This window comes from Rattus norvegicus, chromosome 1, assembly GCF_036323735.1.
Source record: "Rattus norvegicus strain BN/NHsdMcwi chromosome 1, GRCr8, whole genome shotgun sequence".
In the NCBI taxonomy this organism is placed as follows: domain Eukaryota; kingdom Metazoa; phylum Chordata; class Mammalia; order Rodentia; family Muridae; genus Rattus; species Rattus norvegicus.
The window spans coordinates 28,853,639-29,141,996 of NC_086019.1; the positions used below are offsets into that span (position 1 = coordinate 28,853,639).

General features: G+C 40.5%; 2 protein-coding genes and 1 long non-coding RNA gene across 5 annotated transcripts; 2 read left to right on the top strand and 1 right to left on the bottom strand.

Moving 5' to 3' along the window:
- Positions 1 to 1,221: 1,221 nt before the first annotated feature.
- Positions 1,222 to 11,085, top strand: Hint3 (histidine triad nucleotide binding protein 3). Of its 2 annotated transcripts, NM_001100825.1 has the most exons (5): positions 1,222 to 1,431; positions 4,756 to 4,873; positions 7,353 to 7,422; positions 8,890 to 9,016; positions 10,651 to 11,085. In NM_001100825.1, the coding sequence occupies exons 1-5, from the start codon at positions 1,252 to 1,254 to the stop codon at positions 10,681 to 10,683; spliced, it is 528 nt and encodes a 175-aa protein (NP_001094295.1). In that variant the 5' UTR covers positions 1,222 to 1,251; the 3' UTR covers positions 10,684 to 11,085. The 2 variants fall into 2 exon arrangements, with proteins under 2 accessions (NP_001094295.1, NP_001263362.1); NM_001276433.1 differs by lacking the exon at positions 8,890 to 9,016.
- An 8,637-nt stretch (positions 11,086 to 19,722) lies between these two features.
- On the top strand, positions 19,723 to 75,041 carry Trmt11 (tRNA methyltransferase 11 homolog). Its single transcript, NM_198051.2, is given in 13 exon segments — positions 19,723 to 19,832; positions 24,183 to 24,242; positions 28,351 to 28,424; positions 30,799 to 30,880; positions 30,969 to 31,061; positions 31,313 to 31,447; positions 32,589 to 32,745; positions 44,967 to 45,047; positions 48,308 to 48,472; positions 50,026 to 50,098; positions 50,212 to 50,343; positions 59,186 to 59,306; positions 74,768 to 75,041. Coding segments are annotated over 13 exon segments (1,386 nt in total). The 5' UTR covers positions 19,723 to 19,760; the 3' UTR covers positions 74,909 to 75,041.
- A 7,616-nt stretch (positions 75,042 to 82,657) lies between these two features.
- LOC134482587 (uncharacterized) lies at positions 82,658 to 127,345 on the bottom strand. Of its 2 annotated transcripts, XR_010058895.1 has the most exons (5): positions 127,182 to 127,345; positions 125,561 to 126,035; positions 91,713 to 91,853; positions 84,105 to 84,177; positions 82,658 to 82,954 (listed from the first exon to the last, which is right to left on the bottom strand). It is a non-coding gene; the product is annotated as an uncharacterized LOC134482587 (long non-coding RNA). The 2 variants fall into 2 exon arrangements; XR_010058896.1 differs by lacking the exon at positions 127,182 to 127,345 and having other exon boundaries at positions 125,828 to 127,165.
- Positions 127,346 to 288,358: the final 161,013 nt, after the last annotated feature.

Genomic DNA, 288,358 nt, shown 5'->3' on the forward strand with positions numbered 1-288,358 from the left:
TGTCTTCAATTTGCGTGTACTTTTACCTAACATGTTGCTGTTTTGGATTACAACACAATTCATTTAAAAGCATTACCAAATTTAAAGTCATACTAAGTAATTGCAATTATGAAATCGACAAGCGCCAATGTCATAACTATTGTTGTCAATCATTTCAAGTAAACTTCAGCATCAGGAAAGAGGCAGGGTCAGCACAGTACCAGGAGGTTTGACACAGGAAGATTTCCAGGTGAGGTGGGAATCAGCAAGAATTTATCTCAAAACAAAACAGTGCATTTAAAAATATTTGTTCTACGGATAAACATAGAACATAAATAGACACTTATTTAAACTTTGCTATTGTTTGGGTAAGGGGTAAGATAGAAGTCTGAATCTGTTTCTTTCTGTAGAGCTGTAATAAAATAATTAAACTTGGGAAGTTTCACAGTTAGAGAAGCATAGGGAATGCTCAGTACTGGTGCTCAGCAAAGGCCGTGTATTGTCAAAAGGTGAGCTCACAATCATACTTAAGAACTGATATTTTTCTGGCATGATTGTTCCCAAAGGGTTTCTCTCTCTTTCCTGAATAGCAGGAAATACAAGAGAAAATTGTTACAATGAACCCGGTGAGACACAGGGAAGAGCTGGGAGGTAATTTCTCAACTATTGCCTTTTCTCGGTATATGACATGTGACATAGGAGAGATCCTTATTCTGATTTGCATTGCACTATAAACAAAAGCAAACATGTCAAGTACAGTTTGGCTGGGTTTTTTTTTTGTTTGTTTGTTTTTTGTTTTTTGTTTTCAGATCCTAAAATTATTGTGACTGAACAAGTACACAGAAAACAAGGAAAATTCACTTTGCCAAACAAGGCTCTCTATACATTTTACTCATCCTCTTATACCCTTAAAAAATCGAACTTCTATACTTTTTTTTTCTTTTATAACTAGAGCGTGATACACTATATAGAGAAGTGGAAACAACATCCTTTGCACTTTAGACTAAGGTTATTGGCAACTCCCAAGCCCCTGGTTAGGTTCTTGAAACTGAGCTGTTTGCGTCATCACGGAGCGACGGGCGGGGTCAGGGCAAGCCTTACCGCGCCCTCCTCGCCCACTGACAGTCTCCCCTTCCCAGTGTCTGTCCCTGCGCGTGCGCAGACTTCGCATTGCTAGGAGGGCGGAGCAAGGCGGCGGCTCCGGGTGCCACGGGTGCGCACGCGCCAGGCCTTGAGCAGCTCAGCTGATCCTCAGGTCGCCTCTCGGCCGCCATGGCTGAAAAGCAAGCGGGCTTAGCTGGAGAGCCGAATCCCGACTGTACGGTCACTGCCAAAGCAGGACCTGAGGTGTCCTCGCCTGGGACCTCGGAGTCCAGGGACTATGACAGTAACTGCGTGTTCTGCCGCGTCGCGGCGGGTCAGGAACCCGAAACTGAACTCTTATACTGTGAGGTGGGCGGCGACAGGCCGGGGTGGGTGGGAGCCCGACCTCCAATCCAGGCTCGCAGGCTTCTGTCTCTGCACCGACCTGCTAAACCTACCGTGTAATTGACTTCTTTCAGGGACCCAGAGGTCCTCCAGAGGTGCCTTTGCTGCTCAGTAGGGAGAGATAGTAGTAATGGAGCCAGGCACACTCGCCTCCCTCTGCATGCATTTGCAACACAGCAGCATCCTGTGTCCTTGTTTTTATTATAAGGAGTCTTCCTCTTCTCTAGATAGTAAGTTATGTACATTTCCAGTATCCTTAGAGAGCGTACAACTAGCAGAAAACAGGTCATGGGCGTGGTGACGAAGAGTGAATTTGACTGAAAATAGGCGAAATGGAGTTTCATGACTGGGTCTGAAGTCGAACTGATAACTAACAGTTCATAGCTTGTAAGTGGCTACACACCACTGGGAAAAATATCTCTTATCAACCGCGAGGGCTTCATGAACGCCTCCCCTTTTCGTTACAAGATCTGGACAGGATTCAAACCTATGCAGATCACTTGTAGTTAATCATACTTGCTGCGAGTTCAAGAGTGCAACAGCCATGACATACCTGGAAATTCCAGAAAACTTTCCCTTTCCCCTGGCTCAAACATATTTTGCATCTCATCATCCCTCATAGAGAGTTAATCTTTTGAGAGAGATTTATCATTTTGCATTTAAAACTCTCATTACACATATATTCGTTGTAAACGAATGATTGGACTTATATAAGGTGTTGGTATACTATATATATATACATATATATATATATATATATATATATATATATATGGTGTTGGTAATTATACAAATAATGGCAGAAGAAATTGTTTGATTTGGAATAATCAGGGTTACCAACATCATGAAGAATTTGTTTGCAAGACTTTCCAACAAAAGTCAGAGATGATTCTTTGCCTCAGAGATCTCTGTATGGTTTTCTTACTGTATTTTTCAGAATTCATTTAAGCAAAGGACATACCACATATTCTTAGTAGGGGGCTTACCAGTACCAAGGGCAGTGTTTTACTCTTTGTGTATGAGTCACAAAGATATATATATACATATATATATATATATACATATATATATATATATATATATTACCATGCCTGGTATTCATATCTCATGGTATTGATATGAATTATTATTAAGGGTCTCCTAGAAATAGCCCAGTGGTAGTGGTACATGCCTTTAATTCCAGCATTCAGAAGGCAAAGGCAGGAAGATCGCTATGTTGGAGGCCAACCTGCCCTATACAGTGAGTTCCTAGACAGCCAAGGCTACAGAGAAATCTCTTGAAAAGCCAACCAACAAAACAAAGAAACAACCCAAGCAAACAAAGGAGAGAAAGAAAGTGGGCTCTTAGAAATGAAAAATGAAAAAATGTTTGAGAAACCATAGAAATGTTGCCATGCCAGAGCCCATACTTAGTAATATTAGCTGATTTAACTGCTCTTTTGCTAATTAAAATTGCTAACACCTTAGATACCATGCTACGCAGATGTTCTTTCAAATGTACTTGCTTGGTTTAGATATGAAGGGACAGTTCCTGGGAAGAAATTGTAGCTGCGTAGAAAATACTTGAGAATTATTTGTTAGGAAAATGTTGGAAGAAGAATAGAAGCAGGTCCTGGAGTAGTCTGGGAAAGTTGCAGCTAGAACAGCATGGGAGAGCGTTACACAGCCTCTTCTGCTTTGTGCTTTGGAAGACTCTGTCCCAGACCAATACTCCACAGCTGTGCAGTGATCCTTTAATAGGCATTCGGTACTCGATCGCTTGGTTTTCCCAACACTGTCACTGAGTTAGGGACAGTTGGCTTCTTTGCAGCATTTTGCCCTGGGAAGTCTTACTATAAAGGACAGCTGTAGCCTGGCAGTCGTGGCACACACCTTTAATCCCAGCACTTGGGGGACAGGGACAGGCAGATCTCTGAGTCTGAGGCCAGCCTGGTCTACAAAGGAAAACCAAAAAGGAAAAGAAAAAAAGAGAAACCGTGGCTCGGTGGCAGAACTTGCTAGGCTTCGTAAGCATGTTAGGCCCTGGGTTTGGTCACCAGCGCAACAACAACAACAACAAGCATATATGGACACACACAGATAATTTTGTATTTTTGGCAATATGTCTTTCTGATTGGATTTGTTTTTTAATAGTGGTTGGTTCAGTAGTACAATAGAGGACAGTAAAATCACAGAACCGAGTTCAGTATCTTAACAGCTTAGTGGAAATGCAGTTAACAGGTAACTAAAATACCCAGTTTCTTTGCCTCTAAATGTAAAACAGTGTATCTATCGTGTTGGTTTGTGTACGTGTGCATGTGTAGAGGCCAGAGATGAGTGTTCGCTGTCCCTTCCTACTGCTGTTTACCTTATTGCCTTAGACAGAGTTGCTCACAGAAACTGAAGCTTGTAGATTTGGCTGGACTTAGTGGCTCAACAACCACTCCAGGACACCCCAACCACACACACACACCTCCACCTTGTAGCACTGCTAGACAACAGACTTTGTGGGGCTGGGCCTGAACAGGGTGGGAGGTGCATGTCAGCGTCAGCTTTCATCAGGAATTAAATCTCTTCAGCCAGAGGCTTGATGGCTTCTTGACCTTTTCTAAAGCATCCCATTGACACCAATGTTTATGCCTACCCTCTGAAAGACCGTAATAAATGGAGGAAAATAGAGTCTCTATGCCTGGCATGATAGCTAATTATGGCTAATAGTGTGGATTTGAGGTTCTCGTGACACGGAATCCTGAGTCCTGGAATACAGAATTGATGGATAGCAGTGTGTCCAGGGGACTTTGCTGATAAAAACTATGTTCATTGACTTAACTTTTAATTTTGAGTGATCAAAGCTTGAAGTAGGGATGAGAAAATATATAATAAAATTTAAAAGTGAGATTTCTCTTTCTTCATTGTCTGTGCAGGGTTTCTTTGTGTAGCCTGTAGGCTGTGCTTGAACTGTCTCTTTAGACCAGGCTGGCCTGGAATTCACAGAGATCCACCTGCCTCTGCTTCTGCCCCAAGTGCTGGGATTAAAAAGTGTGTGCCACCACTGCCGGGCTGAAACAGATTTCTGGTAAGAAAGTTTTAATGAATTTTACTCATAGTTGTTCCTTGAAATCAACTTAATATAATAAATACCACATGACAGAAGCTGAAGCTTATCTTTGTGAATTTAAGTTATGAAAATGCTCATTAGGCCTAGATTGGAACATAAATGCCATTTCCCTGTGCTTAAGTCATAGCACAGCAGAATAATGTCGGGAAATTTGTTTTTCGGTTTACTCACCAGTATGTCTCTCTCTTTAGAACAAAGACCTGGTTTGTTTCAAAGATATCAAACCAGCAGCACTTCACCATTACCTCGTGGTGCCAAAAAAGCATATTGGAAGTTGCAAGGATCTAAACAAAGATCACATAGAAATGGGTAAGATGAGTTCTCTTTAAATATGGCAGTGACAATTAAAAAAGAAAAAGGCTAGTCAAGTTGTCAAGAAAGTAAGACTTAATGAACCATTCTATTTAAGAAACCAAATAGAAATGTTTAAGAAATGACAGTAGACTTCCATGTGTCTGTCACACTGACTTTAATTAGTAACTCGTGGCCATTTCTTTTCATATATTAACCAGCCACAGTGGATTTGAAGCAAATTTCAGATGTGGGAATATTTAATTTTTAAAATCTTTTAAGAGATAGCGAATGGTGCTTTATAGTATTTTGTGCTGTTTTGAAGGCTGGCTCTCACTATCTTGGCTTCAGCAGTGAACACACAGAAGCCTCAGTGGACTGTGCATGTATGACCATGCCTGGCCTTGTTTGCACTTTTAAATGATTGTTTTGTTGACTTTGAAATTGGAATATGCTATGAAAAATCAGAAACAAGTTATGAAGTATTATGAACTTATATTGCATGATAATTTCAGATGCAGATAAATCGGCACCATAGTTTAGTTAGGAGGTCTTGAACTTCTAGCTTCTGAAAAGGAGATCCGAATGTTGTTTCTATGAGATTATTCTGTATTACCTACTCAGCGCTTTCTTCAACTTTTTTCTGACACCTTTTCCTAAGACACTTTTCAGTTTATTCCAGGTCTGGTTTAGTAGCCTTTCTCACCAGGGTCTGGGTTTAGTTTGGCAGTACTATATGGCATTCTACAACAGATAAATCAGACTAAATTCTTTAGAGGTAAGAAAACTCTTAGATTAAAAAAATCTTGGTTTTATAGCATTATTGTTCATGAGCTTGTAGGTGACTGAATTACCAGTTTGAAAGTTGTTTCTAAATAATACAAAATTCTATACTTACTTGTTTTAACCATGTGCTTTAGAACATATATTATGGATAAACACAGGGTAACATTTATGCTTATAGACTTAATATTTACCCTATGACTGACTGATTGCGTATTTCTTACTAAAAGTTTCTATTTCATTCTTTGGATATTTACCAGAGATAATATGACCTCTTAGGACATTTTATTTTATCTTCAAGGTAACTTCATGGACATTAGAAGCTTCTATCATAACTAGTTATAAATATTGATGCTGATCTCATTAGGAATTTCATTATCTTGCTCCCTTTGTACTTTTTATGTGAATATTTTCATACTAACATTTTAAAGGTAGTTTATGAAGTAAGGAAAATAATGTGTACATGGAAGGATGTGGTAACGATGTGCAGTCCTCCCACTCACTGATACTTAATAGAATCCCACTCACTGATACTTAATAGAATCCCACTCACTGATACTTAATAGAATCCCACTCACTGATACTTAATAGAATCCCACTTACCTGCTGAGTGCATAGTTTTTTTTTTTTTTTTTTTTTGGTTCTTTTTTTTTTCGGAGCTGGGGACCGAACCCAGGGCCTTGCGCTTCCTAAGCAATCGCTCTACCACTGAGCTAAATCCCCAACCCGAGTGCATAGTTTTTAAGAGCATATTTCACCAGGTAGAACATATTCTAAGCATCAAAATACAGTTTGTAGCACTTACTGTGTTTGAAATCTTACAAAATATATTATTTGAGGGCTATGGAATTAAATTAGATATTTAGCATAGCAGTAAATATTTTTATGTGAAGCAGACTTATAGTTAAGTAAATATGTCAAAGAGGAATTTTTAAATGAAATAATGTTTTTAAATAATTCCAAAATAAATCAAAGAAGAGAATGCTGAATTTAAAAATAAATAGAGAACATATTAAAATTTGTGGACTATTGCTAAAGTACCTAAAGGGACACTTATTTGTTGCTTTGGATGCTAATATGAGAAAAGTCTGAAGGAGCTGGAGAGGCAGCTTAGAAGGTAAGCCTGCTTCCTGCTCTTCCAGAGGGCTAGCACCTCACAGTTGCTTACAAATGCTTGTAACTCCAGCTCCAGGAGATCTGGTATTCTCTTCTGGCCTCTGTGTGTACTTTCACTCATGTGGTACACACACACACACACACACACACACACACACACACACACACACACACACACACGTACATACAAATAAAAATAAATCTTTTTTTTTTTTGAGAAGAAAATGGGTTTCAAAATAAGTAACTTCAGTTTCCACTTCACGATACCAGAGAATAGGGGGTTGAAGAGATTGTCAGAGGTTAAGGACACTTCACTGCTTTCTGAGAGGACATGGGTTTGGTTCCCAGCACCTGCATGGCAGCTTATTCCTGTCTGTAACTCTAGTTCCATGGGACCTGACAACTCTTCTGACCTCTGTGGTCTTTTACATAGTTCACAGACATACATTCGGACTCTTACATATACAAAGAATAAAAGTAATTAATTAAAAAGTACCAGAGAAACATAGGTAAAGATAAAATAAATAGCCCAAAGGAAGTAAAGTTTTAGTGAGCTTACTGTATAGCATAGTGTAATAGTTTCTTTCCTGCTTTACAGTTGAGAGCATGGTCACTGTTGGAAAAACCATTCTTGAGAGGAATAATTTCACAGACTTCACAGATGTGAGGTGCGTATGTTCTGAGTAGAAACTAACATTAATTCTTGGTTTTTCTGAAGTTTGTCTCTCATGAGAAGGGAAGCGGTGGTGGCAGAGTTGTGCTTCAGGTGCAGTATTCCTGCACACGAGGTGAAGTCCACTGATAGTGTAAACTTAGTAGATTTTCTTCTCATGCCTCAGCATCTTCCCAAAATTTCACTTGTAGTTCGGACAGACAAGTAAGTGTGTACATACAATAGGTAGGTAAAATAGGACAAAAACAGTCCTCTCTCTCTTTTTTAAAATTTAAAAAAAAGATTTATTTATTTATTTTATGTATGTGAGTACACTGTAGCTGTCTTCAGACACAGCAGAAGAGGGCATCAGATCTCATTACAGATGGTTGTGAGTCACCATGTGGTTGCTGGGATTTGAACTCAGGACCTCTGGAAGAGTAGTCAGTGCTCTTAACCACTGAGCCATCTCTTCAGCCCAAAGTCTTTCCTTTTTGTAGTTCTATTTGTTAATTTCTATAAAGTTGGGTAAACTAGATTTTTTTCTGCAGACTTACATGGTTTAGAAATACATTGTTGAGAATAAGGAGTTGGTTTGCTGAGCAAGAGTGCTTGCAGTGCAAGCCCAGGGACCCGAGTACGAGTGCCTAGAATTCAAGTCAAAGGCTACCATGGTGTAAGCTTACCTGAAGTCCAGGATAGGGGCAGAGAGAGGAGCTTCTGAGGCTTTCTGGCTGCTGGGCTACCTTCAGGTTTAGAGAAAGACCTGTCCTAAGACAGAGGGTCAGTTATGACACGCAGCTACATGTGTACACATGTACACACCACCATTAGGTTATGACACCCAGCCATAGATGTACACACATACACACCATCATTAGGCTTTTAATGTAGAGTTAACTTTAATTATTTGCTGAACAATTGCTTTTTAAGAATTAAATGCTTTCCTATTTAAAAGAATGAGCTCATAAATGTTTTATAAATTAGGAAATTATGGACAAATGGCATCTAAATTGTTTTAGTATTTGACAAGAACCTTTTCTGGTTACAAAAGCTTGTTTTTTTTGTAATAATTAATATTACTATGGAAATGTGGTTTAGTGTCTGGGTATTGTATTAAAGGCAAAAGTCTGCCATCTACTGGCTATGTCTTAAAGCAACGAACACTGCCTGAATGTTCTTATGCTAATTCATTTGTGTTGAGGGTCATTTACATGAGCATATCTTTGCAGAATTCTGCTTATTATGCTAAGTATCAAACTGACTAGTAATAATGCAGCTCGACTTTCTAGAGGTTGTATGAGGCTGCCCCTGATAAATGGTGAGAATTGTCTATGAACTTCAGCATGAAGGACTTTGGCAATGCTTGTGCATAAGGAAGACCTATGAATGGAATTTGCTCGCCTCTGGGTAATTATCTCTGATTGACGTGTACTGTCAGACGCCTTGAGAAGTGAGTGGTCAGTGGCGCCTTGTGTTTCAGAATGGGCTTCCATGTGCCTCCGTTCTGCTCCGTCTCTCATCTGCACCTTCATGTCATAGCGCCCGCCAAAGAGTTCGGCTTCCTATCGAGGGTGGTTTACAGGCGGGATTCCTACTGGTTTATCACGGTGAGCGCTCCCATCACGGCAGCAGTGTAGCAGCAAGTTTAAAGGCTTTGGCCCTATCGTTCTTGTTTTCTTTATTGCACTGACAAAGAATTCTGTTTGTCTTAACCACTTATCTTCATAAACTGCACCCAGAAAAAAATATATCCAGAATTTAATTAATTTAACATTGATGAATATTGAACCAGAATCGTCTTATGCTAGTAGGCAACATTTTCCTCTGTTGATATATTTCAGCCCTACCTCCAGCCCTGAGATGTGTGTTATCCAGATAGGCCTTGAAATTGGGATCTTTGTACCAGCCTCCTGTGGGAGCCAGGATGACAGGCTCATGCTACAGTTCTCAGTTCCAAATAATACTTTGAATTTGAGGAATTTTCTGGGCAATCTGACTCTATAGGATGAGAAGTAGAACATATATAGAAAAGCAGAGCTTTAAGAATTTCGATCTGGGCTGGGTGGTGGTGCACATACCTTTAGTTCCAGCACATGGGAGACAGACGCAGGTGGATCTCTGTGAGTCTGAAGCAAGCCTGGTCTACAGAACTAATTCTCAGGGCTACACTGAGAAGTTCTTGTCTCAAAAAACAAAAAGCAATACAAAACAAAACAAAAGCAAACAAAAAAAATTCAGATCTAGATATAAATTCTGGTGTTCTTAATTGAAACATCATATATAGATAGATAGTTTTAAAGCTCGGAGAGGAGTACAAACTGCATGCAGTACTAGGGGATTGCATGCAGTTTGATATCTTCTTATTTCCTATGCACAGTGTTTCTCCTTACCACATCCCAACCGTAGTCATATGCTTATTCTAATCAAAGAGCCAACACTGATACCCATCACTACCCCAGGTGTAGCTCACTTCAGGTTCCACTCCTATTGCCATATCCCCTGTAGGTCTGGGTAGCTGTATAACCTGTATCCCCTGTGGGGCCATCCATATGGAATCATTTCACTTCCATACACACCCTCTATGCTTTGCTGTTTTATTCTCCTTCTGTTTCTTAGCTACCAGTGATACTTTTAATGTTTCCAAAATTTTCCTTTTTAGAGTTAGTTAGATCCTTCCTTCCTTCCTTCCTTCCTTCCTTCCTTCCTTCCTTCCTTCCTTCTTTCCTTCCTTCCTCCCATTTTGTTTATGTTTTTTGAGACAGGATCTCGCTATGTAGCTCTGGCTCTCCTGGAACTTAGACTGGACTGCCCTCAAACTCAGAGATCTGCATGCCTCTGCAGATCCCCAGGTGCTGGGATTGAGGCATGTGCCACAATACTGGGCTTTAAGAATTTCTTATAATTGGAATCTCACAGGATATAACATTTTCAGACTGACCTGTCCTTTAGTAATATGATCTTGTTTCTTCTATATCTAGTTTATAACATTTTTAATATTGTATTTATATTTCTTTTCGTATAGAAGCTTTTAAATATTTAATGTTACTTGGAATCTGCCTGTTTATATTTTTATTTTACTATAATTTATAGGACTATTTTATTTTCTTTCTGTAAGATATTTTTAAAACAAAATATGATTATTTCTTGTTCTTTGGTATTACAAGGAGAATTATCTAACAGAGGCACTAATAACTAGAATGAGCCATATATTCATGTTTTTTAAATTTATTTTTTATTACAGGTTGATTATTTGCTTGAAAAGCTAAGAAAATAAAGATGTGAACCATGGACAAGTTCTTTCCCTGACTCAGAGCAGCCGTTGGTTTGCTCTCTGAAGGCTAATTGCAGCCTGAAGGTTGCTGGCTCACATGTAACACTACCACTGGGGAGCCTTACATTTTTTTCTGAATAATTATTTTCTGACATGTCATAGTTATGTGAGAATTTTCTCACTGACTTCAGTCCATCTAATACAAATTCTGCTAATCAAGATGCATCCTGTATTTTTTTAAAGTTCAAGTTTCATTTATTAATAGTCTTAATAATAATTTGTGGTGAATAAATTGGCATAAAAATTTTGAACCTTTATTATAGTAAAAGAGAAAAATTAGCCATTTTATGACAGTTGTATAGTCTTACACATAAATATTCAAAATAAAGAATACCATGCCACTAATATTGTGTGATTTTCATGATAGAAGCAGTTATGTATGTGTCATTTTTAACTGGTTTCACACACACACACACACACACACACACACACACAATTAGTTTCCTCTTAGCCATAGGGAAGTTATTCTCTGAGTCTCTCAGTGAGTATATGAAACCCACTATAATACCAAAACCCATAATATATCCTGTGCTTTCTCATTATATGCATACCATAGATAGTTTATAACAATTATAGTAAGAGATTAATAACAATGTTAATAAAATAGGAGTTACAACAGTATACAATTAAAATACTGTCAATGTTTATGATTGTACTTTGTGCCATACTAAGTCGACTATAGCTACTCTATGCTGTGACAGTTAACCTAATAACTGAGGTGGGTACTCTAAGTGAATAAATGTATACAGACTGTGTGGATGCTTCTCTTCCCAGGTGGGATAGAGAGGAGTGGTGTGAGATTTCTGTGCAGAATTGCATGTAGTTTACAATATGTGGATTGTTTATTTCTGGGATTTTCACTTACCATTTAGGGTTAACTATAGGTAACTGAAACTATAAAAGTTAGGTCACAAAAGGTGAACGTTTAGATAAGAGGGACCTACTTCAATGTACCTTTCAATGAATGTTTATAACACCCAGCAACACTGTTATGTTAACAAAACTTCTATGCAGTATTCCCTGTCAGGAGACAAAGAAGAAACACAAATTAGTAATGTACAAAAAGTGACAGAAACTGTTGCCATATGGTAGGTTTTTTATCAAAAGAAAATGAAGGTAAATAGTGACTTGAAGTGGAGACATAAAGAAGTTTACCGTGATGACAGTGCTATTGGTGTGTCCTTCAGTCATAGTGTTTACTGGGAGTTGTTCTTGAGGTATCAACAGACACAACAGTGACTGAAGAGACAGCAGGTGGTGAAAGCCAATTGTACATTGTGCCAGTGTCTAGTAGAGTCATGTATGTGAGCAGCAAGAAAGAAGCATAAAGACTAATGGCATTATAGAAATCCACTAAGATTTCTGCTTTTTCGATTGTTTGCTTTGGCATGCTATTATGCAGTCTTAAGTAACATACCACTTATTGCAGTGCTTGGTTATAATGTCTATAGTTAAGTGTTCTGTAGTATGATTAAAATTCATTAATTAACAAATAATTTTTAATATTTAATGAGTACTAAACAATACTGGGATCCAGAACTAAAGAAATGATGCCAGTCAGCCTGCGTTCAGTTGCCATTGTTGTGGGAGTAAGACAAAAATAATTGATTAGATTTTTGTTTGTTGAGTGTGGTAATGTCCAGGCAAGTGGCCATGAGAGGGAGACCTCTGATGAGAATAGGTAGTAAACATTGAAATTCAAGACTCAGTGTTAGACTGATGGTGGGAAAGCTGAGAACCTTGAATTCTGTTCCACTGTTAATTTATACAAACTTCTGAATTTCAGTTTATTCACTAGAAATAGAGAAAGGGGCTATGGGATCTCAAAATTAGATTTATAGGTTTTACAACACTGCCTTGTGTAATAGCTTTCTGATTATTTATACAGTTGATTTTTCTGTACTAGTAAAAATATGATAAACTTTGGGAGAAGTGCAACCTTTGAATACTTTACTCTGAATTTGCATTGATGCGGTTGGTATGATAGTACTTGGAAGGTGGTTAAGGGGTTTTTCAGATGCCTTTAGGGACCTCTAAAATGTAATTAGCTGGTTGGTTCTGTTTGTATAGGTTTCTATCCTCTTACGGGGGCTCAGTGGGTCTACCAGGTGATGGAACCCTGAGGACCTGTGTTGGATCTCTGGACCTCTGTACAGGTGGCACAAGATAATAAAGGAGTCTACAGTTTGTCCTCTGACCTGCACACATGACCTCTATGTATTGCCACCCCCTATCAATTATAAATGTACACATACACTGATGATAACAGAAATAAAATAAAAAATCCTTAAAAGAACATTTTAGTGTACATTTTCTGTACTCTTAAAGGTGAATAATCAAATTACAATTGAAATCTACTTAGTCTTTTCACTAGCATCCAGTTATGTGTTATCTATCCATAACGGTGCTTCAAAGCAAAGCTAATTAATAATGTGCCTTATTCACAATATATTGCTATGAAGCCACACCATGACCAAGGCGGCCCTTGTAAGGGAAAACGTCGGGGGCTTTGTACACTTGTAGAGGTTTAGTTATCAGCCTGGCGGCCTGCAAGCAGCTCGAGCTGCAGACGAGAGCTGCGTCCTGATCCACAGGCAGAAAGAGACACTGGCCTGTTGTGGGCTTTTGAAACCTCAAAGCCCACTCCCAGTGACACTTCCTCCACATGTACTTCATTAAGGCTACACCTAGTTTTTCTAATCCTTCTCAAACAGTTCCACTCTGGACTAAGCACTCAGACGTATCAGACTGTGGGCACCATTCTTGTTCATGATGATACTGTAAGGAATGGTCAGTTATAAAGTCCAGCATAACTCTGCATATCTGTTCTAGTTTTCTATTCAAATTTTATAAATGCAAATGAAGAGGAATCCTAAACTGGGTGTTGTGCACAGGCCTATAATTTCAACACTTGGGACGGGGAGGAGTGAAGATCTTAACACATAGAACATAGAGTTTGAGGCCAATCTGGAATTCATGAAAACTAGTTTAAACAAAACAGTAACTTTAAAGTGTGTTTTACTGAATTTTCATTTATGTAGTTTATAACAGCGTTCTTACATTTTAGAGTATTATCCTAACAACTTATTAACTAAACTTTTTATTATCAGAATGATTTTTATTTTAATGAGAGGTGTGATAGTTTTAAGGATTTGACTCTTGTGATTTTAGTAGTACTTCCTTTGGAGTCAGAACCCAGAAAGGCAGGTAGGCCCAGTGGAAAGTCCTTGTAGCTGGTTTGTAGGTACTACACCAGAGAGTAGGAATGCTAGGAAGTCCAATATGTCCATCTCCTTGCTACAGGTAATCCCTCCTCACTGCTGGGTAAAGCTTTTCAGGTGTAGCCTGTTGAGGTCAGAGCACCCATAGCCTGTGCCTTTTTTGTACTTGGGATTTTGGCAGGCATGGTAGCTGTTGCTTACATTGCCTCCCCCCACCCTGCCCCCGAAAGGATTTGAGCAACACTAACAAAGGCAAATTTCTCTTTTTAAAAACAGAAAATCTCATTAGAAAAACAACAAAAGAGCTTTCGGGGTATCCACCTGCACCCAGAGCTGACCCTGCACCACAGCTCTCTGTATCAAGATCCCACTGGGAGAAAGTTGGTCTCCCAGGAGCACTGAGACACCTGAGAGCACAAGTAAGACCACCACTTCTGCTCTGAGGGGCCTGCACGGAGCCCTCAGGACACAGGAACTGAGGAACAGTCTGGGGCAAGATCCTTCGGATTTCTGCCTCCGCCCTGAGCTGACCCTGTACCCAGATCCCAGATCCCACAGGGAGAGAGCTGGTCTCCCAGTAGTGCTGGCACACAGGCTTACAGGAGGGACAAGCCACTGTCAGAGACAGCAAGACCAGGTAACACCAGAGATAAGCAGATGGCAAGAGGCAAGGGCAAAAGCAACAGAAACCAAGGCCACTTGGCATCATCAGAACCCAATCCCCCCACCACAGCAAGTCCTGGATACCCCCAAACACTGGAAAAGCAAGATTTTGATTTAAATTCACAACTCATGAAGATGTTAGAGGACTTTAAGAACGACATAAATAAGTCACTTAAAGAAATACAGGACAATACAGGTAAACAGGTAGAAACTCTTAAAGAGGAAAAAAAAAAATCAACCAAGCAGGTGAAGGAATTGAACAAAACCATCCAGGATCTAAAAATGGAAATAGAAAACAATAAAGACATCACAAAGGGAAGAAAACCCTGGAGATAGCAAACCTAGGAAAGAGATCAGGAGTCATAGATGGAAGCATTACCAATAGAATAAAAGAGAGAATCTCAGGGGTGGAAGATACCATAGAAAACATTGACACAACCATCAAAGAAAATGCAAAACACAAAAAGCTCCTAACCCAAAACATCCAGGAAATCCAGGATACACTGTGAAGACAAAACCTAAGGATCATAGGTATAGAAGAGAGCAAAGATTCACAACTTAAAGGGCCAGTAAATATCTTCAACAAAATTATAGAAGAAAACTTCCCTAAGCTAAAGAAAGAAATGCCTGTAAACATAAGAAGCATACAGAACTCCACATAGACTGGACCAGAAAAGAAACTCCTCCTGTCACATAATAGTCAAAACACCAAATGCATAAAACAAAGAATATTAAAAGCAGTAAGGGAAAAAGGTCAAGTAACACAAAAAGGCAGATCTATCAGAATTACACCAAATTTCTCAACAGAGACTATGAAAGCTAGAGGATCCTGGGCAGATGTCATACAGACCCTATGAGAACACAAATGCCAACCCAGGCTACTATATCCAGCCAAACTCAATTAACATAGATGGAGAAACCAAGATATTCCATGACAAAACCAAATTTACACAATATCTTTCTACAAATCCAGCACTACAAAGGATAATGAATGGTAAAGCCCAATATAAGGAGGCAAGCTACACCCTAGAGAAACCAAGAAAGTAATCTTGTTTCAACTAACCTAAAAGAAGATAGCCACACAAGCATAATTCCACCTCTAATAACAAAAATTACAGGAAACAACAATCATTGGTCCCTAATAGCTCTCAACATCAGTGAACTCAACTCCCCAATAAGAAGACATAGACTAAGAGACTGGATATGTAAACAGGACCCAGTATTTTGCTGCACACAGGAAACACACCTCAGTGACAAAGACAGTTACTTCCTCAGAGTAAAATGCTGGAAAACAATTTCCAAACAAATGGTCCCAAGAAACAAGCTGTAGTAGCCATTCTAATAGTGAATAAAATCAACTTTCAAACAAAAGTTATAAAAAAAGATAAGAACACTTCATATTCATCAAAGGAAAAATCCACCAAGATAAACTCTCAATTGCTTGAAATGAATGGGCACCTACGGGGTTGGGGATTTAGCTCAGTGGTAGAGTGCTTGCCTAGCAAGCACAAGGCCCTGGGTTTGGTCCCCAGCTCCGAAAAAAAGAAAAAAGAAGAAAAAAGAAAAAAAAAAAAAAGAAAGGGCACCTACATTCATAAAAGAAACCTTACTAAAGTTCAAAGCACTCATAATACCTCATACAATAATAGTGGGAGACTTCAACACCCTACTCTAATCAATGGAGAGATCATGGAAACAGAACCAAACAGAGACACAGAGAACTAACTGAAGTTATGAACCAAATGGATTTACCATATTTATACAACCTTTCATCCTCAAACAAAATAATATGCCTTCTTCTCACCACCTCATGCTACTGTCTTAGTCAGAGTTTCTATTCCTGCACAAACATGATGACCAAGAAGCAAGTCGGGGAGGAAAGGGTTTATTCAGCTTACACTTCCACATTGCTGTTCATCACCAAAGAACTCAGGACTGGAACTCAAGCAGGTCAGGAAGCAGGAGCTGATGCAGTGGCCATGGAGGGATGTTACTTACTGGCTTGCTTCCCCTGGCTTGCTCAGTTTGCTCTCTTATAGAACCCAAGACTACCAGCTCAGGGATGGCACCACCCACAGTGGGTCCTTCCCCCTTGATCACTAGTTGAGTGAATCTTATTAAGGCATTTCCACAGCCCATGTCAAGTTGACTCACAAAACTACCCAGTACAGGTACCCTCTCCAAAATTGACCGTATAATCAGTCACAGAACAGGCCTCAACAGATACAATAAGATAGAAATAATCTCATGCATCCTACCAGATCACCATGGACTAAGGCTGGTCTTCAATAATAACAAAAACAACAGAAAGCCCACATAGAAGCTGAACACATGGAAGCTGAACAATGCTCTACTCAATGATAACTTGGTCAAGGAAGAAAAAGGAAGGAAATTAGACTTTTTAGAATTTAATGAAAATAAAGGTACAACCTACCCAAACTTATGGCACACAATGAAAGCAGTGCTAAGAGGAAAACTCATAGCTCTGAGTGCCTGCAGAAAGAAACTGGAGAGAGCATACACTAGCAGTTTGACAGCACACCTGAAACCTCTAGAACAAAAAGCAAATACTCCCAAGAGGAGTAGACAACAGGAAATAATCAAACTCAGGGCTGGGATCAACCAAGTAGAAACAAAAAGGACTATATGAAGAATCAACAAAACCAGGAGCTGGTTCTTTGAGAAAATCAACAAGATAGATAAACCCTTAGCCAGACTAACCAGAGGGCACAGAGAGAGTATTCAAATTACCAAAATCAGAAATGAAAAGGGAGACATAACAACAGAAACTGAGAAAATTAAAAAAAATCTTCAGATCCTACTACAAAAGCCTATATTCAACAAAACTGGAAAATCTGGATGAAATGGACAATTTTCTAGACAGATGCCAGGTACCAAAGTTAAATCAGGATAAGATAAACCATCTAACCAGTCCCATAACTCCTAAAGAAAGAGAAGCAGTCATTAAAAGTCTCCCAACAACAACAACAACAACAAGAAGAAGACCAAAGACCAGGACCAGATGGGTTTAGTGGAGAATTCTATCAGAAGACCTAATACCAATACTCTCCAAACTATTCCACAAAATAGAAACAGAAGGAACATTGCCCAATTCCTTCTATGTCAACACGCTTACACTTACACCTAAACCAAACAAAGACCGAACAAAGAAAGAAAACTTCAGACCAATTTCCCTTATGAATATTGATGCGAAATTAATAAAATTCTTGCAAAACGAATCCAAGAACACATCAAAATGATCATCCATCATGATCAATTAGGCTTTATCCTAGGGATGCAGGGATAGTTCAGTATCTGGAAATTCATCAATGTAATCTACTATATAAACAAACTTAAAGGAAAAAACCCCACATGATCATCTCATTAGATGCTGAGAAAGCATTTGAGAAAATTCAACACCCCTTCATGTTAAGAAGCTTAAGCTTAAATAGAATGACAACCAAAGTGAGGAGGACTCAGGCCTTCTTAGAATGGGGAACAAAAATATTCACAGGAGGAAATATAGAGACAAATTTTGGAGCAGAGACTGAAGGAAAGACCATCCAGAGACTGTCTCACCTGGCGATCCAGCCCTTATACAGCCACCAAACGCAGACAATATTGCTAATTCGAAGAAGTGCATGCTGACAGAAGCCTGACATAGCTGTCTCCTGGAGGCTCTCCCAGAGCTTGAAAATGCAGAGGCCGATGCTCCCAGCCAACCACAGGCTCCCCAAGGGAGGAGTTAGAGAAAGAACTGATGAAGCTGAAGGGGTTTGCAACCTCATAGGAAGAACCACAAAATCAACCAACCAGACCACCCCAGAGTTCCCAGGCACCAAAACCACCATCCAAAGAGTAAACATGGACAGACCCATGGCTCCAGCTGCATATGTAGCAGTGGATGACCTTGTTGAGTATCAATGGGAGGAGAAGCCCTTGGTCCTGCCAAGGCTCAATCCCCCAGTGTACAGAAACATCAGGACTGGAACACCCTCATATAAGCTGGGGGAGAGGGGATGGGATAGGGCGTTTATGGACAGGAAACTGGGAAAGGGGTTAACATTTGAAATGTAAATAAAAAAATACCCAATTAAAAAAAAAACCTTTTCCAATGCTATTTTTTGGACTCATGCAATAAACTATACATCGAAGTTTGAATATTATTACACCTAGTAATTGTAGCTATTATCTGTAGGAGGCAATATTCCAGCTTTATACAAAAAAAAAAAATGAGGCACACAGATGTTATGAAATTTGCTGAGAGCCTAGGGATAACAAATGGTGGAACTGAGGTTTGATTAACAAGGGTCATCACTGTGTGCTGGCTGGCTTGATCACTACCACTAAACACCAACTATGTTTCTGGCATATGGAAGAAATAGGATACTTTTATATGCTGTGAATTATCAAGGTGGAATGCAAAATCCCCCAAATACAGGTCTCAGCAGGACAAAGGGTTCAGTACTTTTAACAGAAATGACAGTTGTGGAACATATATATGGGTAGCTATATATCTTACAAACTCTTTTGGTATTTGGCTCATGTGAATAATTAGGGTAGCTTCTGCCAATGTTTTTAATCTACAGTTGACTGTGGATTGACTGTGTGCCTGTAACAACATAGCATAATTACTGAATGCTAGTCCGAGGAAGGGTTTTTTGTTGGTTTCCTTACAGAGAAAACCAAGGTGGGTCCTTGACAGCTCTTGAAAAAGTTTCGCATAATCACGAAAAGTACACTCAGTGTTCTAGCTAGTGAGCCCCAGAACCCTGAACGATTAGGAGTCTACCTACACTTTACAGTGAAGTTTCGGTTCAGTTTTGAGTCGAAGAGCTGAGGGAGGAGTCGGAAGAACACTCCAAGAGGAGCATCACTGGGGAACTGCGCAGGATCACCGCAGTCTGCCCCTTAAAACAATGCACCTTTCACAAGGGGAGCATGCCAGGATAGCCACAGGCTTTGTGAACCTTATAATCTCGCTCCGCCCCGTCATGCCCCTTCCTAGAAGGTGCCACCTGTTTCTGGTTTAGCTTCCGTTTCCGGCTCCGGGCTGAGGCTCGGCGGAAACTTAGCTCCAGGGGGGAGGAGGGGGCGGGCCGGTGGAGGCCGCGCAGGCGTACCATAGTAGCCGCAATGGCGCTGCCGGGCTCCTTGAATCGCTATCTGCTGCTCATGGCACAGGAGCACCTGGAGTTCCGCCTGCCGGTGAGCCGTCCTGGGGTGCCGGGCGCAGAGGCTCGCACTCCGCACGCGCCGACTAGGGGAGGGGTCTCTGCGGGCTGCTGCGCGCGCCTGGATTGGGCGGGGGTGAGGCCGCTGTCCGCTCTGAGTCCCGGGCAGCCTTTCTCCGGGACAGTGCCCTGCCATCCAGCTCTGCACGTGCGCCTGACGCCGCAGTAAAGCAGGTGAACCGGACCCGACTCGGGACGGAGACATCCATGGGGTCGCTCGGTGGAGTGAGAAGTGTCAAAATAGGTTCAGGCACGATGGAAGGCTTGGGTTGGTACTTGATGAAGTTGGGAGAAAACTTTTATTTACTCAAGAAACAACATTCGAGTCGCGTACACGGAATGCTGAGGGTGCGCTGACTGACAGCTCTGCCCTTCAAGAGCTTAATGTTTACTTAGGCTCAGGACTAGCAGATGCGAGAGCATAGTCAACTTATTGAAGCGCAACGATGAAGGGCACTTAGTGGGAGCCTTTAAAAAGGGAGTCTTTGTCCATTAATGAATGGGGGATGTTGCCTTTCAAGGTGGGGATGACATGAGCTACAGCATTAGTTAACTGGGCAAAGGAAATAAGTACTTTGGAAGTGTAAACTGTTGTCCATTACTAGTCACCAGTTATGTAACAGAGTGGTAAACAGAAGTAGGTTGGTGGACCAGAGAAGACACTGAGCCCTCTATAACTTGGAAGAGGAGTTAAACAGGTTAGAAGAGGCAGAATTAGATGGTTTTTAACAGACAGTAAAATGAAGGACAGACTTGAGCAGTAAGACTGGAGTTAGTAAGCATCTGTTGGAATATTAAAAGATTAAGAAACTAATCTAGTGTGAGCAAGAAGGGAATAGGTTAGAGCGTGGGTGTAGGGGATGAGACCAAATGTATGTTAGGGTAAACATTTGTTATTGTTCTGCCCAAGAAAACCTGGAAATGATGAGATTTCTTCTACTTCATGCTCAAAAAGTGGTGAACCACTGGGACTGAAGAGGTGGCTAAGGACCACTGCTCCTCCAGAGGACCTGTATCTGTTGTCCCGCATCTGTATCGGGATACTGCCCACAGCCATTTGTAACCCCAGGTGGGTGGGTTGGGGGGGGTTCTTCTGGCCTCCGTAGGTACCAGGCCTTCCTTACTTATGTGAGTATACCCACAAGTTTACAAAAAAGTGGTAGGCCAAGTACAGATGCTCAGAAGTCAGACGTTAAAGGAGAGCTGAAAGGAGGCACACAACATGTCAGATAAGGAGAGAGGGAAGGTTTCCCGAGCAGGGATGGGCAGGAGTGAGCATAGTGCTTTGTGGTTAGGATGAAGGTTATGTCTCCCTACGGAAATAAGAAAATGAGAAAAGGGAAACAAGGTGGACGCCTCTCAATCAGAACGTACGAAGGAAGTGTACAAGATAGAGTTAGGGAGCACCTGGGGAGTAGAGCTAAGGAGAGGACAGAGCTGCAGGCACCATCTGGATTGTGCTGATCTCTACATGTGGATGTCCTACCCCATCTGGTCGCTATGGTAACTTACCTATAACGAACTGGAGAGTCAAAGGGCATGGTAGTATTCTCAAGATCTGAACATCAAATTGTAGCCTTAGTCCTGTGTTTCATGTCTCATATTCAAACCTGTGTTGTAAAAGCCCTTGGGCTGTCTTCACTGATGTTTTGTCAGTCTGGACAGGTTTATGATCCATTCTCATGCTGGGATTGAACTTACCCCTCACCACCTCTTTTTATTCCATGATTTCTATGCAGTTTATGTTCATTACATTCACCCCAACTCTTCCTAAAATGAATAGCCTTCTAGTACAAGAAACAGCTTGACGCATACCAAAAGAGAACCAGAGGTGGCGTTTGTTGCTCACATCTCCCTTTCTTGGTGATTTGGAGTGGGAAGCTTGGTGGTATTGTTCTCTCCTGATGGCTGTGGTCAAGGTGTAATGACCTTCTGGAAGGGAGGGAAGGAGAGTGTTGGCAAACAGTAGTGGAGACACTCACCTTCTTAGTTACTTCCTCATAGGTCCAACCAATGTGGAAGGATAGTTTACTTGCTGTATCTTATTGAAGCAAATGATTTGGCAGCATGACAAAGCAAAGTATTTCTGCAGTCATCCCATGTTTATCAGTACAAAGATACTGCTTGAAGAATGTGTGCATTCTTTGGTCTGATTTCCTCATTACATGCATGTTACATTTAAGATGTTGACTCTGGGCTGGTATGGTGGTACACTCCTGTAACCCCAACGTTTGGGAAATGGAAGCAGGTGAATCAAGAGGTCAAGGTAAAGCTTCTCTAAGGCAAAGGTCAATAGCATAAAACAGCAACCAACAGATTGGGAAAAGATCTTTACCAATCCTACATCAGAGGGCTAATAGCCAGTATATACAAAGAACTCAAGAAGTTAGACTCCAGAGAGCCAAATAACCCTATTAAAAATGAAGCTAAACAATTCTCAACTAAGGAATACCAAATGGCTGAGAAGCACCTAAAGAAATATTCAACATCCTTAGTCATCAGGGAAATGCAAATCAAAACAACACTGAGATTTCACCTCACACCAGTGAGAATGGCTAAGATCAAAAACTCAGGTGACCACAGATGCTGGTGAGGATGTGGAAAAAGAGGAACACTCCTCCATTGTTGGTGGGATTGCAAACTGGTACAACCAACCACTCTGGAAATCAGTCTGGAGGTTCCTCAGAACATTGGACATAGGACCTGAGGACCCAGCTATACTACTCCTGAGCATATACCCAAAAGATGCTCCAACATATAATAAGGACACATGCTCCACTATGTTCATAGTAGTCTTTTTTTTGTAATATCCAGAAGCTGGAAAGAACCCAGATGTCCCTCAACAGAGGAATGGATACAGAAAATGTGGTGCATCTATACAATGGAGTACTATTCAAATACTCAAGGGAGGAAATATGGAGACAGAGTGTGGACTGAAGGAAAGGAGATCCAGAGACTGCCCCATCTGAGGATCCATCCCATATCCAGACACCAAACCCAGACACTATTGCTGATGCCAAGAAGTATTTACTGACAGGAGCAAGGTATAGCTGTCCCCTGAGAGACTCTGCCAGCACCTGACCAATACAGATGTGGATGTTTGCCGCCAACCATTGGACTGAACATGGGGTTCCCAAATGGAGAAGTCAAAGAAAGGACTAAAGGAGCTGAAGGGTTTGCAACCCCACAGGAAAAACAATATCAACCAACCAGACCACCGCAGAGCTCCCAGGGTCTAAACCACCAACCAAAGAGTACACATGGAGGGACCCATGGCTCCATCCGCATATGTAGCAGAGGATAGCCTTATTGGACATCAATGGGAGGAGAGGCCCTGGTCTTGGGAAGGCTCGATGTCCCAGTATAGGGGAATGCCAGGGCAAGGAGGCGGGAGTGGGTGGGTGGGTGGGTGGGGGAGCACCCTTATAGAAGCAGGGGGAGGGAGGATGGGATAGCAGGTTTGCAGAGGGGAACTGGGAAAGGGGATAACATTTGAAATGTAAATCAATAAAATATCACCCCACCCCCAGAAAGTCAAGGCAGCCTTGGTTATATGACAATCTCATAAACAAACAAGACTGTTAACCCTCTCTAGTTTTATTACTTTACTGAAAGGTTAACCATGCACTTAGATGTTTCGAACTCACAATTATGTTCTCTAGCGAATTATTTATTTTCCGAACATCTTCAAATCATGTTTAATAATTCATTTTATATTAGTTGATTATCTTATTTACTAATCTGTAACATTTGTAAAAAAATTTTTTTTCACCTCCCCAAATCAGGACAGAAGAGTTTCTGAGGAAATTCTTTTGCAGCTCATGTATAAAATTTCTCAGAGATTGCTAACCACAGTTAGGACTATCAAAATCTCCAAGCTGTATATTAGAATTGCCTGACGCCAACACCTGTATGCTTCAGGTAGATGTCCACCTCCTCTCTTATTTCTATCATTAGCCTTACTCTCCTTAGCAGACTGAGATTAAAGGGTTTAAGATGCACTTTAGTCACTTGTCAGAAGGAACCCAACGGAGCAGAGCTTTATTGTGACTCCTGACTTCAGAGAATCCAGTTGGAGGCACAGTGGAGTGGCCGTCTGAGGCAGGGCTATGAGGAAGCTGCATGTTCACTCGACACATACCAAGAAACAGGTGGGAATCACATGGGAATCATTCTCAAAGCCTGCCTCTTAGTGACGGACTTAGCCAAGGACTCCTAAACATTCTCCAGTGTTCAAAGGTCATTAACGTGAAAAACGTGAGCCCTTGGGGGACATTTCTGCCTCAAACTATAACGAAGTATATTTTCTCTGATTTCAATACAGGAAATAACGTCTTTACTCTCGCTGTTTGGAGGCCAGTTCACTAGCAGTCAGGAGACAAAGGTAAGGCGATTTCTTTTTTAAAGCGAATAGGAGGGTAGTTTATTTTGGAGTCAGTTTGAATGATTATGGCCTGGGAACACAGATTTACGTTACCCTAAATCCCGTGTTTCAGTGCAGCAGTTTTCCTGGTTTTATAGAATAAAGGCAGTCATAAACTAAGGCAAGGCTGAAATATGTCCCACTGTACATCACAGAGGTGGTCATAGCAAGATGCAGGAAGCGTTTCTATAGGCCTGAGACGCTATCGGATGATAATCTTAGCTTTTGCCAGGGGGTGGGGGGCGGACGGATGGACAAGGGGAGCATTTTTTAATCTATTAGTGCAGTTTCCACATAGAGACAGGCAGGGTGCTAAAGCTCGCCCAAGGCAGGTACTGCAGTTCTCATCAGTCATTCTGTCTCTGAGAACACAGCTTCTTTCCTGAGTTCTTGCTCCCAGTTGCCCCTGCAGGCCAAGCCTCACAGTTGTGCATACAGGCAGGGGCCATATGTTCTTTCTGAGGTCTTGGAGCCCGGAAAGCCCATTGCTAGTGTCTGTTATAGATGAGACTGAGAAACTGGCAGGGCAGCCGCCCTCAGGCGAGAGGAATAGCAGGTTAAGACCATTAACCGAGAAACTTGTGGATTATATCAAAACTGTAAACCGTCATGATCTGGATCTGAAGAACTTTCTTTACTCTTCCTGTATCTGTTACAACCTTGAGTAATTAAGTATGGGTTGGCATAATGGAGTGGAGGTAACAGATGAAGGAACAAGTATTTAAAATAACTAAAATGAACATATGTTCAAGTAGAGTGACTATGATTCCTCCATATTTACGGGTGTTTGTGCTCTGTGAACTGTCTTACATGTATTTGAATGGTTAGAAATGGGGCTTCAGAAGAGTTTCTGTAATAATCCCCTTTTAAATTAGTAAAATACAAGTATCATTTAATTAAATTTTAATCCCTGCTAATTGTACTGTAGGACATTTTAGATACTAATGAAATAAAAACTTCCAGTACTTGTTATTTGAGATTGGTATCTTTTATATAATTTGGATTGAAAAAGTTAATCCAAATTTTTGAGTATATGCTAGAGTAAAATTTTAATTTAATACCTAGATTTATTTTATTTAAATTATATTGAACTATGGAAATATATATGTAATCACATAATATACACACAGACACAGTAGAAATACTTGAATTTTTTAAATGGTAGTTTGAAATAAGGTCAGGGTTTTGGGTAAGCAAACATAGACATGATCAAGAGAAAGGACATATCTTCATTTATAGCTTCATAAGAACCAAGATTTGCATTATTTTATCACTTAGAAATATACCAGGGGCCAGGCCTGGTGGCACATGCCTTTAATCCCAGCAACTAGGAGGCAAAGGTTGGAGTATCTCTGAGTTCGAGGCTAGCCTAGTCTACATAGTGAGTTTCAGGTACCCAAGGTTACGTAGAATAACCCCCAACCACAAAGAGAAGAAAGGAAAAAAGGTATAATATTAAATATCATAAATGATTTAAAAGCCTGAATATCTTTTTTTTTTTTTTTTTTTGGTTCTTTTTTTCGGAGCTGGGGACTGAACCCAGGGCCTTGCGCTTCCTAGGCAAGCGCAAGCCTGAATATTTTAAAATCAAGAAATCTTTTGTTTCTTTGGTTGGATGGTTTTTGAGACATGATTTCTGTGTAGCCCTGGCTGTCCTGGAGCATACTCTGTAAAACAAGCTGGCCTGGAACTCACAGAGGTTAACCTGCCTCTGTCTCCAAGTGTAGGGATTAAAGGTATGAGCTACCATAGCCTGGCTAAAATCAGAAGTTTTTAAGAAACAAACCGTGAGAGCTGTCAGTCACTCGGGATACTGCACTGTCAGCCTGGTGGCATCAGAGATAAGTATCACCAAGCAGTTTTGAAGGCCACATGAATGTGCTTTCGAATGGTGTGAGGACGTTAAGGTAGGGTGAGTTTGCATCAGACCATGTCTATATATGACCATATGTAGACCGCACATAGACCATAAATAGGCCATATGTAGACCATACATGGTAGCCACGATTTTTGGTTGTAAGGTATATCTTTAATGGCTGAGTTGCCTCTCCAGCCCTGTATCCACAATTTCAAAAGCTAAGATGACTGACCTGCTTTGAGCTCTTTTGAATTTCTCTATAACGTAGTATTATAGTGTAGTATCAGTGTTGGAAGAAGAAAGATTGAGCATGACAATCTCATCTTTTTCTTTCGATAGCTAAGAGGCCTTAGTTGAAGTTCCAGAGTGACTCAGTCACTGGCCGGAAGGATGAGGAGGGAAAGTGGGTCTAATGTGTGAGCATGCTGAGCTGAGGGCAGGATGCTGCTGTGCTTGGCCTCGCTCTGGCAAGGGGTCCTTTTCCTGGAGCTTTCCCCTGTTTTATTTGGTGGGACTGAGGATTGAGAGGTTTTTTTGGTTTGTTTGTTTGTTTTTTTTTTTTTGTTTGTTTTGTTTTTTTGCTTTTTACATTAAATAAAATGATAAAATAATTCAAGTTAGTGACAGTAATCTACGCCATGGCTTTACATCATCATTAATTCACAGGACATCTCGGGCCACAGCTATACATAGATGAGAGACCAGGTTGGGTGTGGCAGCATACCCATGTTGTCCTGTCACTTGGGAAGTTAGGGCAGGAAAAGGAGCCTCGCCTGGGTAGCTTAGAGAGGCTAAGTATCTGTGAGGGGTGGGTGTTTTCACAGTTTGGTTTCTCTTATGGTGATAGACATCGTGACCAAAAATAACTTGTGGAGAAAGGGTTTGTTTGGCTTAAACAACCTGATCCCAGTCGGTGATGATGGGAAGTCAGGGCATGAACCTGGAGGCCGGGACTTAAGCAGAGATCATGGAGGATGCTACTTATGGGTTAGCTCAGTTTGCTTTCTAACATGCCCAGGGCCTCCTGCTGAGGGATGGCACAGCTCCTAGTAGGCAGGGCCTTTCCTTAGCAATCATCTATCAAGAAAATGTCCAGCAGACTTCCTCCAGGCCAATCAGATGGAGGCAGTTCCTCGTCTAAGTGTGTCAAGTAACAAAAACCCAAGCCATTTAGAGAACAAAGAAAGAGAGGGAAGCCAGAGGGGAGAGGGAAGGAGAGATTTAATAATTAAAAAAAAATAAGTCACAATGTATACTTAAAGATATTGTGAGGAATGCTGAGTCCCAGAAAGTCCGGCAGTATACTGTGTATCTGTGTTGTTGTAAAAATACAAAAATAAAAAAGTACTGTTGTCGTTTACCCCGCTAGGTCCTGCACCATGGTGCTCCAAGATATCTGCTAGAATATCTTGGCGGAAACACATCCCAACTCTGTGGCAGCCCAATGTCTCCTGCCACCACACACTTTGCTACACTCAAACCATCTCATAAAAGAACACACAACACAATAATCTTAGATCCAATTGATAAGATATAATTGTCCACTTAAACATACAAAGCCCGGTACCATCCAACCCTTAGGAACATTGATAACCTGTAAATATACAGAGCGAGATCTTTATGTCAGCCTCCATTGTCCTGCCACCGCTTCTCTCTCTCTCCCCACTCCTCTCTTCCTCTCTCTTCCTTCCAGTCTCCTCCTCTTCCTTCAAACTTTTCTCCCGCCCATCTTTCCTTCTCATCCAATGACAGGCCTCCTTCTATCTTGTACCTACCTCTCCTGTGACATCATCTCACATATCTGAGTTGGTTTTCTAGTCTAACTTTATAAATGCAAATGGAGGTTACTCCTGACTGCATTGTTGTGCACAGGCCTAGAATTTCAACCCTTGGAAGAGGGGAGGCGGAAGGTCTTGACACATGTACTAAGAGGCCAGTATGAAAACTAGTTTTAAGAAAAAGTAACTTTAAATTGTATTTTACTGATATTTTCATTTATGGAGTGGTTTATAAAAGTGTTTTAGAGTATTATCATAACAACTTATCCACCAAAATAACTTATCTTTTTATTATCAGAACGATTTTATTTTGAACAGAGCTCAGATTTGCCTGTTTTACATGGTAGAAAGGAATTTCTCCTGTTGACTCCTTGAATCAAAACACATGAAACCCATTGCAGCAGTAATTTGCATGCCTGTGTTTGTCTTTCAGTCTCCATTTTGGATTCTTAACATTCCCTCTGAAGATATTGCAAGAAACTTAATGAAACGCACTGTGTGTGCCAAGTAAGTGAAACTCGTCATGTGGGTGGGCATACACACAGCCTCATAGCCACTGTAGGTTGGATCTTGCTATGGAAGGTAGCAGAGGGGATGCAGCGAATTCCACAGGTTTACAGAAGTTCCCTTCTACAGCAGAGGTGAAAAGCGAGTCCTAGCATTAGTGTCGAGTGACGCATTCTTTCATAGAGTGGGTGCCGCATTCAGGGTAACCGAGTCACGGAGAATCGAAAGCTGCTTTTCTCATCCTTGATTTTAAGTTGAACGATCAGATTACTAAGTGTTTTTTAAGGAATTATTTATTTATTTTACGTATGTGGGTACACTGTCGCTCTCTTCAGACACACCAGAAGGGGGCACTGGATCCCATTTCAGATGGTTGTGAGGCACCATGTGGTTGCTGGGATTTGAACTCGGGACCTCTGGGAGAGCAGTCAGTGCTGTTAACTACTGAGCCATCTCTCCAGCCCTCAGATTAGTAAATTTAAGGTGACAAAACTGGCGTGAAATATGCATTAGAGAAATGAATTCTAACAACTATATTTTTGAATAAATTGTTGCTTATTCTCGTTTCTAGATTTTTATCACTACTCTGATTTTCCTTTTCTATATTCTTTTTTTTTTTTTTTTTCTTTTTTTTCCGGAGCTGGGGATCGAACCCAGGGCCTTGCGCTTGCTAGGCAAGCGCTCTACCACTGAGCTAAATCCCCAACCCCCCTTTTCTATATTCTTATTTTGATTGAGCCTTAGTTACTTTTTTCCCTGAATATAATGGCAGGTTATTGAAACTGTTCTTTTTCTTAGATATTGCTTTCAATAATGGAATGAATATATATTATATATTATACATTATACATTATACATTATACATTATACATTATACATTATATATTATATATTATATATTATATATGTATTTATTTATTTATCATGGTTAACAATGTTTTGTAATGTGGTATGAACTGTGACTTTTATATTTATCTAACTTTATCCTATTGAGAAGTATGCTCAGTTATAAATCTAATTCCTTAAACCACAGCTTGTTAATGAACTTGGAATTATTTAACAATAATGACTAGAAAATGGAAACAACAGAAAAAATGAAGACTACCCTTTGCCTAGCAAACTATTCCATACCGAAGGAGCTGGGGACTCTGCTCCTGCCGAATGCGATATTTCTGCTTTACTTATCATGTTAAAATCTATGGTATTTAAGGTCTTTAAGTTCCAGAAGTAAGGGATATTAGGCTGAGAATGCCACCCACATACTCAGAAGTTACGTGTTTAAAGGTCATGGTTTTCGATGCGTATGTTTGGTAAGTAGAAAGCTAATAACTCTGTAACATGGTAAAGCATCTGAGGACTCACATTTGGTTGTTTTCCCTTTCGGTGGCTACGGTCTCCCTGAGGATGTCGCTAAGGAGAGGAGCATTTCTTGCTCTCCATTTGGTAGAAGACAAACTCACTTTTCAAACTAGGTTTTGCTACCTACAGATAATTAAAGTAGACTTTCAAGGACATTCTTAAACGTCATTCAGAGTTTTCTGTAGTTGAGTAAGGCTTAACATTAATTTAAAATAGCTCTAGTATGAATTCTAAAAACATTTATTATTTTTATCTCATACGTATAAGTGCGTGCCTGGATGTCAGCATATGTCTGTGTGTGCAGATGCCTTCAGAGGCCAGAAGACAGAGTTCGATCCTGTGGAACTGTAGTTACTGGTGGTTGCCAGATGCCTAAAGTGGCCGCTGGGAACCAAGTTGGGTTCTCTGCAAGAGTAGCAAGTTCTCTTACTCGCTGAGCAGTCTCGCCAGCTCCTTCAGTGTGGAATATTTTATACATACCACAAAACGTGAAATGTATAGCAAAAAAGTTTTACCAAATTATAGCTAAGTAGTAATAGTAGGGTTTATATTTACATCCCTTCTCCCTTTATAATAGGGTAAACATTAAAAAATGATTGATTTTATTACATCGTTTGGTCTAGTACGATACGTAATAATAAGGGCATGAGATACAGCTCAGTGGCAGATAGTGTGCTTATTAGGAGACACGAGATCCTGGATCAACCCGTAGCGACTCTCAAATATATGCACATATATTTCTACATTTCCGTATGTGTGTAAATGATGAAAACTTGGAAATACATTGACTTAGTGTTGAATTTCCCTCCTTCCACGTAATGTTCAACTTCTTTGTGTGGTTTGCGGTTATACTGTTATTTGTCTCCAGTGTACGTATTTCTCACAAATAGATTAGGAACCACAGCCAGTGACCATTTTGTTGTATCAAGCATAAAGAACTAGTAAAATAAGTATTATGTATTACTGCGTGCACTAAGTTCTTTACTGAGGTTAGTACCAATCATTTATTTCCTAGGTCTTTATTTGAACTATGGGGTCATGGAAAATCTCCCGAGGAGCTGTATTCTTCTCTTAAAAGTTACCCCGTGGAGAAGATGGTGCGTAGTGAAATGTGATTTTTGCACAGGCAAGTGTGCACGTTAGGTGTAATTCCTAAGCTTAAAAAAAGTGTCTGCTCTTCTTTAGGTTCCATTTCTGCATTCGGACTCGACATATAAAATAAAGATTCACACATTTAATAAAACATTAACTCAAGAAGAAAAAGTGGAGCGGATAGACGTAAGTGTGCCGGGCTGACTCAGCCCACAGGCAGTGCGCCCTAGCTGTTGATGTGTGTTAACATATAATATCTGTTAAATGCTTTCCATGTTGTGTGTGTGTGTGTGTGTGTGTGTGTGTGTGTGTGTGTATCTTGTTTCGTTCTGATGACAGACTCAGACTCACTCAGTGTATGTTAGTAAATAAGCACCATTTTCTATGATTCTTCTGTAAATTTTTGTTTCCTTTTTTATTTATTTATTTTTTTTTAGGCACTTGAATTCCTGCCATTCGAAGGAAAAGTAAACTTAAAGAAACCACAGCATGTATTCTCCATTTTGGAGGACTATGGTTTGGACCCAAACTGTATCCCCGAGAATCCACACAATATTTATTTTGGCAGATGGGTGAGCAAGTTCTTTCTACCCATCTTCATTGTTTGTTTGTGTGTTTGTTTGTTTAGCTAAATGTGGGGTGGGTCAGTCAGGAGCACTGCTCAAGCATTCATGAGGCCCGGAGCAAACACAACAGAATGCCACAGCGTAACGATATTTTTTTATATGTAAAAATTTGAAGCAACTTGAGAATCAGAATTGCTGTACGGATTAATATTGCCAAAGCGTATGCAAAGCGTATGCACTTGTGGTCCGTTTTTTTAAGAGATCCTTGTGAAACACAAAAAGCCTGTTAGATAGGAGACCTAGGAAAAGGGGTACATGATAATGGAAAGCAAGTCTTCCTAGGATGATGTCAGGATGGCTCTTTGTGAAGCAGAGAGAGGGCAGAGGGCAGGGCCTGTTTGGTGATCTGTGGAGATCTCAAATCTGAGTCTTCCTTTCTGAAAGGAAATGAAACCATGGATGTGTTCTGCTCACTTCCTTGAGGCTGGAGTAAGTGGATGGAATCCAAGACCCATGTTATTATGTCTTGTCTTGAAGGACAAGAGGGAGATGAGAAGACTCAAGACCACTCCTTAGGATAATTCTGTTTAAATGGAGTCCTACTGGATTTGAAAGGAAGTAAAAAGATTTGATTTTAGTGATCACAATATAATTCAATTAAAAAATGGCACAGAGTCAGAGAATTCTTAACAAAGCAATTCTGAATGGCAGAGAAGCACTTAAAGAAATGTTCAGAGTCACCAGGGAAATGCAAATCAAAACAACTGTGTGACTCCATCTTACTCCATCTGGTCAGAATGGCTAAGATCAAACACTCAGGTGGCATGCTGTCAAGACTACGGAGCAAGGGGGAAACACTCCTCCATTGCGGTGGGAGTGCAAACTTGTGCATCTGCTCTGGAAATCGATTTGTCAGCTTTTCAGAAAACTGGGAATAGTTCTACCTGAAGACCCAGCTATACCACTCCTGGGCATATACCCAAAGGATGTTCCATTGTCCCTTTGATGTTTTTAATCGATTAAGTTTAGAATAGTAATAAGTGGAAAGAAGTGTTCTTGTTAGCAGGGTGCTATAAGTTTCTTGTGAATAATTCTCTTGAGTCTGTTCTGTATAGCTAGACTAAGTTGACAAATACCTCTGATCTAGATTGCAGATGGACAAAGAGAGTTAATTGAGTCCTACAGTGTCAAAAAGAGACATTTTATTGGAAATACAAGTATGGATGCTGGTTTATCGTTCATCATGGCCAACCATGCAAAAGTGAAAGAAAATGATCTTGTCTTTGACCCCTTTGTTGGAACAGGTATTATAAATCCATTGGTTACACGAGCGCATAGATGTTGCTTATTTATAGTGGTGAGGGACAAGAGCGTGAATTGGCAGAATAATCTTTTCTTGTGTAATACTTTAAACACATTGTTACTTGGTAGATGTGACTAGGATTTTGTAGGTTTTATTCCAAGTAAGCTACTGAGGGGCGCATTGGTCTTATTTTTTCACAGATGTGTCACAGGATCTCATACATTGTAAAAATGTTATTTATTTAACTAGGAAAACTGTGGGAAGAATAACAAAGTCAACAGATATTCATGCTTTTATATAAATAGCCATGGATTTGGGTAGAGGGAGACATATCTTTGATTCTGTTTGTGGCAGTGAGTGTTTAAGTGTGATTTGAGGGTGACGACATAGACTGGAACCTGCCTGCTGGCACCGTACTTCCCTGGGATGCTCGCCTAATTAAGTCTGTGGAAATCCTGAAATTCCAAGTTGACTTCATCCGAATTTGATGTTTTTCTTGCCACAGAGTGCTTTCTTGCTTGATGTAGCTCTTGGGCAGACATTATTTAATTTTTATTTGACTAACCCCACTATTCTTGTTTGGTTAGTGGCTCTGTTGCTGGCGGTCTAAGGAGCAGTGAGGGCACAAGTGTTGAGGGAATGTGTGGAGTACCCGGGTGCACTCTCCTCTGAGGACAGCTGACTTGAAGATATTGTAGAAGGTTTCCCGAGGAGGCGGCCGTGCAAGGAGGGGTTACACAACTTGTCGATATTGTAGAGTGACTCCAGCAGCGTGACTCTGCAGTTCGTGTCTCTCTCTTCTGCAGAGCTGACTCTGTCAGGCTTTACCGGCTGCCACTTGCACCCAGGTTAACTTGTGATTAGGAAGAACTAGCATCAGGCCCAGACTTCCCGGCTGCTGCAAGGAGTGTTTTGGAATTTGTTTTGAAGTAATTCTTCAGGGGGCTTTCTGCTGTGTCTCCGTGCATCTCACCCTCAGCCTACCTGTTTGGTCTTTCTATTTTCGTTTACCTGAACACAGGGTCCTACATTTTGAGCTTGTTATTGGAACTAACGTCAAGTTTCTTTAAAAGTTATGAAAATCTACATATCCAATCTCGGCAGAAGCTTTTGTTCACACTCTGCTTCCTTTGTTGTTTTATTTATATGTTTTCTTGAATCATTTGGTGGTTACATTTATTCTTTTCTCAAACATATTAGTATATATTTCTTTTTTTAGTCTACATTTCTTAAGAACAAGGAATATATATACACATACATACATATACATATATACATATATATGGTACCTATATACTTATATTCTGTGATTGGATGTATTTCACTGTTAACATAATCTTTGTTTGGAACATTATTAAGTTGTTAGGTATAGAATTGTATTCATCTGAGTTGCTTGAGTCTTTCTCATTATTGGAATATGTTACACATTTGCCCCTGGATATGACACTAGAGGTGTGTCCTTTGCAAGGCTTACGGACGCCTCTCAGTGCAGTACTAATTTCTATCAGCATGGTATTATAATTTGGTTTTCCACTGTGTGATGGTGACTCTTATTTTCTAGTCTTGCAGCTGATGCAGAGCACTGTGGGTAGGCACGTTAGGAGTTAGTAAAGCATCCCGTGCCTTATCCAGATGTCTCCTCCTCTGGCCAAGTCAGGGCTAGCATCCACCGGCAGGATTCTAGTTTGAAACAGTTTGTCCTTGTCTGATTTTTCTACTCTAGTACTTCTGTTACTGCTCTGAATTCATTATTTTGTAAACGAGAAACCTTTCTTCACCTCCTGGTGTTAATTTTACTTATCATTAGCATGAACTACTAAGTTCCCCCTTTTTCCTCTGGCGATTTCTATGTCCTGTTGTTCCTTAATTACTTCCTTATTCAGATTAATTAGCCTACTTTCAGCAGGCCTTTCACATCGAATCTGTCTTTGTAACCTAGCATGCTTTTCTTTTTTTTTAAAGACAACTTTTGAAGTTTCTGGCTTATTTTTGACATGCCCAAGCCCTGGCTCCAGTCATTCTCCAATAACCCTTGTTGCTTTTAGTGGGGAGATAATATCAGGAACCAAGGTCTGGGTTCTAAAGCTCTTCAGAGGATAAGAAAGGAAATACACATGGGTACACACATAATATGCATGCATGCAAATGGAAATGCACACACATGTACTCCTGTGTGTATACCTATAATATGTATGTGAGTACAATTGGAAGTACACATGCATATACTCCTGTGTATACACGTAACATGTATGAGTGCAAATGGAAATGCACACACATGTACTCCTGTGTGTATACCTATAATATGTATGTGAGTACAATTGGAAGTACACATGCATATACTCCTGTGTATACATGTAACATGTATGAGTGCAAATGGAAATGCACACACATGTACTCCTGTGTGTGTACGTGTAATATGTATGTGAGTACAATTGGAAGTACACATGCATATACTCCTGTGTATACACGTAACATGTATGAGTGCCAACGGAAATGCGCACGCATGTGCTCCAGTGTGTGCACATGTGGTGAACCTCCAGACAGACTTATCATGGGTTTGTATATGTAGCAGCTATTTCTGTTGAGTGTCACAGATCTACTTGCTACTTGTTCCATCTTCGTGCATTCCTTCCTCTTCACCCATCCTGGTTCTTAGCTTCACCACATTTGCTCTTTTGTTCAGTTCTATGACTATATACAATAGTCAAGACTGCCTTACCCGCACCACGTGGTGGGAAAAGAATCCTATTATGTTAGCTTTCTGTTGCTGTGCGAAGACACCATGACCAAGGCAGCTCACACGGCAATGGGTTTATTTGGACTTACAGTTCTGGAGGCTGGGAGTCCGTCACGTTGGGGAGGTGTGGCAGCAAGTGTCAGCAGCAAGGATGCTCAGAGCTCACTTCTTTCACCACAAGCACCAGGCAGAAGGAACACACTGGAAATTGCCAGGACCTTTTGCTCCCAAAGCCTGCACCCAGTGCGTGCTTCCTCAAGCACAGGGCACCACCAAGATTTTACGAAGCACCACCAACTGGGGAGCCAGTGTTCAAGTATCTGAGTTTGTGGGAGACATTGTCATTCGAACCACCACACCTACCATGAACCATGTAAGGCATACTTTCTTTCTGTCCCTGCTTAAGGAGCAGTAAAAGCAGACCCTGCGCTTGCTTTTCTCTCCATTGGACGTTCCCAGAGTTTCGTGTGTTGTAGTTTCCTCTCAGTTTTAGATTTTGGTTCCCTGCTATCGCTTCTTCTTAACTATGTTAGCTTTTATATGCAAAAGATAAACTCACATCGAGGAGTCACAGCTACCCAATAATGGGCTTTTCTTTTTGTCCCTTCCTTTGGTGGCCAACCTTGTTTTCTCATTGATTTTTCTAGTGATATGCTCATATAGGCATAATTTCTTACGTAAACTCTTTTATGTAAAATGTTTGATACTCTGTGTGTGTGTGTGTGTGTGTGTGTGTGTGTGTGTGTGTGTGTGTGTGTGTGTGTGCGTGTGTGTAGGGGGTCCCACTTGACAGTGTTTCTTAGAACTCTCTTCCTGTTTAGAGTCTGTTTTTATTCTTTTGTTAGTTTTGGTTCTGGAGATAATGGAGCCCACTCTGTCACTGAACTGCATTCTAGCCCACCTCCATTCTCTTCTGTAGTTATAGTCCATAAATATATATATAAATAAATATATGGTTTGTATATACATATATCCAGCCCATATATATATATACACACACACATATACATACATACATACATACATACATACATACATACATACATACATACATGGGCTGGATCGCTGGATGGGGCAAGCTCTGAATGGGGCCATTCCTTCAGTCTCTGCTCCATATTGTTTCCATATCCCCTCCTATGAATATTTTTGTTTCCCCTTCTAAGAAGGACTGAAGCATCCGCATTTTGATCGTCCTTCTTCTTCTTCTTCTTCTTCTTCTTTTTTTTTTTATTAACTTGAGTATTTCTTATATACATTTCAAGTGTTATTCCCTTTCCCGGTTTCCGGGCAAACATCCCCCTAATCCCTCCCCCTCCCCTTATTTATGGCTGTTCCCCTCCCCATCCTCCCCCCATTGCCGCCTTCCCCCCAACAATCACGTTCACTGGGGGTTCAGTCTTAGCAGGACCCAGGGCTTCCCCTTCCACTGGTGCTCTTACTAGGATATTCATTGCTACCTATGAGGTCAGAGTCCAGGATCGTCCTTCTTCTTGAGCTTCAACTGGTCTGTGGATTGTAATTTGGGTAATCCAAGCTTTTGGACTAATATCCACTTATCAATTAGTGCATACCATGTGTGTTTTTTGTTTGTTTGTTTGGTTTTTTTTTTTTTTTTTTGTGATTGGGTTACCTCACTCAGGATGATATTTTCTAGTTCTATTTACTTGCCTATGAATTTCATGAAATCATAGGGTTTTTTAAAAAATTTTTAGATCTATTTATTTATTACATACACAGTGTTCTGCATATATATGACAGACGAGGGCACCAGATCTTATTATAGATGGTTATGAGCCACCATGTGGTTGCTGGGAATCAAACTCAGGACCTCTAGAAGAGCAGTCAGTGCTCTTAACCGCTGAGCCATTTCTCCAGCCCGAAATCATAGTTTTTAATAGCTGGGTAGTGCTCCATTGTGTAAATGTACCACATTTTCTGTATCCATTCTTCTGTTGAAGGACAGCTGAATTCTTTCCAGCTTCTGCCTATTATAAATAAGACTGCTATGAGCATAGTGGATCATGTGTCCTTGTTATATGTTGGAGCATCTTATGGGTATATGCCCAAGAGAGGTATAGCTGGTTCTCAGGTAGTTCAATGTCCAATTTTCTGAGGAACCTCCAGACTGATATCCTGATTGGTTGTACCAGCTTGGAATCCCACCAACAAGGGAAGAATATTCTTCTTTCCCCACATCCTCGCCAGCATCTGCTGTCACCTCTGAGTTTTTTGATCTTAGCCATTCTGACTGGTGTGAGGTGGAATCTCTGGGTTGTTTTGATTTGCATTTCCCTGATGACTAAGGATGTTGAACATTTCTTTAGATATTTTTCAGCCATTCGATATTCCTCAGCTGAGAATTCTTTGTTTAGCTCTGTACCCCATTTTTTAATAGGGTTATTTTGATTCTCCGGAGTCTAACTTCTTGAGTTCTTTGTACATATTGGTTATTAGTCCCGTATAGGATGCAAGACTGGTAAAGATCTTTTCCCAATCTGTTGTTTGCTATTTTGTCCTAATGACAGCATTCTTTGCCTTGCAGAAGGTTTGCAGTTTTATGAGGTCCCATTTGTCGATTTTTGATCTTAGATTATAAGCCATTGGTGTTCTGTTCAGGAAATTTTCCCTAGTGCCCATGTGTTCGAGGCTCTTCCCTACTTTTTCTTCTGTTAGTTTGAGTGTATCTGGTTTGATGTGGAGGTCCTTGATCCACTTGGACTTAAGCTTTGTACAGGTCAATAAGAGTGGATCAATTTGCATTCTTGTACATGCTGACCTCCAGTTGAACTAGCACCATTTGTTAAAAATGGTATCTTTTTTTTCCATTGAATGGTTTTAGCTCCTTTGTCAAAGATCAATTGACCATAGGTGTGTGGGTTCATTTCTGGGTCTTCAATTCTATTCCACTGATCTATCTGCCTGTCTCTGAACCAATACCATACAGTTTTTATCACTATTGCTCTGTAATACTGCTTGAGTTCAGGGATAGTGATTCCCCCAGAAGTTCTTTCATTGTTGAGGATAGTTTTCTCTTTCTCTATCCTGGATTTTTTGTTATTCCAGATGAATTTGCAGATTGCTCTTTCTAACTCTATGAGGAATGGAGTTAGAATTTTGATGGGAATTGCATTGAACCTGTAGATTGCTTTTGGCAAGCTGACCATTTTTACTATATTACTCCTGCCAATCCATGAGCATGAGAGGTCTTTCCATCTTCAATTTCTTTCTTCAGAGACTTGAAGTTCTTGTCATACAGATCTTTTACTTGCTTGGCTAGAGTCACAGCAATGTATTTTATGTTACTTGTGACTATTGTGAAGGGTGTCATTTCCCTAATTTTTTTCTCAGTCTGTTTATCCTTTGAGTAGAGGAAGGCTACTGATTTATTTGAGTTAATTTTATATCCAGTCACTTTTTTGAAGTTGTTTATCAGGCTTAGTAGTTCTCTGGTGGAACTTTTGGGGTCACTTAAGTATGCTATCATATCATCTGCTAGTAGTGATATTTTGACCACTTCCTTTCTTTTTTTTTTTTATTAATTTTTTTTATTAACTTGAGTAGTTCTTATTTACATTTCGATTGTTATTCCCTTTCCCGGTTTCCGGGCCAACATCCCCCTAACCCCTCCACCTCCCCTTCTTTATGGGTGTTCCCCTCCCCATCCTCCCCCCATTACTGCTCTCCCCCCAACAATCACGTTCACTGGGGGTTCAGTCTTAGCAGGACCCAGGGCTTCCCCTTCCACTGGTGCTCTTACTAGGCTATTCATTGCTACCTATGAGGTCAGAGTCCAGGGTCAGTCCATGTATAGTCTTTAGGTAGTGGCTTAGTCCCTGGAAACTCTGGTTGCTTGGCATTGTTGTTCATATGGGGTCTCAAGCCCCTTTAAGCTCTTCCAGTTCTTTCTCTGATTCCTTCAACGGGGGTCCTATTCTCAGTTCAGTGGTTTGCTGCTGGCATTTGCCTCTGTATTTGCTGTATTCTGGCTGTGTCTCTCAGGAGCGATCTACATCCGGCTCCTGTAGGCCTGCACTTCTTTGCTTCATCCATCTTATCTAACTGGATGGCTGTATATGTATGGGCCACATGTGGGGCAGGCTCTGAATGGGTGTTCCTTCTGTGTCTGTTTTAATCTTTGCCTCTCTATTCCCTGCCAAGGGTATTCTTGTTCCCCTTTTAAAGAAGGAGTGAAGGATTCACATTTTGATCATCTGTCTTGAGTTTCATTTGTTCTAGGGATCTAGGGTAATTCAAGCATTTGGGCTAATAGCCACTTATCAATGAGTGCATACCATGTGTGTTTTTCTGTGATTGGGTGACCACTTCCTTTCAATTTGTACCCCTTTGACCTCCTTTTGTTGTCTGATTGCTTTGGCTACGACTTCGAGTACTATAGTGAATATGTAGGGAGAGAGTGGGCAGTCTTGTCTAGTCCTTGATTTTCTCTCCATTTAGTTTGATGTTAGCTACTGGTTTGCTATTTATTGCTTTTATTATGTTTAGGTATGGACCTTGAATTCCTGATCTTTCCAAGAGTTAACATGAAGGGGTATAGAATTTTGTCAAAGGTTTTCTCAGCATCTAATGAGATGATTGAGTGTTTTTTTTCTCTGAGTTTGTTTATGTAGTAGATTATGTTGATGGATTTCTGTATATTGAAGCATCCCTGCATCACTAGCATGAAACCTACTTGATCATGATGGAGATCGTTTTCATTGTTCTTGGATTCGTTTTTCAAGAATTTTATTAATTTTACATCAGTATTCATAAGGGAAATTGGTCTGAAATTTCCTGATATGTTGGTTGAAATTATATATAAATAGTGTTAATATGTATCTGATTATAAGTCAAGTCTCAGCTTTTTTTAAAGATTGTTATATAACATATTTTGAGTAGACTTTCATGTCTTTTTTTGCTCCTGTGTCTTATAGGGATGCTTTTGTAGAGATATTAACACATCCTCTTCCAGTGTTTCTGTGATAAATTGCAAATATGTCTTTTCAAATTATCAGTTATTATTGACTTTGATAATATTTGCCTTCTTGCCATATAAAAGTTTTCTCTGTATTCAACTTATAAAGTATTAATCTGTATTTTCTTCTATGCCTCTTGAAGTGATATTTTTTTGTTTCAGAACTCTGATCCACTCGGAGTTCATTCTTGTGGACGGTGTGGTTAATGGTTATGATCTGTCTTTCTCTAGATGCTCAACCTTACTCTTTGTTCTTTAGCTTTGAATTCTCATTTATCATTGTGGGGTATCTGTATGTACAGCATGATGCCTGCGTCTGGCACAGGCTTGCCACTGCAGGGGCGTGGAGGTCAGAGGACAGCTTTATGCAGTTGACTCTCCTTCCCCAGTTATGCGGGTTCCAGGGATTCACTCAGGTCATCACGTTTCTGCCACCAGACTTTACTCAGCCATCTGGTTAGCTCGTTCATAAACTTAAAAACAAACAAAAAATTATTTTTATGAAGTGAAAACAGTTCCTTGGAATTATGTAATATTTGTGTACAGTGTGACTGGTGTACACACTGAGGTTAGACCTTAAAGTTTAAAATTAACATTGTCATACCAGGGGAGGAAGAGGAGTAGGCCTTCTTTGATGCAGTCAATCCTAGACATACTATAAAATTCCACCTTCACCGCATCCACATTTTTAATTGTGCACGGTGAGGGGTAAGGATAGCTGACTGTGTCTGCTGTGGGGTCTTCCCTGCAATGAACAGCCTTGATCATCTCACTGTTCCCATAGTGAGGGAGGTCACATGATTGGTGAATCTTTGTAAGAGTTACCACTACAATATAGTCTCATAATCTGTGTTTGCGGTTTAAGTTGGCTTTAGGATGTAAGTCAGTTTTTGACATTTTCGCTTTGAAACTGGTTATAGCCTCTAATTTTGCACAGAAAGTTCTTAAGGGTGATTGCTTTCCTCATTGAACTCCTGCTTCATAGACAGCTTGTACCTTGGAAAGGACCAGAGAACTGAGTAGTTCTGTGCCTTTCTCATGGCTGTAGGTTTTCACATCTCGTTCGATGATTTTTTTACCTATATCTTTCGTTATTGTGGATTTACTGAATTCAAGTGTATCCCTTTTAATGGTTCAAACTGAAATGTGGACAGTTCCCAAATGCATCGGCATTGACTAGTGAGGACTGGTGATTTTGTTTTCAAGGTTTTAAAGTAGATTGAGATCTTTTCTTATATACACATCTCTCTTTTCTCTTTTAGACAGTTAGCTGCTGCTTATAATTACCTTATGACCTCAATCTCCTTCTGTTTCGGCAAATATTTTCTCATTTAATCACATTTAGAGTGGTGAGGAACCATTGCTACCAGTAACGTTTAGTGTGAATACACCACACTTCTGTTGGTGTGAATTTTTAGTAACTGGATGCACGGCTTTGATTAATTTGATTAGTAACAGAGTTCATTCCTATTTTAACAATTGGTACGCTAAGAGACATTCCGTTACAACAAAATATGCAAACTAATTTACGAAGAGAAGGATTCTAATGTGACAGTGTTACGCTTTGTTTGGATATTAGAAGACAATGATAAGGGCCAAGGGTCTACTTAACTCTAAGCCAAGAGCAGAAGGAGGAAGGTGTGGGGTGCTACTATCCTCCTCATTAGAATGACCTGTTGACCAAAGGCCCTCCTCCTAGCCTCACTCTGGGCATGCTGTGTTAGAGTGTTACTTGAAAACTGGTAGACACTGAGTAGGATGCTATGCTACTATTTTTTTTTTAAAGATTTATTTATTTTATATGTGTGAGCACACTGTCACTTCTCAGACACAGCAGAAGAGGGCATTAGATCTCATTACAGATGGTTGTGAGCCACCATGTGGTTGCTGGGAATTGAACTCAGGACCTCTGCAAGAGCTGAGCCCCTACTATTATTTTTTAATCGTTGCTTTCTATGGACTTAGGTACTTTTTGGTGAAGATGTTAGACATAGTGAGCAGTAAACGATGATGAGATATTTGACCAGGAACTCATTTTCTTGTCCCCTCTTGGGCTAATTCCGAAATATTGATAACTTATTGCTATTTTAGCAGCAAGGGAATTGAGACTTTAAATGTCTAACTTTTTTGTCAATAATTAAAGAGATGGAGATGCGTGTGTGCTCATTGTCTTGTGTGGTATAGACCTCTGAGGGCATAGTGTGGACTCCCTCTCACACTTCTCTCAGGTGAGGTGGGTCTAGTAATATGTCCGCCAAGATACATAGTTATCCCTCAGACTCTTTGTAAGTGTCAGGAAAATACTACAGCTCCTTTTTAATTTGCCATTTCAGAATGGTCGACATAGAATCCAGGTGGGGAAATTGATTTAGCCGTGGGAGAAATGTGCAGGATGGAAAAGAGGACTGGAAAGTCCATCTCAGTAGCTTGTTACGGTGCTCCTGCTTCCTGGTCTTTCGCATTGGTCTGGTGGTACGGCCACCTCTGGCCTTTCACAGTGGTCTGGCTGTCCTGCTGCCTCTAACAGTCTCCTTGTACTTAGGCTAGTCCTTCACTCAGAGTCCTTTTTCAGAGGGATGACACAGACAGTAAAACACCATGGCAGCAGGAGCACCAGCTTCTTTCCTTTTTCTCTCTTAGCAAAACCAAAGCCTAGTTTCACATTTCCTGTAGTTGTCCAGAGACAAAACTCATAAATCAAGTTTTATAGTGTGGAATAAATTCCGCTCGTTGTTTTTTTTTTTTTTTTTTTTTTTGCCTATAAGATCTTACCCTAACCTTAAAATGGTTACTGTTTAAGTTACAGGAAATTGAAACACTGAGTTGTTAGTCTGACTTACATATGTGGTATTAATAATATTCTTAGCCTGTATAACAAAAATGGGTGCGTCCCGTTCCTACCTTCTCCATACTTCCTGCTCCGTTTCCCTTTCCACCCAAGAACCCTCCATGTAAGGTATGACAAAACACAGACTGCTGTAAGCGAAAGACAATAGAGGATTAGCAACGATTGCCCAGGGTCAGAGAAACCAACTTCTTATGATTTTATTTTAAAAATTAAAAGAAGACACAAGTCCAGGCAAGTCTAACAGATTATCCGTCTCCTTTCAGCAGTGTTCTGTAAGTTGAGTCTTCTCAAAGGTCCCTCTAAGCAGTGGATAAGGTTCTGGTTAAGGAAGCGCAGGAAAGCTTTTCTGTCTGTCCCCTTGACAACTAGCCCTTCTAGGTGAGTATCTGCCTTGGTTGGCAGAGTAGTAATTCCTTGTGATCTGGGTGAAGTGACTTTGTGAGTCTCCCAAGTTGTCACATGAAATACCTTTCCTAACTACAGACTACACCATTTCTAGGTCAAGAATTATGAGTTCTCCTACGTACTGTGTCTCACAGGTGCTTCAGGGTTACTGTGAGAAGACCTAGGTTTTGGTTTCTGCTATGCTTTGAGCTCAACATCCTTCTTCTTCAGGGGATATAACTGGAAAATACTTAGTGTATTTATATGAGCAAAGTATTTTTTAAGTATACTTCCTTATGTTTTAGATGGCCATAGATCTGCAATGTGTAGATTTTGACCCTGTTAAGACACTACTAATTTTAGAGGTAACATTTTAAAGGTTGGAAAGAAAAACCCAGGAGTTTGCTCCCAAGGCCTGGGCTTATGTTGTAGTTGAAAATGAATTTCTCATTCCTATTTGATGGACATCTTCCTATATTATAATTAGGGATTGATCAATCATAAAAAGCACTTTATTTGAATATATATTAATGTGTAGTTTAATAAAAATATATTTAATATTTTATTAACTTTGAATTTTTCTTAATAAAAATACTTTCTTTAAGTGTTTCATTTCATTTTTAATTGTTTGACCTTTCTTTCATTTTTGAGCCAGTCACATCTGTCATTTTCCTTAGTCTGGTAATTTTATATTGGGGTATTATTCTTACTTTACCCATAGCACTGTATAATAGAAAAATTATACTGTTAATTAGATAACTTACTCAGAAATTTATATTTATAGTTTATACCAAAAAATAATTACATGACAGTATTTTAAAAGAGGCTACGTTTAAACCTGTAAAAACAGCATTTCACATGTGAAACGTGCTTACTTTCGTTCTATGAGACTCGAGCCCAGTTATTAGTTTATTTTAGATCTTTGTATTTGGAGACTTGTATGTTCACTTTTTAAAATGGAACAGAATGTTTTTGAGTAATGTTAAGATAACCTGAGAAATGTCTTAACTATCATCTTTTTGAACAATAAATAGCATTCCCTCGGTAGTGAAGTAGCAATGCCCCTGATATGCATTGATTCTCTGCCTTTTGGCTGATTTAGTGAGTTCAGTTTAGGGTTTATTTGTTCAGTTCTGAGCCTTGCTAAATTTAACTAGGCTTGATGTCATTCCAGGGTACTCTGCCTGCAGCTAGTTCGTAAGACTCTGGATCAAATTAAATCAGGAAAGGAACACTAGTCTGGGCTTTCTGGCTAACAGTCATAATTGTGTGGTTTTCCAGGTGGCCTCCTGATAGCATCTGCTCACTTCGGTGCATATGTATGTGGGACAGACATAGACTACAACACGGTTCATGGCTTGGGTGAGTAGAACGTACAGTGTTAGTCTTTGTTGTTAAGCCAAGCAGGCCTGTACAATCAGAAGGTAGCTTTATGTGACATTTTAATGTATAAAGTACAACATTTTAATGTAATTTTCCATAAAACTTCTTTGAGTGTCCACATTTGACAATATGATCATTCAGTGTATGAGATGTGAACTAGAAGAATATTAACATGAATAAGAAAAATTCCCTCCATCCCTGGCCAGGAACTTGCTATCTTAATACAAGAAGTGTTTGTTTGTTTGCTGTGATTTGTTTTGCTTTGTTTTTAAAGGCAAACTAAGGTTGGAAAACAGTGTTGGGGAGGAAAATATGAAAGAGATGGAGTGTCACATTTGTAGTCAGCAAGTACATGTTAAGAACATGTATGTAGAAGGATGGGGCTGGGGAGATGGCTCAGTGGTTAAGAGCACTGACTGTTTCCACCTGAGACTCAAATTCAATTCCCAACATCCACGTGGCAGCTCACAGCTGTCTGTAACTCCGGTTCCCGGGCTTCTTATACCCATACACAGACATGCATGCTGGCAAAACACTAGTGCCCATAAAATAAAAGTAAATAGACAAGTTGATAGAAGTGTATCTATTTCTAGTTAAGACTATCATCACTGATTTACTCAGCAATCACGCATTGAGTAAGGTTGGATTAATATTTAGTCTTTGAGTAACATGAAAATTTAGATTTTTGTGACTTGAAACACTTAAGGTGTCTACAAATTTAAAGGTTCTGCCTTAAAATGAGTGTAACTTGAAACATTAATCCACTTTAATTTTGTAGGAATTACTGAAGCAATTTCAAGCTTAAAAGCTTCACTAATGGTGTGTGATTGAATAGAATTAGAGTAAAAAAGTATGTTTCCCATAGTGGAATGCTATTAAAAATACCAACTTAAATTCATGCTTTTGAAATTGCTTGCCTCTATGCTAGTATTCCTCTATTGTAACTTGGATCAGTTCTTAAAAGACTTTCCTTCACTCGTATAGATTAATAAAGGGGAGGTTTAATTACATTTTCTGTTGCGGAAACACTTGTGTGCCACACTAATAACCTGGCTTGACCTTTTTCCCCTTTCTATTGATTCTTTGGTCTCACCATATGTACTGTCTGCCCTTGCAGCCTTCCCCACCAAAAGAAAACAAACAAAAATCTCACTGTGGAAGCCGCCCTTTTGTCCAAAAAAAAAAAAAAAAAAAAAAAAAAAAAAAAAAAAAAAAAAAAAAAAAGGAAGTATACCCTTTTGCCAAAAAGCTTTTCTTGTAAATGTTCACTGGCCTGAGTCATTGGTCTGGTTCAAGCCTCTGGATTCTGCTACACTATCAATAGTGGATCCTCATCAGGACTCCTTTTGGTTGTCCTGTTGTTACCATGTACCATGGAGATCCTAAAGCTTTGGTTCTGGAGGCCCAGCCCTTCAAGTGCTCCAGTGGTTCACTGAGCGGGGAGTTCATAGCTGCGGTGGGCCTTCTCAGAGTCCTGGATCTGGGCCTGGGTGGTTGCTGACTCTTCCATGCTCACTCCATCAGGGCCAGCTCTCCAGCACTGCTCACGTGAGGGGCAGGGCCAGCTTTCCCCAGTGCTGCAGGGGGTGGGGGGCACTCAAACTACCCGGGCCTGCCTGCTCCCCCTCCTATGAAGCGGGGGTGTCTTCTGTGTAGCCCCAGGAGGGGTGGCCTCGGGTATGCTCTGTGTACTGTTCGTGTTAGAATAAGTAAACTTCTAAACTCACTCTAGTTTATAGGTAGTAGAAATGACATATTTTTTAAAGAAAATTATCCCACAGAGCTTTTAAGACATTTTTACTTACTAAAAGTTTGAAAAGTAATTTTAAAGCCTTCAGGGAGTTAATTTTGAATTCAGAAGAGTTTTCTAGAATTTATCCAGTTGCTAGGTATGTCTCTGTTTCTGACCTCTTAGTTTATATCATGAACAGTCTCATGCTTTCCGAGTGGGAAAGTCAAAATCCTTTCTTTGAGTCCTGTAGGTCCCTTTTGCTGTGTTTCAGTTTTCTTGCTCTTTTGCCCACATGCTGCTGAAAGCCTGCAATCTGCTTTTGGTCTCACTTTCACATTGCCTGTGATCATGTAGCATGGCACCTCCTTCAGCCCAAAACACCCACTGAGGGACAGAGCTACTGTTCCGAGCGGCAGTATTGACTTTCAGAGGCTTCCGTGCTTTCCTGGGCCATGTGCTCCCTGGTGCTGATTTTACTCTTGACGGTTTTATTTCAGTCTCTTTAAGGTTCTATGGTTTGATGTCTGTGTACAAGTACTCATAACTATTTTCTCCTGTCATTTATTTGTCTATTTATTCATTTATTTTTTTAAACCCTGTTTCTTTTACATTGCACGTTGCTTGGGGCTTTTCATCCTTTTTTTGAAAGTTTGTTTTACTGTAACATCAATCATACTACAAAAGTATATAATTATATGAGAATAATTGCTGGACATGGTGCGTGGCTTTTATTCCCGCACTCAGGAAGCAGAAACAGGAGGAGTCTGTATGTTCAAGTCCCTGACTTAAGAATACTGCTAGAACAAGCAATTATGAAGCTGGTCCCTAAGTTAGAATTGTACACATTCTCACCACTGCCACTTGTCTAAATGATGATGGCTCCAAGTGAGCATGTTCCAGTCCTCAGCTACCTGATGATTCTCCTTCAGCTGATATCAATGTCAGGTTTTATGTGTCTGAATGTGTGTGTGATGGTTATATATCTCATAATTTACTAGTAAGCTGTTTTTCCTTTTGGTTTCTCTGATTTTAACACTGACATGTCATCCTTGCTAAGCTTCTGATTATTTCCAACTTTCTGTCTTCAGACACTGACTTTTCTCCAGCAATGTTTCTGTCTTGTCTAGCTTCTGCATGGGCAACAGCTGCTGTGTTTCACAAGCTTTCTCCGTTTCTGTTTCATTTTTCTCATCAAACACTCATTCAACGTGGAAGTCTTTACTGCTGTGGGAAAGATCATGTTGTTTTCACTTAAGTATCTTACTGATGAATATTTCATACTTAGAAAATATTGGCCACTTAAAAAAGTTACGTTTTACTATTCAGAGTAATCAGGTGAAATGATATTTGCCTAATTGTGCATACAATCAGGATTACAAATGAATGCATTTGTAAAGTGTATGGGTAAGTTTGCACAATCATGAAAATACTTTTTAGATAAACTAAAGAAATTATGAATACTCTATTTGACGGAGTAATTTTCTACCTTCATTTTCCTTCTCTTTAGGAAAGGCTAGTAGGAAAAACCAGAAGTGGCGTGGACCAGATGAAAACATCAGGGCAAATCTTCGTCAGTATGGCCTAGAGAAGTTTTACCTTGATGTCTTGGTTTCAGACGCATCTAAGCCTTCCTGGAGGAAGGGAACATATTTTGATGCAATCATCACAGATCGTGAGTTTATTTTCATACAGAGCAGGAATAGGGTTAGTTTTCTGAAGTACGTGTTAAGTACAACGTATATTAACACACTATAAGGTGCCCGCCTGTTCTAAGCTTCTTCTCACTCTTCAGTTCCTTACACACAACAATACAGAATTATGGCTAAGCAGCAGGTTGCTAATTTAAGTACTTAAGGGTTCGTGATTTTATTTTAGCAAATATATTTATTCCCCATCTGTAATTAGAGCTGTACATAATTTGCTCTCGGTTTCCTTGCATTTTTTTTTTTTGAGGCATGTATTTTTATATTGACTGTGATTGTTACTATGGCAACTAGATCTAGAGTGTTGTTTATGGTTACTGTGTCAACCTCCAGGGGTTTCAGCAGGCTCACATCTCTCCACAGGTAAAAGCCTGTGTAGCATCTCTCTCCGCTGGCACCTCCCCTCTAGACTTAGAGAAACGTGGGGCCGTACAAGCCACTGGGCTTGCGAACCAACTCACTTCAGAACACTACATGAAAACTCAGGTTCTGCACCTTTAGAATACCGGATGTCTGAGCAGCCTGTGTAAACAGAGGTGCCTTTTCTGTAGCAGTGATGAATCTGTAGGTAGTGCAGAGTTCAGGCTTTTTATCTCAGCTGGCTTTTGTTCCTTGATGACTCGGAGCAGTTTAAATCTCACAAAAGGACTGCCCCGATGGCATTGCGACGTCGCTGTGAGTGAGCGTTGTGAAACTCAGGTGACCTTTCATTATTTACTATTCGTTCTTTCACCGTACTATTTCCCTTCTTACTTCAGTGTGTATTTTCTGAGAACACAGATAGGATCTTGGCAATCAGTCTTAGTAAACAGATATAATCAGTCAGTTTTGTCAGTTGAACCACTAATGGTGTGTACTGTTTTGTTTTTCCTTTAGTATAGGGTACACTTCAGAGGCAGGCATAGCATTTAGTAATTTTGGGGTTCCATTACTCAAAATGTACAGCTTTACCCACTTGTCCTTTCCTGAGCATTTTATGTCAGGCATTTGGGGGTAGAATAGTGCGTAGGTGATGTTTCCCTTCCCTGGTGCCTTAATTTGGGTTTCTATTGCTGTGGCAAAAACTCCATGACTGAAAATTGAGGTGGGGAAGAAAGGGTTTATTCGGCTTACCCTTCCAGATCATAGGCCTTCATTGGAGGACGTCAGGATAGGATCCCAAGCAGTGCAGGAACCTGGAGGCAGGAGCTGGTACAGGAAGGGTTCTGCTTAGTGCCTTGCTCCCCATGGCTTGCTCCGCTTGCTTTTGTATAGAATCCAGGACCACCAGCCCAGGGGTGGCCCCACCTACCACGGTCTGGTCCTCCCTATTGATCACTAAGTGAAACACCTTACAGCTGGAACTCAGGCATTTCCTCATCGAGACTCCTTTCTTTTGATAACTCTAGCTTGTGTGAAGTTGACACACAAAACCAGTCAGTGCACGTGGTTATCACATTTCGTTGCAAACCGTGTGAGCCTGTCCCTTGCTGGTGACTGGTTGACTTGACTACCACGTTGTTTTGTTTTGTTTTCTGCCTAGCTCCATATGGTATCAGGGAATCTACAAGAAGGACGGGTTCACAGAAGGAAATACTGAAGGGAATAGAAAAATGGTAGGTGAAATTCAACAAGCTATTACTTTGAAAAAATTGTTGATATTCTTATAATTGTTGTGAGCAGTATTATACTTTTTACTTACTTTGAAATATTTTGTTCTTTTCGTTAGTCCAGAAAGCCACGTTCCTGTCTCCTTGACTTATCACCTGAGTGACATGTTTTTGGACCTGATCAATTTTGCCGCTGAGACCCTCGTACTGGGTGGAAGACTAGTTTATTGGCTACCAGTCTACACACCAGAGTACGTCGTCTTTATTTCTTTTAATGTCACTTTCTACAGTATTTAGATGTGTTAAGGATCCTGTTTCCTCATCTCTAATTTTGCTCATATTTTCAGATTTAATATTTGTCAAAAGCCTCAGTCTACTTATATACAAGTAAAAGTTCCCTTTCAATTAACAGATTTTTTTTTTTTTGACCCATTTAAATTAGGTATTGGCAAACCACAGCTGTTGGGCCAGGTATACTTGTCATACTGTTTTTATACGGTGGTTCAACTTAGACCACCTTTTACAATATTTTTTTTAAAAAGTTAGAAAGCTCACAAAAGAGTATTTGACAAAAAATCTGGCCATGATTATACCAGTGGTAAAACTAGCACTTGGAAAGTGTAGGTAGGATGGTCAGAATTCAGGATCATCGAGAGAGAGAGAGAGAGAGAGAGAGAGAGAGAGAGAGAGAGAGAGAGAGAGAGAGAGAGAGAGAGAGAGAAAAGAAATAACCCACAAAATCTAAAATATTTGCATTCTGACTCTTTGTATGAAAAGTTTGCCAACCCTCATTGTGTGCCACTTAGCTCAGTGCCTGGAATATCATAGATGTTTAGTAGCTGCTGACTGGTACAAGCACAAGGGATTTAAAAACCTTACCTGAGTAACTCATGTCTACTGTCTCTACTGCTGGCTTTCTTACATGCCAGTTACGACTGCCTTAAATGCAGTAAACCTTTCCTACAAGCTCAGACTGAAATACAAATTCTTCATGTATGCAAAGCTGTGTCTTATGTTGAAGGGGACTGACTTTGCTGCTCAGTAACTGGTAGCTGCTGAATGGAGCTGTGCACATCAATGGTGCACATAAGGTGTTAGAGTAAGACGATGTTAAAGGGACCTGGAGGAAGGCTCAATGGGTAAAGGTTTGTGCTATCCAGTCTGATGACTTGAGTTCAGACATTGGGACCTACATGGTGGATGGAGAGAGCTGCCTCCCAGGAGTCTGTCTCTCTCTGTGTCTCTGTGTCTCTGTGTCTCTCCTCTCTCTCTCTCTCTCTCTCTCTCTCTCTCTCTCTCTCTCTCTCTCTCTTTCTCTGTCTCTCCTCTCTCTGTCTCTTTTCCATCTGCCCTCCCCCCACCTCCTTCCCACCTTTTCTCCCTTCCTCTCCTTCCCTCCCCTTTCTTCTTCTCTTTTAAAAGGATAGGGTCTCAGGTTTGAAAGACACTATTAACATTACAGTTCAGCTGTTCAGTCTGCTATAGACCCCGTCTTTGCCGTGTATTCTCATTCTAAATCTCCTGAGGACAGCAGTGGTAGCTTAGGAACCTCAGGGTTTGGAAGCCCTGTATCTGTTTGTCTGTTTTATGGTCATTGTGTTTGAAGTGACTTTGGCCTAGCTTTAGTCATGCCTTGTTTATCACTTGCTACATCTAGGTTACATCACTTGCTACATCTAGGTTACTGAATACAGGCTTCATGTTTTCTTGGAGGTTTAGAGCATTTGTTACTCTTGCAAAATACCCAAGTATTTTCAAGTTCAAGTCCCAGCACCTCACAGAGGTGTCTCATAGCTGGCCATACCTCTAATCCTAGGGGATCAGATAATCTCTTTTGGCCATTGTAGCCACTAGACCTGAACATGGGTGCACATTTATACATGCAGGTAAAACACTCATATTTATAACAAATAAATCTAAAAGATTAAGTCCAATTTAGTCCATTTACTTTAGAAAATGAGGAAACTGGTTTTCAAGAAGCAGTGTGCATTTTGATGGCTGATCTTTTTGTTTGTTTGTTTGTTTTTTGTTTTTTGTTTTTTGTTTTTTTATTGCTGTAAAGAGACACTAAGAAACAGGCAGTTTATAAAGGAAAGCATTGACTCGGGGTTGGAGTCCTGAATGTTAGAGTCCATGATTATCAAGGTGGGAAGCATGGCAAAAGGCAGGCAGGCAGCAGGCAGGCAAGGCATGGTGCTAGAGCGGTAGCTGAGAGCTTTTGTTTGCTCTTTAAGGTGTGGGCAAAGACAAGGAGAGAGCTCTAACCGGAGTTGGCATGGGATTTTGAAACCCCAGAGCCTACTCCTAGTGACACACTTCATCCAGCGAGTCCACATCTACCATTCCTTTCCAAATTATTCCACCAACCATGACCATAGGAGCTTATGGGGGGGGGGGGCTTTCACTCAAACCATCACAGCACTAAGGTATCTGAACAAAGCCCCAGTGCCAGGGATGGGACGCTTCCCTATCTCTGTTGACCCTGAGGTCTCCACACAAGACATGCTTTGCCACTGATTCTGACTGCATCCCAGACCGGGATCAGAAGGGTCTGTCGCTGAGACGCCACCCTGCATGCTCGATCGCTCTATTCTACTCATGCTAGATTCCTTTGTTCAGACTCAGGAGCCGGTTTTCTGTGTAAAGGCACAGACTGGTAGAATCCTCTCAGTCACTCAGTGAATCCCATCTATACTTGGCTTAGCTGTAAAACACCCAAGAATCTCATTGCAGGTCTGATCCTTGCTTCCTGTCTTGATTATTTCCTTCGAGTAGCTCGTGTAGCTGTGCTTTCATGTCTGTCAGATGCCTCTTTACATATGTAGAACACTCAGGTTGGTGTTATGTAGTGTGACCCTCTACACAGTGTGGGAGGACCACTTAGGGCCCATTGCACTCCACTGCACTTAGGGCAGTGCATGGCCTCAATGGCCAGTAGCTAAAAGCTTTCTCAAAAGGAGTTTACAAGGTCCCACGCAGCACACAAAGACTCCACTCCTTCTGGACATGGATGCACGGAAGGGAAGCATTACCATAAGAGCTTCAGAACCGATAATCATTCTTTGTGAGCTAGCGCCGCTCCTCAGTCTGGAGTGCTGCACATCTCACCCCCTGAGAGAGCTGCTGGCTTGTGCTTATCAGCTGTTTCCCACTCCGCAGATGTTCCTCCCTGAGCATCAGTTACTCTCGTGGGAACCACTGGTGTCGCCCTGTTACAAACACCCCTTTGGTTAATTGCTCTTCAGGCTTTATAGGGACTTGGAAAAAATGTTAACCACATTTGGCTTTCTGTTGGCTTTTCCCCTGGGAACTTCAGCTTGACACAGACATGGCCACATTTGCTTTTGAGTGACTGGAGCAGAACCTGTCATCTTCTCTTTCTTTCCTCATCCATCTTGATTGCTGTAGCACTTAAGACAGCCGAAGTCACTAAGACTCCCCGCAGAGTCTCTCCTACTTCATAAAGGTCAGATGACTGTGGCTCAGCGAAGTCCCAGCGTCTGTGCTGCACCGGCTGGCTTCCAGTGGCTCTGTCCTATCTTGTTTGCTGACCTGAGCCTGACAGTACTTCTTTCCTTCCCATTGCGTCTCATTGCATCGGTCATGTTGAAGTCTTCCCGTAGGTTCCCAGGTTTTGGATCCCTTACTGATAGGGACTCTTTCCTGGCTAACCCTTCCCACTCAGCTATAAGAAATGGTGAGGAAGTGCCTCCTTCATCCGCCTGTTTTCTGTTGTGATCCCCTACTGCAGGGCAGCCGAAGCACAGTTGGATGTCTTAAGACCTGTGTAGAGGTAGTGCATCTGGCATAAGCCTTCTCTGGATCAGTGGTGATCATCAGCACCAAGTGTTACATTCACGCTCCCTAAAGCCCTGCCGTGACAAGGCCAACCACAGAAACAATCTCACCGAGGGAATGCTGTTGTTGATCTTTTCTATCTGAGGAAACAGACAAATGTCTGTCCCACACATGGTACCAACAACACAGCATAAAGACAATCCCAGAAGTCTGGCTTGGTTGAGCACAATGAATTTAGAGTTAGTTACAGAAACTTTGGCAACTCATGTGTAGCTGAAAGAAAACCCCCACAGCATCTGTTAAATCTCTGTACACCCTTGGGCGTGGGTCGTCCTGGGCCCACTCCTCCAGTAACTGTCTGTGAGTCTCAGGGAAAGGTGTGACTTCAGGAGCGCCTTCCTCCGTGACAGAAGACCGATGGGCCCAATCTTGGGTATAGCTGCTGCTAGTTGAAGGGGCAGTGCCACACTGGCACACAGGACAAAATGATTTCTGGATGCAGACATGTGTGCTACATGCAGTGGACATCATCATAGCACTCCACACAGAGGGAGACACAGGGACTTAAGCTAACTGTATTTCCAAAGACCTTCAGAAGTAGCCTCTATACATTTCTTCAGTAGCTTTTCTAATAATTTATACAAGGAAAAATGTCCAAACACTTATAGCTCCAGAGATGTTTTAAAAGTAGACAAAGCTAGGGAGGCACATGGCTATAATCCCAGTACTCAGGCTCCTGAGGCAGGAGGACCTCAAGGTTGAGCCAGCCTGGGCTACAAAGTAAGTTTCAAGCCAGCATGGGCTACCTGGGTGTAAAACTTGATATTAATTTCTTCCTTTGTGTTCTGTTCTGTATTTTTTTAATTGAAAGTTTTCTTTTTATACAATATATTCTAATCAACATTTTTCCTTTCCCAACCTTCCCAGATCTTCCTCATCCATGTCCATAGCACCCTTTCTTGCTCTCTCTTTAGAAAACAATCAGGCAAATAAACCAATTTTTTAAAAAAATTAAGGACGAAAGAAGGAAAGCCCAGGAAATACATAAAACACCAGAGTATGCATGCAAAAGGGCAGTAAGACAAAACAAAACAAAACAAAAAAAACCCCCTCAAACAAGGCTAAAAATGTGATATATTTATAGAACAGAATTTTATTCAGCTGTTAAATAACATTATGAAATATGCAAATTAATGAATGGAACTAGAAAAAGTCCTCCTAAAGTAAACCAGACCCCCAAAGACAAATAGTGTATGTTTTCTCTCGTATGTGGAGTTTAGTGTTTAAGCATTCATTCAACAGGCGTGCTACAAACTGTATAACCATAGAGGTTAGGTACAGAGTAAGAGACACGTGGGAGGGTGGGGCAGGGGAATCTCTCTAGGGAGGGGAAATAGAATACACACACATGCGGGATTGAAGCAGGGATTAAATGTGGAGGGGGATGGAAGAAAGGGGGGAATATGGAGAGGAACAACTAACACTCAGGACCGTTTGAGGGCCATGTGGAAACTGAAGAAGCTTAAAATGTTTACACACATGAGAGAAGCCTAACTGGTGTCACCAAGTAACACGGGCGACTGTACCCCAGCTAGACATCAGTGCCAGGAATAGTATGCAGCCAGATTGTTTTTCTCGTAGACATTGCATTGAGAAATAGATTTCTCCCAGCTCTGGCTAGCTCAAGTGGGACAAGTACTGTGGTATTTGCTCCCCTGATAGATTTATATCAGTTCTTTCCGGATCCTCCCGTGCTCATTAGGAGATCTCCATTGTCTCGTCACTACATTCTGATATTTGTGTGTTGAATATTCCCAACTTTCACAGCTGAAATAAAGCTGAAACAGAGCATTGGTTTGTCTCAGAGCTGCATGACTCCTGAGTGAGTCTGGTGGTTTGCCCAGGTTCCACCAATCCATGGAGCTTTTATCATCTGCTTTCCTCTTGCCAGCTAACTGTTAAACTGGCTTCGTGGAAGGTACAAATCCGGCTGCTGGCGTTAGTGACAGAAGCGACGACGGACCAGTGAGGTGGTTCAGTGGCTTGCTTGTTGCACAGGCCCAGTGACCAGAGTTTGAGCCCCGGAATCCACGATGTAGAAGGAGAAAACTCCCGAGAGCTGTTTCCAGGCTCCACAGCTGTGTTGTGGCACATACTCATGAAATAAACTTAGGAAAAATGATATGATGGCACACATATTTCAAAACTTTATATTATATCCCATAGCTGATGTTCAGATTGTCAGTTAAAGTGCGGGGCTGTGGAGACTCTTAGTGGTTAAGAGTGCTTGCTGTTCTTCCAGGGGGCCTGAGGTCAGTTCATTACTCGCTTGTTCCTCCAGCTCTAGGCCTTCTATGGCCGCAGGAAACCCCCCCACAGGTGGCAGAGATACACATGGAGACTGTAACAAACAGTGGCTAGGAAGCTGAATAACATGTCTCAAGTTAAGATTTTGGGAACATATTTTAATTTAGTCACTGAAACTTGTGGAAGAGAATATCTTTTTGTCCTTATCTAGGAAACAAGAAAGAAGGACTCCTTAAACAGTTCAGCATTAGGTAAATTCAGTCTGTCTTTCAGGTGAGATATGTAACATTTAGAAAGAACCTAGAGTTTTACAGGAGGGAGAGTGATTGAGAAGAGATTCATGAAAAGCTCTAGGCTTAAGTGCGTGACAGGTTTTGCTTTTAAAAACCTCTCGGGTATCATTTGTAGTCCTGCAGTTCCCACTCTGCAGTCTTCTCGCCTGTGCTTTGTAGTATTTCCACAAAGTTGTACACCCATCCCACTACAAAGACAACCGCCCCACAGTAAACATTGCCATCGACTCCTGGCGAAACCCCTGTATGGAGCCACCTTCCTCCTGCCTTTGGCAACCCCTGATCTAAATCTGTGTGGCTTGCCCCTTTGGACTGAATTCAGTTTTAAATCGGTAACCTATGCCACAGGGGAATAATAATAAAAACAGAATTAGGTATTATTATAATTGTCTAGGCAGAGTACAGATTTAACAGTTGGTACAGTCTGCTGATAAGGAAGAGACTATTTCATATACATTGAAGATGTTTTTAGGGGTTGGGGATTTAGCTCAGCGGTAGAGCGTTTGTCTAGCGAGTGCAAGGCCCTGGGTTCGGTCCCCAGCTCCAAAAAAAAAAAAAAAAAAAAGAAAAGAAAAGATGTTTTTAAGTTACCATTCAATTTTTTTCAGTATGTTATTTTGGACATATGTTCTCCATTGACTTGGTCATTCCTATATAGAGTTAGTCCTCTATACCTGTGGTTTCTATGTCTGGATTCAGCCAATCTTCGATGAGAAATGGAATTTGGGGCATAATAGTTTTACATGTACTAAACCTAAGACTTTCCATTCTTACCATTTCCAAAGCAGTGCAGTATAGCGAGTACCATTCATATATGTGTTAGACATTCTGAGCAACTAGAGATGATTTAAAGGACACAGGTGATTATGCATAGGTTATGCAAGTGTCTCCTGGCTCCCATGACTCCTTGGATTCCTGTATAGGGAAGGAGGTGTTCTATAACCAGTCCATAGCTACAGAGGACTGTAAGAGGGTGATGAGAAGGTAGATTTCTCAGTAAGGTTGGGAGTCCAAAAAAAAAAAAAATCTCCATTATTGTTATATGGTGTTAAACACATCCTGTGGTTTGTGCCTACCATGCCCTACTCAAAAGAGAAAGCTTAGCTACTGGCAACTTTGAGCAATATTAGCATTATTCATGTAATCTAATATACTTATAATTATTTTTTACAGATGAGTTTGATTTATATATTTTTTATTTTATAGTTATAAGAGGCTTAAGTGGGCTGGAGAGATGGCTCAGTGGTTAAGAGCACTGACTGCTCTTCCAGAGGTCCTGAGTTCAATTCCCAGCAACCACATGGTGGCTCACAACTACCTGTAATGAGATCTGATGCCCTCTTCTGGCGTGTCAGAAGATGGGGACAGTGTGCCCACATAAAATAAATAAATAAATCTTTAAAAAAAAAGAGGCTTAAGTATAAGAAATTTGTATTTGTAAGTATTAAAATATCTTTTCAAAACACAAGTCAGTGTATATGGAAGGTTTTTAAATTTCTTGGAACACAAGGCCAACTTAGGCTACATAGTGAGAAATAGGATCCTACCTAAAAACTGTCCATCCTCAAGTATGACACTGCTTTAGAGACCAATGGGTTGTCCTGTGTAAAAACTTAAGCTCAAGGCCATATTTTCTCTCTGTTTCTATTTTTAAATTTAGTTTCAGTCATGATGTAGAGCATATTCCTTCCTTTCATAAGGAGCATGTTTGTTCCTTCATTTTCTATGAAGATTCTAAATTTGATATGGACTAGTTTTATAAAAAGTACATTATTTTTGTCTATAGAGTAAGTGCTAAAGACTTTTTAGATGAGGAAAAACCAAAATGGTCCTAAGTTCTCTAAGGAATAGCCAAGAATGACTTCAAGAGAATTCCTTTCCCCTGATAATGGGGTGAAATGTAGCTGCTTGGTGAGTGAGTGGGGAAGGTTTTGAGCATGTGATTGAGACGGTGAGGAGGTTGTTGTTGGAGGTCAGAGAGACATCGAAAAATCGCCAAGAGTGGTGGTCAGGGTGATGCGGACACATTAGAGCAGCTAAGCGGGTTCAGAGTCCTTAGCCATTACCGTTCCCATTTCGAGTCTGAGGTTTAAGATAGCCTTTGTCATAGATGTGTGCAGAGACGATTCAGAAAGGCACAAAGGTTTGCAAAGGAAAACTAAAGCCTGCCTTCATTGCTGTCAGACCCTCCCTGCTGCTCTTCTCTCTGCTGTGGTGTTTCCCCACGATCACTGGTGTTCTGTGCTGGGCTCTCTTAGTGCATGCGTAGTCCTGTGGTTCAGGGGTTCGTCATTTCTGCTCATGTCCTAGAGCAGCACTCCCACCACTCAGGGTCATAGCCTCAGTGTCACAGCCTAGTGACTGTGACCTGGGCACTAACAACACTGGAGGTTTTATTTGTATTTAGCTCTCTGAATTATTTCATATAAAAAAAACTTTAGACTTATTTACACATCTCCTAGAGGCCTCAAGATGTCAGTGACATTTTTTTTTAATTGAAGGTGTCATAAAACTCTTCACTGAATCACTGTCTTGACCGTCAGGGTGTTGCTGTGGCCTGCACTTCTGTCTACTGAGCTTTTGTGGCCCCATTAGGGCACAGTCACCATCTTGCAGTTTTGTGGTTTGTTTGCTCTTCTTCATGAAAACATTCAGTTCGATTTTTCCCAACCAGCAGCTTCCTTCCTGTCTTCAGGTACACCGAGAAGATGGTGCCTTGGCACCCCTGCCTGAGACTTGTTAGCAACTGCGAACAGAAGCTTTCCAGTCACACAGCAAGGCGCTTGATCACGATGGAAAAGGTGAAGGAGTTTGAGGTAAGTTGCCTTTTGTGTTTTTAGTATAAATTCTGGAGGAGTCAAAACCAGGTCTTTCTAAATAGTTTTCCTGGAGGAGGATTCGGAGACCTTAGTCTTGACTGTGATTCTGTAGCACAGCAGGTAAGTTTAGGAAGAAGCAGAGGCTGAACTGGCTGTGGCTGAGGTTGTGGTAGGGATAGGAGAGTGGTTGGCTGGCTTGAAGAGCAGAAGCAGCTCACCCGTGCCTAGGCCTTGATTAGATTCCTGTCGCAGGAACAGGACTTCTGGACTGCAGACCCAAATGTTTGTCCTTACCTGTTATAAAAGTGTGTCCGTGCGCACAGATACCTCAGCATACCTGGAGGTCACATGACACCTGATGGACTTGGTTTTCTTCTTCCACCATGTTGATTCCAGGGATTGAACTCAGGTCATTGGGTGTGGCAAGCGTCTTTACCCACTGAGCCACCTCACCAGCTGATTGGCACATTGTAGTGGAGACAGTGATTCTTTATATAAGGAAGAAAGTAAACTTTCCTCATCTGTTAGGTAATATTAGTAATCCTAGTCATCCATTCTCGTGTTCTCATTCCATTCTCTCCATCTCTGTCTCTGTCTCTGTCTCTGTCTCTGTCTCTCTCTCTCTCACACACACACACTCACACACACACACACACACAACATATAAATTTGAAAAAGAAAAGTTTAGTAACATTTCTTACTTTCTATCCAGATTAGGAGTGATACGAATAGCATCTCATTTTAGAAAGGCTGCTGTGACAGGTCAGGATGCCCTCTTTGCTGTCCTCTCTGGACGGATACTCTCTCAGATGCACTGGCTTTTTGGCCCAGCCCTGTCTGCGTAGGGCGTGCAGAACAGGGTGATTGTGTCTGAGTATTTCTCATCTCCTGTCTCCCTTTGACTATGATCTAATTTATATTTACCTAATTCTAGGTCTTTCACAGTGGTGATTTAATCTTGTGTTTCTCACTTTCCATCCTTCATCCTGTCCCCATTTGTTATTGATCTTTAATTTGAAGCCAATCAGTAAATTAATGATTTCTGCTGACTGACATATTTGGTTTACATGAACAAATCTGAATCTCTCTCCCTAGCTTACTCATATCTTCTAAATAGATTTTTCTAAAATATTACATTTTGCTACTTTATGCAAATATTTTAGTTAATCGTTTTTATTACTAGATAATATTTATAAAGTTTACAGCATAGTTAAATTATCCTCAAAAATCAGGCTCTAGTCTCAAGGCTTTTCAGGAAACTAAGCTATTTATCTGCACATACAGTTGATGGTTATCTACTGTAGATGTGTGGGTCTTTACATTATGATGTCTATGTACAGGTGATCTGATGAGAATGCATGGTTGTTTAGTTTAGAAAAACCAACCAGCCGCTCACATCCCAGCCTCATCTCCCTAAATGCATTGCACATGATCGGATCTATGGAATGCACATGATTTTCATTGTGTTCCAAACATTTATGTACTTATATTTATCGAGGTATAGCCGTATTAAACAATTATTTTATAGTAACAGCTTGTCTTCCTTCAAATAATATTATACATTTTATACTAGATAATTTGCCAATAATTCTTTGTGGAAATCAAATCCTTTCCCGATTATGATGATTTACCATTAGGTGTTTAGAACATCGAGAAACTCCTGGAGTGCTTTCTGTATTTATTGGCACAGTGACAGCCTTCAAATGTCAATTTTGAATCCAGCAGAAGGCCCATGACCTTACTGTTGCAGTTCATTAATCAGTACTGGCCCCTCTGACTCTAAACATTCTGTCTGACGGTGTTAATGTATTTAATACTTTTGTTGTAGACTGTCTCCCACGGATTACTGTACTGGTCTTGGGGCCATTAATTCTAGGTAGAAATATAATGGTAATGATGTAATCTAGTAAGTTAACTATGAGTGTAAAAATCAAGTTAGCATTTCTATAGCAAATACCTTGAAAGCTTCAGAAGACAAGATAAAGTGAGATATTAAGATAGATTTAAGAACTAGCTAGCTAGCTCAGTGGATAAGGGCACTTGCCACAAAGTGATTCCATAAAGACTGGCAAGTCGCTGGCGGTGTTCAGAAGCAAGCAGAGGATTTAAGTTTCAGAAATGCCTCACATTTGTGGAGCTAGAAAGCACAGAAGGTGGTTTCTGGTGAGAGTGCTTTCCCTGGTTTCCGTGTCTACCTTGTAGCTGTTGTCTCATACAGCCTTTGTTGTTCAGCCTACCTGTGTTGTCCATTCCTCTTTTTACAGTGATACCAGTTACACTGGATTAAAACCCACCATTATGATCTCTTCTACCCTTAGTTTCTGCCTCAAAGGCCCCGCTGCTAGCTGTACTATTACTATTGAAGTAGGGCTGATTTAAGCATTAGCAGGGAGGTATAAGCTTGTCCCCAATGCTAACTGTTATCAATTTAATAGAGCACATGAGTCTGTTGTTCAGGGCAGCTCTCCCTTTTCCAGTCAGGGCCACCTCATGTATATGGACACTTTCCTTCTGGGATGCTAAGGGAAGTGAGCTGTGGATCCTTCGATAGTAGTTCTACAAACTACAGAATGCCATATAAACACTTGAGTTAGTGATGATACTAATACCAGACATGTTATGTGCGCAAGACAAATACTTACACAATAGAAATAGTTCAAAGACAGAACTATTACTTGTAGATGTTATGGTCCTAATTCTTGTTAGCAAAAAGCAAAGTACATCACATTAGCTTTCTTCATCATATTGCCTATGTACATAGCATTTCTTCAAGCAGCATAAATTGTGTTTATGAATTATCCAGACATGGAGAAGCTTCTAATCCTTCTATTTTATGGAAATTAAAACAAACAACAAACTAGTATCTGTGTGCACTAATTTCATACGTGCTTTCTCCTGTGTTTAGTTTAAGAAAATTTACTATTTTTCTCCCAAATGTATGCTTCTGTAAGCAAATTTATTTCAAGGTCAAAGGGGCAATGGCTTTTGAGAGTTCTTGTTGTATAGTAAATGATAAATAAGCTCACTCTCCTATAAAACAGTGCTAGTTCTGGCCTGGCGCCCTCTCTTCGTTTTACTGTTGCTCTTGTTTGAAACTGGTGCAAGCTTGTGCATTAAACTGTGTCTCACTGTATAGCCCTGGCTGTGCTGGAACTCGTATGTCGACGAGTCTGGCCTCCGACTCAGAGTCCTGCCTGCCTCTGCCTCCCAGTGCTGCCCCACCACACCAGGCTGACATTGATTTGTTGTTTTTAAATAAGAAAAAACCTCCTATTGGTCACATTGGTATAGTCTAACTAGTGTGGGATTTACAGTGAATGTCCTTTCTGCTTTCTGTTTCCTGCTGAGGAATGGTTGCCCTTCCGTCAGGTTCAAAGCTCTTTATAAACCGGGTGGACACAGAACTGTCAAACACTTGTCGCGTGTCTCACAAATGGTCCTCAGGCCTGCTCAGTGCGGATGACTTTGGCAGTGGGAGAATAGTAACAGTAGGTTTTGTACTTCATAGACGGCCACCTTGCCTTGTCACTTGTTAGGTCTAACTTCACTCTCAAGTTGGGCTTCTTGGATACATTGTTAAAGAATTCTATTGTTAACGGTTCTATTGTTAGAGGGTTCTATGGTTAAAAGTTCTATTGTTAAATGGCTCTCTCCAGTTTAAAATGTAGGAAATAGGTTAGATTGTCTAAGGAATGTGAATGTTTGCACCTTTACATTCTTACTTTTAGTTTTAGTCTCATTTAATTAGTTTCTTGTACATGGTGAAGTAGTTCTTTATAACCATGTCAACGTTATGAAGGTGCCTGGTAAGAAAACCTATTTTTTGTTGTTAGGATCTTTACTGATTTTTTCTAGAGACTAAGTGAATAAAGTGCCAGGTTTTTTCAGGACTTGTTTATAAACATTCTTATCCACTTGAGTTTATTTCCCCCTTTCAGAGATAAGAGCCTTCCTTCCTTCAGCCTACTGATGACTAAATAGTGGCCAGCAGAGGTGAAACAAAGCTCATCTTTGTCCTTGGAATTTGACCTTTCCTACAACACGTGATCCTCTGTGGACATGTTCCTCCACTTAGAGCATGTTGAGATGAGAGTTCTGGGTGTGCTGGTGAGTGGCAGTTTGCTTGCCTATCAATGCCAGTCCCAGGCTTAATTCCCACTACCACACAATAGATAAGAGCCAACGTTCTGAAGCATTGATTCTTAGCTTCTGTTAAACGCACTCTTTGCTTTCCCCTGTTGTTTTTACCAGTGTGTTCAGGGTGCCAGGACAGAGCGTAATACATTTTGCTAGAGTTAACTTTCTTATTATTATTGACACATAGTTAATGGCGCTGTGTATACTTGTGGTAACTCTATGAAACATTTTTGTTAGTAAAATTTATTAAGTAAATATCTAAAACATAAAAGGATTCTAATCTTTAGAAATCTCTAGATTAAAATAGATTTCATACAATGGTTATAGGTTCAGTGGTAGCTACCTAAATAAAAGCGTATGCTTTCAGTGGCTTCTGCTAGGACCTATGGAGTCCAAATGAAATACCTTGAGAAGGTAGCTACTTACTAGATTTTTCTTTAAAATTTTTATTTTTGTTCATAAATATGTGCATGCATGCATCCATTTGTGTACATGTGTATCTGTTTCTATGCCATGTATGCGCAGGTGGCCATGGGGCCAGTAGAGGGCATCAGATCCCTTTGAGCTGGAGTTACAGGCAGTTGTGAGCCACCTGATGTGGGTGCTGGGAGTCAAACTCCAGCCTTCAGCAAGAGTAATATACTCGCTTAACTGTGGAGGTAAATCCCTCTAGACTGCTCAGATTTAAAAAAAAAAAGTCACGCAACCTTCCTGGTTTTCTCTAAAATAGATACTTGTTTATATTATATATATATTACATCCGTCACCACTTAGGAGAGAGAGTATCATGCACCTTGTTTGTCTTGTGGCTTACTTACTTGTTGATGATAACTCACTTATTGTTTAATTACACTACATAAGAACACAGTAATTGAACATAAACTTGATCTAGAACTAATTGTCCAATGTTCATTACTATCAGGTATGATATATGAGGGAGAAAAAGATAACCTTTCAGATATTCTGCATGGAAAGTCAGAATATTTATATAAATCTCGTTTTGGCTTGAAGTCCTCGAGGCCTCAAGAACGCAGATAGAGACAGACATGGTGATGCCGGCGCCATGCTACTTGAGTTCAGCTCAGAAACGATTTGTTTTTGCTGCTCGAGTTAGTTTCGCTCGGTTTAAATCTTAGAGGGTTTTCATTTTTTCTTTCACCTCTCTTCAGTTAAGTGGTTTTGCTAAGCAAACTGAGAACACCAAGAAGAAGCAGGTCAGCTCTTCAGCACCTCCAGCAAGGGTGGCCAGTTGAGGGGTGTGGGTCTTGTAATGCAGGCTCACAGACGTGGGGGCGAGCTCTGTCAGAGCAGCTGTGGGGTCCAACTCTAACGCTCAGGTTCTGAGCAGCAATAGAACTGGCTCAGCTGCCCCAGCGCCTGTGCTTTTGAGGAAAATGGGATTGGGTAGAACCCTCAGGAGCTTCCTTTCCAACTATTGTACGAGCGATAGGATTTCTACTTTGTGGCTTTTCTCTTTAGTCTCATGGATATTCAACTAACAACATTATCTTTCTATGTGTTTCCAGTTAAAAATCTGAATTTGCATCCTTTCCACTTTATGACTCCTAGAATCCAGTGTTGAGATTTTACGTGTATTTTTCCTCAACAAATGAATGTATAGTTTAATGAATGCTTATGATGCATTATCTATGTAGGCACTGTAAGGTCAAGAGCACACAGAATGCAGCAATCCAAATACACCTCTAGCCTGTGGCCATAAAAAAATATATTGTTATAAACATGGCCTTCCTGCAGGTAAGAACACTGCTCAGACCTTTGCGGTTCTCATTTCTTACTTTCATTCACACCAGTTTTGCCTGGTTTTGGTCTTTATTTACACACATATACATCTTTACTAGTTCTTTACATGGATGGTGGAAATTTTATAAACTTACTTAGGCTCAACACTACTTCAGAATTAAAGTGGAAATGTTAAGTGTATACAGGTACATGCTTTTGTATATTATGTTATTCAGCCTTTGCTCTTTAAGAAAATAGTGCTCGTTAGTGCAGTGCTCGGTGCTCGTTAGTTCCAATCAAATATAACACAGTGTTTAATTAATCGTTGTTAAGCTTTTGTTGACTATTTTAATATTTGAGTTTTTTTTTTAGAGATATAAACTTTAAGAATACACATAGGAAACGCTCACACTTCCGTATCATCATGCCACGCATGGATGACCACAGTGCTTATTTTAAACTTAAAAGACGTTATGTTCTGAGGGTTAAACGCACAGAGTTCATTCATTAATGATCCATCATTTTGATAGTCTAGATAAAATTTTAATGTATTTTCATAGACTTTAGGTGCTTAATATCTTGGAATTTAATTTTATAAGGAACTGAGTAAACGCAGATACAAAACACAAGGTTAGAGATTTTCACCTTTCCTGTGTTCCCATTAAGAATAACACCACAGATTTAATGGTATTAGATACCAGACTTTTGACCTGCTTGTCCTTGGTTTGGAAACGGCCTACTGCTGTTTATAGTTGTGTAACTTTAGCACAAGTGGTTTCTATGGCTACTGTCCAATACCAGATGCAGAACAGTGGGAAGCTTTGATAAGGAGAGCAGGATTTTTAAACAAAAGCCGGACGTGGGTAATTACCCTGGAGCTGAACTGAGGCCCATTTTGTTCAGCGCTAGCTATCACTCACTTTGCAGCCTCCTCTGCCCGCTGTGTTTTCTCCCGCTGCCTAACCTTCTTCCTCACACTCTAAGATCTGTATCAATGCCTGACTCTCACCAAGCAGCCTCATAGTCTGCTGACAAGTGAGAGGAGCACCCTTTGGTGCTATGACACTAGTACTGGTTCTCACTTGTCATGGAATGAGTTTTACAAGTTGTTTGTATTTGAGTATTTGCCCCGAAACTTTGGTAACGTTGGTGACTTAGCATTAGTGACGTAAGAAGAAATCATTTTCTCACTATCAGGAACTGCCACCTCTAAGATGACTTAAACCTGCCCGACAATTAAAACAGAAGCAGTTGGGTTTGTGTTAGGGGACTCTAGAGTCCCGCAAGCTTATCTCCTGGATGGAGAGCTCCCTGAAGCTTGCAGAGCAAGTAGTTTATTAGTTAGTGCTTGTCCTTAGGTCTCTAAGTGGTGATTTGGAGGTTCTGTAAAATCAGCTCTTAACAGAATGCTGTCTTTGGTCAGTGTGGGAACTCAGTGGTCAGAGAGACTTTAGAGCTAAGTTAGTGCGAGCCATGGAGGACGGCTGTCCAGTGAAGGGAAGACGGTGAGGAAATTGGTCCTGATGCTGAGAGGAGAAATTCTGGAGTAGGTGCTGTGAGAGCAGAGGAAGGTTTGTCACTGAACATATTTTTCACTCATCCATTCACCTTTCCTATTTTTAAATATTTTCTTTCCTTAACATAGGTTCTCACAAAGAAAGCAGGCCACGGTGTTCTGCACTCAGCCAGCATTTGTGGGTTCACATTGGTCACACGCCTTGGGCTTAAGTAGAACAGGCTTTGTCCTTATCTGTACGGAGCTTGTTGATTAGGAGAGGGTCGCCCTGACTGTTCCTACAGGAGCTGTTGGGGTTGTACTGACCGGCGAGAGTTCCTGAATGAATATAGCACATTTAACTGTGGTACTTGGGGGAGATGGTACTTGGGGGAGAGGCAGGCCCAACTTGGTAAGGTAGCTGTCATTTTAAGTCAGGTAGAGAGGGCTGAGAAGGGTACAGGATGTGCAGGGGATCCTGACACTTCAGCTTCAATGGAGGATGGGCTTCTGAGAGAGAAACAGCTGGAGACGGCCTGGAAACCAGCAATGCCCACGTGAAGGCCTTGTATACCAGTGTGTTTCTCCTCTCAGTGGCGGCAAGGCCGTGGAGGGTGTTTGTTCGTACAGTGGTAGAAGTGTATGCGCTATGACGGGCACCCTAGCTTCTCTGTGACGGGAGGCTTGAACTGGGGGATGACGGTAGCGTGTGATGCTCTAATGAGACTCCAGACAGTTCTGTAAAGATGAGCTGTGAACCGGGAGTGATGAGATCTGAAACTGTAGGGGAATTAAGAGTTTGGGGAGTGAGATAGACAAATAGCATGATGGTGATGGATAATTGGGGCAAAGGTGATGGACTCAAGGATGACTTCCGAGAAATGTAGATTGGGATGACCCAATAGCTGTTTTTCCTGGGTATGTTTATGTCCCCCTTTCTTCTTTCTGTAAGAGCCATCCACCATAAGGCTCCACTTCCTTCATTACTGTGAGCCTCCCGCTGCCTTGTCTGCTTCTGTATGTTCTCCTTCCCTCTCGTTTCCTGGACAGGAGGCCAAGTCATCTTTCAGGAAGAGAATAATAGCGAAAATCTAGTTCTTAAATTGTATTGGTAACTGCGGAGTTCAGAGTTAAGTTACAGATACTGGGACAACATCTGCATCGCCCTGATCTGTTCGTGGTACCCTCCTTAGGTGTAGTTGGTGCCGCTTTATCTTCTTGTCCCGTGCGCCTTAACCTTCAGTCTCTTCCAGGTTCCTAATGGACTCGCTTTTCTCCATTTCCAGTTTCTTTACATTGAGTCTTGCCTCTGAAGGTTTATAAAGTTTACCTTATTCTGCAGCTCTCATGTAAGTGTCCTTTCCTTTATATTCCCAGGGTTGCCATCTCATCCCACCATTTAATACCAGTGTGCTTGGAGGTGTGTCATGGATGTCTTTCTGCCCCCAGGATCTGTGAATGCCTTTCCTCACTATATACGAGCGTATATGGAACCGTTTAGTATATATGGAACTGTTTAGGGTATGTGGAACTGTTAGTTTAGTATATGTAGAACCGTCTAGCATATATGGGACTGTGTAGTATATATGGAACTGCCTAGTGTATATGGTACTATCTGATGTATATGGGACTGTCTAGTGTGTATTGAACTGTCTAGCATATATGTGTGATGTTTTGCATATGCTTAACCTTGTTGGAGGAAGTGTGTCACTGTGGGGTAGGCTTGGAGACCCTCCTAGCTGCCTGGGGATGCTCAGACTGTTCCTGGCTTACTTCGGGTGAAGATGTAGAACTTAGCTCCTCCTTCACCACGCCTGCCTGGATGCTGCCATGCTCTCACCTTGATGATAATGGACTGAACCTCTAAACCTGTAAGCCAGCTCCAATTAAATCTTGTTCTTTATAAAACTTGCATTGGTCATGGTGACTGTTCACAGCAATAAAACCAGAAGTTGGTACCATGAGTGGGGTATTGCTGTGATAGGCCTTACCATGCTTTTGTTTGGAAGAATGTGGATTTGGGGACTTTGGATTCGGAAAGCAGTAGAATGCTTTAATTTGTTACTGGGAGTGATTTGAATTGTGCAGGCCTGGCCCAAGAGGTTTCAGAGGAGAAGAATTTCGGTATGTGCTGTAAAGACTGCTATTGTGGTATTTTGGTGAAGAATGTGGCTGCTTTTTGCCCTTTTCTGAAGAGTCTGCCTGAGGCTAAGGTTAAAAACTCAGATTAATTAAATTGACAAAGAAAGTCTCAGAAGCACCCATCATAGATTTTGTTCTCTATCATGAAGAGCATTTTAATTGAAAAAGGAAAAATACAAAAATATGGTTCAAGTATTAAAGGGATACCTGGAAGTGAAATGGAGCTGAATCCTGTGCTCAAGGATATTAAATTGAATTAAGGGAGTAATGACCTTGGGGCAAGATTCTACCCAGGTCCAGGCAATTTAGTACAAACCTTTAATCTCTGGAAACAGGCACACAGATCTCTAAATTCAAGATCAGTCTACAGAGCAAGATTCAGGACAGCCAAGCTTAGGCAGTGAAGGAGTTAGAAAAGAGGAAGCTAGTGATAATGTAATAGAACAAGGAGGCCATGTTCCAGCTCCCGCAAGCAGCAGAACTCAGCAGCTTCAGCCATGTGTCTCTGGCTTTATAGTCAAGAGGAGGAGACTACTGGGAAAATTGACGCTGGTTAGCTGGAGCTAAGAAAGAGATCAGCATCACTGAGGTGCAATCTTCTTGGAAGTGGGTTTTGAGAGCTGTGTTCCAGAGATGCCTAGGTTGTACCTCGTGCTGTGGCTGGACTTGGTAATGTGTAAGAGTCACCCAGGTGGTACTGGTTTTGAAGCCACGAAGAGGTCATGAAGGGCAGCTGAGGCTGGGCACTGTGAGAGGCCGTGGAAGGCCATTGGTGAAGGTGCACCCTCAGTTGCAGTTGATGGCCCAGGACTTGAAGGGGTCAGGCAAAGGACTTGAGGCTTGGCATCATGAAGAGAGCCTGTGAGAGGCTATTGGTGAAGCCTCGATGCAACAGAAGACCCCAGTGTATTGAAGACGCCACTACCATGGGATGATCACCAAGAACAACAGCAACAGTGTAGTGTGGATCAACCTGAAGTTAAACTGCTACAGAGGGCAGAGCTGGAGAAGTGAAGCCAGCCCTTTGGAGGATCATGTGTGGATCCCAGACATTGAAACAAAGTGTTACATTGAAGCTGTCTTGGAGACCCAGAGATGTTAAAGATGCCAGAGCCCAGGGCTATCTACTGAGGAAAGCTGATAACAGGGAGTGGAGAAACTCAGGAGAAAGAAATTTGTCATAGTCAACAAATATGAAAAAGGAGTTGAAGATCTGAAGACCACTTTGACATCAGACATGGAGATGGCAGAGGTTGAAGTTTGCCCAACTGGTTGCCTGTCTTAATTTGGGGATTACAGTTAAGTGATTGGATGGATCTTGGAAGAGACTTTGAACTTTGAACTTTTAACATTGTTACTGCTATAGACTATGGGGACTATGGTAGTTCAACCAAATGTACTTTTTTATTATGCTAAGTTTAGGTATGGCCTCCATAGACTCATGTGTTTGAACAAGCCTGGGGGGGAGTGGAATGTGATTTTTGCATATGCTTGACCCAGGGAGTGGCACTGTTAGAAGGTGTGGCCTTGTTGGAGGAAGTGTGTCATTTGGGGGTGGGCTTGGAGACCCTCCTCCTAGCTGCCTGAGGATGCTCAGTCTTCCTGGCTTCCTTCTGGTGAAGATGTAGAACTCAGCTCCTCCTGCACCATGCCTGCCTGGATGCTGCCCTGCTCCCACCTTGATGATAATGGACTGAACCTCTGAACCTGTAAGCCAGACCCAATTAAATGTTGTCCTTTATAAAGCTTACATTGGTCATGGTGTCTGTTCACAGCAATAAGACCCTAACTAAGACAATATGGGACTGTCTAGTATAAATGGAACTGTCAATTATATATGGGACTGTCTAGTGTATATGGGACTGTCTAACTGTCTAGTGTATATTGGACTATCTAATGCTTATTGAACTGTTTAGTGATTATTTGGGTCTCCTTGTTTAAAATAAACATAATGAACAATATTTAAACCATTTTAAGGAGGAGTAGGAATAGGTAATTAGGGCTAGCCTGAAGTTTTCTGTTGGAAATAAACCAAATTTTACCATTAGTTTACTCTTTAAGTCACTGGAACAGACTATTTTAGTCCTGTTATATCTAGTAGGCCTTACCTCCTGTGTAAAACAAACCAGAAGCAGCTGAAGTGGAAAACTTCCCATCTTTGCCTTCTTAAGGAGGAAGTGAGGGAAGAAAGTGCAAACTTCTAAGGGAAGGCCAAAATTAAGAACATTTTACCTGAGTGTTTCCAGCAAAGAATTTTTACTTCCTTCTCAGCCTAAACAGTGTTCCATATTTTTGAGATGCACTATTAAAGATATGTTCTTTTTATTATTCAGAATGTCCTTCCTTCTACTTTAAATGGCAATTTCAAGTGTTACTACATGATATGTAGTTTCTTTTCTTGACAATTTATTTTCCTTTAAATTCCAATACAAAGTTATAAGTACCTGATACACTTTCTTTTCAATGTCCTTTAAGTTCTATTTGATGCTGCCATTTAATGTAGACCTAAGTTACACAAAGTTTCCAGTTACCTAGGTGTGTTGAGGCTGTAACACTTGCGTGCTGGAGGCAGAGGCAGGGGGATGGAGAGTTTGAGAGCAGCCTGGGCTGTAAGTAGTGACACTCTGCCTCAGCTGTGCTGGAGACAGTACAGCACACACAGTTCCCATGACTGTGGGCTACTTTGTGTGCTTTTCCTTTCTCCTTCTACAGAAGGACTTGCTTTTCACCCAGATGAGTGGCATCACTTCAGAATCTAAAGTGTGTGTGTGTGTGTGTTCTTAGCTCTGCATCATTCTTTATGGATGAAACGACATGCACTCGTGATAATACTGTCTAGCTGGACCATCCTGGCTGTAGGAGGGCTGTGAGATGGAAGGTGTCTTGAACAGTCAAGACTTTGCAGCAAATGAAGCAGGATGCGCCTGAGAGTCAGGTGTGCGGTCTTCACAGCTGGAAATGCTTCCCGTCTACATCAGGAAATGCCATGAAGAAGAACTGTCAGCTTTAGCCAGCAGAGGGTAGTGTATGCACGAAAGTGAACCAGACTTGTGAGGCTCCTTCGGCAAGTGTGTTAGAATTCCTAGATGGAGTATGTTTAGAATTAGCAGTTCTGATAGGACAGTGGTTACGAGGTTCTGTCCAAAGGCTGAGACCTAAAGTGTGTGCTACCATAACGTTGCTGTCCAGGAGGAATGGTCTTTGAATGTCAGACTCCATTTTGAAGGACCCACTAATCTACCACGTCATCTATATGTGTTAGTAGAACAGCTAGTTTTTAAAAAGGACAGAAGAATAATTAAAAAGTATTGCGCCTTTGATGTGTGACTTAGGCAGCAGCCTGGCAGTGCTGGTTCCCAGCTGTGTGCCTCGTGGCAGATTTTTCAAGCTCTTTCAATCTGTTTTCCTATCTCCAAAACACAGATGAAAAGAATGCAGAAAATTAAATAATTACTGTAGACAAGACCCAGTTGATAACAAATACATAACAAATACGTAGTAGTTCTTTTATGAATGAATCGCCTTTCTTGAACATTTACAGGTGCTGATTGTCTTTGAAAGCCGAGAGGTGTGAGAGCCGTTGGTTTCTGTGTTTGCCTCCTGAGCTTAATTAGTGGTTGAGAAATGACAGGAGGCAATAGTGTAATCAGATGCAAGTTTTATTTAAGGAGGAGGAGCTACGAGAAAACAGCAGCCTTTCAAGGGAAGGCAGTTGTTTCTCTTTGACTCCTACTCCTACCAACAGCATCACTACTTCTGCAGTGGGCAGTGGGCAGTGGGGCCTTACTCCCCATCTCCACAGCTTTCACTTTTGCTGCCTCCCGGCTGTGACTTTTTACTTGATATGCTTGCAGTATTTCATGTTCATTAGAAATTTACCGAATCGTGGTTCTGCAGTGCATAAACGTTACCATAATTGATTGCCGTAGGTGGCTTGGTACTGTGAGAAAAACGACATTTTTCTGCTCACAGTTTTTTTTTTTTTTTTTTTTTTTGAACCTATATTGATTGTTGAAAATACTGGTGTGACGTTTTCATCCATGCCTGTACTCAGTTTATGCCTATACTCAGTTAGATCACCTCCGTTCTGAGTCAAAGACCAGACAGGCTTGAATGAATGAAGAAGATCAAAGACTGTTGCTTTCAGAGAAGCACGTTGGCCTTCAAGATACCGAGTTTAAAAAAAAAAAAAAAAAGATAAGACAACAAAACAGAAGCCTACCCTGCAGCTGTTCCTGATGGAAACGAGGCAGTGTGAATAGAGGAGAGTAAGGGGTACAATATGCAGACTTGGATGTCATCACCCATGTAGGCTACCTAAAAGGAACTTGAAAAACTGATGGGCAAGGAGAGAAAGGGAAAACAAATTGAATCGGCTGCTTATTTTGAACTGTAGTGACATCATTCTATGCGGCATTTCTATGTGTTCATAGATGTTAGGAGGAACCCTTTTCAATCAGGACATTGCCACAGAGGTGGGAATTTTAGCCAGAGTCCCTGAACATCTGGCTTACCTCAGAGCAAGACTTACTGCTGCAAGGTCCCCGGCTGCTCAGGGAATTCGGAGCCTTGGATCCCAAGAGTTCTGTAATGTTGTGTTTCACAGTTGGGGGATAGTTGGTTTTGAAAGTAGATATTTGAGCACAAGACTCATCTCATCCATTTATCCAATACAGATCTCTCCATTTCTCAGGATCTGAGGAGAATGAGCCTTTTCCCTGAGCTGCTAGTATTTCACTGGCTAATGATCCTATCGATTGTCTGGTGGCTATATGCCTTTGCTGCCTTGTTTCTATGGCTCTGAGGAAAATACATCTTGCCCTTAGTGCTCAGAGTTCTTTTTGAGCCTATATTGATTGTTGAAAATACTGGTGTGACATTTTCATCCATGCCTGTACTCAGTTTGGTCACTTCCTCTCTATGTTATCAGTTTACCTTACTCATCTCTAGTTCAGTGATAATCTATTTGCCAAGCTATGTCTTTGCTCCATGAAGGAAGCCCTTACCTTCGCCCTGCTTGACAGATTCATGTTGGAAGCTGGGGTGAGAGGGGTACTGACTTACACTGTGGTGTTCTGCATTTCTCTTCTGCCTGTCCTCGACCCAGGTGCAGGAAGGTGAACACAGGTAACCGGTGTATTTTGAGAGGTCTATTGTGACTATGGGAGCCAAAAGGAGAAGAGTGGGCAGGAAGGCAGAGCTGGGAGGGGCCTGTAGCCAGCGTTTGATTCTTGCACCAATGAAGAAAAGCAAGAAGGCATTCAGCGAAGTGATATATGAATTACAGTGAATGTGTAATTGAATTGAATTTAAAGAAATACACAGGAAATGAAGCTTTGTTTCTACTTTGGTTTCTATTTCTACTTGAAATGGCTTGTGAGATTGAGTCCAAAACTCATGTTTCAGGTTTCTGTCAGTCTCCTCTACCTACCTAATCCAGAATGCATGAGGCATTCTAACCCAGATTGACCATTTCAGTGCCCAGTGAGTATCCAAGTTCCAGTCCTTATTTATCTGTGACAGCTACAGGTATGGAACTCCCTAGTCACCTTGTATCTGCATCTCTTGTGTTGGAATCTGTTGTGCTAAAGAAATGTGGATAAAGTTTGATGTTTTGTGCAGTTATATGACATTATAAACTGCCACAGTTTCTTGGCATATCCCTTTTTTCTTGATTAGAAGCTTCTTTGGTATTATCCATGGCCCAGATGATTTCAGGGAATGACAAGATGGTTGTAGTCTAGTCATGTTCTCTTTGTTCAGTGCGGTGAAGTGATGTCACTTGGAATTCCCAAGTACCAATCAGACACAGGGTGTGTATTCACACTGTAAAGCCAAACAAATATATTGTGACTTTGCTTAGAGAGTGACTAGCGTGGTTACAAGACCCTAACTGAAGAAATAGCTTCCATGTCTTTCTATTTTATATGCTCTATCATTGCAGAACCCGGACGAGTATTCACGACTGCTGAGTGATCATTTTCTGCCATACCAAGGACATAATTCTTTCCGTGAGAAATATTTTAGTGGCGTGACAAAAAGAATTGCCACGGAAGAACAGTGTAGCCACGAAGGAAAGCTCTGACACTGGCCATCGGGAAAGGAGGAGTGTTTTATAAAGAGGCTTCAGATGTGGATGTGTATGATTTAAAAACCTGCGCTGATTTACAATTTTTATATAAATAATGGCTATTATTCAAAAGTGAATAATTTCAAAATGGTCTTTGTTTTAGAGACTATTTTGGTGCATGACTTTTTTTTTTTTTTTCCAGAGCTGAGGACCGAACCCAGGGCCTTGCGCTTGCTAGGCAAGCGCTCTACCACTGAGCTAAATCCCCAACCCTAGAGACTATTTTGATGTATATGTCTTTTGAACCTTGTTAAGTGTCAGGGACTGATACATATAGACAAAGTATTTATATTTTTTACAAAGAAAATATTGTATCTACCAGATATATGATAGGCAATTAATAGTGATTTAGAATTTACTCATCTTTGTAAATTTGGTTTGACTTTTGGTTGTAACTTTTTTCATTGACACCAATAAACTTTACTGGGAATTTCTAAAAGTTATGTGATACTCAGAATTTCTCATCTCATCTCATAGAGAGCTTTGAGGAAAGTGAATGTTTAACCATAAATCACATATTGGCCATAACAGTGGCCACGCTAAGGCCTGAGAACTGAAGATTCCAACCCCAGGACCTCCACAGGGGCCCCTGTGCTTCTGAAGGCATCTGCACCTTGGATTTCCTCTTGCATTCCTAAAGCTTGACTGTGTTGGTCAAGTTAACTAACTACTTTCAATTTTTGGTTGAGAAGGTTACTGACAGTTAAAAAAGCAAGAACAATAGCTCAAGTCCCTGACGGCCACCTAAGGCGTTAAGTCTGGTGGGCACTCACTGAAACAGAAGCCGTGTTTTTCTTGAAGGAAAACGTAGCTGAATCCGAATGATGTTCACGGAAAGATGTTCTTGGCAAGGCACTGCGCCCGTTAATTCTAGCTTTCTCTTCTGCTGGTCATGCACCTCAGTGAGGTGGTGGTAAATGGATGCTTCCTTTCTAACCAGAGGCTATTTTATTTGTGTTGTTGTTATTGTCATTACCATTGTCTTTATTGCACTGTGACTTCGGGGTTTAATGAACTTACTGTATTAACTTACATGGCTTAGGAGCCACAAACAACCAGTGCCACAAGGAGGCCAGGCGTTGGGCTGTGCTTCTCTTGACACGTGCACACGATTTCTGCACGTCTAAAACCTTTGTTGGTCGGTTTGGGTTTCTGGATGGTATTTGTGGTTCGCTAGGGGAGATCTAAAAGTGTTCCTAGGCGATTTATTTGCAGTATTTCTCTTACACATGGCCTTACTTTAAAGTTTTTGATGATATATGGGGGGTGGGTATGAAATCCGAAGCTGACTCAATTGGAATATGAGGTTTTTATTTTAATCTCTTTTTTTGTGGATTGTCTCAAAACTTAAACTAAATAAGTTCTAGAAATTCACAATATTTTTAGTCTCTCTGTCCATAAAAATGAAATCATAGTAAGAATAATCAAATTATTTTTATTATTATTAATTGAAACTTTCTGATATCAGTTCTTCCAGCCGTGAAGTTTATTATATTTTTTATTAGTAAGTTCAGCTTCCCATTCCTGAAGTGCCTCTCAGAGTTTAAATATATATAATTGCTCTGGAGTTGACACTTGTAAGTGATGAAGAAACTCGTGCCTTCTAATCAATTTTTCTTTTAAGATACAGGGCTTCAGTGATCTCTCTCTTTAAAATTTTTATTTCAGCTGTGCAGTGGTGGTACACAACTTTAATCTCAGCACTCAGGAGGCAGGAGCAGGTGGATCTCTGTGAGTTTGAGGCCAGCTTGGTCTACAGAGGGAAATCTAGAACAGACAGGGAAGGCTACATGAAGAAACCCTCTCTCAAAAAAAAAAAAAAAAAAAAAAAAAAAAAAACAAAAAAAAACCAAAAATCAAAAAAACCCAAAAACAAAATATTGCCCTCAAACTTTCTTACCTAAAAACAGAGCCTTTATTCTACATAAGTTACAGGTCATTTTGTTTGGTAGATGAGCTCTTCTTCCTGGAGGGCAGCAGTAGGTGGTCTGTGGACTGGCCTACTTAGTGTTTATAATATGACAAAGTATATAATTTTATTTCTGGCATATATTAAATAGCCATAAAATCCAGATGCTTACCTCAGTGGTGTCTCATCAGAAGCACCCCCTTCTAGTTCATTTTTGTTGAGTAGTTCTCTTCCCTGTGATAGCTGTGAGGAAATAGTGGAGTAGGTGGTCTTGGGTTTGTTTAGCCAACGTGGCTAGATGATTTCTTTCTTTTCTTTCTTTTTTTTTTTTTTAGTTTAAAATCTGGTAAATTTTCTCAACCTCTTCCTGCCCAGCAAGAGTCTGTTTTGAGCCAATTTGCCACTAGTTTCCTTATGACTAACTCTTTAAATACATGGACTGAGCAATAAAATAGCTTGAGGCTTTTGGCTCTGGGAGGTAACTCTGGACTTCTACTTCTTCCCCTTTGAGAAAACTCTGAAATCTTGAAATCTGCTAAGTATGTTTAAAATAAATAGTGATTCTAATTATAAGCTATGTTAAACTTGAGGCACAAAGACTGAGTTAATGTTCCTGACTCTTGTACTGGGTGTGTTATTTAATTTGATTGAAAATTTGAGTTTTGACACATAGAAACATCTTTTAAGGTATTATGTTCTATACTCAGTATACATTGGAAGCAGGAGAAACTTTCTTTTAACACTAGGAGATTAGCTGTTACTGTTATATAGGCTTATATAGGCAACTCTGTCCTTTGAATAACATACCTTTTATACTGGGCAAACTTCTAGCATGTCGTGCTGGAAATACCAAGTACTAAGAGATGGAATACGTCTTAATGTTTATTTATTTAAAATTAGAAGTGGCTGTTGAGAAATACCTTTCTATGCTGTTTTAGTATATTTTTATATGATGTGTTTATGTATGTGTGTGTGTATATATACATATACATATATATATCTATATATATATATGGTGTGTGCACGTGTGTTACGTGTGGTTATGTATGGCGTGCAGGAGATCCTTGGGTGTTGGCCCATGTCTTCCAGTTTGCTTGAGACAGTCTCCTCGTTTGTGCCAGCATTTGTATGTTAAGCTGGCTGGCCTTGAATCTCTTCTGGAGTCTTCTGTTAGCTCCTCCTATCCTGGTTTAGGAGAACTGGGATTACAAACAGCTCCTAACCTAACCCGAGCTTTATGTGGGTCCTGTGTATTTGAACTCTGGTCTTTACACTCTTCTGGTAAGCACTTTACCCACAGAGCCTCTTCAGACTTCCAGTGGTTCTTACAGTTAAAACACACACACATAAAAACCTTTGTAGGTAAAGCTGAGTGTTGTGAAATTCAGGCACTATGAGGGGGAAATGGAGGTTGTGTTAGCAAGGAAACGGTTGACCTTATTCCCGACCTTTCTAAACAAAAAGAATAAATTACATTGAAATGAAAACCTTGGCTTTTTTTTTTTTCCGCAAGAATATGGTTTTGCTCCATTACAGAGATACGTAGAAAACTAAACACTTTGCAAGAAGCATTACCCCCTTAGGATCGTGTTCACAGACTAAGGGAGGTTCATTTCCAACTCACCCCTCCCATTCTTCTCAGATATTTATCAAGTATGTGGTTTGTAATCCAAACAAAAAAAAGGGGCCTTAATCCAGAACATACACATGGACACAAAAACACTAGACTGATGGTGTTTGTCCTTTACTAAAACATGGAGATTTTCTCTAAAACAGTGCAGTTTGCACATATAAAGTCTCGGGTGTAAAGAACTGTAATGGAATGATAAACATATCTGTGATTCTATTTAGCCATAGAATCAGAGAAACAGCACATTCCTGTCTGTCCTTTGGGGTGAACAAACTTAGAACCCTACTTTCCCCTTCAAAGAGGTCTGCCTCAGGATGCGCATATGTTTCCTTGTGTGGAAAAAGCACATTGACATTTACACATAATTGAGGCCAACCCAGAATTTGGCTCTTATCCCTTTATTCATAAGGCTTTGTCCACAGGCTCTTAAGAGGATGGAGTTTAGTTCTTATGGTAGTCTCTTAAGAAACTCGAGTCATGGAACAAAATAGAACTTAATATAGATTGTTATGATATACCAGCTTCCTTTATGTGGCTGAACCCCAGTTTCTTGGGATATTGGTCTGTGCTTGGTTTATTTTTGTTGTAAAATTTGAACGTTCTTACTCAGTTAATCATGCTGTAACCTTATTGAACTGAATTGCCCGAAAGAGATCTGCATTGACATTTTAGTCTATAGCTTTAGAATCTCCCCTGTTAGTCAAGTCTCCCAACCTGACTAAGGGTTTACTAGAAAAACTCCATTTTGGTTTATTGGTTGTTAACCATGATTAGCTGGGCCTGTGGGTGATGTTAGGCAAATTAAAAGGAAAAAAGGAGAAAAGAGGAAATGTCAAAGGGACTTCAGATATTGGCATTGTGCTTTGATAGCCTTAGAAGATATAAATTTCTTGAAGTTCAGCGTCAAAATGGTCAGAATTGGCTGAGTGAAGGCTAAAATCTGTGAGCCTCTTAATGTTTGTGGAACCCACTAACTACACATACAACTAGTATTTTTGAGGCCGAGACAGGAGGATCATGGGTTTGACGTCAGCTTGGGGTCATAGTGAAATCTGGTCTCAGAAATGAAACAACATGAACTGAATATTTCACCACAAAATGGAGTTCATTTCCTGCAACAGCAAGTTGGCTCTCAGGGTTTGGGGAGCAATGTGGGTTTTGTTGTTATTTGCATTTTTCTGTAACATACACTTATTGAGAAGCAATTTCCCACGAAACTCTTAGATTCTCTTTCATTCTAAGTGAGGCACTGGGTACCTGGGCCATAGTGAGCGGAGAGTCTAAAAGTGAGGGTTTTTTTCTTCTAGCTTCATCTACAACCCACAGACAAAAGTCAAGTATACATCAAGTCTTGGAAAATAGTGTCTTCTCCCTAGAGTAGAAGCACAATGGATTAAAAAAAAAGAGAGAGAGAGAGAGACTAATCTAAATGTACTGGCTGGTTTTGTGTGTCAACTTGACACAAGCTGGAGTTATCACAGAGAAAGGAGCCTCTCTTGAGGAAATGCCTCCATGAGATCCACCTGTAAGGCATTTTCTCAACTAGTGATCAAGGGGGGAGGGCCCAGGCCATTGTGAGTGGTCCCATCCCTGGGCTGGTAGTCCTGAGTTCTATAAGAAAGCAGGCTGAGCAAGCCAGGGGAAGCAAGCCAGTAAGCAGCACCCTCCATGGCCTCTGCATCAGCTCCTGATTCCAAGTTCCTGCCCTGTGTGAGTTCCAGTCCTGACTTTCTTTGGCGATGAACAAGAATGTGGAAGAGTAAGCTGAATAAACCCTTTCCTCCCCAACTTGCTTCTTGGTCATGATGTTTTGTGCAGGAATAGAAACCCTGACTAAGACACTAAGTTCACATGTTTTCTTTTGTAATAAAACCTACCACATATACAAGTAGCTATCTGAACATGTTGAGCCCACCACCTTAATATTACACTGATTCTCATGCTGCTTGCTGGACATGCATTACAAATTCTGTCCGTGACTCAAGAGGCTCATATCTTTTGCCAGCATCAGTGAAACAGGCTGTTAACTACTGGACTTCAAAAATCTCGAACCCCTTATATAGTTCTTAACAGTTGGTCTAGGAACGCCTACCAGGTCAACCTATTCACAAAGTACTCTTCACTGCCTATTGATGAGTGTGGCGGTTTGAATAAGAATGGTCCCCATAGACTCACAAATTTGAATGCTTGGTTACTGGGGAGTGATGGCACTTTTAAGGGGTATGGCCTTCCTGAAGTAGGTATGATCTTGGAGGAAGTATGCCACTGAGGGTGGAGTTTGGGGTTTCTTTCTTTAAAAAGACTTATTTATTTTTATTTATGTGAGTACACTGTAGCTGTCTTGAGACACACACCAGAAGAGGGCATTGGATCCCATTACAGATGGTTGCGAGCCACCTTGTGGTTGCTGGGAATTGAACTCAGGACCTCTGGAAGAGGAGTCAGTGCTCTTAACCACTGAGCCACCTCTCCAGCCTGAGTTTGGGGTTTCTAATGCTCAAGCCAGGCCCAGTGTTTTTCTCTCTTCTACTGCCTGACATACAGTTGTAGAACTCTTGGCTCCTTCTCCATCATCATGGCTACCTGTATGCTGCCATGCTTCCTGCCATGGCAATAATGGAATAAAGGAATGAAGTTGTAAGCCAGTCCCGATTAACTGTTTCCCTTTCTAAGAGTTGCCATGGTCATAGTGTCTTTTCACAGCAGTGGAAACCCTAGCTAAGACAAAGAGTGAGATAATAATTGCGTGTCAAATACCCAGAAGTAGCCTGAGAACCCTAAGACCTAAGGGGTTCCCATTTCTTTGCAGTTCATGTCCTGTGGTTGGGGCTGGTGTGATGTTGCCTTGGTAATTTCCTCAGTGGTCTGGTTAGCTCCAGGTTCCTTCCACTGAGACAAGATAAAATCTGAGTGAGCTGGAGGTCCACCTTTAGGTCACTCACACTTAAACACAGTAAGCACAAAAAAGGAAAGGTTATGATCTAAGAGGCAGAAACTAGGCAAGTTGTTAATACTCTGGTCATCTTCCCTAGGAGACAAGGTAGCCGGGTGCACATGGCTCATTAAGGAAGCATGGCAACAGCTGGGCTCTATGGCTCAGCCCTTCTGGCTGTTTTTTATGCCACTCAAAGAAAGAGTCAGAGATGTAAATACAAGTTGCATGTTTTTCTTCCCTATGGGTTCTTGCCATTGGAGAGCTTTGACCTTTTAGGGACATGCCCTTGAAACAAACTCCTGGGAGAAGAAATAGGTGAGGGATTTATTCTGTTAGTAGTCACCTCAGTTGGTGATTTCTCCTGCATTTGAGACCTAACAGTCTGCTTTTGTTCCTCATGGACTTTACAGTGCCTTTGAAGGTGGGATAGCAGAATGAGAAACTGACCCAAAGTTCTCACAGTCCCGCTACCCTAAGAGACTGCTCTGCTTCTCTGCTATAAACAGGTAACAGCTCAATGGACTTTGCCCTCTGTAATAGGGCAAGGTGCTGATTAAAATGAATCCCTAAAACAGAAAAGGTTCACAGCACTAAAATGGATATCATCATATGCTTCCGCCCTTGGCAGAACAGCATTGTAGAAACATCCTCCCTTTCCTTTCTCCCTTTCTTCATCCCATCCCCGTTCTTGTTTTCCTTTTAAAATTTTATTTATTTGTTTGTTTATTTTTGAGCTAGAAACAGCTGTCATTATTTCAAATAGAGCAGGGATGAAGACTTGCATACTGACATTCTTATTTCTCATACTTTAACCTGGCCTGAGTTTAAGGAAATTACTAGGGGTGGGACTAATATAATAGTCATTGACTATATATATTATCAATGACCTTATGTACTCAGATAGGGAATCCTGGAAGGAAACAGAAGTTTCTTCAACAGGCAGAACTCCAGATTTCTCAGTCCTGCCCAGTGCCCTTTTCAGTAGTCTAGTGGTACTTTGCCTTAGTGTTTCAGTGTTTCTGTGAGAAAGCTACCCTGTAAGATTTAATGGCACTCATGTGGCTTCTAAAGTAGGAACAGATGCAGATGCTAGAACTGTCCAGGTCATGCTCTAGAGATCCATTCCCTGAAGAGACTTACTAGCATCTGTAATTTGGCCATCACCAACCAGATGTATCTAACCAATTACCAGGACCTGTCTTGGGAGGAGACATGGCAACACACCCACAGTTACAGACAGGACACAGTGTAGATTTTGTATTTCTGATGCACCAGTTACCATTTGATACCAGACTTGGGAGTTCTCCTTGCCTTGTGGTGAGTGACACCAGGCTGCATGGGGAGTGTTTCCCTCATGCTCATGGAAAATTGATTACTTCTAAATGTTGCTTGCTCCTCAGAGTTATTGGTCTGTGTCATTACTGCTGACATCTTCTCAGATTACAGTGGCGTTGCTCCAGTCTGATCAGCCATACTACCTTGGTGTCGGCGCCTGCACCGACACGGTACCGAGAATCGGGCGAAAGCCTGTGGGATTAAAGAAACACACACACACACACACACACACACACACACACACACACACACACACACACAGGTTATCGTGTCAAGCCAGGAGAGGAAGAGAGAGAGAGAGAGAGAGAGAGAGAGAGAGAAAGAGAGAGAGAGAGGAGAGAGAAGAGAGAGAGGAGGAGGAGAGGAGGAGTCTCCTGTAGCTTTATTCACCACTTATATACCCAAGTTCTCCAGGTAGAAAATATCTAGGAAGCACAGTGGGAAACCCTGGCTCGTGACTACCTGGCTTGTGACTTCGGTAACAAAAGACCGACTATGAGACCTGAATAAATTAGGGAGAAATCCGAGAAGACCAGCCTAAATCTCCAGGATAAAGGCTGAGAAAGCAAAAGGCAGGAGTAAATTGACCACCGGCCAGGTGTGGCCTAGGTGTGTCGGTTCCACATGCATCAGCCGGGCTCAGCAGGGGTCATGCAGTGGAGACACCGGGTGTTTACTCAGGAGATACTTGGTATTTTCTTCCTGTGCCTTAAATTCATGGGAAAGGCTTTTGTCCAACAATCTCAAGACTTTATAGCAGTAATCTTAACTGTGGCCATACAGTCACAAGGCGGCCAGGCCCAAATCCAATACGGCTCTCTACACCTTGGTTCTTGAAACTAATTAATTTCATGTGTTTGGCCTTCTGGACCATTTGGTATGACAGTGTGTCTTAGTCAGGTTTCTATTCCTGCACAAACATCATGACCAAGAAGCAAGTTGGGCAATGCCAACCAACCAGAGCTTCCAGGGACTAAGCCACTACCCAAAGACTATATACATGGACTGACCCTGGGCTCCAACCTCATAGGTAGCAATGAATAGCCTAGTAAGAGCACCAGTGGAAGGGGAAGCCCTTGGTCCTACTAAGACTGAACCCCCAGTGAACATGATTGTTGTGGGGAGGGAGGTAATGGGGGGAGGATGGGGAGGGGAACACCCATATAGAAGGGGAGGGAGAGGGGTTAGGGGATGTTGGCCCAGAAACCAGGAAAGGGAATAACAATCGAAATGTAAATAAGAAATACTCAAGTTAATAAAGAAAAAAAAAAAAGAAAGAAAGAAAGAAAAAAAAGAAAAAGAAAAGAAGCAAGTTGGGGAGGAAAGGGTTTATTCAGCTTACACTTCCACTGTAGAACTAGAGTTTCATAAAGGTTGCTCATTGTCAGAGTCCGGATGTGCAGGGCCGGACGTGCCTGAGGGAGAGCCAGAGATAGGACTTGCCAAACCAGCTATCAGCCCCAAGGACATTGATCATCTGTAGCCACCCCCTCCCCTTCCTTCACCCCCCTGAGTGAGATGAGCCACCCTACCTGCCTGCCGAGCTGCTAGAGAGCACGTACTCCTTGCTGATGTAATTTCGAGCCGAAAGTAACTGTGCACCATTTGAATTGACCAATCATGTGTAACCGCGTGAATGCCCCTAACCTCCCCTATATAAACCCCCGAGTTTGGAAGCTCGGGGTCGATTCCTCTGTCTCCTGTGTGAGATACGTGTCGACCCGGGATCCCGCTAAGACCCGGGATCTCGTTAATAAAAGCTACCTCTTGCTGTTACATCAAGAATGGCTACTCGTGATTTCTGGGGGCACCCCACCCCGCGATCGGAGCGAGAGACGCGGCTCCCCGTTTAGGGGTACGCTCTTTCACCACATTGCAGTTCATCACCAAAGGAAATGTCAGGACTGGAACTTAAGCAGGTCAGGAAGCAGGAGCTGATGCAAAGGCCATGGAGGGATGTTACTTACTGGCTTGCCTCCCCTGGCTTGCTCAGCTTGGTCTGTTATAGAACCCAAGATTACCAGCCCAGGGACGGAGTACCCAGAATGGGCTGGGTCTATCCCCCCTTGATCACTTGAGAAAATGCCTTACAGATGGGTCTCATGGAGGCATTTTCTCAACTGAGGCTCCTTTCTCTGTGATAACTTCAGCTTATGTCAAATTGACACACAAAACCAGCCAATACACACTGGTAAACATTTTATTGCAAAAACCACTCCACCATGGGCAGATAGTCAAGGTGTTTGATTGACTTTTCATGTTCTCTGCTGTCCACAGGCATCTGGAATTTTTGAACTTTGTAAATTTGCTGTTTGTTCTGTGTTTTCCTTGGTACAGTCATCAAGACTCAGACCATTGTCCCAAAGTTAGCCCTGAATAATGTAGTGTTTTTTTTTTCTTTTTCTTTTGTCAGACACTTTATCTTTCAACTGATACGGTGTTTGTAGCTTGATTTTCGAGCTGAAATCTTCCCTCTAAACCATGGTCCAAGTGGAAAATAGGGACAACTTGGTGGGAAAGAATTTCTTTCTCTGACATGCTTCATCTATTGCTGTTGAAGCAAGAAAAATCAATATTGCAGTTGATTGCAGGCCTTTAAACAAATTCTTTTAATATATCCTAATGGGGCTATTTTTTCCCTATATCAGGTGTGTGTATTACTTGATTAAATGTATTAAATGGTGTTATTTGTTGTTTTTTCTTCTTTTCTTTTAAAGACAGGGTCACACTTTGTACCTCAGTGTGGTTTTGATTTAACTTTAACTGTGTAGCCCAGAATGCTCTTGAACTTATGATTCTCCTGTCCCAGTTACCCAAGTGCTAGAGCGACCTCTGTGTGCTGCCCTGGCTGGCCCCAGCTTCTGTTTACCTGTTCTAAAGCCGATGTGTTGGTGTTTGTTTAGTGCCTATTGGAGTTCCACACATGGGTTCAAATCATCCCTGACGCACATGCAGCCTCCTCGGAGAGATGAAATTTATGCATAAACACAAAGCAAAACGAAATGTCAATGAAACCAATGAAAACCACTCTGTATGTAGTGGTTTAGGAAGACAGGATATAAGAATAGAAGCAGGGATGTTGAGGCTAGGAGGATAGCTCAATTTTAGTAGATCCTCGGTATTCCATCCTCAATACGATACAGGAAAAGGAGAAGGACAAGGACAAGGATAAGGTAGAGGAAGAAGAGGTAGGCAGCAAGAAGGGAAGATGACTGGTCTAAAGGTTGACAAAGTTCTCCGGTTTATAGAGCCATCTGAGTTAGAAAGCACTAGAAGGGTTTGGATGAAGATATGTTTAGAAGGGGCCAAGGTACTCTGAGGTTAGGGCATGGCAGTGCATCATGGTAGGAAGTGCATGGTTAAGGGAACCTGCTCTTTTTACAGAGGTCCAGAAGTAAGGAGAGAAAGGGGCAGCGTTCCAATATCTCCTTCAAGGGTATATGCCCAGCAATCTAATTTCCTCCGGTTAATAGGCCCTGCAGGTTAAATGTGCAACCATTTTCCCCAGTGTCCCATACCAGGAACAAATTCTATAGCACATGTCCGTTAATAGAAAATGATGTATCAAAGCAAAGACTAGAGTCAGATGGTGCCAAGCCTTGGCTTGGAGAGGGGTTCCTGAGAGAAGGGATGTATGAGAGTAGCAAAACAAACACGTTGAAGTCAAATTATAGGTTATAAGCTGAGTGCCTATGTTCTGCTGGAAACAACTTTCCAGATTAGATTGCTCTCTCTCTCTCTCTCCCTCCCCCCTCCCCTCCCCTCCCCTCCCCTCCCCTCCCTTCCTCTTCTCTTCTCTTCTCTTCTCTTCTCTTCTCTTCTCTTCTCTTCTCTTCTCTTCTCTTTTCTTCGATTCTCTCTTCTCTATTTCTACATGAGATCTGTGTTCTGCATGAGACAGCTTTCTTTTGCTATTCTAAAAAACTCTCTGGATAGTTCATCTCTTGTAGATCAAAAGCCTAGTCTTTTATTTGCATATCAATTCGGTCTTTACCTCAAGTTACTCTTTGATTATTCCATGAATCAGCATCCCCTGACTCCACCCCCTTGATTCTTAGAAGGAGGCAGCAATCACATTATTATTTTTTTAACATTGCAGAATAATTCAGAGATACTCTGGCCTTTGTTAAACGCAGACAATAAGATTTCTGGATGGAATCCCACCCTTAAATTATCATTCCTACCATTCCTGGGCCTGGACCTAAACTCCCTCTGTCCCAGACTGATATTGAACTGAGGAATCTGCCTCAGTGAGACCCTTTTTGAGACATTAACTACACCCTCGCCTCCCGGACTCATGCTATCTCTGATCATCATGGAGTTATTAACCTTGGCAGAGAAAACATCCCTTGAAGAAGACACACACACACACACACACACACACACACACACACACACACCCTTGCTCAGCAACTGTTAACAGTTGTGGTTGCCCTGCTGGCTCTATTCCAGGGGTGGGAACTACGTAACTCATTTTTTTACATGGCCAAGATGGACTCAGCAAGATGGTGATTGCTGGATGGAAAAGAAGTAGAAACGTCTTGTATGGATGTTTCTCTGTAAGTCTTAGGGTTCATTCTCTGGCGTTTTTCTCCCTTCATGATATATGTGCTTGGCAAAGGGATTGACATGATTCAATACTCATGAGACCAGATCGGGAGATTTCAAGTTTATTACAAGAAATTTATGTTACCAATGAGAAGAAACTTTACTGCAACACTTGAAGTTGCTGAGAAGGCTAGTCTTGGGGTGATGCTTTTCTGACTGAAATGGATGGTGGGCAAACTCCATTAATTTATATAAGTGAGTGATATATCATGGAGTCAGGGCTTAAACTATCAAGTTGTTGCTGCGTCTAAGAAAAATCTGCTACTGAAATACACAGGCCACCAGTGTTTAGAGTCAGGATACAGGGGAAAACAGTTTTCTTCCTTTTCTTATTTCTACAAAATTAAAAATATAACACCTATTCTTTCCTACTTAAAGTGTTATATAATAGGTTCTGGGCACCAACATAAAAATTATAGAGTCAGTCACAATATGGGAACATTTTTCATTAAGTGGTTTCATTTTTTTTTATTAATTAGAAGTGTTGGGCTAAAAACAATCTTAATTCTTCCTCCCTTATTTATATATCCATGTGCATGTGGCAGAATTCATGGCAACATCTTTCCAGCTGTGGACTAGCCCAAAGCCTTTTCTGAATCTCCTACTAACTTGGATTAAAACTGATTAGTTAAAAGCTACACGCAGAGCTGCTTCCAGAAATGTCACAAGGTCCTTTGACATTTAATTCTGCAGCCTTATCTTTGGGAGAAAAATAAACAAATAAAAGTCCTTTTGATCTAGCATTTGTTAGCTTGTCTTCTTCCTTAGCTTTTGAGAAACAGATCAAGAACTTTAAAAACAGCTCAACCTTGTATTTTGCCTGAAATCTGGCTTTCAGAAGTTAAGCAAAAGACTGTTCATGGTAATACGTGGATCCCAAGGGGATGCTGTGCAATGTGGAAAAGAAGACATATCCCCCTTCCCATGGATCGTGTGGCCCAGAAAGCTCAGTCCTACAGCGAGGAACTTCATCCAACACAGTGGAGCCTAAGGTTAGTCCTGGAAGCCTATCAAGATAATTTCTCAGTAATGAGTTAGACAGTCTGTCCTCAGTGAGATTACAGCCTGAAAAACAGATGTGGGAAACAAAATAAAATAGAGTGGTGACTCCTTCCACAGAGCAAATCCCTGGTGATGTAAAGCTGCAGCCAACTACGTTCAACTGTAGTACAGTGCAGCAGCCATGTTTTTCTGACATTCAACATCCAGGCCTTTGCTAACCTTAGAGATATGACTCGCCTGAGGTTAGCCAATTCCTAAAAGGTAGATTTACCTTCTTTGCTGTGTCTTTCCTATATACTCTGTAACATTCCACCTCCTTTAACATTTAATAGGGACCTCTATTTCCCTAGTGTAATCACTCTGCAGACAAATATAAGGCAAGTAGGAAGAGTGACTACATTTCAGCATCTGCTAAAACTCTTTATAGTGCATGAGTGAGCGTGTGTATATTCTCATATGTGTGGCACCTGTATGTATGGATGTGCTTATGAAGTCCTGAAGTCTCTTCCTTGATCATTCTTCACTTTATTGATGCAGGTCCCTTGCTGAACAAAGGTTTTTACCAATACTCATTAGTCCAGCTAGCCAACCTGTAACAAGGATTACCTGTCTCTGCCTACAGAATTCTAGGATTATAGGGTGTTGTCACATCTTTTTACATGAGTTCTGCAGATCTAAATTCTAGTCTTTATAGGTGCATGTTAAGTACTTTATCCATTGAGTCAGCTAGCAAATTCCCAAGTTCTAAAATCTAGGTAAACTCTTCAAACTGATTCTATGTCTGTTTATTTTCCTTTGCCTGTCCTTTTACATGGAAGCAATAACCTCTTCCTTCCTTCCTTCCTTCCTTCCTTCCTTCCTTCCTTCCTTCCTTCCTTTCTTCCTTTCTTTCTTTCTTATCTTTCCTTCCAGGCTCATTGCTTCTGTGTCCATGTATTGCAACCTGACCCACCTCTCAAGACCTGTATATAATAAATTGTCTTTCTACACTTGATCTTAGCCAAAAGGCCGAGAAGCGATAAATTGTCTTTCTGATGGCAACATTTTTCTGGTCAATTGGCCAGGCCATACCTGATGAAGAATAAAACCTGCATTTAAAAAGTGGGAGAGGATTAGGTCAAGAGAAGGTTGTATCTAACCTCCCAAAGAAAAAGTGAAATTGTCAGTTAATGTGAGACATTAAAGCCAGGCAGGAAGGAGTTCTAGGCATAAAGAACAATGGTGTCTAGATATACACAATTAATTGTTAAGTAGTTGTGTGTTTGAAATTAAATGTGTTCATGAAGAGAAGAAATGAAGCAGAAGCCACTCTGCCTGGATCAGAAAGGATTTATATGCATGCTGTATATGTTATGTTAGTAGTGTATGCATATATGATGTATATGTCTATGTTAGTGGTGTTGACCTGACAGAATCTAGAATGATCCAGGGGGATACCTGTAGGGTTTATCGTTAATGGTTGAATTGAGAACACCTGCCTACTGTGGACGATGGCATCTTCTCCTGGATGGCATCTTGGATTGTGTCAGTGAACAAGAGAATCGAGCAGCAGCATTTATGTGTATGCTCCTTTATCTGTGGTGCAATATAACCACCCATTTCGAGCTCCTGCTGCCTTGATTTCCCCACCATGATAGACTATATGCTCAAACTGTGGGCTAAAACAAACCTTTTCTATATTAAGTTTCTTTTGTCAGGATATTTTTCTCACAGCAACAGAAATGTAACCAAGAGATCCTGTTACAAAAATTTGCTCATAATCAGGGAAATTCACTCCCTATAGCATTCCTACCCTGTGTTGTTGTCACAGCTCTTAGGGAAACTTGAACTTCTTTCAAAATGGTGTCCTGGCTGAAGTGCCCGCCTTCCACACTGAAGGCCTCCTGTAGAGCTGTTGGTTGGTAACTTTGCCACTGCTCTGAAGTCTGTTTCATCTCCCATTTTAGGTCACAGTTCATGACCTCTTCTGTACTTCATGTGCCACATACTTAGATCTGCCTGGAGCAAAGCATCACCACCTTGGTGCTTTTGTGTCCCATCTGTAAAGTTTTCCTTGATTCTCAGTGTGACTGTGTAAAGATTTCTTGAGGAATTGTGACAGAAACCTCCTGACCCTGACTGACAGATAACTTGCTCCAGAGCCAAGAAACAGTCTGAAATTGGCCTCCTATAAGGAAGAAATGGTTTTTATTGATTTGCTCTTCTCACAGAGCTGACAGTATAGGCCTGCAGAAGAGCAAGCTGAGGAAAATAAAGATGGTGGCTTGCCAGCTCATGCTTGTCTTTCTCTCTCTCTCTCCAAGGAAGAACACAAACACTGTCTCAGGGAGTTGCTTCTCCAATCTCAGACAAATGAGCTGTTTCAGTGTCAGGATTTTGAAATCCTGCTGATATACATACCTAAAGGGTATTTTGCTGATCAATCTCCAGTGATTTGTCATAAATGAAAAAATAGACTGTGTTGCCTGTTTTAGCACTCGGCCATGAGGACCATAGTGACTTCAGATGCCCTAGCGTCCAGCCTTTCTTCTTCCCAGGTCCTTCAAGGAACCTATCAAGAGCAGCCAGACTGTTTCCAGTCACCATATTTGGTGACTTCTCCACACCTTTACTGATGAGGCTGAGAGGGGTAGGGAAGAGCCCTCTTCTCCTTGTTTGTTCTGCTATGTCTCCTTCACCTTTCTCTGTTTCCCTTGCTGGCTCTTCTTGAAAGAACCAGAGTTAGGGCCAATCTGGGGCCAGTGGGGAAATTCCCACCACAAACCTCTGAGCATAAGGATCCCTCCTTTCCAGGAGGAAATAAAGCTCCCTGGAACAGCTGCAAGCCAAACTGTCACACAAAGCTACCTGTGGTTTCCAATCAACACCCACCTCCCAACCCCCACTTGGGAAAGTCTTGAACAATATACTGAGCCGATCTGAAAGTTGCTTTGATCCACCAAATGCACATAGTACCCTGCCTAGTTACCGTTGTGCAAATTTTGCCCCCAATGGTTTGAATTCTATGTAATTCTTTGTTAGAGTCTGCTCAGGGTTGTCTCCCCTAGAAGTGAATTGACCCCAACATGTCAGAATTAAACTACTCTTGCTTTTGCATTGATCACTGCCTCTGTGCATCTCATTCAAGAGGTCCTGGAAGAGGTTCAATTCAGACCTCACATTCTCACCAAGACTGTGCTGTCACCACATTCAAACCAGGACCTAAGACTAAATGGAACATGTGTTTCTTAGACAGGTACAGACAATTTTGTTTTAAAAAATATAATTATTCTGCACATCATTAGTGGCACTTTTAAAAGCAAACAAGGATCTTAGCAAGATGGTGGTTATTAATACTCACTGTTCATACGGAGATTCCTAGGTTCAGTTCCCAGCCACATCAGAGAATTCACAAGTAATTGTAACTCTAGTTCCAGATGACCCCACTGCCTTCTGAAGAAACTTGTATACGTGTGGTGCATAGAAATTCACAAAGGCATACCTATATAAAAATACATAATAAGTAAATAAATGTTAAAAATTAGATTTTCTCATGTTGTTTTCTGAATAGTACACTGAGTAAATGTGGGAGTAGTAAAGGAAGTTTAATATAACATTTTCTTTTGTGTATGTTACTTCTCTTTAAGCCTAAATTATTTTCTTTTAATGTTCCTTTTCGTGCCTGTAAAGTTTCACTACAATGTCTTCATGCTCCTTCAGTGACCCATAAAGCTCTACAAGTCTCTTTGTAAAGTTTAAGTTATGTTTTTGAATAGGCAATATGTTTACATGGCTTAAGATTCAAAACAATTCAAAAGTAGGCCTGGAGTAAAGAACAAATTCATTTGCCTTTCCACTTCCCTAACCTAGTGGGCTGGCCACCATCTTCTTTGTCTGGAGAGAACCACTGTCTTACATGTCTTAGCTCAATGCCAAGTAATATCTAGCTCAAATATGAAGCTAAGATTGCAGCTTTCATGTAGAAGCAAGGACCAAGACAAGGACTAAGCTGACACATCCCAACAAAGCAAGGTACTCAACTCATCTCTGCTATTATTTGTGGTCCTTAACAGTAGAACACTCTTCCCTTTGCTATCTTCTTTGGAATAAAAATCTCTAGCGATCTGAGCATGATGGCCCATGCTTTTAATCCCAGCACTTAGAAGGCAGAGGAGGGGAGGATCTCTGTGAGTTCAAGGCCAGCCTGAACTATAAAGCAAGTTACAGGACAGCCAGGGCTACACCGAGAAGCCCTGTCTTGGGGGGAAAGGAGAGAATAACTTATTAAAAACAATTTATGAAGACCAAGGATGAGAAAACCCAAGCCCTGGTATTATGCCCACCAGGCAAAAATCTGAGGAAGTAATTATTCAAGATGTTTCCTAAGATCATTTTCATTTGATTTCAATGTTTCCATCACTGGAAGACACTGTTGATTCCAAAAGAGAAGTGGAAAAGCTTGGTTTGTTGCCTGTATGTTTTCAGATCTTTTCTGGGTTCTGTCACCACCTCCCTTGAAGTGGGACCTTCACTTTTACCTAAGCAAAAGAATGATATCTTTTCTGTAGCTGTCTGCCTGTCTTTTGGGTCAGCAGCAGTTTACTTCCTGGCGGCCTGGTGCCTCTGTGGCTTGTAGAGTGGTTTCCCATCCACTAAAGATAGGGCCGATGTGTGAGTTGGGAGAAAATACCATTGTGGGGCTCTAGGCCTGAAGTCACAGAGTCCTTGGGCAGAGCTAGTCATTTACTTCAGAGGATGTTGTACTTGGAGAAGGAATGCAGACCCTGAAGTGTTGTTAAGTGTGCACGTGTGAGGTGAACTGCTCTGATGGCCAGGGTCTGGAGCCCTGGTTATCCACAGGAGATAGGAAACGAGGTCTGAAGATAACAGAGACTCTCAGGTCTGCAGGCCTGCACCTGGCCTCAAAATTCGCTAGGAAGAAAAGCTTCCACTCTGCTGCGTTTTCACATTTTTACCTTGCATGATAGATAATTACAGAAGGGTTGGAGGCTCACTTAATCAATGAATCCTCCTGCAATTTCATCAAAGGAACCTTGATCTTATGACATTTACAGTGCCTACCTTTTGGAAAGTGGCAGTTGTTATTATTCACTGAGAATCAATAAGTAAACTTATTTTGCACATTGTTTTCCCTTCACAAAACAGCCTTAAGCATAGCCCAGGATATGCTTGGATAATCCTTGAACTCCCTTTGTCTTCAGAATGGGACACTCTCTGGAGAGTGTATTTTGGTGAACTGCATTATCTGTCTGGGGGCACTGTCTTTAGAAATCTCTTAGCTGCTCTCTTCAGAAATCTCAGGAGATACTTAGAGTATTTCATTGATTGAAAGGCATTTAGGTGTTTTGGTTTTTCGTTTGTTTCTTTTGTAAATGTTGAATTAAGTCTGAATGTTTTTGAACAGTCTGTCTCTGAAAGTAATCGTACTAATTGAAGAGCCAGACTGGTTTGCTGGACACTTGATTTGTTGTAGCTCTGTGGCTTGTCTTATCTTTGAGTCCTCAACATGGAGACAAGATGTGCTGAGGAAGAGGACCCGCTTCATCCTTCAGTTTATTCTCTAGGAGAGTATAAGAGCAATCTCCAGGTGCCTGGAGAGAAGGCTACATTGTAAAATGCCTGCTGTGCAAGCATGGAGACTTGGGTTTCGATCTGGAGGCGACTTCTCTGGGGAAAGAAAAAGCCATTTGCAAAGTCCCACCACCATTTGGAGCAACCAGGACTGAAAATGATGTCATGACACCCATAGAGATGGGGTTGCACTGCTCATGGGGCCTGGCTAGTCATTGCTGGAGGTGACGATAAAGTCAGAGCTCCCTCTGGAAGGTGCAGAATCAATGAGTCTCAGAGTTTTGCCCTTTTTCCCCCTTTTTTCCTTTTCTTTGTTTATTTATCTATATTTATTTATTTACATTTCAAATGTTATCCCCTTCCCAGTTTTCCCTCCTGCAAACCCCTATCCCATCCATCCTTCCCCTACTTCTATGAGGGAGTTCCCCTACCCACCCACCCAACTGCCACCTCATTGCCGTAACATTCCCCTATTCTGGAGCATCAAGCCTCCACAGAAACAAGGGGCTCCCCTCCTAGTGATGCTAGATAAGGCAATCCTCAGACCAATGTTTAGCTATGTACATCCACATTGGTATTGGTCCGGCTCTAGCTGAGCCTCTCAGGGGACAGCTGTAACAGGCTCCTGTCAGCAAGCACTTCTTGACATCAGCAATAGTGTTTGGGTTTGGTGTCTGCAGATGGGTTGAATCCTTAGGTGGGACAGTCTCTGGATGACCTTTCCTTCAGTCTCTGCTCTCTCTCCCAACTCTGATGACAAACACTGCCCACTTCGGAGGCCTGGGGGAAAGTCAGTTTTTTAGAAATCTGAATGTAGCAGCAGTTTGAGAAAGAAACATTGGCCTTCAGCTGGCTTTCAAATCAGAAGATAAAACCTTTGTCTATGAAGTGTCTATACTCAAAAACAGAACATCCTTCAGATAAATGAAATGCCCACTGTACTGTAGTGTTTTCAGTCTCCTTGCCCAACAAGTGTTTCTAAAAGTGTTTCTAGTGGCTTCTTCTAACTAAAAATCTTGATTATTGGTGTAATTGTAATGAAAATGGTTTAATGTAAGTGAAGGTTCACAGACCGGCAGGATGGTGGGTGTGGGTGGGTATGTGGCACACAGCCCATTGGTACTTTGCTATTTAGTATGTCCTCTGTCAACCAGCATCGTAAGCAACCACCTTTAGTTTGTAGACATTGGGAATCCTGGGCCCTTTGCCAAGCCTGCCGAAACCGAACCAGGATCTGCAGATCAGATTTATATGGATGTTAAAATCTGAGAAGTGAGGTCCTAACCTCAAGTTAGCCTTGTGTTTCTTATCTGCTAACAGAGGCAAAAGATGACTGAGGTCATCGCAAAGCTCTTAAAAGTCTGTTATCAAGGTTAATCATTTGTTTATTTTAGCTAACATGGCTTACTTCCTCTAGAGTATTTGCTCTGCTTCTCAGTAAATTCTTTCTCTTAATTCATGCGTGTTCTTTTTTCTCACTTTCTTGACAGTTCTCAGAAAGAACTAAGTACCAGTCCAACTATTCTTTCATCCGTTGCTCTTGTCTTCCATTTAGAAATGACACTGTCCTCTTCAGAATCGTGGGCCCATGGGGCTACCGCCAAGGTCTGTTTCCCTCCAGTGGTGGGAGCGGTCATATCAGTGAAGTGTTGTTTACTGACTGAGATGAGGCTCACTTATTCTATCGAAATAGTTGAACGGGCCAAAGAGTGCATAGATCCAAGACTTCTGGCTTGTCACTATTAGGTCCCAAAGTCCAAAAGGCACTTCAGATGAGCCCTTGCTTACAGACACCATCTTTCCAAGGAGTTCTCTTATCCTATCCTATTCCAAATTCATGTATTTAATATACACAATTATATATTATACATATATGTATATGTCTACAGAAGCCAGAATCCCTTCAGTTGAGTTGAAGCCAAAGGACCTTTAGAGGCACACATCTGTAATCTCAGGATTTGTAAGGCCGAGGCAGGAATATTGTGAGTTCAAGGTCAGTCTGGTCTAACATAGTGGAGATCTTGTCTCGAATAACCCAAAACCTCAAAGAACCTCAGCTGAACGAAGCAGTGTAATGTGTACGCAAATGTGGTTTCTGTTTGGAAAACCCACCATTGTGTTATCCGTTAGTAAGAAAAGCTTCCGGTCATGTTAGCTTCTACATATTGCCAAAGCTTGGATTCTTCTCCACATTTAACTAGGAAACGTAAAGGTCCATCAGCCCACAGTCCTGAGATAATTTACATTTAACCTCATCAAGTCTGTATTATAATTTTAGCTTTTAAACTTGCTACTGGCTTTCTTCAATTACTTGTTGTGCATTCTAAGAGAGTTAAAAGTTAGCAGTAGGACCAGAACGAACACGTACAGCTTATTAGTCTGCTACTTAAAAAGTTATGATATTTGTATGGGCCAGCCTACTTAATGACAATCAGAGGTGATTACTTAAATGACAAACCTGCTTTATTCATTTAACTGCATAAAAATTTAAACAATCTCCCCACAAATGTATTTCTTTATAAATAGCTGATTAAGTTGAGTCCCCAAACTGACAAATACATCTCACCCATCACACAATATAAAATTCCATGATGACTAGGGGATGGAGGGATGGATGCTGGTATCATATTGGCTGACCAAATACCCTAAATGATGCTCATGAGTCGTTAAATACATTGTGGATTAATTTTTATTCATGCATTTACTATGAATACATAAATTAGACTATATATCCTGTATGTGTTAGTCATATTCCTCTTTTTTCTGATGGCAGACTTGGCAGAAGCAGCTGCAGAATGGGTGGGCTCATTTTGGCTCACTGTCTGAGGGTCCACCACGGTGGTGAAGGCTGAGCTGAGAGTGGTCCCAGCTGGCAGCAGGGCTGAGAGGCAGCTGATCCTGTTGCATCCACAGGAAGATAAAATATACTTTATTCATCTTCTTTTTGTTTACTCTGGGATCTCAGCCCATCTGCTGGTACGACCCACATTCAGGCTATCATCCTACCTCCATTAACTCTGACTAAACATTCTCACAGACCCACTCAGGGCTTTGCTTTCTAGGCATTTTCAAATTCTGTCAAGTCGAACATGAAGCTCAACCTCATGCCATGCAATGAGTACAAGTTATAGTCTACAGAATTAAAAAAATAACATTTATTTATTTTCTGCTTGTGTCTGTGTAACCACACCCATGCCACGCCCCTCATGTGGAGGTCAGAGGACAAATTATAAAAGTTAGTTCATTCCTCCCTTTATGTGGATCTTTTTCTTTCCTATACAATGATGGCTTGCAGGTTGGAGAGCCTACCTAGCATGTGGAAGGCTCTGGGTTCATTATGCAGCACTACAAACAGACAAGCAGACAAACAGAAAACAATATAAATACCTTGTTAGAGCTGAAGAGAGCATAGAAGTTAAGAGTGCTTATTTTTCTTCTACAGAACAGGACATACACTGAGTGGCCTACAACATCCTGTGCTTATAACTCCAGAGGATTAGATGACTTTTTTAGGCCTCTATATGCACAAGAACACAAATGTCACATATACACATGTGTGCACATTGGCACACACAAAGACACACACACACATGCATGCACACACATGTACACACACCTCTGATGATCTTAAAAGAAATGAAGCATCTTTATGGATATGGTATTTTACTATTCAGTACTCAGAATGTTGAGCCAGGACTGTTGTCATGAATTTGAGGCCAGGCTAGGCCACAGAGAATTACAGGCCACACTGTGTAACAGAGTAACAGTATTCTATCAACAAACAAACAAACAAACAAACAAACAAACATTTATGACATAAATAGGGAAATATTAGTTGAAAAGTTACTCAGCTTTTTATATTAATTAATATGCAAGATATGCAAGAGATACCTAGACTAATCCCCAAACCAAACAGAAATAGTAGAAACAGTAAGCTTCTTTATGGGAGAAGTCTTTATTTTTAGTTTCAATTAACTGAATTCAGTAGAATGTATTGAGAAAGATTTCTATAGCAGTTCTTTCTGATTTTGTGAAGATGTCTCACAGTTGGGATTTGAAAAGAAAAAAAATTCAATGTTGTGGTATAACAGACAATTCTAGACTGGATTCTCTGCTCTCACATTTTAATATGCAGATGAATCCCCCAGAGACTCTTCTGAGAGTGCAGATGAGTGTGTGTAGAGGCTGAGACGTCTGAGATGGAGCCAGATGCTGTTCCTCTGCGTGGCAGTGGTCTGTGGACAGGCAGTGTCAGTGTTAGTGAGGTTGGCAATCACTCTGAGCTCAAAAATAAACAATTATTGAACAAAAGCTTTTACAGTCCCGAGCAGAAATCTGGGAGGATGTGAGCCTCTGAGACACAGGACTTAAATGATTCATCACAGTGGAACTGATGTCAGAGATCTAGAAGTAGGAGTAAGGGATGGAATGTTGGCTCAAACTATAGAGGTTAGCTAATGGAGGTTAGCGCTGCCTAGTAAGACCATGATACTAGTATGGCTAATCAAGTTGATCAAGTTTGATATTATATTCCTAAAGGTACAACTGCAGCTCTTGATCATTGAGGGAATTAAAAGGAGCTACAAGTAGGCAGGAAAGTTTCAAGTGAGCCTGTAGGGATGGAAGAAAAAGGTGTGGTGCCTGATGCTTATGGTGATTTGGTGAGCACAGGTGGGCATGGGTTGAAGGGAGAAAGAGCACATGCATCACCTCGAGGCTCTGGACTGATGGTGCCTCTGGCAGCAGCTGAGAGGTCTCTGAGAAGTTCCCTTGTCTGCTGATACTTCAATTAAACCAGCGCTCTTGGACCCCTTGGAGAACTTATGAAGTGTGCCAAAAGGCTTAGTATATTTTCTATTCTTCATTGTCTTAAATTTTAATTATTATTACTGTTGGGAAGTGTCTTGGTTAGGGTTTTATTGCTGTGAACAGACACCATGATCAATGTAAGTTTTATAAAGGACAACATTTAATTGGGGCTGGCTTACAGGTTCAGGGGTTCAGTTCATTATCATCAAGGCTGTAGCATGGCAGCATCCAGGCAGGCATGGTGCAGGAGGAGCTGAGATCTATATCTTCACTCGAAGGAAGCCAAGAACAGATTGAGCATCCTCAGGAGGGTACGAGGAGGGTCTCCAAGCCCACCCCACAGTGACATACTTCCTCCAATAAGGTCACACCTTCTAATAGTGCCACTTCCTGGGCCAAGGATATGCAAACCATCACAAGGAGTGATGCATGCCTTGGTACACATGTGTGGAGGTCAGAGGACAATTTTTGTGAAGTCAATTCTTGCTTTCCACCTCTGTATGAGTTTTACAGATTGAACTCAGGTCTACAGGCTTGCACTGCAAGTGTCATTACACACTGAGCCATCTCACTTTTCTTTCACCATTTTTAACAAGAAGTTGAGCACAGAACTGTGAAGATAGCCCAGATCTGTAGAGGACTGGAGTTTGGTTGCCTAAGAATTTAGGTAGGGGCTAGAGGTCCCACTTTGTCGTCATTGACTTGTATTTTGAAAGAACAGATGCAGGCTCTTAGGAAAGCAATTCTCCTACAAGATACAATGAAAGTCAAAATGAAAGATTAGAGACAATCTTTTGTCAGCATATATGCAATAAACAGTGGCAATTGCTAACAAGATAACAACCCTCCATAAATCATACAGTGTGAATTATACTTTGAGAACAAAGGTAGTCTAAAAGCAAGATGTTTGTAAGAAAACGAACAAAACAGTTAAAATCAATCCATTTAGAAAATGGGTGCTGAGCTTCTGCAATGTGATCCCTTCAAATAAATGGTTAAATATCCATCCTAAAGTTGATATTTCTTGAAAAGAATCTGCAATAGCAGACTATTCCTCCTGTGAATGATTTTAACCTTTGGGTTCAACTCTTTATATTTTATTTAAAATTCATTTGTTTAAAACATTCGTGTAGAGCAGGGAGTTTTAAAAAGATAGTTAACTGTAATTACCTGATACTTCAAGCTTCTTTTAGTTTAGAAGTAACAGGCAATTCCCTTAGGTGAACTGTGGCCCTGATTTGAGACAAAGAGCACTTAAATTCATTGCTGAGGGCTTGAGAGTGGTCAGTTATAGAGCAGTTTCCTAACATGCTGGCTTCCTGAGGTTTCTTCCTTAATCTTGCAGGCCTTTGACACTTGAAGCTCCTGCAAGCCCCTTGTAGTAACAGGGGAGGGTAGGAGCAGGATCTGGGTCCTCAGCCTAAGTAGGACCACATAGAACCCAGCTATGAGGCAAGATCCTATTTTATATTTTATCTGCTGAGAAAGCATGCTTCCGAGACATCTGGTATACCTCCAGATAACTCACCCTTTCATTCCAGGCCAAAGTTTGAGTTTAAGAAAACTTTCCTTCAATCCCAGATTCTCAATTCACTATAACACCTTCAGCAAAGTGCTGGCATTTTAAAGACTCAGTTTTCTCAACAATGACACGAGGCTGACAAAACTTGAAAGGTTTAGAAAATGCATGCACTCACATAAAGTGTTTAGAACAGCGCTTAGTATGCAGTAAATACTCAATGGATTAGATGTGTCAGAAATTACATTGCTATTATCCCTGAGCTGTGTAGTTCTGGGCAAGTTGCTTTGGTTCTCTGAGGTTTCTCTTTATTTGTGAAATTGGGATAGTAGTACCTATGTTGTGATGTAAAAGGAAAGATGCTATTCAGGTGCTCAGACTATTCCTCAGAGCTTGAATATTAATGGACACAGTTGGGAAGATCCTGAGTTGCCCTACATCCTTTTAGGTTTACCTGGAAACATGCTTCTTACCACATCAACCTTGTGCTGCTTAAGTTTTTTGTCACCTATACACAGGCTAGGATAATCTAGGACAAGGAACCTTAATGGAGAAAAATGTCTCAAACTTTGGGGAGCAAACCAATAAGCAGCCTTCCTCCATGGCCTCAGCTTCAGCTCCTTTCTCCAGGTTCCTGCTTTGACTCTGAGCCCTGGTTTGCCTTTGTGATGATGACAACTGACATAGACCTTTCTTCCACAAGCTGCTACTGGTCATGTTTTTTTCTGGCAGCAGAAGGCAAACTAAAGCAGTCTTCTTTTGATTGGTGGCTGGAAGAATTTACCCGGAAACAGGTTTCTTAGACACATGAACTAGAACCATCTTGATTGTCAGCTGGAATGGTCTGTAATTAAAGCTAACCTATGAAAGCAGATAAAAGAGGAAACTCACTAGAAAAATTTCATGTTGCAAAGGGGCAAGGGCTAACTTGGCAAATGACCCAGTATTTGGGGTTTTTAGACACATGAAAGGGTGACCTCCAATAATGTGTCTGCTATCCTTAGAGTGAGGAATGATTGCAACAAGGTATTAGTGAAATGGAATTTTGCCTAAAAAAAATTAGGGTTTCTTTGAGGCCCCAAGAAAGCCAAGTTAAAGAACAGTTAAAGATTTTGTCCCCTCTCTCCCTTCCTGCCTTCCATTGATTTGCTCTAACTAGCTCTAAGGAAATCCTTGACTGAGCCCTTAGCTCAGTGAGGGCCTTAACATAAAGTGTCAAGCTAAAGTGTCCTCTATTTTTTAAGAATTAACTAGTATGGGTATGGGTATTTCCAGTTGATCTGTTGACAAGGAGTCTGGGCAGTTAAAGGAAATTGCAAAAACAGAATCACATGAATAAAAACCAAACCAAACACATGGATGACATGTGACACAGTGACCATGGGCTACTTTGACTATTGTGACTTCTCTGGATAAGGGGTGAATACAGGAAAGTGAGATTAACGTCTGGGGATAATGATCCAGATGTGCTTCCCCTTAGAGAGCCAAGGACCCACCCCTTTTCTGCTTTCTCTCCAGGGTTTCCACAGTAGAATCAAGGTTCAAATTGGTTTCCAGCTTGCTGTGAGTGGTCAGAGCTCAGAGGATGCTGGAGGGCTGCCATGATGTCTGCTGCACAGATACTCTCTCCTCTGCCTCCTTTCTGCCCATTCCCATGTGCCTAAAGCACACACATTTTCTTTCTCCAAATCTGAGTAGAAATGACTTTGAGATTTTGTGATATTCCTGAGGCAGAAGTTTGTGAAAAAAAAAAAAATCGAAGAAGAAACTGAAGTAAAAAATGAAGTTCCATAGAACTCAATTGGTGAGAAACTTTTTCATTTTACCCTTTGTTTTTTCCCCCCTGTTTATTAAATGAAATGTTTCTTATTGTCTAGATAATTGTATTCTGGCTAGTGACATCATCATATATGAACCCAGTTTGAACATTAATGATGTGATTATATAATAATACCATCTTATAGGCATTTATTTAAACAGGGCATTAAGTATTTTTATGTGTGTTATCTCATATAATCCTTAAAACTAAACAATATGTTAATAGTCTTCTTCACAGTCTTTAGGATAAGGAAACTGAGGTTCAGAGAGATACTGCTGTCAGCTCTCCACAAAGACTTGCTTGAACACAACCATGATCCTTCCCAGTCCCTTTGCAGGCCACACTGACTGCATTGTGGAAGAAAATTAACCCTTAGTTAGGAAGGTTTGGGCAAGTGATCAGAGCTGAACTTGATAGTGAAGGCTGTCTGGAAGACAGAGGGAGATGAATATCATTTGTGGTCTTACTCTGTCCTCAGCCTGACACCTCCTCTTTCTAGATGCTGGTCCCTCTTCATACATGAACAGTTAGAGTGTGATAGTTTCCATATTGTGAGGAGACTGGTTATCATTAATCACTGCATGCAGCCCTGTTTCCTCCAAGGGGTTCCTTTTGGATGCTGATAAATCTTTTTAATTAGCTGTAAAACTCACGAAAATGAGATTTCATGTTTTAAGCATAAGGCACTTAGGCCACTGGCATTTTGTGCCCTGGTTGAATTCTTACTTTTGTTTACCAAATTGACTTGAGTTTAGAACATTTTTTAGGATTACAATGGGTATGAATTATTTTCAGTAATGCAATCGCAGAAATGCAAAGAAGTGTGTGTGTATGGGGGTAAGGGAGTGGGGAGGAAGGTGGGGAGGGAGTGGGGAGGGAGTGGGGAGGGAGTGGGGAGGGTATTGGCATAGTGAATGTGGATTGATTTTCCCATATGTTGGTGGAATAGTAGAAGATTTTTGAGATCTTTCCAGGTAATTCCATATAGACCCACTTCTAACAATAAAAGCCAGCATCCTGAACAGTGAGGGAGAAGTGGCCTTGCTTTCTGTTTTGTTCCTGGAAGTTAGAGTGAACTTTCTCAATAGTTGCAGAGAAGATTCAGGATTAGGAACAGATAAACCCATTTAACATTTAAACAACCCCATAACTCCTAAAGAAATAGAAGCAGTCATTAAAGGTCTCCCAACCAAAAAGAGCCCAGGTCCAGATGGGTTTAGTGCAGAATTCTATCAGACCTTCATAGAAGACCTCATACCAATACTATCCAAACTATTCCACAAAACTGAAACAGACGGAGCACTACCGAATTCCTTCTATGAAGCCACAATTACTCTTATACCTAAACCACACAAAGACCCAACAAAGAAAGAGAACTTCAGACCAATTTTCCTTATGAATATCGACGCAAAAATACTCAATAAAATTCTGGCAAACCGAATTCAAGAGCACATCAAAACAATCATCCACCATGATCAAGTAGGCTTCATCCCAGGCATGCAGGGATGGTTTAATGTATGGAAAACCATCAACGTAATCAACTATATAAACAAACTGAAAGATAAAAACCACATGATCATTTCATTAGATGCTGAGAAAGCATTTGACAAAATTCAACACCCCTTCATGATAAAAGTCCTGGAAAGAATAGGAATTCAAGGCCCATACCTAAACATAGTAAAAGCCATATACAGCAAGCCAGTCGCTAACATTAAACTAAATGGAGAGAAACTTGAAGCAATCCCACTAAAACCAGGGACCAGACAAGGCTGCCCACTCTCTCCCTACTTATTCAATATAGTTCTTGAAGTTCTAGCCAGAACAATCAGACAACAAAAGGAGATCAAGGGGATACAGATCGGAAAAGAAGAAGTCAAAATATCACTATTTGCAGATGATATGATAGTATAGTTAAGTGATCCCAAAAGTTCCACCAGAGAACTACTACACCTGATAAACACCTTCAGCAAAGTGGCTGGGTATAAAATTAACTCAAATAAATCACTAGCCTTCCTCTACACAAAAGAGAAACAAGCCGAGAAAGAAATTAGGGAAACGACACCCTTCATAATAGACCCAAATAATATAAAGTACCTCGGTGTGAGTTTAACCAAGCAAGTAAAAGATTTGTACAATAAGAACTTCAAGACTCTGAAGAAAGAAATTGAAGAAGTCCTCAGAAGATGGAAAGATCTCCCATGCTCATGGATTGGCAGGATTAATATAGTAAAAATGGCCATTTCACCAAAAGCGATCTACAGATTCAATGCAATCCCCATCAAAATGAGAATCCAATTCTTCATAGAGTTAGACAGAAAAATTTGTAAATTCATCTGGAATAAGAAAAAACCCAGGATAGCTAAAACTATCCTCAACAATAAAAAAACTTCAGGGGAAATCACTATCCCTGAACTCAAGCAGTATTACAGAGCAATAGTGATAAAAACTGCATGGTATTGGTACAGAAACAGACAGATAGACTAGTGGAATAGAATTGAAGACCCAGAAATGAACCCACACACCTATGGTCACTTGATTTTTGACAAAGGAGCCAAAACCATCCAATGGAAAAAAGATAGCCTTTTCAGCAAATGGTGCTGGTACAACTGGAGGTCAGCATGTAGAATACAGATCAATCCATTCTTATCACCCTGTACAAAGGTTAAGTCCAAGTGGATCAAGGACCTGCACATCAAACCAGATACACTCAAACTAATAGAAGAAAACAGTGGGGAAGAATCTCAAACACCATGAGCACGGGAGAAAATTTCCTGAACAAAACACCAATGGCTTATGCTCTAAGATCAAGAATGAACAAATGGAATCTCATTAAACTATAAAGCTTCTGTAAGGCAAAGGACACTGTTCTTAGGACAAAATGGCAACCAACAGATTGGAAAAGATCTTTACCAATCCTTCAACTGACAGAGTATTTATATCCAAAATATACAAAGAACTCAAGAAGTTAGACCGCAGGGAGACAAATAACATTATTAAAAACGGGGTTCAGAGCTAAACAAAGAATTCACAGCTGAGGAATGCTGAATGACTGAGAAACACCTAAAGAAATGTTCAACATCTTTAAGTCATAAGGGAAATGCAAATCAAAACAACCCTGAGATTTCACCTCACACCAGTGAGAATGGCTAAGATCAAAAACTCAGGTGACAGCAGATGCTGGCGAGGATGTGGAGAAAGAGGAACACTCCTCCATTGTTGGTGGGATTGCAAACTGGCACAACCATTCTGGAAATCAGTCTGGAGGTTCCTCAGAAAATTGGACATTGAACTGCCTGAGGATCCAGCTATACCTCTCTTGGGCATATACCCAAAAGATGCTCCAACATATAACAAAGATACATGTTCCACTATGTTCAAAGCAGCTTTATTTATAATATCCAGAAGCTGGAAAGAAGTTAGATGCCCTTCAACAGAGGAATGGATACAGAAAATGTGGTACATCTACACAATGGAATACTACTCAGCTATCAAAAACAATGACTTTATGGAATTCGTCGATGGAACTGGAAAATATCATCCTGAGTAAGGTAACCCAGTCACAGAAAAACACACATGGTATGCACTCATTGATAAGTGGATATTAGCCCAAATGCTTGAATTACCCTAGGTGCATAGAACACATGAAACTCAAGAAGGATGACCAAAATGAGAATGCTTCACTCCTTCTTGAAAAGGGGAACAAGAATACCCTTGGGAGGAAATAGGGAGGCAAAGTTTAGAACAGAGACAGAAGGAACACCCATTCAGAGCCTGCCCCATATGTGGCCCATACATATACAGCCACCAAACTAGATAAGATGGATGAAGCAAAGAAGTGCAGGCTGATAGGAACCCGATGTGTAGAGACACAGCCAAAATATGGCAAATACATAGGCGAATGCCAGCAGCAAACCACTGAACCAAGAACGGGATCCCAGTTGAAGGAATCAGAGAAAGGACTGAAGGAGCTTGAAGGGGCTTGATGCCCCATATGAACAACAAGGCCAACCAACCAGAGCTTCCAGGGCCTAAGCCATTACCCAAAGTCTATACATGGACTGATCCTGGGCTCCAACTGCATAGGTAGCAATGAATAGCCTAGTAAGAGCACCAGTGGAAGGGGAAGCCCTTGGACCTGCCAAGACTGAACCCCCAGTGAACGTGATTGTTGGGTGGGAGGGCGGTAATGTGGGGAGGATGTGGAGGGGAACACCCATAAAGAAGGGGAGGGGGAGGGGCTAGGGGAATGTTGGCCTGGAAACCGGGAAAGTGAACAACAATTGAAATGTAAGTAAGAAATACCCAATTTAATAAAGATGGAAAAAGAAAAAAGTTTCACAGAAGAATACAGAAAGTCAAATTCTATCAAGTACAGAATACATGAATGTTTATGAACTGCTCTGCTATAGATGGCATATTTGTATCATGTCCCATCCCTCCAAGACTCAGGAACCACCCAGGAGACAGGAAATGTTGCAAGAGTTAGGGGTCAGTAAGGATTAGAGAACCAGATCAGAGAATCAGATCACACCCGTCTATGATCAGAACATCATATGGGTGTGATGGGAAAACTGGACTAATGAACTCATAGCAACTGTACTTTTCTGCACAAGACCTACACAGACCAAGCTAGTCAATGCCCGGCATGGAGAGAGAAAGAGCTCATGAGTCCCTACCCCTGCTGAGGAGCCTTTGAGAGCTAAGGTTTCTTGGTCCACCACACTCTTCCGGATGGCCCTACACCAATGAATATATTAGCATCACAGATTAGAATCACTGGGTTAGAAGATAAAAAGAGCACATGGAAGTGGGGAGGGGTTGGCCCGATCAGGGAGGAGTGGCAGTGAGCATGACCAAAATACACTGTATTCATGTAAGAAATTCTCAGAGCTATAATATAACTATCATATTAAATAAATAAGAGGTAAACTAAAGCGCCAACATCAGAGAGAGATCACTGAATTTAGTTTTCAGATGGAGAATTGGAACATGAAGATCGCATCTCAACTGAAGTGTTCTCCATATTGTGATAGCTGGTGTCTCTGCCTTTAGCACATTTCAGAATTGCCTAGAAACTGTAGAACAAACACCCATTTCTGGGACCCCTTCCTGCAGTCAATGACTTAGAAGGTCTTGAATAGAGCCAGGGATTTTTATGCTTGATGACTTTATTGTTTACCACCAAAATATGAGAGTCTGCCTTCCATCCCAGCTAAGCACTAACTATCCACGTGATCTTAGCCTGCCTTCCTGTCTTCCACTTGCTTGTGTTGAATGATGGTCTTATGTGCTTCTCAACTATTTGATAAAAGCATGGGTTAGCATCTGGTTGATAAGAGCATTTCTTCTTTTATTTTGAGCCAGATCTTTCAGTGGACCGTGACCTGATAATTTCTTCCCTTGCCTCCCTTCCCTTTCTTTCTTTATTATTTCTTTCAGCATTTGAATTTTTAAAAAACACTGTTACTTCTTTGTAATGTATATCTGTAGATATGCACATGTGTTTTGTGCAGCTCAGAATTGAATCCACAAAAGGTGTTCACTATATTAGAGCTGTATCCCTACACTCATTATATGTATTTTCTTGTCTTCATATGTCCCAAAGCACATGATAGCTAGTCCTGAATATGATAGGTGTTAAAAAGTATTTGTACTGAGTTGAAATAGTGAATTTTAAATTATAATGTGTTACCAAAAGTTTACCAGAAAAATAGTATCTTTTAGATCAAAATAATCACAATTATTCTTCATATGTGGATCTTAATCTTGTTCAGTTTCCTACAACATAATCCCATAGAGGGAGGGACTTAACTGACCTAAATTTATTCTTCACAGCTCTAGAATCTGAGAATTTCAAATCAAAGTATTGGCACACCTTGCATCTGTTTTGCAAAAGACTGTCTTCTTACTGTGCCCTCTCATCACAGAGAGCAGAACTGCAGAATCCAGTTCCTTGATCTCCATCTCCCCCACCTCTCCCAAGTTTTCTATATCCAGCCATGGCTCATATTGAACTCAAAATCCTCTTGCCTCTGTCTCCTGAGCACTGACATTATAGTCCTGTACCACCAAGTACAGCTTGTATCTCCTCCTCCTCCTCCTCCTCCTCCTCCTCCTCCTCCTCCTCCTCCTCCTCCTCTTCCTCCTCCTCCTCCTCATTCTATGTTTTTTGAGACAGAGTTTTTTTGTGTAGCTCTGGCTGTCCTGGAACTCACTCTGTAGACCACGTCAGACTCAAACTCATAGAGATACACCTGCTTCTGCCTTCAAGTGCTGGGATTAAGGCATGTGCCACAACTGCTCGGCTTGCCTCTTTTCTCATAGGGATAAATTTAAAGAGACATTTAATATTCAGAAATGAGACTTAGAATTTCAACAGATTTAGAGAACAAATATTACTGTCTTGCTCCATCTTCATGAAAATTGACTATAATGCCAGAGCCATCCCATACTAGGATTTTTGGAAGCAAACTTTCTGACTCTGTGTTTAAGGGACACATTGTTCTGGCAGTCCTGAATAGCTAGGACCCAGAGCTTATAAGGAGGCAAGCTATACCCTAGAAGAAGCAAGAAACTAATCGTCTTGGCAACAAAACAAAGAGAACAAAAGCACACAAACATAACCTCACATCCAAATATGAATATAACAGGAAGCAATAATCACTATTCCTCAATATCTCTCAACATCAATGGCCTCAACTCCCCAATAAAAAGACATAGATTAACAAACTGGATATGCAACGAGGACCCTGCATTCTGTTGCCTACAGGAAACACACCTCAGAGACAAAGACAGACACTACCTCAGAGTGAAAGGCTGGAAAACAACTTTCCAAGCAAATGGTCAGAAGAAACAAGCTGGAGTAGCCATTCTAATATCAAATAAGATCAATTTTCAACTAAAAGTCATCAAAAAAGATAAGGAAGGACACTTCATATTCATCAAAGGAAAAATCCACCAAGATGAACTCTCAATCCTAAGTATCTATGCCCCAAATACAAGGGCACCTACATACGTAAAAGAAACCTTACTAAAGCTCAAAACACAATTGCACCTCACACAATAATAGTAGGAGACTTCAACACCCCACTTTCATCAATGGACAGATCATGGAAACAGAAATTAAACAGAGACGTAGACAGACTAAGAGAAGTCATGAGCCAAATGGACTTAACAGATATTTATAGAACATTCTACCCTAAAGCAAAAGGATATACCTTCTTCTCAGCTCCTTATGGTACTTTCTCCAAAATTGACCATATAATTGGTCAAAAAACGGGCCTCAACAGGTACAGAAAGATAGAAATAATCCCATGCATGCTATCGGACCACCACGGCCTAAAACTGGTCTTCAATAACAATAAGGGAAGAATGCCCACATATACGTGGAAAATGAACAATGCTCTACTCAATGATAACCTGGTCAAGGAAGAAATAAAGAAAGAAATTAAAGACTTCTTAGAATTTAATGAAAATGAAGGTACAACATACCCAAACTTATGGGACACAATGCAAGCTGTGCTAAGAGGAAAACTCATAGTGCTGAGTGCCTGCAGAAAGAAACAGGAAAGAGCATATGTTAGCAGCTTGACAGCACACCTAAAATCTCTAGAACAAAAAGAAGCAAACACACCCAGGAGGAGTAGAAGGCAGGAAATAATCAAACGGAGAGCTGAAATCAACCAAGTAGAAACAAAAAGGACCATAGAAAGAATCAACAGAACCAAAAGTTGGTTCTTTGAGAAAATCAACAAGATAGATAAACCCTTAGCCAGACTAATGAGAGGACACAGAGAGTGTACCCAAATTAACAAAATCAGAAATGAAAAGGGAGACATAACTACAGATTCAGAGGAAATTCAAAAAATCATCAGATCTTACTATAAAAGCCTATATTCAACAAAACTTGAAAATCTGCAGGAAATGAACAATTTCCTAGACAGATACCAGGTACCGAAGTTAAATCAGGAACAGATAAACCAGTTAAACAACCCCATAACTCCTAAGGAAATAGAAGCAGTCATTAAAGGTCTCCCAACCAAAAAGAGCCCAGGTCCAGACGGGTTTAGTGCAGAATTCTATCAGACCTTCGTAGAAGACCTCATACCAATACTATCCAAACTATTCCACAAAATTGAAACAGATGGAGCACTACCGAATTCCTTCTATGAAGCCACAATTACTCTTATACCTAAACCACACAAAGACCCAACAAAGAAAGAGAACTGCAGACCAATTTCCCTTATGAATATCGATGCAAAAATACTCAATAAAATTCTTGGAAACCGAATCCAAGAGTACATCAAAACAATCATCCACCATGATCAAGTGGGCTTCATCCCAGGCATGCAGGGATGGTTTAATATACGGAAAACCATCAACGTGATCCATTATATAAACAAACTGAAAGAACAAAACCACATGATCATTTCATTAGATGCTGAGAAAGCATTTGACAAAATTCAACACCCCTTCAGGATAAAAGTCCTGGAAAGAATAGGAATTCAAGGCCCATACCTAAACATAGTAAAAGCCATATACAGCAAACCAGTTGCTAATATTAAACTAAATGGAGAGAAGCTTGAAGCAATCCCACTAAAATCAGGAACCAGACAAGGCTGCCCACTCTCTCCCTACTTATTCAATATAGTTCTTGAAGTTCTAGCCAGAGCAATCAGACAACAAAAGGAGGTCAAGGGGATACAGATTGGAAAAGAAGAAGTCAAAATATCACTATTTGCAGATGATATGATAGTATATTTAAGTGATCCCAAAAGTTCCACCAGAGAACTACTAAAGCTGATAAACAACTTCAGCAAAGTGGCTGGGTATAAAATTAACTCAAATAAATCAGTAGCCTTCCTCTACACAAAAGAGAAACAAGCCGAGAAAGAAATTAGGGAAACGACACCCTTCATAATAGTCCCAAATAATATAAAGTACCTTGGTGTGACTTTAACCAAGCAAGTAAAAGATCTGTACAATAAGAACTTCAAGACTCTGAAGAAAGAAATGGAAGAAGTCCTCAGAAGATGGAAAGATTTCCCATGCTCATGGATTGGCAGGATTAATATAGAAAAAATGGCCATTTCACCAAAAGCGATCTACAGATTCAATGCAATCCCCATCAAAATACCAATCCAATTCTTAAAGAGTTAGACAGAACAATTTGCAAATTCATCTGGAATAACAAAAAACCCAGGATAGCTAAAACTATCCTCAACAATAAAAGGACTTCAGGGGGAATCACTCTCCCTGAACTCAAGCAGTATTACAGAGCAATAGTGATAAAAACTGCATGGTATTGGTACAGAGACAGACAGATAGACCAATGGAACAGAATTGAAGACCCAGAAATGAACCCACACACCTATGGGCACTTGATTTTTGTCAAAGGAGCCAAAACCATCCAATGGAAAAAAGATAGCATTTTCAGAAAATGGTGCTGGTTCAACTGGAGGTCAACATGTAGAAGAATGCAGATCGATCCATGCTTATCACCCTGTACAAAGCTTAAGTCCAAGTAGATCAAGGACCTCCACATCAAACCAGATACACTCAAACTAATAGAAGAAAAAGTGGGGAAGCATCTGGAACACATGGGCACTGGAGAAAATTTCCTGAACAAAACACCAATGGCTTATGCTCTAAGATCAAGAATCGACAAATGGGATCTCATAAAACTGCAAAGCTTCTGTAAGGCAAAGGACACTGTGGTTAGGACAAATCGGCAACCAACAGATTGGGAAAAGATCTTTACCAATCCTACAACAGATAGAGGCCTTATATCCAAAATATACAAAGAACTCAAGAAGTTAGACCGCAGGGAGCAAATAGCCCTATTAAAAAATGGGGTTCAGAGCTAAACAAAGAATTCACAGCTGAGGAATGCCGAATGACTGAGAAACACCTAAAGAAATGTTCAACATCTTTAGTCATAAGGGAAATGCAAATCAAAACAACCCTGAGATTTCACCTCACACCAGTGAGAATGGCTAAGATCAAAAACTCAGGTGACAGCAGATGCTGGCGAGGATGTGGAGAAAGAGGAACACTCCTCCATTGTTGGTGGGATTGCAGACTGGCACAACCATTCTGGAAATCAGTCTGGAGGTTCCTCAGAAAATTGGACATTGAACTGCCTGAGGATCCATCTATACCACTCTTAGGTATATACCCAAAAGATGCCCCAACATATAAAAAAGACATGTGCTCCACTATGTTCATCGCAGCCTTATTTATAATAGCCCGAAGCTGGAAAGAACCCAGATGCCCTTCAACAGAGGAATGGATACAGAAAATGTGGTACATCTACACAATGCAATATTACTCAGCTATCAAAAACAACGGCTTTATGAAATTCGTAGACAAATGGTTGGAACTGGAAAATATCATCCCGAGTGAGGTAACCCAATCACAGAAAAACACACATGGTATGCACTCATTGATAAGTGGCTATTAGCCCAAATGCTTGAATTACCCTAGGTGCACAGAACACATGAAACTCAAGACGGATGATCAAAATGTGAATGCTTCACTCCTTCTTTAAAAGGGGAACAAGAATACCCTTGGGAGGAAATAGGGAAGCAAAGTTTAGAACAGAGGCAGAAGGAACACCCATTCAGAGCCTGCCCCACATGTGGCCCATACATATACAGCCACCAAACTAGATAAGATGGATGAAGCAAAGAAGTGCAGGCTGACAGGAGCCGGATGTAGATCGCTCCTGAGAGACACAGCCAGAATACAGCAAATACAGAGGCGAATGCCAGCAGCAAACCACTGAACTGAGAATAGGACCCCCGTTGAAGGAATCAGAGAAAGAACTGGAAGAGCTTGAAGGGGCTCGAGACCCCATATGTACAACAATGCCAAGCAACCAGAGCTTCCAGGGACTAAGCCACTACCTAAAGACTAAACATGGACTGACCCTGGACTCTGACCTCATAGGTAGCAATAAATATCCTAGTAAGAGCACCAGTGGAAGGGGAAGCCTTAGGTCCTGCTAAGACTGAACCCCCAGTGAACTAGATTGTTGGGGTGAGGGCGGCAAGGGGGGGAGGATGGGGAGGGGAACGCCCATAAAGAAGGGGAGTGTGGAGGGGGTTGTTTGCCCGGAAACCCCGAAGGGAATAACACTCGAAATGTATATAAGAAATACTCATTAATTAAAAAAAAAAAAAAAGAAAGGTAGTTTTCTGCAAGCAGAGGCATGCTGCAAGGTCCCGGTCCTCTGAAAGGACCTTGACTTTGAGACCAGTAAAATGTGGTTCTTTTCCTCTCTCTTGCCTCAGGAGAATGGATCACTGGGCATGCATTTTTTGTTAGTTTCATTTTGAGTTACTGAACTCTGAAGACTAACTTTATCTTGATATTTTTCTCTTTTGTTCTTTGTTTTTGAGATAGGATCTTGCTTTGTAGCTCAGGCTGGCTTGGGACTTAGCTGTTCTTCTACTCCCCTAGTTCTGGGATTATGTGCACCCTCCCCCATCCTTAGCAATCATACCCTTTTTAACTGCCGGGAAAGTGCCTTTTTGAATTGTTAGTTAACAAATGAAATCCTTTTAGTGGGAAAACTGTGACTTGCTCTTGTTCATTCCCAAACAGGCACATGAATCACCGAGTCATGACACAAAACCACTTTGGAAATAATTACTCACCTACTTTCCCAGTAACTGAACATTTATATGATAGGAATAGAACGTGCAGTTCTCGCTTGGCGTCTGCGAAAGTGGGGAGGATTAATTCCAGTACCCTCCTCCTTAGGTGCCAAACTCCACTAATGCTCAAGTCTCATAAGAAATGGCATAACATCTGCACATAATCTGCACACATCTCTGTTTGCACACTAAATAATTCTTAAGTGACTTAAGATACCCAATCCATAATTGCCGCATGAACAGGTGCTGGACTCTAGGGCCTGTCAGCAAAGACAGAAAAACAAAACACACTCTGCAAAATCACAACTGTTTGTTCCATAGAATATTTTTGATCTGTTGAAGTCTGTGGATGAGCTATGAACATAGTGGAGCATGTGTCTTTGTTATATGTTGGGGCATCTTTTGGGTATATGCCCAAGAGAGGTACAGTTGAGTCCTCAGGTAGTTCAATGTCCAATTTTCTGAGGAACCTCCAGACTGATTTTCAGAATGGTTGTACCAGTCTGCAATCCCACCAACAATGGAGGAGTGTTCCTCTTTCTCCACATCCTCGCCAGCATCTGCTGTCACCTGAGTTTTTGATCTTAGCCATTCTCACTGGTGCGAGGTGAATCTCAGGGTTGTTTTGATTTGTATTTCCCTTATGACTAAAGATGTTGAACATTTCTTTAGGTGTTTATCAGCCATTCGGCATTCCTCAGCTGTGAATTGTTTGTTTAGCTCTGAACTCCATTTTTTTTTCTTTTTCCCTTTTTTCGGAGCTGGGGACCGAACCCAGGGCCTTGTGCTTGCTAGGCAAGCGCTCTACCACTTAGCTAAATCCCCATCCCCTGAACCCCATTTTTTAATAGGGTTATTTGTCTCCCAGCAGTCTAACTTCTTGAGTTCTTTGTATATTTTGGATATAAGGCCTCTATCTGTTGTAGGATTGGTAAAGATCTTTTCCCAATCTGTTGGTTGCCGTTTTGTCCTAACCACAGTGTCCTTTGCCTTACAGAAGCTTTGCAGTTTTATGAGATCCCATTTGTTGATTCTTGATCTTAGAGCATAAGCCATTGGTGTTTTGTTCAGGAAATTTTCTCCAGTGCCCATGTGTTCCAGATGCTTCCCCACTTTTTCTTCTATTAGTTTGAGGGTATCTGGTTTGATATGGAGGTCCTTGATCCACTTGGACTTAAGCTTTGTACAGGGTGATAAGCATGGATCGATCTGCATTCTTCTACATGTTGACCTCCAGTTGAACCAGCACTATTTGCTGAAAATGCTATCTTTTTTCCATTGGATGGTTTTGGACCCTTTGTCAAAAATCAAGTGCCCATAGGAGTGTGGGTTCATTTCTGGGTCTTCAATTCTATTCCATTGGTCTATCTGTCTGTCTCTGTACCAATACCATGCAGTTTTTATCACTATTGCTCTGTAATACTGCTTGAGTTCAGGGATAGTGATTCCCCCAGAAGTTCTTTTATTGTTGAGTCCTTTTATAGTTTTAGCTATCCTGGGTTTTTTGTTATTCCAGATGAATTTGCAAATTGTTCTGCCTAAATCTTTGAAGAATTGGATTGGTATTTTGGTGGGGATTGCATTGAGTTTGTAGATTGCTTTTGGTAAAATGGCCATTTTTACTATATTAATCCTGCCAATCCATGAGCATGGGAGATCTTTCCATCTTCAGAGGTCTTCAATTTCTTTTTCAGAGGCTTGAAGTTCTTACTGTACAGATCTTTTACTTGCTTGGTTAAAGTCACACCAAGGTATTTTATATTATTTGGGACTATTATGAAGTGTGTCGTTTCCCTAATTTCTTTCTCGGCTTGTTTCTCTTTTGTGTAGAGGAAGGCTACTGACTTATTTGAGTTAATTTTATACCCAGCCACTTTGCTGAAGTTGTTTATCAGCTTTAGTAGTTCTCTGGTGGAACTTTTGGGATCACTTAAATATACTATCATATCATCTGCAAATAGTGATATTTTGACTTCTTCTTTTCCAATCTTTATCCCTTTGATTTCCTTTTGTTGTCTGATTGCTCTGGCTAGAACTTCAAGAACTATATTGAATAAGTAGGGAGAGAGTGGGCAGCCTTGTCTGGTTCCTGATTTTAGTGGGATTTCTTCAAGTTTCTCTCCATTTAGTTTAATGTTAGCGACTCGTTTGCTGTATATGGCTTTTACTATGTTTAGGTATGGGCCTTGAATTCCTATTCTTTCCAGGACTTTTATCCTGAATGGGTGTTGAATTTTGTCAAATGCTTTCTCAGCATCTAATGAAATGATCATGTGGTTTTGTTCTTTCAGTTTGTTTATATAATGGATCACATTGATGGTTTTCCGTATATTAAACCATCCCTGCATGCCTGGGATGAAGCCTACTTGATCATGGTGGATGATTGTTTTGATGTGCTCTTGGATTCGGTTTGCCAGAATTTTATTGAGTAATTTTGCGTCGATATTCATAAGGGAAATTGGTCTGCAGTTCTCTTTCTTTGTTGGGTCTTTGTGTGGTTTAGGTATAAGAGTAATTGTGGCTTCATAGAAGGAATTCGGTAGTGCTCCATCTGTTTCAATTTTGTGGAATAGTTTGGATAATATTGGTATGAGGTCTTCTATGAAGGTCTGATAGAATTCTGCACTAAACCCGTCTGGACCTGGGCTCTTTTTGGTTGGGAGACCTTTAATGACTGCTTCTATTTCCTTAGGAGTTATGGGGTTGTTTAACTGGTTTATCTGTTCCTGATTTAACTTCGGTACCTGGTATCTGTCTAGGAAATTGTTCATTTCCTGCAGATTTTCAAGTTTTGTTGAATATAGGCTTTTATAGTAAGATCTGATGATTTTTTGAATTTCCTCTGAATCTGTAGTTATGTCTCCCTTTTCATTTCTGATTTTGTTAATTTGGATACACTCTCTGTGTCCTCTCGTTAGTCTGGCTAAGGGTTTATCTATCTTGTTGATTTTCTCAAAGAACCAACTTTTGGTTCTGTTGATTCTTTCTACGGTCCTTTTTGTTTCTACTTGGTTGATTTCAGCTCTGAGTTTGATTATTTCCTGCCTTCTACTCCTCCTGGGTGTATTTGCTTCTTTTTGTTCTAGAGCTTTTAGGTGTGCTGTCAAGCTGCTGAAATATGCTCTCTCCTGCTTCTTTCTGCAGGCACTCAGAGCTATGAGTTTTCCTCTTAGCACAGCTTTCATTGTGTCCCATAAGTTTGGGTATGTTGTACCTTCATTTTCATTAAATTCTAAGAAGTCTTTAATTTCTTTCTTTATTTCTTCCTTGACCGGGTTATCATTGAGTAAAGCATTGTTCAATTTCCATGTATATATCGGCGTTCTTCCCTTATTGTTATTGAACAGTTTTAGCTCATGGTGGTCTGATAGCACGCATGGGATTATTTCTATCTTTCTGTATCTGTTTTGGCCAGTTTTATTACCAATTATATGGTCAATTTTGGAGAAAGTACCATGAGGTGCTGAGAAGAATGTATATCCTTTTGCCTTAGGGTAGAATGTTCTATAAATATCTGTTAAGTCCATTTGGTTCATGACTTCTCTTAGTCTATGTCTCTGCTTAATTTCTGTTTCCATGACCTGTCCATTGATGAGAGTGGGCTGTTGAAATATCCTACTATTATTGTGTCATGTGCAATGTGTGTTTTGAGCTTTAGTAAGGTTTCTTTTATGTATGTAGGTAACCTTGTATTTGGAGCATAGATATTTAGGATTGAGAGTTCATCTTGGTGGATTTTTCCTTTGATGAATATGAAGTGCCCTTCCTTATCTTTTTTGATGACTTTTAGTTGAAAATTGATTTTATTCGATATTAGAATGGCTACTCCAGCTTGCATCTTCAGACCATTTGCTTGGAAAGTTGTTTTCCAGCCTTTCACTCTGAGGTAGTGTCTTTGTCTCTGAGGTGTGTTTCCTATAGGCAGCAGAATGCAGGGTCTTCATTGCGTATCCAGTTTGTTAATCTATGTCTTTTTATTGGGGAGTTGAGGCCATTGATGTTGAGAAATATTAAGGAATAGTGATTATTGCTTCCTGTTATATTCATATTTGGATGTGAGGTTATGTTTGTGTGCTTTTCTTCTCTTTGTTTTGTTGCCAAGACGATTAGTTTCTTGCTTTTTCTAGGGTGTAGCTTGCCTCCTTATGTTGGGCTTTACCGTTTATTATCCTTTGTAGTGCTGGATTTGTAGAAAGGTATTGTGTAAATTTGGTTTTGTCATGGAATATCTTGGTTTCTCCATCTATGTTAAGTGAGAGTTTTGCAGGATCTAGTAACCTGAGCTGGCATTTGTGTTCTCTTTGGGTCTGTATGACATCTGTCCAGGATCTTCTGCCTTTCATAGTCTCTGGCGAGAAGTCTGGTGTGATTCTGATAGGTCTGCCTTTATATGTTACTTGACCTTTTCCCCTTACTGCTTTTAATATTCTTTCTTATTTTGTGCATTTGGTGTTTTGACTATTATGTGTCGGGAGGTGTTTCTTTTCTGGTCCAATCTATTTGGAGTTCTGTAGGCTTCTTGTATGCCTATGGGTATCTCTTTTTTTAGGTTAGGGAAGTTTTCTTCTATGATTTTGTTGAAGATATTTACTGGTCCTTTGAGGTGGGAGTCTTCACTCTCTTCTATACCTATTATCCTTAGATTTGATCTTCTCATTGAGTCCTGGATTTCCTGTATGTTTTGGACCAGTAGCTTTTTCCGCTTTACATTTTCTTTGACTGTTGAGTCGTCGATGATTTCTATGGAATCTTCTGCTCCTGAGTTTCTCTCTTCTATCTCTTGTATTCTGTTGGTGATGCTTGTATCTACGGCTCCTTGTCTCTTCCTTTGGTTTTCTATATCCAGGGTTTTTTCCATGTGTTCTTTCTTGATTGCTTCTATTTCCATTTTTAATTCCTTCAATTGTTTGATTGTGTTTTCCTGGAATTCTTTCATGGATTTTTGTGATTCCTCTCTATAGGCTTCTACTTGTTTATGTTTTCCTGTGTTTCTCTAAGGGAGTTCTTCATGTCTTTCTTGAAGTCCTCCAGCATCATGATCAAATATGATTTTGAAACTAGATCTTGCTTTTCTGGTGTGTTTGGATATTCCGTGTTTGCTTTGGTGGGAGAATTGGGGTCCGATGATGCCATGTAGTCTTGGTTTCTGTTGCTTGGGTTCCTACGCTTGCCTCTTGCCATCAGATTATCTCTAGTGTTACCTTGTTCTGCTATTTCTGACAGTAGCTAGACTGTCCTATAAGCCTGTGTGTCAGGAGTGCTGTAGACCTGTTTTCTTTCAGCCAGTTATGGGGACAGAGTGTTCTGCTTTCAGGCGTGTAGTTTTTCCTATCTACAGGTCTTCAGCTGTTCCTGTGGGCCTGTGTCTTGAGTTCACCAGGCAGGTCGCTTGGAGCTGTAAGGTTTGTCTTACCTGTGGTCCCGAGGCTCACGTTTGCTCATAGGGTGTTGCTTATGAGCTCTCTGTGCTGGCAGCAACCAGGAAGATTTGCGCTGCCCTTTCCGGGAGCTTCTGTGCACCAGGGTTCCAGATGGTGTTTGCTGTTTTCCTCTGGAGTCAGAGATGCGGGCAGAGTGTAGTCTCTTGTGGTTTCCCAGGCGTGTCTGCCTCTCTGAAGGTTTAGCTCTCCCTCCCACGGGATTTTGGTGCAGAGAACTATTTATCTGGTCGGTCCCTTCAGGTTCCGGAGGTGTCTCAGACGCAGGGGATTTCCTGCTCCTGTGCCCTTATCCAAGGGAACCCAGAGGCCGTATACAGTTTCCTCTTGGGCCAGGGATGTGGGCAGGGGTGGGCAGTGTTGGTGTTCTCTTCCGCTCTGCAGTCTCAGGAGTGCCCACCTGTCTCGGACGTAAGCTCTCTCTCCCACGGGGTTTGGGAGCAGTGAGCTGGAGGCAGGGAGTGCGAGATTGGGACTCCCGCTGGGTAAGATGTCCATTTTTACTATGTTAATTCTGCTTATCCACGATCATGGGAGATCTTTCCATTTTCTGAGCTCTTCTTTGACTTCTTTCTTCAGAGACTTGAAGTTGTCATATAAATCTTTCTCTTGCTTTGTTAGTCACATGAAGATATGATATATTATTTGTGACTATTGTGAAGGGTGTCATCTTCCTAATTTCTTCCTCAGCCCCTTTATTCGTTTAGTAGAGAAAGGCTACTGATTTGTTTGAGTTAATTTTTTATCTAAACACTTTGCTAAAGTTCTTTATTAGATGAAGGAGCTCTCTGCGAGAATTTTTGGGGCCCCCTATTAGAAATGTGGCATCTGCAAATAGTGATATCTTGACTTTCTCCTTTCCAATTTTTATCCTTTTGACCTCCTTTTGTTGTCTGATTGCTCTGGCTAGAACTTCACGTACTATAGTGAATAGGTAGGAGAGAGTGGGCAGCCTTGTCCAGTCCCTGATTTTAGTGGGATTACTTCAAGTTTTTCTCCATTTAGTTTAATGTTGACTACTGGTTTGCTGTATGTTGCTTTTACTATGTTTAGGTATGGACCTTGATTTCCTGATCTTTCCAGGACTTTTAGCATGAAGGGTTGTACTTTGTCAAAGGCTTTTTCAGCATCCAATGTTTTTTTTTTTTTTTTTTTTTGGTTTGAGTTTGTTTATATAGTGGATTATATTGATGGATTTCTTTCTGTATATTGAACCATGCCTGTATCCCTGGGATGGAGCCTATTTGATAATGGTGAATGATCATTTTGTTATGTTCTTAGATTCCATTTGCAAGAATTTTATTGAGTATTTTAGCATCTATATTCATAAGGGAAATTGACCTGAAGTTCTCTTTCTTTGTTGGGTCTCTGTGTGGTTTAGGTATCAATGTAACTGTAGCTTCAGAGAACAAATTGGGTAGTGTTCCTCCTGGCTCTATTTTATGGAATAGTTTGAAGAATATTGATATTAGGTCTTCTGTTAAGGTCTGATAAAATTCTGCACTAAACCCATCTGGTCTTTGGCTTTTTTTGGTTGGGAGACTTTTAATGATTACTTCTATTTTTTTGGAGTTATGGGAATTGTTTAGATGGTATATCTGATTCTTATTTAACTTTGATACCTGGTATCTGTCTAGAATATCATCCATTTCATCTAGATTTTCCAGTTTTGTTGTGAATAGGCTTTTGTTTTAGGAGCTGATTATTTTTTGAATTTCCTTAGTTTTTGTTGTTTTGTCTCCCTTTTCATATCTTATTTTTTTTTTTCATTTGGATACCATCTCTTTGCCCTCTTGTTGGTCTGGCTATCTTGCTTGTTGATTTTCTCAAAGAACCAGCTCCAGTTTTGTTATTTTTTAGCACTCTTTATTTCTACTTATTTGATTTCAGGCCTGAGTTTGATTAATTCTTGAAGTCCATGCCTCTTGGCTGTATTTCCTCCTCTTCTTCTTCTTCTTCTTCTTCCTCCTCCTCCTCCTCTCCCTCCTCCTCTCCCTCCTCCTCTTCCTTCTCCTCCTCTTCTTCTTGAGCTTCCAGATGTGCTACTAAGCTGCTAGTGTATGCTCTCTCCAATTTCTTTTTGGTGGCACTCAGAGCTATGAGTTTTCCTCTCATCACTGCTTTCATTGCATCCTATAACTTTGAGTATGTTATACCTTCATTGTCATTAAATTCTAAAAAGTATTTTATTTCTTTCTTGTTTCTTCTCTGACCAAGTTATTGAGTAGAGAGTTGTTTAGCTTTCATGTGTATGTGGGATTTTTTGTTGTTACTGAAAGGAAGCCTTAGTCCATGGTGATCTGATATGATGCATGGAATTATTTCAATCTTCTTGTATTGGTTGAGACTTGGTTTCTGTCAGATTATATGGTCAATTTTGGAGAAAGTATTATGAGGTACTGAGAATGTATATTCTTTTGTTTTAGTGTGAAATGGTCTGTAGATGTCTGTTAAATCCATTTTGTTTATAACTTCTGTTAGTTTCACTGTGTCCTTTTAGTTTCTGTTTCCATGATCTCTCCTTTGGTGAGAGTAGAGTGTTGAAGTCTTCCACTATTGTTATATGAGGTTCAGTGTGTACTTTGAGCTTTAGTAATGCTTCTTATACAAATGTTGGTGCCCTTGCATTTGGAGCATAGATGTTGAGAATTAAGACTTCATCTTAGTAAATTTTTCCCTTGATGAGTATGAAGTATCCTTCCTCATTTTTATTTATCTTTATTAACTTGAGTATTTCTTATTTACGTTTTGATTGTTATTCCCCTTTCTAGTTTCTGGGCCAACATCCCCATAACCCCTCCCCCTCTCCTTCTATATGGGTGTTCCCCTCCCCATTTACCCCCCATTACTGCCCTCCCCCCAACAATCATGTTCACTGGGGGTTCAGTCTTGGAAGGACCAAGGGCTTCCCCTTCCACTGGTGCTCTTACTAGGCTATTCATTGCTACTTATGAGGTTGGAGCCCAGGGTCAGTCCATGTATAGTCTTTGGGTAGTGGCTTAGTCCCTGGAAGCTCTAGTTGCTTGGCATTGTTGTTCATAAGGGGTCTCAAGCCCCTTCAAGCTCTTTCAGTCCTTTCTCTGATTCCTTCAACGGGGGTCCTATTCTCAGTTCAGTGGTTTGCTGCTGGCATTTGCCTATGTATTTGCTGTATTCTGGCTGTGTCTCTCAGGAGAGATCTACATCCGGCTCCTGTCAGCCTGCACTTCTTTGCTTCATCCATCTTATCTAGTTTGGTGGCTGTATATGTATGGGCCACATGTGGGGCAGGCTCTGAATGGGTGTTCCTTCTGCCTCTGTTCTAAACTTTGCTTCCCTATTTCCTCCCAAGGGTATTCTTGTTCCCCTTTTAAAGAAGGAGTGAAGCATTCACATTTTGATCATCCGTCTTGAGTTTCATGTGTTCTGTGCACCTAGGGTAATTCAAGCATTTGGGCTAATAGCCACTTATCAATGAGTGCATACCATGTGTGTTTTTCTGTGATTGGGTTACCTCACTCAGGATGATATTTTCCAGTTCCAACCATTTGCCTATGAATTTCATAAAGTCATTGTTTTTGATAGCTGAGTAATATTCCCTTGTGTAGATGTACCACATTTTCTGTATCCATTCCTCTGTTGAAGGGCATCTAACTTCAGTCCAGTGGTAACACAAGACAAGACCTAAGACACACAGACAAAGACCACTCTGGAAATACAGATGGCTGGGAGGGTCACTGGCACCCAGAGGAATCTCCCAGGCGTCCCTGGGGTCCCTCCTCAGCTCTGGGGACGTCTCCCAGGGCAGCGCAGTCAGTGAATCCCTGGCACATCTACCACTCACACCTGCCATCTCTCCTGAGATGCAAGCCTCTGACTCTATCTGAGATGAGAGGGACTGCAAAACCAGAACTCGCGAGCAAATACAGACCCAAAGTTTAGCCGGCATAAAGCACAAAGACAGAGACAAAGACACAGATGCTATCTCACCTCCAAGTGGGTCTTCAGAGATGACGGTGATCGCCAATCCTGAACGAGCCACCAAATGAAAGACCCCTGGAGCAGGGAGACCCTCACTCAAGTCTCAGGATGACGTGACCCCCCGTGAACTCATGTAAGACCATCATTGCTGTAATTTACACGAGGTTTATTGATAGGAACCAGTGCACTGGGGTCAAGACTCATATCCCACGCAGGGGCCGTGGAGTTTGACCCCAAGTGGCTGGGAGAAGAGGTATTTAAAGGAAGAAACAACAACCCAAGGGGGAAGGAATGACGTCATTGGAAAATGTCGAGAATACCAGTGAAAAATCACAAGGAGGAGCTAGCTTCCTGTTTCTCAAGATTGTTTAACTTTATGTTCCGCCAGTTCCTGGGAGAAGCTTCCTGCTTCTCAAGATTGTTCTCTAAGATTTCAATCTAACTTTATGGTCAGCTAGTTCCTGGGAGAGAGTTGTCGAACCAGCCAATGTAATTACCCATTCTATGGTTCTAGGAGAAGCTTCCTGGAACATAAATTCCCAGGGCTTAATCGGTTCTTTTCTTCTACTCTGAACCTTTGTCTAGGGGGGAGGCAACCTTAAAACTTCTACCTTTCAGTTTCAGAGGAGAATAATTTCAGTATGTGCTGTAAAGACTGCTTTTGTGGTATTTTGGTGAAGAATGTGGCTGCTTTTTACCCTTGTCTGAAGATTCTGCCTGAGACTAAGGTGAAAAGACTCAGATTAATTGCATCGATAAAGGAAGTCTCAGACATGCCCATCATAGATTTTTTTCCTCTGGTTAAGTCTCATGAAGGGCATTTTAATGAAAAAAGGGAAGTGGAGAAAGGAAAAATACAAAATACATGGTTGAGTATCAAAGGGACACCCGGAAGTGAAATGGAACTGAACCCTGTGTTCAAGAATATTAAATTGAATTAAGGGTGTAATGGCCTTGAGGCAAGATCCCACCCAGCTAAGTTAGCTCCAGGCAACTTAGTACAAAGCTTAAACCCAGGAGACAAAGACAAACAGATGTCCGAGATCAAGTCCAGACTAGAACAGAGCAAGTTCTAGGTGAAGAAAATCCAGGTGTGGTGGTACACCAGGAGACTGTCCGCACCCGGGCCAGCACAGTACCGAGTAATGAGCATAGGCCTGAAAGATTTAAAAACAATACACAGACTCAGGCCATTGGTGTTAAGAGAGAATGCCAAAGCTTTACTGAGTTTCACAGAATATATACCCCAAGTTCACTGGGTGGAGAATTCCAGGAAGCACAGTGGAAAAACAGGCTTATGCTCTCAGGAACAACAACAACAACAACAACAACAACAACAAAAACAACAAAGGAACAAAAAACAGGAACTGATTTAACTAGTGTTACCGCCCAGTACAGAAATGTCAGGGTGTTCCTTTTTTTAAGAACAAAAGGCTTCCACATGCATCAGCAAGGCTCAGCAGGAGTCAAACACTGACAGGGCCTGGGAGGGTCCCACGGGAGAGGCATACAGATCTCTAAATTCAAGGTCAATCGACAGAGCAAGATCTTGGAGGTCAAGTTTAGGCAGTGAAGTAGTTAGAAAAGGGGAAGCTAGTGATAATGTAATAAAACAAGGGGGCTGTGTTCCAGCTCCTGCAAGCAGCAGAACTCAGCAGCTTTAGCCATGTGTCTCTGGCTTTATATTCAAGAGGAGAAGGAGACAATTGATGCTGGTTAGCTGGAGCTAAGAAAGAGACCATCATCACTGAGGTGAAATCTTCAGGGAAGTGTTTTCTGAGAGCACAAAGAAGCTGTGTTCCAGAGATAGTCAAGGTTGTATCTCATGCTACAGTTGTACTTGGTAATGTCTAAGAGTCATCTAGGTGGTACTGGTTTTGAAGGTATGAAGGCGTTATGAAGAACAGCTGAGGCTTCCCCATGGAAGGCCATTGGGGAAGGTACAGCCTCAGTTAACAATCCATGACTGAAGGGGTTATTCAAAGGAGTTCTCTATGAAGAGAACCTAGGAGAGGCTATTGGTGAAGCCTAGATGCAACGGAAGACCCCAGTGTATTGGAGATGCCAGTACCATGGGATGATCACCAAGAACAACAGCAACAGTGTACTGTGGATCTGAAGTTAAACTGTTACCGAGGGCAGAGCTGGAGAAGTGAAGCCAGCCCTTTGGTGGATCCCAGACATTGAAACAAACTGTAACATTGTAGCTGCCTTAGAGATCCAAAGATGTTAAAGATGCCAGAGCCATGGGCTATCTGCTGAGGAAAGCTGCTAACAAGGAGTGGAACCAGCTCAGGAGAAAGAAGTTTGTTGTAGTCAACAAAGATGAAAAAGGAGTTGAAGTGTAGGGAGCGGCGCGGCAAAACAAAGATGGCGCCGACAGCCAGCCCCGTCTGAATGTAAACAACTTACCGCACATGCGCAGGCTTGTCCCCTCGTCAGGGCAGCTGTATGATCTGGCGCCCTCCTGTGGTGAACAATAGTACTGCGCATGCACGGGTTTTGCACCTGGTGTCAGTTGGCCAGTAATATGCTAATGAGAGGGTGGTACCATGCTAGTGAGGTGATTAATTCTCCTCCAATCCCTGGAGGACAAGTAGTGGGATGATAGTGGGATGACAGTGGGGTGATAGTGGGGTGACCCGTGCCCCGCCAATCCCTGAAGGATTATTCGCATACTGTTGTGTATATAAGGTGAGTGCTTTTGCCGCTCAAGGTCCCCGTGTCAACAATGAAGGTGTCCTGCAGTAAAGGCTGTTGAGAAGAATCCAACCGTGTTGCGTCTTCCTTGCCAGCCGAGGTGGGTGCGACATTGAAGATCTGAAGACCACTTTGACATCAGACATGGAGATGGCAGAGGCTGAAGTTTGCCCAACTGGTTGCCTGTCTTAATTTGGGGATTACAGTTAAGTGATTAGATGGATCTTGGAAGAGACTTTGAATTTTGAACTTTTAACATTGTCGATACTGCTATAGACTGTGGGGACTTTGGTAGTTGAATTAAGTGTATTTTTTTTATTATTCTAAGTTTAGGTATGGCCTCCATAGATTCATGTGTTTAAACAAGCTTATGGAGGCCAAGGAGTGGAATGTGATGGCTTGCATATGCTTGGCCCAGGGAGTGGCACTATTAGAAGGTGTGGCCTTGTTGGAGGAAGTGTGTCACTGTGGGGGTGGGCTTGGAGACCCTCCTCCTAGCTGCCTGAGGATGCTCAGTATGTTCCTGGCTTCCTTAGGATGAAGATGTAGAACTCAGCTCCTCCTGCACCATGCATGCCTGGATGCTCCTAGGCTCCTTCCTTGATGATAATCAACTGAACCTCTGAACCTGTCCTTAAAACTTACAAACAAACAAACCAAAAACTCCCCCCCCCAAAACAATAAAAAAAACCCCTTCCATCCTTAATGATATTCATACCTAAGAATATTTATTCCTCTTTTGGATTTTTTTCATCTACATCTATGTACGTTACAGAGACCACATAAAAAATAAGTTTCTTTCCCCCCTTTTTAATTTACATTTTAAATGTTTCCCAGTTTCCCCTCCAGAAACTTGTAAAAGGTAGAAGTTTTAAGGTTGCCCCCCCACCCCAAAGGTTCAGAGTAGAAGGAAAAAACCAGTTAGGCCCTGGAATTGTATGTTCCAGGAAGCTTCTCCTAGGACTATAGATGGGTAATTACATCAGCCGGTTCGACAACTTTCTCCCAGGAACTAGCTGACCATAAAGTTAGATTGAAATCTTAGAGAACAATCTTGAGAAGCAGGAAGCTTCTCCCAGGAACTGGCAGAACATAAAGTTAAACAATCTTGAGAAACAGGAAGCTCCTCCTTGTGATTTTTCACTGGTATTGTCAACATTTTCCAATGACGCCCTCTCTACCCCCTTGGGTTGTGGTTTCTTCCTTTAAATAACTCTTCTCCCAACCACTTGGGGTCAAACTCCACTGCCCCTGCGTGGGATATGAGTTTTGACCCCAGTCCACTGGTTCCTATCAATAAACCTCGTGTAAATTACAGCAATGATGGTCTTACATGAGTTCTTGGGGGGTCGAGTCATCCTGAGACTTGAGTGAGGGTCTCCCTGCTCTGGGCATCTTTCACTTGCTACCCCATCCCCCCTCTGCTTTTATGAGCGTGCTCCCTCATCTACCCACTCATTCCCCTTCCCCCTCCCCAACCTGGCATTCGCCTACACTGGGGCATTGAGCTTTGACAGGAAAAAGGGTCTCTCCTCCCATTGTTACCCAATAAGGCCATCCTCTGTTACATATGTGGAGGAGCCATAGGTCCATCCCTGTGTATTCTTGGGATGGTGGTTTAGTCCCTGGGAGCTCTGGGGGTCTGCTTTGTTGACATTGTTGTTCTTATGGGGTTGCAAACCCCTTCAGTTACTTCAGTTTTTAATTCCTCCATTGAGGACCCTGCTCTCATTTCAATGGTTGCCTCTGTATTTGTCACACTCAGGCAGAGCCTCTCAGGAGACAGCTATATCAGGCTGCTGTCAGCATGCAACTCTTGGCATCCTCAATATTGTCTGAGTTTGTTATCTGTATATGGGATGGATCCTCCGGGTGGGGGAATTTCGGGATGGCCTTTCCTTCAGTCTCTACTCCACACTTTGTCTCCATATTTCTTCCTGTGAGTATTTTGTTCCTCCTTCTAAGAAGGACTGAAGCATCCATACTTTGGTCTTCATTCTTCTTGAGTTTCATATGGTCTGTGAATTGTATCTCGGGTATTCTGAGCTTTTGGGCTAATATCCACTTATCAATGAATACGTATCAGGTGTGTTCTTTTATGATAGGGTTACCTCACTCAGAATATTTTCTAGTTCCATTCATTTGCCTAAGAATTTAATAGCTGTAGATGTACCACATTTTCTATATCCATTCCTCTGTTGAAGGGCATCTGGGTTCTTTCCAGCTTCTGACTATTATAAATAAGGCTGTTGTTATGAACATAGTGGAGCATGCGCCCTTGTTATATGCTGGAGCATCTTTTGTGTATATGCGCAGGAGTGATATAGCTGGAAACTCACGCAGTACAATGTCCAATTTTCTGAGGAACTGCCAGACTGATTTCCAGTGTTGTTGTATGAGCTTGCAATTCCACCAACAGTGGAGGAGTGTTCCCCTTTCTCCACATCCTCACCAGCATCTTCAGTTACTTGAGTTTTTTATCTTAGCCATTTTGACTGGTGTCAGGTGGAATCTCAGGGTTTTTTGATTTGCATTTCCCTGTTGACTAAGGATGTTGAACATTACTTTAGGTGCTTCTTGGCCATTTGATATTACTCAGTTGAGAATTCTTTGTTTAGCTCTATACCCCATTTTTTAAATAGGATTCTTTAACTTTCTGGAGTCTTGACTTCTTGAGTTCTTTCTATATATTGAATATTAGCCTTTTATTGGATGTAGGATTTGTAAAGATCTTTCCCCAATCTGTTGGTTGGATTCAGCTCTTTTCTTCCACTGTGGGTTCAGGGTTCAAAATCAGGCTTTTGGCTTTGCACAGCAAGGGCTTATGTCTGCCTAGCTACCCACTCCTCCTCTTCCTCCTCCTCCTCTTCCTCCTCCTTCTCCTCCTCTTCTTCCTCCTCCTCCTCCTCCTCCTTCTCCTCTTCCTCCTCCTCCCCCTTCTCTCTCCTTCTCCTCTCATCTCCCTCTCCCCATGAATCTCTACTATGATTTCCATATTGAATGTGAAGGTGTATATTCTGACAAGCAGTGAATACGGTTTTTTTTCCCCCACACATTCCAATAAAGCATCACTGTTTTTGTTTGCTTGGTGATAGCCATTCTTTCAGAGGTAAGATGGAATCTCAACACATTTTTTAATTTGCATTTCCCTGATGATTAAGGATGTTAGATATTTTTTAAGTATTTCTTATTTGGAGAAATCCACTGAGGTAACATTAGCTCATTTATTGATTGGATGATTTGGGTTTTGGTGTTTTATTTTATATGTCCTACATATTAATCCCCTACCTGCTTTGTAGTTGGCAAGGAATTCCTGTCTCCTTGTAGGCAGTGTCTGCATGGAGATGACTGTCTCAAATTTCTCTGATGATTGTTTTCTTTACGTTATTTAAGTTTCTTAATTTCACATGATCCCATTTGTCACTTTGTAGAGGGCCGCGATAACATTCGCCACCGCTAGATGGCGCTGGCTTCCACTGTGCCCCATGTGGAAGGCCAGGATAGCCTCCGCCATTACTAGATGGCACCAGCCTTCGCCGTGCCAGCCGACTCCCTTTCAGGAAGTTAACTGTGCGCATGTGCAAGAGTGCCTTCGTGCCAGGTCTTTGCCCACTCCGGGGCGTGCCTGATGAGATCATGGGTAAATAACCAATCAGGTGTGGATGCGCCATGCTAGGGTGTATATAAGTGCACCATGTTGGCGCGCCGAGGCTTCTCCTTAAGATATTATTAAAGTTTGGTCACAGCTAGGATTCCTATGTCCACGTGTGTTTTCTTGCTGGCGGGAGGTCTCGCGTGGGACATCACTTGTTATTTCCTTTGCTATTGGAGTTGTGCACAGAATATCCTTGGTTATTTCTATATCTTAAAACCTTCAAACCAAGTTTTCTGCTAGCAGTTCAGAATTTCAGATATGTCACGATCTTTGGTTCAATTTGAATTTATTTTTTAGTGTAGAGCAAGAGAAAGAGCTAGTTTTATTTTTCTACATGGACACATCCAATTTCCCATGCACTATTTGTTAAAATTGCTGTCTTTTCTCCAATATATGTTTTCATCAATTCTGCAAAAACAAATAAACAACCCCTTCCCCCCAACACACACACACACACACACACACACACACACACACACACACACACACACACACAGACACACACACACACAGAGACCACTCCGGCTCTAAGGCAGTAAGTTTATTCTGGATTCTCCTGTTCTGTTCTGTTCTGTTCTGTTCTGTTCTGTTCTGTTCTGTTCTGTTCTGTTCTGTTCTGTTCTGTTCTGTTCTGTTCTGTTCTGTCCTGTCCTGTCCTGTCCTGTCCTGTCCTGTCCTGTTCTCTTCTGTTCTGTTCCTTTGGTCTCTATGCATTTATTTGTGCCAGCACCATGTGGCTTTGTTACTATAGCTCTATAGTACAATTTGAAGTCAAATATTGTGACATGACTAGCATTTCTCTCACCACAAGGGATAACTATCCATTCAATGCCTTTTGTGTTTTCATATGAATCTGTGGGTTGTTTCATGAATTATGTGATCACTATCATTGGGGTTTTGTTGGGGGTTGCATTAAATCTGTGGGCTGCTTGTTGTAATATAGCCATTTTCCCAATATCAGCTGCCAATACATGAGCATGGGGGGTTTTATATCTTTTCAAGTTTTCTTTAGTTTTTTTCTTCAGTATCTTACTGTTTTCCTTATAGGGTTATTTTACCTCCCTGAGTCAAGTATATTCCTAATTCTGTTGTTGCTGCTAGGTTGGCATTAAATAGATTTCCCCCTGATTTCTTTCATAGTGAATTTGCTATTGTCATATAAAAAGCTTTTTTGTGCATTCTGATTTTTATAAACTACTTTACTGAAAGGGTTTGTCACATCCATGGGTTTTTTTTGGTAGAATTTCCCGAGTCATGTCATCTGTGAATAGTGATTATTTGAATTTTCTTACATTTTTACATTTCCGAGGACGGAACTGTGCTCAGTCTTGTAGTTGTTTAGTTTAGTTTTTGTTTTTCCATTTACTACAGTGTTAGTCCAGGATTGTTGTATACAGTACATTGACAAAATGTCAATCTCTCTTGGCTCAATTTTCTGCTACTTTAGCAGAATTCTGGAGAGTGAAGATTGAGCAAAAGTAGTTTATTTCCACGGTTATGGGGGCTGGGAATCTCAGGGCTGTGTCTGAAGAAGCTTCTGTTGTTGTTGTGTGTTTAAAGACACCTGTGTCAATGAGGGCATCTCATGGCCAGAGCATGAGTGATGAGGGTAAGAAGTATAAGGGAGAGGTTAACAAACAAATAAATATATACACAGCCACTTTCTCAATAATTACCCCATTTCTAAGATTAATCCACCCATTCAGGTGTAGCCTATTTGGTCCAATCACCCCCCACTCTCAGAATGTCCCAAGCCCAATAATATCTTGGTAGTGAGTTTCATGAGTTTTGGTTCAAACCCTAGAACAGCCACCCATTCTAAATGGTGTGGGTGGTATGCTGCTTGTATTAGTAAGGAGTGGGAAGAAGAAAGAAACTTAGGACAGGAACAAATGTAACCGTGTAGCATTCTCATGGGTAGCAGAGCCCACATTTCCTTATGAGAACCATCTGTTCTCTAATTTATGTTCACAGACCCATGACTTAACTCCCTCCATTCATTCCAGGGCTGGGTATATACCCCAGTTTTGACCAATCAGACACACTCAGCTAAGGGACAGAGGAGCCTGTTCTTTGGCTTTAAGGGCTATGCATGACTGTCATGCCAGGAGCTGTGACAGTGCAGTGCCACCAGCACATGTGTGTAATTGAAACTGAAGTCATGAGACTGGTAGGAAAGGAAGCAGAAACAAATCTCACCATCAAACAGTACCTGTTCCTACCTTGACTTCCTTAGCTACCCAACCAGGCATTTTCCCAGTCTAAGCAAGGTTTAGTTGAGTTTGTTACTTGCAGCTAAAACAGAAAACCTGCTAATTCTGCTCCTTTACACCTATTTGATAAAAATCCCAGGTATCAAATGCCAAACAAGGTACTGATGATTGTATCCAAAGTCACTTTTTATGTGTTGCTTTGTGTGTCTACATGAATGTAAATATGCATACGTGTGTATTTGTATATATGGAGGCCAGTGGACAACCTAGGCTATTGAATTGCAGGGGCTATCAATCTTTTTGTTTTTGAATAAGGCTTCTGACTGGGACATAGGGACCCTGAACTTTGCTAGGCTGACTGGCCAGAGAAGCACAGAGCCATTTTGTCTGTGCCTCCTGAGTGCTGGGATTAAAAGCATATTACTGAGCTGAACTTCTTTTGTGTGTGTGTGGATTCTTGGGACCTAACACAGGTTCTTATGCTTGCTTTATGGAGTGAGATATCTACCCAGTCAACAATATTGTTTTTTATGATATAGGTGCCACATTAATGTTATTTCTAATCCTAGGTCACTCATTAGTCAAGTCTTCACAATTATAATTTGTAGTTGGCTGATTATTATTTTAATCAAGTGAATTCAATTTAGGAGTTAATTATTTCCACCTGTAAGAATCACAATATAAAAACTAGGCTCTTAAAATGTGAAGAGACAAACTGCCTTTTATTCCTACTACCTCTACTATAATCAGGCCATTAGTCCATAGGACATTTTGCAGGTTTCTAATATTACTCCTGGGTAATATTTATTTTGGCCATGGCATAATAGAGACTTGCAGCTTACTGCCATGTCTAAGCTCTGTGGCAGGTTTCAGAGGATTGGGCCAAGTCATCTATTTAATCCAGCACATCAAGAAGGAAAGCTGAAAGAAGATACATGCTAATTTATTGGTGGCCCAAACTGTTAATCTTCAATCACAAAGCAGGTTCCTTTCTTGCTTTTTTCCCCCTGCATAGCCCAATCAATTATGTCTCTTTATTTATTCTCAATCAGGAGCCAGAAGAAGTTGGAGGATCTGGGGCTAATTTTTAAATTTTGAACTAAGAGAGAGATTTAGCTGTCTGATGTTGAGTTTAAGAGCAACTTTAACATCGTCATCACCACTGCACCCAAATTGTTTTGTTTCTGATATGCAATATCTGGGCATTGAGGCGTGTGGGTAGGAAATCAAACAAGATGAGCGGCCTCCAAAATGAGATGAGATGCTTGGAATAATCACATTCCTTTCCTGTACATTTTCTTTCTTACCCTGTAGACATGTTCTGAAATGTCTGTCTGGAAAGTGGAGTATGTCTTCCTTTCCAAGCAAGACAACAAATGTAAGGTTTTATTGCCCAAAATAATTAAGTGAGCAGAACATGAAAGGGTCCCCAGGCAGGTCGCCATTTTAGGGGAATGGATTATGAGGCCCTTTATACTTGGAGTTTAGCTGAGAGATGTATGACCATGAGGTCATATGACATGAGCACATAAGTTCATAGGTAGTTCTGCTTCTGGACCAAGCTTTCCTGGTCCTCTGCGAAATGACGAGTCTCACCAAATTTCTTTGACAGCTAGAGAGGTTCAGATGTACAATCTTTGTGGGGAGGAATATGGGGATCACAAATGGGCTATATTCAGAAGGTTGTAATATGGAAGATATTTTAAAAGAGAAGTGAATAAATAAATAACTTGAGTGACATATCCATGAACAAAAAGGCTGGTCGATAAGTGGAGCTATTTAGTGGGTAGAACCTTCAAACCTGAGCCAATGGCTCTTTATTCTAGGGTTATTAGTGCATAACTTGCTTATATTTAGCATCTTAATGCCATGTGTATTTTATTAGACACAAAATTATTTACAATTGTTAAAAAAGGAAAGGGTGTGAAATATCCCCTTGTTCCTTTCCTGTAGAATGTCCTTAGATGGTGGGAATTAATCTCACCCTTCTTGCTCCTGGGTCTAAAAAGCATGCCAGTCCCTGCAGGGTGGGTTCTATATAGGAATCAAATTTTGTTTTCCAACAGGAAGTTTTTGAAGTACATTTGCTTTCTTTCTTTTCTCTCTTTCTTTCTTTCTTTCTTTCTTCCTTCCTTCCTTCCTTCCTTCCTTTCTTTCTTTCTTTCTTTCTTTCTTTCTTTCTTTCTTTCTTTCTTTCTTTCTTTCTTTCTTTTCTTTCTTCCAGAATGGGTTGGTTTTACCATCAACCTTCCTATGTCTTTATATTCAAGTGAGGATTTAGCAACCTTGCTAACAAGTTCAACTGATAATAATTTGTAGATAGCAACTATGGTTAGAGAAGCCCAAGGTTTAGGTTTTAGGTCAGGGCGTTTATGGGGTAGAAAGGGGTCATCATTTGACTATTAGCTATTCCTCCTTATTAACATTTTCCTTCTCATAGGTTTAGCATGATTTCATCTTCCTTAAAGAGTACCCCTGAGATTATACAAACTTCAGCTAGTTCTAGTTGTCTTAGTTGAGTTCCCTTGAGCAAATGCAACCTTGTTAACCAATCACCAACCAGTCATTGAAGATATTCTATAAATAGGTGTGTCCACTATGGCTGTTGGGTTACATGCATGTCAGAATTACTATGAAGGCAATGTAATACATTTGTAGATGACAACTTTATGTTGCCTTGTCAAAAGTTGGGCAACCCCTAATCTTCATGGCCCCATGGAATGAGGTGAATGGGGCTGCAGATCAACTCTCTCCTAATGCTAGATAATCTTTGCACAGACAAAGCAATTTTTTTTTTTTGGAAAAGGCTGCACACCATTAACGCTAAATTATGAAGTTTAAGTTTAGTTTAAGCACCGTTGTGGTAACTCAGAAATGAGGCTGCAGTCATGCTACACGATCATGACTATGAGAAAGAATGACATGAGATGTGTTTGTGTCTGTGGTGTATGTGTGTACACATGTGTGCAGGTCCATGTGCCTTCAACATGATCGTGTGGAGGCCAGGGGAGAAAAATCAGACATCCTTCTTTATTACTCTCTGTTTTAGATCTTTCCGTCTTTATCTTAGTACTGGGGTTGCAGGCACCTGTGACCATTACTGGCTTGTTATGTGAGTGTTAGCCGTGAATGTTAGCTGTGTGTGTGTAAAATTTTCATCTCGTGGTTGCACAAGGAGGGCTCTTATCCACTGAACAATCTTTCCAGGCCAAAAAAAAAAAAAGGTTTATTGAAGGCTAGGCAGCTCATTCCTACATGTGCCTGAAAATATGTGTATTTTGTCACAATGGAATGCATTTTGGTATATGGATACTTCTGTGCTAATGTGTTATATTCCAATGAGGAAACAGGGTTCATATCTTTATCTGTTATGGCTTTGTTATAGAAGGACTTTGCTCACCAGAGAGGGCATTTATCCATAATCTAGTTCCTCCCTCTTTATTCTTATAAAAGAGTGCTCTGAAAAGTCAAAGAGTCACCTTCCTGAGGGAAATGCAGAGATTACAATGGAGTAGGCACATTGGGATCAGGAGAATTGCCTGTGAAATCAAATTTAGGTATAAAGATAGCCCAGCAGCCATATATAAATGGGTCCCTTATGTAGAAACAATAGTTTGTACTGGGTAATTCAATAGAAAACATTAGCCATTTATCATCCTTAATTATCAGTCATCTCTAACTGCATCTGGTTTGCATTTTTTATTAGAAAGTTGTTGTTTTTTTTCAAAGTTGGATCAGGATGTTTTTTTTCTTCCGTTCCTGAATTCATTTTGTTTTTCTTTTTAAAATTCCATCACTAATTCCCATGCTGCGAGGAGGTTTGTATTTCATAAGACACAATAAATCAAGCAGCTGTAACATCGTCCTTACTGAGTATTTATCACAGGCCTTGCATTGCTGAGTTTACTCAAGGTTAGAGAGTCAAGCTGCTTTGAGGACAAACTTAGGCAGCATTGTGGGTACGCACGTAGCCCAGCAGAGGAGAGGAAGGTATAAAACTTCCGTCAGCTCGAGTGGGTGCAGCTGCTTCTGTAAAGCCAAGCGGCAAAAACTGACCCCATGACATTGTGGAGTTTGAGAGCTCTCTTCCTGGTATTCTGGACAGTGTACAATGCATGTGTTAGACTTTTTCCATGCATAATTGATGGTATGTAATATTATTCTCTTGTGCGGTAGTAGCAGCTAATCTTTATTAAGCATTTCCTGGGGCTGGAGAGATGGCTCAGTGGTTAAGGGCACACACTGCTCTTTCAGTGAATCCATGCTTGCATCCACAATGGATGGTTTAGAACCCTCTGTAGCACCAGCTCCAAGGAATCAAACACCCTCTTCTGGCTGCCTCCGGCCCACATATGCATATGTACACATGAACATGAAGTAACACACATAGTTTTTACAAATGCAGAGATTCCTGTGTGCTATGCATTGTGGGATATGCTGTAGTGCATATCATGTTCAATCCTCACAGCAATTCTCTGAGGAAAGTAAATATTATTTATATCTTTCTGAAGAGCAAACAAGTTCCCAGAAGATAATGTTGCATGTTGATTACTCATCTAATGAGATTCTGCGTGTAAATATAAAATAATAAATAAAAACTCCAAATATGCATAAGATAAACCTTTGTAACATCTGTGAAGAGAATACTTTTAACAATTTAAATCCCAAGAAAACATAAGAAAGTAATACTTTGTCTCTCTAGACCTTGAGAACTCCTTTTCACATAGGTTTTCTGATTCTATGTTTACTTTTAAAGTAATGGTTTGCTTAACAATTGGTTCAAAATTTTTTGAAAAAAATAATCTAACCCTGAACTTTTGAGTGTATACCATGAGCTGTGTGTATCCCAGGGTGATGTATCACAGCTTCCAGGAACAACGAAAGAGTACAAAAAGGAAAATAGATGTGGGGGATGGGTGTGCCATGTAAGTAAACACCCTAGAACTCACAAGAACACCTCCTTCACTATGACTCAGAGTGAAATGGCAGTGAGGGGTGCACTTGTGCTCTTGCAACCCTCTATGGATCGACCTATAGGCCAGGTCTGCATGAGACAGGTGGCCTGATTTCCTGGAAGATAGTTGTTCTGTGACTAACACAGGCAAACCAGTAGCATGCATCTACTAAGGACGCAGAGAGTTCCCTCTTTATCAAGGGTAGCAGAGACATACTATGGGTCAGAATGCATTAGACTTCTGAGTTCCATGATGATCTCTAATGTACCACAGCATTCCCCAAAAAGAGATGGACAGTCTATCATTATTAATCTACCTAAATGACAAAGAAACTTCAAATTTTGGTATCCAAAACTCCAACCTGAGTTGACATAATGGGGAGCTGAAGCCGCTCCCCAAGTGCCCATATCTAAGCCAATGGTTTATTACCATTGACTCTGACCAAAGAAGAGTTTAGGTCTCTTTGAAGGAAGATCCTATCATTGTTACAAGAGAACAACATGTTTTCTTCAGAAGGTTTGATGCTATTTCAGCACTGTGGAAAATGTATCAGCTAGGACTGTGTGGCCCAGTGTAGGGCTTTGGGTTTGAGCTATAGCACCTCAAAGAAAATAAGAAAAAGGAAAGAACAGGAAGGAAAAAGAAAAGACAGAAAAAGAAATCAAGAATTCTAGATCTTCCAGGAACTACTAAACACTTTCTCTTAATTACATTAATTACCATGGCCAAATGGTCCACAGTAACTTACCAGATAGTTAGAGTTTTAGTGGTTGAGGACTCAGATTTCTTGGTCCAGGTTTAAGCTGGTGTAGACTCAAGGTTGTAACTCCAGAGTATAATTGAAATAGACATCCTTGACCTTTGCCAGAGCCCTCATAGTCACTCTTTGACCTGTAGAATGAGGGTCAAAGTTTGATTATAGTTTGATGGGCAAAACCAAGGGTTTTCTTATCCTCACAAATACAGTAAACAAAAAGTAACATCTCCTGGTGGACTGCATAGATTAATGCCACTGTGCAATATTTGAAATTTGCAGAGTGATGCCTATAATATTCCCATTTAATCCAGTCACTTTGGTTTCGAAAGACTTTTAATGGATGTTGGAGAATGACTGTGAGTCACACAGTTATAATGGGGGCAATCCGTTTGCCACAATTTTTATTGGAACAACTCACCACCATTTCCAGCACCTGTCATATCAGTATGGACCTGGAAAATGCCATTTACTACTTACAGATTTGGAAGATTATATAAGAATAACCTGCTTACAGGTTTCTGCTTCTGGCCCAGGCAGAATGTAGCTTTAAGCTCTTGAGATAGGCTGTTCCACTGTTGCTCTGCACTCTCACAGTGTAGAAAGAGGTGACTGTCTTGAGGCTGTATAAACCATCCCACTGACCTTCTACATTACTAATATTACATTGATCAGATATAATAAGAGTAAAGGAGAAAAGTAAATACTTTAGAAGTATATAAACTAAGACGTAAGAGAAAAGCACAAAAACTTAAAAGTCTGCCATGTTAGTGAAGTTTCTGGGGGGTTCAAGTCACTTAGAAACAAAGATGGAAAATCAATTCACTGAAATAAAAATAACCCAGAGAAGTGGAGCTCTGAAGAAGTTGTCCCCGAAAACGTTCAGCTAAAAGTACAGCTAAAGATAGGGAATGATTAAAAGAAACAATGGAGTAAAGTGTGGATGCTATCTTACAGTGCTGTTGAGTGAATCCTCTCTTCTTCCTCTGTCTCTGTTTCTTTTTTCTTTTCCTCCTTCTACCTTGTTTTTCTGTCAGGGTACTGCTATCTGTCTTGGTTGTCCTGGTACTCGCTATGTAGCTTAGCCTATCCTTGAACACCAAGCACTACTCTTGCCTTAGCCTCCCAAGTGTCAGGATTGTAAGGTATGTCCCACCAGACCCAGTTGTGTGTGTGTGTGTGTGTGTGTGTGTGTGTGTGTGTGTGCTCGTGTGCGCTTGTGAGTGCGTGTGCACTCATGAGTGCCTGGAAGCCAGATGTTCTGCTGTATAAGTCTGTGCTATTTTCTTGATGTGGTCTTTATCTGAGCCTGAAGTTTTGCTGGGAGTCTAAAATATCCATTCTCTGCAGTGCTGGGGTCAGGTGTACATGGCATGCCTGGCTTTTTATGTAGATGCTGATAATTTTGAATTTAAATAATCATGTCAGCACATAAAATGCTTTTGCCCAACGAGTCATCTCTAGATCCGTGTCTTCTTTATGATGTATACTGCCTGGTGTCTTTTCCTACACCTGTTTATGTATTTTGGAGAGGTATATCTTTAGGTTATCTTCCTAATTTTCTATCAAGTTTTCCCTGTTCACTATTGAGTTCTGTATAGACTTTGCATCCAAACATCTCATTAAATATATACTTTGCAAATCTTTTCCCCAGTGCATAAGCTGCTGTTTCGTTGTTTCCTTTGCTATGCAGAGGCAGAATAGTGTAATTTAGAGCCATGCATTGTTGGTTTTGTGACCTGAGCTTTTGGTGTGATATCCAAAAATGATTGCAGGAAATGAGGTATTTTGGCTCCCAGTTTGAGGGGATACAGGTCATAACGGTTGGGACGACACAGCATATTGCTTCTTCTATCAGGAGCCAGGGATGGATGAATATGGGAGTTCTTCAGGCTTTCTCCTTTGACCAATGTATCGTTCATATTTAGGGTGGGTCCTCCTGGTTCAATTAATGCTCCCTGGAAAGATATTCCAGGCACACACACAGACTCTTCTCCTAGATTGGTTTTAAATTAGTCAAACTGACAATGAAGATTAACAATCACATAACCCGGGATAAAGATAATTGTGCCATTGTTTTCATGATAAAGCAGAGGCAACCCTACATCTGTGTCTCCGTAAAAGAACAGAGGGAGCAACACATCGGGTGAAACAAACCAAAGAGTAAAAGAATGCTGTGTGATCTTGCCTCTATATGAAACCAAAAAAACATCAATCTAATAGAGTACAGGAAATGGAGAGAGTGTGCTGAGAGCACACAGACATTTATTCTAAGCTGAATAAGACCTGGATACCTACCATACAGTCTAGGAACTGTAATTAATATAACCAGTTAGATAGTCAAAAATCGTCTTTGAGGTTACATTTTAAGTGTTTTAAGTACCTCCTCATATACAGTGCATTAGGCATGCTTTTGGTTACGATTACCATTTCATGATGTCTACACATATCTGAAGACATTGCTCTAAAAAGCTTGTATGTATACTATTTTATCAAGCATATGTTAATAAACTGAAAAATTACTCTTATAAAATGTCAATTTTTCACTAACTTTAATATTCTCAAGGGCAGTTCCTAAGGATCTGCCTTAGTTCCTGATATGCAGTGTCAGTTAATAGGTAGTTGGGATCGCTTGGTAGCATTTGATATTTACGGAGTGATAGATTTTCCTTTGGTTTCTTGTTGTTTCAAATATCTTCTCATTGAAACAAAACAAGCATTTGAACATGATTGGTATGACAGGCACAATGTGTTTTAAACTAGCAGAGCTGATCCTTCTGTCCTGAATGTGCACTTATGTTTTCTAAAGACTCAGGTTGTGTCAGTAGGCCACACTAGACCAGTTCGGCAGCCAGTCGTTGTCGTAGCTGAATGTAAAGTGATAGCCACCTGTTGTCTCTTTTCGACATCTAGGCATTAAAAGAACTGAGTAACTGAGAGCAGTAAAAATATTCCGTAAGATGATATAATGATGGACAAATGTCACTATACATCTGCATATGTATGTTGAATGTATAGCATGACAGAGCCCTAAAACACTGTGGACTTCGGGTGATAATGATGTGTCAATGTAGGGTCATCAGTTGTAGTAAATGCATCTCTGGGAATAGAATGATAGAGGGGCTATTGCCAGTGTGGAAGGGGAATGCATATTAGAATTTGCCATACCTTCCTCATACCAGTGCCGTGAACTTAAAAACTGCTCTAAAAACAAACAAAAAATAATGAAACAAAAAATATGGTTGTAAAATGTTATCAAATATCTATGATTTAAAAATCGGGAGAACACGTCCTTAGGCTAAAGTTTGTGCTGATTTATTAAAAACAACAGATTAAAATTACTCAATTTAGATAACATGCAAATATAAGTGCAGATAACATTTTGTACATTGAATGAATGTACATGCACGGGCTTCTCAAATTATGATTTAAGTACGTACGCATAAGTAAGTTCTGGGTAGAATCTATCAATGCTCTGAGAGTATGAGAAGAACGCTTAGCTGCAGAAGTCACACTCATCAGCTTCCAGACTACACAGCTAGCCAGACCTAACCTTGGTCTGTCCTCTTTTAGCCTCATACCCACCCTCAAGCCAACCCATGTATCACATTTTGTTAGCTATACTTCTTCTTCTTCCTTTTTTTTTAATTAACTTGAGTATTTCTTATATACATTTCGAGTGTTATTCCCTTTCCCGGTTTCCGGGCAAACATCCCCCTAATCCCTCCCCCTCCCCTTCTTTCTAGGTGTTCCCCTCCCCATCCTCCCCCCCACTGCTGCCCTCCCCCCAACAGTCTAGTTCACTGGGGGTTCAGTCTTAGCAGGACCCAGGGCTTCCCCTTCCACTGGTGCTCTTACTAGGATATTCATTGCTACCTATGAGGTCAGAGTCCAGGGTCAGTCCATGTATAGTCTTTAGGTAGTGGCTTAGTCCCTGGAAGCTCTGGTTGCTTGGCATTGTTGTACATATGGGGTCTCGAGCCCCTTCAAGCTCTTTCAGTCCTTTCTCTGAATCCTGCAACAGGGGTCCTATTCTCAGTTCAGTGGTTTGCTGCTGGCATTCGCCTCTGTATTTGCTGTATTCTGGCTGTGTCTCTCAGGAGCGATCTACATCCGGCTCCTGTCAGTCTGCACTTCTTTGCTTCATCCATCTTGTCTAATTGGGTGGCTGTATATGTATGGGCCACATGTGGGGCAGGCTCTGAATGGGTGTTCCTTCTGTGTCTGTTTTAATCTTTGCCTCTCTATTCCCTGCCAAGGGTATTCTTGTTCCCCTTTTAAAGAAGGAGTGAAGGATTCACATTTTGATCATCCGTCTTGAGTTTCATTTGTTCTAGGCATCCAGGGTAATTCAAGCATTTGGGCTAGTAGCCACTTATCAATGAGTGCATACCATGTGTGTTTTTCTGTGATTGGGTTACCTCACTCAGGATGATATTTTCCAGTTCCGACCATTTGCCTACGAATTTCATAAAGTCGTTGTTTTTGATAGCTGAGTAATATTCCATTGTGTAGATGTACCACATTTTCTGTACCCATTCCTCTGTTGAAGGGCATCTGGGTTCTTTCCAGCTTCGGGCTATTATAAATAAGGCTGCGATGAACATAATGGAGCACGTGTCTTTTTTATATGTTGGGGCATCTTTTGGGTATATGCCCAAGAGAGGTATAGCTGGATCCTCAGGTAGTTCAATGTCCAATTTTCTGAGGAACCTCCAGACTGATTTCCAGAATGGTTGTACCAGTCTGCAATCCCACCAACAATGGAGGAGTGTTCCTCTTTCTCCACATCCTCGCCAGCATCTGCTGTCACCTGAGTTTTTGATTTTAGCCATTCTCACTGGTGTGAGGTGAAATCTCAGGGTTGTTTTGATTTGCATTTCCCTTATGACTAAAGATGTTGAACATTTCTTTAGGTGTTTCTCGGCCATTCGGCATTCCTCAGCTGTGAATTCTTTGTTTAGCTCTGAACCCCATTTTTTAATAGGGTTATTTGTCTCCCTGCGGTCTAACTTCTTGAGTTCTTTGTATATTTTGGATATAAGGCCTCTATCTGTTGTAGGATTGGTAAAGATCTTTTCCCAATCTGTTGGTTGCCGTTTTGTCCTAACCACAGTGTCCTTTGCCTTACAGAAGCTTTGCAGTTTTATGAGATCCCATTTGTTGATTCTTGATCTTAGAGCATAAGCCATTGGTGTTTTGTTCAGGAAATTTTTTCCAGTGCCCATGTGTTCCAGATGCTTCCTTAGTTTTTCTTCATTAGCTATACTTCTACTGTCTTTCTAATCCTATATCTGAACCGGGACTACTCTGCTCATGGCCTCAATACTCTCGAGCAGGTCATTGTTTCCTCTTTTGGTTCCCAAGTCCACACTCTATTTTCCAAACCACTGTGACATTCAGCCAGCTGATGCATCTCCTTGCTCAAGTACTTGAATGAGGCCATACTGTCTACAGTAATGACTTCACACTTCTTGGCTCACATATGAGACCTTTTGTGCTGGGGTCAGGTGTATGCCCACTCTTACTTTTGAGCCATTTCCTCCAATATCTTGAGGCTTCATGATATTTCATGACTTTGGTCCTCTGCCATAGTTTCCTCTGAACATTTGGGATGGTATTTTTCTCTGTGTTTTAAGGAGCATGAGCTTTTGCCTTTGCTATATTGGAGGGCTCTCTCTGAGGTGGTGACCCTGTCCAATCTCCCCATAGCTTCTTGTGTTTACCTTGTATTCATATTATATTCTCATTTCCCATTTTTGTCTCTCTCTCCAGCCCCCCACAGAATTATAAACAATTTGGTTCAGAAGCTTAACCTTCTTTGTTCACCAAGTTTGGCAAAGGGAAGGCAGTTTAGTAAATACTTTATTGAACGAAACATTAATAGATAAAAGAAAGGAATAAATCTGTGAGTTTCCTACTCTCTTTACTGGTTCACAGACCTAGGGAAGTTAATCTTCACCAATTAAAAAGTATCCCAAGCTCTATGGAGGAACTCACTTTTGTTCTAACCAAAGACGTGACTCTTCAAAGACACAAATGATATTAAATGTTTTGTAAATGAACCCGCTGGAGTGCAAGAAGAAATATTATATTGGAAAACATTAAACAACCTGAAACAAAAGCAGATCACTTCCCGACCACAAATTGTAAATTAAAGAAACAAACTTTTCAATCAATATTAAGGAAATGCTGCTAACATGTCAAAGGGAGGAGACAGCTGAATCAAAGGGAACAAGACTGAGGAATGAAGACAAATAGAAGCAGAAAGCACATTAGCCAAGAGGCTAAAATGCCAGGAAGCCCATTTGGACAATGGGAGAAAAGGAAACAGATCCAAGCATTATACAAATGTCTTATTTCTATAGGATTGCCCCACTCTTCTCACTTGATTTTCTTTCTAAGCCAATCTTGGAAACTTTCCTCTTCCAGGTGGAGCCCTAGCTGTCACTTTAACATGATGTGTGTTTGTTCATATGCCACACAGGCGATGAATTATGAGGAAGGTGACAGCAGGCTGGGTGTACTTTTAAAGAACATGCGAAGGCCAGCTAGGCAAAGGACTTGAAAGCTAGACTCTTTGCAATGTACACTCCAAAAGAAATGCTGAAATTCCTTCCTCTTGTTTGTTAGGTTTCTTCAAATCTTACCACTTCAAAACTTGTCTCAGTTTCCCCAGAGTCTAGCTACTTTGGCTCTTTCTCTTGGCCTCCCTGGGAGCTTTGGAATCAGTTGATTTAATTGTCCATATTATTGTATTATAGTTATCTATCATTATGTTTTTGTGTAAAAACATTGTCTTTATAATTGGATTATTCTCTCTACCCAGAACTGTTACTGACTTTTATAGACCATTCCTGACAGTTATTACAACAATGTACAATGTATATTGTAAGCATTCATCAAATATTAACAATCAATCTATTAGATGAAACAAATGACATTTTATGAGAAAGATTATATTCCCCTTCAAAATTATTAATACAGAAAAAAATCAGTATATGACTATCTTTACCCTTTCCTTATATAGCAAATACTATTTATCTCCCCTTCTTTTGCAGAATATTAGTCTATGTTCTATCATACCAATATTTCTCAACCATGGATACATATTTTAATTGGCTGAGAATTAAAAAAAAAAGACCAGCAAACCAACACAAGTGCCAATCTTCTTAGTTCAAACTCAACGAGGAGATGTTGGGTGCCTTATAAAAGCAAAAGTCCCGGGCTTGAGAGATGAACCAGTGGGTAAAAGCACTTGGTGCACAAACATGAGACACAGAGTGTGAACCCACAGAATGAATGTAGCAGTCATATGCAAAGTTCAGGCCGCTGCAGTCCTAGCCTGCTTATCATACAAAAGAGGCCAGAGACAGGGGAGTCCTTGGAACCATGCAGGCTAATCTGCTAATCTGCTGTGCACGGCAGAAAAACAGCAAACAGATTTCATTTTAAACAAGGCAGAGGGCAACAACTCACATCTTGTGTTGTCCTCTGAGCTCCACATGTGTACTGTGGTGTACAAGTATGCAGGCACACCCACATTCACAAACATGAATATGTACATGTGTGCGAGTGTACACACAAACAGAACACACAAATCCTAAGTGATTCTATTCTTTAGACATGGTGGAAAACACCGTAATCTACCATCATTGATGAGTTAGTCTGTCAGCAAACAGCATTCAGTAAATACCAGAGCTAATCTATTTAAGTTTACCGTGGTAACTGTTCCTGTGAGCTTCTAATCGGTGCTTACCTGAGATGGACTAAGTTACATATGTGTGCTCAGGCTTTTCAGATATCCAGATAGCTCCTTCTTTAATTCATTAGTACATTTCTTCTGGAAGTACAGTAAATGGCATAAATATTTTAAAAGATTATTTTAAATGATGTGTATGCATGTGTTTGTGTGGGAGTGTGTGTGCATAGATGCATAAGCTCATAGAGGCCAGAAGAGAGCATGGGATCTCCTTTAGATGGTGTTACAGATTAAACTGTTTTATATGGGTTCTCTGAACCAAACTTGGGTCCTCTGTAAGAAGAGCATGTGTTCTTAACCACTGAACCATCTTTCCAGCCCTAAGTATACATATTTTAAAAGCATAGAGTTAAATGGAGGGATGGCAGGATAAGAAGCTTAGAGAGTTTGATAAGAACAGTTTCGATTGGTTCTATACTTGAGGACCAAAGCATGGAGGAGAACAAATTCACTTTACCAGGAAAAAAAAAATCCAAACCATGTACATCAGAAACCAATGCTGCTTTTATTATTAAGACTGTCTTGTTATTGATCAAGGGAAAGGTTTTTCAATTATTTGTTAATTGTGCTAGGTTCTTAGTGTTTTACAGATTGATGTTTCAACATCTTGTTTTATTCTTACTTTTAAGTTATTCACCAAGATCTCACTACATATCAGACTCTCCACAAAGCTCTTTACGCATAATCTTATTTACTTAACAGGCTGTTTGAGCCTCATGGTGCTGTAGCTTTTGATTTATCTACAAGGAAACCCAGGTAGAGATGATGAGGAACTTCGCCAGGGTTATATGGTTTCTGTGAAACACAGGCAGGAATGAAGCCTGAGTCTGTCCAGCCCTAGAGTTCTTGACCCTGTGCTGCACTCCAGACAGTAACTACCAGCACCTGGTGCTGCTAAGGAAAAATGGGATAAAATGCTTAACTCACAATGCAAGGGTGATGGAAAGAAATAAATTGTGGGGGTTTCCTTTTCATTTAAGTTCAACTGTAAGTCATTCATGAATTTATGTCTACTGTAATTGTGTTTGTAACTTTCCACTAGAATGTGTTTTGGATGATCTTGTAAAATTTCAAAGAAAATTCATAGGCTTCTCCCCCAGCGTTCAATGAGAAAGCTGAGCAGCCGCATGGCTGTAATGCTTGGTTTATTTATGTGAAAATTATAGAATATATTAATGAAACTGCTTTATGTTTAAATCAATGACAGCTCAACTACTGGTTCTTCAACATCTGGTGCTATTACAGGCAAATACACATGTGATATTGGCTCCAACCAGCCATGTGCTTTCCTCATGTTAGCCAGGTCTCCATGTTATTTTCCAGGCACTTCTCCAAGATGCTCCAGTATCTTTTCCCTTGGTGAACTCTCTCATTTCCCTCTCCATGCGCCTGAACAAACTTTCTTTTGTGGCCCTTTCTCCATCTGTTCCTTATTAACTGCTCTTGTAGGCCTCACAGTAGTACCTTCTCATGTATCTTACTGATGAGGTAGGATGCCTCTGTATGTTAAGCTATGGATTATAGAATGGCCCACGCAAGGCTCAAGGAAGATCCCCAATCTGTATCACTACTGGGAAGTGGTAAAATAGAACTTTTAATGGTAGAGTACAATGGGAGGAAATGAGGTTATTAGGTATATGTCCTTGACGGTGATATTGAGATCTTGGCTGCTTTGTTATCTGTTTTCAGCCATCACGAGGGGAAGGTTTCCTTTGTCTCATGTTTCTACTGTGAGGCCCAGAAGCAGTGGCCAACAAGTTATGGACTGAAACCCTTGAAGCCATGAGCCAAGACAGACTTCTGATCTCTTCAAACTGCTTCACTGCCAGTATTAAACAGAAGCCAGTTCATGACCCTTGTTTCTCAAGCACATAGTAGTTGCTTAATAAAAGACTGTTAAAATGTTGACTGGATTATGATTCAGATAGATTAGAATTTATTTGAGATCTTTACTGATGAGGTTGAGCAAAGCATTTGTCCTGACAGGGTTAGGTTTCTCTTCTATTTTTAAAACTTTTAAAGGAAAAATCCTAAAATAAAGCTTTATTGCTCTCAGTATATTAATAAATATGTGTATTGCTTTATAAAAGTAAAGCCTTTTCCGAAATTAGTTAATTAGGTCTGAGGGAATGTATGAATGTTAACCTTTGCAATATATAAGTCACTTTACTATTTGAAAAGTTGATTTATGTAATATTTGTTGGGGTTTAAGTCTCAGTCCGTGGCTGGACAAAACACACCAAGGCAACATGGTTCCACGTGGAGAGGTTTAATGAGAGGAGAAGAGTAGAGGAGAGGAAAGGAGGCTGGCCTTGGGCACGTGGTGGGAAGGGGGAAGGGGGAAAGAACAGAGAAGGACAAAGAGTAAGAGAGAAGTAAGAGAGAGAGGAGAGGGCAAGTGGCTCCTTATATAGTGTCAGGCACAGATGGCTGTTGCTAGGCAACTGTGGGGCGGAGCATACCTGGCTGTTCCCAGGTAGCTGTGGAGGTGGAGCTTAGACAGAATGCCAACAATATTAAATTGTACTATGTTGAGTCATCCTTATAACATTGTCTGGACTAAAACGTTAGACTGCCTCATCCAGACATTCATCTGTGAAGTTTCCGTGACTGAATTAACTGCTCTGGGAAGAAATCCTTACATGTGTGCTATGGTGTTAGTTTGTTATATGGGAAATGGCATCTGAATCCAGTCTTGTTCTTCAAAGCTCTTCTTTGAAACAGATGTGTTCTCTCCTTCTGAGGAGATCTGTGACAACTCCTTTTGGCTGCCATGGCTTGCTTCCCCCTCCCTATCTGCCATCGTCAACATCATGCAGCACAAACCATATAGTGTGGTGGCATTGTAGTGTACATGGCTGTCTCAAGAGTACTAGCTGTGTTATTTTGCTTTGAAATAATAAAGCTTAAACAGTTATTTGGCTGGGGGTACAGCTCATGGTAAAGCTCTTGTTTAGTGTAGTAGACACTGTGGTTGAAGGCCCACCTCTACAAACAAAGTAGGAAGTAGCCATCTATTGGTCTAAAGAAAGCTATTCATTTTGAAGGCGCACAGGTCACTCTCCTTTAGTATTTTCCAGAAGAAAACCACCAAATGGCAAGTAATTTTATATCTTAAAATCTCTGTAGTTTGCTCAGGTCCTGGCTCTCCAACTGTTGATACATGCACTCACATTGTCCAGATGGAGGGGTTAAAAATAATCCATCACCTACGTGTACGAGCCCTATGAACGTCCGTGTCATATGTGATCATATGGCTTTGCATTTTAAGAAGCTATGCAGACATATGAAATGACCAGTTCTGACAGTTACTCAGATGATTCAGGATAAAAGTAGCCTTATAAAATTTTATTTGGTATAATTAGTCATGATTACTTGACTCATGGTGGTAGAGTTCTCTCTGTTGCTTTTAGTTTCGGTCTTAATTCAAGGACCACACCTGGTTTTGTACCTCTGTTAGGAAGAACTGGAGAATACCATGAAAGCTATTTGACCTTCTCATTCTCTCCAGTGATGGGTCTTCTGTTTATTTCTTTACTTGTTAATGATATTTAGAGTCCATGGTAACTGCAAACAGCATTTGTCCTGGAAATTTCTAGAAATGCCAGGAATGTTTACCAATTTCCAGAGATTGTTTGCTGGATGATCAATAGGTACTGGGATTGAAAATTCTCACAAATTCACTTTCAACTTGGAATTCACAAGAAGTATAAACTCTACCAGTCTTGGGGATAAATGACACAACTACGAAGATGTCCAAATCAACCTCATTGTGTCCTGGACCTCTTGCTCCATTTCCTAAAGTTTTGAGGCTTCTCTGTGTGGAAAGGAAGGCTATATTCTAACCTGCTCCATGAGCTGTTAATTATTTCTCAAACATTTCCCACATTGCTTACTTAATGAGGGATAGAAAGAGGGAGATATTTTCTTGGGAAGTTATTATGTTATTTCCTTACAAGTCTAAATGTCATTTTGAAGTTTTATGGGTTATCTCCACATCTGGTCCATCATAAATCTGAGTGATATAATTAAAGCACAAAATTCATATTTTTTCTAAGTGTATTAACTCCATTACACTTCTTTTTTTTTATTTTATTTTTTTTTTATTAACTTGAGTATTTCTTATATACATTTCAAGTGTTATTCCCTTTCCCGGTTTCCGGGCAAAATCCCCCTCCCCCCTCCCCTTCCTTATGGGTGTTCCCCTCCCAACCCTCCCCCCATTGCCGCCCTCCCCCCATAGTCTAGTTCACTGGGGGTTCAGTCTTAGCAGGACCCAGGGCTTCCCCTTCCACTGGTGCTCTTACTAGGATATTCATTGCTACCTATGGGGTCAGAGTCCAGGGTCAGTCCATATATAGTCTTTAGGTAGTGGCTTAGTCCCTGGAAGCTCTGGTTGCTTGACATTGTTGTACTTTTGGGGTCTCGAGCCCCTTCAAGCTCTTCCAGTTCTTTCTCTGATTCCTTCAACGGGGGACCTATTCTCAGCTCAGTGGTTTGCTGCTGGCATTCGCCTCTGTATTTGCTGTATTCTGGCTGTGTCTCTCAGGAGCGATCTACATCCGGCTCCTGTCGGTCTGCACTTCTTTGCTTCATCCATCTTGTCCAATTGGGTGGCTGTATATGTATGGGCCACCTGTGGGGCAGGCTCTGAATGGGTGTTCCTTCAGTCTCTGTTTTAATCTTCTTAGTTGAACTGCAGATACAAGAGAGGCAGGAATAAGAACAGTTGGATCTTTCTGTGGATTTCAAGATTTCTTTCTTATTTTATATTCTCTACTCTGCAATGTATATGGAATTCTAAAATAGAGGATAAACACAAGTCATTGCACTGTAAGCATGTGGGACAAGGAGTTTGGAGACCAATAAGTACCAGAGACTTGAAATTGGTTTCTTACTAAATAGTTAAGTTTTTGACTCAACTATAATAACAACGAAATTTATACTTCAATAGTAATAAAATGATCACAACCTTGGAGTAATATTTTTTAACCCTGAACAAGTCTATGTCATCTGGTTAATTGTTTGGGGGCTGGGATTCATTCAAGAATGTAAACATAGAGAATAAGGTTAATTCTTAGAGATGAATTAAAATAATTAACACAATAGGTGGAAGAGTCCAGTTAATCAAGTACTTGAGTAGTTTTGAGACATGTCATACATGTGTATTCATTAAAACTAATGTGTTCATTTTGCAAGCTCCCAGGACAAAGAAGGTCAATGAATCAAAGTTAACTTTCTAGAAGTTAAAAGTCAACAGCAGAACGTTTACCCAATTGCTGGTAAGTTATGGAAGTATGTTTGGGCAAGTATGGAGGAAAAATGAAAAAAGAAAAAGGGTAAATGAAAGCTAAAATGAGTAAAGTTAGCTTGAGACATAGAGTAAGTTATTTCCCAGTAAGTTCTAGTTTCTGCAGAAGATAATTTGCCTGCGCTTTCATGTGGGGACTGCAGGTTCCTTCAGAAATCAGTTATACAACCAAAAACATTTGATTCTAATTATAGTAGTTTTCTGTTTGTTTGTTTGCTTTGTTTTTCTCTAGCTAGTACATGCATAGATTTCCCAGTCCACTGGCAACCATGGTAACTGTGATGTATGGTTTAAACAGTCACCTTGATGAGATTTAGGATCAGTATTAGAGACTCGTTTCTGCAGGGGGCTTGTGTGTGTGTGTGTGTGTGTGTGTGTGTGTGTGTGTGTGTGTGTGTGTGTGTATGGTTCCAGAGGATTAGCTACAGAGAAGACCAGCTCTTAATGTGAGCAGCATTTTTCAATCAGTAGTCTGTATACAAAGAGTTCTAAGGAGACATCACTGTTGATTTTTTGCATTCACTTTGTCCCCAGGAAGTATATCTGTTGCTGTTGATGCCATTCTTTGCTGATTCCTGGCTTCAACATCTTTAGCCATCTAACATGAACCAAAGAGCCATGTTCTCCAGAGACCTAGGTATTAAGCACTAGGCTGGGACTGCTAAGACACTCGACTTCCTTTTTTTTTTTTTTTTTTTTATTAACTTGAGTATTTCTTATATACATTTCGAGTGTTATTCCCTTTCCCGGTTTCCGGGCAAACATCCCCCTCTCCCCTCCCCTTCCTTATGGGTGTTCCCTTCCCCACCCTCCCCCCATTGCCGCCCTCCCCCCAACAAACTAGTTCACTGGGGGTTCAGTCTTAGCAGGACCCAGGGCTTCCCCTTCCACTGGTGCTCTTACTAGGATATTCATTGCTACCTATGAGGTCAGAGTCCAGGGTCAGTCCATGTATAGTCTTTGGGTAGTGGCTTAGTCCCTGGAAGCTCTGGTTGCTTGGCATTGTTGTACATATGGGGTCTCGAGCCCCTTCAAGCTCTTCCAGTTCTTTCTCTGAATCCTTCAACGGGGGCCCTATTCTCAGTTCAGTGGTTTGCTGCTGGCGTTCGCCTCTGTATTTGCTGTATTCTGGCTGTGTCTCTCAGGAGCGATCTACATCCAGCTCCTGTCCGTCTGCACTTCTTTGCTTCATCCATCTTGTCTAATTGGGTGGCTGTATATGTATGGGCCACATGTGGGGCAGGCTCTGAATGGGTGTTCCTTCAGTCTCTGTTTTAATCTTTGCCTCTCCCTTCCCTGCCAAGGGTATTCTTTTAAAGAAGGAGTGAAGCATTCACATTTTGATCATCCGTCTTGAGTTTCATTTGTTCTAGGCATCTAGGGTAATTCAAGCACTTGGGCTAATAGCCACTTATCAATGAATGCATACCATGTATGTCTTTCTGTGATTGGTTTAGCTCACTCAGGATGATATTTTCCAGTTCCAACCATTTGCCCACGAATTTCATAAAGTCATTGTTTTTGATAGCTGAGTAATATTCCATTGTGTAGATGTACCACATTTTCTGTATCCATTCCTCTGTTGAAGGGCATCTGGGTTCTTTCCAGCTTCTGGCTATTATAAATAAGGCTGCGATGAACATAGTGGAGCACGTGTCTTTTTTATAGGTTGGGGCATCTTTTGGGTATATGCCCAAGAAAGGTATAGCTGGATCCTCAGGCAGTTCAATGTCCAATTTTCTGAGGAACCTCCAGACTGATTTCCAGAATGGTTGTACCAGTCTGCAACCCCACCAACAATGGAGGAGTGTTCCTCTTTCTCCGCATCCTCGCCAGCATTTGCTGTCACCTGAGTTTTTGATCTTAGCCATTCTCACTGGTGTGAGGTGAAATCTCAGGGTTGTTTTGATTTGCATTTCCCTTATGACTAAAGATGTTGAACATTTCTTTAGGTGTTTCTCAGTCATTCGGCATTCCTCAGCTGTGAATTCTTTGTTTAGCTCTGAACCCCATTTTTTAATAGGCTTATTTGTCTCCCTGCGGTCTAACTTCTTGAGTTCTTTGTATATTTTGGATATAAGGTCTCTATCTGTTGTAGGATTGGTAAAGATCTTTTCCCAATCTGTTGGTTGCAGTTTTGTCCTAACCACAGTGTCCTTTGCCTTACAGAAGCTTTGCAGTTTTATGAGATCCCATTTGTCGATTCTTGATCTTAGAGCATAAGCCATTGGTGTTTTGTTCAGGAAATTTTTTCCAGTGCCCATGTGTTCCAGATGCTTCCCTAGTTTTTCTTCTATTAGTTTGAGTGTGTCTGGTTTGATGTGGAGGTTCTTGATCCACTTGGACTTAAGCTTTGTACAGGGTGATAAGCATGGATCGATCTGAATTCTTCTACATGTTGACCTCCAGTTGAACCAGCACCATTTTCTGAAAATGTTGTCTTTTTTCCATTGGATGGTTTTGGCTCCTTTGTCAAAAATCAAGTGACCATAGGTGTGTGGGTTCATTTCTGGGTCTTCAATTCTATTCCATTGGTCTATCTGTCTGTCTCTGTACCAATACCATGCAGTTTTTATCACTATTGCTCTGTAATACTGCTTGAGTTCAGGGATAGTGATTCCCCCTGAAGTCCTTTTATTGTTGAGGATAGTTTTAGCTATCCTGGGTTTTTTGTTATTCCAGATGAATTTGCAAATTGTTCTGTCTAACTCTTTGAAGAATTGGATTGGTATTTTGATGGGGATTGCATTGAATCTATAGATCGCTTTTGGTAAAATGGCCATTTTTACTATATTAATCCTGCCAATCCATGAGCATGGGAGATCTTTCCATCTTCTGAGGTCTTCTTCAATTTCTTTCTTCAGTGTCTTGAAGTTCTTATGGTACAAATTTTTTACTTGCTTGGTTAAAGTCACACCGAGGTACTTTATATTATTTGGGTCTATTATGAAGGGTGTCGTTTCCCTAATTTCTGTCTCGACTTGTTTCTCTTTTGTGTAGAGGAAGGCTACTGATTTATTTGAGTTAATTTTATACCCAGCCACTTTGCTGAAGTTGTTTATCAGCTTTAGTAGTTCTCTGGTGGAACTTTTGGGGTCACTTAAATATACTATCATATCATCTGCAAATAGTGATATTTTGACTTCTTCTTTTCCAATCTGTATCCCCTTGACCTCCTTTTGTTGTCTGATTGCTCTGGCTAGAACTTCAAGAACTATATGGAATAAGTAGGGAGAGAGTGGGCAGCCTTGTCTAGTCCCTGATTTTAGTGGGATTGCTTCAAGTTTCTCTCCATTTAGTTTAATGTTAGCAACTGGTTTGCTGTATATGGCTTTTACTATGTTTAGATATGGGCCTGGAATTCCTATTCTTTCCAGGACTTTTATCATGAAGGGGTGTTGAATTTTGTCAAATGCTTTCTCAGCATCTAATGAAATGATCATGTGGTTTTATTCTTTCAGTTTGTTTATATAATGGATCACGTTGATGGTTTTCCGTATATTAAACCATCCCTGCATGCCTGGGATGAAGCCTACTTGATCATGGTGGATGATTGTTTTGATGTGCTCTTGGATTCGGTTTGCCAGAATTTTATTGAGTATTTTTGCGTTGATATTCATTAGGGAAATTGGTCTGAAGTTCTCTTTCTTTGTTGTGTCTTTGTGTGGTTTAGGTATAAGAGTAATTGTGGCTTCATAGAAGGAATTCGGTAGTGCTCCATCTGTTTCAATTTTGTGGAATAGTTTGATAATATTGGTATGAGGTCTTCTATGAAGGTCTGATAGAATTCTGCACTAAACCCGTCTGGACCTGGGCTCTTTTTGGTTGGGAGACCTGTAATGACTGCTTCTATTTCCTTAGGAGTTATGGGGTTGTTTAACTGGTTTATCTGTTCCTGATTTAACTTTGGTACCTGGTATCTGTCTAGGAAATTGTCCATTTCCTGCAGATTTTCAAGTTTTGTTGAATATAGGCTTTTATAGTAAGATCTGATGATTTTTTGAATTTCCTCTGAATCTGTAGTTATGTCTCCCTTTTCATTTCTGATTTTGTTAATTTGGACACACTCTCTGTGTCCTCTCGTTAGTCTGGCTAAGGGTTTATCTATCTTGTTGATTTTCTCAAAGAACCAACGTTTGATTCTGTTGATTCTTTCTATGGTCCTTTTTGTTTCTACTTGGTTGATTTCAGCTCTGAGTTTGATTATTTCCTGCCTTCTACTCCTCCTGGGTGTATTTGCTTCTTTTTGTTCTAGAGCTTTTAGGTGTGCTGTCAAGCTGCTGACATATGCTCTTTCCTGTTTCTTTCTGCAGGCACTCAGCGCTATGAGTTTTCCTCTTAGCACAGCTTTCATTGTGTCCCATAAGTTTGGGTATGTTGTACCTTCATTTTCATTAAATTCTAAAAAGTCTTTAATTTCTTTATTTCTTCCTTGACCAGGTTATCATTGAGTAGAGCATTGTTCAATTTCCACGTATATGTGGGCATTCTTCCCTTATTGTTATTGAAGACCAGTTTTAGGCCGTGGTGGTCTGATAGCACGCATGGGATTATTTCTATCTTTCTGTACCTGTTGAGGCCCGTTTTTTGACCAATTATATGGTCAATTTTGGAGAAAGTACCATGAGGAGCTGAGAAGAAGGTATATCCTTTTGGTTTAGGATAGAATGTTCTATAAATATCTGTTAAGTCCATTTGGCTCATGACTTCTCTTAGTCTGTCTACGTCTCTGTGCAATTTCTGTTTCCATGATCTGTCCTTTGATGAGAGTGGGGTATTGAAATCTCCTACTATTATTGTGTGAGGTGCAATGTGATTCTCGACTTCCTTGACTGATCAGCTACCAACCTCTCCATCTTGCCAGGTAAAGATAATGTCATCTACCCTCTCACATGAGCCAACTTGATGAACTCTCTTTTATAAGGTATAAAAGTTCCTTTGGTTCTGTTCCTCTACAGAACTCTGATCTAATCAGGAATGAACCCGATTTATCAATGTAACTTGGGCATGCTCTGGGTTGCCATTTAATTTTATCAGTTCATTTCCCCCTGTGTTTAATGGGTATCTTTGGCTGTGTGCAGTAGAAGACCCTTCTGGGGCTTATAGAACCTCTGGATGTATCTTGCTTCCTAAAGTACTGTGGCCACAACTTTCAGTCAGTAGCATACTTAGGCTGGACTCCTGACCATTCAGTTCTAGCACAACACTTGGTCATATCTCTGATCTGAGAAGCACAAATCCATTACCTTTTAATCTCATTCTTTGGGGGAAATAAGATGCCACAGTGCTTGTGAATATAAGGGAATTGTGGGTAACAGTGCCTTGTCTGTATAGATATATAACCTCTACAGTGGAATTATGACTTCTTAACATGTGTGTGCATTATGCAGGGACTGTCCTGTGGGCACATTGGATCACTGAAACCATCTGCCTAAGGATGACTTCAAGATCATTTTTCCTATAAACTTTGAATTCAATCAGAAATGTATTTGCAAATATGTTGTGGTTTGCCCTGAAGTTATCTGTATTTTGACATACTCAGAAGTCAGATGACTTCACCAGAACCACCTCCCCATTGAATTTGTAAAGTACAGGTGAGGGGCAGGTACAGGATAGAAGGAAGCCTGTCATTGGAGGAGAAGGAAGGATGGGCGGAAGAGAAGTTTGAAGGAGGAGGAGGAGACTAGGAGAGAGAGGAAGAGCCAGGACAGGAGGGGAGAGGCAGAGAAACTGTGGCAGGACAAGATGGCAGGTGATGTTAAGATTCTGCTCTGTGTATTTACAGGTTGTTTTTAATGTTCTCAAGGGATGGATGGTACTGGGCTTTGTATGTTTAAATGGGCAATTATATCTTATCAATTGGGTCAAAGATTATTGTGTTGTGTGTTCTGTTATGTGAAGGTTTGAGTGTAGGAAAGTGCGCGGCTGGGATATGTTTCTGCCAAGATATCTAGCAGATATTTTGGGGCACCGCTGTGCGGACCTAGCGGGGAAAAAGACAACTATACTTTTTTATTCTCATATTTCTACAACAACACAAATATTTGGTATAATTGACATAAATGGATCTCAATGGATTCAGCTTTGTTGGAAACTTTCTTAAAGAAAGTAGAAATTTATATCAGGGAAGGCAGAGCTTGAAAGTAGAGAAGAGAACTCTGGGCATGAGTCAGTGCTGCAGATATAAACAGGGATTTATCACCATAGTCAATGAGTGCAATTGTTTGTAATTGTAGGAAAGATTGGTCCCACCTGACAGTTCCAGATTGCTAAGTATTCCTCTCAAAAAACCATTGGATTTTGATATTAGTATATTAAATTAAGGATGACCAGATCAAGGAGTGAGTGGGTATGCATCTTGCCCATACATGATGTAAGAGTAGAATCTATGAAATAGAAAAAGATTCTAATGTTATTGCCAGGGGAGAAGGTAGTTCTCAAAAGGCTTCTAATAGAATTCTTTGAATAGAAAAATGTCAAGGTTGCTACGGTGGCTCAATGGGTAAAAACACTTGCTGGCAACCTGGATTTGATCCTTGGAACCTGCATAAAACAGAGAGAACAGATTTCACAAAACTTCTTGTATTAGTCAGTGTCCTTTAGGAGACCAGAACTGCTAAAATGAATCTCTCTATATACACTGGGGATTTATTATAGTGGCTTATAGGCTCTGGCCAGGCTAGTACAATAAGGGCTGTCTTCTGAAGAAAAGTTCAAGAATCAAGTGGTTGTTCAGTTCATGTCATCTGGTCTTCAATATAGCCCTGAATCCTGAAGAAGCAGGCCTTAATGCCAGTAAAGGGACAGATTTGCATGGAGGGTAGGGACAAGTAAAGAAAGCAAGGTTTCTTCTTCCTGTCCTTCATATAGGCTGTCTCCAGATTTCAAGTGGGTTTTCCTACCTCAAATGATATAATTAAAAAATCATTTCTCACAGGACTGCCCAGTGTCTGAGGTTTCTAGTTAATTCCAGATGTAGTCAAGTTGTCAACCAAGAACCCCTATATGAGTGGCATTCTACATATACACACACGTACACAAATAATGATGATGATGATGATCATGATGATGATGATAATAAGAGGAAGAAGAAGGAGGAGAAGGAGTAGAAGGAGAAGGAGTAGAAGGAGCAGGAGCAGGGGAGGAGGAGGAGAAGTGGAGGAAGAAGAGGAGGAAGAGGAGGAGGAAGAGGAGGAGGGGGAGGAGGAGGAGGAGGAGGAAGAGGAGGAGGAGGAAGAAGAGGAGGGGGAGAAAATGTCTCTCCCTTGTGGGAGAGCAGTCTTGCTGCTGTAGCCTCTCATTATCAAATTGCTCTTTTTATGGTTGCTTAAATAAAAAGCAATTACAAGTAATGCATTCTGTCACAGGATGTACATTCTGTATCTAGATGACTATATAGTAATACATTGTAACCATTTTAAATAATCATCAAATGTATTTCAGAGAACACATTTTCAAAGCATCAAGCTGCATTATTTTAGATTTCCCATGATAGCTGTGTGAGAAACGCTCTGAGTTCTATGTCACTACCTATATGACAAGCATGAAAAGATCTTGATGATTTCTGGACCGTGAATCAGTTCTTATTCCTATTTTGAGACAGAGTCTCAATCTGTACCACACGCTGGCCAGGAACTCATTGTGTAACTTAGGTTAGCCCCAAAGTCATTATCATGCTTCTGCCTCAGTCTCCAGAGTGCATAGTGATATTTGTGTGCCACTGTCTCTGGAAGAATGTAGTTTTTCAATCTTTGCTTTTTCCATCAAGCTTGTTAATCAATTGAAATAAAATCTGATCTTGAACCAAGATTCTGTTCATCTCTACTTCATTTAGAGATTAAGTTGACTGATAAGCTCTTTATTGTGTGTTCTTGGGTCAAGGGTAGGGGGTGTGGTTTTAAGTAAAGGAAGAAGAGAACTGCACTTAAAAATGCCTCTTAGCTTTTTAAAAGAACATCTCCAAATGTTCACTGTTTATTCTTCTGCTAAGTGGTTTCATAAAGTGCTGGGTAGGACAATTTCCCTAAAATTTCCCGTGGACTTTAATGACCAGAAGAATTATTCAAAATCTCTTTCAAAACACTGACTGGAAGGGTGTGTGGTCTGGACTAGAGTTCCACCCCCCCCCCTGTTTTTCTGGACAGGTCAATCTCCAGACTCCGCAGACCACCCTGGCTGGGATGTTCTTTGAATCTTCCTTCCTTCCTTGGGGCTTGCAGTGTGCATGTCTGCTTGGTGCCCACTGGTACGCTGGTCCTGCTTTCATTGGCCAGGAGCAGCTGTTCCCCTAGACAGGTAGGCGTCAGACCTGCCCATCCATGCTACAGATTCTCGTCTCTACTTTCAGATGCTTTCCCCAGACCCCTCAGGAGCTGTACGTAAAGTAACACTCTCTGATATGTTGTCCTCAGAGAAAAACTACTTTTATTATTTTCAAATTGTGGTGTGTGTGTGTGTGTGTGTGTGTGTGTGTGTGTGCACGCATGTATGTGTGTAGAAGCCAGGTGCACCAGATCCCATTCCTGAAGTTACAGGAGGTTGTGTGCTACCCAGTGTAGGTGCTGACAATTGAACTTAGGTCCTATGTAAGAAAAATACACACCACACTCTTAATTGATAAGCTATCTCCCTAGTTCCAACATTCTTGTCTTTTAGCTAAATGGGTATTTTGGTCACATTAATATAATGCAAGTAAATGAATGATCATTATTTTTGGTTATATAAATGTTTGAATTTTTAATCCAAAAACCTCTATCCATGTTTTAAGTGATTTTTTTTTTAAAATTAGTCATTCCACTCACTTACATCTCTAATGGAATCCCGTTTCCCGGTTACCCCCTCCAACCCCCCCCCACCATCCCATGATATCCCACTTCCTGGTTACCCCTCCACCAACCTCTATCCCACATTTGCCCTCCCCCTCCCTTTTGCCTGTATGAGAGTGCTCCCCCACCCGCCCACACTCTCCCACCCCACCACTTCAGCATCCCCTATGCTGGGGCATCAAACCTCCCCAGGACGAAGGGCCTCCTCCCATTGCTGTCAGGCAAGGCCATCCTTTGCTACATATGTATGGGTCCCTCTAAGTAAACTCCTTGGTTGGAGGTCTAGACTCTGGGAGAACTGGGTGGTCAGGCCAGCCTTTGTTGTTCTTCCAGTGGGGTTGCAGTCCCCCTCTGCTCTTCTAGTCCTTCTGCCAGCTCCCTACCAGGGTCCCCGAGTTCAGTCTGATGGTTGACTCCAAACATCCACATCTGCATTGATCAGTTGCTGGCTGGACCTCCTCAGGAACTGCCACACTAGGTTCCTGTCAGCAAGCGCCTCTTGACCATGGCAACAGTGTTGGTTTGGTGTCTGTAGACATGATGGATCCCCAGGTGGGACAGTCCCTGGTTGGCCCTTCCTTCAGTCTCTGTTCCATTTTTTTTGTCCCAGAAATGTTCTTCCTTTGGACAGGAACATTTCTGGGTTAAAAACTTTGAGATGGGTGTGTGGCCCTTTCCCTTGACCAGGGGCCATGCTTATCTACTGGAGGTAGATAACGGGAGGAGGCCCTTCGTCCTGGGGAGGTTTGATGCCCCAGCATAGGGGATGCTGAAGTGGTGGGGTGGGAGAGTGTGGGCGGGTGGGGGAGCACTCTCATACAGGCAAAGGGAAGGGGAAGGGCGAATGTGGGATAGAGGTTGGTGGAGGGATAACCAGGAAGTGGGATATTATGGAATGGCAGGGGTGGTGATGGTGGTGGTGGTGGTGGTGGTGGTGGAGGGGGTAACCGGGAAGTGGGATATTATTTGAGATGTAAGTGAATGGAATGACTAATTAAAAAAAAAACTTAAAAATGGATAGCGGTTTCTGGATTAAAAATTCAAACGTCTCAACAGGTTCTATTTCCCCCTTCTCTGCTCATTTCAGCTAAAGTCATCCCCTTGGTTCCTGGGAGCCTCACCTTTCTCTGGTGTCCGGGACCCTCCAGTGGTCATCCCCAGTTCCTCATCCCCCCGCTACATATTTTTGTTAGATTTCCTGACCCCCTGTACCTCTCTCATATCTCCTTCAGTTCCTGATACTGCCACCCTTATTTCCTCCCCCTCCTTTCTCTCTCCCTGGTCGCCCTCTCCCTCCACCTTCCACAGTTGTGCTGTTTCCCCCTCAATGCAGGACAGAAGCATCCATACCCTGGTCTTCCTTCCTTCCGTGCTCCATATGATCTGTGGGTTGTATTATGGGCATTGTGAGCTTTTGGGCAAATATCCACTTATTAGTGAGTCCATACCATGTGTGTTCTCTTGTGTCTCGGTTACCTCACTCAGGATGACATTTAAGGTATTTTTTAATGGACATCAAATTCTAGATATTTGTTGGGTGTGCTCTATTGTTTTGAATATAAATTAAAAATTTTAAGTTAACATAAAAATATTGGGTTTCATTATGATTTTACATTTTCTTATTTATTCTTTTTTCTTTTTCTTTTCTTTTCTTATCATTTCAGTTTTTGAGGTTATAATATAATCATATCATTTTCTTTTTCCTTTTTCTCCCTCCAAACTCATCTGTATAGCTGCCCCACCCCCTGCTCTTTCAAATTCATTGCCTCTGTATAATATTACTTGTACATACATGTTAACAGGCTTGACTGACCGTTTAGTAATAGTTAACCAGTTGATCTGCTCTTCCCTGGGAAAGACAATTTTTCCCTTTCCCAACATTCTTTAGTTGTCTGTAGTTCTTGTCTAGGCTTGAGACACCATGAGCTTTGTGCCTTCTACATTGTCATGCCTGTTGGTCTCCTCCCTGTTCAGATCATATTTAGGCAACCATATTGATGAGACCTTACAGGAATAGCTTCTGACTTTACTGGACAACAGAGTCTCACAGCAAACTTTCTGATTCTCTGGCTCTTGTCTTTCTCACCCCTCTTCTTCAGTGATCCCTGTGCCTTAGGAGCAGGAATTGTGTTGTAGATTTATCATTTGGGACTGGGCTTGAGAATTCTGCATTTTGATTGGCTGTGATTTTCTGTAATGGTCTCTGTTTGTTGCAAGGAAAAGTCTCCTGGCCGAGAGTGAGAACTACATTAATTTGTGGATATAATGACACAGTTGTAGAATGTAGTTAGGAATTATGCTGGTTTGGTAAGGTGGTGGTTGTTGGTTCTCCTCCAACATCCATGGCTTCATTAGTCATGTTGACTGGGTCTACAGTGCCAGGCACGGTTTCCCTCTTGTTGAGTTTTTTTTTTTTAATACTCTGTTCTTATCCATCCTTTCACTCTACTTTTGCCCGGCACTCCTGTTTTCTTTACTGCTCTCAAATGTCCCCCTTTTGCTTTTATGCCACATATATGCCATAACATTTTCTTTCATGCTTAAGATATTGTCTCTCTGCTTCTCTCTTGATCTCCACACATTTAAATCTATGTTCCATGAAGGAGAAAAAATACAGTTGCTGTGATTCGAATGTGAAATGTTCCCCATCGTTTGTCGGAACACATCTGGTGGTTCTATTTGGTGAGCTTGTGAAACCTTTAAGAGTTGGCACATTGCTGGAGGAAGCGGATCACCCGGGGGGTGTACTTTGAGGTTTCACATACTGTCCTTGTTTCCTGTGTCTTGCCTCCTGACTGTGGACATAATGTGGCCACTGTCACATGCTCCTGCCTTCATACTTTCCCCACCATAATGAGCTGCATCTCCTTATACTGTAAGCCCAAATAAATACTTTCTCATCTTAAAATAGTGCTTGTTATGTATTTGCTCATAGCAACCAGAAAAGGAAACAATACAGGTAGTATTATTTATTCTGAGTCAGGCTTATTTCACTTAACAGAATAGGCATACAGTGTTAAATGGCAGTCCAGTTTTTAAAAGTGTGCCTTCAGTCAGTCAATAAAAGGTGCAGCTGCAAGCCTACCCCCATCTGCTTCTCCCTCCACTACCAATCTTGTCTTTCACATCTGGTATGATGGCAAGGACTTCTTTTTTTTTGTCTTCCTGGTCAGGGGTTTGTGAAGCAAAATTGAAAGAGGACAGGGCCTATGATAACTTGGCAAAAGATGTAGTTAACAAGAGAGGGCTAAGGAACATTGATACTTACATTTCAGTCCCCCATCGTAATGACCACCAAAGTCTGTTTCCCTATCTCTCACACCCGCTTAAATGAACAAATGCTTATACTATTTTCCCTTTTTATGTTTCAATGGTTTGAGAAATTTCTGAAAGAAATGAACAAATAGGAAACAGGTAAAAACTATTGGTTCAGTCTTCAAATCTAACCATACAAATACTGTGTACTGGTTGTATGCCAACAATGGCTGGTAGATACTGAGAAGTTATTTCTCAGCCAGTAAAATGGATACACACATAATCCACTCACCTCCTCTCGCAGATTAAATCTACCTATGAGTACTTCCCCACCTCCTTCTTTGGAGATGATTTCCAGTACTGTGAACTTGGCAATATACTTAAATTATTAGTTTCTTATAAAGTAGTTTTCACTCAGGGATGTATTGTATGCTTATAGGATTGAGTGCTGTTTTGAATGTTTATGTTCTGAATTCGGGGGGCGGGAGGATTGATAGAAGAACTAGTAGGTGACAGAATATTTGCTTTCATTTTAACAGTAACTTAGTATTGAGATCTTTTAGATGATTCTACCAAGGTTATAAATGGCATGGTATTCAATGGTGGTGGCACTTGGCGTGGATAACCATCAATTGGCCTGGGCTCTGTGTATGTCTTATGTAGTCCCATGTCAATTCTGTGATGGTGGCTCTATTTTTTTTCTATTTACACATTTTGAAATAACAATTTGCACATAAGTTTGAGAGTGCTAAAAATACATATTCTTCCTTAGCATTTGAGATTAATGTGCAGTAAGATAATATTCTCCTGAATACATTTGAAGGAGGAAAATGGAAAAAAACTCTAAAAATTGTGATATTTATTATATATCTTTGAAAAACCTAATGTAAAAACCAGAAACAGTAGACTTTAGAAAAATTGATACTACTAAACATCTATTTTTTTTTAATGTAGCATATGTGCTTGAATGTGAAGGAAACCAAATATTAGGTTGTTTTTTCCTTGTTGAGCAGTAATTAGAATAGTTTTGTGACTACTTTTAATATAGAACGTACTAGAGCTTTTCTACCTAATTAAAAAAAATCAGCTATTTTGGGTGACTTCCATAATACTTTCAAATATAATTTTCTCAGTGCTACTTTTTGTTCAAACTAAAACAACTAAGAAAATGCCTCGGAGTCTTAGAGAGTTTCTTATATATGATTTTCTCATTTGGAACAATGTTTCATGACAATTCCAAGATTTTCACTTGAGATACACACCCGATGAGCATAGAATGTTAGTACCACTGAGACTTCATGCAGGCACCAAAGATCCAGCAATACCTGTATGAGCCAACCTTTCATCCTAAGCATCTCTCTTATGGTGATGCTAAGTGATATAAGATGGCAACAGTTCCCAGGTTAAGAGCAGGAGATACAACAAGTAAATAGAGAGAAAACCATATCGTTAAACTGGAGACCAGAGCAGTCATCTTTCCCGTGCGCTTAGAAATCATGCTGGGTATGGGCAGTGCTCTTCCTGTGAGTGCATTCTGCACTCCCTATGTCATGTACTTTGGTTCTCGCCTGATGCCACAGTGGAATGCAAGGATTGACTCTCTGTGGTCAACAAAAGGTCGGGTCCCCATATCTGAAGGTTGATTCCCGCTGAGATAGGATCTGGGAGGATGATAAAGAGATGTCAGAAGCCTTGGCTTTTTTTCTTTGGTTAAAGCATCTTTTACTCTATATCTTTTAAGCAAAGGTGGATCCTTAAAATCCTTGCCACTTCACTACAGAGTGCATAGGTGGGGGAAGTGAGGGAAATGGGGATGATCGAAACGAAGAAAAGTTCAAGTCCCTCCCTGGTTTTCAGGAGTGGGATCTAGAAGCAGAGTAGACGTAAATTGTATTATGAGAGGATCTTCTAGGACTAACGTTTCAGAAAGGGACAAAGGAAGTCAGTCAGGCTTAAAGCTTAACGTAGAGGCGATCATTGGCAAATCAGGCCAGGTAGCTGAAAGAGATGAGGTTAAGGTGTCCCCTGCTCACTAGCTCTAGAATCAAGGAAAGAAAGGGAAGAAGACATTGTTATTATTTTTTAATCCCAGAGACTGAAAAGGAAAACAAGAAGGATTAGGAAGCGGTCCTTGGTGTTGGAAAGAGAGAAGTCATTGTGGGTCTGGACAAGTCAGCCACCTGCGGCTGCCTGGAAAGCAGTGAGGACTGTGGCAAGGAGTGGCTGAGTGTGCCTGGCGCGATGGCCAGCCCGGTAAAATGGGGTGCCAAGGGAGTAGTCTCGTTGGCATCTTCCCTTTTCCAGAGGCCTTGCCAATAGAGAAGACTGTATGTTTTCCATTCAAAGCTAGGAGGCTCCCCTCTCAGGGTCATTTAAGCCTTATGGGCTTCTTGGATGGTTAGGGGGTTGCGGGGAAAGAGACTCTCAAATATATTTTAGTTATAATCAATGTAATAATAGAGAGGATCATTCCTCTCTATGATGCATTGCAGGCATCAAACCGACTCTTTTCTGTAGGTAAAGTTAACCACCACAGCTTGTGCCTTTCTCGATGTTGTGCAGAGGTGCCAACATCGAGATGTCAAGAGCTCTGCACAGCTGTCTCTTTGACAGTCTTATTTCCTTTCTGTTAGCTTTCTCTTTGCAATATTATCCTGCTCACTTCTTTCATTATTAACCTTGGTTCAGAAGTCTTTGTCGTAGGTGTTAGAAACTCATCTTGAACAAAATCTTTCGAATTGCTGTGACTTCTACTTTCAACCTGAATCCATTGAAGGCTGAACGTAAACTTAATCTTTAGGTGGAAACTAAGTTTCCTTGAAGGCATCGTGTCCCATTGTTGTTCCAAGTCGTTTCAATTTTGATTATCTTGAATAAAAATTAGCAAAGTAAAAAGAAACAACAAAAGGAAAACTTGCTGTATGTAATTTGTTACCTTTATCTGGATCTGTTGGTATTATTTACCCTGAGGACAGAAATGTGGCAGGGCCTCAGGAAAGCTGTCCTCATGATCTGGCTTGGGCTAGAATCATGCTAGATTAAATAATTGAACCCTGGGCTGGGGAGGGGAAGGGAAAATATAATGGGGACCATGTATAGGTGTGCCCTCAGGCAAACAAAAAATGTCCACCGCAGTTAATAATAACGATCGAAAAATTGAAGATGATGTCATGACACTTACAAAAGAGCTCAGTGTAGCTAGCTAATAAAATGATGCTGCATGAAACTGCGCAGGCTAAGCTATGTCATTCATTATCATAATTGCTGAATGCATAAAGCCTCAAATGTGTCTGTTCCCATTTTATAGATGAGAACACCAGTGGGGACAGAGGTTCTGCAGTTTGCCCAAGGACACACAGCTGGCAATTTACAGACATGAAACATGAGGCTTTTCAACCACATCCTCTCCTACAGGCTTCGATCTCAAAATAAATCAACTTTGCTGCTCAGGTCTTTTTCGTTTATTTTAAGGAAACAACATTCTGGTTTAATTTTAAGTAACAGTACCCTGAAGGCACACACAGAATTTTAAGAGTCGGACAACTGATCATCTGATGGAGTTGTAGCATTTCCCGTTTGGTTGGAAGAAAAGCCGCTCTCCATGCTCCTCCTTTGATTTCCTATTGGCATCTTTTCTCCTCCACACTTCTAGACATTCAAGCCAGATGCCAACTGTCTTGTGAAAACACATTGGATCTCAAATGTATCAAGATGCCAAATGTATGTGTAATATTGGACCATATGCGAATGTTCTAGTAAACTCCTGGGGACTTAGGTTTCCACTGTCAGCACTACATAACAGGAAGACTATAAATTCCACCAGCTAACCAGAAGACTCACATATGCCTCATATTTATAAATACCCCAGAGATACAATGCATGCTACAGTTGACTTTTGGGTTAGTGGATGTAGGTTCACTTCTGTATGGAAGGCAGTGGTAGCTTACAAACACTATAAATCAATGAGAGTTCCTTCCCTTATTGTTGTCATTACTGATCATAGCAACTGAGTATTGTGGAAAAATATATGAACAAGAAACACTTCTTACAGAAAAGAAGAAAAGAAAATGTGTTTATTAATAGACAAAGAAACAGACAAACAATCAGGTTAACGTAGATAAACTGGGTCAGGTAAGTCTTGAATCTGAACAGGGTGTGATTAAATTCTAGAACTGTAAACAAATATTGCAATGGGCTTGAGATGTAGACTGGAATTTTGAATGGTGTCTTTACCTTGCCTTCTCCTCCAGACTCCTGGGATGCAGGTCATCATTAAATAAAAGCACAAAACAAACCACATCTTCTGTATCCATATTTTGGTTGTTGGACATCTGGGTTGTTTCCAGTTTCTGGCTATTATGAATAAGATGATCTTAGTCAAAATGCCTAACAGTGGGGATAGGAAACCTGAAGGGACCATCTCCAGTAGTCATACAGGGCCTCCAATGGAGGTATGGAGACACCAACCCACCTACAAACGTTTCAATCCAAAATTGTTCCTGTCTAAAAGAAGTGTAGGAACAAAAATTGAGCAAAGACTGAAGGAATGGCTCTCTGGTAAAAGGCCCACTTTGGGATTCATCCCATGGGTAGGCACTAATCCCTGACACTATTACTGATGATTTGCTATGTTATCAGGAGCCTAGCATGGCTGTCCTCTGAGAGGCTCTACCAGTAGCTGACTGAGACAGATGCAGACATTTACAGCCAAGCATTGGACTGAAGTCAGGGACCCCTATGAAAGAGTTGGGGAAGAATTGAAGGAACTGAAGGGGATGGCAACTCCATAGGAAGACCAACAGTGTCAACTAACCTGAACCCCCAGAACCTCCCAGAGACAGAGCCATCAATTAAAGGGCATAAAGGGGCTGGTTCAAGGCCCTGGCATTTATGTAGCAGAGGACTGTCTTGTCTGGCCTCAGTGGGACAGGATATGCCTAATCCTGTGGAGACTTGATGCTCCAAGTCTCCTTGGGGGCACCCTCTCAGAGAAAGGGATAAGGGATGTGGAAAGAACTGTGCATATTATTTTTAATAATAAAAAATCACCTCAAGACGATTTACTGTTTGCCTAACTTTGCTCTGGGCTTGGTGGATGTTGAGAGGGTGAAGTGAAGATGGCCTTTGTCCTTGAAGTCCTCACAGTTTTAGAGCAGGAACTGTGTGTACACCATCATAAAAGTGCCAAGAATGCAAAGTAAGGATCTGGAGCTGAGGGAAACACAGGATGGCCTGAGAGGTACTAGGGGGGATTGGACTTCCAGTCAATCTCTGAGCTGCTGTAGGTCTGACATGAATGGCTCTTTTCAAGTGCGCTCTACTAGAAAGCACTGGGGAGTTTTTCTGAAAGTAACTAGAGCATCCATTCATCAGGTTCCCACACATGCTGTCTATTTTAATTCTTTCTGTAATTTGCCTTTCAGAATAACCAAGGCACTCTCATGGTTCCTATAGTACATTCAACGAAACAAAGTTTAGAATGAAAAAAAAAAAAGAATAGCTTGTTCAAAGCCATGTACTTTGAGCCCATGTGGTTCTTCATTCTACAGATTTATATATATATTTATTTATTTAGATTTACAAAGACCAGGGTGTAGTTGGCAGATGCAGTTCATTCCTGTAATCTATCACATCGGGGTAAAGCCCAGCCAGGGCTACAATCAAGACCTCATCTTAAGAAAAACAAACAAGACCAAACAAACAAAACAAACAAAAATACCAAAAAAACCAAACAATGACATCAACAAAAGGAGGAAACAGGGTGATACAGCATGTGCCCTGCCAACAAAGATTAAAAACAACTTTAGAAACAAAACCCCAAATCAAAACCCCCAAATTGCCTGAGATGCTTCTTTGGATTCAATACAAACCATTGAGGCCTTTTAAAAAAGTTCCTTTGTGTACAAAAATTCTTAGAAAAGTTATAAAAACAGACAGTCAGGTAATGATCACCTTGCATGCTCTTTGCCTTCTAAAAAGCCATTATTACGTCAGAGGAAGAGGAAGCAATTCAGGTAGGATGTGTTCTAATAGCCTAAATGTTGGTGCTTGGTGAGTCATGGTTCTAAAGGTACCAAACGGGGGAGCCAAAGTTCTTCAGCTGCTGCATACTTTGACAAGGAAAATCTATTTTTGCCTTCCAATCTACATTTATGACCTAAGTCAGGTAAATAAGCCTGGTGTATTTCTGTAACATTTTTATGCAGATAGTCTGTTATGCACTGTGGTTTCAGATGTGCAATAATTTGTACAATGGTTTATTCCCAAGTATGCCTTTAAGCAGAACAAATGTGTTTTCCTATATAGTTCCTTGCCTTAATAAATATGCAATATAAATTTAAGCAAACTTTGATTTTGTACATTTGTAACTACAAAGTAAAAAATAATGAACATTTTGTAGAGTTTTTATTTTGCATACTCAAGGTGAGAAATAAGTTTTAAATAAACCATAATGTTATCTGAAATAAAAAAAAGGATATGCCCCGCCTACCTCACCTTTTACCCTTCATCTCTGCTAAGTCAACACACATTCTTTTTTTTTATAAGTACAATTTTATTGGAATTGAAAAATAATTTGTATAATATATAAACATAAATAATGTACCTGTGAAATACATATAATTATGGTATCATATGTGCACAGACAATGGTCAACACACATTCTTATTCTGGAACTCCCTCGCCTCTTATCACCTTAGTCAGGGTTTCTACTGCTGTGGCAATGCACCATGACCGAAAAGCAAGTTGGGGACAAAAGGGTTTATTTGGCTTACATTTCAATACTGCTCTTCATCATTGAAGAAAGTCAGGGCAGGAACTCAAACAGGACAGGATCCTGGGGGCAGGAGCTAATGCAGAGGCCATGGAGGGGTGCTGCTGACTGGCTTGCTCAAGAGGCTTTTTAAGCCTGCTTTCTTATAGAACCCAGGACCACCAGCCCAGGGAGGGCACCACCCACAATGGGCTGGGCCTTCCCCATTAATCACTAATTGAAAAAAAAGCCTTACAGCTGGATGTCATGGAGGCATTTCCTCAAGTGAGACTCCTTCCATTCTAATGACTCTTGTTTGCGACAAGCTGACACACAAAAGTGGCCAGTCCATCTCTCATTAGATCCTTCTGGAACCTCAGCATGTCTTTCTCGAGAGCACACTTAGAAATTGAGGCTAATCTCATTTACTTAGCAATCATCAGAAGCTGTAACTGTCTGCACTCACCCTTGTTATCATCACCACAACCACCACCACCACCACCACTACCATCGTCATCATTATGTCATATTTCTGGGTAATGTTTTTATGCAGATGGTACATTGCTTCAAGTTTCTTTTTTCCATTGGATACTTTTTATTTACATTTCAAATGTTATTTCCTTTCCTGGTTTCCCTGATATAAGCCCCCTATCCCATCCTCCCTTCCCCTTCTATAAGAGTGTTCCCCTTCCCTAACCAATCCCACCCTTCCTGCCTCCCCACCCTGACATTCCCCTACACTGGGTGGTCCAGCCTTGGCAAGATCAAGGGCTTCTCCTTCCATTAGTATCCAACAAGAACCTCCTTTGCTACGTATGCAGCTGGAGCCATGGGTCTATCCCTGTGTATTCCTTGGGTAGGGGTTTAATCCCTGGGAGCTCTGGTTGGTTAGTATTGTTGTTCTTATGGGGTTGGAAATCCCTTCTGGTCTTTCAATCTTTTCTCAACCTCCTCCAACCGGGTCTCCATTCTCAGTTCAATGGTTTGCTGCTAGCATTTGCCTCTGTATTTGTCATGCACTGGCTTTATCTCTCAGGAGACAGCTATATCAGGCTCCTGTCAGCATGCACTTCTTGGCTTCATCAATATTGTCTAGGTTTGGTGGCTGTATGTACATATATATATATATATATATATATATATATATATATATATATATATATATATATATATATATATATGCTGTATGCCCATGTGGGCCAGGCTCTAAATGGCCATTCCTTCAGTCTCTGCTCCAAACTTTGTCCAAATTCCCTCCAAGGAATACTTTTGTTTCCCCTTTTAAGAAGGACCGATGCATCCACACTTTGGTCGTCCTTTTTGAGCTTCATGTGGTTTGTGGATTGTATCTTGGGTAATTTGAGCTTTTGGACTAATATTCATTTATGAGTGAGTGCATACCATGTGTGCTTTTTTTGTGATTGGGTTACCTCACTCAGGATGATATTTTCTAGGGCAATCCATCTGCCAATGAATTTCATGAAGCCATTGTTTTTGATAGCTGAGTAGTATTCCATTGTGTAGATGTACCACATTTTCTGTACCCATTCTTCTGTTGAAGGGCATCTGGATTCTTTCCAGCTTCTGGCTATTATAAACAAGGCTGCTATGAACATAGTGAAGCATGTGTCTTTGGTGTATGTTGGAGCATCTTTTGGGAATATGCCCAGGTGAGGTATAGCTGGGTCCTCAGGTAGTATAATGTCCAATTTTCTGAGGAACCTCCAGACTAATTTCCAGAGTAGTTGTACCAGTTTGCAATCCCACCAACAATGGAGGAGTGTTCCTCTTTCTCCACATCCTCACCAGCATCTGTTGTCATCTGAGTGTTTTATCTTAGCCATTCTGACTGGTGTGAGGTGGAATCTCAGGGTTGTTTTGATTTGCATTTCCTTATGACTAAGGATGTTGAACATTTCTTTAGGTGTTTCTCAGCCATTCGGCATTCCTCAGCTAAGAATTCTTTGTTTAGCTCTGTACCCCATTTTTTAAAAGGGTTGTTGGCTTCTGGAGTCTAACTTCTTGAGTTCTTTGTATATATTGGATATTAGCCCTCTGTCAGTTGTAGGGTTGGTAAAGATTTTTCCCAATCTGTTGACTGCTGTTTTGTCCTTATGACATTGTTCTTTGCCTTACAGAAGCTTTGCAGTTTTACGAGGTCCCATTTGTTGGTTCTTGATCTTCGAGCGTAAGCCATTGGTGTTCTGTTCAGGAAATTTTCTCCAGTACCAGTGTGTTCGAGGCTCTTCCCCACTTTTTCTTCTATTAGTTTGAGTGTATCTGGTTTGATGTGGAGGGCCTTGATCCACTTGCTCTTAAGCTTTGTACAGGGTGATAAGAATGGATCGATTTGCATTATTCTACATGCTGACCTCTAGTTGAACCAGCACCATTTGTTGAAAATGCTGTCTTTTTCCCACTGGACAGTTTTATTTCCTTTATCAAAGATCAAATGACCATAGGTATGTGGGTTCATTTCTGGGTCTTCAATTCTTTTCCATTGATCTACTTGCCTGTGTATGTACCAATACCATACAGTTTAATCACTATTTCTCTCTAATACAACTTGTGGTTAGGGATGGTGATTCCCCCAGAAGTTCTTTTATTATTGAGGATAGTTTTCGCCATCCTGGGTTTTTTGTTATTGCAAATGTCTTACATTTTGGGCACATATGGTGTTTGACATGCATTCCAACTGGACATCTGCAGTGTTGTTGAATTCTGTTCTCACCTGGGAGCTTATGCAGCAGGTTTCTGGCCCTGTTAACTCTTATAATTATCCTTAATGTTTTTGGTCAAAGTCATTTCCTTGTGGTTACAGAACTAAAAACTTCAGCTTCTTGCTGGCTATCTGATGCCAGCCATTATTAGCAACTAGTTACGACCAAGTACCACCAGTTTTGTGTTATATGGAACGCTCATGGCCTCTTTTAAAAAATAGTGTATTCTTTCTTTAAGACCTGATCTTAAGAGAGGTCTCTAGCTGTTTGCTAGTCAGACAGTCTTACATAATGACACTCTTACATAATATCATGCAATTTTGGAAATACCATGCACTCCTTTTTGTAGCCTACTGGTTCTAGGAAAATGGTTCTCAGGACCCAACCCATTCTCTAATGACTGGGGATACACAGGATGTGACCGACAAGAAATGGAGACCATGACAGGGTCACCAGAACATTCACAAGTAAGACGGAAAATGTAGGGAATGTACACAGGCTTGAGACTTGAGTTTAAGTAGAAAATCTATAATTGTAAGTGAAGTAAGATTAAAAACAAGATATAGATTGTTTTGTTCCAGTGACTAAATCGTCACTATGGAAATTCAGGTGGTTTTGGTTAACCATCAGGTTCTAGCTTACAAAGATGGGATGTAATAATGTATCTACTGTGTGTGCGTGTGTGTGTGTGTGTGCGTGTGTGTGCGTGTGCGTGTGTGTGTGCGTGTGTGTGTGCGTGTGCGCGCGTGTGTGTGTTGTGTGTGTGTGCGCGCGCGCGTGCGTGTGTGTGCGTGTGTGTGCGTGTGTGTGTGTGCGTGTGTGTGTGCGTGTGTGTGTGTGCGTGTGTGTGTGCGTGTGTGTGTGTGCGTGTGTGTGTATGTGCGTGTGTGTGTGTGCGCGCGCGTGTGTGTGTGCGTGTGTGTGTGTGCGTGTGTGTGTGCGTGTGTGTGTGTGCGTGTGTGTGTGCGTGCGTGTGTGTGTGTGCGTGTGTGTGTGCGTGTGTGCGTGTGTGTGTGTGCGTGTGTGTGTGTGCGTGTGTGTGTATGTGCTTGTGTGTGTGCGTGTGTGTGTGTGTGTGAGAGAGAGAGAGAGAGAGAGAGAGAGAGAGAGAGAGAGAGAGATACCCTGCTATAAATGGTCACAGGCCAAAATGATATGATTAACTTAAGCTCTCCTCTGGCTGGATCTATGCTACAAGGTCAAACATTCAGGAGTTTGAAGCAGGAAACTGGGGTACATTTAATCTCTTAGGGACTGAAATTGAGGAGGTTTAAGAGATTTATCAGGATCTCCTCCTGGAAGGACAAGAATAGAACCTTTAGGAAGTCCCAGCAGCTAGCAGGAAGCTGTGGGAGAGTCAAAGCTAAAAATCAACTTAGCAGGTGGGATTGAGGTTGTTTGTGACTCAGTGGACTGGACCTGTCCTCACTCATTGGGTCAATATTGGTTTTATCTAAGGGACGATGGGAATTTTGTTATTGAAGAAAGGAACCAAGAATTGTCTCATAAGATCAGGCTCTGATTCTACATTAGTTAGATTTGCAAGAAGCCACACATATTTTTCCTGAATATGGGGTACATTACTTGTTTTTATGATTCTTTTTGTTTCTTTTCTGTTTCTCATTGTTTAATTAAAACTATTAGATTTTTATCCAGGTTTTCATTATTTCATTGGAATGCAACGATAAAGATATAACCCTATCAATTGAACAAATTGGATGGGATGTGCTTTTCGACATATTGCTTATTTATTTTACAACTTCATGCCTTTTTAGTGAACACATGTTTTATGGGTCTTTCTCTTGTGACTCATTTTTGGAGGTGATCCGAGAAGGAGTTATTCTCCAGACGTGGTACCATTGACCCTCATTTTGAACTACATTTTTAAACTTATTTTTGAAAAGATATTTCATTCACAGAATCCCCACTGAGCTTTTTATTGTGGAAAATTAGGGCCAGTAAATCATCTCCCTCAGAAAATCATAAATTTTATACAATTGTAACATTCCATGGCCCGAGCTTGGCACTTTGATGAAATCAGTCCTTGGCTTCTCATTATTTATGAGCTTCCCTCACTTCCCTCCTTCCTCACTCCTTCATCTTGCCCTCCCAGAGCGAGTGGGGGGGGTGGTACCTCAACTTTAAATTGCTCATCGGGGTTTATTGTGCATAACAGGTAAGTGAATTTATATGAACCTGAGATATTGCAACTTATCCAAATTTATGAACAATAAATTTTTTCATTTTTTCCCAGTTGGCAAGTAGAAGGGACATGGGCTGGTCATGCTGGAAGTAACCGTCCATGGTGCTCTGGGGAAGAACAGTATTTCTGGAAGCCAAACAAGAGCCACGGTTCTCTCCATCTTCTCCTGTAAGGCAGCTCTCGGTTTCCTCACTTGGATGCTGTGAGCAAGGATGGTTGCCAAGGTCCTCTTCAGCTGTTACACAATCTGATACTATGGGTTAAAGTGGCTCTTTGTTTTTCCTGAATGGGCGATAGTCAAAGGATCTCAAAGATTTAATTTTAGATGTGGATCGTTAATATCATTTTTTTTTGTTTGTTTATATGGATTGGTTTTGGTTCCCTCGACATCCCAGGCTGCTCCTGAACAAACTTGATCCTCCTGCCTCACCTTCCCAAATTTTCTCTTTATGACATGCACATCCACACATAGAAATCCTTGGTCTTACCAACCAAGGAGTGTACATGGACTCCAGATACATATGTAGTAGAGGATGGCCTTCGCTGACAGCAAAGGGAAGGAAGGCCCTTGGTCCCTGGGGAGACTTGATACCCCACATAGGGGGATGCTGGGCTGTGGGCAGGTGGTGGAGCACTCTCATACAGGCAAAGGGTAGGGAGGCAGCGGATATGTGATGGGGGGGCTGGTGGAGTGGTAACCAGGAAGTGGGATATTATGGGATGCAGGGGGTTGTTGGAGGAGGTAACCAGGAAGTGGGCTATCATTTGAGATGTAAATAAATGGATTGATTAAAAAAAAAAAAAGAAAACCTTGGTCTTTGGGAGAAAGGCAATAGTGGAAGAACAACAGTAGCAAATATCAAATCACTTCTGATTTTGGTTTATCAGGCTGCTGCTGAGTTTTGGGGTCCTGGAGTGGCTGTGTCCCAGTATAGAACCCCAAACTTGAATGATAATATGGAGAATTCATAGATTTAAGTGCCTGGGATTGTGCCAGAAACACAATGGCTATTAGATATGTATTTGTTGGACTTTCTAACAAATGCTCCCATCGAGTTTATGGAGATGCCGGTTTTGTCCCTTCCTAGTGGCACCCCTAGTCTTTGTATTGTTTTTGACTGGAATGCTAGACAGATCTAAAAAAATTCTTACCACCTGCAATCCTAGCAACTCGAAGACAGGATGCACATTACTTCAAGGCTAGCCTGGGCTACATAGCAGACACACTGTCAAACAAAACCAAACAAACCAACAAAGCAAGCAAGCGAATAATTTCTAGCATTGACAGTCTCAGTGAGAGTTTTTGCTGTTGGGGACATAGGCTAGAATTAGAAGACACAAGTGAGTCAGTTAAGAGTTTGAACTTGAGCTGCAGCCTGAGCCGAGATTAAACAGGACTCTGTAATTTCCAGGCACACTGGCTTTGGGAAGATTATTTTCTCACATTCCCTTGTGTGGAGAGTCATGGTGGTGTCTACCTCCTTGGGAAGAAGTGAGAATTTGAAGTGATTATCCGTTGTCAAGTGCTCACCCCGGGGCTGGCCTCCATTTACTAATACTCTCTGGGGTTAAACTTTGTTATGAATACCATTGGTTTATAAACCAATGACTGTTTCAGTTTTTACCTGTGTGATAAAATTGACATTCTCTCCTGGCTCTGTGAGCTGTTTAGGTAGGATTTACTGTAGTTTTCACTTAACCCGTTCTTTAATTTTTTTAGGGTCTATTTTTATAGTATCCTCATGTTAGGAGGGTGTTCCGTCTCTAAGAAGATTCACACTATTTGAGAGTGCTGCTTGAATTTCTTCTAAGTATGATGTTTGAGTAGTGTTAGGTAAGCTGCAAGTCTAGTATCTATTATTTTCTACACGATGGAAGATTCCATCTTGAGCACTGTCAGTTATGTCTACCTACACATATCTAAAATGAAACATACTATTGGTAGAAGAGGAACATGGTTAGAGACAGGACACAGGATTCTAAGATTCTTGAAACTCAAAGTGAAACTTTTTCCTTTGTCTTTGATTTGCTTATAGGATATTTAGACAATGTACCAAGTAGAATATCCATCTTGGAACTTTTTATTCCTCCAATATTAAAAATGTAAATAAGGGGGCCGGAGAGATTGCTTAGTGGTTAAGAGCACCGACTGCTCTTCCAGAGGTCCTGAGTTCAATTCCCAGCAACCACATGGTGGCTGACAACCATCTCTAATGGAATCTGACGCCCTCTTCTGGTGTGTCTGAAGACAGCTACAGTGCACTTATATATAATAAATAAATCTTAAAAAAATGTAAATAAGGGATGCAGGTCAGGAGACAGAGTACTAAAGCAATGGCCACCCAGCTCTTGCAAATGAAATACGACTCACTTAATGACATTTCGGTCCTAAATCATTGCACAGCAGGCGACTTGTGGCTGAGGTGGGTTGCACAAAAGGAGTCTGTCAGGACCACTGAGAGAGAATGAATAAGCAAAGAATGGTGTGTGACTATGCTCAGAGAATCAAAGGGAGTGCTCTAGGTACGTGTATTATTGCAAGTGGCTCCAGGCCCAATAACCTCACAAACACTCATGCTCCGGAGAGAAAACAAGCCTCTTTCCAAGCTACAGAGCTTTCATTGCATTTATCTCTTGCTGTCAGACCAGCATTCAGGAAACAAATGAACCCGCTTGCATGATTCAGGCTTGAAGGAGAACAATCTCCACTGCTCACCGGCTTCTCGTAAACCTTATTGATCCCACTGGGCAGACCCTATCTCCTATCTGCCTATTCTCCTCTGACTTGCCTTCAGTGCAGCTTAGACAATGGCTGCAGAATGTCTCCTGAACAGGAAGTGAGGAAGCCACCTAGGGCCTTGTCTCATAATCAAATATTCTTTCCTATCTTTTAAAAGGCGTCCACTGGGAGACTAAGTATTGTTGCTTGGCTTCATTTTTCCTTAAGCTGTGGCCTATATTTTCCACTTTGTTTTAAATTTGTTATGGCTCTAAAGGGGAATTAAGTTGCTCATGTCTTGTGTTATTTTGGACCTGAGCATTTCCTAATTCGGTCATGGATATACAACTGTTGGAATCCACTTTCCCTATGAGTCCCAGCCTCTTGCGTCCTAAAGACATGAACTCATTATGCATAGTGCAAAGTTATTTGTTCCTTTCATATTTTCTTCTTTCAATAAGAAATGCATTATTTAAAATTTATTCATTATTGATAGAATAATACAAACGAGTGACATTTGCTGGAGGCTTGCTGTCTGCTAGCCACAGCCACAGCCACATGCATTTGTATCTTACTTAAACATCAGGAAAAACTTCCGGAGTATGGTTGGTACTTTGATTTTAGACACAGAAACATGGCTAGCCAGGAAGAAACAGCTACTGAACTCATTGTATGAGCTGGGAATGACATCCTGACAGAGGGCCTTCATGGCATTTCCCTTTCTCTCCAGAACATGAGTCTACTGTTAATCAAAGGTAAGCTCTGGAAAACATGAGCGCATCAAACAAGTGGCCGATGAAGGAGAGAGGCAGCATGAGGGCATTCGAGGAGTTGAGCTGAGGAAATAACTATGCAGTTGGCTATTGTTGAACTGAATTAGCTCTTCAGATCCTGTGGTAATGAATAGGCACAGAGTTACATCCCCAGCCTGTTGAATTTTTGATATGAAATGATTTTAAATTCTCAAAAAAATTCGAGACTCCTGTAAAGAAGTCCCATGTCCCAGAAGTTCCTGACTGTCAGCATTTTAACAAATTTATTGGTATCAGTTTTTATTTCTGTAGATATTTCTACCATGGACCATTTGGCAATAAGTTGTAGACATGCTATCCCTTTATCCCTGGATACTCAGGTATATATTTTCCAAGAATAAGTTAGTTGTTTTGAATAACCACATTATAACTATTACACTCAAAATTCACGTTGGCCAGATGCTGATGTATAATCTGCAGACTTTATGTTCATTGCATTGGTTATTTAATTGTTCCAATAAAAGTATGCTAGGGAGGTTTTTTTTAGGGACCAACTTGAAGTCACGTGGTATATTTAGTTGCTATGCATTTTGTAATTTGGGATTGTTTCTTTTAATCTTTTCTCAGTTTGACATTTTGAGTAGGGTAATAATTCACTTGTTTTCAGACTGCCTCTTGGTTTGAATATGTTTGATGATTCCTTGCAATTACCCCGAGATCCTAGGTATTGAGTACTAGCAATATGGAAAGCAAGCTGCGATGGCTTCACACAGCCTGTCAGGAGGCCTCTGAGCCTAGTTAGTGCTGACACCAGCTCATTGCTATATTGTAAAGTTACAATTTTTTAAAAGCTTTTATTAAATTAGAAAAGTTAGACTTATTTATTTTCACATTTGAGTTTTTTGTCTGCATATATGTATGTGCACTTGTGTGTGTGCTTGGTGTCTTCAGAATCTCAGGAACTGAGGTTAAGGATAGCTGTGAGCCACCATGTGGGTGCTGGGAGATGAATCAGCCAGTGTCCCCCAGCAAGAGAAACAAGTGCTTTCAATCAGCCCCATAAAGTTATCTTTTCTTGGGGGATTGAAGACTTAGATGCTGGTTTCCTGGGAATTTGGCTTAAGTTCACCTCCCAAGCATCTCTGTGTATCCTGGGAAAGCTGGCTTCCTCAGCCTTTCAGTTTCAGGGTCAGTCTGTGTATAGACTGTTTCACGAGAAGCATCACACAGTGCTCTCATCTCTACAACCTCTAAGTCGTAATTCTGTCTCTACCTAGGGAAGCGCCACAACGTTTACTGGAACTTTAATGACATAAATGAACTATCACATACTTCCGTGTATCAAAGTGGAGTGTCACTTTTAACTCAGACTCTGGATACCCAGAACCCACCTCTCTCTCTCTCTCTCTCTCTCTCTCTCCTTCTCTAGAGGAGAAAGGTTTTATTAAAGAGAGCAGGAAAACAGGAGCAGATGCTCTGCAAAGCACCAACAGACTGTAGACAGGTGGCTCCAGAGCCCTGAGTCCCTTTCTTGGGTTATGTTTTATAATTTTTAAATACATAATAATAGGCCCCATAAAATAGTTTTGTGTATGTATATGATAATATATGTATGGGTACAATATATGTATATGTAACGTATAATATATGTATAGAATAATGTATGCACATGTATGTATATAATATATAATGTGTTTAGAATATTCACCCCAATTCCCTCTTGATCCCCTCCCTCTCTTGATGAATCAGTTCTTCTCAGATGGTTCCCTTTCTATTCTCATTTGTGTGTGTGTGTGTGTGTGTGTGTGTGTGTGCGTGTGTGTGTGTGCGCGTGCATGCGCATACAGAACTGTTCTCAGTCACAGGTTTGCAGAATTCATGCAATGAGAAAATTACATGGGAAGAAAAAGTGTTTTATTATGATCACATTGCTACTGGGTCTGTTGCTGTGATCATCATGCTTTAACATTTATTATGTGCCATTAGTCTCCTAGACAGACCCTGGAACTAGATATCAATTCTGTTCAACAAATTATGCTTGAAATGAGACAGCAAAACTACAAAGTGGAAGAAATGAGAAGCGCTCCAAAGCAGAACTATTGAATTAGTGTATTCCCAGGAGAGGTAGGTAAGGATAAGTGAGTTTGATCGAGGCAGCTGGAATAAAGAGTGTGGGAAGAGATGTGGATACCTAGCTTAGGGGTGGTTTGCAGCCATTTCCAAGATCCTTAGGAGGGACTGAATGGATTGTATGATCTCGCACTCAACTTGTCCTCTGCCCCAGCTCAGACCTATGGAGTGGGATCATGGCACGTAGAATTGCAGGTGGAAGTTTATTCTGGCACTGGCACAACTAATGCAAACAATACAACCCCAGGCCACAGGGGAAAAGAACCTGAGAGAAATTTATTTTTAATATCATTTAAAATTAAAGACATAATTTCTTAGAATATTTCCTCCTAAAAACATGCCCTGGCCCACCCTTTCTTCTACTTTCGACAGGACACCCTGCTATTGTTCCATTGTGCTCCTTAATGACAAAGGTAAACTGCATGTTATTTATGGAAACTGCATGGTGTTGACTCTACTAATTATGTGGCTACTCACTTTCCTGCTACCAGATCACCTTTTGTTTGTTGCTTAATGCTATGTCCCTTCTGAGTTTGAAGAGTAAGTCAGAAATAATAAACTACAGTTGTCCAGGGTTGTTCTGTGTGCATTTTACAGCTCACGCAAGGATTTAAGGATAGCTCAAGGCAGGATAGCGTGAGCATGGGTTTTTTATTACCTTCCCATTACATATTAGAATTCCCTGAATTCTATGGGAAAGATTTTAAATAGAGTTCTGTGGCTCTAGGAATGTTGGGAATGGATCTGTCTCTTTAGATCTGCAAGAAAGACCCACATCCAGATCCCCAGAACAGCAATGTTCTAGTGAGGTGAGGTTTCTTCTCGTGTTGTCTCTTGGTTTTTGCATGGGGAGCAAGACGTTCTTGGCATACTATTAGTTCTTAGTAAACAATGGCTTTGAGTTTCTTTCCTGTCCACTTCAACCTCTTTCAAACTTCTAATGCAGTAAGGTATAAAAATACGTATCTTTTATGTATAGTGCAAGCTAGTGCAAGCTGAGGACCCAACTATGATCACTAGAACCCACCTAAAAAAGCTACAGGTAGTAATAATCACTTGTAATTCTAGCACAGGTTCATTGAGACTAGTGAATCCCAGAGGTTTACAGGGAAGCTAGCCTGGTCTACTAGTCCCCAGGTCAGTGAGAGAGCCTATCTAGTCTCTACAAATCCACAAGTACATGTGCAACTGTGTGCGCGCATGCGCGCGCGCGTACACACACACACACACACACACACACACACACACACACGAGAGAGAGAGAGAGAGAGAGAGAGAGAGAGAGAGAGAGAGAGAGAGAGAGAGAGAGAGAGAGACCAATTTAAGGTATATGCTGCAGGAGGATTTGCTGCCATATCTCAGTTGCTCCTTGTTCTGCTTTCATCCTTCTTCCCGTCCTTCCTTGGTGAATAAACGATGCTCTTAGAGAATGCTCAGTGTTATTCAGTGTTTGCACCTCAGTATAGAACTTGAATAAAAACTCCCAACTGAATGATCCTTTACTATTGTGTACTAGGAATGAGTCTGCCTCTTGAAGTCTGTGAAATAATTCCTGAAGTTGCATTGAATGCTTGAGTCTTTGATATCTATAAATCCTGCCTCTTCTTTTAAAAGTGGGAGGTTTCTGTTTGAATGCTGTTTCTTCTCCTTCAGTCAGCTCAGTTCTGACACACGGGAGATACCAAGCTTCTATCCCTGAAAAACTTTGGCTATATGCCAGCCAAGAATAATTCCAGGACACTTTTTAGTACTTACAGACAGTTCAGCCCTGCCATCAGCAATGATCAGTTGTTACAGAAATAATAAACACTGGGTGTACAATGGGTTGCTGGAAAATGTGTGCCTTATTAATTATCCTGTATTTTGGCAATCATGTCAACCATATCTAGATTCTATTACTCAGCATTGCCTCATCTGTCATTTCCAGAGATCTGTATTTAGCTAACTACTTTCTTTTACTTCATTGTCTATTTTGAGCCACTGAATTACTGTTACACCCACCCCCACATCACCCCACCACTCCAGTTAACCAAGACTCCTTGAATCCATTCCTTACCACTGCTTTCTGTTTTGCTAAGTCTGCTGTAGCACAGACAGCCTCATACTATTTTCAGAGGACCAAATGATTTAGCATTCTTTGTTGAATACTACATGGTCAGATCTTAAGTGTACCTAGAGAATCAGTATGACACCCCACCCTTATTCAGGTATTTTCATTCCAGCTGAGCAGGTGAACATTTGAACAAGCAGTCACCATTAATATGCCAAGGACCGTAATTAAAGTACAAACAAAATGATTCACAGAGTTTGACTCTCACCCGCATATTGGTTAGATGATTGTTACAGCATTTTGACATTTAAAGAAAATCTATGTCTGGTTATTTGGATCATCTGATGCAAACAGGGCACTCTTTCACTCGGGGTCTTACTGGATCTTACTGTTTTGTTTAGGATTTCTATTGCTCTGATAAAACAGAAGACCAACATCAGCATGGGGAGAAAAGGGCTTGTTCTGGTTTACAACTCTCAGGTCACACTCCTTCACTGGGGGAAGTTAAGGTGGGAATTCAGGTAGGGTAGTAACTTGGAGACAGAAAGTCATGCTGAGACTGTATAGTAGAACTGTCTTGGTCTTCATGGTGTGCTCAGTCTGCTTTCTTATATACCCGAGGCCCACCTTCCCACAGTTGGCACCACCCGTGATGGGCTGGGCCATCCACATCAATCACTAATTAAGAAAATTTACATAGGCTTATCCATGGGCCATTCTAATGAGGACATTTTCTCAATTGAGGCTTCTTTTTCCTGAATGAGTTTAGCTTGTGTCAAGTTGACATAAAACTGGCCAGCCTCAGTGACAAATTGTATGGTCTTCCTATTTCTGAGTCAAATCCCAAATTAATTTAATTTGTGGGACAGTCACATATTTATACCCAAGGAATTGTTTTCCTTTTTTATTGGATATTTTATGTATTTACATTTCAAATGTTATCCCCCTTTCCCCCTCTTCCAGTCCCCTCCCCTCCCCCTGCTTCTGTGAAGATGTTCCTACTCCCACCCACCCACTCCCACTTCAGCATCCTGTCATTCCCTACATTGGGGAATGAGCCTTCACAGGACCAAGGACTTCTTCTCCTATTGAAGCCAGACAATAACATCCTCTACTACATAAGCTGCCGGAGATATGGGTTACTCCGTGTGTACTCTTTGATTGGTGGTTTAGTTCCCAGGAGCTCTAGGGGTTCTGGTTGGTTCAACAATAAAAGAACTTCTGGGGGAATCACCATCCCTGACCTCAAGCTGTATTACCGAGCAATCATGACTAAAAACTGCATGTTATTTGTACAGAGACAGGCAGGCAGATCAATGGAATAGAATTGAAGACCCAGAAATGAACCCACACACCTATGGTCACTTGATCTCTGACAAAGGAGCTAAAACCATCCAATGGAAAAAAAGATAGCATTTTCAACAAGTGGTGCTGGTTCAACTGGAGGTCAGCATGTAGAAGAATGCAAATTGCTCCATTCTTATCTCCTTGTACAAAGCTCAAGTCCAAGTGGATCAAAGACCTCCACATAAATCCAGATATACTGAAACTAATAGAAGAGAAAGTGGGGAAGAGCCTTGAACACATAGGCCCGGGGAAAAATTTACTGAGTAGATCACTAATGGCTCATGCTCTAAGATCGAGAATTGACAAATGGAACCTCATAAAATTACAAAGCTTTTGTAAGGCAAAGGACACTGTGGTTAGGACAAAATGGCAACCAACAGATTGGGAAAAGATCTTTACCAATTCAACATCTGATAGAAAGCTAATATTTAATATACACAAAGAACTAAAGAAGTTAGACTCTTGAGAATCAAATAACCCTTTTAAAAAATGGGCTACAGAGCTTCACAAAGAATTCTCAACTGAGGAATACCAAATGACCAAGAAGCACCTAAAGAAATGTTCAACATCCTTAGTCATCAGGGAAATGCAAAGCAAAACAACACTGAGATTCCACATCATACCAGTCAGAATGACTAAAATCAAACACTCAAGTGGCAGCAGATCTGGCCAGGATGTGGGGAAAGAGGGACACTTCTCCATTTTTGGTGGGATTGCAAACTGGTATAACCACTCTGGAAATCAGTCTGGTGGTTCCTCAGAAAATTGGACATAGTGCGACCTGAGGACTCAGCTATGCTACTTCTAGATATATACTCAAAATATGCTCCAACATATAACAAGGACACATGCTCCACTATGTTCATAGCAGCCTTACTTATGTTATCCAGAAGATGGAAAGAACCCAGAAGTCCTTCAACAAAGGAATGGATACAGAAAAGGTGGTACATTTACACAATGGAGTACTACTCAGCTATTAAAAACAATGACCTCATGAAATCCATAGGCAGATGGATTGAACTAGAAAATATCATCCTGAGTGAGGTAACTCAGTCACAAAAAAGCACACATAGTATACACTCACTGATAAGTGAATATTAGTCCAAAAGCTCAGAATACCCAAGAAACAATTCACAGACCATATGAAGCTCAAGAAGAAGGAAGAACAAAATGTGGATGCTTCAATCTTTCTCAGAAGGGGGAAAATACTCACAGGAGGAAATACAGGGACAAAGGGTGGATCAGGGACTGAAGGAGAGGACATCCAGAGTCTTCCTTGCTTGTGGATCCATCTCATATGCAGCCACCAAACCCAGACACTATTGTGGATGCCAAGAAGTGCATGCTGACAGGAGACTGATATGGATGTCTCCAGAGAGGCTCTGGCAGAGCCTTACTGATACAGATGAGGATGCTTGCAGCTAACAATCTCAGACTGACCCAGGGAGCCCAATGAAGAAGTTAGAGAAAAGGCTTAAGGAGCTGAAGGGATTTGCAACCCCATAGGAAGGACAACAGTATCAATCTGAGGGATTCTTGAGTTGCCCAAGTTGAATGACACAGATAGTAGAGTGGGTTCTTGGTGTGGTTTTCCGTTTCCCTAACAATAGTACTTGTATTATTTTTTATTATAGCAAATAGCTAATGAGAAATCTGAAGTGTTATAAGTTATTAATTTCAACAATCTTTGTAAGCATTTTCATCAGTCTTTTGACTTTTAAAATAAATCTTAGGAAATCAATACTAATATCTGGAAAAAAGCATTGGAGCCCCAGTTTTATTGTGGATCCCATGAGCATTTCCTTCGGGTAGTAGTTTATAAAAGGGATTGCTTGACATTATTATTCACAGCTTTAGTGTGAAAATGAAAGCAAATGTTGGTCATAGAGAAATGTATATCTAGATTCTAAATGATTTCACAGGATGTATATTTGAGAGATTGTATCTCTTTATTAGGACTCTCTAGACCAATGGAATTGATAAACATTTAGGATTAACTTCTAGTTTAGGTCAACTCCAGTCCATAGTCAAAACTGGTATACTAATTATATATAGTTTTTTCTTTTTTTGCGTGGGTATTAATTAATAAATAAGTCACAAATACTAAAACAGGGCATGTGTATTTGCTTTCCCCAAAGTGAGCTTTGAGATTATATGCTACATTTTCAATCTTTGTTAAAGAAATATGGTAATTATTAGGGTATGTATTTAAGGGAAGTTTATATACCTTGATTCCCTACAAGGAGTTGTAGAACTCTTGTTGCCCCAAAGAGTTCTTTAATTCTTTCAGGTTTACTGCTGGCTCTAGGGATATTTTAGCTTTAGAATATGTAAATTTGATAGAACTATGCTACAATTCTCTTTTTCTTGTTCAAAGTTTTTCATTTGGGGTCTGAAGAGATGGCTCACTGGTTAAGAGCAGTTGCTTATATTGAGGACCTGGGTTTGGTTATCAACATCCATACAGTGGCTCACAGCCATAGGTAACTATAATTTCAGGGGATTTGATGCCCTTTTCTGACATCTTCAGACACCAGGCGCATACACATAGGAAAAACACTCAGACACATAAAATAAAATTTAAAAATCTGAAAGATTATTTATAAACTTTCTTGTCTGATTTTTAAAAATCTTTTCCCCTTGAGGGGTCAACATTAATTTGTTTAGATGGTTTTTAAAGTCATTTTTAGAGAGCCACTTTTTGTTTGTTACCCTGAAGTACTTCCCTTATCACATGAGAAAAATCACCTTGTCTTTCACCTTAAGCCCTAGGTCAAACCATTTTCCCAACATTGCTTAGCTTGCCCTTAGGTTGATTATTTTGGAGTGTCTTTGTGTGATCTTGATCTTCCTTGTGTTCCCCAATTGTTTAATAAGACCCTTCAAGCATCTACTAACATAAAAGGAATAAGAACAAACAAGGCAATAAAACCTTTTAACATATATGCCATCAAGAAGACACTGAGACCAGAAATGTCACTGTAAATGAAACCAGGAAATGTGGACTGTCATAAAAGCTTTACTGCCTAGTTACTGTGTAGGCACAGTCATATCCCTTAGGTCCTCTGAAGCTTACTTTTCTCTTGTATATCCACAACACAGGATGCCATGCCTTACCCTACTCTTACCACTGGGGAAATTCCTCCCACTCCTCTGTTTAGGTTAGCTTTCTGGAGAAGTGCTTTATCCTCAGAGCACTTGATTACGGACTTATCTCCCCATTCTTCTGCTGTCAGTAGATTTACCATAAATGCTTCCTGAGAGTCTCTCTCTTAAAAAGATTCAGGCCCATGTTAAGTTCACCCCAATAAAAATAGAAGCACAAGATGCAGCAGCTGCGGTCCCTCTTAAATCTCTTTACATAACATCCAGCGACTAAGTGCCAGCTACTATATAGATAGCGCTCACAAAACTAGCAGCGGGTCCTCTCAGAGCATGATAACACTTTAAGTGGCTGTCGGGTCTTAGTCATTTCCAGTAGTTCAGGGAATGTCTGTCGCCTTATCTACTGAGAATTCTAAAAGTTCCTGGGGAAAACAAATCATATAATCTCTCACCAGGACAACAAAAGCCACTAAACAAAACCAAACAAATGGCCTGATGACCTCGTGTCATCTGAACGGGGTAGAGGGTCCTCTTTTCCTCATGTTTTTATCTGTCAGGTGCAGGGTAAATGCTGATAAAGTGATGGTTTAGAAAGTGAGCCCTTCAATTAATTTTCTTGCACTTCTCAAGTAAAACATGGACAAAGAATTGACTTAATTCCTATGTTCTGTTTTCTGGATTTGTTATTTGTGCATATATACATATATATGTGCCCATGCACATACATTTTTTATTCTTTAACAATAATTTGAAAACCGACTTACCACTTCCTCTATAGTAAACACTTTGCTATAAGGGAATTACCAATGAAAATTACAGAAAGTATTTTGTGAGACAAAGCACAGAGGAAAATGTCTTTATCATACCTTAATGCCTATTCACTTTGGAAATATCTTTTCCCTTTCTCTTAAAGCTAGGTTGCACACAGTTATTCATTAGTAAGCATTTTGACAACTATTTAAGCTGCCAAGTATCTTTTATAAACACTTTCTTAGGTAAGTAATGTTTTAACACCCTTTCCCAAAGGGTCAAATTGGCAGACATAGCCTTTTCCTTCTTTTCCATAGATTCTAGATCTAAATCCACAGGACAACATATATGCTGCTCATTTCCTAGCTTAGCTTTCTCCTTTCTTCAAAGGCTGGCTTCAAAGCCCAAAAGCTCGAATTACCCAAGATACAATCCACAGACCACATGAAGCTCAAGAAGAAGGATGACCTAAGTGAGGATGCTTCAGTCCTTAAAAGGGGGAACAAAAATATTCATAGGAGGGGATATGGAGACAAAGTTTGGAGCAGAGACTGAAGGAATGGCCATTCAGAGCCTTCCCCAGGTGAGCATACAGCCCATATACATATACAGCCACCAAAACTAGATAATATTGATGAAGCTAAGAAGTGCATGCTGACAGGAACCTGATATAGCTGTCTCTCTCCTGAGAGGCACAGTCAGAGCATGACGAATACAGATGCGAATGCTAGCAGAAAGTCATCAAAATGAGAATGGGGTCCCAGTTGGAGGAATTAGAGAAAGGATTGAAGGAGCTGAAGGGGCTTGCAACCCCATAAGAATAACAAGAATAACCCACCAACCAGAGCTCCCAGGGACTAAACCACTACCCAAAGAGTACACATGGACAGACCCATGGCTCTAGCTGCATATGTAACAGAGGATGACCTTGTTGGCACCAATGCGAGGAGAAGCCCTTGGTCCTGTCAAGGCTGGACACCCCCTCCCCCAGTGTAGGGTAATGTCGGGGGTGGGAGGTAGGGTGGAGGGTGGTTTGGGAGGTGAACACCCTTATAGAAGAAGGGGATGGGGGATTGGGATAGGGTACTTATGTCCGGGAAACCAGGAAAGAGACTTTCAACATGGCCATTAGTCACTAGGTAAGCCTAGTGAATGTTGAGCATTGCACATTGGAATCTCCTCAAGCCAAACTAGTTCCTCATAACAGGAGCAGGTTGGCTTTCCTTTAAAAGCACACAGCTGATTATTGGGTGTGATGGGAAGAATATTATGAACATTTTGTGTCACACAATTTTTTCTATTGGACTTCTATACCCACAGCTCACTACTCTCATGGGTTACATGCAGTCTTTCCAGGCATTTATGGTGTTAAAAAAGACTGTCTTTCCTCTCCTCTGGGAAAGGTTCTGATGATTATAGCATGTGTCATTGTGTAATACCATCATTCTTTTGATAGAGAAAATAGAAGATAGAAAACAAAATGCCAAGCAAGGAAAAGTGAAGCAAAGTAATGCAGGGAGAGGAAAGGAAATCTCTGAGGGGCTAGAGTGTGTCAGCTTATTCAAGGCCCTGAATTTATCAGGGAGGATTCAGTATCCCAGGCGTACCATGTTAATTTTTCAAAGACTCATATTGTATTGGCTTGAGTATATTTTGAAGATACCTTCCTGGAAAAACAAGTTGGAAATATATATCAAGGGAATAAAAACATCTGCATACTTAGAGACAATAATTATAGTTGTGGATCTTTATCCTAAAATAGCAATGAATGAATAGATTTTAACCAAAAGATTTTCACTAAGACATTACTTAAAATAGAAAAAGTATTAGAACAAATCAAATGTTTATTGTAGGAAATGGACACTATGCAAATAAACTCATAAATAAATAAATGCAGTAAAAGTGACTAAAGCGGTTCATGAAACACTGAGATTTCAAGCATATAAAACACACATGCGCAGAGGAAGGAATTCTAATAATGGTTATTCATGGATGCTAGTTATATCTCTCTATTTTCTTTAATGTTTTTAAAGTTCCCTAACATGGTCATTTATTACTTTTATATACAGTAAAATGTGATATTAAAAATTCACTCAAGAGCAAGTGCATATCAAAGTTATAAACCTAAAATATGGATGCCTCTGAGGAGGCTGGCAATAGCTGAACAGCACCTACCCAGAAGATAACTGAGGAGTTTTGAGACCTTCCCTTACGTCTAGGTCCTTTGGGTTCATGATATATGAGTCTATATAGAACATCAACTATGCGGTATGATATCAAGGTTAGGTTTTTGGATAATGTTATAGCTCACTGTGGACAAGTCTGGAGATTAAAAAGCACATTACATGAATATCAGCTTTAAGGCATATTCCTAAGCTTTTCTGGATAAGGGCAAAAATGTTTGTGAAGTCAAAAGAGCATGTGGAATTAAGTCCTTCTGGGCTCAAAAATATAGGTAGCAGCTTTTTCTCTTTACTAGATGTTGGTGTAGCCTCTGTTAGAAGTTTGTTTGTTCCCAATGTGAGTTTGCTTCCACTCTTTCAGATACGTTTGTCAAATGCAGAGAGCGGGTCTGGCCTCACTGTCCTGTTTCTCTAGCTGCCATGCCTCTCACACCTCTCCTTGCTCAGGTCGTTTTGTCCCGAGTCAAGAAAATCCTTGAAACTCTACAGTTACTGCAAAGGAACGTTGATCATTATTCTTTTGAACGGCCGCAACACACTTTTGGTTTTTCTTTTCTAAAGATTGTATTAAATTGTTAGATTTCTATTTATAATAATTCATTTTCAATGTATTTCATTGTATTTCATTTGTATCTTGCCCACATAGAACTGATTTTTCACTCCCTCAGAAATTGGGTAGTTTGGCTGGTCTGGAGGCTGACTTCCCTACTTCATGCAATTCAGATCTGATCAAATCTGTTGACTTTCAAAAATCATCCCAGGGGATGTTTCACATTTTCTCAATGAAGTATTTTTGTAGAATAAATAGGTTCTGGGCAGAAAAGAGGGAGCACCGAGCTAAAAACTCCACTTATCCTACCACTTACTGTCCTTAGGAGAAATGGACAGCAGACTGGACTAAATTTAGCATGAGAAATAACTGGGTGTGGACCTCAATCTGTTGTCTGGCTGACAGAGAAGGCCTTGTTGATTGTGTAGAAAGAAGATCCATTCCATTTAAAGCAATGTGCATGCTTTTGTTTTTCTTTTTGAGATAAAAATCTCCCTTATGCCACTGTGGCTTTGTATTTGTGACCTGCCTTATCCTCCAAAGTGCTAGGATTACAGGAATTCGTCATTATATCTGACTGACCATGTTCTTTGAGATTATAGGCATTCATCATACCGAATCAGTAGTATGCTCCTTAGACTTTCCAGGTCAACTAATTTTGGGTTCACTCCTCTTTAACCATAAATCTGTTTCTTTTACACAAGACTTTCTCATCTCCAAATAGTTTATTTGAAATTGTTAAAGGAATACTAAGCTAGATTACTCACTCTTTGTAAGAAAAGTCTATTTATCTGTAAGTATATAATCTACAAGTCTTATACATAGTTGAAAATCCCCCAAGGAAGATTCTTTAGTGGGCTCTAAAGACTGCTGACTTGGATTACAAATCCTGAGGCTATACTTAAGCCTTTCTGTTGCACATGTTCTTTATTTATTATGTAGGATTTAAGAGGAATACCTTACCTTTGAGACTTGCTTTGATGGTAGGGTGAGCTAATGTTAAGTGCTTAAAATAGAGCTTGGCATAGAGCAGGCAGTCAACAATAATTCTAGGAAGTTGTGTTAAAAGCTTGAGTTCATATAGCACTTTGTAGAGTCAGCTTATTCCAAAAAGTGAATGGGACTCCCTTTGTAGAACCTGGCCATCTTTTGAGGGAGGAAGAGTGTGCATAATAGGGAGACCTGTGTCTTGCAATGAAATGGATTTTTTCTTAGCACTGGTCAGAGGTCAGAAGGGCACTAAACAAGTTACAAGATGCCAGTGAGATAAAGATGCTGTGTGAGCAGAGATAGACTTTAACACTCTCAGTGGACAAAGGAAGTGATGGATCTGCCTAAAAAATTGCATCCTGCAATGCCCCCTCCCCCCACCAATGTTGCTGTTTATACAAATAGGCATGAGAACTCCCCGATAGGGGGATAATCATGCTTCTGATGGAATTGCTGCTTCGCTGTTGTATTCTGTAGAAATGAAGTTTTAACCTTGTGCAGATTCTAAGAACCAGATTTTATGATACCAAGAGTTGAAACCAATGTACATTTTGCTTTGGTCATGTGATATAGGTATTATGGCTAAACCATTCTCCCATTTCATAGAGTTCTTTCTTGGTTCCATTTATTTTCATGCCTTTATTATGGTTGCTATTCTTTCTTTCCTAGTTCCTATCTCTTGTCTGTTACATTTATATTTCAGTCTTTTAATCATTCGTCTGTTCATTTCTTCTGAAAATTTAAATTTCAAATAAAATGTAAAATTTAGAACTCACATTTCAAAAGATGATTTACTTACGTTTTAGCTTGATCTGTGTTTCCATGTGCGGTTCAGTCTTAGTCATTTTCTCTTTTATTTTGTGTTTTTTGTTTTGTATTGTGGGGTTTTCTGGTGAACCAAGATTGTCCATTCATAATTACGTGTGATATGTTAAAATGATTGAAGCGATGTGCTTCCCAGGTGATTAGCCACAGAAAAAAGATAAATTGTCCTTTAGAGGGGTTCCCAAAAATAACCTAACCAAAAAATTCTTATCTGAGTCCCCCAGTTTCACTGGAGCAATATTTCATGCTTTTTATGAAGTGTGAGCTTAGATGTCGTGATCTGGGGGGCTGAATGGGTCCAGGGTGGGGAATATCATCCTTCAGTGTATTTTGGAAGGTCTTTCATGTCCATCATCCCTCTTCAAGTTTCTCCCTCTGTTCCACCCTGCTTTCCCTCCCCATGTGACCCTTTCTCTTTTATTTTCCCTTCTCCGTCTAACTTTAAGTTCCAGTTTGTTAGTGTCATATGAATTTCTTAAACGATGAGAGTATCTTGACATTTAAAATCAATATTTCTCTTTTCTCTCCAATATACATATGCACATGTATTCTGAATTCCACTTTCTTTTTATGAACTCACAAGACACACTGTAACATTGTCTCATAGAGCAGTATTTAGGAGAAACCATACCTTTAGGTAGCTATGATCTATGGTATTTTCCAAAGACCCCCACCGTTTCCTTCTGTAGTGTTCCTGTCTATTTTATACTTTACACTATCTCCCCTGACCTTTTGGTTACTGGAGTTTGTCACCTCAGAACCTGTGACCCTGTTTATGCAGCTCCATGTTCTTCTATTAGAAACAGCATTTGTGTTCCCCCCGGCACTTGAATTGTAGTCATCATGTAGGGATCCCTCCCTGCCTCAGTTTATTCTTCAGGCTTCTAGAACTTCCCCTTGACTTTAGTGCCTCAACAGACTGTGTCTTTCCTTTGGATGTCAGCTGGGTTTTGGTGGGTCTAGCTCTGGTTATCTCTACTTTCTCAAGATTAAAAAAAGGAGTTCAGATGCCATGGAATCCCAGAGTCCTGTGTTAGTTATCAGGCTAAGTAGAGCCCTTTGAAGATACTAAGACTGACTCAAACAGCTGAGCTGTCTTCATGGAAAGCCCACGAGAAAAGGAAAAAAAGATCGCCGCCTCCTCCTCCTCCTCCTCCTCCTCCTCCTCCTCCTCCTCCTCCTCCTCCTTTTCCTCCTCCTCCTTTCTCTCTCTCTCTCCCCCCCTCTCCCCCCACCCCGTGTGTGTGTGTTTCCATTCTTCATTCATTCTTCAGATACTACACAATTTGCTAAATTTCTAGAGCACATTTGCTATATTAAAAGCACAGATAGTAGAAAGCCAAAATAAAAATTTCCTGCAGGGTTCTGTGGACTCACTTAGCATGGTGTTGGTCTCCACTAAAGAACACACACACACACACACACACACACACACACACACACACACACACACACATATATATATAAATAAAAAAATAAAATCTGTATCGGTATATATTAGTGGCTGTTCTGAAGAGAGCATCCAGGGTAAAAAAAGCTATATAAACAGAAGCTAAGAAATCTGGGACAAGTAAACTTGAAAAAGACAAGATTAGAGAGTTGTTTGAGACAGGGTGAGGAGCACAGCTATCTCCTATCACATGTTCACGGGGAAAGAGGAGGAGTAAGTAGATGGTTCTGAAGAACCGAGGCTGATTCTATGAGTTAGGAGTACAAGAGGGAGCAGGGTGGGGAAACTTAAACAAAGCTACTTTTTGTCTCCTTAATTTACGGTTTTTCTTCTGTTTCTATTTAAGGGAGAATAACTCATAGCTGAAATTTTCTGACCATGGAGAATATTCTGGACTTCTAACCATCCAAGAATAAAACAGATGACCACTTGGTGGGGGTGTTGTAGAAGGGATTGTTCGCTGATGGGGTAATCAACCAAATGATCAGCGATTTTCCTCTACTTAGAGACTGTGTGCTTGAATCTGCCCTATGGGAGGTTCTTGCACATTTGAAAATTCAAGTACAGTGCTGTGTTTTCTAGATACCCTAGGAATGCATTTTATTCTAATTTTCCTAGTTGCAATAACACAATGCTACTATGCAAGTAAATCCTTTGTTTTAAGTATTTCTCACACAGGTAAATTACCAGATCACAATGCCTCTCTATATTTTTAGAATGAATTTTACTGCTTGTTGTATAAATTAATCACACAGAGGTCACTTATCCTAAATATTGGCTCATCCTAATTTTTGCCCTAATTTTGGGCTGAAAAACAATACTTATTTGCTCCTTTCTATCCTGCTAAATTCACAGGGGAAGCTACAAATAAACTCTTCCTACTATCACTTAAAATCATGAGTATGCTAAATCTGGAAAATTTGGTTAAGAGGATCTGTAATTAAATGATTTAGCTTCATTTCTTTCATATGCGTTGAAATTGAGCCTTATTAATTTTTCTCCCCAAAGCCTTTTCTAATGTCCTCCATCTGAGTTCTGTTAATTTTCTCCCCAATCACTGGCCCACTTACTATGTTTTGACTAGAGCACTGCTATTTGTGAACTCGTCTCTTTCTCATGGCAAGTGGAGATCTGTCCTGCACATGTCTGAAATACCCACAACACCTATTGTCCTCTCTGCATGGAGAGATGCTCAATAGATGTTTGTGCTTTGAAATGACTTTTAATCGTAAACACATTTGCTTTTATGCACTGTGAATTCAAGTCCAGCAGTGACTAAGAGAGTGAGAGTCAAATGTCGCTTGTGAGATTAGGGTAGCCTTGATTTAGCATAGATCATGATTGCTACATAAAAAGATGATGGTCACGATGGCTCTGGATATATAGGATCATGGTGAGAAGAAGAAATGTGGACCATGCTGCCCACATCCATGCCTTTATGTTTGTGGTCTGCCACAACTTTGTTGAGTACTTATGGGTAGTTTTAAAATAGACAGGAAATTTGGTTATGGTTTTAGTTTTACCACCTACTAGGAATGTTGTGTTAGGGAAAACACCACCCTTGCTGGTCTTACTTCCCTCTTGTAGGGGGAGCATTGTAGAACCCACTCGCTCTAATAATCTTTGACTTTACTAAGTTGAACGGTTCCCACCTTCTATGTCATTGTCTCTTTTCCACTGCTTACAACATGTATAACTTCAGACAAGTAACTTAAAATTCCAAACAATTCTTAGCATAGTACCTGGTACAGGCAATGTATCCAATATAGGTTTTTGGGCCTTGTTTTTTTTTTATACTTATTCCAAGTAGCACATGGAAAACTGTATTTGTATTGCAACACGGGATACCTCTGATCACCCACTTAGTCCCCAATGTGACATCTTTGTCCCTTACTCTGTTTTTGTTTTTGCATAACTAATCTTTGATTTCTGCCTTGTTGTCTTGTGTTCTGGGATCATTGTGAAACTTTCCATCCTTATGCCCATACAGCTCACAAATAAACAGACAAGAGTAATCACACGCAGAGAAGTTATCTTTTGGATATCCAAATCTGAGAGTCTGGTGAAAAGCACAGTTAAGAAGGTCATTGTCCAGAACCTCATCTTTCTTAGGCTATGGATGGTGCTGATATAACTGTGAAACTGTTCATTGCAGTGAAATTCTGCATTTTAGTTTAATGAAATATATTGCAAATTTAATCTTCTATAAGCTTCTATAAGCTCTGATTTAGTGGTATATTATATCCCATTAGAAGTGGTTGAGAGCAAAATGAGAAGAGGAAAATAATGGGTCTTTAGTCTCAAAGAATTTGCATTTCAATTGGATGTGATAGTTGAGGAATTTTCTTTGGAAAATAATTACTCATCATATGTAAAATATTATATATATATTTTACTATTTCAGCAATATAATTTAATTTAAATGATTTTTATTTTTATTTACATATATTTGTGTGTCTATATACGATTATGTACACATGTGTGCAGGTGCCCATGGATGACAGAAGAGAACATCAGATCCCTCTGAGCTGGAGTTACAGGGAGTGGTGGGCCATCGAATGTGGGTGTTGAGACCTGAGCTCAGGTCCTTAAGAAGGACAAGTGCCCTAACTGCTGAACAATTTTTCAAGTTCCTTATTTAAATGTGTTTTCTTAAATTTAAAAAAGCCAATTTAGTTTAGAGAGCTTAGACACATGTCAGCAGCTTGCTGGTCAGAAGAGAAGTGAGAAAGGCCCTCTGACTATGATCCTAGGGTCCATGTGTCAACGTTTTTAAACAGGATAATGTGAGACTATGTTCTGCCTGCCAAAGGTATGTTGGGTTAAATGTTCTTTTGTATGCTTCCCTGATTTTATTATTAATCTGAAAAATATTTCTGCTTCTCCAATGTGATCCACAATTTTCCAGCTTTGAATTCTTGACAATCATGATTTAAAACTTCAAGCATATGATTATGAGATGGTGGTTCTTAACATTTACCACAACCTCCCAGCTAACTACATAGGAGTTGACATTCAAGATGTCTTCTAGAAGCAAAGAGGGATCTTTCTCTCCATATTCAGACCAACTCCTTGGGAAAACATTAACAGTGTCAAATAATCCAAATGAGGTAAGTCAGGAGCTTTACTCCTCTGTAGGAGAAAGCCACCACCACAGTATTCTCCATGAACAGATTTGAAATACAATAGTTGGACAATATTTGTCATTATTTATTAGATTTCAGGAGAAAATTTATAATTACTGAGTATCCAGGAGGAAGTTATCTCTTAGAGTCAAGTCTACTTACACTGATAATTATAGATATTTATATTTATTTCCTTTGGCAGACGTGGACAAACACAGTTTTGAAAAATACTTTGTAGAAAAACAAAGCAAACTATATTAAAAAAAATCTACCACAGAAGGAATAATAATAGCTTCCATGTCTGGAGACAGCAGACAGGCATTAAATATAAAGGAATTATTTCATCTTGGACAAGAGAATTGCTGTTACAGCAAATTTCAACCTTGTCAGGGTCTGGACAGTTCTTCAGTTTAAAACTTCTCCCCTGACAGAGCTCAGGCCACAGACGAGATAACTGATCTGAGGCTTAGCAGTACTGGCAAGGTGGTGCATTATGGGATTTAGCGATAGAGTGTTTGCTCCCTAAAGAGAGAACTACAGGAATCTCAGGAACGCGCATCAATCCCCCGGTGTAGAAGCAGTACATCTAAGTGTATTTCAAGTAAATCCTCACCTCACCACATAAAGCTACAGTTCTAGCATGCCTTCAGAAGGAAATTAGCACAGGGGACCCAGGGCGGAATGACTCTCCTAGAGACAAATCCATCCTTTAACTCTTCATTTGACTGGGCTCTCTCTCTCTCTCTCTCTCTCTCTCTCTCTCTCTCTCTCTCTCTCTCTCTCTCCATCCTTTAACTCTTCATTTGACTGGGCTCTCTCTCTCTCTCTCTCTCTCTCTCTCTCTCTCTCTCTCTCTTTGAGGTCACTATCTTCTCTTATCTATTTATCTACTACTACATCAAGCTCTTGACTTTTCTTTTAGACAATGCATAAAGTGTTGGATATTCTCTTAGGTATTACTGACTCAGATAATTAAAAAAAGTTCACTTCTTAGCATTGAATCCAATAAAAAAATGTTTGGTTGTTCAATCAAATTTCATAGTACTATTACTACAGTATATCTTGTAGACAGGTCACTCTTACAAGTTGCATGGTTTGAAGCTAGTTGAAATTGACAGTTACATTTCTCCACCAATGGAGATAATACACTTAAGTAGTGTAAATGCTTACATGAGGCTTACAACTGCTCTGTGAATAATGACTTCATTAAGTATTGTCTTCACAACCAACAGATTGGGAAAAGATCTTTACCAATCCTATAACAGATAGAGGCCTTATATCCAAAATATACAAAGAACTCAAGAAGTTAGACTGCAGGGAAACAAATAACCCTATTAAAAAATGGGGTTCAGAGCTGAACAAAGAATTCACAGCTGAGGAATGCCGAATGGCTGAGAAACACCTAAAGAAATGTTCAACATCTTTAGTCATAAGGGAAATGCAAATCAAAACAACCCTGAGATTTCACCTCACACCAGTGAGAATGGCTAAGATCAAAAACTCAGGTGACAGCAGATGCTGGCGAGGATGTGGAGAAAGAGGAACACTCCTCCATTGTTGGTGGGATTGCAGACTGGTAAAACCATTCTGGAAATCAGTCTGGAGGTTCCTCAGAAAATTGGACATTGAACTGCCTGAGGATCCAGCCATACCTCTCTTGGGCATATACCCAAAAGATGCCTCAACATATAAAAGAGACACGTGCTCCACTATGTTCATCGCAGCCTTATTTATAATAGCCAGAAACTGGAAAGAACCCAGATGCCCTTCAACAGAGGAATGGATACAGAAAATGTGGTACATCTACACAATGGAATATTACTCAGCTATCAAAAACAACGAGTTTATGAAATTCGTAGGCAAATGGTTGGAACTGGAAAATATCATCCTGAGTGAGCTAACCCACTCACAGAAAGACATACATGGTATGCACTCATTGATAAGTGGCTATTAGCCCAAATGCTTGAATTACCCTAGATCCCTAGAACAAACGAAACTCAAGACGGATGATCAAAATGTGAATGCTTCACTCCTTCTTTAAATGAGGAAAAAGAATTCCCTTGGCAGGGAAGGGAGAGGCAAAGATTAAAACAGAGACTGAAGGAACACCCATTCAGAGCCTGCCCCACAGGTGGCCCATACATATACAGCCACCCAATTAGACAAGATGGATGAAGCAAAGAAGTGCAGACCGACAGGAGCCGGATGTAGATCGCTCCTGAGAGACACAGCCAGAATACAGCAAATACAGAGGCGAATGCCAGCAGCAAACCACTGAACTGAGAATAGGTCCCCTGTTGAAGGAATCAGAGAAAGAACTGGAAGAGCTTGAAGGTGCTCGAGACCCCAAAAGTACAACAATGTCAAGCAACCAGAGCTTCCAGGGACTAAGCCACTACCTAAAGACTATACATGGACTGACCCTGGACTCTGTCCCCATAGGTAGCAATGAATATCCTAGTAAGAGCACCAGTGGAAGGGGAAGCCCTGGGTCCTGCTAAGACTGAACCCCCAGTGAACTAGACTATGCGGGGAGGGTGGCAATGGGGGGAGGTTTGGGAGGGGAACACCCACAAGGAAGGGGAGGGGGGAGGGTGATGTCTGTCCGGAAACCGGGAAAGGGAATAACACTTGAAATGTATATAAGAAATACTCAAGATAATAAAAAAAAAAAAGTATTGTCTTCAACTTTGTGGACCTATGTGTAAGGGGTGGAGAGTGACCAATGTAATTGCCAATAGCTTGGTTTCAGTTAGTTTCATACAGCACTTTTGGGTCTATGACTCAAGAAGGAGTGAAGTATTTCTGGCATGGAGGTATTATTTGGGGTTCTAAAATGCCTAATTGGGCCATTTTCCTTGCCATTATTTGGTGACTGAATTTAGATTCATTTTAGGTATCTTCTATCTTTCTTATCATATTTTAAATGCTAGTTATTGTTAGCTCTTTCCATAGTCCCACATTCCCCTTCTCTTTTATCCTCTCCCTGTATAATAAACCTATTCTAGCTGCCAAAAAAAAAGTTCACTTCTGTTCTCAGCAATAATGACTGGGTAGGTTTTATTTGGTCAGTGCAATAGGACCTATCTAAATAGGTAGAATGTTAGAATGTGCCTGAGGGCATACTTACCAAATTGCTTAGATGAGTATGTGTGCTATTTTCTTCCAGAGAGAGAGAGAGAGAGAGAGAGAGAGAGAGAGAGAGAGAGAGAGAGAGAGAGAGAGAGAGAGATTGGTTTAAGTGCAAATGAAAAAGAATGGTCCAGCAAGGTTGGAAAATGGTCTCGGAGGTCAAGAGCACTTTTTGCTCTTGCAGAGGACCTGCATACTTTGATTTTCAGCTTCTACAGTTTGACTTGAAGAACACAAATCCAGTGCCAGGGGATCCAATTACCTCTTCAGAACTTCAGAAGCACTATGTATACACATATTGTTTGCTTGCATGCATGCAAGCAAAAAGCTCATGCACATAAAATATAGTTTGAAAATCTAAAAATAATTTTTAAAATGCTACACGATTTTAAACTTTCAAAGTTAACAATAATCTAGCTGATAGAGATTTTGGTGTTAAGTTTCAAGGGACAGTGGTTAACACAGAGCTCACAAGTGACCAAAGAGTAGAGAGTAAGTATCTGTAAAGTGTTCAGCCAAGGTGTGGCATCTATATACATCTGTATCACCTGTACTTCCAAGATTTAGTGGCTACTTTGGAGGAAGAGGCAAAAAAATTGTAAAAGAGGTTGGGAAGAACCAGAACCGGTGTCTTCTGGATATAATGGACAGCAAGAGTCATGAAACTCATCTGTGTGCCAGACTAGAATCTGCATAAGATCAAGCCAATTGACACTCCAGCATGTGTGTGTGTGTGTGTGTGTGTGTGTGTGTGTGTGTGTGACTCACAAGTTCCTTTCTTCAACTGAGGAGTTACAGGTAATTGGTGGCACCCTAGGGAGAAAGAACCATTCTTTAAAGTGTGGTCCCTGGTAGATTAATCACCCTTCAGTGGAGGATCCTACAACCATGTGTATATAGGCACCACAAATTAGATTTAGGAGGTTATAAAAAAAAGAAAGGATAGAAAGTTGAGAGGTGGTGGAGAAGTGGAGAGTGGGTCTGCGAAGAGCTACCAAGAAGAGTACAAGAGTGAACATAATCAAAGTACATTGTATAACATTCTCAGAATATTCATAAAATACTGTATTAAAAGTATAAATTTAATAGTACACAGGGACTAAAGCTACACATTTTAAATGTGTGAATAAGGCAGCAACTTGAAAGAAATGTTCCCAGTCCTAGATATCCTGTGGAACAACTTCTGAATTGTCCACTTTTATTTGCTTTTACACAGGGCACATCCATTTTTGAACTGTTATCAACAGGGCAAAGTGCCTTGATTATTCAGAATATTCTGTGGTCTTCTATTGATCTTTTGCTTGTTACTTGCCTTCAGTTTAGCAGACAGGCACAGCATGGTATCTTACCATTTTATTTCCTGGCGCGACCCTTTAACTACCCTGATGTACATCTGTGATGCTGTGTTGGTGTCCAGTGGGCAGATATGTGAATTAAATGCTATAGGTTTGAAATAAAAACTATTGTCAGTTTTAAAGCATTATGATCAATAAGCCATTCCTTCTGTTTGGCTGAAACTGATCATAGTACCAGAATATGCTGTCTTCAAAACAGTAATGACACCATGACAGTATTTAATGACTTCCAACGTAGGCAGAAAAACTTAGAACGCAGAACTTAGGGTGGGCGTGGTCAGGGAATTATAGCATAAAATCCATATGCTTTAGAGTTGCTTGTGCTGTGTAGGTTAGAGAAACTCAGGTATGTTTTGGGTTAGTCCAGTCCTTCAAACTATTTCTTTCAAATGTTTTCTTTCAACCAAATCTGAAACACATTTTGCCAAAACCCTTTTTCCCTTAATTTTTAAAGCCATGTGTATTTAGAGGGACATTTAATCCATATGTTTTGACTCATTTACACTTAACTCATCAAGATATTGTTTTTAAGAGTTACTTGAGCTCCATGAAGCCTATTTTATAAGTCTTTTCTCCCTCACTACTAGGAAGTTGTGTTTTGCTGGAAACAGACATTGAACCCACAAAATAATTAAATTCGAATGAAAATTGAGAATGTACAAGATTTTTTTTTGAGAGCCACTAAACTTAACTTTGAAAAGCACATTCTTCTCTTGCAATTTTTTAAGTTACTCCTCAATACTAATATGCTTTGGCTGAGATGCTATATTTGATCATCCTTTAAATCTATGTTACAGTTAAAGGTCTGGATGTTTGTTTCCCAAAATATCTTCCTTAGCGTAATGCATAAAATCAAAGTCAAAACATAGAAAGTATGTACCAAGGAATGAGCTCTAAACTCCTTTTGAGTTTCATGTAGAACTATGTTCTTTTGAGTTCTATGTAGAGCTTTTCTTTTCCTACTAATGTTCTACATCAAGTACTGACCTGGCTGCTTCTGGGAGGTGGTTATACAATTGCTTTGCTCACTATGTCTACAACCTCAGAATCTTTGAGCCTTCATGTCTGTCTGTCTGTCTGTCTGTCTGTCTGCCTGTCTGTCTGTCTATTATGTGTTCCTATTTTTTGTGTGCATGTGTGTGCCTCTCTGATTTGTTTGTTTGTTTGTTTTGTTTCTTGAGCTAGGAACTCCTCCTGCATTTCATGGATTGGCCAGACTTGCTGTCTAGAAAGCTCCAGATATCCTTTCTTGGATTCACCCTGGCACTCAGGCAGGAGGAGGGTTGCTGGGAATTTGAGGCCAGCCATTTCTTCATGATAAATATCAGTCAGCATTATATAGCAAGACCCTATCTCAAATAATTATTTTTAAAAGTAATTATTCAAGATTACTAGGAGGACATTTTCACAACTGTCTTTTCGAGAGATTCCTTTGTCACCAACTTGACTCCTCGGAGTTAAGTGACTCGTGAGTCTCTCCCTTCATGAACTTATTTGAAGCCCAAAGAAGTTGGAGAAGGATAGACCTCTGCTCTCACATCAGATATTTAAATATTAGAAAAATTTCTAAAATGGGTGGTGGCGGCTTCAATGCAGATACTTTTAGAATCTGTAGCATTTAACTATCGATGTTAGTCCTAAAGGATGCTTTATGTGATGCCTGTTCTCTTTACAATGTTGAAAGAACAAATACACGTTTTTCTAAAAGGGAAGATGAAGAACACACACAACACATATAAGACACAATTTCCTATAGTAAAACCCCACTCTCTGTGTGTGGGCTCTGAAGACTGAAGACTATTAATTACGTCACCTGGCTAAGAATCACAGATGCATTTATGTTTATGTGAACTAAACTCTAAATTTACTTTTACTTTCATGTTCTCTCATTGAAATAGACATAAAATATTTTATTTTTTATTTTTATATTACATGTATACCTGTATGGATTTGTATGCACAAGGGCAAACGTCTATGGAGACCAGAAAAACGATTAGCTCGTCTTGAGCTGGAGTTTCAGTGTGAGTCACTGGACTTTGGTGCTTGGAAGCAAACTCTAGTGTCTTAGTTTGGGTTTCTATAGCTGTGAAGAGACACCATGACCATAGTAACTCTTTTAAGGAAAACATTAAATTAGGGGTGGCTTATAGTTCAGGGGTTTAGTCCATTGTCATGGCAGGAAGCATGGCGGCATGTAGGCAGACATGGGGCTGGAGACTTGAGTTGTGAGTTCTACATTCAGATTGGCAGGCAGCAAGAAGAGAGAATGAGTTATTGGCTAGGTTTGAGCTGGTGAGACCTCAAAGCCTACTCCCTACCCCACTGACACACTTCGTCCAGCAAAGCCATACATAATTCATCAAGGCCACAACTCTTAATAATGCTACTCCCTATGGACCTATGGGCGCCCTTCTCATTCAAACCACCACATCTGGTCCTCTGGAAGGAAAACAAACACTCTTGACCAACCATTGAGCCATCTCTCCAGCCCCTCTCAAGTAAATTTTTGTTCATCTAGCCACCTGAGCAAGAAGCAAAAGAAAATTTCAAGAATAGCAACTGACTACAGAAAACCTGTACAAAGAGTTGTGGAAGACACAGATGAAATGAAAAGAATTTGGTTGGAAAATGGTAATTCTTTTTATGGTGAGGTTCATGGGTAAAACTTACAGTAATGATTAATTTTTTTCTTAAGATAATGAGATAATAACTTCAAGTCATTGCTCATCTGAAGTGTTTTATTTCCCCACTCTTCCAGTTCTTCGGGGACATTTGTCTATGAACATTCTATGTAGTTCACCTTTTAAAATTCTCTTGACAAATTTGCTGAGATTTGAAACTTCATGAAAAGACTTGATAAGCAGACAGTTCCACTGTAAGTCTACTAAGTGTTCCAGAGCCAACACCCATAAGTATATAGAGGGTAGCGGGATAGGGGAAGGGTCTGAAGGGACATGGAGGGAAAGGGAGAAAGACAAGAGTAAAAGAAGGGACGGAGGACTCACAGGAAAACTTTACCTCAGCTGGACTTGGTGGTAAAGGTGAATGCTTTTCCTCACATGAAAGTTAAAGTGAATGGATCTTCTAATTCTAGGCCAGCCAGAATTACATAGTAAGATCTTGTCTCAAAAAAGAAAAATAAAAGGAAACAAAACCAAATAAATGAAAGTCAAACTTAGTGGCAAACCACTCTACTTCTAGCAACAGAGAGGCTGTAATGTATTCATTGATAGGAAAGCTGTTTTATTAATGTGAACTTTATAGTTAGTTTATTATCTCAATATTAGAATGCTTGTAAAGTTAGAGGAAGGATTTGGTTTATATTTAAGTATGTATATTTGTAAATGTTGTAATCTTTGACCATAATATCTTAAATTTCACCTACCAGATTCTAAAAACTCTAATACAGCTGTTTCCATCATTTTTACTCATCAAACAATAAAATACGTCAACAAGGCTCATTTATCCCTTTGCTTTCCTGATTCTGTTCTTTGGTTAAGTAATAATTCAGACTGTGACTGCATGAAAGTGGTCCAGTAAATGTAGAATTAGTTAAAATGATTGATCCTCTTATTTTGCTCTCAGGCTATAAATATAAAGATATGGATGCAATTTTCTTTAGTTAGCACCATCAATCTTGAATAGTCTTTGAGAAATAGTCATTTAATCTCATTTACCCATTACATGTATTTTGATGAAGACTGTCCACAATACCATTTCTAACGGTTGTGTTTTAAGATGCAAATTTTACTTTGATATATTGATGAATTCAAATTTTATGTTAGATATTCTGGTAAACCTTTGAATGAACGCTAACAACTTCTGAAGCGATTTTCTAAAATGTTGGGCAGATGCTTACCATTGGCAAATAATGATAATTTTGTCTCTTTATTCCTGATTTTTGTATCTATTAGGGTTTTTGGTTTAATATATGGTACTGTTAAATAAGTACTGGTAAGCAATAACCCTACCTAGTAATAGCCCCTGTATAACTATACTTCTTATTTCATCCATTAGAGATGCTCTTTACATATTTTTATGAATGGTACTTTATTAAGTTAGATTCTTGTGTCTACTTTCCTAACATTAAGAAAGCGAATCTTAAAATTTACACACTATCTTTACATTATTTAGATTTTGCTTTTTCTCATTTGTACACAGAAAGTTGATAGATTTTTTCGCTGTTGAGCTATCCTTGTATTCTTGGGATACACCCATTGGGTTCTAATGCATAGTTTTTAAAAACTACATCCCCCAGGTCTGCTTTGCTAGTATTGAATTTATTGGTATATATTTTATATGTTAATGTTATTGGTTCGTAATTTATTTCTGTGCTGCTTTTTCTTATTTGCTATCAGTTCTGTATTTCTTTTAAAAAGGCTGGATGATTTATCATATTTTTCATTTTTTGCAAACATTTATGTTCAGGTGGTATGGTTCGATGGGTAAAGTTGCTCACCACCAGCGTGATGACCTCAGTTTGATTTCTGGAATCTACATGGTAACCCTGCAAGTTGTCCTCTTATTGCATTCTGTTACACATATTCACCTCTCCCCAAACACAGACTCACACATATATACACAGACACACACACACCTACACACAGAGAGACATATACAGACAGACACAGATGCACCGGCACACATACATACCTACATACAAACACACATAAACACACGAACACATACACATGCACACACACTTGTATGGGTAACATGAGAATTTTCTGTTTCTTAGGATAGGATAAATTCAGAAGTAGTCTGGACTCTTGTCATCTATTTAGATTACAGAAAATGTCCTTAGCATAAGCTGTATGCTTTCATGAGAGTTTTCTTTTATATATAAATAATTAGAATTAAATTTGAGGTTTTGGCTATTGCCTAATAATTTAAATCAATTAGCAGGGAAAAACATAAGCCAAAATATTTAGCTAAGAGAAAAATGAACAACCACTTTTTACACCCCTTAGCTGTTGTTAATTATACTTTTAATTAAGATAACCAACCAAGAAAGTCAAGTAGCCAGCATTATTTGTGCTTTCACTTACACGCTAAATCATTGTTTTGTAGTGACTTTGTGTGAGCAGCAAGTCTGAAACACTGTGTGTGTGTATGTATATATATATCTATATCTATATATCTATATCTATATCTACTGCTCCTGACTGAGCCGATGTTGAATTGTTAGAAAGAGTTGCGCTCCCACCTATGAAGCCTGGAAATTCAGAGAACAGGAAATGAAATCAAGAAGCCAAAGAAACTATTCTTTTGTGTTCAGGGTATGTCATTAGCAATAGAAATGGATCATTTGGACAAGCAGATATATAACATGTATTTAACATTAGGTTAGCAACACACACACACACACACACACACACACACACACAGCCTCTACACATAGTAAGAAAAACCATTTCTATCTTAAGAAGTTACATAACTGTCACCCACCCCCCCAACCCTCCATAGCATGGATTTTCCTCTGACACTGCCTCAACTATTCTCACATTGTCTTGCTGTTCTAAAATGTCAGGTCTAACACACAGATTCACTGGTTAGAGAGGTTTAATATTCTTTCTCAACTGCTCAAGAAAATCAAAGTGAGGCTGGGGAGATGGCTCAGCAGGTAATGGTGTTTGCATGAATGCTGACAGCATGAATGAGATCACTGGATTCTACCAAGTCCTACAAGATGTCCTCTGGCTTTCACACATTCAACACGCCATATACCCGTGAGAAAACCGCACGCTCGAACCCAACCTTTATGCTGTTGTGGTTGTTGGTGTTCTTTTTTTCTTGTGCTAAGCTTTTTATAAGTCATTTAACTCTAAACTCCTGTAAAGGAAGGAGATGATCCACAGAAAGAACAAAGGTACATTGGAGATAGAGGAGCAGGGCTTAGCAAAATGATATTGTTATTAATGAACAAGGAGCAGGCTTCTCAGCCCAGCTATGACACATCTTTGAAAGAGGCTTCCACCAGAAGGCTGCCTGTGTTGTGGATCTTCTTACATTTGTGTTTGATTGTGTTGGTATTAAGGTTTTATTTCTGACCACCAAAACCATCTGTCTTATTTTTAAATCGGTGGGTGGGGTTTTCTAAGACTAAATATGAATCTTATGCGGCAGACTTAGTTTGCAGATAGGACTAGCGTGACCTAGGAGCAAGAACAAGGATTTTAAGTCAGAACATTAATCTCAGACCTCTAGCTCTGCACATTTCACTAGGAAAAAGGTTGGTAAAGCTATGAAAATTTGAAGTCCATGAAGATAGTGATATGTATCTTATAGGGCTATAGTCCAGCCAAGTGTGATGTACTTTGTAAAGTATTAGCAAGGTTCTGGGTATATAATACCTTCAGTACTGGCTTGCTTCTCTTGATCTTAATAGCCAAATCAACAGCTAGGGAAGGAGAAGCATGTTCTGGTCCAGGTTCTGTTTTTTAAAAAGCACTTAGAGTAGTTTTTATAATGGTTCTTTTTATTCTGTTTTAATGTGCTTATATATGTCAGAATGTATATGCAAGTACACGTGTATGTGTATGCACTTGGAGGTCCAAGGCTGAGAGTCACCTTATTCAGCATCTCTTTTCTTTTTTTTTTTTTTTTTTTTTTTTTTATTAACTTGAGTATTTCTTATATACATTTCGAGTGTTATTCCCTTTCCCGGTTTCCGGGCAAACATCCCCCTCCCCCCTCCCCTTCCTTATGGGTGTTCCCCTCCCAACCCTCCCCCCATTGCCGCCCTCCCCTCATAGACTAGTTCACTGGGGGTTCAGTCTTAGCAGGACCCAGGGCTTCCCCTTCCACTGGTGCTCTTACTAGGATATTCATTGCTACCTATGGGGTCAGTGTCCAGGGTCAGTCCATGTATAGTCTTTAGGTAGTGGCTTAGTCCCTGGAAGCTCTGGTTGCTTGGCATTGTTGTACTTTTGGGGTCTCGAGCCCCTTCAAGCTCTTCCAGTTCTTTCTCTGATTCCTTCAACAGGGGACCTATTCTCAGTTCAGTGGTTTGCTGCTGGCATTCGCCTCTGTATTTGCTGTATTCTGGCTGTGTCTCTCAGGAGCGATCTACATCCGGCTCCTGTCGGTCTGCACTTCTTTGCTTCATCCATCTTGTCTAATTGGGTGGCTGTATATGTATGGGCCACATGTGGGGCAGGCTCTGAATGGGTGTTCCTTCAGTCTCTGTTTTAATCTTTGCCTCTCCCTTCCCTGCCAAGGGTATTCTTTTTCCTCATTTAAAGAAGGAGTGAAGCATTCACATTTTGATCATCCGTCTTGAGTTTCGTTTGTTCTAGGGATCTAGGGTAATTCAAGCATTTGGGCTAATAGCCACTTATCAATGAGTGCATACCATACATGTCTTTCTGTGATTGGGTTAGCTCACTCAGGATGATATTTTCCAGTTCCAACCATTTGCCTACGAATTTCATAAACGCGTTGTTTTTGATAGCTGAGTAATATTCCATTGTGTAGATGTACCACATTTTCTGTATCCATTCCTCTGTTGAAGGGCATCTGGGTTCTTTCCATTTTCTGGCTATTATAAATAAGGCTGCGATGAACATAGTGGAGCACGTGTCTCTTTTATATGTTGAGGCATCTTTTGGGTATATGCCCAAGAGAGGTATAGCTGGATCCTCAGGCAGTTCAATGTCCAATTTTCTGAGGAACCTCCAGACTGATTTCCAGAATGGTTTTACCAGTCTGCAATCCCACCAACAATGGAGGAGTGTTCCTCTTTCTCCACATCCTCGCCAGCATCTGCTGTCACCTGAGTTTTTGATCTTAGCCAATCGCACTGGTGTGAGGTGAAATATCAGGGTTCTTTTGATTTGCATTTCCCTTATGACTAAAGATGTTGAACATTTCTTTAGGTGTTTCTCAGCCATTCGGCATTCCTCAGCTGTGAATTCTTTGTTTAGCTCTGAACCCCATTTTTTAATAGGGTTATTTGTTTCCCTGCGGTCTAACTTCTTGAGTTCTTTGTATATTTTGGATATAAGGCCTCTATCTGTTGTAGGATTGGTAAAGATCTTTTCCCAATCTGTTGGTTGCCGTTTTGTCCTAACCACAGTGTCCTTTGCCTTACAGAAGCTTTGCAGTTTTATGAGATCCCATTTGTCGATTCTTGATCTTAGAGCATAAGCCATTGGTGTTTTGTTCAGGAAATTTTTTCCAGTGCCCATGTGTTCCAGATGCTTCCCTAGTTTTTCTTCTATTAGTTTGAGTGTGTCTGGTTTGATGTGGAGGTCCTTGATCCACTTGGACTTAAGCTTTGTACAGGGTGATAAGGATGGATCGATCTGCATTCTTCTACATGTTGCCCTCCAGTTGAACCAGCACCATTTGCTGAAAATGCTATCTTTTTTCCATTTGATGGTTTTGGCTCCTTTGTCAAAAATCAAGTGACCATAGGTGTGTGGGTTCATTTCTGGGTCTTCAATTCTATTCCATTGGTCTATCTGTCTGTCTCTGTACCAATACCATGCAGTTTTTATCACTATTGCTCTGTAATACTGCTTGAGTTCAGGGATAGTGATTCCCCCTGAAGTCCTTTTATTGTTGAGGATAGCTTTAGCTATCCTGGGTTTTTTGTTATTCCAGATGAATTTGCAAATTGTTCTGTCTAACTCTTTGAAGAATTGGATTGGTATTTTGATGGGGATTGCATTGAATCTGTAGATTGCTTTTGGTAAAATGGCCATTTTTACTATATTAATCCTGCCAATCCATGAGCATGGGAGATCTTTCCATCTTCTGAGGTCTTCTTCAATTTCTTTCCTCAGTGTCTTGAAGTTCTTATTGTACAGATCTTTTACTTGCTTGGTTAAAGTCACACCGAGGTACTTTATATTATTTGGGTCTATTATGAAGGGTGTCGTTTCCCTAATTTCTTTCTCGGCTTGTTTCTCTTTTGTATAGAGGAAGGCAACTGATTTATTTGAGTTAATTTTATACCCAGCCACTTTGCTGAAGTTGTTTATCAGCTTTAGTAGTTCTCTGGTGGAACTTTTGGGATCACTTAAATATACTATCATGTCATCTGCAAATAGTGATATTTTGACTTCTTCTTTTCCGATCTGTATCCCTTTGATCTCCTTTTGTTGTCTGATTGCTCTGGCTAGAACTTCAAGAACTATATTGAATAAGTAGGGAGAGAGTGGGCAGCCTTGTCTAGTCCCTGATTTTAGTGGGATTGCTTCAAGTTTCTCTCCATTTAGTTTAATGTTAGCAACTGGTTTGCTGTATATGGCTTTTACTATGTTTAGGTATGGGCCTTGAATTCCTATTCTTTCCAGGACTTTTATCATGAAGGGGTGTTGAATTTTGTCAAATGCTTTCTCAGCATCTAATGAAATGATCATGTGGTTCTGTTCTTTCAGTTTGTTTATATAATGGATCACGTTGATGGTTTTCCGTATATTAAACCATCCCTGCATGCCTGGGATGAAGCCTACTTGATCATGATGGATGATTGTTTTGATGTGCTCTTGAATTCGGTTTGCCAGAATTTTATTGAGTATTTTTGCGTCGATATTCATAAGGGAAATTGGTCTGAAGTTCTCTTTCTTTGTTGTGTCTTTGTGTGGTTTAGGTATAAGAGTAATTGTGGCTTCGTAGAAGGAATTTGGTAGGGCTCCATCTGTTTCAATTTTGTGGAATAGTTTGGATAATATTGGTATGAGGTCTTCTATGAAGGTTTGATAGAATTCTGCACTAAACCCGTCTGGACCTGGGCTCTTTTTGGTTGGGAGACCTTTAATGACTGCTTCTATTTCCTTAGGAGTTATGGGGTTGTTTAACTGGTTTATCTGTTCCTGATTTAACTTCGATACCTGGTATCTGTCTAGGAAATTGTCCATTTCCTGAAGATTTTCAAATTTTGTTGAATATAGGTTTTTATAGTAAGATCTGATGATTTTTTGAATTTCCTCCGAATCTGTAGTTATGTCTCCCTTTTCATTTCTGATTTTGTTAATTTGGACACACTCTCTGTGTCCTCTCGTTAGTCTGGCTAAGGGTTTATCTATCTTGTTGATTTTCTCAAAGAACCAACTTTTGGTTCTGTTGATTCTTTCTATGGTCCTTTTTGTTTCTACTTGGTTGATTTCAGCTCTGAGTTTGATTATTTCCTGCCTTCTACTCCTCCTGGGTGTATTTGCTTCTTTTTGTTCTAGAGCTTTTAGGTGTGCTGTCAAGCTGCTGACATATGCTCTTTCCTGTTTCTTTCTGCAGGCACTCAGCGCTATGAGTTTTCCTCTTAGCACAGCTTTCATTGTGTCCCATAAGTTTGAGTATGTTGTATCTTCATTTTCATTAAATTCTAAAAAGTTTTTAATTTCTTTCTTTATTTCTTGCTTGACCAGGTTATCATTGAGTAGAGCATTGTTCAATTTCCACGTATATGTGGGCATTCTTCCCTTATTTTTATTGAAGACCAGTTTTAGGCCGTGGTGGTCCGATAGCACGCATGGGATTATTTCTATCTTTTTGTACCTGTTGAGGCCCGTTTTTTGACCAATTATATGGTCAATTTTGGAGAAAGTACCATGAGGAGCTGAGAAGAAGGTATATCCTTTTGCTTTAGGATAGAATGTTCTATAAATATCCGTTAAGTCCATTTGGCTCATGACTTCTCTTAGTCTGTCTACATCACTGTTTAATTTCTGTTTCCATGATCTGTCCATTGATGAGAGTGGGGTGTTGAAATCTCCCACTATTATTGTGTGAGGTGCAATGTGTGTTTTGAGCTTTAGTAAGGTTTCTTTTACGTATGTAGGTGCTCTTGTATTTGGGGCATAGATATTTAGGATTGAGAGTTCATCTTGGTTGATTTTTCCTTTGATGAATATGAAGTGTCCTTCCTTATCTATTTGATGACTTTTAGTTGGAAATTGATTTTATTTGATATTAGAATGGCTACTCCAGCTTGCTTCTTCTGACCATTTGCTTGGAAAGTTGTTTTCCAGCCTTTCACTCTGAGGTAGTGTCTGTCTTTGTCTCTGAGGTGTGTTTCCTGTAGGCAGCAGAATGCAGGGTCCTCGTTGCGTATCCAGTTTGTTAATCTATGTCTTTTTATTGGGGAGTTGAGGCCATTGATATTGAGAGATATTAAGGAATAGTGATTATTGCTTCCCGTTATATTCATATTTGGATGTGAGGTTATGTTTGTGTGCTTTCATTCTCTTTGTTTTGTTGCCAAGACGATTAGTTTCTTGCTTCTTCTAGGGTATAGCTTGCCTCCTTATGTTGGGCTTTACCATTTATTATCCTTTGTAGTGCTGGATTTGTAGAAAGATATTGTGTAAATTTGGTTTTGTCATGGAATATCTTGGTTTCTCCATCAATGTTAATTGAGAGTTTTGCTGGATACAGTAACCTGGGCTGGCATTTGTGTTCTCTTAGGGTCTGTATGACATCAGTCCAGGATCTTCTGGCCTTCATAGTTTCTGGCGAGAAGTCTGGTGTGATTCTGATAGGTCTCCCTTTATATGTTACTTGACCTTTTTCCCTTACTGCTTTTAATATTCTTTCTTTATTTTGTGCGTTTGGTGTTTTGACAATTATGTGACGGGAGGTGTTTCTTTTCTGGTCCAATCTATTTGGAGTTCTGTAGGCTTCTTGTATGTCTATGGGTATCTCTTTTTTTAGGTTAGGGAAGTTTTCTTCTATGATTTTGTTGAAGATATTTACTGGTCCTTTGAGCTGGGAGTCTTCACTCTCTTCTATACCTATTATCCTTAGGTTTGATCTTCTCATTGAGTCCTGGATTTCCTGTATGTTTTGGACCAGTAGCTTTTTCCGCTTTACATTATCTTTGACAGTTGAGTCAATGATTTCTATGGAATCTTCTGCTCCTGAGATTCTCTCTTCCATCTCTTGTATTCTGTTGGTGAAGCTTGTATCTACAGCTCCTTGTCTCTTCTTTTGGTTTTCTATATCCAGGGTTGTTTCCATGTGTTCTTTCTTGATTGCTTCTATTTCCATTTTTAATTCCTTCAACTGTTTGATTGTGTTTTCCTGGAATTCTTTCAGGGATTTTTGCGATTCCTCTCTGTAGGCTTTTACTTGTTTATTAATGTTTTCCTTTGCTTCCCTAAGTGTGTTCATGTCTTTCTTGAAGTCCTCCAGCATCATGATCAAATATGATTTTGAAACTAGATCTTGCTTTTCTGGTGTGTTTGGATATTCCATGTTTGTTTTGGTGGGAGAATTGGGCTCCGATGATGGCATGTAGTCTTGGTTTCTGTTGCTTGGGTTCCTGCGCTTGCCTCTCGCCATCAGATTATCTCTAGTGTTACTTTGTTCTGCTGTTTCTGACAGTGGCTAGACTGTCCTATAAGCCTGTGTGTCAGGAGTGCTGTAGACCTGTTTTCCTCTCTTTCAGTCAGTTATGGGGACAGAGTGTTCTGCTTTCGGGCGTGTGGTTTTTCCTCTCTACAGGTCTTCAGCTGTTCCTGTGGGCCTGTGTCTTGAGTTCACCAGGCAGCTTTCTTGCAGCAGAAAAGTTGGTCTTACCTGTGGTCCCGAGGCTCAAGTTCGCTCGTGGGGTGCTGCCCACGGGCTCTCTGCAGCGGCAGCAACCAGGAAGAGCTGTGCCGCCCCTTCCGGGAGCTTCAGTGCACCAGGGTTCCAGATGGTCTTTGGCTTTTTCCTCTGGCGTCCGAGATGTGTGTGCAGGGAGCAGTCTCTTCTGGTTTCCCAGGCTTGTCCGCCTCTCTGAAGGTTTAGCTCTCCCTCCCACGGGATTTGGGTGCAGAGAACTGTTTATCCGGTCTGTTTCCTTCAGGGTCCGGCGGGGTCCTGCCGCTCCTGGGTCCTCCCCCACGGGAGCCCAGAGGCCTTATACAGTTTCCTCTTGGGCCAGGGATGTGGGCAGGGGTGAGCAGTGTTGGTGGTTCTTCCGCTCTGCAGCCTCAGGAGTGCCCACCTGACCAGGCGGTTGGGTTTCTCTCTCACCGGGTCTCTCGACCTGCAGTTCTGGACTCTCTCCGCGAGCGGAGGCTCTCCTCGGAGCCGGCGATGTTGAGGCGTTTTTTCCGGGTTTCGGCACCAAATATCCCGCGCTATTGTCTCACCAGCAAGAACACACGCGGACACCAGGATCCTTCTGCAGCAAAGCGTTTATTACATCTTGAAAAAGAGAGCCAGCATCTCTTTTCTAATCCCACAGTTTGCCAGTCATGCTGAATTCTGGTTTTCTCAGTACTAGAATTACATGTGGGCTCTCAGCGTTATTTGGCTTTTATGTAGGTTCAGGGAGTTTGTACTCTGATCGTCAGCAGTTGTAGTATTTTCACCATCGAGCCATTTCCAGCACCAGGGCTCAGTTTTCCTAGCTGTGGAATGGAAAGTATTGGCCAATTGAAATATCTGTCCTGGAGAACTGTATGGCTATCCAATGAGAAAAGAATGTACCTCAAAAACTACGTGGGACAAAAAGGAAATATAAGATGGGTGGCTGTTTTAAGAAGATATTAATTTAGGCACTAATGTATATTTTTTTCTTAAAAACAGGATAAGTAGATTTTCAGGAAATGATTCTTAACATTTCCCAATAGATCTCTGTCACTTTTCTCCCGTGCTTCTTGCTCATCTTATTATGTCTCTGTGGAAATGGATTCTGAAAAGGAATGTTTTTCTGAGTACTAACATTTGTTCTTTTACAAATATAATCACGTATCATTGGAAAATCCCTAGCTTCCTAAGAAATAAGGAAGGTCTGTTGGAACCTTCTAGAAAATACATCCACATAATGACAGAGACAAGATTGAGGTCTATTTGTAATGAAAATGAGTGGAAATTTTTAGGTTTAAAGGAAAATGAAATTATTTACCAAGATTAAATGATAACAGCATTGTTAGAAGTTATTTTTTTTAAAGACAAATACCTGTCTTTTTAAAAATTCAATTTAGCAAAGTAAATTTACTTGAGTGGTAAATTTTCTCTTTGTTTATTTATTTATTTTTTTGTGATATTGGTTGCAGATCTTGAAAAAGCCTCACTTACCCCTGTTATTGTTGTTCTCTTTCTGACAGTAGAATGCATTTACTAATGCAGAAGACACATGCTGACTCACTGACCATAAGAAACACTTTGCATCCTTGCAAAGTATACTAGTCCTCTGCCCCCAATTCAATTATATTTAAAAGTTTTAGAAATTCCAGCATGTTTCTCATAAACCTTGATTTTATCTTCCCGCTTTTGAAAGTGGAATAACTCATGCCATTACTTTATGTAATTAGTTGTCCTTAGTTGCACACATAAGCTTTATGTTGGTAAATCTGGAGGAGTGTTGAGAAGACCTTGGGAGTTAGTATCTAGGCGCTAGGGTGGGGTCATGAGACTTGCCATGATCTGAGCTGCAAAACAGGATCTAGACAGAGGAAGGACAGCAGCGTACCAGTTACAGCACCAGAGCGATTGAGGTAGACAGAAAGTAATTAGTTTTTAATGATCTTTTGGAAGTCACACGGAGAGATTGATTTCTGTTTTGATCTTGCTTGAATTAATAGCTCCCTTTGAGTGTCCAGTCCCACTCCAGCGTCCATTGTCTCTCCATTTCACGGTCTGGCGCTCCCACAGTTTTTCGTCTTCCTTGGGCTATTGTTCCATTTTGTAAGGCTCTGCCCAGTGTTTTTGTGTTTCTTCGGCTTTAAACACAGTGGTGGTGTTTTCTTTTCATTTCTATAGCTGTTTCCTGTTGGGAATTCCACAGGGCTATTATCATTTCCACAGACTAACATCCAAATAGGTTCTTAATGAATTCACCGCACATGAAACCAGGCCCTGTTCTCTGTGAAGAAGGGGTTTAGCACTGTCTTGTAGCCCAGTCTCCTCCTGTCTCTTTTGAGTTGCCTTGAGATGGGGCTATGAAGAGTGAGGGAGATATTTAGAACCGACTAAGGAGGCTTTGGGGAGACAGTTTTGTGGACAAAGCTGCTGTTAATATTAAAAAAACTTTTCCAGTAAAGTAAATCCTTCTATTTGCTTCTTTTGCTTCGCAATGACATTATGATCCATTTTGCTTCTGTGGTCACCAACTCCTGACACTACTACTCAGAGGTCTACATTCTTTTGGTCCACCTTCCTCTTGCCCTACACCACCCCCAAGGAAGGTATTAAAGGCACAATATCCATTCTTTTATTCTTTTCATCCAGTCAAGTTATGCATGTAATTAAAATTTCTTTTGAGAAGATGAAAAAAAGTAAATCAGGCCAATTCCCACTAATCATAGATTAATCAATCACGGTTTTTAAAGATTGCAGGAACAATTATGTCTCTGTAGTTTTGAGTCCTTTCAGGTGGCCATTAGAAGTAAATCCACGTGAACTGCAATCAGTTGGTGATGAAATAGGAAAGATTGAATGTGAAATTGAATTTCTAGAAAACAGAAATGAAATGTAGAAAGGAATGGCTTCTTCTGTGAATCTATAGAGTTTAGAACATGAACTAGATACCTATTATATTCACATGAATTCATATTTTAGATCTTGAGTAAATAATGGTGGGATACTGGATCTCTATATGCCCCGTAGTTCTCAACCTTCCTAAGACTGTAACCCTTTAATTTCTTCATATGATGACCCCTAATTATAAAATTATTTTCATTGCTACTTTATAACTGTAATTTTGCTGCCTTTATGAACCGTAATGTAAATATCTGATATGCAGGTGATTTTAGGCAACCCCTGTGCCCTAAGGTTAGTCCAGCCACTGAAGAATCATAACCCACGGGTAGAGAATCACTGCTCTAGCTTGTTCCCACACTGCCTTTCTTGTCTCAGAACAGAGGGAGCCAATCAGAAGGGTTGGGGGTAAGATGGAGAGAGGATGCTGGACTCACATTTGGGTGGAAGGCTTCAGTGAGAGAAAACCTGATGGGCTCTGGGATATTTATCGTCAGCATTCTATTTAGTACCTGACTCCCATTGGAGAAGAGACAAGTGAGTTCATCCTCGCTGTGGGCTTGGCTGCTGCATCTTACCTTCCTGGCCTCTTTCTGCCAGATGTCAAGATTCTAGAAGCAGGGACAAAGAGGGAATTTGAGGAGAATGTGCCCAGTGGTGGCAGACATTTTAGGGTTAGACCTGACCGAGTTTCTCCCCTGCCTTGGAGTATTTTCTCTGCTCCTTCGGTTTCCAGGGTGTGCTTTGTGTAGCTGCTGTTGAGTTTTAGTAGTCTTTTTTTTTTTTTTGATGATTCATTATATATTTATTGTTTGGCCAAAACACTACTCATCCGTCTTCATTTTTAAAGATATATATAGAATTTGTACAAGTTCTCACAGATAGAACTGTTGCAGGGTAATTATTATGTGCAGAATTTATCATAAAATCTGCAGCTAATAGGACAACATGACTAATTCAGAATTTGACTCTCTCTTTTCAGATTTAAAGCCTTCGCTGCTCTGTAGCCAAAAGGTGGATGCTGCAATGCGTCATGGGAAGATGGCTTATGGTTCAGATGAATTCACCATAATTCTGCAGAAACCTTACTCTTTAATCCTCTAATGACAATGTCGCTAAACAGAAGCCACTGCTACCATCATTAATACATCCACACATGACCAAGCTAAGAAATTCCATTTGGAAACTTTGCATCAGAAAATGTCAGTTCCACTGAATTTGAAGTGAGATTGCTATTTCATTGTTCTTATTGTTTTGTTTGGTTTGCTTTGTTTTGTTTTCTGAGACAAGGTTTCTCTCTATACTCCTGGCTATCCTGGAACTCTATCTGTAGACAAGGCTAGCCTCAAACTCAGAGATCTAGCTGCATCTGCTTCCTGAGTATTGGGATTAATGCATGTGCCACCGCAGACTGCCATTTTAACTGGTGATGCCTCAATCAAATTAAAGAATCTTTTTCTAGGCAGCTCAGAGAGAGCTAAAACAAACAAACAAAAAAAAATGAAACAGATGATGTCATATGTTTGCTTCAACTCCAAAGTGTAATGGAATCCATGAACAAACACTGAAACTAGAACCCGACCTCAAATCTTGTTGTGAAATACCTACAAGACCTCCAGTTATCTTACACTGCTGTTATTACAGTCCTAAAATGTAACATAATGCTTTTTAATATTTTATGAGATGCTGTGCCCTTGTATTTGGAGAAGAGAGGAGAGAGATTCACAAAAAGAAGCTATGGGGCTGGGGGTGTAACACAATGATAGAGCACTTACTTGGCACCCATGAAGCCCTGGGGTCCAGGCCAGTACCATAAAAAGTAAAATCACGCAACATAACATAAGCCCAGGTCTTGCTATGCAAACAGAACAGAAGACGCTACGGAAGAGCATAAACTCCCCCACACCCCAACCAGCACAGTCATAACACTAGGATGTGGAAGAGAGGGCTCCAGCCCCCAAGCTTCCCTCTCCACTGGTGGGGAGCCTTCTGCTTGGTTTGCCTAGATAGAAGACCTCGTCACACTGAGTTCTCTTGAGCGACATCCATAAGCAGAGACGCTAAAGAACACTAATTCCAAGGTCGAATTAGTTAAAACATAAGACCTGGGGATACAGCTCAGTTGTAGAACCCTTGCCTGCACCCCACCCCACCAAGGTTCCATCCTCAGCACTGGACGGGGAGCCAAATGGGATGTACTGTTCTTAGGGATTACTGGAGAGTAATTATACTATACTCTGTGAGTCCCTGAAGGAAACAATCATAGTGGTAAGTAGGTGGTTGGGTGTTTGGTTTTCTCTGTGTTCCCTCCATCTCTGTCTGTTTCTATCTATGTCTGTCTGTCTCCCTCTCTCTCTCCCTCTAGTCCTTTCTGTCTCTGCCTCTCTGTCTCTGTCTCTCTGTCTCTCTGTCTCTCTCTGTCTCTCTCTGTCTCTCTCTGTCTCTCTCTGTCTCTCTCTGTCTCTCTCTGTCTCTCTCTGTCTCTCTCTGTCTCTGTCTCTCTCTCTCTCTCTCTCTCTCTGGCTTTATCACTAGAGTTCTCTGAAAAGCACCTGTGTGGAGCAAGAGACTTGACACAGCACACAGCTCTCTGACTGCAAGCTGCCGTGTGGGCCTTCAGAAAATGCAGCATTCAATGTGGAAATCAGGTGGGATGTCTGTGGGACAAGAGCAAGAAGTGGCCTCCTGTTAGGAAGGCAAGAAGTGGCCATTTCCCACCAGAGAAACCCTGAACCAAGCCAATTGCCATGCCAGACTTTGAAGTCTGACCCACCAGAGGCAAAATCCAACTGTGCTTCTCTCCCAGCTGTAGGACCTTTGTCATTTGCTGGGCAGATCCCTCTGTTGCAATGACTTAAATAAGATGATGCTCAAGCTGAGTGGTGGTGATTGCTGATGCTGGTGCACACCTTTAATGCCAGCACTCGGGAGGCAGAGGCAAGCACATCTTTTGAGTTCAAGGCCAGCCTGGCCTCTGAAGAGACTTCCAGGGCACCCAGGGTCACAGTGAGAAATCCTTATTTTTTTTTCTTTTTAAAGATTAATTTATTTTTCATTTATATGAGTACACTGCAGCTGTCTTCAGACACACCAGAAGAGGGCATGGGATCCCATTACAGATGGTTGTGAACTCAGGACCTCTGGAAGAGCAGTCAGTGCTCTTTTTTTTTTTTTCAGTTACTACTGTACTTTATTGTGTTCAACCAAATCACCATGTTACAAAAATAGCAAGCTGCCATAATAAAAAATAAGGCTCCTCTATCCAGCACCAGATAGCATCATTTTACTTTCAAGCCTAGAAATTGCACACTTGTATATAAACCAACCGAAGATGAGGATTGAGAGTTCATCTTGGTGGATTTTTCCTTTGATGAATATGAAGTGTCCTTCCTTATCTTTTTTGATGACTTTTAATTGAAAATTGATTTTATTTGATATTAGAATGGCTACTCCAGCTTGCTTCTTCTTTTTTTTTTTTTTATTTTATTTTATTTTTTTTCAGCTTGCTTCTTCTGACCATTTGCTTGGAAAGTTGTTTTCCAGCCTTTCACTCTGAGGTAGTGTCTGTCTTTGTCTCTGAGGTGTGTTTCCTGTAGGCAGCAGAATGCAGGGTCCTCGTTGCGTATCCAGTTTGTTAATCTATGTCTTTTTATTGGGGAGTTGAGGCCATTGATGTTGAGAGATATTAAGGAATAGTGATTATTGCTTCCTGTTATATTCATATTTGGATGTGAGGTTATGTTTGTGTGCTTTTCTTCTCTTTGCTTTGTTGCCAAGATGATTAGTTTCTTGCTTCTTCTAGGGTATAGCTTGCCTCCTTATGTTGGGCTTTACCCTTTATTATCCTTTGTAGTGCTGGATTTGTAGAAAGATATTGTGTAAATTTGGTTTTGTCATGGAATATCTTGGTTTCTCCATCTATGTTAATTGAGAGTTTTGCAGGATACAGTAACCTGGGCTGGCATTTGTGTTCTCTTAGGGTCTGTATGACATCAGTCCAGGATCTTCTGGCCTTCATAGTTACTGGCGAAAAGTCTGGTGTGATTCTGATAGGTCTGCCTTTATATGTTACTTGACCTTTTTCCCTTACTGCTTTTAATATTCTTTCTTTATTTTGTGCGTTTGGTGTTTTGACAATTATGTGACGGGAGGTGTTTCTTTTCTGGTCCAATCTATTTGGAGTTCTGTAGGCTTCTTGTATGCCTATGGGTATCTCTTTTTTTAGGTTAGGGAAGTTTTCTTCTATGATTTTGTTGAAGATATTTACTGGTCCTTTGAGCTGGGAGTCTTCACTCTCTTCTATACCTATTATCCTTAGGTTTGATCTTCTCATTGAGTCCTGGATTTCCTGTATGTTTTGGACCAGTAGCTTTTTCTGCTTTACATTATCTTTGACAGTTGAGTCAATGATTTCTATGGAATCTTCTGCTCCCGAGATTCTCTCTTCCATCTCTTGTATTCTGTTGGTGAAGCTTGTATCTACAGCTCCTTGTCTCTTCTTTTGATTTTCTATGTCCAGGGTTGTTTCCATGTGTTCTTTCTTGATTGCTTCTATTTCCATTTTTAATTCCTTCAACTGTTTGATTGTGTTTTCCTGGAATTCTTTCAGGGATTTTTGCGATTCCTCGCTGTAGGCTTCTACTTGTTCTCTAAGGGAGTTCTTTATGTCTTTCTTGAAGTCCTCCAGCATCATGATCAAATATGATTTTGAAACTAGATCTTGCTTTTCTGGTGTGTTTGGATATTCCATGTTTGTTTTGATGGGAGAATTGGGCTCCGATGGTGCCATGTAGTCTTGGTTTCTTTTGCTTGGGTTCCTGCGCTTGCCTCTCGCCATCAGATTATCTCTAGTGTTACTTTGTTCTGCTATTTCTGACCGTGGCTAGACTGTCCTATAAGCCTGTGTGTCAGGAGTGCTGTAGACCTGTTTTCCTGTTTTCTTTCAGCCAGTTATGGGGACAGAGTGTTCTGCTTTCGGGCGTGTAGTTTTTCCTCTCTACAGGTCTTCAGCTGTTCCTGTGGGCCTGTGTCTTGAGTTCACCAGGCAGGTTTGTTGCAGGGGAAAAGTTGGTCCTACCTGTGGTTCCAAGGCTCAAGTTTGCTCGTGGGGTACTGCCTAAGTCCTCTCCGCGGCGGCAGCAACCGGGAAGATCTGTGCCGCTCTTTCCGGGAGCCTCCGTGCACCAGGGTTCCAGATGATGTTTGGTGTTTTCCTCTGGCGTCTGGATGTGCACAGAGTGCAGTCTCTTCTGGTTTCCCAGGCGTGTCTGCCTCTCTGAAGGTTTAGCTCTCCCTCCCACGGGATTTGGGTGCAGAGAACTGTTTATCCGGTCTGTTTCCTTCAGGTTCCGGCGGTGTCTCAGGCGCAGGGGTCCTGCCGCTCCTGGGCCCTCCCCTACGGGAACCCAGAGGCCTTATACAGTTGCCTCTTGGGCCAGGGATGTGGGCAGGGGTGGGCAGTGTTGGTGGTCTCCTCCGCTCTGCAGCCTCAGGAGTGCCCACCTGATCAGGCGGTGAGGTCTCTCTCCCACGGGATTTGGGAGCAGAGAGCTGCGGCGGGCCGGGTTTAGTAGTCTTTTAACAAGTTGTGTCGCCGCTCATCTTCTGACCATTTTCTAAGGTATGACTGGTTTTTTTCTTGCACTCAGTCCTTTACTTTCTAAGGTCCAACATCTTATTGATCTTTTCCTCTTGAATCTCTGATCTGACTGAAGCTTTGCGTGAACTCATCTTTACAGTTGTAGCATAAACCAGTGGCAGGTATCCCATGTGATTATATTCCATGCATCTTCTTTCATGAATTGTACAAATACACCCCGTCACATCCTGCTGAAATCCTGGAAAGCCTAAAAGCCTAGCTGTTGAGAAGGACAAGCAGCTGCTGCTTTTTTTTTTTTAAGGCAGTGACTAAGTCTGGACTTACAAGATGGCAAGCTGGCATCATCTAAAAGGTCTTTGGGAAAAATTTTGAATTTTGACATTTTTCTGAAATGAAAGCCAAAACAATTGCTTATTGTTGATATGAATTTCACTCATTTATAGCCCAGCATTTTGGAAATGTCTACTTTGCCCAGCAGAGTTTGTTCAGCATCAATAAAGACACAGCACGCCCTCATCCTGAGGCATGCTTTGTGGGCACACGTGGGCCCACCTGCTTCAGGTGGAGAAGAAATGGTGGTAGGCACTGGACTCAAGCAAGCTCATCTGCTTGCTCTAGCAAAACATTCTGACTGATTTTCCTTCCCCCATTGTATTTAATTTAATGTTTGTATTTATGTGTATGTATGTGTGCATGTTTGCGTGAGGTGCTCATGTGTGCACTGTGCTCATGTGATGGAAATAACAATAATTACCTCAGAGGATTGTGATGTGAAAATAAAAATTCATATATACTTAGTAAGTTCTCAGTACTAACTGCCGGCCTTGTTAGGTAGTTTATATTAATAATAACCGTTAGGCATAGTATCAAAGGCTTTCCATTCTGTATAGGGCGTATCAGTCACCTACTGAATATGTACTTACTAAAAACTATATCTTCGATGGTGATTGCCACAGGTCAAAGAGTAAGAATAAGGAGATCATGGAGTGAGAGACCAGACGAACTCCATTTTGGGTCCAGGCTCCATCTTAGAGAACCTGACCTAATGTTGAATTTGAGTTAACCAACAAGACTGCACTTAGTACTACTTTCCAGTCCACTCCCCAACAAGCCTGTACCTAGCATTAGTTTCCAGGCCACTCCCTAACAGCCACCAATCAGGAGGAAAGCAGAAGTTAAGTTATGGTTTGTCTCCCAGCATCAGCTAATCATTTTAAAAGGCAACAAATTCCATAATATTCCCCCCTCCAATCAGATATGTGCCAAGCTGGAACCCCCTTGCTTGTTTGCTTGCCTCTATAAATGCCTGCTTGAAACTGGGCTGGGGGTTCACCCTCCTGGCCAATGATGATGTTGTAGCCCAAGCTGGAGCTTGAAAAAAGCCCTTAGTGTGACTGTACCAGAATCTGCTCCTTGGCGGTCTTTTGGGGTTCTTGAAATGTGCACAACAGGAGGACTGCACAGAATAAAGTTGGATATGTGAGTTACTGTTGCAGTTTGGAGAAACAGGTCTAGGGAGAAAATGTATAAGCATTTTTAAAGTGTAGTTTTTTCAAGGCCATCTCCCCCCATTATTTTCTTTCTAATTTTTTCTTATTTACCTTTTAAGCCTTAGCTCAGAGTTAAAAGGGGCTCAAAATATCATTTATCTTAGATAATTTTGAGCATTGGTTTATTGTTTGGCTTGCTGTTCAGCTGTTGCTTTGTGAGTATATTTCTATGCTTAATTCTGGCAAGACTGCTTATATTTTAATTGAATGGAAAGAATATATATTCTATAGACAACATTAAATTCCAAGAAAAAGCCATATTCTGCTAATGAGTAAACACAAATCACTGTTTTAATGGCTTTTCTTTCATTAAAGAAATCATAAAATAAATATATCCATATATATATACATACATACATACATACATACATACATACATATACATATATAAAATCTACAATTTCCCTCCTCACAATCAATTATGCTTAGTTCCTCTTTAACAAGTAGCAACACCATTTAATTTTGATACTTAATATTTGTATTTTTAATGGCCACAGATTTTTCACAGCACTGTCTTTTTCTTTCTGTTTTTTTTTCATTTTTTTTCTATTTTTTTTTTATTAACTTGAGTATTTCTTACATACATTTCGAGTGTTATTCCCTTTCCCGGTTTCCGGGCAAACATCCCCCTCCCCCCTCTCTTTCTTATTGGTGTTCCCCTCCCCATCCTCCCCCCATTGCCGCCCTCCCCCCAACAATCTAGTTCACTGGGGATTCAGTCTTAGCAGGACCCAGGGCTTCCCTTTCCACTGGTGCTCTTACTAGGATATTCATTGCTACCTATGGGGTCAGAGTCCAGGGTCAGTCCATGTTTAGTCTTTAGGTAGTGGCTTAGTCCCTGGAAGCTCTGGTTGCTTGGCATTGTTGTACATATGGGGTCTCAAGCCCCTTCAAGCTCTTCCAGTTCTTTCTCTGATTCCTTCAACGGGGGTCCAATTCTCAGTTCAGTGGTTTGCTGCTGGCATTTGCCTCTGTGTTTGCTGTATTCTGGCTGTGTCTCTCAGGAGCGATCTACATCCGGCTCCTGTCGGCCTGCACTTCTTTGCTTCATCCATCTTGTCTAATTGGATGGCTATATAGGTATGGGCCACATGTGGGGCAGGCTCTGAATGGGTGTTCCTTCTGTGTCTGTTTTAATCTTTGCCTCTCTATTCCCTGCCAAGGGTATTCTTGTTCCCCTTTTAAAGGAGGAGTGAAGCATTCACATTTTGATCATCTGTCTTGAGTTTCATTTGTTCTAGGCATCTAGGGTAATTCAAGCATTTGGGCTAATAGCCACTTATCAATGAGTGCATACCATGTGTGTTTTTCTGTGATTGGGCTACCTCACTCAGGATGATATTTTCCAGTTCCAACCATTTGTCTACGAATTTCATAAAGGTATTGTTTTTGATAGCTGAGTAATATTCCATTGTGTAGATGTACCACATTTTCTGTATCCATTCCTCTGTTGAAGGGCATCTGGGTTCTTTCCAGCTTCTGGCTATTATAAATAAGGCTGCTATGAACATAGTGGAGCACGTGTCTTTTTTATATGTTGGGGCACCTTGTGGGTATATGCCCAAGAGAGGTATAACTGGATCCTCAGGCAGTTCAATGTCCAATTTTCTGAGGATCCTCCAGACTGATTTCCAGAATGGTTGTACCAGTTTGCAATCCCACCAACAATGGAGGAGTGTTCCTCTTTCTCCACATCCTCGCCAGCATCTGCTGTCACCTGAGTTTTTGATCTTAGCCATTCTCACTGGTGTGAGGTGAAATCTCAGGGTTGTTTTGATTTGCATTTCCCTTATGACTAAAGATGTTGAACATTTCTTTAGGTGTTTCTCAGCCATTCGGCATTCCTCAGCTGTGAATTCTTTGTTTAGCTCTGAACCCCATTTTTTAATAGAGTTATTTGTCTCCCTGCGGTCTAACTTCTTGAGTTCTTTGTATATTTTGGATATAAGGCCTCTATCTGTTGTAGGATTGGTAAAGATCTTTTACCAATCAGTTGGTTTCCGATTTGTCCTAACCACAGTGTCCTTTGCCTTACAGAAGCTTTGCAGTTTTATGAGATCCCATTTGTCGATTCTTGATCTTAGAGCGTAAGCCACTGGTGTTTTGTTCAGGAAACTTTTTCCAGTGCCCATGTGTTCGAGATGCTGCCCTAGTTTTTCTTCTATTAGTTTGAGTGTATCAGGTTTGATGTGGAGGTCCTTGATCCACTTGGACTTAAGCTTTGTACAGGGTGATAAGCATGGATCGATCTGAATTCTTCTACATGTTGGCCTCCAGTTGAACCAGCACCATTTGCTGAAAATGCTATCTTTTTTCCATTGGATGGTTTTGGCTCCTTTGTCAAAAATCAAGTGCCCATAGGTGTGTGGGTTCATTTCTGGGTCTTCAATTATGTTCCATTGGTCTATCTGTCTGTCTCTGTACCAATACCATGCAGTTTTTATCACTCTTGCTCTGTAATACTGCTTGAGTTCAAGGATAGTGATTCCCCCTGAAGTCCTTTTATTGTTGAGGATAGTTTTAGCTATCCTCGGTTTTTTGTTATTCCAGATGAATTTGCAAATTGTTCTGTCTAACTCTTTGAAGAATTGGATTGGTATTTTGATGGGGATTGCATTGAATCTGTAGATTGCTTTTGGTAAAATGGCCATTTTTACTATATTAATCCTGCCAATCCATGAGCATGGGAGATCTTTCCATCTTCTGAGGTCTTCTTCAAATTCTTTCTTCAGTGTCTTGAAGTACTTATTGTACAGATCTTTTACTTGCTTTGTTAAAGTCACACCGAGGTACTTTATATTATTTGGGTCTATTATGAAGGGTGTCGTTTCCCTAATTTCTTTCTCGGCTTGTTTCCCTTTTGTGTAGAGGAAGGCTACTGATTTATTTGAGTTAATTTTATACCCAGCCACTTTGCTGAAGTTGTTTATCAGCTTTAGTAGTTCTCTGGTGGAACTTTTGGGATCACTTAAATAAACTATCATATCATCTGCAAATAGTGATATTTTGACTTCTTCTTTTCCAATCTGTATCCCCTTGACCTCCTTTTGTTGTCTGATTGCTCTGGCTAGAACTTCAAGAACTATATTGAATAAGTAGGGAGAGAGTGGGCAGCCTTGACTAGTCCCTGATTTTAGTGGGATTGCTTCAAGTTTCTCTCCATTTAGTTTAATGTTAGCAACTGGCTTGCTGTATATGGCTTTTACTATGTTTATGTATGGGCCTTGAATTCCTATTCTATCCAGGACTTTTATCATGAAGGGGTGTTGAATTTTGTCAAATGCTTTCTCAGCATCTAATGAAATGATCATGTGGTTTTGTTCTTTCAGTTTGTTTATATACTGGATCACGTTGATGGTTTTCCGTATATTAAACCATCCCTGCATGCCTGGGATGAAGCCTATTTTATCATGGTGGATGATTGTTTTGATGTGCTCTTGGATTCGGTTTGCCAGAGTTTTATTGAGTATTTTTGCATTGATATTCATAAGGGAAATTGGTCTGAAGTTCTCTTTCTTTGTTGTGTCTTTGTGTGGTTTAGGTATAAGAGTAATTGTGGCTTCATAGAAGGAATTCGGTAGTGCTCCATCTGTTTCAATTTTGTGGAATAGTTTGGATAATACTGGTATGAGGTCTTCTATGAAGGTCTGATAGAATTCTGCACTAAACCCGTCTGGACCTGGGCTCTTTTTGGTCGGGAGACCTTTAATGACTGCTTCTATTTCCTTAGGAGTTATGGGGTTGTTTAACTGGTTTATCTGTTCCTGATTTAACTTCGGTACCTGGTATCTGTCTAGGAAATTGTCCATTTCCTGCAGATTTTCAAGTTTTGTTGAATATAGGCTTTTATAGTAAGATCTGATGATTTTTTGAATTTCCTCTGAATCTGTAGTTATGTCTCCCTTTTCATTTCTGATTTTATTAATTTGGACACACTCTCTGTGTCCTCTTGTTAGTCTGGCTAAAGGTTTAAGTATCTTATTGACTTTCTCAAAGAACCAACTTTTGGTTCTGTTGATTCTTTCTATGGTCCTTTTTGTTTCTACTTGGTTGATTTCAGCTCTGAGTTTGATTATTTCCTGCCTTCCACTCCTCCTGGGTGTATTTGCTTCTTTTTGTTCTAGAGCTTTTAGGTGTGCTCTCAAGCTGCTGACATATGCTCTTTCCTGTTTCTTTCTGCAGGCACTCAGCGCTATGAGTTTTCCTCTTAGCACAGCTTTCATTGTGTCCCATAAGTTTGGGTATGTTGTACCTTCATTTTCATTAAATTCTAAAAAGTCTTTAATTTCTTTCTTTATTTCTTCCTTGACCAGGTTATCATTGAGTGAGCATTGTTCAATTTCCACGTATATGTGGTCATTCTTCCCTTCTTTTTATTGAAGACCAGTTTTAGGCCGTGGTGGTCTGATAGCACGCATGGGATTATTTCTATCTTTCTGTACCTGTTGAGGCCCGTTTTTTGACCAATTATATGGTCAATTTTGGAGAAAGTACCATGAGGAGCTGAGAAGAAGGTATATCCTTTTGGTTTAGGATAGAATGTTCTATAAATATCTGTTAAGTCCATTTGGCTCATGACTTCTCTTAGTCTGTGTACATCTCTTTTTTTTTCTGTTTCCATGATCTGTCCATTGATGAGAGTGGGGTGTTGAAATCTCCCACTATTATTGTGTGAGGTGCAATGTGTGCTTTGAGCTTTAGTAAGGTTTCTTTTACATATGTAGGTGCCCTTGTATTTGGGGCATAGATATTTAGGATTGAGAGTTCAGCATGGTGGATTTTTCCTTTGATGAATATGAAGTGTCCTTCCTTATCTTTTTTGATGACTTTTAGTTGAAAATTGATTTTATTTGATATTAGAATGGCTACTCCAGCTTGCTTCTTCCGACCAATTGCTTGGAAAGTTGTTTTCCAGCCTTTCACTCTGAGGTAGTGTCTGTCTTTGTCTCTGAGGTGTGTTTCCTGTAGGCAGCAGAATGCAGGGTCCTCGTTGCGTATCCAGTTTGTTATTCTATGTCTTTTTATTGGGGAGTTGAGGCCATTGATGTTGAGAGATATTAAGGAATAGTGATTATTGCTTCCTGTTATATTCATATTTGGATGTGAGGTTATGTTTGTGTGCTTTTCTTCTCTTTGTTTTGTTGCCAAGACGATTAGTTTCTTGTTTCTTCTTGGGTGTAGCTTGCCTCCTTATGTTGGGCTTTACCATTCATTATCCTTTGTAGTGCTGGAGTTGTAGAAAGATATTGTGTAAATTTGGTTTTGTCATGGAATATCTTGGTTTCTCCATCTATGTTAAGTGAGAGTTTTGCAGGATACAGTCACTTGGGCTGGCATTTGTGTTCTCTTAGGGTCTGTATGACATCTGTCCAGGATCTTCTGGCTTTCATAGTTTCTGGCGAAAAGTCTGGTGTGATTCTGATAGGTCTGCCTTTATATGTTGCTTGACCTTTTTCCCTTACTGCTTTTAGTATTCTTTCTTTATCTTGTGCGTTTGGTGTTTTGACTATTATGTGACGGGAGTTGTTTCTTTTCTGGTCCAATCTATTTGGAGTTCTGTAGGCTTCTTGTATGCCTATGGGTATCTCTTTTTTTTAGGTTAGGGAAGTTTTCTTCTATGATTTTGTTGAAGATATTTACTGGTCCTTTGAGCTGGGAGTCTTCACTCTCTTCTATACCTATTATCTTTAGGTTTGATCTTCTCATTGAGTCCTGGATTTCCTGTAGCTTTTTCCGCTTTACATTATCTTTGACAGTTGAGTCAATGATTTCTATGGAATCTTCTGCTCCTGAGATTCTCTCTTCCATCTCTTGTATTCTGTTGGTGAAGCTCGTATCTACAACTCCTTGTCTCTTCTTTTGGTTTTCTATATCCAGGGTTGTTTCCATGTGTTCTTTCTTGATTGCTTCTATTTCCATTTTTAATTCCTTCAACTGTTTGATTGTGTTTTCCTGGAATTCTTTCAGGGATTTTTGTGACTCCTCTCTATTGGTTTCTACTTGTTTATTTATGTTTTTCTGGAATTCTTTCACGGATTTTTGCGATTCCTCTCTGTAGCTTCTACTTGTTTAAATGTTTTCCTGTGTTTCTCTAAGGGAGTTCTTCACGTCTTTCTTGACGTTCTCCAGCATCATGATCAAATATGATATTATATCTAGGTCTTGCTTTTCTGGTGTGTTTGGATATTCAGTGTTTGGTTTGGTGGGAGAATTGGGCTCCAATGATGCCATGTAGTCTTGGTTTCTGTTGCTTGGGTTCCTGCGCTTGCCTCTTGCCATCAGATTATCTCTAGTGTTACTTTGTTCTGCTATTTGTGACAGTGGCTAGACTGTCCTATAAGCCTGTGTGTCAGGAGTGCTGTAGATCTGTTTTCCTGTCTTCTTTCAGCCAGTTATAGGGACAGAGTGTTCTGCTTTCGGGCATGTAGTTTTTCCTATCTACAGGTCTTCAGCTGTTTCTGTGGGCCTGTGTCTGGAGTTCACCAGGCAGGTCACTTGCAGCAGAAAAGTTGGTCTTACCTGTGGTCCCGAGGCTTAAGTTTGCTCGTGGGGTGTTGCTTACGAGCTCTCTGTGGCGGCAGCAACCAGGAAGATCTGCGCCGCCCTTTCTGGGAGCTTCCGTGCACCAGGGTTCCAGATGGCATTTGGTGTTTTCCTCTGGCGTCAGAGATGTAGCACTGTCTTTTTTTTTTTTTTTTTTTTTTATTAACTTGAGTATTTCTTATATACATTTCAAGTGTTATTCCCTTTCCCGGTTTCTGGGCAAACATCCCCCTCCCCCCTCCCCTTCCTTATGGGTGTCCCCCTCCCAACCCTCCCCCCATTGCCGCCCTCCCCCCATAGTCTAGTTCACTGGGGGTTCAGTCTTAGCAGGACCCAGGGCTTCCAGCACTGTCTTTTTAATGAGTGGTTTCTCTCTGTGTTAAAAAATGCAAATTTTATTTCAATGTGTTATTCTGCCCTTCCTATTTTGTTACTTCGCTGTTATCAATTGGGTGTAGATGATCTTATCATTTATAAATAATGACAATTTTATTTTTCTTTTCCTATCTTTACATTTCATCCACTCCCCACCCCAACTCCCCCAAGAGGCACTAAGAATGAATAGGTATTGGAGAGGAAATGTCATATTGAATTCAGGCACTACTTCCTGGATGCTTTCCTTTCAGGGTCATGACTTGTTCTTAACTCTCCTTCATCTCAACTGGAGGAGGAGGCACAGAATTGGAAATTAAGTGACAAAAGAAACCACCCAGGAAATTATGGGGCTGCTGGGGACTCTGCAAATGAAGCAAATTAAGAGTGTATCCCTGACTCTGATAAGAAGATAAGAAGATAAGAAGAGAGTGCATTTGTTACTTTTCTCCCTTCCATGTCTCATATCTGATAAAAATCACTGAAAGAAGGAAGGGCTTCTTCTGGCTTATAGTTCTACGGTATACTCTAACATGGAAGGAAAGTCATGTGCCAGAAATGTAGGATAGCTGCTCACATTGTATCTGCTTTAGGAAGCAAAGCAGAGCTAAAGAAGTTATTCGAGTTGCTTTTTCCTTCTTGTATAGCCAGTGGAATCATGCTCCCTATAGCATGATTATTAACTAATAAGGATAGTTCCACGTCAAGTCAACTGAACTTGATAAGCCCTCCTGGGCACACCTAGGACTTTGTCTCCTGTGTGGTTTTAGATTCTGTCCAGTTGAAAGTTCATATTAACCACCATCAGGAAGCACTTCAAAATCCCAAGATTATATAATATTTCATATGAAACTTGTTGGAAGGTGATATTAAATTATAATCAGCAATCCGCTCACTTAACTTTGCTCTCTACCATTGGTGAATATGTCCTGTTGGCTCTTCATACTGGTTCATGACCTGCCTCTTCAGGTGGCCACACTACTTTGATCCTTTCCAATGCCCCTGGAACCCACTCACATGATTACAAACATTAAGAATGCACTGTGGGTTTCAACTTCTTAATTAAATATCGGGGCAGATGGTGTGACTCACTTAATTCCATCCATTCTTTGCCTAAAGCATTTTCTTTTCCAAGAGAGCTCCTGTAGTGAAAGATTCCCTGGCCATTAGGTCTGGGAATCACTGGGAAGCACAATTTAGAGGCAGTGCTGCAAAATCAGTCAATGTAGGTTAGATCTCTATCTCTGTACCTCATGGGCTATAGAGTTTGGGGCAAGTTCGCTAAGCTCTTTAAACTTGTTTCCTTTGTAAGATAAGAATATCTTATGCTCTAAGATCAAGAATCGACAAATGGGATCTCATAAAACTGCAAAGCTTCTGTAATGCAAAGGACACTGTGGTTAGGACAAAACGGCAACCAACAGATTGGGAAAAGATCTTTACCAATCCTACAACAGATAGAGGCCTTATATCCAAAATATACAAAGAACTCAAGAAGTTAGACCACAGGGAAACAAATAACCCTATTAAAAAATGGGGTTCAGAGCTAAACAAAGAATTCACAGCTGAGGAATGCTGAATGGCTGAGAAACACCTAAAGAAATGTTCAACATCTTTAGTCATAAGGGAAATGCAAATCAAAACAACCCTGAGATTTCACCTCACACCAGTGAGAATGGCTAAGATCAAAAACTCAGGTGACAGCAGATGCTGGCGAGGATGTGGAGAAAGAGGAACACTCCTCCATTGTTGGTGGGATTGCAGACTGGTAAAACCATTCTGGAAATCAGTCTGGAGGTTCCTCAGAAAATTGGACATTGAACTGCCTGAGGATCCAGCTATACCTCTCTTGGGCATATACCCAAAAGATGCCTCAACATATAAAAGAGACACGTGCTCCACTATGTTCATCGCAGCCTTATTTATAATAGCCAGAAGCTGGAAAGAACCCAGATGCCCTTCAACAGAGGAATGGATACAGAAAATGTGGTACATCTACACAATGGAATATTACTCAGCTATCAAAAACAACGAGTTTATGAAATTCGTAGGCAAATGGTTGGAACTGGAAAATATCATCCTGAGTGAGCTAACCCAATCACAGAAAGACATACATGGTATGCACTCACTGATAAGTGGCTATTAGCCCAAATGCTTGAATTACCCTAGATCCCTAGAACAAACGAAACTCAAGACGGATGATCAAAATGTGAATGCTTCACTCCTTCTTTAAATGAGGAAAAAGAATACCCTTGGCAGGGAAGGGAGAGGCAAAGATTAAAACAGAGACTGAAGGAACACCCATTCAGAGCCTGCCCCACATGTGGCCCATACATATACAGCCACCCAATTAGACAAGATGGATGAAGCAAAGAAGTGCAGACCGACAGGAGCCGGATGTAGATCGCTCCTGAGAGACACAGCCAGAATACAGCAAATACAGAGGCGAATGCCAGCAGCAAACCACTGAACTGAGAATAGGTCCTCTGTTGAAGGAATCAGAGAAAGAACTGGAAGAGCTTGAAGGGACTCGAGACCCCAAAAGTACAACAATGCCAAGCAACCAGAGCTTCCAGGGACTAAGCCACTACCTAAAGACTATACATGGACTGACCCTGGACTCTGACCCCATATGTAGCAATGAATATCCTAGTAAGAGCACCAGTGGAAGGGGAAGCCCTGGGTCCTGCTAAGACTGAACCCCCAGTGAACTAGTCTATGGGGGGAGGGCGGCAATGGGGGGAGGGTTGGGAGGGGAACACCCATAAGGAAGGAGAGGGGGGAGGGGGATGTTTGCCCGGAAACCGGGAAAGGGAATAACATTCGACATGTATATAAGAAATACTCAAGTTAATAAAAAAAAAAGTTAAAGATGGCAAAAAAAAAAGTATTATTTTGAAGAAAAGTACACAAGATCACCAACACATAGTTTTGTAAGGATCTTAAAATATGCTACACCACTAGGCTCTGAGTCCTCTACAATCGTGGTTCTCAGCCTTCCTAATGGTGCAATGCTTGGTACAGTTCCTCATGTTGCTGTGATCCCAACCATAAAAAAAAAAAAAAAGAAAAAAAAAGCACAACTCATGATGATGTTAGAGGACTTTATTTATTTATTTTTTTTTGGTCCTTTTTTTTCGGAGCTGGGGACCGAACCCAGGGCCTTGCGCTTCCTAGGTAAGCGCTCTACCACTGAGCTAAATCCCCAACCCCCGTTAGAGGACTTTAAGAAAGACATAAATAATTCCATTAAAGAAACACAGGACAACACAGGTAAACAGGTAGAAGTCCTTAAAGAGGAAACACAGAAACCCCTTAAAGAATTATAGGAAAACACAACCAAACAGGTAAAGGAATTGAAGAAAGAAAGAGTAGTAAAAGCAACAAGGGAATAGGGTCAAGAAACATATAAAGGCAGACCTATCAGAATTACACCAGACTTCTCACCAGAAACAATGAAACCTAGAAGATACTGGGCAGATGTCATATAGACCCTAAGAGATCACAAATGCCAGCCCAGGCTACTATACCCAGCAAAACTCTCGATTAACGTAGATGGAGATACCAAGATATTCCCTGACAAAACCAATTTACACAATATCTTTCCACAAATATAGTCCAACAAAGGATAATAGATGGAAAACTCCAACACAGGGAGGGAAACTACACCCTAGAAAAAGCAAGAAAGTAATCTTCTTTCAACTAACCCAAAAGATGATAGCTGCACAAACATAATTCCACCTCTAACAGGAAAAATAACAGGAAACAACAATTATTGGTCCCTAATACCTTTCAAAATCAATGGACTCGATTGCCCCAAAAAAGACATAGATTAACAGACTGGATATGTAAACAGGATCCAGGATTTTGCTGCATACAGGAAACACACCTCAGTGACAAAGACAGACACTACCTCGGAGTAAAAGGCTAAAAAACAATTTTCCAAGCAAATGGTCCTAAGAAACAAGCTGGACTAGCCATTCTAATATCAAATAAAATCAACTTTCAACCAAAAGATATCAAAAAAAATATAAGGAAGGACACTTCGTATTCATCAAAGGAAAAATCCACCAAGATGAATTATCAATTCTAAATTTCTATTCTCCATATGCAAGGGTGCCCACATTCATTAAAAAAAATCTTATAAAGCTCAAAACACACATTGTACCTCACACAATAATAGTGGGAGACTTTGACACCCCACTCTCATCAATAGACAGATCATGGAAACAGAAACACAGTGAAACTAACAGAAGTTATGAATCAAACGGATTCAACAGATAACTATATAACATTTTATCCTAAAACAAAAGAATATAACTTCTCAGCACCTCATGGTACCTTCTCCAGAAATGACCACATAATTGGTCACAAAACAGGCCTCAACAGATACAAGAAGGTTGAAATAATCCCACGCATCCTATCAGATGACCAATAGAAAACCCACACACACATGAAAGCCAAACAATGCTCTATTCAATGATAACTTGGTCAAGGAAGAAATAAAAAAAGAAATTAAAGACTTTTTAGAATTTAATGACAATGAAGGCACAACATACCCAAACTTATGGGACACAATGAGAACATTGCAAAGATGAAATTTCTTAGCTCTGAGTGTCTCCAAAATGAAACTGGAAAGAGCATATACTGACAGCTTGACAGCAAACCTAAAAGTTCTAAAATAAAAAGAATAAATATACCCAACAGGAGTAGAGAGCAGGAAATAATCAAACTCAGGGCTGAAATCAGCCATATATAAAGAGAAGAAACTATACAAAGAATCATCAAAACTAGGACCTGGTTCTTTGAGAAAATCAACAAGAAAGATAAATCCTTAGCCAGACTAACCAGACGGTACAGAGATAGTATCCAAATATCAAATTCAGAAATAAAGAGGAAGACCTAACAATAGAGTCTGAGAAAAATCGAAAAATCATCAGATCCTACTACAAAAGCCTGTACTCAACAAAACTAGAAAATCGGGATGAAATGGTCAATTTTCTAGACAGATACCAGGTGCCAAAGTTAAATCAGGATCAGATAAACCATTTAAACACTCCCATAAACTCCACAAGAAATAGAATCAGTCATTAAAAGTCTCCCAACCACCCGCGGATCTCGGCCCGCAGCAGCTCTCTGCTCCCAAACCCCGTGGGAGAGAGACCTCACAGCCTGGTCACATGGGCACTCCCGAGGCTGCAGAGCGGAGGAGACCACCAACACTGCCCACCCCTGCCCACATCCCTGGCCCAAGAGGAAACTGTATAAGGCCTCTGGGTTCCCGACGGGGAGGGCCCAGGAGCGGCAGGACCCCTGCGCCTGAGACACCCCCGGAACCTGAGGGAAACAGACCGGATAAACAGTTCTCTGCACCCAAATCCGGTGGGAGGGAGAGCTAAACCTTCAGAGAGGCAGACACGCCTGGGAAACCAGAAGAGACTGCACTCTGCACACACATCTCGGACGCCAGAGGAAAACACCAAACGCCATCTGGAACCCTAGTGCACGGAAGCTCCCGGAAAGGGCGGCGCATATCTTCCTGGTTGCTGCTGCTGCAGAGAGCTCGTGGGCAGCACCCCGTGAGCAAACTTGAGCCTCCGGACCACAGGTAAGACCAACTTTTCTGCTGCAAGTGACCTGCCTGGTGAACTCAAGACACAGGCCCACAGGAACAGCTGAAGACCTGTAGAGAGGAAAAACTAAACGCCCGAAAGCAGAACACTCTGTCCCCATAACTGGCTGAAAGAAAACAGGAAAACAGGTCTACAGCACTCCTGACACACAGGCTTATAGGACAGTCTAGCCACTGTCCAGAAATAGCGGAACAAAGTAACACTAGAGATAATCTGATGGCGAGAGGCAAGCGCAGGAACCCAAGCAACAGAAACCAAGACTACATGGCATCATCGGAGCCCAATTCTCCCACCAAAATAAACATGGAATATCCAAACACACCAGAAAAGCAAGATCTAGTTTCAAAATCATATTTGATCATGATGCTAGAGGACTTCAAGAAAGACGTGAAGAACTCCCTTAGAGAACATGTAGAAGCCTACGGAGAGGAATCGCAAAAATGCCTGAAAGAATTCCAGGAAAACATAAATAAACAAGTAGAAACCCAAAGAGAGGAGTCACAAAAATCCCTGAAAGAATTCCAGGAAAACACAATCAAACAGTTGAAGGAATTAAAAATGGAAATAGAGGCAATCAAGAAAGAACACATGGAAACAACCCTGGGATATAGAAAATCAAAAGAAGAGACAAGGAGCTGTAGATACAAGCTTCACCAACAGAATACAAGAGATGGAAGAGAGAATCTCAGGAGCAGAAGATTCCATAGAAATCATTGACTCAACTGTCAAAGATAATGTAAAGCAGAAAAAGCTACTGGTCCAAAACATACAAGAAATCCAGGAACAATGAGAAGATCAAAACTAAGGATAATAGGTATAGAAGAGAGTGAAGACTCCCAGCTCCAAGGACCAGTAATATCTTCAACAAAATCATAGAAGAAAACTTCCCTAACCTAAAAAAAGAGATACCCATAGGCATACAAGAAGCCTACAGAACTCCAAATAGATTGGACCAGAAAAGAAACAACTCCCGTCACATAATAGTCAAAACACCAAACGCACAAAATAAAGAAAGAATATTAAAAGCAGTAAGGGAAAAAGGTCAAGTAACATATAAAGGCAGACCTATCAGAATCACACCAGACTTTTCGCCAGAAACTATGAAAGCCAGAAGATCCTGGACAGATGTCATACAGACCCTAAGAGAACACAAATGCCAGCCCAAGTGACTGTATCCTGCAAAACTCTCAATTAACATAGATGGAGAAACCAAGATATTCCATGACAAAACCAAATTTACACAATATCTTTCTACAACTCCAGCACTACAAAGGATAATGAATGGTAAAGCCCAACATAAGGAGGCAAGCTACACCCAAGAAGAAACAAGAAACTAATCGTCTTGGCAACAAAACAAAGAGAAGAAAAGCACACAAACATAACCTCACATCCAAATATGAATATAACAGGAAGCAATAATCACTATTCCTTAATATCTCTCAATATCAATGGCCTCAACTCCCCAATAAAAAGACATAGATTAACAAACTGGATACGCAACAAGGACCCTGCATTCTGCTGCCTACAGGAAACACACCTCAGAGACAAAGACAGACACTACCTCAGAGTGAAAGGCTGGAAAACAACTTTCCAAGCAATTGGTCGGAAAGCAAGCTGGAGTAGCCATTCTAATATCAAATAAAATCAATTTTCAACTAAAAGTCATCAAAAAAGATAAGGAAGGACACTTCATATTCATCAAAGGAAAAATCCACCAAGATGAACTCTCAATCCTAAATATCTATGCCCCAAATACAAGGGCACCTACATACGTAAAAGAAACCTTACTAAAGCTCAAAACACACATTGCACCTCACACAATAATAGTAGGAGATTTCAACACCCCACTCTCATCAATGGACAGATCATGGAAACAGAAATTAAACAGAGACGTACACAGACTAGGAGAAGTCATGAGCCAAATGGACTTAACAGATATTTATAGAACATTCTATCCTAAAGCAAAAGGACATACCTTCTTCTCAGCTCCTCATGGTGCTTTCTCCAAAATTGACCATATAATTGGTCAAAAAACGGGCCTCAACAGGTACAGAAAGATAGAAATAATCCCATGCGTGCTATCAGACCACCACGACCTAAAACTGGTCTTCAATAACAATAAGGGAAGAATGCCCACATATACGTGGAAATTGAACAATGCTCTACTCAATGATAACCTGGTAAAGGAAGAAATAAAGAAAGAAATTAAAAACTTTTTAGAATTTAATGAAAATGAAGGTACAACATACCCAAACTTATGGGACACAATGAAAGCTGTGCTAAGAGGAAAACTCATAGCGCTGTGTGCCTGCAGAAAGAAACAGGAAAGAGCATATGTCACCAGCTTGACAGCACACCTAAAAGCTCTAGAACAAAAAGAAGCAAATACACCCAGGAGGAGTAGAAGGCAGGAAATAATCAAACTCAGAGCTGAAATCAACCAAGTAGAAACAAAAAGGACCATAGAAAGAATCAACAGAACCAAAAGTTGGTTCTTTGAGAAAATCAACAAGATAGATAAACCCTTAGCCAGACTAACGAGAGGACCCAGAGAGTGTGTCCAAATTAACAAAATCAGAAATGAAAAGGGAGACATAACTACAGATTCAGAGGAAATTCAAAAAATCATCAGATCTTACTATAAAAGTTCTATATTCAACAAAACTTGAAAATCTACAGGAAATGGACAATTTCCTAGACAAATACCAGGTACCGAATTTAAATCAGGAACAGATAAACCAGTTAAACAACCCCATCACTCCTAAGGAAATAGAAGCAGTCATTAAAGGTCTCCCGACCAAAAAGAGCCCAGGTCCAGACGGGTTTAGTGCAGAATTCTATCAAACCTTCATAGAAGAGCTCATACCAATATTATCCAAACTATTCCACAAAATTGAAACAGATGGATCACTCCCGAATTCCTTCTATGAAGCCACAATTACTCTTATACCTAAACCACACAAAGACCCAACAAAGAAAGAGAACTTCAGACCAATTTCCCTTATGAGTATCGACGCAAAAATACTTAATAAAATTCTGGCAAACCGAATCCAAGAGCACATCAAAACAATCATCTACCATGATCAAGTAGGCTTCATCCCAGGCATGCATGGATGGTTTAATATACAGAAAACCATCAACGTGATCCATTATATAAACAAACTGAAAGTACAAAACCACATGATCATTTCATTAGATGCTGAGAAAGCATTTGACAAAATTCAACACCCCTTCATGATAAAAGTCCTGGAAAGAATAGGAATTCAAGGCCCATACCTAAAAATAGTAAAAGCCATACACAGCTAACCAGTTGCTAACATTAAACTAAATGGAGAGAAACTTGAAGCAATCCCACTAAAATCAGGGACTAGACAAGGCTGCCCACTCTCTCCCTACTTATTCAATATAGTTCTTGAAATTCTAGCCAGAGCAATCAGACAACAAAAGGAGGTCAAGGGGATACAGATTGGAAAAGAAGAGGTCAAAATATCACTATTTGCAGATGATATGATAGTTTATTTAAGTGATCCCAAAAGTTCCACCAGAGAACTACTAAAGCTGATAAACAACTTCAGCAAAGTGGCTGGGTAAAAAATTAACTCAAATAAATCAGTAGCCTTCCTCTACACAAAAGAGTAACAAGCCGAGAAAGAAATTAGGGAAACGACACCCTTCATAATAGACCCAAATAATATAAAGTACCTCGGTGTGACTTTAACAAAGCAAGTAAAAGATCTGTACAATAAGAACTTCAAGACACTGAAGAAAGAAATTGAAGAAGACCTCAGAAGATGGAAAGATCTCCCATGCTCATGGATTGGCAGGATTAATATAGTAAAAATGGCCATTTTACCAAAAGCAATCTACAGATTCAATGCAATCCCCATCAAAATACCAATCCAATTCTTCAAAGAGTTAGACAGAACAATTTGCAAATTCATCTGGAATAACAAAAAACCCAGGATAGCTAAAACTATCCTCAACAATAAAAGGACTTCAGGGGGAATCACTATCCCTGAACTCAGGCAGTATTACAGAGCAATAGTGATAAAAACTGCATGGTATTGGTACAGAGACAGACAGATAGACCAATGGAATAGAATTGAAGACCCAGAAGTGAACCCACACACCTATGTACACTTGATTTTTGACAAAGGAGCCAAAACCATCCAGTGGAAAAAAGATAGCATTCTCAGCAAATGGTGCTGGTTCAACTGGAGGTCAATATTTAGAAGAATGCAGATTGATCCATGCTTATCACCCTGTACAAAGCTTAAGTCCAAGTGGATCAAGGACCTCCACATCAAACCTGATACACTCAAAATAATAGAAGAAAAACTAGGGAAGCATCTGGAACACATGGGCACTGGAAAAAATTTCCTGAACAAAACATCAATGGCTTACGCTCTAAGATCAAGAATCGACAAATGGGATCTCATAAGACTGCAAAGCTTCTGTAAGGCAAAGGACACTGTGGTTAGGACAAAACGGCAACCAACAGATTGGGAAAAGATCTTTACCAATCCTACAACAGATAGAGGCCTTATATCCAAAATATACAAAGAACTCAAGAAGTTAGACCTCAGGGAGACAAATAACTCTATTAAAAATGGGGTTCAGAGCTAAACAAAGAATTCACAGCTGAGGAATGCCGAATGGCTGAGAAACACCTAAAGAAATGTTCAACATCTTTAGTCATAAGGGAAATGCGAATCAAAACAACCCTGAGATTTCACCTCACACCAGTGAGAATGGCTAAGCTCAAAAACTCAGGTGACAGCAGATGCTGGCGAGGATGTGGAGAAAGAGGAACACTCCTCCATTGTTGGTGAGATAGCAGACTGGTACAACCATTCTGGAAATCAGTCTGGAGGTTCCTCAGAAAATTGGACATTGAACTGCCTGAGGACCCAGCTATACCTCTCTTGGGCATATACCCAAAAGATGCCCCAACATATAAAAAAGACACGTGCTCCACTATGTTCATCGCAGCCTTATTTATAATAGCCAGAAGCTGGAAAGAACCCAGATGCCCTTCAACAGAGGAATGGGTGCAGAAAATGTGGTACATCTACACAATGGAATATTACTCAGCTCTGAAAAACAACGGCTTTACGAAATTCGTAGGCAAATGGTTGGAACTGGAAAATATCATCCTGAGTGAGCTAACCCAATCACAGAAAGACATACATGGTATGCACTCACTGATAAGTGGCTATTAGCCCAAATGCTTGAATTACCCTAGATGCCTAGAACAAATGAAACTCAAGATGGATGATCAAAATGTGAATGCTTCACTCCTTCTCTAAAAGGGGAACAAGAATACCCTTGGCAGGGAATAGAGAGGCAACGATTATAACAGAGACTGAAGGAACACCCATTCGGAGCCTGCCCCACATGTGGCCTATACATATACAGCCACCCAATTAGACAAGATGGATGAAGCAAAGAAGTGCAGACCGACAGGAGCCGGATGTAGATCGCTCCTGAGAGACACAGGCAGAATACAGCAAATACAGAGGCGAATGCCAGCAGCAAACCACTGAACTGAGAATAGGACCCCCGTTGAAGGAATAAGAGAAGGAACTGGAAGAGCTTGAAGGGGCTCGAGACCCCATATGTACAACAATGCCAAGCAACCAGAGCTTCCAGGGACTAAGCCACTACCTAAAGACTATACATGGACTGACACTGGACTCTGACCTCATAGGTAGCAATGAATATCCTAGTAAGAGCACCAGTGGAATGGGAAGCCCTGGGTCCTACTAAGACTGAACCCCTAGTGAACTAGACTGTTGGGGGGAGGGCGGCAATGGGTGGAGGGTTGGGATGGGAACACCCATAAGGAAGGGGAGGTGGGAGGGGAATGTTTCCCCGGAAACCAAAGAATTATTATTAAGTATTAAATAAATTAAAAAAAATCTCCCAACCAAAAGAAGCCCAGGCTCACATGAGTTTAGTGCAGAATTCTATCAGACCATCAAAGAAGACCTAATAACAATACTCTCCAAACTATTCCACAAATGAGAAAGAGAAGAAACACTACCCAATTCCTTCTATGAAGCCACAAGTACACTTATACCTAAGCCACACAAAGACCCAACAAAGAAAGAAAACGTCAGCCCAGTTTTCCTTATTAATATCACTGCAAAATTATTCAATAAAATTCTCAAAAACCGAATCCAAGAACACATCAAAATGATCATTCATCATGATCAAGTAGGCTTCATCCCAGGGATGCCGTAATAGTTCAATATACAGAAATCCAACAAGATAATCATCTATATAAACAAACTCAAAGAAAGAAAAAACCACTTGATCATTGAGATAGCATTTGACAAAATTCAATATCCCTTCTTGATAAAAATCTTGGAATGATCAGGAATTCAAGGCTCATACGTAAACATAGTAAAAGGAATATATAGCAAACCAGTAGCCAACATTCAACTAAACGAAGAGAAACTTGAAGCAATCCCAGTAAAATCAGGGACTAGACAAGATTGCCCACTCTCTCCCTATTTATTCAATGAAGTCCTAGCCAGAGCAATCAGGCAATGAAAGGAAGTCAAAGGGATGCAAATCGGAAAGGAAGAAGTCAAAATATCACTATTTGCAGATGATATGATAGTATACTTAAGTGACCCCAAAAGTTCCACCAGAGAACTTCTAAGTCTGATAACTTCAGCAAAGTGGCTAGATATAAAATTAACTCAATGACCTCAAGCTTTATTGCAGAGCAATAGTGATAAAACTGTGTGGTATTGGTACAGAGACAGGCAGATAGATTTTCAACAAATGGTGCTGGTTCAACTGGAGCATGTAGAAGAATGCAAATCAACCCACTCTTATCTCCTTGTACAAAGCTCAAATCCAAGTGGATCAAAGACCTCCACATAAAACCAGATACACTCAAACTAATAGAAAACAAAGAGGGGAAGAGCTTTGAACACATGAGCACTGGGGAAAATTTCCTGAACAGAATACCAATGGCTTATGCTCTAAGATCAAGAATCAATAAATGGTACTTCATAAAATTGCAAGGCTTCTGTAAGGCAAAGGACACTCTTATTAGGACAAAATGGCAACCAATAGATTGGGGAAAAATCTTTATCAATCCTATATCCGATAGAGGGCTAATATTCAATATATACCAAGAACTCAAGAAGTTAGACTCCAGAAAATCAAATAACACTATTAAAAATAGGGTACAGAGCTAAACAAAGAAATTTCAGCTGAGTTATATTGAATGGCTGAGAAGAACCTAAAGAAATGTTCTGGAGGTTCCTCAGAAAATTGCACATAGTGCTACCCAAGGGCACAGCTATACAACTCTTGGACATATTCCCAAAAGATGTTCCAACATGTAACAAGGACACATGCTCAACTATTTTTATGGCAGCCTTATTTATAATAGAGAGAAACTGGAAAGAACCCAGTATACCCCAGCAGAGGAATAGATTCAGAAAATGTGGTACATTTACACAATGGAGTAATACTCAACTATTAAAATCAATGTCTTCATGAAGTTCTTAGGCAAGTGGATGGAACTAGAAAATATCATACTGAATGAGTTGACACACACACAAAAGAACACATATGGTATGCACCCACTGATAAGTGGTTATTAGCCTGAAAACTTGGACTACCTAAGAACAAATTCACAGATTGCATGAAGCTTAAGAAGAAGGAAGACCAAAATATGGATGCTCTGAGAAGGAATACTCACAGGAGGAAATTAAGGGTCAGAGAGTAGAGCAGGGACTGAAGAAGAGGTCATCCAGAGACTGCCCACCTGGAGATCTATCCCATGTGGAGTCAGCAAACCTAATCACTATTGCTGATGCAAAGAAGTGCTTGCTGTGAGGAGCCAGATATAGCTGTCTCCTGAGAGGCTCTACCAGAGCCTGACAAATACAGAGGCAGACTCTAGCAGCCAACCATTGAACTGAGAATGGGATCCCCATTGGAGGAGTTAGAGAAAGGATTGAAGGAGCTGAAGTGGTTTGCAACCCCATGAGAACAACAATACCAACCAACCAGAGCGACCCATGACTCCAGCTGCATATGTAGCAGAGGATGGCCTTGTTGGGCTTCAGTGGGAGGAGAAGCCTGTAGTTCTGCCAAGGGTGGACCCACAAGTGTAGGGGAATGTCAGGGTGGGAAGGCTGGAAGGGATGGGAGGGTGAGTGAGGGAACACCCTCATAGAAGCAGGGGAAAGAGAGATGAGATTGGAGATTCATGGATAGTAAACCGGGAAGGTGGATAACATTTGAAATGTAAATACAAATTATAATTAAAAAAAAAAAAAGATGATTCCTGGTTGCTGAGCCGCGGAGACCTCAAAGGCAGCACCCCACAAGCAAACTTGAGCCTCGGGACCACAGGTAAGACCAACTTTTCTGCTGCAAGAGACCTGCCTTGTGAACTCAGGACACACAGAGGCAAAATTCCTCTAGGACCGGGCACTTCCGGTGTTTACCGGGAGGCCCAAACCTGCAGATCCCGGCCCGCAGCAGCTCTCTGCTCCCAAACCCCGTGGAAGAGAGACCTCACTGTCTGGTCAGGTGGGCACTCCTGAGGCTGCAGAGCAGAAGAGACCACCAAAACGGCCCAACCCTGCCCACATCCCTGGCCCAAGAGGAAACTGTATACGGCCTCTGGGTTCCCGCGGAGGAGGGCCCAGGACCAGCAGGACCACTGTGTCTGAGACACCACCAGAACCTGAAGGGACCAACCAGATAAACAGTTCTCTGCACCCAAATCCCGTGGGAGGGAGAGCTAAAACTTCAGAGAGGCAGACATGCCTGGGGAACCAGAAGAGACTGCACTCTGCACACATCTCTGACGCCAGAGGAAAACACCAAACACCATCTGGAACCCTGGTGCACGGAAGCTCCCGGAAAGGGCAGCGCAGAACTTCCTGGTTGCTGCCGCCGCGGAGAGCTCATAGGCAGCACCCCGCGAGCAAACTTGAGCCTCGGAACCACAGGTAAGACCAACTTTTCTGCTGCAAGTGACCTGCCTGGTGAACTCCAGACACAGCCCCACAGGAACAGCTGAGACCTGTAGATAGGAAAAACTACGTGCCCAAAAGTAGAACACTCTGTCCCCGTAACTGGCTGAAAGAAAACAGGAAAACAGGTCTACAGCAGCCCTGACACACAGGCTTATAGGACAGTCTAGCCACTGTCAGAAATAACAGAACAAAGTAACACTAGAGATAATCTGATGGCGAGAGGCAAGCGCAGGTACCCAAGCAACAGAAACCAAGACTACATGGCATCATTGGAGCCCAATTCTCCCACCCAAACACAGAATATCCAAACACACCACAAAAGCAAGATCTGGTTTCAAAATCATATTTGATCATGATGCTGGAGGACTTCAAGGAAGACGTGGAAATAGAAATCTTAGAGAAACACAGGAAAACATTAATAAACAAGTAGAAGCCTACAGAGAGGAATCACAAAAATCCCTGAAAGAATTCCAGGAAAACATAAATAAACAAGTAGAAGCCCATAGAGAGGAGTCACAAAAATCCCTGAAAGAATTCCAGGAAAACACAATCAAACAGTTGAAGGAATTAAAAATGGAAATAGAAGCAATCAAGAAAGAACACATGGAAACAACCCTGGATATAGAAAACCAAAAGAAGAGACAAGGAGCTGTAGATACGAGCTTCACCAACAGAATCCAGGAGATGGAAGAGAGAATCTCAGGAGCAGAAGATTCCATAGAAATCATTGACTCAACTGTCAAAGATAATGAAAAGCGGAAAAAGCTACTGGTCCAAAACATACAAGAAATCCAGGACTCAATGAGAAGATCAAACCTAAAGATAATAGGTATAGAAGAGAGTGAAGATTCCCAGCTCAAAGGACCAGTAAATATCTTCAACAAAATCATAGAAGAAAACTTCCCTAACCTAAAAAAAGAGATACCCATAGGCATACAAGAAGCCTACAGAACTCCAAATAGATTGGACCAGAAAAGAAACAACTCCCGTCACATAATAGTCAAAACACCAAACGCACAAGATAAAGAAAGAATATTAAAAGCAGTAAGGGAAAAAGGTCAAGCAACATATAAAGGCAGACCTATCAGAATCACACCAGACTTTTCGCCAGAAACTATGAAAGCCAGAAGATCCTGGACAGATGTCATACAGACCCTAAGAGAACACAAATGCCAGCCCAAGTGACTGTATCCTGCAAAACTCTCACTTAACATAGATGGAGAAACCAAGATATTCCATGACAAAACCAAATTTACACAATATCTTTCTACAACTCCAGCACTACAAAGGATAATGAATGGTAAAGCCCAACATAAGGAGGCAAGCTACACCCAAGAAGAAACAAGAAACTAATCGTCTTGGCAACAAAACAAAGAGAAGAAAAGCACACAAACATAACCTCACATCCAAATATGAATATAACAGGAAGCAATAATCACTATTCCTTAATATCTCTCAACATCAATGGCCTCAACTCCCCAATAAAAAGACATAGAATAACAAACTGGATACGCAACGAGGACCCTGCATTCTGCTGCCTACAGGAAACACACCTCAGAGACAAAGACAGACACTACCTCAGAGTGAAAGGCTGGAAAACAACTTTCCAAGCAATTGGTCGGAAAGCAAGCTGGAGTAGCCATTCTAATATCAAATAAAATCAATTTTCAACTAAAAGTCATCAAAAAAGATAAGGAAGGACACTTCATATTCATCAAAGGAAAAATCCACCAAGATGAACTCTCAATCCTAAATATCTATGCCCCAAATACAAGGGCACCTACATACGTAAAAGAAACCTTACTAAAGCTCAAAACACACATTGCACCTCACACAATAATAGTAGGAGATTTCAACACCCCACTCTCATCAATGGACAGATCATGGAAACAGAAATTAAACAGAGACGTACACAGACTAGGAGAAGTCATGAGCCAAATGGACTTAACAGATATTTATAGAACATTCTATCCTAAAGCAAAAGGACATACCTTCTTCTCAGCTCCTCATGGTGCTTTCTCCAAAATTGACCATATAATTGGTCAAAAAACGGGCCTCAACAGGTACAGAAAGATAGAAATAATCCCATGCGTGCTATCAGACCACCACGACCTAAAACTGGTCTTCAATAACAATAAGGGAAGAATGCCCACATATACGTGGAAATTGAACAATGCTCTACTCAATGATAACCTGGTAAAGGAAGAAATAAAGAAAGAAATTAAAGACTTCTTAGAATTTAATGAAAATGAAGGTACAACATACCCAAACTTATGGGACACAATGAAAGCTGTGCTAAAAGGAAAACTCATATTGTTGAGGGCCTGCAGAAAGAAACAGGAAAGAGAATATGTCACCAGCTTGAAAGCACACCTAAAAGCTCTAGAACAAAAGAAGCAAATACACCTAGGAGGAGTAGAAGGCAGGAAATAATCAAACTCAGAGCTGAAATCAACCAAGTAGAAACAAAAAGGACCATAGAAAGAATCCACAGAACCAAAAGTTGGTTCTTTGAGAAAATCAACAAGATAGATAAACCCTTAGCCAGACTAACGAGAGGACACAGAGAGTGTATCCAAATTAACAAAATCAGAAATGAAAAGGGAGACATAGCTACAGATTCAGAGGAAATTCAAAAAATCATCAGATCTTACTATAAAAGCCTATATTCAAGAAAACTTGAAAATCTGCAGGAAATGGACAATTTCCTAGACAGATACCAGGTACCGAAGTTAAATCAGGAACAGATAAACCAGTTAAACAATCCCATAACTCCTAAGGAAATAGAAGCAGTCATTAAAGGTCTCCCAACCAAAAAGAGCCCAGGTCCAGACGGGTTTAGTGCAGAATTCTATCAGACCTTCATAGAAGACCTCGTACCAATATTATCCAAACTATTTCACAAAATTGAAACAGATGAAGCACTACCGAATTCCTTCTATGAAGCCACAATTACTCTTATACCTAAACCACACAAAGACACAACAAAGAAAGAGAACTTCAGACCAATTTCCCTTATGAATATTGATGCAAAAATAGTCAATAAAATTCTGGCAAACCGAATCCAAGAGCACATCAAAACAATCATCCACCATGATCAAGTTGGCGTCATCCCAGGCATGCAGGGATGGTTTAATATACGGAAAACCATCAATGTGATCCATTATATAAACAAACTGAAAGAACAAAACCACATGATCATTTCATTAGATGCTGAGAAAGCATTTGACAAAATTCAACACCCCTTCATGATAAAAGTCCTGGAAAGATCAGGAATTCAAGGCCCATACCTAAACATAGTAAAAGCCATATACAGCAAACCAGTTGCTAACATTAAACTAAATGGAGAGAAACTTGAAGCAATCCCACTAAAATCAGGGACTAGACAAGGCTGCCCACTCTCTCCCTACTTATTCAATATAGTTCTTGAAGTTCTAGCCAGAGCAATCAGACAACAAAAGGAGGTCAAGGGGATACAGATCAGAAAGGAAGAAGTCAAAATATCACTATTTGCAGATGATATGATAGTATATTTAAGTGATCCCAAAAGTTCCACCAGAGAACTACTAAAGCTGGTAAACAACTTCAGCAAAGTGGCTGGGTATAAAATTAACTCAAATAAATCAGTAGCCTTCCTTACACAAAAGGGAAACAAGCTGAGAAAGAAATTAGGGAAACGACACCTTTCATAATAGACCCAAATAATATAAAGTACCTCGGTGTGACTTTAACCAAGCAAGTAAAAGATCTGTACAATAAGACCTTCAAGACACTGAGGAAAGAAATTGAAGAAGACCTCAGAAGATGGAAAGATCTCCCATGCTCATGGATTGGCAGGATTAATATAGTAAAAATGGCCATTTTACCAAAAGCGATCTACAGATTCAATGCAATCCCCATCAAAATACCAATCCAATTCTTTAAAGAGTTAGACAGAACAATTTGCAAATTCATCTGGAATAACAAAAAACCCAGGATAGCTAAAACTATCCTCAACAATAAAAGGACGTCAGGGGGAATCACTATCCCTGAACTCAGGCAGTATTACAGAGCAATAGTGATAAAAACTGCATGGTATTGGTACAGAGACTGACAGATAGACCAATGGAACAGAATTGAAGACCCAGAAATGAACCCACACACCTATGTACACTTGATTTTTGACAAAGGAGCCAAAACCATCCAATGGAAAAAAGATAGCATTTTCAGCAAATGGTGCTGGTTCAACTGTAGGTCAACATGTAGAAGAATTCAGATCGATCCATGCTTATCACCCTGTACAAAGCTTAAGTCCAAGTGGATCAAGGACCTCCACATCAAACCAGATACACTCAAACTAATAGAAGAAAAACTAGGGCAGCATCTCCAACACATGTGCAATGGAAAAATTTCCTGAACAAAACACCAATGGCTTATGCTCTAAGATCAAGAATCGACAAATGGGATTTCATAAAACTGCAAAGCTTCTGTAAGGCAAAGGACACTTTGGTTAGGACAAAACTGCAACCAACAGATTGGGAAAAGATCTTTACCAATCCTACAACAGATAGAGACGTTATATCCAAAATATACAAAGAGCTCAAGAAGTTAGACTGCACGGAGACAAATAAGCCTATTAAAAAATGGGGTTCAGAGCTAAACAAAGAATTCACAGCTGAGGAATGCCGAATGGCTGAGAAACACCTAAAGAAATGTTCAACATCTTTAGTCATAAGGGAAATGCAAATCAAAACAACCCTGAGATTTCACCTCACACCAGTGAGAATGGCTAAGATCAAAAACTCAGGTGACAGCAGATGCTGGCGAGGATGCGGAGAAAGAGGAATACTCCTCCATTGTTGGTGGGATTGCAGACTGGTACAACCATTCTGGAAATCAGTCTGGAGGATCCTCAGAAAATTGGACATTGAACTGCCTGAGGATCCAACTATACGTCTCTTGGGCATATACCCAAAAGATGCCCCAACATATAAAAAAGACACGTGCTCCACTATGTTCATTGCAGCCTTCTTTATAACAGCCAGAAGCTGGAAAGAACCCAGATGCCCTTCAACAGAGGAATGGGTACAGAAAATGTGGTACATCTACACAATGGAATATTACTCTGCTATCAAAAATAATGCCTTTATGAAATTCGTAGGCAAATGGTTGGAACTGGAAAATATCATCCTGAGTGAGGTAACCCAATCACAGAAAAACACACATGGTATGCACTCATTGATAAGTGGCTATTAGCCCAAATGCTTGAATTACCCTATATGCCTAGAACAAATGAAACTCAAGACTGATGATCAAAATGTGAATGCTTCACTCCTTCTTTAAAAGGGGAACAAGAATACCCTTGGCAGGGAATAGAGAGGCAAAGATTAAAACAGACACAGAAGGAACACCCATTCAGAGCCTGCCCCACATGTGGCCCATACATATACAGCCACCCAATTAGACAAGATGGATGAAGCAAAGAAGTGCAGGCCGACAGGAGCCGGATGTAGATCTCTCCTGAGAGACACAGCCAGAATACAGCAAACACAGAGGCGAATGCCAGCAGTAAACCACTGAACTGAGAATAGCACCCCCGTTGAAGGAATCAGAGAAAGAACTGGAAGAGCTTGAAGGGGCTCGAGACCCCATATGTACAACAATGCCAAGCAACCAGAGCTTCCAGGGACTAAGCCACTACCTAAAGACTGTACATGGACTGACCCTGGATTCTGACCTCATAGGTAGCAGTGAATATCCTAGTAAGAGCACAAGTGGAAGGGGAAACCCTGGGTCCTGGTATGACTGAACCCCCAGTGAACTAGGCTGTTGGGGGGACGGCAGCAATGGGAGGAGGAATGGGATGGGAACACCCATAAGGAAGGGGAGGGGGGAGGGGTATGTTTGCCTGGAAACCGGGAAAGGGAATAACACTCGACATGTATATAAGAAATACTCAAGTTATTAAAAAAAACAAACCAACAACAACAGAAAAAGAGCAACACCTACAAAAATTGGCTGTGTACTGCCATATATTGGACCTATGGCCTCTTCTAATTATTCATATTTACCCCTCGCTAGGTTTTTTTAATTATGGAAAGCAACATCTCTGAGTGTGAAATTAAATACTCTTTTACAAAGAAACTAATCCTTTTGATAAAAAGTCAGAAAATTTATATCACAAATATTTGGAATAAAATTTTCTTCCATATTTAAAAAAAAAGAAAAAAGTATGTTCTCTCTACTCTATGTTAATTTTATTATAAAGTAATTTATTTAATTATATTTCAGTCAAGGTGTGTGTTTATTATAATTACCTGATTGTTACTGGATTATGGATTTGAAGTTTTCTACTAGTAGAATATCTGGTGGCAAGATACTCCAGAAGGAAAGATATTCTTGTTTAAGGCCACCTTTCCTTTAAATCCCCATATGATGAGCAGTCTGTTGTATTTCACTCTGGAGCCAAATCCTGTGGTTATTTTTGTATTTTTGCTATACTCAACAGCACTCTGCCTTTTGGGTTTGAAAGGCGTCTCCGTAGTGCAGACCTCCATTGGAATTCTCTTTGCACTACTCAGAGTAGAGCCACAATAATGACACTTGTATTACTTACAGTTTTCTAGTACTTTCGTGCTTCCCTTCTAGACTCTAGTCATATGTATCATTAAAGTCAAAATTATATCCGTTTTCCTATGTTGAGTTTTGGCTCAGGGGAGGCAAGGAGCTTACCATAGAAAAAGCAGCTAATACAAATAGTATGATCATTCATGGGCCCCTTTATTGTACCACCCTTGTCCTTGACCTCAGAGAACATGAAGGGCTAAGATGTCATTTAGTCTAAACCATCTAATGCTTAAAATATCTGTACACATCTGATATTACTTATGCAGCAAAAAGTAGGGGAAGTGAGAAGGAATCTACAAATGTCTTCCCAATAAAATTAGGTTTTTTTTTTTTTTATTTACTTGAGTATTTCTTATATACATTTCGGGTGTTATTCCCTTTCCCGGTTTCCGGGCAAACATCCCCCTCCCCCCTCCCCTTCCTTATGGGTGTTCCCCTCCCAACCCTCCCCCCATTGCCGCCCTCCCCCCACCAGTCTACTTCATTGGGGGTTCAGTCTTAGCAGGACCCAGGGCTTCCCCTTCCACTGGTGCTCTTACTAGGATATTCATTGCTACCTATGGGGTCAGAGTCCAGGGTCAGTCCATGTATAGTCTTTAGGTAGTGGCTTAGTCCCTGGAAGCTCTGGTTGCTTGGCATTGTTGTACTTTTGGGGTCTCGAGCCCCTTCAAGCTCTTCCAGTTCTTTCTCTGATTCCTTCAATAGGGGACCTATTCTCAGTTCAGTGGTTTGCTGCTGGCATTCGCCTCTATATTTGCTGTATTCTGGCTGTGTCTCTCAGGAGCGATCTACATCCGGCTCCTGTCGGTCTGCACTTCTTTGCTTCATCCATCTTGTCTAATTGGGTGGCTGTATATGTATGGGCCACATGTGGGGCAGGCTCTGAATGGGTGTTCCTTCAGTCTCTGTTTTAATCTTTGCCTCTCCCTTCCCTGCCAAGGGTATTCTTTTTCCTCATTTAAAGAAGGAGTGAAGCATTCACATTTTGATCATCCGTCTTGAGTTTCGTTTGTTCTAGGGATCTAGGGTAATTCAAGCATTTGGGCTAATAGCCACTTATCAATGAGTGCATACCATGTATGTCTTTCTGTGATTGGGTTAGCTCACTCAGGATGATATTTTCCAGTTCCAACCATTTGCCTACGAATTTCATAAACTCGTTGTTTTTGATAGCTGAGTAATATTCCATTGTGTAGATGTACCACATTTTCTGTACCCATTCCTCTGTTGAAGGGCATCTGGGTTCTTTCCATTTTCTGGCTATTATAAATAAGGCTGCGATGAACATAGTGGAGCACGTGTCTCTTTTATATGTTGAGGCATCTTTTGGGTATATGCCCAAGAGAGGTATAGCTGGATCCTCAGGCAGTTCAATGTCCAATTTTCTGAGGAACCTCCAGACTGATTTCCAGAATGGTTTTACCAGTCTGCAATCCCACCAACAATGGAGGATTGTTCCTCTTTCTCCACATCCTCGCCAGCATCTGCTGTCACCTGAGTTTTTGATCTTAGCCAATCGCACTGGTGTGAGGTGAAATCTCAGGGTTGTTTTGATTTGCATTTCCCTTATGACTAAAGATGTTGAACATTTCTTTAGGTGTTTCTCAGCCATTCGGCATTCCTCAGCTGTGAATTCTTTGTTTAGCTCTGAACCCCATTTTTTAATAGGGTTATTTGTTTCCCTGCGGTCTAACTTCTTGAGTTCTTTGTATATTTTGGAAATAAGGCCTCTATCTGTTGTAGGATTGGTAAAGATCTTTTCCCAATCTGTTGGTTGCCGTTTTGTCCTAACCACAGTGTCCTTTGCCTTACAGAAGCTTTGCAGTTTTATGAGATCCCATTTGTCGATTCTTGATCTTAGAGCATAAGCCATTGGTGTTTTGTTCAGGAAATTTTTTCCAGTGCCCATGTGTTCCAGATGCTTCCCTAGTTTTTCTTCTATTAGTTTGAGTGTATCTGGTTTGATGTGGAGGTCCTTGATCCACTTGGACTTAAGCTTTGTACAGGGTGATAAGGATGGATCGATCTGCATTCTTCTACATGTTGCCCTCCAGTTGAACCAGCACCATTTGCTGAAAATGCTATCTTTTTTCCATTGGATGGTTTTGGCTCCTTTGTCAAAAATCAAGTGACCATAGGTGTGTGGGTTCATTTCTGGGTCTTCAATTCTATTCCATTGGTCTATCTGTCTGTCTCTGTACCAATACCATGCAGTTTTTATCACTATTGCTCTGTAATACTGCTTGAGTTCAGGGATAGTGATTCCCCCTGAAGTCCTTTAATGTTGAGGATAGCTTTAGCTATCCTGGGTTTTTTGTTATTCCAGATGAATTTGCAAATTGTTCTGTCTAACTCTTTGAAGAATTGGATTGGTATTTTGATGGGGATTGCATTGAATCTGTAGATTGCTTTTGGTAAAATGGCCATTTTTACCATATTAATCCTGCCAATCCATGAGCATGGGAGATCTTTCCATCTTCTGAGGTCTTCTTCAATTTCTTTCTTCAGTGTCTTGAAGTTCTTATTGTACAGATCTTTTACTTGCTTGGTTAAAGTCACACCGAGGTACTTTATATTATTTGGGTCTATTATGAAGGGTGTTGTTTCCCTAATTTCTTTCTCGGCTTGTTTCTCTTTTGTATAGAGGAAGGCAACTGATTTATTTGAGTTAATTTTATACCCAGCCACTTTGCTGAAGTTGTTTATCAGCTTTAGTAGTTCTCTGGTGGAACTTTTGGGATCACTTAAATATACTATCATGTCATCTGCAAATAGTGATATTTTGACCTCTTCTTTTCCGATCTGTATCCCCTTGATCTCCTTTTGTTGTCTGATTGCTCTGGCTAGAACTTCAAGAACTATATTGAATAAGTAGGGAGAGAGTGGGCAGCCTTGTCTAGTCCCTGATTTTAGTGGGATTGCTTCAAGTTTCTCTCCATTTAGTTTAATGTTAGCAACTGGTTTGCTGTATATGGCTTTTACTATGTTTAGGTATGGGCCTTGAATTCCTATTCTTTCCAGGACTTTTATCATGAAGGGGTGTTGAATTTTGTCAAATGCTTTCTCAGCATCTAATGAAATGATCATGTGGTTCTGTTCTTTCAGTTTGTTTATATAATGGATCACGTTGATGGTTTTCCGTATATTAAACCATCCCTGCATGCCTGGGATGAAGCCTACTTGATCATGGTGGATGATTGTTATGATGTGCTCTTGAATTCGGTTTGCCAGAATTTTATTGAGTATTTTTGCGTCGATATTCATAAGGGAAATTGGTCTGAAGTTCTCTTTCTTTGTTGTGTCTTTGTGTGGTTTAGGTATAAGAGTAATTGTGGCTTCATAGAAGGAATTCGGTAGGGCTCCATCTGTTTCAATTTTGTGGAATAGTTTGGATAATATTGGTATGAGGTCTTCTATGAAGGTTTGATAGAATTCTGCACTAAACCCGTCTGGACCTGGGCTCTTTTTGGTTGGGAGACCTTTAATGACTGCTTCTATTTCCTTAGGAGTTATGGGGTTGTTTAACTGGTTTATCTGTTCCTGATTTAACTTCGATACCTGGTATCTGTCTAGGAAATTGTCCATTTCCTGAAGATTTTCAAATTTTGTTGAATATAGGTTTTTATAGTAAGATCTGATGATTTTTTGAATTTCCTCCGAATCTGTAGTTATGTCTCCCTTTTCATTTCTGATTTTGTTAATTTGGACACACTCTCTGTGTCCTCTCGTTAGTCTGGCTAAGGGTTTATCTATCTTGTTGATTTTCTCAAAGAACCAACTTTTGGTTCTGTTGATTCTTTCTATGGTCCTTTTTGTTTCTACTTGGTTGATTTCAGCTCTGAGTTTGATTATTTCCTGCCTTCTACTCCTCCTGGGTGTATTTGCTTCTTTTTGTTCTAGAGCTTTTAGGTGTGCTGTCAAGCTGCTGACATATGCTCTTTCCTGTTTCTTTCTGCAGGCACTCAGCGCTATGAGTTTTCCTCTTAGCACAGCTTTCATTGTGTCCCATAAGTTTGAGTATGTTGTATCTTCATTTTCATTAAATTCTAAAAAGTTTTTAATTTCTTTCTTTATTTCTTCCTTGACCAGGTTATCATTGAGTAGAGCATTGTTCAATTTCCACGTATATGTGGGCATTCTTCCCTTATTGTTATTGAAGACCAGTTTTAGGCCGTGGTGGTCCGATAGCACGCATGGGATTATTTCTATCTTTCTGTACCTGTTGAGGCCCGTTTTTTGACCAATTATATGGTCAATTTTGGAGAAAGTACCATGAGGAGCTGAGAAGAAGGTATATCCTTTTGCTTTAGGATAGAATGTTCTATAAATATCCGTTAAGTCCATTTGGCTCATGACTTCTCTTAGTCTGTCTACATCACTGTTTAATTTCTGTTTCCATGATCTGTCCATTGATGAGAGTGGGGTGTTGAAATCTCCCACTATTATTGTGTGAGGTGCAATGTGTGTTTTGAGCTTTAGTAAGGTTTCTTTTACATATGTAGGTGCCCTTGTATTTGGGGCATAGATATTTAGGATTGAGAGTTCATCTTGGTTGATTTTTCCTTTGATGAATATGAAGTGTCCTTCCTTATCTTTTTTGATGACTTTTAGTTGGAAATTGATTTTATTTGATATTAGAATGGCTACTCCAGCTTGCTTCTTCTGACCATTTGCTTGGAAAGTTGTTTTCCAGCCTTTCACTCTGAGATAGTGTCTGTCTTTGTCTCTGAGGTGTGTTTCCTGTAGGCAGCAGAATGCAGGGTCCTCGTTGCGTATCCAGTTTGTTAATCTATGTCTTTTTATTGGGGAGTTGAGGCCATTGATATTGAGAGATATTAAGGAATAGTGATTATTGCTTCCCGTTATATTCATATTTGATGTGAGGTTATGTTTGTGTGCTTTCATTCTCTTTGTTTTGTTGCCAAGACGATTAGTTTCTTGCTTCTTCTAGGGTATAGCTTGCCTCCTTATGTTGGGCTTTACCATTTATTATCCTTTGTAGTGCTGGATTTGTAGAAAGATATTGTGTAAATTTGGTTTTGTCATGGAATATCTTCGTTTCTCCATCGATGTTAATTGAGAGTTTTGCTGGATACAGTAATCTGGGCTGGCATTTGTGTTCTCTTAGGGTCTGTATAACATCAGTCCAGGATCTTCTGGCCTTCATAGTTTCTGGCGAGAAGTCTGGTGTGATTCTGATAGGTCTCCCTTTATATGTTACTTGACCTTTTTCCCTTACTGCTTTTAATATTCTTTCTTTATTTTGTGCGTTTGGTGTTTTGACAATTATGTGACGGGAGGTGTTTCTTTTCTGGTCCAATCTATTTGGAGTTCTGTAGGCTTCCTGTATGTCTATGGGTATCTCTTTTTTTAGGTTAGGGAAGTTTTCTTCTATGATTTTGTTGAAGATATTTACTGGTCCTTTGAGCTGGGAGTCTTCACTCTCTTCTATACCTATTATCCTTAGGTTTGATCTTCTCATTGAGTCCTGGATTTCCTGTATGTTTTGGACCAGTAGCTTTTTCCGCTTTACATTATCTTTGACAGTTGAGTCAATGATTTCTATGGAATCTTCTGCTCCTGAGATTCTCTCTTCCATCTCTTGTATTCTGTTGGTGAAGCTTGTATCTACAGCTCCTTGTCTCTTCTTTTGGTTTTCTATATCCAGGGTTGTTTCCATGTGTTCTTTCTTGATTGCTTCTATTTCCATTTTTAATTCCTTCAACTGTTTGATTGTGTTTTCCTGGAATTCTTTCAGGGATTTTTGCGATTCCTCTCTGTAGGCTTTTACTTGTTTATTAATGTTTTCCTGTGCTTCCCTAAGTGTGTTCAGGTCTTTCCTGAAGTCCTCCAGCATCATGATCAAACATGATTTTGAAACTAGATCTTGCTTTTCTGGTGTGTTTGGATATTCCATGTTTGTTTTGGTGGGAGAATTGGGCTCCGATGATGGCATGTAGTCTTGGTTTCTGTTGCTTGGGTTCCTGCGCTTGCCTCTCGCCATCAGATTATCTCTAGTGTTACTTTGTTCTGCTATTTCTGACAGTGGCTAGACTGTCCTATAAGCCTGTGTGTCAGGAGTGCTGTAGACCTGTTTTCCTCTCTTTCAGTCAGTTATGGGGACAGAGTGTTCTGCTTTCGGGCGTGTAGTTTTTCCTCTCTACAGGTCTTCAGCTGTTCCTGTGGGCCTGTGTCTTGAGTTCACCAGGCAGCTTTCTTGCAGCAGAAAATTTGGTCTTACCTGTGGTCCCGAGGCTCAGGTTTGCTCGTGGGGTGCTGTCCAGGGGCTCTGTGCAGCGGCAGCAACCAGGAAGACCTGTGCCGCCCCTTCCGGGAGCTTCAGTGCACCAGGGTTCCAGATGGTCTTTGGCTTTTTCCTCTGGCGTCCGAGATGTGTGTGCAGGGAGCAGTCTCTTCTGGTTTCCCAGGCCTGTCTGCCTCTCTGAAGGTTTAGCTCTCCCTCCCACGGGATTTGGGTGCAGAGAACTGTTTATCCGGTCTGTTTCCTTCAGGGTCCGGCGGTGTCTCTGGCTGGGGTCCTGCCGCTCCTGGGCCCTCCCCCACGGGAGCCCAGAGGCCTTATACAGTTTCCTCTTGGGCCAGGGATGTGGGCAGGGGTGAGCAGTGTTGGTGGTCTCTTCCGCTCTGCAGCCTCAGGAGTGCCCACCTGACCAGGCGGTTGGGTCTCTCTCTCACCGGGTCTGGGAGCAGAGAGCTGCTGCGGGCCGGGATCCGCGGGTGTGGGACTTCCGGTAAACACAGAACGTGCCCGGTTCTAGAGAAATTCTGTTTCCGTGTGTCCCAAGCTCACCAGGCAGCTTTCTTGCAGCAGAAAATTTGGTCTTACCTGTGATCCCGAGGCTCAAGTTCGCTCGTGGGGTGCTGCCCAGGGGCTCTCTGCAGCGGCAGCAACCAGGAAGACCTGTGCCGCCCCTTCCGGGAGCTTCAGTGCACCAGGGTTCCAGATGGTCTTTGGCTTTTTCCTCTGGCGTCCGAGATGTGTGTGCAGGGAGCAGTCTCTTCTGGTTTCCCAGGCCTGTCTGCCTCTCTGAAGGTTTAGCTCTCCCTCCCACGGGATTTGGGTGCAGAGAACTGTTTATCCGGTCTGTTTCCTTCAGGGTCCGGCGGTGTCTGTGGCAGGGGTCCTGCCGCTCCTGGGCCCTCCCCCACGGGAGCCCAGAGGCCTTATACAGTTTCCTCTTGGGCCAGGGATGTGGGCAGGGGTGAGCAGTGTTGGTGGTCTCTTCCGCTCTGCAGCCTCAGGAGTGCCCACCTGACCAGGCGGTTGGGTCTCTCTCTCACCGGGTCTGGGAGCAGAGAGCTGCTGCCAAAATTAGGTTTTATAAATTAAAAAAAAAAGATGAAAAGTCAGGTATAGTGGTACAAGCCTATAATCCCAATGTTTGGAGTTGGAGGCAGGAGGGTAGCAACTTTGTGGCCTGTTCGCCTTTCTCAACAATAACAAGAACAAGAACCAACAATGATGACACCAACAACACGAGAGGAAAATCAAACCAATGTGGCCATTGGTTTACTGAGGTCTTGCTTGGCTGTGTTCAGCATAGAGTCCAGTTAGTACAGATACTCAGCTAACAAATTTTAATAAATATAGGGCAGGCAGTGGCCGTGTGTGTGTGTGTGTGTGTGTGTGTGTGTGTGTGTGTGTGTGTGTGTGTGTGTTGTTCTTATCTGTCATGGTCAAGAGACAGGCTTTAAAACACGAGTTTATCATGTCCCATGTTCTTGGTTGCTCATCATTTTCTGAGTTACAAATGTTCAGGTCTCTTGTAGGTGTCCAGTCACCTGAACCTAGCTGGGGCAACAGAGCCTTCTTCACATCGCTTCTACACAGCTTCTTTAAGTTGGAGCTCTGTTGTATGAGTTTCTTGGTGGTTCATTATTTAACAGAGCTGTGGTCTGTTTCCTAAATTACTGTTCAGAGGGAAAGCACCATGTCAGGCTTCTTAAGCAGGGACTTTAATTTGTCAGAATATTTCTTATTTTCTAGCTATTTGCATTGATAATTTTTATTTCCTATTCCTTGTGGAATTTGTATATGTGTCAGGGACATGTTTTCATTTTTATCACACACACACACACACACACACACACACATGTTACATTACTTATTTGTCTATTTATTTATAGATGACCCTCCTTATGTATACAAAGCTGGTAGCTGCAAGTTCAGGGTAACTTCAACTTTCTAGTTCTGTGTCTCTGAGGACAAATGTTGGGATTATAGATCCGAACCATCAAGCCTAGCCTACATTTTACTAACAGATGGGAAATTCTTAATGTTAGCACCAACAATTTGCAATTACTGACTAAAACATCACCAAGCCAATTGAGAAAGAGTGACACACATTTTCCTGCTTTGCTTATACGACTTCAGTAGATCTTGATTATTAGCCATTCATCATTATCACTGGTCCCCTTTGTCCTTCCCCAGGACTCTTATCATTTAGTATTGTCTACGTTTTTCATGGAATTGTTAATTTTCTTACTATAATCCTTAAAATCGTCTGAGAACTTAAAGTAGACAGAGCACAGGTCAGATGTGAGATTGTTGACACTGGTCTCTCTTACTCAGTCATTATTCTTCCCACTTTTTTAGTATCAACCCCAAAGTCACACTAAAACCCAAATGAATTAGCACAGTTTTGCCCTTTTCAAGCCTCTCAAGGAAATAGTGATGTAAAGGAAGGACACAGAAATGCTGTAAATTTGTCTTGAGTTGAACATGTGTTTGAAAGGTAGACAGGTTCTGATAGAATTAAGGGTGGTGGTTATAAAGGAGAGAGAGCAGATTATGGCCAAAAAAATGGAAAGGGCACTGGCCAAGGCTACACCAACCCTTCAAGAAGATGATGAGATAAAATAAAATGAAGATCAACAGAGAGATGGTTATAACTGTTTTTTTTTCAGGTTGATGACAAGTCACAGAGGAAATAGGGACAATTGTTCACCACAAAGTAAGAAGCAGTGTTAGTGGGGAGGCTATTTATTAAATGATTTTTCTGGATCTGGCTGCAAATTCTTCCAGCTATGCAGAATAGGAAGAAAAGTCACATCATGATAATTTGGACATTGTGCAGAAAGTCAGTCATGATTTATCATTTTATTTAATTAATTGATGAATATAGCTGTGTTGGGGATCAGACCCAGCGCCTTGTGTATGCCGAGAAATCTCTGAAGCACTGAGAAATGCTTGGTCACTAATTTAATGCACATAACTTTTATCTCCCTCATTTGTCCTCGTTACAAATCAAGCACCAATGGGGTGAGAGGGATTGGCTCTGGTGAAGTTATGAGAGGAAATGGAAGCTCTCTCGTTCCAATCTCCTAAGACTTGAAGCCATTGACTGAAATCTTAGACCCAGCCTACCTGCAAAATGGAGGCAATAGTGTTACACAATTCTTATGATTCTAGATGCTTCTAAAAATACAGGTACCCTTTGACGTTCTGCAAAGATGTCAACCAGAAGCCTTGTGAAACTATTATCAATGATATCATGTCTTAGAAACATCAAAAAGAGGTTCATGAACTTAGAGAGGAAATTATTTAAGAATTTAGATGATATTATTTATCTACATTCTTAGGAGAACTGATTTTATTGTTAAAAGTCTGGTAGCCTTCTGTTTGCAATGAATTCACAGTGGTTAAACACTTCCCTAAAAGTTTCAGTCCAAACATTGCAAATCCATTGGTATTATTAGGTAAAACTTTGATAATGAAGGAAATTGAAAGGAGGTTTTCTAATTAGTTTTACTTTGAACCATTTCCTTAAATTCCAAGGGTAAAATGAACATTTTAAAATTTAAATGATAACATAAAATGTAAGTACAAAACTCTGAAGATACTGTCACTTTAAGCTTTCTTTAAAAATGCAGAGGACCATTTTTACTGGGCTATGCATTCCTTACTTATCCAGATGAATCTCCTAGTTGCCGAAGGCAGATTGATTTGCTTATAAACTTGTTAAACCCAATCTGCACACAACTACATCACAGATAATAAAGTGGGGAAAGACCAATCAAATTGTCAGTCTGTATCCACTCACCGCCTCAGTCTTATTAATGTCCGATTTAATTTCTTTGGCAATGACCTCTACATTGCGTGTCTTACACATTGTATTTTTGAGTGATACGTCAATGAGTGCTAGACATGTGTGCTGATGTGTCTGAAAAGACCTGATGTGGAACTAGAATCCCCATTTTAGTGACATACCAAGGCTGGGCAATTGTTAGTGAGTCACTATGGCTGTGTTAATGTGGAAACCCCCATGTGTAGGCTTCTGTGTTGGAGACGCCATGTATGTTTACTTCATATCGGTGCCAGTGGTGCAGGAAGAAGAGTGTGCCACTCCCTGGTTCCTGGCAGTTAAGAACTTTTCACTTTATAAAACTTAGGGTTTTTTTGTTTGCTTAATTTTGTTTTTTTGCCCTCATTTATCTAATGAACTTGTGAGTGAACACATGGAATTATAACATTTTCTTTAGAGGTGATACTTTGATTTCTGGATGACTTTGTGATAGCATTTTATGAAAATGTTAGATGTCTGTGATATAAGTTGAGAGAGAGAAAGAGAGAGAGAGAGATTAAAGAACAAGTGGAATGATAATAATGATTTTTCTTTCAACAGGTGATAGCATTGACGTCCTTTCTGTATTGTAGCTGCTGGGAGTTTACCTATCATGATGTGGGCAGAAACATCTTTTGTAGAATAGATCTCAGTTTTACTCTTGAGGTTCATTCTATCTCCATTTGATCCATTTAAATTTTAGACAAAATGAAATATTTGGTAACTTTATTTATTTTTTGACTTTCAAGCAAGTGGCCCTGAATAGCTTGGGCATCTTTATTTATACACACACAACCCTGCTCCCCTGAGAAGTAATGTCATTGGATATTTTTTAAAAGAAATCATAACATCAGCATTAAAAAACTTCTATCATTACCAAAACCCCCAATAGTTTCCCTTCATCCTTCTGCACTCCCAATGGATCAGTTACCCCCTAACCTTATTTTGCACCACATAGCACTATTTCAGCAAGCCAAAAATAAATGTGTAGCCATGATGTCCTGTAAATATGAGCATATACTCAGTTGGTAGCTGTTCAGTTATATTTTTCAAAACCTTACTTTAATAAGTGTACTTAAATGCTTTAACCTCCATTACAGCCCACCACCCACCGGACATGGTAGAAAGGAAAGGTTAATAGGGCAAAAGAGGATGTAGACCTGTTTAGAAATAGTTCTTTGGGGGTGATTCCAATCTTCATTGTCAGAATGTCAACAGGTATTTCACACAAATCAGCAGAGGTACCTCAATCCACTCACAAACACCACTCAGAAATCACCAACAGCAGTTCAATCAAGAAGAAACCGTGAGGCTCTTCCAATTGGCCCAAGGAAGCAGTAAGAAGAAGCCATAAGAATACCACCAGAAGTCCTTTGGTGGCCATTTATCTCTATGAAGTCACAACAAATGATGATCAGCACAGAGTGGTAAGGGGTACCAATAGCACAAAGTGTTGTCCACTGTCTGTTGGGTTCAATTTATACCCTTTCCAAACATCACATGTTCTCTCAAGTGTCTACTGTAGCAAAGCATCAATCAAATACCACTTTTCCAGGCTGCTTTCAGAGAAACAGCATGTATGTGTCTGTACTCAGCAGAATATCATTCGCATTTGTCTTTTTGATCAAAAATATCAGCTCGTAATACAGTTTCCAGAAAAATATCACATGATACAACTACATCTTCAAGGAAACCAAAAATTTCCACTTTAGGTAGCAAATGCAGTGAAGGGCAGAATTACACATTTGTGGTATAAGTCCACTCATCAAATAGCACCCCTCTGTCAATACTTTTTTAATACTTTTAAAATCGCAGACAGAGATGTGTTTATTGTACCTAGCAACCTTTCCTGATATTCACCTGTCAATTCCTGATACCAAATTTTCAAGAACCATTTTTTGATTCATCTGTTTTAATATTGTTTTTGTTTATTATTTTGTGTATTTATATTTTACATGTTATCCACTTTCCCAGTTATCCCCTCTCCCATCCTCCTTTCCCCAGCTTCTATGAGGATGTCTCTGCTCCAACAGATGCACTCCCATCTCCTCAACCTCCTATACTGGGGCATCAAGCCTTCACGGGACCAAGAGCTTTTCCTCCTATTGATGCCATACAATGGCATCCTCTGCTACGTATTTGGCTGGAGCCATGAACCCCTCCATGTGTACTCTTTGGTTGTTGGTTTAGTTCCTGGGAGCTCTGGGGGCTCTGGTTGGTTGATATTGTTGTTCTTCCTATGAGGTTGCAAACCCATTTAGCTCTTTCAGTCCTTTCTCTAACTCCTCCATTGAGGTCCCTGTGCTCAGTCTGATGGTTAGTTGTAAGCATCACCATCTGTATCTCTATCAGGCTCCTGTCAGTAAGCTCTTCTTGGCATCAGCAGTAGAGACTGGGTTTGATGTCTGCATATGGGATGGATCCTCAGGTGGGGCAGTCTCTGGATGTCTTTTCCTTCAGTCTCTGCTCCATTCATTGTCTCTGTATTTCCTCTTATATTTTGTTCCCCCTTCTAAGAAGGACTGATGCATCCACATTTTGGTCTTCCTTCAAGAAGCTTCATTGGTCTGTGAATTATATCTCGGGTATTTCAATCTTTTGGGCTAATATTCACTTATCAGTGAGTGCATACCATGCGTGTTCTTTTGTGACTAGATTACTTCACTCAGGATGATATTTTCTAGATCCATTCATTTGCCTAAGAATTTCATGAAATCATTGTTTCTAATAGCTGAGTAGTACTCCATTGTGTAAATGTACCAGATTTCCTATATCCATTCGTCTGTGGAAGGACATTTGGGTCCGTTCTAGCTTCTGGCTATTATAAATAATGCTACTATGAACATAGTGGAGCATGCTTCCTTGTTATGTGATGGAGCATCTTTTGGGTATATGCCCAGGAGTGGTATAGCTGGGTCCTCAGGTAGCACTATGTCCAATTTTCTGAGGAACTTCCAGACTGATTTCCAGAGTGGTTGTAACAGCATGCAATACCACCAACAATGAAGCAGTGTTCCTCTTTCTCCACATCCTCACCAGCATCTGTTGTCACCTGAATTTTTTATCTTAGCCATGCTGATTGATGTGAGGTGGAATCTCAGTGTTGTTTTGATTTGCACTTCCCTGATGACTAAGGATGTTGAACTTTTCTTTAGGTGCTTTGCAGATATTTGATATTCCTCAGTTGAGAATTCTTTGTTTAGCTCTGTATCCCATTATTAATAGGGTTGTTTGATTCTCTGGAGTCAAACTTCTTGCGTTCTTTGTATATTAACCCTCTATAGAATGTAGGATTGGTAAAGATCTTTTCCCTATCTGTTGGTTGCCATTTTGTCCTATTGATAGTATCTTTTGCCTTACAGAAGCTTCACAATTTTATGAGGTCCCAATTGTCAACTCTTGGTCTTAGAGCATAAACCATTGGTGTTCTGTTCAGGAAAATTCCCCCTGTGCCTATGTATTCGAGGCTCTTCCCCACGTTTTCTTCTATTAGTTTGAGTGTATCTGGTTTTATGTGGAGGTCTTTGATCCACTTGGACTTGAGCTTTATACAAAGAGGTAAGAATGCGTGGATTTGCGTTCTTCTACGTGGTGACCTCCAGCTGAACCAGCACCATTTGTTGAAAATGTTCCTTTTTCCATTGGATAGTTTTAGCTCCTTTGTCAAAGATCAAGTAACCATAGGCATGGGGGGTTCATTTCTGAGTCTTCAGTTCTATTGATATAACTGCCTGTCTCTGTACCAATACCATGCAGATTTCATCATGATTGCTCTGTAATACAGCTTAAGGTCAGGGATGGTGATTTCACCAGAAGTTCTTTTCTTCTTGAGAATAGTTGTCTCTATCCTATTTTTTCTTTTTTGTTATTCCAAATGAATTTTTAATATTTGAAAATTGCTCTTTCTAACTCTGTGAAGAATTGACTTGGGGTTTTGATGGGAATTGCATTGAATCTATAGGTTGCTTTCAGCAAGATGGCCATTTTAACAATATTAATCCTGCCAATCCATGAACATGAGAGGTCTTTCCATCTTCTGAGCTCTTCGTTATCTTTCTTCAGAGACTTGAAGTTCTTATACAGATCTTTCACTTGCTTTGTTAGAGTCACATCAAGGTATTTTAGGCTATTTGTGAGCATTTTGAAGGGTGTTGTTTCTCTCATTTCTTTCTCAGCGTGTTTATTCTTTGAGTAGAGGAAGGCTACTGATTTGTTTGAGTTAATTTAATATCCAGCCACCTTCCTGAAGTTGTTTATCAGCTGTAGGATTCCATCAATCTCTAATGGAATTTTTGGGATCATCCAAGTATACTATCATATCATCTGCAAATAGTGATATTTTGACTTCTTCCTTTCCAATTTGTATCCCTTTGACCTCCTTTTGTCATATATTGTTCTGGCTAGAGCTTCAAGTACTATATTGAATAGGTAGGGTGAAAGTGGGCAGTCTTGTTTAGTCCCTGATTTTAGTGCAATTACATCAAATTTCTCTCCATTTACTTTGATGTTGGCTACTGGTTTGCTATATAATGCTTTTACTATGTTTAGGTATGGGCCTTGAATTCCTGATCTTTTCAAGACTTTTATCATGAAGGGGTGTTGAATTTTGTCAAATGCTATCTCAGCATCTAATGAAATGATCATGTGTTTTTTTTCCCTTTGGATTTGTTTATGTATATGATTATATTGATGTATTTTTTTATATTGAACCATCCCTGCATCCCTGGGATGAAACTTACTTGATCATGCTGAATGATCCTTTTGACATGTTCTTGGATTCGGTTTGCAAGAATTTTATTGAGTATTTTTGCATCGATATCCATGAGGGAGATTGGTCTGAAGTTCTCTCTTTCTTTGTTGGGTCTTTGTGTGTTTTAGGTCTAAGTGTAATTTTGCTTCAAAGAAGGAATTGGGTAGTGTTCCTTCTGTTTCTATTTTATGGAGTAGCTTGGGGAGAATTGTTATTAGGTCTTCTTTAAAAGGTCTGATAGAATTCTGCATTAAACCCATCCCGTCCTGGGTGTTTTTGGTTGGGAGACTTTCAAAGACTGATTCTATTTCTTTAAGGATTATGGGACTGTTTAGATGGTTTATCTGATCCTGATTTAACTTTGGTTCCTGGTATCTGTCTAGAAAATTGTCCTTTTCACCCTCATTTTCCAGTTTTGTTGAGTATAGGTTTTTGTAGTAGGAAGTGATGATTTTTTTTATTTTTCATAGTTTCTATTGTTATGTCTCTCTTTTTGTTTCTGATTTTGTTAGTTTGGAAACTGTCTCTTTGCCCTCTGGTTAGTCTGGTTAAGGGTTTATCTATCTTGTTGATTTTTCTCAAAGAACCAGCTCCTGGTTTTGATGATTCTTTGTATAGTTCTTTCTGTTTCTACATTGTTGATTTCAGCTCTGAGGTTGATTATTTCCTGCCCTCTATTACTTTGATTGTATTTGCTTCTTTTTGTTCTAGAGCTTTCAGGTGTGCTGTCAAACTGTTAGTGTATGGTCTCTTTCCAGTTTCTTTTTGGAGGCACTCAGAGTTTTCCTCTTAGCACTGCTTTCATTGTGTGTCATAAGTATGGATGTGTTGTGCCTTCATTTTCATTAAATTCTAAAAAGTCTTTAATTTCTTTTTTATTTTTTCCTTGTCCAAGTTATCTATCATTGAGTAGAGCATTTTTTCAGCTTCCATGTATATGTAGGCTTTCGGTTGTTTTTCTTCTTATTTAATACCAGTCTTAGTCTGTGGTGATCTGATAGGATGCAAGGGATTATTACAATCTTCTTGTATCTGTTGAGGCCTGTTTCGTTACAGAATATATGGTCAATTTTGAGAATTGCTACCATGAGATGCTGAGAAGATGTTATATATTTTTCATTTTAAGATGAAATGTTCTACAGATATCTGTTAAATACATTTGCTTCATAACTTCTGTTAGTTTGACTGTGTCTCTGTTTAGTTTCTGTTTCTTTGATCTGTCCATTGATGAGAGTGGGGTGATGAAGTCTCCCGCTATTATTGTGTAAGGTACAATGTATGCTCTAAGCTTTGGTAAGGTTTCTTTTATGATTGTGGGTGCTCTTGCATTTGAAACATAGATGTTCAGAATTGAGGGTTCATCCTGGTTAATTTTTTTTTGTTTTATGAAGTGTCCTTCCTTATCTTTTATGATATCTTTTGTCTGAAAGCCAATTTTATTCAATATTTGAATGGCTACTCCAGCTTGTTTCTAGGTAACATTTGCTTGGAGAATAGTTTTCTAGCCTTTTACACAGAGGTAGTGTCTGTCTTTACCACTGAGGTGTGTTTACTCTAGACGGCAAAATGCTGAGTCCTGTTTATGTATGCAGTCTAGTAATCTTTGTCTTTTTATTGGGGAATTGAGCCAATTGTTGTTAAGATATATTAAGGAATAGTGATTGTTTCCTTTTATTTTTGTTGTTAGAGGGGGAATTTTGTTTGTGTGGCTCTCTTCTTTTGGGTTCTTTGCAAGGAGATTACTTTCTTGCTTTTTCTATGGTGTAGTTTTCTTCCTTGTGTTGGAGTTGTCCATGTATTAATCTTTGTAGGGCTGGATTTGTGGAAAGATATTGTGTAAATTTGGTTTTGTCATGGAATATCTTGGTTTATCCTTCTATGTTAATTAAGAGTTTTGCTGGGTATAATAGCCTGGGGTGGCATTTGTGTTCTCTTATGGTCTATATGACATCTGCCCAGGATCTTCTAGTTTTCATAGTCTCTGGTGAGAAGTCTGGTATAATTCTGATAGGCTCGCATATGTTATATGTTACTCAAAGTTTTTCTCTTATTGCTTTTAATGTTTTTGTTTGTTTGCTTTGTGCATTTGGTATAGTGACTAATATGTGATAGGAGGAATTTCTTTTCTGGTTCAATCTATTTGGAGTTCTGTAGGCTTCTTGTATATTCATGCACATCTCTTTCTTTAGGTTATTGAAGTTTTGTTCTATAATTTTGTTTAAGGTATTTACTGGCCCTTTAAGTTGGGAATCTTTGCTCTCTTCTATACCTATTATCCTTAGGTTTGGTCTTCTCATTGTGTTCTGGATTACCTGGATGTTTTGGGTTAGGAGCTTTGTGCATTTTGCATTTTCTTTGACTATTGTGTCAATGTTTTCTCTGGTATCTTCTGCCCCTGAGAGTCTCTTTTAAATCTTTTGTATTCTGTTGTTGATGTTTGCTTCTGTGACTCCTTAATGCTTTCCTAGGTTTTCCATCTCCAGGGTTGTCTCTCTTTGTGATTTCTTTATTGTTTTTATCTCCATTTTTAGATCCTGGCTGGTTTTGTTCAATTCCTTTACCTGTTTGGTTGTGTTTTCCTATAATTCTTTAAGGGGGTTTTGTGTTTCCATTTTTAGGGCTTCTACCTGTTTACCTGTGTTGCCCTTATTTCTTTAAGGGAGTTATTTATGTCTTTCTTAAAGTCCTCTATTAATTATTATGAGTTGCGATTTTAAATCCAAATCTTGCTTTTCTGGTGTAATGTTGTATCCATAACTTACTCTGGTATGAGAACTCGTTTCTGATAATGCCAAGTAGTCTTGGTTTCTGTTGCTTAGATTCATGTGTTTACCTCTCACCATCTGGTTATCTCTGATGTTAGCTGGTCTTGCTATCTCTGACTGGAGCTTGTTGCTCCTATGGGCCTGTGAGCCTGTGATCTTAGGAGTGAGAGCAGTCCCAGGAGGTCAGCTCTCTTTGGGCTGGCTTTGGGTCAGGAAGGCTATGGGACAGCCTTAGCTCTATGTGCAGGTGAAACTGAAAATTTCTTGTCCCAACCTGCTCCACAGTTCTTGTGCTCTGTGATCTCCTCGCAAGTCCCTCCTTGGATCTTTAGCGGAGCAAAGTGGGGTCTCACATGTGGGCTTAGGAGTAAGAGCACTCCTGGGAGACCAGCTCTCTCCAGGCAGGTTTTGGGTTTGCAGGCTTATGGAACAGCCTTAACTGTGGGCACAGATGGAGACTGGAAGCTAGTAACTTTATTTTTAAGGTGGGCTCTTTATCTCATCCATCTTTTCCTGTGGCATTTGACAGCAAGGGTACATGGAGGACATCTACAGTTGTGTCTTGTCAGGGCCCAACTCTGCTCTTGGCTATCTTTCTCATTGTTGCTGCTGTTGGCTAAGTAGCATTTGGGCTGTCCTGATCCCAGCCTTAGAAATCTTTATAAGTATGCTGCTAATTTTTATAACTCTTCTTGAAGGAAACAATGTACTTTCTTCTAATCTAGATGGTTCCTACATGAATATTGTCATATTGGATTAAGTGACCATCATACTCCAGATTGACCTCATATTAATTTGCATTTATCACATGGGCAAAAAGATCCCATGAAGACACATTCCCAGACACCTAGGATAAGGACTTCAATATATCTTTTTGTGGGATGAAATTCACTTTGCAGAAATTACCAGACATTGAGGAAGGTATTTGTGCATTACGTAAAACTATGCTGCATTAAAACTAATGAAGCTTGCTGTACTTCATGGATGTTGGAAAACTTATTTTTTCATACTTTTGTTCTTTCAAAGGGAGTTCTATTTTCAGAGCTTTCAATAGTTTCATCTCGACAGAATCTAGAATCATCTGAGAAGTGGGCCTCTGGGTGTATGCTTATAGGGAATTATCTTGGTTAAATTAAATGGGAAGACCCAGCCCCAGTAGGTGGCAGCATTCCCTGCTGGGGAACTGAGAAGTAAGCCCCTTATCACAGCAACAGTAAAAGAAACCAAGACAGCTTATTCACCAAAAAGAACTCCATTTGTGCAATGCTCCTACAGCTAGTACCTGGTAAATCTATTATTTTGCTTCTAAAACCGTAGTTTCCTATTTTGTAGTGAGCCTGGAAAGGAAAGCATGATCAGTGAGGAGGTACTATTCTTGGAATTTATGTAGAAATATGTCTTTACTTATGAATATTTCTCAAATGTATACCTCTCAACATAGTGCCTTGCAGAAATGTATTTGCTGATGTCTGTATACTTAGGAGACAGCTTTCTTTCTCCAGTCTCAGCTATGTGTTCAGGCTAGGTTTGCTGACTTCTAACAAGGAAGCTGAGACCTCCCTGTTACTTTGATTTTCAGCTTTGTCTGGAAGAATTCTAGCTCAGCTCAATCCAAGCAGCTTATTCAGAAGTGTGTGATGTTGTAAGGAAAGGAAGCTCTGGATGATTTTTGTTTTTGTTTGGACTTGGGTCAGAACCTCCCAGTTATAGTGGAACATGAGCTGGATGGTTTCAGAAGATCGAACCAGACCTCAAAGGCAGCCATGGGATAGGAGGTTTGGGATAGGAGGCCTAGGGGCAGGTTATCATGATTCAAACCATGGGTTTCTTTATCAGTGAGTATTGATGCTGGACAAAGAGGCCACAGAAATTTTCTTACACTGGAAACCTGTCTTCTCAGCTCTGCATTGTCAGAATCAATGTCTGGGTGAATTCTCTGTGGTTTGTTTTTTGTTTTTGTTTTTGTATGTTTGTTTTTCATTTGACCCTGAGTCCAAAGGACCTCTGTACACCTGCAGAAGACCTCATTCTAAAATCCAACAACCAAACACATTTATGAATGAATAAAATGTCATTGGCAAATGTGAGGAAAGTGTTTTCAATAGAGCTTTATGGACAATCACCAGAAGTGAGGCTCATTTCTAGATAACTGTTCTCCACTGATTACCTAGGCCATTATGTAAGAAGTGTCATCTTTCACCCTCAGAGGTTTCTCACAAAAAATGAATCAGTCTTGCCTTTTTTTTTATGAATGAACATTGCTTGTGATAGAGTTTTTTGTCCTAACTATTATATCTGTTCCTTTCCCTTTCAATCTCCTAAGCAAACCTTCCACCTTCTCTGAAGAAAATCCAGAATCTAAACACAGATTGCAAATGTGAATCAACCAACCAAACAATTAATGGAAACTTCACAGGACAAGTTACATTTCTCGAATTGTGAAGTCAGTGCTTGTGATGACATTGTAAATGTACAGTGCATGGCATAGTGCTTCTGAGAAAGCGAAGTCAGTTGTTAGTGGACCATACATGCATAGTTTTACCACCCAAGCTGTCTCTACCCATTCCCACAACCTGACCTTTGTTAAGACTTGCATGGTGAATATATGACTTATAGTAGAAAAAAAAAACTTCAATCAGTTTCTTTTGACTTTTTTAGATTATGTTTTCTAAAAGTAGTAAATGATCCACAGCCACAAAATAGCCGGAACTCAGTCATTACTACACATCCACTATCTACTGAGACGTTTCAAGAGAAGATGCTACCCCAGAAGGCCACTCGTTTGGGCACTACTGACCAGAGAAGATTGTGGGACTGAAACCCTGGCCTCAAAAGGACCTGTTCTTCATGCAGCAGTGAGCCATAGCCACCCTGGTGGGAAAGCATTTCCAAGTCTCTTGATGTTTTTGCATTGGACAAAACATAGAAAGCCTTTCTTCTCTGCTGCGTGTTTTTTTCATGTCTCGGGGAGAAGGTAGACGCTGGTGCTCTTGCTTCTCCTCCAGTGGGTGCCAGTATTCTATGTATGAGAAGGGAGGAATTAGACTTTTCAAACTAAGAAAATTTAAGATGAAAACCCATCATGAAACAACGACAACCCCCTAGCCCCCCAACCCCTTTCATGTTGTAACTACTAAATCAGACAGACGATTGTTGTGCCTCTTTGCAGGTTTCCCTTGCTCTTGTCTCCTCTCAGGCTTTCTGTCCTCTTGTGATCCACTCTGTATGGTCCCTTTCCAGGAATCCTTCCACCCCATTAGTGTCTCCTTCCGTGCTTCTGTGTTTTCCTTTTATTCTAGAATCTGTGTTTAATTTTCCGGCTCTCTCCTTTTATTCTTATTCTCCTTTTGTTAGCCCAGAGTCTTTTATTTTCTGTGTATTGTCATTTCATTTCTCTCTCGGTACCCATCTCATGGGCTATTATACAGTTGGGTCACTTCTCCCTTCTCAGTTTGTAACTCCTTTCACCATATATTATGTATCAAAACAACAACAACAAAGCACCCCACAAAATAGATACTTATAATAACCCTACACTGTAAATTAACCTTTACACTCTGCATTGCCAAAATCCCATTATAACTTAGTTTCCTTAAAAACTTTCTATGGAAAATTAGATTTATTAAATTTTTTTAAGAAAGGAAATAGTTGTTCTTTTCACGTGTCAGTGGTTGCCTGGTGACCTTGGGATGAGAGTCCTTTTGTTGGGTTCTGATCACATTTTTTTTTGCTTAGCCTACAGTATTCTCTTAAGGAAGTCACAGTATTTACTTAATTATTAGTGTCTTTATCTCCTAAAGTTAGAAGGGAGCTTTCTTGCAAGTCAAAAGTGCATCTTCCACACTCCTGTCAAGTCTCCCTCCCTCCTGAATGTCCTAAGTCAAAACTGACTTTAAAAAAATTATTTATTTTTATGTACATGAGTACACTGTCTCTGTCTTCAGACACAGCAGAAGAGAGCATGGGATCCCATTACAGATGCTTGTGAGCCACCATGTGGTTGCTGGGGATTGAACTCAAGACCTCTGGAAGAGCAGTAAGTGTTCTTAACCACTGCGCCATCTCTCCAGTCCAAACAAACAAACGGATAAACAAAGAGAAACAACCCAGGATTATGCAGCGATGTATGTGTTCAGGGATGTGGACAAAGCACAATTAGATATTCTCCCAGGGTTGGCTTTCCTGATCAATGTAAACTTATTTTAACAAGAGACATGGGTGAAATAATTTGCTAAGTGAAAACAATTGTGAAACTGCTTCTTATGAGTCAGAGGAATTACACAGAGGAATTTCATGCGACACCCGTGCTCTTGGGTGTCAACCAACTTTCCATTTGTGGGAATGGGATTTTGATGCTCCGGGTGGTTTTTCCCTAGCAGAGCTGCCTTCCATGCTGTAGCCCCTGGAACATTTACCTTCTTCCCAGCTATCAGTTCTGCCTGTTCAGGGTTCTAATTACTATGGAAAGAGGACCACCAAAGTACTTTTTCAAAAGCTGCTTAGATCCACTAGAGTTTATTCTGGGGAGATAGATAAAGGAGATAGTCATTGAAACTGGCTGTAGGTATTTTTGGATTACTATATAGGAAGAAAAAGCCATGCTTATGTCAAATCTGTTGTATCAAGACTCACTCAGATATTTTCTAATGATGGGGGTGTTTGTACTAAGAGAGGGAGCAAGGAATGTGGCAGGAGTTCCCTACAGAACTGCAGGCGGCGGCAGATACATTGGCGGAGTGCTTTAATTTCATTACCACAGGTGTTGATGTTGACCGGTTACCGAACATTAAGCACCCAGCTATTTTTAATTATTCCATGTTGTTGAATTGCAGTTGATTTCAGAAAAATGGAAAGCAACAGGTTATTTTTCTTTAGCTCGTCGTTATAGTCTTTAATGTGAGAACTGGGGAAGCAATAGTCATAAAACAATTTTTCACAAGGGCAGAGGAGATGACAATAACAATACTATTAAGTGGAGCTCCTCTTATGTTGTAGTCTCTCAAATCAGGCCTGAGAAACCATGTCTTCAATTTGCTCTTTTGAAAGCTCAAATGTTTCCCACTAGTAGTCAGCGAGACACCACAGTAGATGATGACATCCCCTGGAGTGAGTGAACTGCTTGATCAGAATTAAGGAAAAAATATGGGTGAGTGGTTTGTGTTTACTTAGCACCCTCTTTTCTCGGTTTTCATGCTCTGAATTACTTCTCCTTCATTAAGTTTAGCCAAGGAGCCAAACTTCTGTCAGTTTTAAAGGCAGGGGTGAGCCTACGGTGTCATTTTGACAAAAAGAGATATTTGGAGTAATGGCTTGCCGGTCTGTTCTTGAGTGTTACTCCAGGAGTTTGTGACAGCGAAACACTAATTTTGTAGGCCATCTGTCATTCTCATTAGTGGCAGAACCCCCAAGCAGAATCTTTGGAAAAAAAAATCTGAGGAGAGTCTCTGGTGGTTATGTGAGTCCTGTTTCACAGTTGCTGGGCACCACATAAAACGTGAACAAGTATATCCTCCTCTGCTTAATCTATCTCTAATCAAAAGTAGAAAACGTTTGAACATATGTTTTTGATTCTTGACACCTCTTTGTGTCCCCTTGCTCTCATTGCTACATCAGTGGGACATGTTTATAAGCAAAATATCTGAAATTTCTCCAGGCACTAGGTTACCAACCTTCATTTATTTGGACACAGATATTACTAAGCTGATATCTTTTTGTCATTAACTCACTCTTGGTTTTATATTATAGGATAGATTTTCTTCTCCTGAGGTTTGTTTTCTATCCATTTTAGGAAACAACAAGTTAAATACCTTTTAATCAAAACTTGAATCATAGTATAACAGTTTGGCCAGTTTTTAGTTTTTAAATCTTTTTTATTTTGGGAGAAAATCCAAAAGTACTTCTTCAATCTTTTCTCATTTTGAAAGAAAGAACTTAAAATGAAATTTATATTTATTAGCATTCTTGTTTATTTGTTTTGTGTATTTTTGATTGTGTAAGAGAACATGGTGCCATACAGAGGTGGAGGACAAGTGGTGGGAATTAGGTCTCACCTTCTACTGTGTGGGTCCTGGGGTTACACTGGTTGTCAGGCCTGGGGGCAGGTGGCTTTACATGTTGAACTATCTTAATGGCCCCGAAATAAAATAATTCTATAAGTAAGCCAAGGTTTTTCTATATTTTAGAACTTTGTTTAGATAGATGAAGGGAAACTGCTGACTGTTATAGTGGAATGTTCTAGAAACAGGGCTCAAATGTGAAAACCAAGCAAATTCTACCATTCTTTCCCATCACTTTGATCTTTAAAGTCTTTCACATTTTTCTAAATCTTTGAAACCAAAGTATGTTAAAATTTAGCTATGTTTTAAAAATAAACAAATAACTCCATTTTTCTTAGAATCAATCTTTAGTTACAAAAATATGATTGATTTTATATATGTTATCTTTAATGGATCTGGAATCTTTCAGATTCTAAGTTGGCAACACTTTCTAAATACATATACCTGGGGTATGAGTCTGCCTGCTTTCCTGGGGATACCAAGAGTAATGAGCTTGAAGTTGTGAGTTCATTCTACAAACCAGATGGACGCTCAATACCAGTGACTCCCAGGGCTTTGTTTCTTTCTAAGGGTGCTGCTGGGTTGTGCCATAAGCACTTCACTTGAACATGCTCTAGCTTTATGACAGCCCCTGTACTCTGTAACATCATGGACAATTTAAAGAACAATAGGCTTGGTCTTTGTTCAAATGTAATTTCCCCTGAGAGCATGTGGAATTTGCAGTGAGTTAATGAAAATGTCAGTCACTATTCCAGTTCACAAGGTTTCCCCTGGCTAATGGAATTTTCCCACTACTTCCAGGCTTAATAGGGAAACACTCAATAATGGGTCCAACATTTGAGATGGGTGGCTTACTTTTCCCTCCTGCTTTTCAAATACTTATCTTTGTTGCACAGTGGCGAAGATCTCTGAGACACACTGTCTAGCAACCAGAGATTGCTCCAATCAGAATTTTAACATATCTGCTAACATGTGTTACAGCATTCCATGTTCTTGAGTCTGCCATGAAGAAAGGCTAACCCATCCTGCATCCCTGAGAGCATTGAGGGTAACAACAAGCATTTCTTCCACACGGCCCAAATTTCCCATCTTTAATGCTCTTCCTTCTATCCCAATCTGTTATAATATGCAATAGGCACCTCAGAAAGCCAAGATTTTTGTTGCTGCCGTGATGAAACACTAACTTTATCGTTGTTATTTTCTAGTGATTTTGCTTTTAGAGAACCTTGAAGTAAGGGGAGGCAAGAGTCTGTTTTGCTTGTAGAATAAGTATGAAGTTCTAAGAACAGGGCAACAGCAAAGATGTCAGACATTGGCAGATGGGAACTGGGATGCCCAGACACACCCCTGAAGAATAAGTTTTAGGATGGATGATTCCTAATTGTTTATATGTGCTAGCACGCCACAGAACAATTGCATTCCATTATCTACAACAGGAACTTCCTATAACATTCTTTCCAGAAGTGGCTTGAGTGTGGAAATGGATCACCTTGGAGTGAATGAAAGTTATCTTCAGTTCTTCAAATCCAGTTTGTGGCTGGAGGTGAATTAGCTCCCAGTGGCTACAGATAGTTCTTAGAGAATAGTGTAAAGTTGGTGCTTAAAATTACTCTGGGACTCAAGAAAGTCAAGAAGAATGCAAAAGAATAGCCTAAGGAAGAGTTGTCAAGGTATTGGGATGAGAGCGAATCAGTGCAGAAAAGACTTCCTAGGCAGTGGTGATGGGTGTCTGTGTTGGTGGTGCACCCCTTTATTCTGAGCACTCAGGTGGAGAAGGCAGCTGGGTCTCTGCAAGTTTAAGGCTAGCCTGGTCTACAGTGAGTCTTTCTCAAAAAACTAACCCAATCCAACTGAACCCAAACAAACAAACAAACAAACAAACATCACAAACAAGTTGGGAGAGGCTGGTGATGTAAGGGACATATATGGAGGATGGGGATACATCAGATATGCCATGAGGACTCACTCTGCCTTCACTAACAGTTTGGGTTAGCCAGGTACCAACAAGCATTTGCTGAACTCGACAGTTCCTAATTTTAACTGCGCTTAGTAAGAGTTCTACTGCCCTTGCTATGTTTAAGAAGTTTGTTTATAACAGTGCAAATGAGGGAAGGTCGTGCAAAAATATATGATTTGTTTTGGCAAACCATCGTGAGGGGAGATTATCATGGTAAAAAATAACATGTAGCATTCTTTCCATTTCTATCTTTCTGACAGATCACAGACATAAATTACAATTCCAGCCTTCAATTCACCCTCAAGTAGCAATGTGTCCTCCTTTCCCACTCTCTGAAGGTGAAAGGAAGGAGGTGGCTGTTCATAAGGTGTGAGAAGTTCTCCTGTGTTGGTTATGGAGGAATCTTGCATTTCGTCTATTCTGCAAAGCAGGAGATGAACACACTATAAGGAGTCAGTTGGTGAGCAGATCCAGAGATGAGAAGCATAAGGAAAGTCAACCCCACGATTTGCTCCTTTAAAACAAATGGGCTGTGAGCGGATTTTAAATGCTGCTCTAAATACACAGCTACTCTCTATGATCATTGTCATGGAAACCAAAGTCACTCAGCAGTTCCTAGTATATCATCACAACTATGGCCTCAGACAGTAAACTGAAGAAAGCTGTTTGTCTTTTGTCTCCAAGTGTCTATCCTGTAACCTGAAAGAACTTCTTGTGGTGTTCCCTGTCATCACTGTGTTTGACTATCTGGGGAAGTAAGAGTAAACCTACAAGTAACGATGGGAACTATTGGGTCTTTATAAAAAGAAAGGGAAGCCCTGGTCTAGGCTCTTTGTTACTAGGAGCTGGTTAGATTTGCAAATTCTTGGATCTCAAAGAATGGCCTCTACATATGAAGCATTGACCTGGGAAACAGTTTTCTTCTTTGTATTTTGTCTGGCTTATTCCAGTTGCCCATATCTTGTAGGTTATCCTCAAGAACAGTTTTGGAGGAGGGCTGGGTGAAGAGAGAGAGAGGACACAGTGTAGATCTTCTAGTCTAAATTAGGTTTGCAAATGCAAAGAGTCTTAGTCATGGCAAACAAAAGAACAGTCTCTTTTTAGACACATCTATACTCTCTGCTGGTTAAGCATGACGAATCTCACAAAAGGCACCAGCCGTTTTGGGGTGTGAAGTTTGAATCTGTACTGTTAGACATCTGTTTGACTGCCATGACCTTCAATTTAGCAAAATGTGGAAATTTCATTATGGCGTTCTACCCATATAATGAGGAAAACTACATCTGTCTCAGTCCCAGATCCCCAAAGCAATGCAGCCTTAACCACACTTTCCTATATAGCATGTTACACACAAAAAGCAAATGAAGACATTGGTTCCCTGAATGCCAATATAAATTAAGTTTCCCTTCTTGTAAAACAGAAACAATATCAAGACCCATTGGATATCACAGATCTCTTGAGCAGAATAAAAAGACTTCATTAAAGTGTAACGTAGCTAAACGGACTTCCTTCGCACTACATCCAAACTTGAACAAGTCTTCCCTTTAGGCCTGATCACGTTTACTCTTCGTGACAGTTACTAAAACACAGACAGTGGTCTCTTATATGATATGACATCAGAAGTATTCGTTTGAATGTGTGACAGTGAGGTGATTGATGAAGGTCACATCAAAGAATTCAGCCCTAATTTTAACATATTGCTCTCAGTCAATGGTACACAAGTATTGAAATGTTTCATGCTATCTACAACTCTACAGTCTCCAAACCTCAGCACTGAGCAATAATTGCATCCAAGTAACCCTGTCAAGATAGACTGGAAAAGTTTAGAAGTAGATTGGGGTGTCCAAGAATGAGGCTCCGCTGTCGTTTCATCTGTATGGGGATTACAGCACCCAGCGGCCACTACAACTCTACACGCTTGGCCCAGTTGTTGCCCATAGGTTTATGAAGTTTTCTGTGCATCTGAAGACTTTTTTTTTTCATTCCTAAGGATTTGGCTTCATTGAGAAGTCAGTGGTGGAGCCAAAAATACAAGAGAGGCTATTTTTATATAGGAGTTAGTGGGTTGGAGAGATGGCTCAGTGGTTAAGCGCACTGACTACTCTTCCAAAGGTCCTGAGTTCAAATCCCAGCAACCACATGGTGGCTCACAACCATCTGTAGTGGGATCTGATGCCCTCTTCTGGTGTGTCTGTATATAAATAAATCTTTTTAAAGAAAAGAATTAGTTTATCTTGTGATTGGGACTGAAAGGGAAACTACAAAAGAGTCTCCAGATATCTGATTTAGCTGATTATGTAAATCACCTTGAGAATTTTAGACATGCAATATTTAGACAATTAAAAGCAACAAAGCACCAGTAGGTTGTGCTTTGCTCTGACACTGGTGGTAAGTTTCCCTTCTCTCAATCTTTCCAGTAACCTGAGGAGTGAACTGGACACAAACATGCTTATATGTGACTGAGCAAGCACTGGGACCTGAGTTCAAATTCTCAGCACCCGTGGACAAAAGTTGTGTGTGGTGGTGACATGTGATCCCAGCAATGGAGGACAGAAACAAGAGAATCACAGTGTCTAGACACCAGCATGTCCAGAATTAATGAGGTCAGTGACCACACACACACACACACACACACGATATGAATAAAAATGTTACCATTAAAAATATGGACATTAGTGGATATGCTTTTATTTAAGGCAATGCTCTGCAGATGTTCCTGTTGGTGTAGTTTACTCTCGAAATGATTAGAAGTAAACTTAAGTCGCCTTGGTGACTTAAAACAACAACTCTAAGTGTCTAGGAAAAGGAAGTTTTAGAATGAAATGCTCTAAAGACAATCTCACTACATATAATTCTGACAACACTCACTGTCATTCACCAGAAAAGCAGACTCTGGGAGGCTGCAGAGAGGGCTCAGAGGTGAAGCGCACAAACCGTCTCCCTCTCTGAGATTACTGTCTGAGCTTAGCTCTGGTGCTCACGTTAGGCAGCTCACAAGCACCTAAACGATGACTCCAGCTCCAGGGGCTCTGGCACCTCTGGCCTCAGTGGGCACTGGACTCGTCTGCATCTCTGCACCAGCATGCACACGATTGAAAGTAATAAAAATAAAATTAAAAAGAAAAGAAAAGCAGCTTCCAGAGTTGGGGAAGTAGTTGAGCATTAGAGCACTTGCTTCACATATGCCAAGTCCTAGCATCGAACAAATAAAGAAGTCTCTGTCTCCATTATCTTTCTTTCACACGGGTGAACTGAGGAGACACAAATGCTCAGTTTTGTTTAAAAAATGACGTTATGAAGCAGTTTTTGGCCTATGACATGTAATCACCAAAAGTCCAGCTTGCTCAGGGGGCAGGAATGGAAAGCTCTCCTCCAGTACCGGTGAAATCAGTACAAGATCTGAAATAGACACAGCGGGGTCGGGAAGGAGTCTTAGCATTAACAAACAAGCCAGAATCGGCAAAGTCCACGAATTACAGGAACCTCCGGTTTTAAGCACAGGGGTCATAATACTGCACCACTCAGTGTAATCAGCTGGGTACTGCTGAGGCCAATGAACTTATTAATGAAAAGAGAATTCAGTCTAGCAGACATTATACATGACTGTATAGTTCTTTTTTTTGTTTTTTTTTTCTTTTTTTCGGAGCTGGGGACCGAACCCAGGGCCTTGCGCTTGCTGGGCGAGCTCTCTACCACTGAGCTAAATCCCCAACCCTAGTTCTTAGAAATCAACTACAACTCAGCTGTGGAAACAAACTAATCCAATTGACCACTTAAGGGAAGTGGTGGGCTATCTTGTTAAAAAAAAAGAAGGAAAAAGGAACCCTACACTTTCCTGACAGTGTATTATTTAAAGGCCTTTGAAAAGCTCCTGTGACCTGTGGGTAAAAGACATCCAAGAACGCAGACAACAGCTTGTTCCTCATGTAGGTCTTCCTTGTTTCCCTATTAAAATAAAAGGCACCGGAGGTTCCCAGAGCACTTGGGATAGTCTTCATGATGGTTCGCTTTAAGAGGAGCACGGATAGTTTATTTTCACAAATCAGCTTTAGTTTTTTCCTATGAAACGAATGAACAAGAAGCTTATTAAAGTGATCGTAAAAGTCCTTCTTTTTAATTGTTTACACCGTGAGGTGACAATACATGGCAGCTTGATGTATAGAGAGTGTAAACTTGTTGACAGCAACATCAATTATAGTAGAAGAACGTGACAGTCCTTCAACCCTCCATTCAGACATCCAAGATAGATGTAGAACTCACAAAGAAATAAAAATTAAGGTTCCTCTTATCTAGATGCCAGAGGTTCCTGCTTCTTCTTCAGTGGTGGCCAAAGAAATGTGAGCTGACACAAAAGATAAAGTGACTGAGCGAACTGAAGTTATCATATTTTATCAGAGACCGGAAAAGTCAATAACTATTACAAAATGGAATTAAACCATTAAAGAAGACCACAGCGTAAACACCAATGACATAACTTTTTTAATTCCCAGCTTTATGAAACCTGCATGAACAAGAGTATTACATTATAGCATTACTAAAGCAAAAGTTTCAAAGGGATTGGATTGCAATCATTACTATGAAACAGTAATATGTTATTTTTATTAATTCAGTACAGAGATCTAGTAGAGACAAACAGAACTGCAGTATTTACGTGAGAGACAGCAATCCAGCAGCAGGCTTTAGCCTCCTTTAACCCCTGTTTTGAACACCATAATTTTTGTTTAGTGGCTTCTGTCATGATAAAATATCTAAAACGATGTTCATACTGCCTTCTTACATATGTGTAATTAAGCTTCAAACATATTTCTGTCACTTCCTCTTTCAGGGTAAAGATCCCACTCTCAATGACTCCATGCTACTGGCATACACTTCCTATTTTCTCAATATTTAGATGTGCTTACCATTTTTAGCTTGCCCTATGTTGAGCAGGTCATCTGGACACCCCTGCTAATCTTTCAGCTTGAGTCTTCTCTCCAGTGGGAAAAGTAGGGTTGTCCTAATCCTTGGCTGGTTCATTTTGTTTATCAACTTATTTTTCTGGTCTCCTCTCCTCTCCTCTCCTCTCCTCTCCTCTCCTCTCCTCTCCTCTCCTCTCCTCTCCTCTCCTCTCCTCTCCTCTCCTCTTCTCTTCTCTTCTTCTCTGTTCCTCCCCTCCCTCTCTCCCTCCCTCCCTCTCTTTCTTGCTTCTTTTTCTTGTTGCTCTTCTTGTTCTTGTTATTCTTGTTGTTGTTCTTGTTCCCCTTCTTCTTGTTCAAGTTCTCCCTCCTCCTCCTCTTCCCCTTCCTCCCCTCCCCTCCTCCTCCTCCTCCTCCTCCTCCTCCTCCTCCTCCTCCTCCTCCTTCTTCTTCTTCTTCTTCTTCTTCTTCTTCTTCTTCTTCTTCTTCTTCTTCTTCTTCTTCTTCTTCTTCTTCTTCTTCTCGTTCTTGTTGTTTTTTCTTCCTCCTTCCCTTTTCCTTCCTTCCTTCCTTCCTTCCTTCCTTCCTTCCTTCCTCCTTTTCTGTGTGATTCATCCTTCAGTTACTATATAAGAAAGATAAGCAGGAGAAAACGTCTTTTCCTACCTTCACAATGTATGAAAGCTTTCCCAGGTATGGTAGTTTGGATGAAAATCACTTTCCCTTGGGATTTTAATGATGTCACCTTACTCTCTCTCATATTTTGCTCTTTTGAAGCCCTAAGACTATTTTCAATGCTAACTTCACATGTGGGATTTTCTTTTCTCTCTTTGGAAGCTTTCAGGATCTCTTTATTTCCAGAGCTTTAAAATTTATCCCCAATATGTTTTTACTCCATTATTTACTATACTAGAAATTTAATGGAATTTTCAGTTCAGAACACAATGTTCCCTGTGATTACTTACTGTATGTGTTATTTTCTTACGTTAGTTATGTGACTCTTTATTCCCTTCATTTCTAACTGCCTTTCTTTCTAGAAGCCACCAGTATTTAGATATCTTTCTCCAATTAAAAGAATTATTCAAGCTGTCCCCTAAATCTCTTTAACTTTATGGTTTTCTGGTATGTCTTCCAGCTCATATGTGAAATATAAAAAATTAATTTTCATCATTTAAAATTTTAAGAGCCCTCTTCTGTTCTTAGAGTTCTCCATATGAAAGCACTGGTATTATTTCATTTCTTATTTCGATGAATGCAAGAACACCTTTGTTTCGTCCTTTGAAGGTGTCATTAGTTTCTTTAAAAGTTTTAGGATAGACACTTGTTGTACACTTCTGCTCATCCTTTGGAGAAGAACTTATTTCCCAAAACCACCTCCTGTTTGGGGTGCCGATATGTAAACATGGGAGGGCTGTGAGTCTATCTTGGGCTGATTTGGCCTGATTCTGAAGAGCTGTTCTAGAGACAGAGATAGAAGATGAAGCAGTTATGAAGTTAGATTAATTGGTATTGGTTTCTCTCTTGACTTGCTCTTTCTTGTTTGTCTCCTTAAGACATGCCCCAGTAAACACTTAGTATGCTCAAGTCAGTTTCAGGGTCTGTATCATAGGCCATCAAAGCTGTGATTGCTTTTTTCTCCTTAGAATATATCTGTTTTTTTCTAAATTATACTTATTTTGTTTATTGTAAAGCTCAACTTCTGTTCAAGACTTTCTAAACAGCCTTATTTTAAAATAGCATTTACTGGGGGACTGAGAATGCATTTTATTGATGTTTTGTTTTGTCTTTAATCACAAGGTAGAAAAACCGGTTAACTGCAGATCTTTCCCCATGGCTCAGACCATTTCTCCCTGGGTGGCAAGAACAAGCCTCGTTAGCAGCTTTCTGAAGCATTGTGCTGGCGGTGTAAGTGTTTTAATATAACAATCTGAGCTTCAGTCTGGAACTTCACCCTCAGTTTTGGTTCCACCTGGAAAATCTATTAAGCTCCGTTTCAAATAATCTCAGAAGTTCTCTTCATTATGACTTCAGAAATTGTGTGTCACAACCACATGTAGGGCACTGTAACTACATATGGGGTCATATATATTTTGCCAACGTTAGATTTCTAAACATACAACAACTGAAGCTTAATTCAAAATCAAGCACCTCACGACTCAGGTGTTTTTTGCAGCACTTCTCTGTGCTTTGTCATGTGACCTCACCACAACCTGGGCTCTGATGGGCGCAACACAAGCAGTTCACATGGGCATGCAACACCAACACATGTGTTCCTAAACAATTTTGCTCAGGTTAAAAGTATTATATGTTTTTGAATTATAGTATTTTTATTGTATCTGTTCTTATGAAAACCTCATGATTTAATTATGAAAAGCAAAAATGTAACAATTTTTTACTACCCTATTACCAAATTATGTTAGATTGCTGGATTTAAAACCAGTCGTTGACCTGAATTTTAAAAAGTCAATTGTGTAGATCTTGGCATAAGGTTGGGGCAGGATTTCTAACTATTTCTGACGTGTTCCTGGTAAACACTCTTCTACTGTTTGTTCAATGGAGTTTTCTTAACATTGATGATCATAGAATAAAACTGTTGAAAAACTCTGAAAATAAGTCCCATGGCATCAAATATTCAGCTGAGATTTACTTCTTTATATAAAAATAAAAAGTACATCCTAGCCAGCAGAGAGATTCATAGATTTTCCTTAACCTCTTATAAATGATAAAAGTATATGTCTTCCCAAAAATTGATTTAAAATAAAACTATAATTTGTCATCATTAAATGTCTGATTTGAACACCTATTTTATATATCCATATATGTGGGTCATGTAAATATCAATCAGGTGAAAAGAACTGTGAGTGGTGATAATTTATAAAACCATCTGTTGGGGTATAGGTGGGGATAACCTAGTGGGTATGGTACTGGAAAGTGTCCTGCAACACATTTTATTTGTTCTCCTACAAAGGGTCAACTAGCTTTTTCTTTATCAGCTCCCTTACTCTTTGAGGTGAATTTATAATATCCCTTTAGTGATTCATAGTATAAATTGTTTCTTGTATAATCTGTTCCTCTGTAAATTAGTGGAGCCAACTCTTCTCAGCTAAGTGAGATACATAACATTTCATTTTTCATGATTTTGTGGGAGTAACTCACCTGCTTATATTCTCTTTGATTACACATATTTGTACCTTTTTAAATTTCAGTGTTGTCATTTAAATGGACTTTATAAGAGGGACACACACCCATGATTTGCTTGAACACATGTGAAGCCACCAATGTCATGTCAACCCCAGGTGACAATGTTGACTGGATCTTCTTTTTAGAAGCCTGTCTCATCTAGCTTCTACCACATTACATTTGTCTGTTTTTTCCCCTGTTTGACTGGCTTTTCATTTTCACAGTGTGGTTTATAATCTTTTATTTCTTTCAAAACAAAGTATTTGTAATAAAGATCAAATATGACAGTATTAATTGATGAGTTAACTCAAGTACCTTATGTCTTTAGGTGAAAAATTGGAAGACAGGATATTGGATATCATACATTGCAAAGCATAATGAATTATATGACAGTTTGTGGAAGAAACAAGCTCCTCAAAGTCTCTCAAAACTCAAGAAAATAACTACTCAACATTGTTTTTCATTTTCATGAAGTAATGAAGTCAAGCACTGTCAAATCAGTTTAATTGAATTTAATTTTTTAATGATTAAGGGATAAAACTGTTTTTAAAAACAGATAATTAAACTAATTATTTTATTGACTACTGATCTATGAAGTTATATTTTAAAAATATTTTATTTGCTTTCTTAGATGATCCACCCAGACTACCCAGTTTGAATACTCATTAAAAGAACGTACACACACCTAGAAAGCATGAAGCCCTGAGTTTAATCTTCAGATCCATAGGTGGAAAAAAAATGAGCATAGGGACATTTGCTTGTAATCACAGCACTGGGGAGATAGATACGGGGGATTATGGACCAGACAGATCCTCTTATCATTGAGCTGCAGGCCATTTGGAGGCTCTATGTCAAGAGAACAAAGGTGGACAGCTACTGAGAAATGACTTTCAAGGTTGATGTCTGGCCTGTAAATTCATGTACATAAATACCCTCCCATGAACATACACACATGAACACACACACACACACACACACACACACACACACACACACACACACACATGAACACACACACACATAGACAACACATATACTCTACATTATACATGCACATACACACATGCACACATACATACTCAGACATACTCACACATACACACATACACAGTCATGTATATCTTTTTTTTCTCCATCTTTATTAACTTGGGTATTTCTCATTTACATTTTGATTTTTATTCCTTTTCCTGGCTTCCAGGCCATCCCCCTAACCCATTCCCCTCCCCTTCTATATCGGTGTTCCCTTCCCCATCCTCCCCCATTACCGCCTTCCCCCTAACAATCACGTTCACTGGGGGTTCGGTCTTGGCAGAACCAAGGGCTTTCCCTTCCACTGGTGCTCTTACTAGGTTATTCATTGCTACCTATGAGGTTGGAGCCCAGGGTCAGTCCATGGGTAGTCTTTGGGTAGTGGCTTAGTCCCTGGAAGCTCTAGTTGGTTGGCATTGTTGTTCATATGGGGTCTCAAGCCCCTTCAAGCTCTTTCAGTCCTTTCTCTGAATTCTTCAATGGCGGTCCCATTCTCAGTTCAGTGGTTTGCTGCTACCATTCGCCTATGTATTTGCCATATTCTGGCTGTGTCTCTCAGGAGAGATCTACATCCGGTTCCTGTCGGTCTGCACTTCTTTGCTTCATCCATCTTATCTAGTTTGGTGGCTGTATATGTATGGGCCACATGTGGGGCAGGCTCTGAATGGGTGTTCCTTCAGCCTCTACAGTTATGTATATCTTACAGCACTGAAATCCAAAATTAGTTCGGATGAGTAAATTTTATATATAATGGACCGGTAACTTTCTTAAAGTCTAAGGTGTATCAATTTGTATTTCCTAGATAGTTAATGTACACATCTTAGTGAGTCTGGATCAGAGCTGTAACATGTGGAAGTGGGACTGATACATATGCTTTCAACACAATTGCAAAATTGCCAAGTGCCTGTCTATTCTTCAACATTCTCATGCAGTGAGAGGAGACTGAGGTGGATCTGATGCTGCAGCCATTGGCCATACTGTTCCAGAGCTTATGAGTCCTGGGACTAGCTTGTCTCAATCTGACTGCTAAAGTTCTGTCCTATTGTCTTTCTGTGTAATAGGAACATGGTCCACATGGCAGAGCCCAACTAATTACGGAACTTAATTTAATAATGTGAAGCGCAAAGGGAATTCCTTGAACAGTAAAATCTTTTGTTTAGAAATTTTCAAACAAATTATATTTTACTCTATGTTTTATTATTTACGTAATAAGTATTTACAAGAATACAATTTTCTCAACATTTGAGTCCCTTATTGTTCCATAAATAGGACACACATTTGGAAGGACGAAGTTTTTTTTTTTTTTTCTCCTTTAAGGAACATTTTAGTGATTACCTTTGACTGCAAACACACAACACATTTACTGCCTGATGATGTTGGGATCTTGTCCTGAGTTATTTGTCAAGTCCTTTCTGTAAGGTTAATATTGAAATGACATTAATGAAAACAGGAGAGAGAAACCCATTAGGCCATTTAGAGTAAAAAGGCCCAGAAGAAAAACATGACTGCTTTGTTTTTGGCTTAACGTCAGAAATGCCCAGTAGGCCTGCAGGCAGCCTCATTTTCGCAGAAGGCCAGAGAAGCCAGAAGTGTTTGAGCTGAAAATGTCTTTGGTTCCATCATGGCTAGAGGTTGGAGCTCCCAGAAGGGAGTCTGGTTTTTCCTTATCTAGTTTCCCCTAAAGCAGAAAAGTACTTTTTCCCCCCCAGGAAATGATGCTAAGGACATTACTGAAAACACAGTGCACTGCCAGCTCTGGAATGGCAACTGGACTGACTAACTCTTCTTCTCCTTCTTTTCTCAAAAAGCCTTAGGAATTTGAAGGGAGTGAGGTTTCTCACTTCCAGTGATCCTGCCTGCTGCAGAGGCACTCTGATGTCTAAGCTCTCTGGAATAACATACTTCTTTGTAAAACCCACCTTGAACTCTCAAGACAAGAACCAGAGAGCCACTGGCTTGAGTTGGCTTTGGTGATCATGGGATTTCTGGGAATTTACCATTTCAAGCTAAATAAGAGAGCAAAGAAATTAGCTACTGCTTTCCAAGACCCATGGATGTTCCATGTAAATCTCATCTGTAAGAACTAGTTTTCATTAAAATTTTATATCTGGGTGTCTTAGTCAGGGCTCTCTAGAGTCACAGAACTTATAGGTACGTAGTCTCTAAATAGTAAGAGAGTTGGTTGATGGCTT

What these genes read in the sequence shown, in the direction of transcription:
- Hint3 (NM_001100825.1), top strand. Translation starts at nt 1,252, where the DNA reads ATGGCTGAAAAGCAAGCGGGCTTAGCTGGAGAGCCGAATCCCGACTGT. An exon ending in CTGAACTCTTATACTGTGAG is followed by an intron (nt 1,432 to 4,755) that starts GTGGGCGGCGAC and finishes CTCTCTCTTTAG; the next exon opens with AACAAAGACCTGGTTTGTTT. An exon ending in ACAGACTTCACAGATGTGAG is followed by an intron (nt 7,423 to 8,889) that starts GTGCGTATGTTC and finishes CTTGTGTTTCAG; the next exon opens with AATGGGCTTCCATGTGCCTC.